Here is a 244,035-nt window from a genome sequence, read left to right as displayed (position 1 = left end):
ACCCAATTAGCTACCACCCCAGCCATTCCTCAGTGTTTAGGAGGTGCGCTAACAGTGTTATTGACCCTGTGTTTAGACGACCTAATAACAGTCTATTCCCAGACAAAGCTCTATTTTCAGGTGCTGTGGTTGTGGCTGTTCAATCCCTCTGTAGACCTAGCTAAGAGCAGGGCTGTCAGTTCCTGCGTTATTGTCATTCTGGCTGGGAAGACGCTACAGTAGTGGCCAGTTTTTATTGTCTGCTGTCATTAGTGGCTTTCCTCTGTCTCTCCTCAACAATTATTTTTCCAGGCTGCTTCCCCTGTGGAGGGAAGCTACATTTTACTCCGTCTTTGTTTCTGTCTCGTTCCTTCCACTGCTCTGCCCGTGTCATGTCTCCCTCCCTGTCTCTTCCCCTCTCATCCAATGTCTCCAGCCCTCCTCGACTCGACCGCCTCGCAGCTCAGAGGCATTTTATGTAATGCAGCTTGCAGGAAGTCAGGAGCCTTGGCTGTTGTTATTCTGTGTTGGAGGCACTTTTCACCACAAAGTTAAACAAATAGATGCTCCGCAGAGACAGACATGCAGACGAAACCTCCCTGCAGGCTCATAAAACGCTGAGACAAATCTTAGTTTGATAGACTCTGTGTCAGCAGTTGGTTTGTATTTGTTTTTGTCTCATGCTCAGATCTAACAGCTCCTCTGCATGCTGGCAGTGTGCAGGTTGGAATTAACCATTAGGCCGTTTAAAGAATTCAGTCTGCGTGCTGAGCAACACCACAATTTAAACTCAGAGGTTTTGGCTTGTGACCCCTCTAATTGAAGCAGTGTCCACTTCCGACCTTCGTCATCTGTTGCACGTGTCATCGGTTGTGAGGTTTCCTTTGTCTTATTTTGGTAAAAGGTCTGATTATCATAATTTTACCTCTGATATGAGGTATACTTACCCAGCAGTTCACAAGAAAAAAGGTTCAAAGGGTGCAGTCGCACAGGAGTGAAATTAACGATCCTGCTCAGTTCTACTCACTACGTGTGAAGGGGCAAATTAAACGTTTGCTTCCGGTGGCAAAGCAAATTTGCATCTTTGCATCGCATGGAGTTCAACTTTAGTGAACTTTGACTGGTGAAGTCACATTCATTCAATTCATTCATTCATTTTCCATAACCGCCTCTCAACTCAACCCAAACTCAAACGTTCTCTTCTTCAGCCACTCTCTCCTGTGGGGGTGCCTCAAGGCTCCATCTGGGGTCCTATTCTCTTTTTGTTGTACATGCTTCCTCTCGGCCAAATTATTAGAAAATAAAACATCTCCTTCCACCCCTATGCTGACGACACACAGCTGTATCTCCCTCTCAAACCTAACCACAAGTCCAATGTTGCCAGTCTCATAATCTGCCTTGAGGACAAAGAATTGGATGGCACAGAACTTCCCTCAGATGAATGAGGGCAAATCAGATATTGTCCTCTTTGAGACGCTGGTGATGGTGGGTGGTGAATGATGAGAAGATGTGGAAAAGATGGAGAAGTGGATACAATAGCTGGAGGTGAACAGGGTGGGGGAGGGTGCAACAATTCTGCCTAAAATAACAGCTGACAGCAGCAGAGGAGAGAGCAAGTTTAAGATTTTGCAGTATCATCCTGATTGGCTGGTAGAGATCGTAGCAAAGTTTGATTGGATAACACATAAGAGTGAACACAAATAGATAGCTGATTAGAGGAAGCAATTAAAGTCACTGGGATGAAGTCAGTTGGATTGATCCTCTGGGAACCTTAAATGTCTGTAAAAACTTTAAATGGGAATCCATCCAGCTGTTTTTTAGATATTTCAGTCTGGTCTAAAGTGGTGGACATTGTCACAGACCCACAACAAACTAAGGAAGTACCTACCTAAAAGTTAAACATGATTTTTGGTCATGAAAGTGTTTTTGCTCTGCTATCCTGTTAATCATTTGCTACTCCTCCAGTTTATTTTTACTGGGGTCAGGCTGGGACCCTGTTTAACCTCCATCTGCAGTGATTTCAAACCAGAACGTATCCTCCTCAACTCACAGTTTGCTGTTTTTTCAAGTGATGTTATGAAGGAATGTTCTTCAGGACTGCTTATCTGAGTATTGTTTCATCACTCCTGGCTGACACAAAGATCCTCTTGTTGAAAAGACACAAAGCGGACTCTATCTCTCCTTTTCGCTAACACCCAAGGTGATTTACAGGAAGATAGTCAGCAGAAAAACATGTGTCTCAGCCAAGGCTGCTTCAAACTCTGCTTACATAACCTCCTTGGCAGGCTATATTCTGGAAAAGAGGCGTTTGTCCAAGATAAGGTAAAAGATAAGGGTTGAATTTTTCAGGCTGCAGCTGTTATCAGTGATAGATAAAGAGCGGGACAGTAAAGGTCTGTGGCCTGAAACAGCCGTGTGTAGGTATTTACAGCCTGTCATCCTCAGACGCTTGGTATTTCTCATGGCTTGCAAAGTGCGATATGTAAACTCAGACTGATTTCATGCTGTCTGCTTCATAGTTTTGCTTCGGATGAATGAGAATCATTGTACCCCCGGTTAGCTCAACTGATCCTCCATCTCTCATCAACAAAGGAAGTCCCTGTGTGGGGGCCATGTTGAAAAGGCCTCCACAGAGAAAGGTTATGCCAGGTAGAAATCAGATCAGGTGGAGGGCTATTGTTCTGCCAGGAGAGACGCCTCAGGTGAATTGAAAGGGGGCAGATGGATTATAAAGGAAGTGTGCTCTGTGCTGACTTGCTCTTTGTGCTCACAGTATTTGCGTTTTGCAGTCAGCTGCAGCCTGGTGACTGTCTGGTCATTCCAGTTTTTTTCCCATGTGCCTGTATGCTGATTACACGGCATCAGGAAGCAATGAATGCTGCCATTGTGACAGATCGTCGTGTTCCAGAGAAGAGTAAACACATTAGATTTTCATGTAGTCTGTCTGAGCTTCACGGTGACAAATCATTTGATCACAAAACAATGTTTAGTCTAGGATTTAAGGAATAGTTTGGGAATTACGCATATTTCCTTTCTTGCTTAGTAGAGAGGAGAAGATACCACTGTGATGTCTGTTCTTCATATTTCAAGCACAATCTACAATGCCAAAAATGCTTAGACTGGAGTCTGACTTTATGGTGTCTGTTTAACCATACAAAATATACTGAACCATATAAATGTATAATATCCATAAAAAACAGCATTACAATTAGCTGTGACCACAGAACTGAGCTAAAAACAAAGTTAAACCTAAATGATAGCACACTGTCAGAGAAACAGCAAACTACAAAACTCAGAATAGATAAGTAATAGGTCCAATGCGTAGGATTTATGAGTGTCTATTGGCAGAAATAGAATATAACTATGCAGCTTCCAAATAAGTTTAAAAATAGCCATCCACAGACGCCATAACGGGAGGTATGATAAACTCATTGTCTTTGGTTTAATTTTACTCACTGTTTGATGGTCCAGGGTGCTTCAGTTGATTTATGAGTTGACTGATTTGCAGGATGGGACGCTATGAACTGATTGTCTTGACTGTTGCGTTTAAAAAAAAAAATGAAAACAAAAATCCCCCCCCCCCCCCAGATACACAGGCCTTTACAAAACAAAGTTCAAATCAATGGGGTATTAAATGACTTCATCAAACAATAAAAACTAAGATTAGCCAAATAGGCAGCGGTTAAAGACTAACCCCATGGCGTCTTTCACACTCCAAGCTCACTTCAGCACACCTGCCTTTGATCAGGTGGTGCATTAAAGTGATTCAAAAAATAATAGGAAACTAGGACTTGCTAGAAATGGCTCTAACGTATAATATTCATACTTGTATTTCCATTAGTGTATAATTACCTGAAATGAAGAATTATTGTATTTTGGTTACCTTCGAATGAGCCGATTTTGTAAAGCAGGTCCTCTTTCACAGAGTCCACCATTTTGTTCTACAGTAGCCCAGAACAGACAAATTGAAACCCTGGCTCTAGGGCCATTTGTGTCTTCATGTCGGCCACATAGTTCTTCTACATGCTCACCACATCCTCATTCCTAACTTGGTCAGAAGCCCCACACATCAAACTATGATGCTGTAGGTACCCCTCCAGCGTCAATTTTGGATGCTCAGGGATGGCATGTCAGTTTACGCTTGTTGCAGCTTTCATTATCACAGGAAATGTACAGTTTCTGCTCAATAATAGGTACAGTCTCTTTTCAAAATGGACTTAAAACAAAGCTAAACCTTGTTTTTAGGTTTACAACCGTATATTATATTTATAACTCTAATTTTGAGGGATGTGTGTGATATTTTGAAATATAGAGTGGAAGTCTTATTTTGCTTTCCATTTTTGTTTCAGGATACTCTTTGCCAAATTTCATGCTTGTGTGACTATTCATGCCATTGTAGTGCCCTCATATTTGACATCATTTCACCTGAAACATCTCCCAAAAACGGGTTTTGGGCCCCCTGAGACCAAATGGCCCAGAGTTGTGCTGTGCTTGTTATCAACTTGTGATGGCCCAAGGTATAAGCTAACAGGAAATAATAATGGTTAAAAAGGTTGCAGAAAATATTGTGAGCTGGTCCATTAAGTTCAGGCAACAGAAGCTTGTGGTTAGAATAAAAAAAAAATGTCACCAGCATAGTATGCTACACATGTTAGCATATTACATTGTTCCTTAAATAACCTGTTCACTTTTGACTTCACAGGGAACATGAAAGGCAGTCTCCAGAGTTTGTATTACCCATCCACCTCCACTCGCCCACCCTGTGTGGACTTTCTCGCTCTGTGTATCAAAGCAGTTGCTTGGTGCATCAAAAATGCCACTGCCAGGTGTGTTTGTCCACACCCTTGTCCACACTGATGTGCGGGCTTGACTTGGCTTGGTTATTTCTGCACATCAGCCCTACGCAGCAGGGATTTGTGTCTCCTTTACAACAGCCTTACCCACTTGAAGGTGTTTCTTTGACTGATGACAACTGGTCTTGAGTGATGACGTTTAAAAGCAGCAGGCTAATCAATGGCTAAAGTCCTTTGTTATTTTGCTACAAGTGTTCTTCCATCACAAAGCAAGACAGGTAAAAAGTTTACCTGATGGAGGTGAGCTGTTTGCAGAGCTGCAGTAAGAGCCTGTTGTCCACAGCTCTTCATCAACATCTCACTGTGGCTGTTTCTGCTTTTACTCTTTCTTCTTGGCTTGTTTTTATTGAAGGAAAGGCGCTAACAAAGCTCCGCTAATTCTCCGATTAACACATTTCATTTCCTATAGATTCTCCACATAAAAGTCCCCCTTATTTTTGTTACGTAAAAGCTTTTATTGTGAAGCAAAATAAGGAAATATTGGGTTTTCATCAGCAGTAACTTAACACAAACTCCTATACAGGTAAAAGTGAACATCAGACAGTAAAATAGCAGATATAAAAAATAAAACAGGAAACAGGAGAGAAACTAAACTCCTGAACATACAGAGACTTTTAAAAACTGCTTTATCGCTTCGGTCTCCTGCACAAACAAGAGTTGATTCTCACAACACACACTTGTTTCGGGGGGGAAAGGAGTTTTGTTGGGGGTTGGCTGCAGTCGGGAAGACATCACTGCTACCCACTTGGAGGCAGTTGCGTGGTCTTTTGTTCCTACTCCAGAGAGGGTCTATGTCTGGCATGGCTCGGCGTAGTTAAGGGACTTAACTGATAAACTGACGCTGCATGGTTTGACTCGGTGAGGCCAAAACTGGTAATGGAAAAAGTGTATTTGACAAGTTGAGAGTGAGACCAGATTGACACACTTGGCACAAAGTTTCAGGTCGGAAACCTCACCACTAGATGCCACTAAATCTTACACAGCAGACCTTTAATTGTTCCGCTAATGACCGTAGGAAATTCCCTTTATATAAAGCCTGTAGTCTGAATGGCAGTTGTTTGATCACCAACAAGAACCCATTCACAGTTTTATAGGGAAATTCTCCATCTGTACAATAATTAACATTGTTAAATCGGTGCATGGCTTGTTCACAGCTTTGAGCGTTTTCCATCTGTATTTCAGGATGCAGTATTGTTCAAGGCTGATGCAGTGTGGGAGGTCTCTGTGGCACTTTCAAAGAAGTAGAAAGAACTCCCCTCATGCACACACAAAACGCACACTCACACACATTTTTTATACCTAAAGTCAAACGTTGGTGGTGCCAAGACAAATAGCCTCCTGGCAGCTAGCATGGAAAACCCTCTCCATGTCAGAATGTGAAGATGTGGGCAAATAAAGTAGCTATGTTTCTCCCTGGAAAGACCCAACAGGAGCTTTGTGTAAAAGTTTCTTACCGTCATCAAAGTTGTTTCTGAAAGTGCATCAGGGAATATGTTCGCTGCTTTTAAGAAAATGGGAATAAGAAGTGGAAAACATATGTGTATATCTGGAGTAAAAGGAAACAAAAGGCCTACAGGAAACCCTTAAAACTGGCCAGTGATGTGCAGCGAATCTAAAGTGAGTAAAAAGGAGCTGTGGGGTCTCACTGTATCAGGTAAAGTAGATGCACTTTTGTTAATGGCGCACTTAAACCTCCCTGTATTATGTTGAGAAACTCTCTGTGAGGATTTGTTGTCCCTTTCGAAGAATGTAGCCCGGGGTGGTGCGCTTCACTCCACTGCGAGCCTTTCAGCATCATCAAAAGCAGAGGAAAGTTGCTTTCTCTGTCTAAATAAGATCCTATTGTGTCTTTTATCAGTGCGTGCTCTTTGATATTTTCCTTGAGTGCTTCTGCAAGAATCACCACAACACTCTTTGTCCCTGATTGTCTCTTTCTTGAATGCAATATTAGCTGATGAAGGAGAACAGGAAGAATGTCTTCTGGAAGTCTGACAGACTCAGCAATAAACGGACAAACAGGGGCAAGGATAACTGCGTGCAGTTTCCTCAGCACTTCCCTCTTTCATCTTGGAAGAGTGGAGCGCAGCAGAGCTCATCGCAAGTGTAGCGCTGCTCTACGGGGGGGATCTAAACACAGCCTCTCTGATTTAGGAGCTGGAACGGAGCAGTCGCCAGCCTCCCACCAGAGCTGGCAGGGTTGGATGGCTGTCTGGCCGCTGTTGATGGGGGAGGAGGGAAAGAGGCAGGGAGGAGGAGGAGGGGAGTGGAGACTGAAAGACGCTGCCAAAAGAGCAAAAGGCCACTAACTGCTGCAACACCAAACACCAGAATGAGACAAAGCTGGGTGCATGTGTGTGCCAGCGAGCAGAAAGAAAGAATCTGGATTTTAAAACTCCTTTATTTAGCTACTCAAAGGTACAACCATGAACCACAGCCATGCCTGTACTATTTACTGGAGACAAAAACCCAACAAGCAGGACAGAAACAGATCAGAGGCACAAAACTCCAGATCCCAAATAAAGCTGAATATCTCCATACAGTCCACTGTTTGGTAACAGACACACCTGCATCTGTGGAGCCAAAACCTTGAACGATAGTGTTTCTATTTGTTAAAATGGGCAAATCAGCCCACACAGATGAGAGGTTCTTACCACAATATGCACATCCTCAATGAGGAAAATACAGTTGGAACGAAACATAACTGCTGTTGGATGAGATCAGCTGGCTGGCTGCATTTCTTTCTTTTATGTTGGAATATGGAGGATGGTCGGCATATAGAACAAAACGTGGTTAACTTCAGGCAACAAAGCACTTTACTGTTAGAGGAAGAGCCTGGTTTTGGTTAAATATTAATAAAGTAAACATGTCGTGTCTTGTGTCTGCAGGCAGTGTTGACTTTTCCAGTGTTTAATAAAGACCACTGTCTTTACCCAGTGTTTATTAAGAGCTTATCATGTTGATGAAAACATTAATCTTGCTTTAAAAATTGACCACAGCCAAGCTCCTCCCTTTCATGCTGTGTCTGACTTATCGGTGTCTTTTCTGTTTGTCATTGATGCTGCTCTGTTCTGTTCCTGAAGGGTCTTTGCTGCTGCTCTCCCTCCCTTAGGCTTTCCATGTATGCGCATGGAAGGGCAGGGAGGTTTGCTCTCTGTGCCTCAGGTTTTCCTCATTTGCACGTGGAAAGGCAGAGAGGTGTACTCCCTCTGCCTTAAGGCTTTCCACGAAGTAGGCCCTGAGGAGAGGCAGGGAGACATACCACAAATATGATTCTGCAAATGGAAGTAAAGTTTTCTTTGACTAACGTGTTCCAGACTGAATTAAGACAACACACTGTTAACAGAATATTTTGCAGGATGAATTCAGTACAAAAACATTTTTCCGACTTTGAAGGTACATATAGTAACAGCTTTTCCCTGTTAATTTAGGTGTTATTATGTTTCCAGTCTACATGCATTTGAAGAACGATTCAGATCCTTTACTTCAGTAACAGTAGAAATACAACAATGTGGAAATACTAGTGGTGTAAATCACAAGTTTCATCACAATTCTATCGATTCTTTGGACAACAACACGATATTTTGAGATATCATAAAGTCTGCCATGACCTGATTTTGATATGTTTCAATTCAGGGGCCTGAGATCAATATGAGACAGTCAGTAAATATCCAATTGTCTTTTTCTGGCTGCTTGCCATTATCTCCAGGGTGACAGGCTGCGAGCACTGTTTGAATGTTTGCAAGGTGGTGCACTTGGATGGTAATGGTTACACAGACATCCGTGAATTTCACAGGAAAGGCGTATCCCAAGGCAAGGCCTCTGTATTGACAGAGCACATTTTTACGTATTCATTCATTTTCAGTAACCGCTTATACTGTTGGGGTTCGCTGGGGGGCCGGAGCCTATCCCAGCTGACATTGGGCGAGAGGCAGGGTACACCCTGGACAGGTCGCCAGACTATCACAGGGCTGACACATAGAGACAGACAACCATTCACACTCTCATTCACACCTACGGGCAATTTAGAGTTACCAATTAACCTGCATGTCTTTGGACTGTGGGAGGAAGCCTGAGTACCCGGAGAAAACACACACTGACACAGGGAGAATATGCAAACTCCATATGGATGGAGGGGCTGAATCCTCCACTCGAGTTCAAACCAGGAGCCCTCTTGCTGTGAGGTGACAGTGTAATCTATAGCCCCTTTTACACTGCCACATTTTCGGCAAATGTTGGGCCGTTTTGCCGGCAAGCTGCGAGCGTTTAGACACACAGAGCCGGATTGGCGAGTTGATCCGAGGCGCCCAATTTTCCACAACGTAGGGGTAAACATATTAGCGGAACCTTTTTGGTTTAAAAAAAGGCATGGTGCCCTTCCGCCACGGGAAGGACTGTTGATGACTTGTGGGAGGAGCTGTTGGTGATGCCGGACGTGCAAGCCACTGGCGGTGGACTAACAGGAAACAGCTGATGGCAGGAATGAGCAGCTAGTAGCAAGAGGGAAACGCAAACCTGACAGACACTGCAAAGATGAGCAACTGGGGAGACAAGGACGGGCAAACTTACGAGAGAATCACTGAAGGACTGACCAGCCGTGGCTTCCCTCAGAGTACGTCACTGTTTACACGCTGAGCTACACGTTTTGTTACTCGCTCACGCCCCCCATTGCCCCAAAAAAGGCACATTCTGTATAAACAGAAGTAGGCAGGCAGCATTTTGCCGCACTCCCCGGTTTTGTTTTTATACTGCCAATGCTGAGAGAAGACTGATTGGGCTTTCCTGCAAATTTGCACAGTTCCTATTTAAGAAGGGCTTATGATAGTCTCACATAGCCAGATCTATCTGTTAAGCCCTGTGTGAGCACTAGAGAAGTCTAATAAATTAAACTAAATCTAAGATAATATTGATATGGAGATACTTTTTTTTAATGTAAAATCTTATTACACAAAATAACCAGTATCTAAAATAATAATCAATAAAAAAATAAATGTACAATATAAATAAAACCTGCAGCCAAACTCAGCTGTAAACTCTTATTTGGAGAGTGGTGTGTTTCTCTAACACAGATTCAACTCTGTTACTATTTGCCAATCCAGTGTAATCAGTCTCGGGCGTGCACACACATGTATGGTACAACACACTGTAAACACACCCAGCCGAGCACTCACACTGCATGTTTTTCTTTTTTTATCCGTGGGTCTTATTTCAGACCATTAACATGTCAAAGATTCTTGGCAGAGCGTTAAAGCGCATTAAGTGGGATAATATGATAATGTGACACAAGCTCCAATGAAAGCTCTGTCATCTACTGTAACTTGCACAAGAACCTGTTCCTCCACAAACAAAGGGAGACCGTGCTATTGTTCAAACACAGAAAATCTCTTCCTCCTCCGTGTCTGTTACCCCCCCCTCCTCTCCCCTTTATCTGTCTTTTAATTATCCTTCCCTCGGCCCTCTGGGAAATGGGGTCTGTCAGCAAATCGGAGCACAGCGCTCAGGCCATTGCTTCTTTGAAACTGGCAACCAACTCCACCTCAGTTCAGCCACGACTGAACAATACACCCAGCAATACCCAGCTTTTCACTACAGCCCTATCATAAATCATTCAGTGTTTTGGTCTTTGCTTGGAAGTATTTGCAGTGACTCACCTCTGCTGACCCTTCCCTCTTCACTGAGATCTCATTTTTGTGTATCAAAAGCAGGGTGAGGCTCTTTGGGGAATTTGAGGAATCTGAGATGAGAGATGCTGGTCACGGTGTGGCACCCCCTCGTTCAATCAAAGCTGCAGTCGCTTGTGCGTCTCTCTATGTGTGCGTGCATGCATGAGGGTGTGTGTTAATGCAGCGTGTGTCTGCTTCATTAGTTTTGTATAAGCCCCCGCTCTCTGCTGTGAATGAGGAGGGAGGACGACACACGTCAGCCCCAGACAGAGACAGATGCTGCTGACACGTCCGAGTATCTCTCTATTGTATTATTCATCCTCAGTGTCACATCTCATCCAAAGTGGTCAGCCGGACACGGTGCAACAGAAGGGGTCGCCTCAAACACACACACACACACACACACACATACACACACATGCATGCATGTGGCTTATTTTCATAATTCTGTTTGGTGAGTCTTTCTGTATGTGTGTATGTGCCAGAGGGCGGGTTTACATCTGCCACACTTGAGCTCAGAGGACTTCTCATCAGGCTGTGGATGATGCTTTTGAAGTTTTTTCTCCTCTCAGAGCGGAAAGGGGCTTTTGATTGGGGAAGTATGGGGTTTTGTATCAGTGTGTGTTAGTGTGTGTGCATATGTGTCACCTCAGGCAACATATCAAACCCCTCCATGCTAACCCCAACCTCCAGCAACCCCCTCCTTTAGCCTCACTCCAACCCAACTGGGAATGAATCTGTTTTATTAATGAGAGTCGGAGGAAGTGTCAATTATGTAAAATTGAAAAATTCTCAGTTCCTGCTAAAAAAAACAAAAAACACAAAAGGCTCTGCTGTGTCTTTGAGACAAAGAGGAAGAGACATTTTATACCACATGAATTCAAGTATGCCAGGCTTGCCTGGAATGTCCGCTGGCTCGTCTCTGCCCTGCCCACAGTCGTTGCTCATCGGCCACGGTCAGTGGACGAAGCCTTTGTGTCCTCTCCCTGTGAATGAAACTGTCCTTGTGTTGACTTTGTGACGTGATGGGAGATCACAATGGCTATTCTGCCAGGGTGCATATTTCAGATTGTCCTCCCACCTCTGTTTGTACGGAGGAGAAAAACATGGGAGGGGAGAGGCATCTTAAAAATGCCATTTGTTGGAGAGGCATGCAGCTACACATTCACGAAGTCATGGGCAGGGAGAAGTAAACAGATCCTGTCCTCTAGGAAAAGTAGCCACAAGCACACAATATAACAATACTTCATTATGAGTTGAAGTAGTGAATTTAAAATCCTTCTGAAGTATTATCAAAATGCAAAGTATCAGTGTGAAATGAGGGTAGAAAAAGCCTGTGACTGATTCTGTGTATAGTTATATATGACATTATTAGACTATTACTGTACCATTGTAGTTGGTTAAGGTGCAGCTAGCTTTTTTGTCATTAATATTTTATTACTTTTTCCTTTTTTTTTTAACATAAGTAGTGTCTTGTTACCAAGTGTTAATAAATGAAATATATGTACATACACAAGAGGGGAAAAAACACAATTATTTAAATAGAATAATAAAATAAAACTGCACAAATAGCAATACTAACTAATTCTTAAAAAAATCTATACTCCTACATAAATATGCACCACAATCTTCTCTGATCTACAAACAACAGATGAGCTCTCAGACACTCAAAAAATGTACAACAGAGCACCATGCACATGGCATATGATTCCCTTCCAGATACGTCCACACCAGCAATGTACTCCCAGTAGCTTCTCCACATACTTCTCCGTCCTGTCCTTACAACTGACACTTGACAGATTTGTTCATATGATGGAACTTTTGCCAACTCTGTGAACCATTCCTTAAAAGAGGGCTCACCTGGTTTCCTCCAGTTTCTCATTATCGTTTGCTTCCCCACCATTATACTGGTCTGAATCAAGTCCCTGGCTCCACAGTGAGATGTCATATGTGGGTCACTGAGTATGTACAGCCTCGGGAAGAACTCAAGTAATGTTTTTTAAACATTCATGAACCTTTATCCAATAGCTCTGGATCATGGGGCATTCCCAGAGGAGGTGAAGAAGCGCCCCTTCAGAACTGCAGCACTTCCAGCAGTCAGCGTTGTTCCTGCACTCAAGCTTTAACAGTCTGGAGGGGGTCCAATAGAAACAACCTTAAATTGGATTAATCTAATTTTGATGTCTCTTGATACCCTTGGAATATTTTCACATGTATGATCCCATTGTTTTACTGTAACATCCATGTTGAGATCTGCTTTCCAAGTCAACATAGGAGCATGAGATACAGAAACTGTCTGCTGAGAAATCACTGCATAATAAATAGATACCATAATGACTATACAGTTCGGTCATGCTGGAGGGATCTCATCTGGCACCAGAGCTGGGAAGTGTTGCTGGGGAGAGGGGTGTCTGGGGTGCTTTGCTCGGCCTGCTGCCCCCACGACCTGGTACCAGATAAGCAGATGAAAATGGATGGATAGTCTGGCGGTTGCCAGTGTAGGGCTCAATGCCTTAGAAAGATAAATTTGGGGAATTGTGAAATGATTTATGGGGTAGGGAAGAAAGTTTAAATAAAATTGTATTTTTGGACTTTTCTCCAGCCTTGTCATTTTTTCTCTGAGATTGTACGACTACTGAATGAATATACTTTCCTTCTCACTACTGATCATTGATTGGCTCTAACAGCAGGAAGAGAAAACAAGCTTTCTTCTCATCATTACTGGCAACATGGAATTTGAATCTGCAGGCAAAAAGCAGTAAAATAATTAGTTGTGTGTTTGCATGTTTGAGCCTGAGTTTAAGGGCGAGGGATCAAACACAGAGAACTGAGCTCATCAAAGACCTGAATGCTGAACAAGTCAACGCTCTGACTGTCAAATCCATTGTGTGCCTGCCAGAACCAGAGTTCCTCTCCTCTCCTCTCCTCTCCTCTCCTCTCCTCTCCTCTCCTCTCCGTGTCTCTCTTTTCTCCCCTCTGCAATTTACTAGGTAATTATTCCATTGTGTAAACAGCTATTACTGTGGCCGAGTCCTGGCCGGTCTGAAAGCGCTCTCCTGTCACGTTTCTCTCTCTCTCTCTCTTTGTCAAAGCCACAGGTCCTCATTGCACAGACACTCAAAAATAGAAGCCATGAAATTAATCTGGTGGAGAGAGGGAGTTAAATGTTGTTGGAACCAGTCTCCATAAACAGACGGCCTGTGTAATCCACACTGATTGCAATTTCACACCTCTGTGTCAACTTATAAAGGAAACACACAATTTTTACAATAAGGCCACTTGTAGTAATGGGTCTTATGTTTGAGAGGGATTATTTTTGGACTCACATAATAATCATTATTAAAGTTTCTATGGTATACAGGTTTTGGTACCAAACAAACCATAGACAGTAATGAATTAACTGATTTAAAATCCCCAGCTCCAGCACACAGTGCTTTGTTCTGTAGACATGCAGGGCATAGTTTCTCAAAGTGTAGCTTGTGGGCTAATGGCAGCCTTCAGATATGTTTTGTGTGCATTATATTTTAATCATCTGCAGCTCATTTCAGTACCCTTACCTTAGATAGCTTACATTTTCAAAAAGTCATAGTATCATGTGCCAGAAAACATCATTGAAAGTAAAAAATGGGGGGAACCTCTGGCTTATCTGGTAAAGTGTGTACCCCATAAAGGCTGAATCCCTTGCAGTTGCCAATTAGCAACGACTATGGGCAGAGCAGAGACAAAAATAGGAGTCATAAAACTATGTAAAAACCAAAAAATAAAATCATAGTATAGTATGTCATAAAAATATGTCACAAAACACTCATAGTATAGTATGTCATTAAAAAAAGTAATGCTATAGTATGTCATAAAATTTATCCAAAAAAAGGACATAGTATAGCATGTCATAAAAATATGTAAATTTTAAAAAAAGAAAAAAAAAATGGTCATGGTACAGTTTGTCATATAAATATGTCCAAACAACGTCATAGTATAGTGTGTCATGAAAATATGTCAAAAAACATCATAGTATAGTATGTCATAAAAATATGTCCAGAAGACATCATAGTATAGTATAGTATAGTAAAAAATATGTGCAGAAACGTCATAGTATAGTAGGTCATAAAAATATGTCCCAGAAAAAAAGTTATAGTATAGTATGTCAAAAAAACAAGTAAAAAAAAACATCCCAAAAAGTCATAGAATACTATGTCAAAAAAATATGTCAAAAAGCGTCATAATATAGTATGTCAAAAATAATGTCCAAAAAACATCATAGAATAGTGTATCAGAAAATTATATCCAAAAAATGTCATTGTATAGTATGTCAAAAATCACATCAAAAAACGTCACAGTATAGTATGTAAAAAATTATGTCCAAAAAAAAGTCATAGTATGGTATGTCAAAAATTATGTAAAAGAAAAAGTCATAGTATAATATGTCAAAAATTATGTCCAAAAAAAAACTATAGTATAGTATGTCAGAAAATTATGTCCAAAAAAGGTCATAGTATAGTATGTCAAAAATCATGTCAAAAAATGTCACAGTATAGTATGTCAAAAATTATATACAAAAAACGTCATGGTATAGTATGTCACAAAAATATGTCAAAAAAAAGGTCATACTATACTATGTGAAAAATTACATCCAAAAAACCTCATAGTATAGTATGTAAAAAATTATGTCAAAATACATCATAGTATAGTATGTTGTCCAAAATCATGAAAAAATGTCATGGTATAGTATGTCACAAAAATATGTAAAAAAACCCCGTCATACTATAGTATGTCAAAAATTACATCCAGAAAACGTCATTGTATGGTATGTCATAAAAAGTGTCAAAAAAAAGTCATAGTATAGTATGTCATCGAAAATCATGAAAAAATGTCATGGTATAGTATGTCGTCCAAAATTATAAAAAAACGTCACAGTATAGTATGTCGTGAAAAATCGTGAAAAAAAAGTCATAGTATAGTATGTCACAAAAATATGTAAAAAAAAAAAAAGTCATACTATAGTATGTCAAAAATTACATCCAAAAAACGTCGTCCAAAATAATGAAAAAAAACATCATAGTATAGTATGTTGTCCAAAATCATGAAAAACGTCATATTATAGTATGTCATCGAAAATCATGAAAAAATGTCATAGTATAGTATGTTGTCCAAAATTATAAAAAAAGGGTCATAGTATAGTATGTCGTCCAAAATCATGAAAAAAAGTCATAGTATAGTATGTTGTCCAAAATTATAAAAAAAGGTTATAGTATAGTATGTCGTGAAAAATCGTGAAAAAAAGTCATAGTATAGTATGGCATTCAAAATCATGAAAAAAAGTCATAGTATAGTATGTCGTCCAAAATCATAAAAAAAAAGTCATAGTATAGTATGTCGTCCAAAATCATGAAAAAATGTCATAGTATAGTATGTCGTCCAAAATCATGAAAAAACATCATAGTAGGGGAGACTGGGGTAAGATGAGCCACTTTTCATATTCAGGATCACTACATCAAGGCTATTATAGTTTTGTTGCTAACTAATATATGTGCATATATTTCAGGATGTTGTGCATCCCTACAAACAAACAGAATGAGTGTAAACATAACTGTTTTGATAATATAGCATGTCCAAAAAAAGTGGTCTTGTGGCACAACTTACCCCGTGTCTGGGGTAAGTTGAGCATAGGAGTGGGGTAAGTTGAGCCATCTTCTCCCTCCTTCCCTCCCCCCGCCCTCCCTCCTACCCCCTTCCCCCCACCTCATCTTCTCTCCTCCCCCTCTCTCCCTCCCTCCCTGGGTTAAGATATTCCACAGTTATACGTACATGTCTGTACTGAATTAAATAAGACGCTTCTTCAAATCCATGTGTATTTTTATTTATAATACACAATTCAACAGGTACAAATCTTTTTTTAAATTACTGCATATAGCAATTTTAAAACATTTTAACATAGGCCTGAGAATGCCTTAAAGTACGCTTAGCAAGAGAACCTTAACAGCTGTGCTTTTGGAAAGAAAACACTAAACTAAATCCATAAATGTGAATCCTAGTTTGGTGTCCTTGCTGACAGGAGGGCCTCCTTCATCCTCTCTAAACTCCTCCCTCCATCTTGCTCTCCCCCCCCCCCCCCCCCTTCTATCCATATCCCGCCTGCCCCTTTACTCAATATCCCACCTGTCCAGGTTGCAGGGGAATACAAACTGCTGGGACTCTGAGGTTTGGGGAGTTTTGCGATTACATCCCTTCTTGGGAAGAATCCCTCATCTTTCTCCTTGAAAGTAAAGCTTGGTTTACCATATCCAGCTTTGCCTCTTCTCAGAAACTTAGAGCTCAACTTACCCCTGTTCAAATTGCTCAACTTACCCCATAGCTACCATATTGATTTTATTAGCCCCCACAGCTAAAATGGTGCACTTTCATGGCAGCTGTACTACCTCATTTTGTAGTTAATAGATACCACAATTGATGTATAAAACAAATTAAAAATGATCTATTTTGGTCTAAACACAATCCCCATGAAACTTATGACAGACTAAATTCACTTTCGTGAGTGAAAAATGCTTTTTTGGACATAAATCTCTAACCACTTAACCCATGTGGTTCTTACCTTCACAGACTCCATAAAATGATGCCTTCCTCCTAAATATTTGGTCACATGCTCAATTTAATTTACGATTTCCTAGCAACAAGGGGTGGCTCAACTTACCCTTTGGCTCAACTTACCCCAGTCTCCCCTATAGTATGTCGTGAAAAATCATGAAAAAAACGTCATAGTATAGCATGTCGTCCAAAATCACGAAAAAAACGTCACAGTATAGTATGTCGTGAAAAATCATGAAAAAAATGTCATATCATATGGCGTCCAAAATCATGGAAAAAAAAAACATCATAGTATAGTATGTCCTGAAAAATCGTGAAAAAAAGTCATAGTATAGTATGTTGTCCAAAATCATGAAAAAATGTCATCGTATAGTATGTCGTGAAAAAACATGAAAAAAATGTCATAATTTAGTATGTCGTGAAAACTCATGAAAAAAATGTCACAGTATAATGTCATTCAAAATCATAAAAAACGTCACAGTATAGTATTTCTTCAAAAAACATGAAAAAACATCATAGTATAGCATGTTGTCCAAAATCATGAAAAAAATGTCATAGTATAATGTCATTCAGAATCATAATGTCAAAAATTACATCCAAAAAATGTCATTGTATAGTATGTCAAAAATTAACTAAAAATACGTCATAGTATAGTATGTCAAAAATTATGTCAAAAAACATCATAGTATAGTATGACATAAAAAAATGTCATAGTATAGTTGGGTGAAATTTTGTGCCTGCATTAGAATTTTTTCAATATATATGTCAGAAGATAGTCTTACAACAGTTGCTCCTGCACTGTATCTCAGAGGCTGTCAGTGGTTCTCTACAACGACAGACAATATGGTCTGAAATATGGTTCAGTCGGGAGAATTTCTTTATATATAAATGCAGATTTAAGGGCTTCAGGTCTCTCTCTCCTGGTGCTAGCTGACCTGTCAAGCTTCTCACTGCCCTCCTCCACACACACACACACACACACACACACACACACACACACACACACACATCCCACTCAGACAGCAGAGACCAGACATCCCCTGCATTCGCTCCAGTGGTTAGGCTGTCTGACTGGCTGGCTGTCTGTCTGTCTCACACATTGTTTACTCCTCATTTGCTTACCCAGTCAGCTCTGAAACCTCAGAGCTGCTGCCAGCAGAGATGCCCACAGCCAGAGAGAGAGAGGGGGGAGGGGGGAGAAAGAGGGGGAGACAGAAAGATGAAGAGACACATTTAACACCACAACCAGCATAGACACAGACACGGGGGGACAACATTGTTCAGTAATTATTTAGTCTTGGATGTTGGACATGCTCGTGGTGTCTTTGTTTAGTAGTCCTGCCAAAAAAGTACAACGAGACAAACTGAATTTGAGACAGAGAGAGAATATGGGAGAGGACCATTGGTGTTTACGTACAGAGATTTGCTGCGAGGGAGACTTATGTAAGCGTGACTGCGAAGGAGTAAAGAGTCCACAGTTTTAAGATGTGGCTCCTGGTGGTATTTCAGTTTCAAACACACACACAGACACAGGCACATACTGTACACACTCCATGTCAGTTTACAGCCACAGATACTCCACACAAACATACATGTTATTGCTCATTTTCCTACCAAATGATTTCTTAATAATGACACAGCAGCAGAAGACACCAAATCAAAATGTTACTGAATGTATAGAAAGGTTTGGTAGATTTTATTTCTCTCGTGTTTTAAAGACAGAGACAGTTTTTGCAGATGGTACAGAAGGTCCATATTGATCTGCCCTTCAGCTGTGGGGTCTCCTGAGCCGGCCTGCAGGGGCATCCTCCAGACCCCCTGGGGAAGGTGAGAGAAGGTCGATTCTGGCCTCATCAAGCCGTCTTTGTCCCCATCCAGAGCAGCTGGGGGTCTCGGCCCAGCAGACACACACCGATATTTGGGTGGAGAGGCAGAGTGCAACGTCCCTGTCCGTTCCACCTCGCTGCCCCCTTTCTTATGGGTTAACAAAAAGCCGTAACTCCTCTTCCCCCCACCTCACACACACATAAACACACCACCACAGACACACTAGTGCATTAAGCATAAATTCATAAGCACACAAAAACCACCCTCGTGCACAGGGACCCCACATATCTTTCAGTCCAGGATCCAGATTGTTATGGCAGTTTGTCCTCCATCTCCTCCCTCCCCTTTCTTTTTTTTTTGTTTTGGCGTCCTCTGAGGTTCTTTTGTCTCCAGCCGACTTTCAAATGTCTATTTATTTGCCGTGGTTTAATTGTGTCGTCGGCAAGATCTGTCTGAAATCGCTCAGTTTGCACATTTTGCATCACAATGGGAGCCATTGACCGGCCCGCTCATCCTGCTGTCCAGTGCCAGGTCGTCTCTTCACAGAGGGGTGTTTCATCTTTTTATGCACGTCTGCATTGTATTTAAAAAATCCATAAATTAACCTTTGATGAATTATTGTGCCCACACTGGCACAAACATGTCCACATGCTTGACTGGACATAGCCTTTTACAGGCATGATGTCATGGCAGCAGAGGGGGATTTTTTGGAGCTGCCTCTTGTTTACATCCAATTAACAGCAGCCTTTGAAGTGTTTTCGGCTGGCTTTGAAAAGATTTAACAATGGCGCTGAATTCTGTCACTCAAGTGTTTGTTTATGGGCATCCCCTAAAGATTTTATGTAATTTGTTACACAAATCATGTTATATCTTCAGAGAGCAGGGGCTTTTTGGTGGAATATTTTCTGTTCGTGGAATATCACACTCTTTTAATAGGACATGATGGTGATGATGTTACAGCGTTAACCATCTGAGGAAATTTAATTTGATATTCAAATCACTTACAGCACAACTTGCAAAACATTGGGTATGCTGTCTCCCTCGTGTGTATCTCTAGCATTTAATTTCCCTCTCGTCGTTTCACTCACACACACACACACACACACACACACGTTTATGCATCCGTCGTCCTCAAACATCGTCAAGGTAACTCGTCTCATCTCCAGCCAGGCAGAATGGCAAGTGGGAGTGGAGATGCGATGCGAGGGACGATGAAAAATAGATGTCCACACAAACAACCACGTAACATGTCTTCAAACAAGATGAAGTTAAGTCTTTAACCATATTAACATTATTACAGGACCACTGGTAAAAGTACTCTGGGGTCCTTGTGATATCACAGGCTAATAAAAAAAACAAGTCTTATGACAAAAAAGACCTCAGCTCAAGATCCATTTACAGGCTTTCAAATAATTAGTTCACTCACTAACTTTAGACTCTCCTGAGACAGGTTAGTTTCACCCTGTTGATAATCTGTTGTTGCCATGGTAACCCTGCTTTCAGCTGAACAGTTTCCATCAGATAGAGACAGAGAGCACTGGAAAAAGGTTTTTTGTGTGTTTATCGATTTACAGTTTCTAAGATCAAGAACAGAACTTCATCTAAAACAGTAATAACTTAAGTCAACCTTTACACTGAAATCAATTTATAAAATATGCAGGGCCTCTGTTCACTTCATATGTCCAAATGTCCAAAAAATTACATATAAATTACATTTAAAAATACATAAAATACATTTCTCTCCATCTCACTCCCACTGCTTCCTCTAATCAGCTGACTATGGGTGTCTGCTCTTCTAGTTATCCAATCAAATGTCGCCACGATCTCTCTCAGCCAATCAGGATGCTACTGCAAAATTTTAAATCTGCTATCTCCTCTGCTGCTGCCAGCTGTCATTGTAGGCAGAATTGTTGCGCCCTTCTCCACCCTGTTCACCTCCAGCCACCGTATCCAGAGTCAAGGATGAGCTCAACAAAGGCTCATTCCTCTCCTCATCCAGATCATCAGCACTTCTCCATCTTCTCCACATCTTCTTGTTATCTCAACTTCACCACCTCTGCCACCACCAACTGTTCGACTACGGATTCATCACCCTCCTTAAATCATACCGTCTCTACAGGATCTAATCACCAAAGACTTTTCACATTTTTCATTCTTACGTGCACATGTTAATAAATATTCTTTTTACAATAAAAACGAGTCTCTCCTGATTGAAATACAACCAAGATCTTCCTCCAGTGCAGATTTGATATGGTTTGATGAAACAATAGTCATAATAGAAAACAAGGACACAAATATTGAGATGAGATGTTTAGAGTCAGGATGTGAAAAGTTTTAAGATTATTTTTAACAAAATGTCTGACTTGTAAATAACGGGGGAAAAAATGGGTTTAGGAAGAAGGCCTCCGTTCACTTAAGAGCTGATATGAGCTAACGTTTTACACCAGAGAAGGTTAATGCCACAGGTTATTTGTACGGGACTTACATCCATTTATTTACCTATACTCACTTCCTCAGAGCTTTAACATTTTCTCCACTGGGTCCTCTGAGGACACAAACTCTGACACACATTCACTTTGAAGTAAGTAAAGGAAGAATTTGAAAGCTAAAGCACCAAACCGCAAGCTGCTAAAGAAACAGCCATGGAGTGGTCTCATTTGAAAGTTGAGGTGGATTGTTTAAACACCACAGCTCAGTAGTTAAGACGTCACAAACTTCCTCAGACTCTGAGCCTGCAGGCAGCCACCTCCCTCAGCCTGAGTGTGAGTACATACATTCCTCTGTGTTTCTCCTCCCCGCTGCCAGCCTGCACAAATGTGCCAACCACACTTCTTCCCATCCAACGCCCAGTCTGGACTGCACCGGTTTCTCACGTACACATAGCCGCCGCAGAATGAGAGGTATGGAGGAGCATCACCTGACTGGCGCTCAGCACATTCTTTAAGGTCTGAAGGTTATAATGTGTGCGCACATCTTCATGTGAGCAGCAGTGGAAAGTAACTAAGTACATTTACTCAAGTATTTTACTGAAGTGCAATTTTAGTGTTAATAGTAATTCTACTCCACTACAATTCAGATACTTTTTACTCCACTACATTTATTTCAAACTTGACCAATTTCTCTTGGGATAAATATGAAGTTCTATCTTATCTTATCATATTGTATGTTATCACATATTTAGTTCCTAGTTACTTCACAGATTCAGATTAATACAAAATACAATCAACAAAAAATTATGATGTAATATTATAGATTAAGATAAAAACTTAATTGTTACCTTGGGAAGACTCTTCAATATTTAAGTGATATGAACGCTAATGCATCAATAATTCCTTCTTTTTTTTTGGTAATTATCTTAAAATGATGCTTTCCACCAGAATACCGAATAGACTTCTATCAAAAGTCGATCGACACCAGTATCAAAAGTTAAGATAACTTCCTTCCAAAAAAAGGCACTTTTTTTGGAAGGAAGTTATCTAGTCAGCTGTTATTTCCTTTTTTAGGTCTTCTTTTTGTTCAGAGGATAAACATTTAAACTTAACCGACTTCAGGAGGTGCATTGGAACAAAATTCTTAAAAAGTTATGTCAGATTTATACACATTTTCGTTGTATACTGAAAACTCCTGAGTAATAACATCATTACTTGTAATATGAGTGTTGGAAACGGTGTCTTTCAGTACTACATAGTGCCTTTTTATCACTCTTTTAACTAAGGAGCTCATTTTTTTTGCTGTTTCATTTGCTGAAATATACAAAATTTTATTTGAATTATACTTAATATCTTGGACTTTGAGTAGAAGGTTATCATATTCTAATTTTAATGTTTGCAGTCTTTCAAAGTCATCCTAAGCTTTGATTTGTTTATGAATATATTGGAGATGATTCAGTGATTTTTCTACTCTGTCAATCTCTTTATCTAATTCTTGCTTCTTTTTGACTGAAAATGACTCTTATGTAGGGCTTACATATGTCATATTGGTGGTCTATTGCTAAGAGTTGTAGTTCTGATATTTGTGCTTATAAATATCATAATATGATTTTTATATTTTTAAGAAATTCTATCAGTTAGATATTTTTGATTCATTTTCCAGATTTGATAGGAAAGTTTATTTATTACTGGAGCTTGATGTGGTATCACTTTATCAGAAATTTTAGTTGATATTGCATCGCCTAGATTGTTACCTGACATGAAAATATAATCTATTTGGCTATATGATTTCTTGGCATGTAAATAGTAAGTGTAGTCTGTACCTTTAGGGTGCATCACTCTCCATATATCTTGGAGATCATTTGTTGAAAGAATTTCTAGTAGTCGTGTTGGTGGCTGTATTTTCCTATTCTTACACAAACTCAAATATCGTGTAAAGAATATACACATATATCTTTAGTTTGGGCTAACGATATTATCTAAATCTAACATCAGTTTCATCAGTTAGGACTTAATATTGCAGTCCCTGGAGTTTGAGCATGCTTCATGCAAGAGCATAGGTGTTACGGCTGTGACCACCCAGCAGAAGCACACCTGACACATCATCAGCTGTGAACCTCAACATCATCGGGTGTTTTGGCCTTTATCACAAGACACCCTCCGTTGAGGGAGGGTCAAGTAATTACTGGATTTTATTTAGGAATTCAAACTCGATGGTGAAGGGAGAACATAAATATTAGGTAGTGTATGTCTGTATCCAAAAATGTCACATCTTACGATCAAGAATCTACCCTGAGTCGGAATATTGTGAAATAAAATTAAAGGGAATATTCTTACTATTCTACATGCATCAATAATTCTAAAACAAATAATATATATTACTGTGAATTGGGCCAATCCGAATCATAAAGTCCTACTTTAAGTATATTTTGATGCTAATACTTTCTTTTACTTAGCTAAACATTTGAATGCATGACCTTTACTTGTAACGAGTATTACTACACGACAGTATTCCTACTTGTACTTAAGATCTGAATATTTCTTCCCACCTCCGCGTGAATACCAGAACAGCAGAGGCTTGCACTTCACATACCACATCATCAGAATGTGTGATATCACCCCAACAAGGGGGGAATTATAACAGAGACAGAGCGTGGACTGTTCATCTCACTGGATCTTAAGTGCACACACAGACAGCAGGAAGGAGACGGGTGTTCCTGGTAAATACCAAACCCACAGTTAACCTGCGTTTGGAAACTATTCCAGGCTTGTTAAGAGTACCTGCGTGATTATACGGCTGCCCACACCGTTTTAATGACACAGCTGCTGAATTCCAGTCATTCCCTGGAAAACAAAGAGGACAAACAACAGAAAGTATGTTTTCAACAAGATATTTATTGACGAGTTATGAGCTGTAGAACATGAAGTAACAGATGGTGTGTCAGTAATAGCTTAATATATCAGCATATTTGATGATATATTGGAAAACTTGCACACACAGAGCCAATGACGACTGTTCAAAGAGAAACGACTTGCTACAAAAACGCTTTGATTATTCACACTACCCGACCTGGGTTAAGACAAAGATACAAAATTAAGACCATTACGAGATTTCTTTGTACAAAATGTGCAAATCAAAGGCTTCTACAAATTCATTACAAAGCAATATACAAACTATACACACAAATGACTTCCATTAAAGATCCTGAAATATGACATGAAAAAATAATATCATAGCTACAAAGTATTTCCTAACTACTTTGGACACACTTAGCTTTTGTTATTTAAATCCAGAATGACATGAAGGTTAGCTATTCAGGTTTTGGCAACATTTTAAATATGACCACAGCTATGAAGCGTAATCATACATTTACACCTGGCAAAAAGAACACAATGTAAGAATGTCTTCTAAAATAAGAGAGTTCTGTAAAACAGTTTGTCACAAAAAAGTACATTCACAACAAACAGAAAACAAAGATGTTACCCTTCCTTGAACAAATGCAAGCAATACTATACATAACCCTGAGACACACACAAAAAAAGTTTGAAAATAACATCTTGAAAGCAAAAAGTATCTTCTTCAGCCGTAACGGCCCACATTCTCTCTTGCGAGTGTGTATTTTTAAGTCGAGGAGGAAGATACAGATTTAGCTTACCAAAATTAAGGGAAGCCCAAGTCCAAAGCCTAAAAATACAGACAGGAAGATTGTTTCTGTGCACAAAATCATACACTTCCCCAAATGTCTTCTCTCCTTCCCCGTACGCCTGGCATAGCAAAGGTCTAATTCAGTCTATCAGCAGTCCAAATAAATTACACCTGAGTAAACGCCCAGTGTCAGGAGGGGAGAGAACCACAACAAAGGACCAGCCGACGCTCTTTTTTAGCTCACTGTACAACAACACGTCAGCGAGAGACACTAATAAGTCCTTACAGAGTGAGTTCAGCTTGTAATCTACTGGCGAGATGATACAAATGTTTGACCTTGGTGTGAGTCAGCTGAGCAGTGCAGGGCCGATACAGAAAAGTCTGCAAGCATCTGTGCTATCGGCCTGCTTCCTGACTGTGCTTTGCATGTTATATAAAGACTGAAGTTCCTGCAGTATACATGGCAACGAGTCCAGCTCAGGCTAGTGGCTACATGGGAAAGTTACACAAGAAGTACGAGTAAACAGATCAGCTTGCAGACTTCCAGTCTCTGGGCTGTCTCCAGGACTCGGGCCTTCTCTGCAGCTGAAGATAATGTGAATCTGGCTGGATGGAGCCACAGCAGGAATACAGAAACTCTTCCTCCTCCTCCTCCTCCTCTGAAGAGACACATGCCTGCATACCAGACACCACGGCTGATCTGGGGAAAGAGACAAGAGGGAGATTAATGTTTAGGTCCTGTGAACTGTGCTGTATGAGGAGTGACCACATGACCAGTGGGGCGGCCTGGACATTCTCAGGGAGCTGAGAGGAATGCGGAGACTTTGGTCCTCCGGGGCTACACATCAGATTATCACCATGCCATTTTATCAGGCTTACCCACATAGCGTTAATAATGCCTCAGGATGGGGCGTTATTTAACCAAAATCCTCCTGGCATGTGGGATTAAGCTGCTCGAGCCATTTATGTCGCGAGGTAATAAATATCTGAGGGTGGCAGTGGAAGGGACCCCACACTGGACTACACACAAACACCGAAACCATCTGCTCATCTGCGTTATCCGGATATAATTTGTACTGTAAGAGGCTTTCTTACGGTTACATTTTTAAATTCCTGAATGTGTGAATATTTATATATACTCAATATTTACTCCAAACAATCTCTCATCTCCGCCTTTCTCTGCAACCTGAGACGCTTCAGTATCTAATTTTCCTCCCCTGCTGTTATGAAGGAATGTTCCACTGGATATTTGGGGGTGTTGGAGAGAAACATTAACCTCTGATTTGCATATTTTTGATGATAACTCATGTCTGCCGGAGCAGATGATGGATGTGTGTGCTCTCTGTTCCAGGGGAGAGAGAGCTGACAGTTACAGGCGGGCTCTGCTGGGGGCTTGTTTGGATAACTTAATGAGTTCTCATTTCCATGGCTGACAAAGCCGGCTGATACTACTGAAGCCCCAACTGATCCATACGCATCTGTTACTGTTGTGAATACATGGCCTGAAGCATAACAGTGGGACACAGCCAGAGCTCTGCTCTACTGGAGCCACAACACAGAGACAGAAATAGGTTACAAACAAGCTTCAGAGGAAGAAGCAGCAGGATCTGCTCATAGATTTAAACTCTCTGGAAGAATTACTCTGTCAGGTTACTCCATTTCAAACTACAGTATTTGTAATAGCCATGAATGATAAAACAGATGTACTACACAACAAAAATGCAAAAATGTTGCCCATTTCCTGATCAGCTGAACAGCCCCAAGGCACAAACCAACTGTTTGGTACCAAGACCAAAATAATACTTTGAGTAATTAACATTTTCTGCATTTTTTAAAGAAATAATTGGCTGTTTTTGCTTTCTTGCTGAGAGTTAGAACATTGCGACCATTCCCATACTTCTCAGTTAAGTATGAACTCACAGCCAGCTAGCCTGGCTCTGACCATCACCTCTAACACTTTGTTTCCACTTATGTGTGGTGTCCGTAGATCCGTAATTATGCAGATGACGCCTCTAGTGTCCAATGCAAGGAAGTGCATTTCTTTACAGATGGGTAGAAACCTGATAGAAACTACATGTAGCAATCGGGGAGAAGCTTACATTTTTTCCATTTTTCGCCATCCAGCAGTTTGGAATATGCGCCTGGAAGATTACCGGGCATGTTTTTTGAAATATTCATTAAAAGGTCATATGAACAGGTTAATGTTAGCTAACCTATTTTTAGCTAATCATGCCTTCTAATTTTTTACTTAGATGAATAAATACAGTTTTATTGCTCATAAATCAGTTGTTTTAACAGGTCTTTACTGACTATTTCATATCAGACTGATAAATCTGACTGTATCTCATATCAAACTGATAATAACAATCTGACTGTATATAATGTATAACCATATTTTAACAGAATAACATTACTGAGATGCACAATATGTTAAAACTAGATAAACAAATTATTTTTTAATCACACAAACTTATTTAACAATCAACAGGGAACTGAACTTAAGGAAACAGCCTGTTAGCTAAGCTAGCACACAGTTATACGGTGTCACCGAAATCCATTGCAAGAGTTTAGTTTTTTGAACGTACTTGAGGAAAAGTCCAGACCAAGATATTACAGAGGAGAAGCGTTTCGCAGGCACATCGGATATTAAAGAAACAAGGCGTAAGGCTAACAAATCAACATGTTGTATTGATCCTTTGTTTAATCCTTGTAGCAACTCAAGTGTAAAAATGACAAGCTGTTGTTTTAAGGCGGGGTTACGGCATTGCTCAGTGGCTTCGAGGTGTCTTACAAGGCAAATATAAAAGAAGGAATGGTCATGACGACACTGACAGTATTCGAGGAGCCAGACTTTGGTGTTAGTTCTATTGGAGTCAATAAGGCAGGCACTGCAATTCTCATTTTAACCCATCATATCTTTATTGTTTCAACTTTGACTGAGAAATCCTTCCACCACAGTAGAGAAGACACAGTTCATGATGTGTACTGATGTCAGAATGACCCTTAAAAGGACTTAAAACGGAAGGGTTACTATTAGTTGAAGGAATGTTCTATTACTGTAATGGAAACCATTTTGTTAATGATAGTATGCGTGAAAATGGTCCTGTCAGAAAATAACTAAAATAAAGAGGAGATTCTACATCCAGTAGCATTTTTCCCCAATATCGTAGATAAGAAAATGTACGTGGAATGATAACTGTTGACTTTTAAAACATGGTCTATCACTGCAACCCTACTGTGCACGTTTGTTCTCCTTGTTACTGGTCTCAAAACAGATCATGGCTCTGATGCAGCTGATACTATGTGTTGCATACACATTTCAGTTAGTGTCAAAAGGTATTCAAGCTCGATGCCCAGCCCTGAAACCAACCAGTAACAGCATATTTCCTGCAACATAAACTCAGCTCAGCCTTCCTGATCAAAGTAAAGCAGCAGTAGCAGCTCTTATTCTATCACATGCGACTGCAGGCCTAATGGAAGTTTCCATCGCTGCTCTCTCTGTGTACATGCACACGGGTCACTGCGTGCACTTCTTCAGTTCTGCTGCTGCTGCTATAATCTCTCTCAAGTGTGGATGATGAAGAGCATGCCTCTGAATCTTAAATACTCTGCCGCTCTGTTCCAACTACCACAATATCACTGTTTCATAAGAGTTGCAGCTTTATATTTAGTCCTCTATCTCGATCTGCTGCAAAGACGGCAGGCTTTCACATGCTGCATTCATGTTGATACCAGCATGATCTCTCCACCCCGGCAAACCATGACAAGAAGGTGCACATTGTATTCAAGTAAATCAAGCGGATCAAAACCACTTTATCCTGAGCTTTAAATAAATAAATAAAAAACACTAACAGCCCATGTATTGTGTTCCAGAGACACACACTGTCACCGACAAAGGTTACGTGTCTGTCATCATCAGTGCATCCATCAAAAACCACCATCGTCCACTCGCATCAGCAAACTCCGGCTCTCTGAGCCACAACAAGGGTCCCGCTGTCACCAGAAATGCGCTCCAGACGGCCTCACAGTCCCGTCATTATTACCTATCATGTCAAGGTCAATTATACTCAACTCTGAGCTGCAGGAGCCGCACTCTTCTCTGCTTATATGGGAATACTCGCATTCAAACTTTGTTTTCAAACTCTTTACACATCCGACTTCCTCCCGTCAACAGGGAGCGAGGTGCCAACAGGTGGCGGGGTTAATAACTGTAACCCAGAAAGTACCCAGATGCCCCGCCCGGGTCTTCAGTCTGGTCCACTGCAGCAACCACAGTGTGATGCTGCGAGGGAAGGAGGGAGACCACGTGTCCTTCAGCAGACCAAACAGATGGGCTGGGACTATATGAAGTGATTGGATCTGGCACTCTGAGGTTTAACCTGACTCAGTGTGTCTGCTCCCATCACTTATCTTTCCCCTCCACATGGGAATAACGCCAGATTGAGTTTGACAAAAGGAAATGATGACCAATGATCAAATCTGTCTGTGAGTCAAAAATGACCCACTGTCTGGCTGAAAGCACACACACACACCACAAGACTAGGTCGCATTTATCAAACGAACGACACCTGCATTATGACATCATTTCCATTTTTTTTAATCTTTATGCACCTTGGACTCCATCTGCATCTTCCAGAAGCCCAATTACCCACAATGCACCACACCAGAGCTGAGTCCTCTTTCTTTATCTGTCCCTTGTGTCCAACAAGGCCTGTGCCATGTTTACTAATGACCACAAAGAATTGCACTGTATTGACTAACGCATGAATCAGTCACTTCATTTACATTACTTTGCATTGTTGTTTCCAGGGGCGGATAAAGGACTCGAGGATCTTAGCGCAGCTGCAAAGTGAGTCTTGATGAATCCTCGCAGGAACTCCCGTTAAAGACTCAGAACAAAGAGCGTCTCTATGATTGAATGCGCGCCACTTCGGCACTACTTCAGAGACGCAAATATTCCGTAATTCAGATTAATTACCAGGCAGACACACTCTGTGCCATCCCAGCTGGCTTACCGAAGAGGCCCCTGTAACTGTATGACAGCTCGCCTCTTTTTAAGGGCGTAATCAAATTAGTCTGGGTGATTATTCAGCCATTTTAAGCATCTTTTTACCCTTTTCCTTTTTGTTACTCGCAGCATGGCGAAAAGACCAATAAAAACTCCATTAGGTTTATGCAAATTTAAACAGCCATGCTGAGGGCTGTAATGTGGCAGATTGATTACTCAAGGGACTGAAGACGAAGTGTGTGTGCACGTGCTAACTCTGAATGTGCATGTGTGTGTCTCGGAGAAGAGACGGGGAGATGGTGGAGGTGGTGGTGGTGTTGGGGGGGATCGTTGTTGTACACAGATGCCACAATAAAAGCCTCATTCAGCTTGTGTTCCTGGTGGCCCTCACAGCGAGGCATTAATAAAACATTAGTATTGAGTGACTGGGGCCTCTGCACTCCTCCTCCCTGATCCCACTGTGACCTTTCCATTTTACAGCAGCTGTCTGGGGAAGCAGAGAGCCCTCCGAGGACTCCCTCCGTGGCCCCTGACCTCTCCAGGTGTACTCTATCACACAGAGCCGTGCCCACCTCATAAGGGCTTCGGTTGAAGCTATTAAAAAAAGCTGAATAGTGCTTATGTGTGTGATTTTTTAAAAGCGGAGAGGGAGGGATGGAGAAGGAAAAGGGAGGAAGGGAGGAAGGGGGGGCTGAGAAAACAAAGGCTCAAGCGTGGATAACAGTCATCTCCGAGGCCGTTACACTCCAGTGGTTTAAAGGAGAGATTGTCCTGAACTTTGTGCAGGGATCTCCGGTTACATCCTGTCTGCCTGCAGTCTGGTACCAACAACCGACCAGATTACACCATCATGGCGCTCTGCTTGCCATCTCCAAAACACACACTGACCTCATTAATTAAAGCCTACCTGGTGACTGTTGAGATTGTAAAGGCAGTAGTCACAATATGACAATAAAACTGTATTTATGTCTGCACGTTTTTAGCCTAAAATGTTATTTACTTCTCCCGCCTGGCCCGTAACAAACACAAACCATAATGCTTTGACGTTTACAAATACTTTTCCATCAACAGCGGGTTCTGGCTTGGCTCTGGAGTCTGTGGTCAGTCACATCTGGTGGAAATGCACGGGCCCGCAAACTACAGTAGGTGGTGACAAAAAGGCTGGTAATCCCATACGGGCCGCGCAAACTGAAGGGCCCGAGCCACAAGGCAACATTAACAAATCTTTGCTAATGGGAATGCAGGCCACACCTTCATTCCTCCCGAATTAGAGTAAGGATGGCTGGCTTTTTAAAGGACAGGCAATGCCAGCAATGTGACTCTGTGTGTGTGTGTGTGTGTGTGTGTGTGTGTGGGAGACAGAGAGCGAGACAGAGTAGTACAAGTGGAAAACGAGTGGTTTCACAACTGCGTAAAAACTCACAATACTACTAGTGAATACTTGAACAGCTGACTGGTGGTTTTCAGTCCCATCGTAAACATAAAAGGAACACACACAGACACTCACTTGCGCACGCACACACACACGCACACGCACACACAATTATTTTTCTCTCTGACCCCAGCTGAAAGTTGACAACCTCGGGAGCAAAGTATTTTTAGGTAGGCGTTAGTCTCGGCTGCCAAATGGTGCAAAATATAGCTTTGCGTCTGCTGGTCTTACTCCCTCTCCACTTCACCTCCCTCTCTCCATATGTGTGTGTTTGTGTCCCACTCCATGTCACTTTGTTGCTCCCTGAATTCCTGCCACTTCTCCTCTCCTCTGAAACCTTCCCCCGTGTCTGGGGTGAGACAGAGTCACCCAGCGTCAGGGTAGGATGCCTGCTTAACAAGCTGGAAATCGGAGCTTTTTTTCCATGTCTGCTGTAATTAAACAGAGAGGCAGGCAGGCAGCAGCGGGGATGGAAGCTACTGTAACTGCGCGAGTTCATAAGGATGCGGTGCCTTGATCTTTCATAGCCAGCCTGTCTGTCTCCATCCTGGCCAAAAAAACCCGAGCTAGTGGTCCATACCAGCAGCCTCATAATGCTAAGCCCCCAGCTCCATCATATCCAGCTGTTTACTGTAGACACAAGTCACACATAAGCTCCCCCGCTTCTCACTTGCTTCCGTTCAGCTTTCCTTTCAAAGTTCTTGGCAGCATAAAAGCAGCTTGTTCGGAGTCATTTTCCCATATGCCTGACAGAGAGGGCAGTTGTTTGGCATTTACGTAAGTGCTTCAGTATTCTTAGTTTTTAACATCAATGACACAGACGGAATTGGCAACTCTCTTGGCAACAACTAGAAAAACTTTAATTTTCAACTGTTAAGGGGGCATTAAAATAAGTGCAAACTTTACAGTGATCTCTTTTATGTCCCTTCTTAAAATATACTTTTAACGGAGAGCCTTACCTGATTTTACTTGAGTTTTAAGTTCAATTATACTGTCTTTTATTTCCTCAATTTTTATATACGCAAGTGTTTTTATCAGTTATTTTAAAGTTGCTGTTTTCATGTCTTGTCTGTTTTAATTATTGATAAAAGAATTTTGTAACTCTGTTTTGAAAAGATCTAGATCTATAAGATCTATAAATAAAGATCATTATTAATGTCATATCAGAGGTTGTGTTAATGAGTTGCATCTAGTCTGATCTCCGGCCAAAGTTCTTGAAAAACAAAGATTTGTTTAATCAAATTTAGTTTTTCCACTCTAGCTTGAAGCAATGGTTTGACAGTTTTGGAAATAAGTAAAAAGAAATTTCTGACAGATGAGAAGATGAGAGCAAATATGAAGCTGGAGCCTGCAGACGTTTAGCTTAGCATAGCTCAACTTAGCATAACAACTAGACTGGTGGACTTTGTAACCTCTGGAAAGCGCCTGGTTCCAGTCTGTGTGCTAAGCTACGCTAACTGCCTGTGGCCTTGTATTGAACAGACAAACATGAGATGCGGTTTTAATCTTCTCATCTAACTCCTGGCAAAAATATGAATAAATGTAAACATTGCATAAGTGTACTTTTGTTTTAACTGCGGGCATCTGTTTTACTTGAAGACAGACTGGCGCTTTATGGCCAACTGGCTGCATTAAATCACTGAACCTATAGCGCAAAATAAAACATTAGGACAGACATGTGCTTTGTGAGAGTTCAGCGAATGCAGTCAGCATAATAAAACTCCCAATAAAGATAAAACCACCAAACCATACAATAAAAAGATGCAGGGGAGTCTGGGCTTTTTAAAAAGCAAACTCAATGTCTACTGCAGCGATGAATGGTTTTCCATTGATTGCATCAGTGCTAAAAAGGATCACAAGACGGGCTGTCACGTCATGAAACTTAAAACTAGCTCCGCCACCACTGAGCACATGTGAAAACAACTAGCAAAACCATCAAAACAACAGAGCATCCTCTTCTCATTTCACCCACTAACCCCTCCGTCCTCGTCCCGTGTGACAAAACTGACAACACCCCAGGAAAAATGTATCATCTCTTATCTCATATGAAGCTGTGAAAACTGCCACCTGTCCTTCCTTCAGGCGGATTAGGCCGAGCAATTCTTCACTGATATGGTATGTTACATCTTAGTCCATCATATTTTCGTACCCTTGAGATGTATCCGTCCTTTTTCCCCCCGCTACCGCCCCTCTTGAATTCCTGATAAGATTACTGATCTGACTTTATTTACTTTGAGCAGAGCAGACTGCCCTGGCGTCTGTCTGCACATATGGTACTTTCACTTTGTCCTTTAAAGCACTTTGAGGAAGGTGCTGTAAGGAAAAGTGGGATTTGCATTATGAAAAGTATGATAAGGGTATGGTGGAAAACAGATTTTTAAGTCATGCAAGACTTTAGGTTGTGTAACACACCTACAGGACCTGAAGAAGGAATGTTCAGCTCTTATCTGAAGCTTACCGAAGGCTCCTTGTGCACCTCTGACTCCAAGCCCTCCATATGTTTAACACTATGTGTCACATCACCTTTTATAACTTACAACTGTTTTGAGGTACTGACTCATGCTAGGCAGCCAGTTAGCACCCGGCTCACTACAAGCACAGACCTGATCCTGCCTCTCCACCTCGCTCCTGTCAGTGACAGAGGTCTTGTGTTGCAGCTCTCGCTCTGTAATTACCAGCACTGCTGACATTCCTCCTGCTCTCTAAACCAGGACTCCGCCGTGTTTATCCAACACCCAGCAGTCGCAGGAGCTAGATAATGTGTAACTGTAACCACTGGCAACCCTGAAAACAGTCAGGGGCTTTTAAACTGGCCCCGTCCGGTTCAAACTGACATTCACCTCTGTTGGGCAACTATGTCGGGTGAGATATGTGAAGATATTTTGGTTTCCATAAAGCGAGTTCCCATATATTATGTGACAATACAAAGGACACTATGAATAGCACATATAACTGTCATTTTGTTTGTTTGTGTCAGTTTAAGGAAGCTACAATTACTCACCGTAGAAACCTCAAAGAGTCAGTGCGTCTCTCGCTCTCTACGCCGAGAGGTACTTCCATGTGCTGACGAAGGCAGTGGGAATGAGTGAGTAGGGCACACTGGTCACACTGTCCCAAGAGTCCGATGATGGATCGTAACAGTCTAGCGTCTTACACCTCTGAGCCCCGAAGTACCCTCCGACCACATATAGTCTGTTTCCTGACGCCACTGCATGGCAGCTGATGCGTTTTGCCGTCACGTCGCCAAACTTTGACCACTGGTATGTCTCGCTGTTGAACCGGTAAGCAGAGCTGGCTGAGAACTCAGTGTCGCCTCCGATCACCACGACATGGTTGCCGACCACAGCTGCTGCAGTGTAGCGCCACAGCTGCGGACAGGCAGCCGGCACAGACCACCGGTTCTGACACGGGTCGAAGCACTGCACCTTGGGGTATTTGTCTCTGTTTACACTGGTGCCTCCGAAAGCAAAGAGTTTGTTTTTGGCACCGACGACGGCGGCGTTGCTCACGCCCTCTCTGAGCGGAGCCACCAGGGTCCATTTATTGGTCTGAGGGTCGTACTGTTCCACCTGTTTGAGAGACACAGACGGAGATGCAGGGAAGGATCCTGCAAGAGAAGTGTGTCCTCCCACGACGTAGAGCATGTGGTCGAGCTCTGCAGACCCGTGTCCGAATCTGGCGACCAGCATAGGTGACGCTTTGGACCACTCATCATGTAACGTGTCGTAGACCCAGACATCTTTGGAGGCCCCGTTTTCAGAGCCACGTCCTCCAGTAACATAAACCTGACACACATGGAGAGAGGTCATATTTTGTGTACATCTACATAATGTTACATAAGCACACACATATTCATGTATAGACCACATACATACCTTGCAACCAATAGCACAGGCGCTGCACTCCTTCCTGGGGCTGGGGATGTCTGTTTTGGGGGTGATCTCTTTAGTCTTGTTGTCAATCATGTAGACTTTATCACACATGAAAGTCTGTCCTCCCAGCAGCAGCAAGGCCTGGCTAACCTTCCTCGGCCGTGCACAGAACCCTGTTACAATACCGTCATTCTGGAGGATCCTCATTTTGCACCGAACAGCATCTTCAACAATCTCCCGCCCCACTTTGTGGCACATCACCAGCTCCTCTGAAGCAACGTTCTTCAGCAGGTATGTTTCAGGGAGCAGCGCCAGGCGGACACATCGCAGCAGCTCGGGCAGCTCGCTGTGCCTGTGCTCCATGTCGGCTTTGACCCAGTCAATTACAGCCTCGTACACCAGGCTCTCATCCTCCACCTCCAGCTCCTCGCTGAGGATCAGCTCCTGGACTTTGTCTCTGGGTAAGCTGAGGAAGTCCTCAGTCCTGAAGAGCGTGGCAAAGTTCGCCAGGCACATCCTCCACGACAGCTCGTACAGTCTCTGGCACTGGTGGGCGTCTGACAGCAGCATCATCCCCAGGCAGTTTGACTGGTGGAGGTTCTTTTCTAGAAACTCCGACGCCGCGTCCCTGATGTCGTGAAACTGGAGCATGTCGCCAGCTTCAAGAAGCGACTCTGCATTTTCCTCGTTGATGATGATTCGGGCAGAGTAGGCGTAATCGAGCAACAGCTCCAGCACCTCCGGATGGAGAGAGTCGTGGAAGTTGACTTCGGCGTCACGGCTCTCCCTGAGCCCGCCACTGAACATAGCTTCAAAGTATCGGCTACAGGAGGCCAGGACGGCCCGGTGGCAGGGGAAGGATCTGTTTCCGGCCTTCAGGATGACATCTGTGAAGACTTTTCGTTTGCGTAGCAGGTTGAGCTGAGTCAACAGGCTGTCGGCGTGGGACGTCTTGTGGAAGAGTTGGATATTCATGGAGCCAGAACTAGAGCGAGACTTTCTGTTTTCGTGGTTACTGACGGACATCTTGACTTGGACCTGAAAGAGGAAAGAGAGCATAAAAAAACGATAAGCACAGGTGGATCGAGCCACTCCTTTATATTTGTTCAAATCAACCGTCTGGGACACTTGGAGAGGAGGAAGCGATGTTATAAGATCATGTGCCCTCCTTTTGATGTAAACGCTCCCATAAACACTCCCATTTTATGACTAAACAAAACTCACTATGCCAACAGCTGATGAATGGGCTGCTCAGGAATAAAATAATCATATCAGCACGTTGGGTTACAACGGAAATAAACTTCAGCCTTTGGAGATGAAAGGAGATCAGATAAGGAGCACTCCCACACTAAACGAGTGTGTACACAGAGATTTACACCATAAAACACACATCAGTGTCTCAACTCTCAAAAGCTGTGAAAACAAATGAGCAACATTAACTGCGTTTAAATCCAACCTTCTGTAATTCTTCTGTAATTAGCGATAGGCGAAGACATAACACCTGGGTGTGTTGGCCTATATCACATCTTTCCACCCTTATAAACATTTCAGGGCTGTGAGTCACCTTCACCCACAGCCTGAGCCAATCAATTCCTCCCAACTTGCTCCTCCGCTGGTTCACATGCAAGATGGTGCCAAAGCTTTCAAGCCCACATAAGATGTGACACCTCAGTCCAGCTCCTTGAGGATGAAATTATGTAACCACAGTGCAACAGATGAAAACCCCCAATCTGTCTTTTGAACATGCAGTGGATTTAGACAGGCCTGCAGCCTCTGCGTTGGAGTAGGAGGGTGTTTATTTTGAATTTAAAATAATGTTGCATGCTGATGGGGAGTTTTATTGCATTTCTTATGAGTATAATGATGTCATAGACAGTGTAATAATCATAGCATGGCCCAGCAGGTTAATAAAGCCAGTCCACAACTTAAAAACGACCAAATAAATATCTTCCGCTTTAAAGCCTCCATTGTTTCATAGCAGATAAATTTAAGTCGGCTATTCAACCCCACTGAAAGGGGGTCTGTGGACTTCCGTGGGGGGACTCAGCGTGAAATCCAATTCGTTTTGTGCAGTAAATGTGAAACTACGGTCAGCACTTCAGCATGCGCTCAACTTTCCTCCAAAGTTAGCCTACAAACATGCAGCCTGCTACAATGAGCCCACATCAAAGCCTCCTATGTTACACCCTGCGACTCAACTGCTCACATTTCGGAAGTTGGACAAATGTCAAAGCAGGACGTATCTCAGTGATCGATACTCCAGCAGGATTAGCCGTCTAATGCTTACCTTGATAGCCGCAGAGCTGATCCGGATTCCTTTATCTCGCCTTCAACTTGTTCCGTCGTTGATTTGTTTTAAGTTGTTGCAAAATTCAGACCGATCCGCTTCCCGTGTTTAAAACTGTATCACATCCCGCAGTGGTATGAAACGGTTGAGCCATCTGTCTGCGTCGGACACCTCGAGTTTAAACGCGTGAAAAGAACAATGGTGGAAAGTTAGTAGCTGTGGGTTTTGTTCTCGGAGAGCCACGCAGCCTGCAGGAGAGCAGCGAGCAGAGCGCAGAGGAAGAGCCCAGGCAGCCGTGGTGTTCACTGTGGCTCCTCCCACTCCTCCTCACACCGGCCAATGGGATCAGACTCTGCAGCACAGGCTTCCTTTATTCCTTATCCAAACTTCAGGGTCAATGCACAGCACTATGGTGGAATAGCACTGGCTTAGAGAATGCAAAAACACCTGTCTGTGTGTGCTTCACCTGCCTGCTGTGGTTCTCACTCAAAACTCTATTCTACCTCTAGTAGGTATCAAAGGCAGAGAGAGTTTATAAGGCACCTTTCAACAACATTAAAACAAGATATAAATGAAATACAAGGTAAAAAAAAAAAAAAAAGACATGTGAATTGGATTTTAAAAGAATGGAATATCAGATAAATACATGACAGTGAAGGATATTAATAAGTAGGCCCAAATTGGAATAAAGGAAACATTCCTTAGCCGGATCTGCCATACTTTTTAAGCCCTGTTTCCACCGAGCAGTACGGTTCAGTTCAGTTCAGTTCATTGCAGTAGCCTACGCTTTTTTTCCATTTCCACTGTGAAAAGTTGTGGATGGTACCAATGGAACCGTTCCGTACCGTCCCCATTTTTGGTCACCCTTCTGTTGGGGTACCTAGCACACAGATCACAGTCCCTCTGCTCAGGGCTGAGCTGTGGCTGGTTTTGAGGCTTGTGTGTTTTATTAGACTGTAACTATAAAATGAAAATATGTTTTCTGCCTCTCGCAGCAGCTGGAGTCAGAGAAATGATTTTAATTCACTGGGCCGACTGCCAGTGACTTTTAAGGTGGAACGTTAACTTATAATGTCACGACGTGAATCAGTCAACACACCTTGAATATTCCATATCACAACTTTGACCAATACTATAGTTTTTTTTTTACAACATACACTTTTAGTAATGAGTGGATCTTCAAGTGTTTATATATATTATTTTGACCAGATTATGTGAACGGCATATTCTAATCCTCATTCGGTGGAAAAACAAGCATTGTGGAGCGTCGTTCCTGTGGGCTACGGCAACATTAAATCCCTGAGCTTGCCTGGAAAGGACTAAATGCACAAGGAGACAGATTTTGTTCTGAAAATGTCGGCATGTAACCCCATTCTGTGGAAGATAAAAGAGGTGCAGACTTACATCTGTGTCACCAGTAATGAGGAAATACAGTGAGTGCTGGACGGAGCAGTGAGTGACAACAACCCCGCCCTAATTTTAAATAGTTCAAATTGTATTCATTCAGCCGACAGTTGAGCTTTTTAGCTTTCTGTAAAATGTAATTGTCAAACTTGAAGGCCTGAATGCCACCTCCACAGTGCCAGGAACTACATTTTGGGGGAGAAATACTGAAGCCTTCATTTCTTTTTTTTATTCTATTGGCCTTAAAGTAATCACATTCAAACATGCTATAATTACTGCAATTGCACAAAATATCCACCAGCACTATGTAGAAGTATTTTAATGATGGAAACTCCCTCTGGTTGCTAAAAGAAAATGACCCCAGTGAACTGCAATAAAGTATTCTTATAGGATTTCCACACAAGTTTCCCCAGATATTGATATTGATAACACGTCTATCTTGTATATTTTACTGGATATTTAATACTCTATTGTTCTAAAACTGGGCCCAGTGAGTGACCATGACCTGAGGAACACACTGGTTGTCTGGTTGTGAATCATTAAAATTGTGGTTATTGTAATTTGAAGCGTTCTCTGGCACAAGAATTTCCTTTTGGGAAATAAAGTTCTATTTAACTGAATGATATAATCAAGGATAGCTAATTGATCAGCATCTCCGCTCCAGTACCAGGCACAGCACAGCCCTTGCTGTGTTTGCCAGCTCCACATAACCAACAGTCTTAATGATCATATGATGGCAGGTTAAAGTCCCTCTGAGGACCATGAGATCGTAGCTCCAGCTGAATTCCTGACATTTTCTGAAGGATTTAAGTGCTCGTGAGCTATCGGGACAAGAATCAGGTCAGTCAAGAATCAGCCAAGTCAGCCTGCACATGCAAGGAATTTCATGGGCTGCTTAAAACAAAGTATGAAAAGAGGCGCAAATATTTCTAAGTAGACGTTTGGAAAAAAGGTCTCTCGCTCTGCTTTTTCTATGAAATGGAAAAAAGTAAGTAGCATTCAAGTTAAAACAAATAAATAAAAAGATGGCTGTAGAATTTCAAGAAATAGGCCTGCAGAACAAGTGCACAAGTGAAGTCTCTTCTCTGTGAAAGACTCTTTGTCTGGACACGTCCCAACATGTCTGCAGATGTAAATTAATGACATTAATAATGACTTCATTCCATTTAGGTGTGCCAGGCCCTTGGCCCTGCTATTGTGCATGCTGGCTCCCTGCCTCATGGGACACTTCAATGGGACAGAGCAAGGGTGCAGGTTTCGTTTTAACACTGAGAGTCCTCTGCCAGACAATTTTGAGCATCTAACACTTAATTTCCTGCATTCTGGTGATTTTTTTGCACCACTTTGTTTCTATTCTGCATCATTTTGTGGTGAAAGTGAATTCAATTGTGTAGAAATAGAAGTTTTTATTAGGGGAAAACAAACCCCCGAGTCCCACCCAGAGTTTACACTTATGGAACAGGGTTTATGTTAACAACTACACCTGTGCTTTCCATGCTTGAACAAGCCAAAATGTCTGCTGTGAAAAAGGCCTCGTGGAAATCAACAAATAAGAAAGAATGAAAGTCAGACATGGAAAACTGAATACCACAGACATACTCGAAACAGTTGATGGTTCGGTGGTGGTTTTAATATTTGAGGTCTCATCTTTATTCAGACAACAGAGGCTCTGAGGACAGTTCCCCCCTCTCAAAACTGACTGACTGGTAGACTGTCCATGCAATGAGTTGACTGATCTCCAACACCAGGACTACAGTCATCGCCACTCTGCTCAGGTTTCCCCCCTCTCCCTCTGCCTCTCACTCCCTCTTACCGTCACTCAACAGCTGCTTTTGAAGATTAAAAGCTGCTGCTGTGTCTCACTGTGTTTGTGTGTATGTGAGCGTGTGTGTTTTCCAGTCCAGTTTCCTTCTATCCACTATTATTTTCTCACAAGTGATTCAGACTTGACTGCAACTCATATCTGGAGTCACCATTGTCTTTTTTTAACACATGAAAGCCCTGAAGGAATCACCTCCAGTCTTGTTTAACCTTAACGTTTGACACCATAAACACACCCGTGGGTACTTCACATTCTCCTCATAACCATTGTTGCCAGAGCTTGTTGAAGCCTCCCTTTTAACTGACTGGGCCAAATGCTTTCATACACACAAGTGTGCCTGGAGGAGATTAAGAATTTAAGAAGATTAGATTAATGAACTCATGATTGTAATCTAGGGTTAATTCATTTTGCTGCACTTTAACCCAACTCTCCCTCCCTTCCCCCCATTCAGCCCAGTGGCTTGAAGCCAAACTGGTCTGAGGACTTATGTCTATGTATGTGTGTGTGTGTTTGCATGTGCTTGGGTGCCAGCATTGTGTAACTGGTCATTAATTACTCCAAGGCTGGCACGCCACTAATCAGACCCCCCGCAATTATTCCTCAATGCCCCCAGCATCGCAGCGAGCCACTCACACAGTGTCTGTTGACAGTGACAGTAACCGTCGCTCCATTGTTGCCTGCAGACTCACTGTACCACTTATTTGTTCACTCAAGGCAGGTGGTCCTCTCAGTGAGGTCATCCCATCTGAAACATAAGGAGAGGGGTCCTCAGAGGGGGTCATCCTCATACCCCGCGCTCAGCACCAAACAATGCAGAGGTTCTTATGACTTTCTATTTATGCTGTTGGCTCCTGCTTTCCACATAGTTGTACTTTGAAGTAATTGCTTTTTCTGTTTACGCAGGCAAGTTGGCACAGCAGTCTTACAATAACTGACTTGCTTGGAATGACAGACTGAACATGAACGAGATGTAATTATGCAAAGGAAAAAGGGAATATGGAATATCCTGATTAAAATTACACGCTGTGGATGCATATTATTCATTTTGATTGAATTTCCTTTCCAATCCAGCCTGCTGTGGAGCATCAGGATGAGATGAATGGTTGTTGTGATATTTTGCAAGGAAATCAAATTTTCCTCCATAATTGTTTCACAAATTTGATCATAGAAGACATTCAGCCAAAAACAAGCTGAGAGACGAGAAAAACTAAACAAACAAAAAAGAAAACAATTTGTCACTTTACATGCAGCCTACTACCTGTTTACATCTGTGTTCATGTGTGTGTACACAGCATTCGATTCAATTCTATTTATAAAGCCCAATATCACAAATCACAATTTAATCAAAATCAAAATAGCCCATTTATATTACTTCTCAATATACATGTATCTTTACTACATGACTGCACAGCCTGATTACAATTGCTGTACACCTGCCTACCACAAACATATATTATTTTGTATTATATTTCATGTATGTTTTTACTTGCATTATTTATTTAGGCCTTCACTTTTGCAGTAACATTACTGCATTTAGAGAGAGTCTGAGATCTAAGATTTCCGACAGCTTCACTGCTATTGTTGCACATATGATAACAAATAATAAGAAACTTGAAAACCAAACAATGGCATATGTTATCTTGTCATTGCAATTTGTTTTTTGCAAATAAGCATAATTCTATTTTTTAAATTTCTTTATATTCAAATAACCCTATCTATCTATCTATCTATCTATCTATCTATCTATCTATCTATCTATCTATCTATCTATCTATCTATCTAAAAAAAATCTGATTCTTATAGCGGTTGCATCAAACTATTTCATAATATGTCAAAACAATGTTTAATACTGATAGTTCTATATAAATGGAGCATACAAAGGGTCTCTTTGTAATTCAGTGGACTTTATCTCCACCGTGCGGCAAACACGCGTGCGTGCACGTGCGTTGTTAGTCGGTGTGCGGGTGTCTGTGTGCTGACAACCTGTCTGTGTCTCTTAAGTATTATAAACACACGTTTAAATATATCACACATGTTTTGGCAGCGGTGTATTTATTGCGCTGCGCCTCTCACCTAACTAAACTACATTTCCCATATCGGAATCCCCTAAACGGAAGTGACGCGTGCAGTCTTCCGCCGGTGTCAAGGGCATCGAAAACTTGCGCTAGCCGAACCTAGCAGTAGCTGTCCGCACGTGTATATTAAGAGGCTCGGTTAAGCTACAGTTTTCGGCGGAGACTCCGGTAGAAATGGACGGGTTCGGTTCAGACTTCTCAGCCGGCGGAGCAGGAGGGAAAGTGGACACCGGAACCATCATGGAGCAGGTCAAGGTCCAGATCGCGGTGGCTAACGCTCAGGAGCTGCTGCAGGTAAACCTATGAGCACAGCTGCTAAGCTAGCAAGACTTACCTAAAACTTAACTAGCAGGTGGAAGGGCAACGGTAGATATAGTTAAGTGTTTTAGTGATGGTATGAGCACCTTTATTAACCCCTTCACAACATTACATGAAGATATTATCGTGAAAGATAACTCAGGAGCAGCGGTAGTCATTGAAATGCTGTTGACAAAATGTTAACGTCTAAAAACCGTTGTTTTAGCAGATACACCTTATAGCCACCTTAATTATAGACTCCTCGGTGTCTTCATACACAAAACGTCATCTAAATACTCACGAGATGATGTTGTAAACTGGTGATGTAACTGTATGTCAGCAAGTTGCAATACACTATAATAAATGATCAATGTCTTTGTGTTTCAGAGAATGACAGACAAATGCTTCAAGAAGTGCATAGGTAAACCTGGGAGCACGCTGGACAACTCTGAGCAGGTATGCTGGGCCATAATGCGCAAGTTTACTATCAGATGTAAAATGATTAGAGCTAAAATGATTAGTCAGTTGTCAGAAAATCAGTAGAAATCATCTACGATAATCAAACTTAAAGATTTGCTTTTTTCTTTCTTTCTTTCTCTCTGGTTTTGGACTGTAAGTCAGACAATTTGAATGTGTCAACTTAAATTTTTTTAAGTGTAACAGGTATTTTTCATCATTTCGTGGACCAAATTATTAATGAGAAAATAACTGGCAGTATGATTTATAAAGAAAATAATTGTTAGTTGCAGCTTTTAAAAAGATCACAAATTGTTTAAGGATTAAAAATGACGATTGGCTGGTTCAGTCACTGTAAAACTCAGTAGTGCAGGCAGGCAGTCCAAAAGTGCATCTGAGGCACTCTGTCTGTAGTTAGAACTCCTTTATTAATACATGGATAACCAACGTGTTTCGACTAGAGAGTCCTCATCAGGGTGTCACATGGATTAATAAAGGATTTAACAGAGTTTGACTTTTACACAGTGAGCTGACCAGTCTGAAGCCGGACTTTAAATACATATTAGCAGCTTAGTCCGACTGAAATTGGACTATCCGTAGCTCGACTAACACACCTAGATAATTTGATTGAAAATCAAACTATTGCTGCATGTATCCACTTAGTCCGACTAGAGTCGCACTCTGCCTTCTGCGCATGCACCACTTTTTCTTTCGCGGGCTTTCACCCAGAAGAAGAAGGAGATGATGTAGCGGCAGTGCAGTAACTCCCAGAAAAACAAACAAACAAACACTATGGTGACCGAGAAGCAGTTGGTCTTGGTCGCACTTCCGGATGGATGAGGAAACTACATTCATGCTCTGACAGCTAAAGGAGCTAAACATTTTTAAGTATATGGATGGTAGGAAAATGCAAATCGTTAGCTTCCTCTTCAGGTCAGCTGGAACTAGTTCATTACACACTATATTTAAAAGGACATAGCACCGCACATCAAGGCGGAGTCAGATGTACGTGGTCAGAAATTCGATTTTCTCTTCTGCATGTACACTCAGACAAGATGAGAAGTCCGACTTGACTGATTAGCCAAGCTATGATTTTAGCTCGACTACTGCATGCATGTTAACGTACTGATTGTTCTTTATCTTTAAGGACTCTCTGCTCCATCCTTGAAGAGCACCTGATTTTTTTTTATACAACTAACTACACAGAGCCTTAACCCAGTGCAGCACTCACTATTTTTTCTTTAATTGTATTAATCCCACTGCTTGTGTCCTCACAGAAATGTATCGCCATGTGTATGGACCGGTATATGGACGCCTGGAACACTGTGTCCCGAACGTACAACTCCAGACTACAGAGAGAAAGAGCTCGCATGTGAGCACCCCTCTGTTCACCCCTTTTCCTCTCCCCTCCCTCGGGTTGCTGCTTACAGTGAGGAGGAGCACAGTGTTTCCACTGGAGGCCAGCAGCTGTGCACAGGTGTGTCCTGGCAGCTGCACACCACCATCATCATCATCAGAATACCTCACGGACAGGCGAGCAGAGCCTGTGGACTCTAGCCATAACAATGTCTCTGTGGACATTTTCACTTTGCTCTGAGGAAGAGTTCAGTAACAAAGTTTGATTATTTGTGTTTTTATGTTATGAGTAATTAATTTTCTGGTTAACAAGTGAACATGCATTGTAGAAAGCTGCGATTTACACCTGCGTGTTTAAACACATGTAGATCGGGAGGATTGAAAACTCTAAATTTCCTGTTTGAGGGAAAGAAGTGTGAATGTGTATGTGCCAGCCCTGTGACTGACTGGTGATCTGTCACAGGTGTTACTCTGTGTCTTGAGCAGTGCATGCTGGGATATTTTAAGCTCTGTTTATCCCTGAAAAGGATTTTGAAAATAAATGTACTGTTGCAATGTAGCAGTCTTAAATCAGTCACCTGCAGCACTGTGGCTTTTGTTTTTGGAGTACTTATACCAGTGTGGCTTCAATGGAAACACAGACACCTTCCAACCATCAAATTACGGGGGAATGTGTCTTGTGTTTAAAAAACCTGTATAACTGGGACACCTGTCAGCAGGACTTGAGTCTCACCACTGTCAGCAGTGTGCCCATATTTGTTGCCCATTCTTTTCATTGTGTCTATTCTCAGAGCGAGACTAAACATTTGTGCCCAGAAAATAAGCAGCACGACTGAAGCCCCTAAGGGACGACACAGGCTCTCCTTAACATGCTTTTACTCTGAAAGACCTACTTAAATTCAAAAGGAAGACTTGTGGAGCAACTTGGTGTTTTCACGACGGTGAACCTGACATTCACAAGCCTCCAAACAGTCCTATATCAAAGTACGCCCGGGGAACAAAACTGTTTTGTCTGACCTGTTTTCTAGTTGTCACTCTATCTGCCGCCCTCCACAGTAGTGGGCTTGTTTCAGCAGGGTCTGCCTTGCTGTACGCGAGGTACTGAACCTTTCTCAGCTTTATGTGCACAGTTTGTCAGAAGTCTGGGAACCACAGTCTTTTTTTTTTCTCTCTATCCTGCTGAGTTTATGTAGGGGAAGTAAGAGCCACAGAAGCTTGTGAACATTATTTGCAGTGATGATTTTCATGATAAATCAATAAATCTTGTCAATCAGAGTCCTCTCTCGTGTCTGTCATCTAAAAGAGCGTGTATCTATCAACGAAACATCACTACGAGTTCATCAAACTCAAGTTAAAATTTCAGCATCTTTTTTTTCCACACAGAACTATATTTTTTCCAGAAAACCTTTCAGTAACAGTTTCACATTGCATCTTTGTCATTTTCCAAGAATAGATAAAAAAAAAAGACAAGAAAATGTCCCTGTAAATGAACCACATATATTCTGAACCCCACACAACATGAAAAAATACACCATGTACAGTAAGTTTACCAGTCAGGACAATAAATAACTGAAATAAATACTTTAAATCATGCATGTGCTAGTAGAATGTCCATAAGCCACAGTCCAGTATTCTCCTTATTTCTTCAATACATTATGAAAAACGATGATCCCAGTTCAGATGATTGCACAGTATTAGAAACAGCACCTATGACCAGTAGTTCACACAGGTCAACACTGTGGAGACTACTGTATATGTGTGGCTTTTAACTTTGGTCCTTGTACAGTACAATTGTTCTGGAGATGTGTCAGGAAAATCCAGTGTGTACGTTTAGCAGGTTCAGGTCCTTTTTAGCCTCTTCAAAAAGGCAGGTGTGTAGATATCCATTTTCTGACTGACGTCACACGCGTGTAAACCCCCGGAAAACCAATTCGCCCACATCCATGTCCCCAGCTGGTCACTCCAGCAATAAACCACTGGCCAGAGGGCTCACGACAGGTCAGCGGCCCCCCAGAGTCTCCCTAAATGATAGAGGGGAGAGTCGAGAAAAAAAGTAGCTTTTAATAATTTGTTAGAAGTTAAAACGACCTCATTGCACCGAGGTCTCCACCATGTAAAGGAGACTAAAACAACTGATTAAGGATGAGTGAGGAGGCAGAAGAGTAAGGCACAAAGAGAATGTCACTTGGATTGCTGCTGAGATGCCAGGTGCTTTGACCGAGACTGGAATGCATGTGGGTTTCCTTACATAAGAAGATTACAGAGAGGAAGCTGGTGAAAAGGGGGGCTCTGTGTTTTACTCTTTCCCATCAGATAAGCATCTCTCACATAAGTGCTGCAATGTTCCTGAACCAGCAACACTTGGTTTCTCCATCATTATAACATTCAACAACATTTTCAAACCATGAATTATTCATATGCTTTTACTTTGTTTTCCAAAGACAACTCCTAAAAACTTCTAAAGATTAAAGGGCATCATTTTCTTTGCTCTGACCTGGTTAACCATCCACTGTAAAAAGATTTGTCAGAGCCGTGGCCCTATTTCCTCCGAGCCTCTGCTCACTTGTGTAATCTCAGTCCACAATTTTACCGCTCAGATGCTGCCAAGGCCTCACCACCCAGATGTCCGGCCCATTTCCAGGCTGTGTTAAAGGTATTTGTGTCACATAGTAGAAAGTTCTTCATCTTACCAAACAGGTGTCCCTGCCTCCCTCCATGGAACCAGCACACATCATGTTAGGAGTCAGCACGTTTCCATACGACTGCTGACAGTCTGCCTGGTCGATGATGTTCACTGCAGCTTTCTGCAGCAGGTTGGTCAACGAACCTGTGCCAAAAATAATCATTGTATTAGACCTACTGGGAGCACTACAACTGAATTCCATTCACCTCCATTGTTCTGGTGCAGCAGCAGGAGTTTCAATGGTGGATAAGTCAGAGTCTCAGTAGATAAAAGTGAAACTATCTGCATGGTTATATACCAAAAAGGGTAAGTGAGAAACAATGTGTGAAAAGACCATGTGACAGTGTTTATTCATAGGGGCTATATCATATTGTGAAGTTGATGGGATGGTGGAGCTGTAAGCGGCTCGCCTTGGTTAAAAAAAAATCCTCATGAACATTTAAAAAGAGGCGTGTTTCTACCTTTTTGGGCAACACTTTACTGAAGGTATCTACAGAAGGGTGACATGACACGGTCATGAACTTCTCATAAACATTATTTACATGTCATGAACGTTTATGACTGCTGTCATTAAGTGTCATTCGGTTTTTGTAATTAAGATGACATTGTTTGGGTTGTCTTGATTATGACATGACATTAATCAAAGTGACATTACCAGAAGATGTCTGTCATGACAAGTTGACATTAACTTTGTTTGGGATGTCCTTATTATGACAACTTGACATTAACCAGGATGACATTACCAGCAGATGTCTTTGTCATAACAATAATAATCATTATGTCAACTTGTCATTAACACAAATTTCTTGTTAATGTCAAGTTATTATGACAAAGACATCTTCTGGTAATGTCACTTTGATTAATGTCAAGTTGTCATAATCAAGACAACCCAAACAATGTCAACTTGTCATTACAAAAACCAAATGACACTTAATGACAGCAGTCATAAACGTTTATGACATGTACATAATGTTTATGACAGGTTCATGACCGTGTCATGTCATAGTTATGACAGTGTCAGGTCACCCTTATGTAGAAACCTTCAAGAAAAGTGTTACCCCTTCCTAGATTATTTAAAAGTACCCTGGGCAAATGATTTGGGGGGTTGCTATTTGAGAAGAGTCATAGACAAAAGCCCAGTGACTGGTACATTCTTCCTCAGTTTGTCCTCGACATGGACTTTTGTAAAATATTGCATAGACTTCACTTTTTGAAAAATAAGCTCTGTAAAATGTATCCAAATATTAGTCCAGCGTGCGACTGTTGTGGGCAATCACCAGCCTCGCTAGACTTTATGATCTGGCACTGCCCAAGAGTCACAGCATATTGGCAAAATATTTTTCAGGCGCTATCAGACGCCCAGGGTAGACCTGTGGATCCTAATTCCACTGACTACACTATTTTGTATTAAAGGTTCTGATCTTGTGTTAACCAGCTCCCAACGTAATATGATGTTATTTGTACCTCTACTAGCACGTAGATTGATATTATTTAATTGGAAGCAAAAACGAACTCCTGCCCATTCTGTCTTTGTGAAGGATGAGATGCACCAACAGCATTTGAAAACAAGTTCTACCAGATCTGGCACCCTTTATAGACCACAGAAAGATGCACTAAGTTTTTCCCCTAACTAGCCTAGTTTAAATGACACAAACGAGAGGGGTCTAGCTGCAGACCTCCAGCATGAGGCTGCTTCCAGGGCAGGCTCCTCTCTCAGGCCGCCTCCAGCGTCAGGCCCAGAAATAACAAACTTTTTGTGCGCCTCCAAAAGGACTCCGGCATTTTCGTCAGTTGCTTACAAGTGAAGGATGTTTGCTATTTGACTGCCGCCGTGCCCGACTTTTGCCAGTTGACTACCACCGTGACAGTAAGTGACAATGACAATTTATATATCCCAAAAAACAAATGCACAGGTTGCATATGTTTGCCGTTTTACCAGCCGCTCTACGCACGTAAATTACCGAATGTTACATATGTTACGCTAACGGTGGCTAGCGGTTGACTACGACGCTCAGGTTATTTGTTGTCTAAATGAACATAAAACGTTTTGCTACCATTCACTCGGTTTATACTTTTACTAATTGTAATATATACTGTGAACATAACATTACTTTTTGCTGTGTTATATAGATGCATCACACAATTATTTAAACAAGTGCAGGGCATATAGTGGAATGCTGCACAGCTTGTCAGTGGAAGTGTCTGCATGTTTCCCTGTTTTATACTCAGGTTATTCTAACAAAAAGCTCCTTTTGAAATGTCCTTTTGATACTTTCTACTTGCTGTTATTTTTACGTGAATAATAGAGTTCATAGCACTGATTGTACAGCAGTTTTGCTATAGGAAGACTACCTTTTTTCTCTCTCTGTCTTCTCCATAGGACAAAGTTGGGGCCAGGGTAATTTATGAATGTAAAAAGGCAGCAGAGTGGGTTGAAACAAACCAGCACTTGTTTTCAGACAAGGGGGAGTTGCCCAGGGTAATCACAGTGGGAGAAGAGGAACTGGCAGAGGCTGTGCAGCAGTATGACAGACTCAGGGTTGAAGATCAAAGTTCCATGGTTGATGACATGGAGAAAGACGCAATCCTGGAGCCATTTAAATTCAAGTTCTACAAAATGGAAGACATGTGGATCGTTTGTGAGGAGACTGCTGACAAACAAGGGTACTTGGCATACACCGATTGTGACATTGAGGACTAATGATGTTCAATAAAAGGCAGAATAAACAGAATGAAAATTTGTCATTTTCTGTATTTTCATATTTGTTTTTTTAAATCATGTATCTAGTGATTTATTTTCATTATACCATGAAGAACACAAGTAAGTTAGTGCATTTTAAGAAAATGAATACACTTTGAAGTCCTCTCCTCCACACATGCTGACATTTTTAAATTTAAGCATGGCTGAAAATCTGATTGGCGTCTATGTCTTCTAAAGATCTTCAGGTGTAAAGTATATCATATAAAAGACAATGGTGGAATCATTTAATGTAATAGTAGACAAAATAATGTATTTCACTTAAATAAATATTATACATGAGATGTTGAGGCTATGGAAAAAAAAAAGCTTAGATTAATTATGCTGCTATGTCGATTGATGGTTTCATGTAACTTCTCTTTAAAGGAGCTGCAGGTTCACAGTGTAAGCAGATGCATGAGCTTCCTTTTGTCATGGAATATATTTTCCACATTAAGTTCAGATCTTTGCAGTAAATTAACGTTAAACTATTATGAAAGGTGGTGTTGTTTTTTGACCGGAAGAGAGGCTCCAACTGTCCAGTCGACAAGCGTTATGTTTTTCTATGAACTTAGCTACAGCTATATGGGCGGAGTTTATAACCCATTTTGACAGTTGACGTTATGCAATAATGCTGCTGGCAGACTTACACCCATGTTAAATGCCACGTTATAAAGAATAGGCAAACAAAAACATCAACATGTATATCTAAGAAATTACATACACATGCATGTACATAAGAAACTAATGGTTTCGCGTTACAGTGTTGTTTAATTGATTATAATTCAGCGGCAAAGCCGCTTCCGCTAAAAGTGTCTACGCGATTTTGTTTTGAAGTTTCTTGTGTGCACTTCCGGTCCTGAGCGTCCTGACACTGGAGGCGGCCTGAGAGCAGCCTGCAGTGGAAGCGGCCTCACGCTGGAGGTCTGCAGCTAGACTCTTTTGACACAAACAGGGTCAATCTGACATCCTTCTAAATGTGTAGGGGCAGGTCTGAAACATCTCCCACATGCCATGCGTGTAGGAGAACTATAGTGGCTGTCACGTAACTCTGTATGACCCTATCTAGAGCCACTGAGTGGTTTTTTGTCCATTCTGGGCTACTGTATAGCAACATGGCAGACTCAGAGAAAGAGTACCTGCTTCTTATGTAGATATAAACAGCTCATTCTAAGGTAACCCCAGAGTTTCCTTCTATAGTGTCCAATATGTCTGATTTTTCTCATCAGTCCTGTTCAACATTTAACGTTAGCGGTGAGACGGACTCGAGCTCACAGCTCAGCTGGAAAAGCCTAACAGCTTGTGGTTTATTTTCAGATATACTACATTGGAGATTACATTCAGTTTTCACACTCCAGGCATTCCACATGCCTGAACACAGAGTTTACTTACCCTGAGCAAGTGTTAATATTGAGAGCTGTGACAGGGAAAAGAAACAATGCTTTGGTGGACACAGTGCAAGCAGGTAGAGTGCTCTTAGTGCATGGTGGCAATGTAGTTACAGATAATGTGCAGATTTTTTTCCCCCATCGACCAATCCACTGGTTGACGTGTGGGTAGAATTTCAGTTAACCAAGGTTTCTTTGGTTGAATACAGCCCCACTTATTTCCATTCAAGGTATGAAAAAAATCCCGGTGTGAATTATTTTAATTTTGAATTAGAAAATGGTCACTGGGCCATCCAGCACCCTGTGGCAGGTCAGATTTGGTCCACAGGCCATCAGTGGGATTTTAAATCTCTCACCTCCTTCCCTCATGGATCCCCAGCCTGTGATGTAGCACTCTGCATTCTTGAGGAAGCGGTGCACTGGTGAGGGGAGACAGACGGACTGGATGGTGTAGGTCATGGGGGCCTGGACTGCCAGCTCCAGCAGAGCCACGTCATGGTCCATGTTGGTGTCATTGAAGGCTGGGTGGATGACGACCCTCTGGATGGGGATGACCAGGGCTCCTACCCCAGAGCGCAGCACCGATCCTAGGCTCACAGCCCAGTGAGTTGGACTTGGGTCACTGTGGGTCATAAATGAGGACAGGCTCGATGTAATGGGAGTCATTTTTGATATCAACGAATATAGTGGTGAAGTTTAGGTTCAGCAGTACCTTTTGAAGCAGTGTGCCGCTGTGAGTAACCATTTGTTGTGAATGAGTGTGGCGCCACAGCGATGCAGTCTCTGGTACTGGAGACTGCCAATCCAAGGCCACTCCCCCCTTCGAGCTGTTACTCCACCCACGATCCTTTGGGAGCCTAACGCAGGACGTACGCCACAGTCTGAAAAAAACAACACACATCAGAAGTGTTTCCTTTAAATCAAAGTGTGTGCACTCCTTTACACATATGAACATACCACAGTTTCTTTCATCAGCCTGGTTGGGGCAGTCTGGGACTCCGTCACACTCTGGGTTGACCTTGCTGATGCAGGAGGTGGTGCTACACCGGAAGTTTCCAGTGCAGTTCAAGACTGGAGGACATAATGGACAGATCATGTAACAAGATATTTGTGATACAATATTTATGACTGACAACAAGTGACAAATAAATTCAGCTGCTTCCAGTATGGCATTACCAGGTAGTGTTGGCGCAGAGGACACATCCATGGCTATGGTCCTAGGTACTGGCGGATTCTGAAAGCTTCCTCCCGTCACAGTAACTGGCACGGTGGGAGCATAAAGGGTGTAATCATGGACCAAGCTGGGATCTGTGTGGCTTAGAATCCAGTTGCGAAGCCTGGTGACACGGGAATAAACCCCAGGTCTGTTGATCTGGGCACAGCCCACACCCCAACTCACCACCCCAGCCAGGAAAAACCTCCCTGGGGCCCCCTCACACACCAGAGGCCCTCCAGAGTCACCCTGCGGGGAAAACACAAGACCATGTCATTTTAGTGATGTTTCAGTTTCAACTAAAGCTTATTTTTTATTAGGGTCCAAGCACTGGCTGCAGGTGGTCACGGGGACCCAACAGGAAGTCGGCCATTTTGAACTTATTGGGCAATTTTGATGCATTTTTGGCCATTTCCAAGGGTCCTACTTTAACAAACTCCTCCTACAGATTGGATCCGATGTACTTCAAATTTTGTCTGTACCATCTAAAGACCTTTGACATCAAATGTTGCTAAAAGCTTGAGTTTTCATCAAACCATGTGACTGTGGCGAGGCGTCAAACTTCCATGTTTCGCCACCAAACAGGAAGTGGTTTGAAACTCCAGCATATGTGGTCCAACCTGCCCCAGACTTCACCTTTTATGTGGCTCCATGCTTGAAGCCAACTACATGCACGTTAGATGTCATGATGATTGCGCCACCTACTGACAGCAGGGAGTAAGACCTATCAGACAATTTTCTTTTGATTTACAGTGAAATTTACACGGTGTGGTCTACAATCAATTTAAAGCAACATGATGTGTAATTAGTGTGTTCTCCAGCGCCACATAGTGGACACAGAAAGTGGTACAAAATGTGAAATAGGTCATTCCAATGCCAACACTCTATGTAGGATATACCATCTCACTCCTGTGTGCAGGGTCTGACTTTCACAAAAATGAACAGCTGCATCTGCTGCTGCCGAGTTGTCAACACTGCTTGCCGCTTTAATTATATATATTTTTATGTACTTTTTTCGGCCTTATTTTGAGAGTAATGGGAAGCTGGACTGAGCCTTTACTGTGGAGGAGTGCCATGTTTTCTCATTATGGTATTAACAATACACATCATGTTATGCTAAAGCAACAGCCCCAGTGGCCTGTATTTTTTAGGGTGTGACTGGTATTAACGTACAGTTTTGACCCTATTTATAGTTTCCAGATCATCAGTGTACATATACACCACTTTGCCCTGAGACAAGAAAGTATTGTAAGAAAGTGTAAGTCGATAGCTGGTGCCATTGTAGCCTCCGTATGTGATGCAAGTGAAACACCACTGACCTGACACGAGTCCACCTTGCCCTGCAGGAATCCGGCACACATCATGTTGTGAGAAACAGCTCCTCTGTACACAGAGGATTTATTGCACACCTTGGAGTCGATGATTTTCACCACCGCCTTCTGCAGTGTGGGAGGCACTGCCGCTGAATGACAGAAGAGCACAGGACAACTGAATTACTCATACTGATCATATTTCAACATGCAGTCCTGCTGCAATGGAAATAGTCAGTATTGATAAAAGAGTGATGTATTATTAATAAACACAATACAACAGATTTCAAGTCTATATGATGTACTGTAAATCAAGAATAACTACACGTAGACTTGGGGAATGTAGTAATATAATAGCGCGACATGAGACTTGATGCCATGCAGGACTTTGGTTGACAGAATAAACTGTAAATATCATCGTTTCCTTGTCTTAAAGCTGGTATTATTGTTAATGGATATAATTTTTTCAACCCTCCTTTCACCAAAGGTCTTAATTTGCCCTGTTTAGTTACTGTATCTTCATTACAAATGATTCATGTCTCATTATCGCCTGTAAGCTAAAAGCAGTCAATCCCAAAATATTAAAATGCTTAGTTGTCCACGTCATGGTATCGGGTACTAAAAACATGAGCTCCATTTCACTCTAAGTCCCTCATCTATTGGTGTGTTAAGCTGTACTCCTGCAGGCAGACTCACGGTTGTACTGGTGAAGTGCGCCCCACCCTGACACCACGCAGCTCTGTCCAGGGGCAAACACATGAGACGTGGAGGGCAGACAGACAGGCTGGATGTAAGAGCTGAAGGTGAGAGGGGTCTCCAGCTCCAGCACAGTAACGTCGTTGTCAGTGGTCATGGGGTTGTAGTCTGGAGACACGATCAGCGACTTGATGTTAATCGTTGTGGACTCGGACTCCTCACCGCTCACTAGTCTGGCCCCGACCAGGGCCGTCCACTCTGTGGGGTCGTTGTCCCTAAAAAAACAGAAAAGAAAGAGATAAGGAAAGTTTAAAAAATACATAAAAGCACAAACTATAGTGATAAAAACTGATTTGAAATTGTCCCCAAATTCTGAATGCTTACCTCTCAAAGCAGTGAGCTGCACTGACCAGCCAGCGTTCACTGATGATGGAGGCTCCACAGGTGTGGCGTCCATGGTACCTCAGACTGACCTGCCATGGCAGCTCCCCTTGCCGAGCATCCTCACCACCCACCACTCGACTCCCCATAGCGGGACGTGTACCACAGGCTGATGGGAAAAGTTGGATGATACCATCAAGATGGAGATGAAGCAGTCATGTTTTTTCTAACAGTTATGATAATTCATGGTAATCGTGCATGCTTGTTACCAATAACAACTAAAAGAAAATCAAATAATGAGGCTTGAAAAGGACAGCACTAAAATTTGCAGTTTCAAGAGCCGCTCACCACAACGAGCTTCATCAGATCCATCAGCACAGTCGGGGACAAAGTCACACTCTGGATTCAATTTGGTGACGCATTCTCCATTGTCACAAGTGAAGGTGTTGTCAGGACACCTGGCTGCAGAGCCCAGATAATCGAAAAAATGTCAGGATGAGAGTTACAAGGTACGATATGAACGTCACAGGGATGAATAAGGAATTAAAACAATATTTTGAGAGGAAACTCCAAATTAGTATCAAATAATATGTATATAATGTTTATTTCTAGTGTAATTTTTTTTCACACGAGGTATTTAGGTACAAGAAGGATGACTAGGCTCACATTCTTTGCATTCATTTGTCTTAAAACAATACTTACATGCCCACATGTACATTGCAAGAGTTATTGGTCACTGTTATTAGTCCTCCTTTTCATGCTGCATGAAGAGATGGATTACTATTGAGACTTAATGAAGGGACCTCTTTACAGCCAGTATGAACAGCACTTGAGTGCTGTTTTATGGTCTGCAAAAATGTGACCATTTCCTTTGAAGGTCAGAGATAACAGTCAGCTTTTTAAAGGTATACTACACAGGAACGGTCTGTAGCTTTTTGCAAAAGTGAAAGTGAGAGTCAACCCCAGATTCCTTCGCCTTGCTATATTTGCAGAGGTTTTTTCGTCACTGTATGCACAATTTTGGTAGCTTCCTCTTGGGTGCGTGCTACTCACGTTTTGGCACCTGGTAGCCACTTTTTAATTAAGTCCCAATACACTGCCGCACACACACTTCAGGTGGGTCATAAGCATAGACTATATAAAATAATGGATGTAGCTACTGTGACGTCACCCATAGGTTTGTGGACTGCCATTTTGAAGCCTTGAATTTGGCATTTTGGCCGTGGCCATCTTGTTTTTTTGGAGCCAGGAGTGACCTATTTGGACAAGAGGGTACAGCTGTGGAAGAGCGAGGGGTGGATCTGACTTATAGACTGAGGTGACGCTTCACAGACTCTTAAGGCTCTTAAATAGCCTATGGATAACGTTAAGTCTTAATAACATTTAAACAGGTGCGTCACATAAAAATTCACTCCCCCATACAGTTGTCAGGCTCTTAACATGTTTATTCCTGCTGTAAAGTTGGGCATTTTTAACATGGGGGTCTATGGACATTTTTGACTGACCATTGACTCACTTTTGGAGCCAGCCTCAAGTGGCCATTTGAGGAACTGCAGTTTTTTGCGAATCTTAAATGTTAGCTTAATTTTTCCGCCCTGGAGGTTACTGCTTTTGTCATAAGTGATGACTGAGAGGGATTACTGTTGTACTGTTGAAAAATCCTGCATAATATACCTTTAATCTATCCAACTATCTATCTTAAAAGACTCACAGAAAAGCACATTTGTCTGTGATAAACAGGTCAACATGTCACACTATGCCCTGATATTAAAGACACACCCCATTTGGTATTCCAAGACACTGTAAACATAAACTGGAGGATTATTTGTCGGCACACTTTAACATGGTTGCACAACATAATCACTCACCTATCATCTCATCTCCGATAGCATAAAACGACTTCCCACTGGCTCCTGGAAATGAGGAGACAGACAAACATTAGATCCTGTGAGGACACTTGAAGCCCTGAGACAAAGCATCGCACCAGCTGTGGCCTATTTTCATCACTCCCACTGCACACATCAACTCGTAGGGCCACAGACAGCCAGCTGATGACAGTATAATTTTCCTACCCAGTAAGATGATAGCGTTGATGTCTCCAAATTCTGGCACCTCCAGTGGTTTCCCATGCATTACTGAGCTGAGCCCCGCTCTCAGCAAGTCCTGAATGAAATTGTCTGAATACTGCTGGATCTTGGACACCCTGAAGACCAGTCTGAATGTTGCCATCACGTCACCATTAATGTTACTGGGAAGACAGGAAAACAGACAATGTTGTTTGTTGCTTCAGACCAGTTTTTTTTCGCTCAGTGTAAATGATCCACTTCAGCTTTCACTCACCCATAGGCAACAATACTCCAATCAACGTAGTGATGTGATATCGATGAGGCAGTGAACACATTTTTAATCTGTAAGAAAGTGAAAATATACGCCAACAATTAAACACTTTTTTTTTTTTTTTTTTAAATTGGGTGCTCAATGTGGTGACAATCAGTACTAACCTTGGACTTTAAAACTGAGGTCAGTACTATGGAGTAACCAGAGTTCTCATCCTGCAGAACTGGATCATACTTCAGACCTTTCAGCTCCACTGTCTCCATGAAATAATGCTGCTCCTGCACCAGGTAGGCTGAAAACACCACAGTGGAACAGTTAAGTCTTACAGATGACTTTATATCCTCCTGAGACCTGAACTTTTGTTTGGTATGCATTTGCAATTTCTCCTTGCTATTTGGGATTAGCAGGATCTGATCAATGAAAAAACTAAACATTGTCAAAGATAATAAAGTCCCAATGTCCTAAAACAAGACAATAATAAAGTCCTAATATCCTCAAATGAGACGACGATAAAGTCCTAATATTCTCAAACAAGCCGACATTAAAGTCCCAATGTCTTCAAACAAGACGATAATTAAGTCTCAATGTCCTCAAACTAGATGATTAAAAAAAGTCCCAAAGTTCTCAAACGAGACGATAATAAAGTCCTAATGTCCTCCAATGAGTACTTCCTAATTACCAGCGTCTTAGCTTGTTGCCGTTGCTAAAATTGGTCAATTTTGTGTGACATATCAAACTACAAACGTTATTAATCATAAATATACAAGTTAAACCAAAAAATGTGATCAGGTTTTGGACCTTGTCCACTTTTGTGTCGGGATCAGCTGCAGACTGACTTGGCAAAGATGGCTGCCATCTTGTTTTTACATGGACTGGTGTATTGTGACCTTACTACCACTATGTGGCACAAAAAAGTGTCCACAAATGAGGTCAACAGGTCTAAGTCAAGTAAATGAAGCATAAGGTCCAGTTAAGCCAAAACATGATGTCCCCATATGAGGACACAGGGTCTCAGGAGGATATAAAAATTAAATTTAGAAATTGTGCTAGAGTAGTAGCTTTATACATATATATATATATATATATATATATATATATATATATATATGTATATATATAACTGAAAAACCTTGGAGTTATCTTTGATTTGAATCTTAGTTTTGAAGCACATATTAGAAGTATAACCAAAACTGGATTTCATTATGTTTAGAACATTGCCAGTAGGGATTAAATCAACTGTTTGTCTCCCAAGCCGACACACAGAGACACTAATGCATGCTTTTATCGCCTGCAGAATTAATTACTGTGATGCTCTACTTTCTGGTCTTCCTAAGAAGAGGCATCATTTCATAACTATGGTCCATGTCTGTGGAACAGCCTGTCTGAAGACCTGAGGGCCGCAGAGTGTTGATGTTCTTAACAGCAAACTCAAGACCTATTTTAGTCTGGCTTTTAATTGAACTTTTTTTTTTAAGATTATTTTTTTCGGGCTTTTTTGCCTTTAATGTATAGGACAGGGTGGGGTGGGGGGGTGGGGGGTGATATGCAGTAAATGGTTGCAAGCCGGACTCGAATCTGCGACCACTGCATCGAGGCATCGCCTCTGTACATGGGGCGCCCGCACTATCCACTACGCTACCGACGCCCCTTAATTGAACTTTATTTCTTTTTTTTTTATGTTGTATCTATTATTGTTGTGTATTTATCTATTGTTTACTTATTTATTTATTTCCTTAATTGCTGACTGACTTTGTGTTGCAGTCTGTTTGTATAAAAAGTGCTATATAAATAAAATTTGATTAATTGATTAAGTATGAAACTGTGTGGTGACTGTGCCACTCACCAATAAGCAGCCCTACAAAGACCCCGATGACGAGGAAGAAGAGGAGGAAGGCTATCAGGGTGCTTCTGCAGCAGGCAGAGTTGGAGGGAGCAGAGGAGGCTCCTGGAGAAGACCACGGCTCTCCTCCTCCTCCATCCTTCTTCACCTCCATGTTGGATTCACAGCACCAACCTCACAACTCACATTCTACTGAGTCCAGTATCATAATGCCTCACAGACAAAATGATCCAGCCCTGGCAAAACAATAGTGACAAATAGTTGAGGATACACTCAGGATGGATATATCCTGCTATCAATAAAACATATACAATAAGAAATGTGATTTTTGTCCCTCTAGTTTGCATTTCAACAGACAAAACTCTGCACATGTACAAAACAAACAAATGAATGAATAAATAAAGTTTGTTCATGTCTTCGGATTGTCGATTAATGGACTACTTACTGTTATTTACAGTCGTTAGTACAAGCCATATTCTACAATGGTGTTACAAAAATCAAGGAATAAGGTCCCAGAATGAAATTCTTATGTCCATGGAGATGTAGCTGTAACGTACCGACTGTAAACTAAAGACTACACAGACACATCAGCAGTGGGTCTGGTCGGGAGAGCCGATGGAGACTGAACAGGACGCCCACCAGAGACCAGGGAGGCCATGTTGCCCGGGGATCACACATCAGATGTGGAAAAAGGTTAAACCAAAAACAAGCCAACCTCCCCAAAGTCTTCAAAAAGACAGGATTTCAATGAATAAACCGACTCGATGCGAATATTCACAGCACCAGCACATTGCGCACGGTGTCTCCAGGCGCATCACAGCGCGCAGAGCATCAAACAATAAAGGCTTTATATTCTGAAGTAAACTCACTCACCTCTTTCTTCTGAACATTCACCAAATCCCGCAGCTCTCAGCGCATGACCTGGCGCACACAAGAATAGATACATGGATGAAGGAAGACAAGGCAGAGAGGTCCGCTATTTGTTCCACCTGCCAAGGGGCGTGCCGTGTCCGTCCCGCAGGTAGCTCACCTTTTCAGTTTACTTTAGGAGGTCGGCTCGGCTTCAGAAATCCCCGGCCGACCCTCCTCCCATCGGGCCTGATCCCTTCAGTTACACCCCGGTGTGCACAGGCATTTACTGTCACCTCAGAGCTCCCATAATCTCCAGGTAAATAATAAATGGTTACTCCTTTACGCACAGGTTGGAGGAATGTAATGTAAAAGAGGTGCATTAATAAACTGCTCAGTGGAGCTCAGTGCTGCCTCTAGTTGCTGCCTGCTTGTGCTCCATTGACACAGTGACTGAGCAGCAGAGGAGGAGCGAAGCCTCCTGGAATCCTGGCTGCATGTCCCGGCCTCACAACACCTGGCAAACCATTAGGCTCCTTTTACCCGGATTACAGTTCCTCCAAACTGTTAAAGGTGTCTTTACTGCGAGTTTATAAGTGTGTGCTGATTCAGCATTTACACTGTTGTTATCCAAATCTTTATTATTCTGACTTCTTATTGGGTGTAAATGCTACAAAGTATTTCACAACCTGTTTTTCTGGGGGCAAAAATTGTTCGGCTAGGTTTTCTGGTATCTAACTCCTTCCACATTCTTAAACATAGAAACTTCACTCAAAATCAAATGTTCAGCTCAATTAAGACATGATTACTTTTATCATTCCTAAATATTCATTTTTGGGATTTTTCCCCCATTCAAATGAATAGGTGTACTGTTCAAATTTGACACAAAATCATGCTTTTACACTCATTTTTGACTCTTTTCTCCTTCCTGTAGAAACTCATTCGAACATCTTTCATACATTCTTGGTATTATTCAACTTTCAAATCCCATTCAAACTTTTTGGATATTTAAACTTGTTTGCAGCATAGTAAAAATGCCCTTTTAAGGTTTTTACATTAGTGACCGCTGGATGAAATGTTCAGAGCTAGAGGAGGGACTCAGCTGTTATTGTTAATGTTTAAGGCTCTTTAAGAACATTCCTGCTTGTATTCATTTTTTCCTACCATTTATACTTTTCTGATTTTTTTTTTAGCAATGCAAGTCTATGGAATGAGCTTCACATCCTCTTAAACCTACTGTACACCTACTGAAACGATACTCCCCCCACAGCGACAGAAATCAGTTAAACTTAAAATAGGTTGCAAGACTTGGAGCTATCAAACTTGTATTAAACTTTTTGATATCTTTTACAATTTTTGCATGTCTGCAATTTACGTTTTATGCTGTTTTCAGATGTTTTCTGAGTGAAGACTTGGTGTGTATTGAGTTGCCTAGAGTGGGTGACCTAGGGATTTGTTCCAAATTGCCTACTTTTTCTTTTTACTTTCAGGGCAGCTGCCCTTTAAAGTATGTACTGTTGCATGCATGCATACCACTGTCTCGTAACATTATGCCCTAAACTTCGACCCTCTTACACATTTATTCGTTACCTTTGAGACAAAACAAAATGCCATTCACCTAGCTCGCCAGAGATGGAGGTAAACCCAGAGATCTGCTGTTGTTGTTACTTTGCAGTGCAGTTCTAACTTTAAAGTTATAGCTGTATATAAGGTAGATTCAAACATATATTCACCACAGTAAAATTACATGTTTTTCTGTCATTATTTTCATAGACATGTCCTTTGGTTGTTGGTTATCTTTATGATTTTTTGTTCATGTAAACAATTAATATTCTTATTATTGCTATTCAAACGGTCATCACTTAAATTTGCTGTCAGCTGTCATTGTGGTTTCTGAGAGCCATCATCTGTCAGTCGAGATGAATTGTCCGCTGTGCAGAGGATTGTGGTCAAAATAGCTAGAAAAGCATGCTGGCTTGCATGCTGCAAAATACAACCAGATGTCGTAGAACATCCTGGTATTTCTGGCATACTGTATTTGACACACTATGTATTAGAACATACTAAATCTTTTCCTGGCATACTACGTGGTATTATAGTATGGGTATTTGGATGCACAGTAGTTCTTTCTGCCTCTCTTCCTTTAAAAAAATTTCTGACTTAAACTCCTCTTTTGCCCAGTTGTCACTCTTCATTCACAGGTTTACATCAAAACAGATATTTTTGTCTTCTTTCAGATGATATGCCCAACAAGAGATGCCTTTCCTTCCCTTTAAACAGAAACAGCTGCATAATCACCATTGGCAGACTCACCAGACTCTCATAACACTCATCGCATAACACATTTCATTCAAAGTCGACAGACACAAAATTAAACTCACTGAAGCTGTTTTGGCTCGTCTTTTAACTGTTCAATCACCAGCTCTGGTTTGGTTGAAATAAATCCATAATACACCCAGTTCGATGTGAAAATATGCTGGCTCTATACACGCTAAAATTAGTCTGGTAGATTTACAGGCATTTATTTCAGGGCTGCTTGAGGTTAAACAAAACAAAGTTTACTCTTTAACAAAAAGGCCCATCTCTGTAAGGATCATTTCCTTAATGTTGTCAGACACTTGTGACATCCACCTGTCAGTGGCAAAATCAAGCACTTTTAGTGAACATAGCCGTAGCAGCTTGTTTTGTATTCTTGACAAGAAAAAAAAAATACTCAGCTATAAGTGGTAAAATTGAACTGTCAATACTTTGTAATTAGTGTTTTCATAGTAGTCCCTGATTTAAAAATTGCTTGGATCTTAACAAAAAACACATTTACTTGCCATTTCACTGACACCAATATATATAATCCATTTCACCAACCTACCTGAAATAACAATCCTAACAAAGCTAAATCAGTTTACTTAAATTATTCCCCCACCCTGCTTAAAGCACCTCAGAGTCGGAGCAGTTAATACCACAAATGTCTCTTTGTCAGTGCAGACAGGCTTGAGTGGCTTATCTTCACACTCACAACACACACACACTCCCTTTATTCCTTTAAACACTTTCAAAGATCACAATCAAGTACCTCAGTTACTGGGTGAAAAAGATGATGGAGCTGCAGGTAATCCGGCAATTTGTTCACAGATTACCATTAAATGGTTACGAAGTCCAATAGGTGGTTCGAACTAGTTTGCAAGTGCTTAATAAAGATATATGACACAATCTGTAGCTTGTGTGTGTTATTAAAAGACTGCAGGTGTAAATCATCTGCAGCTAACTCAGGTGAAACTGTTGAAAAAAATATTGTTTTTTAAACCAAATTAGGCAGCAATGTCTTCGAGGTGCAGACAGACCACAAATAACAAGTAACTTTACAAAATGCAGGTGGGTCAGTGGACAGACTGCTGATTTAATCCCTACTGGAAAGGCTGCTTGATTCAAGATTGCTGTGCCACACGGAAACAGCAGCAGAGAATCAGACTGCTATCAGTGAATAAAGATTCTGTCATCTAGTTCTCCATCCATATATCCAATGTGTACAAGAACGAGGGAGAACAAAATATATCAACACTCAACATACATTTTCATTTTATTTTCTTATCAAAAACAACAAAGAATAGTAAAAAGTTTCATATTGTGGCTAAAAAGAAAATGGTTTCGTTTAACATTTGTGTGGGCTCTTCTCAACTCAAATCTTTGCACACTTGCACACCACAGACAAAAACAAAAGTGAAGTGCTTTCAAGTGTCCTTTTGCTGATCAACTAAGATTTTTAACAGAAATCTGCTTTGTTGGACGCATTGTTACTGTTATGTTTTTTAAAAATTAAAACAACAAAAAACTCCACAAAATGTTCCAGTGTGTGCATGGATCTAGCTGTGTGTGTGTGTGCGCGTGTGTCTGCGTGCGTGTGTGATAGTAACTCAGCGAGTGACAGGCTGTGTGCTAGCCGTCCTGTTGCTGTATGAAGGGGTTTGGTATAGCCTCCATGCCATCCTGAGGACAGATTAGCACTACGGAGGTTCCTCTGCAGACCACCAGCCCCAGCTGCCTGGTGTCTTCTGTCAGCTTCAGCTGGTCGTCAGGATCTGGACACACAACGATGGATAAAGGTTACAGACATGCAAGAGTTAGAAGTTCACATGAGAAGATGCATTCAATGAACCTGAACCTGCCACACTGTTGGACAGGTGTCAGTAACGTGCAAAAACCCAGCAGTGCAGCAGGAAAGGTGGTGACGAAGGAGAATATTGGCATGTAAACATGAATGTTAACAGCACAGGTTTTCAAACTTTTAAGAAAAACTGGCTTTGCAAATAAGAAAAATCCATTCTGCATGCTTGCAAATGCATTTTGGTGTGTAACACTGGCTGTAAACAGAAACTTTGTCCACAATAAAACTACACAGGGTCCCTTTAAATGGATCCTGCACAGTCTTGTGGCACACCATGAGTACGATCTGATTCAAAACAGGGCGTCAGAGACAGCCTGAGCTGTTTCCCTCACCAAGCTGTTAGAAGTCCCTCACAAATCTGACTAACTGCCCACAAACTGTAAAGTTCAACTAAATCTCAGTTTTACTTTCATATTGCTTCTGCTTGTCATAATCGCTGGTAAATAATTGTAGGACTAAACACACTTTTAATGATGAGACTGACTAAAATTGGCAAGGTGTTAGTAGTGCTTTGGGTCCACTCTTCAGGGGCTGCTGTAAGTTTCCTTAGCCACCAGGCGTCACTGTGCCTGCTGCATTTATAGCTGGGAAGTCTGTTTTTTGTGTCATAAAAGACAGCCCATTAGGCTTAATCCCACATAACTAATAAATATATTTTGAAATACAACCCTTTATATAAGGAAGTGGATGATAACAGTTAAAGGTTTCATGGTTTACAACCAAACACCAGTCATGTTTTGGAGTTGAGAGGAACATTCTGCTCTGTAGTCTCCATACAGACACTATCATACAATCACTTTTTCCACTTTTGTTTGACAGACAGCAATATACCAGTAACATTATTTGGCAGCGATGGAATATTGCTGTAAATCTTGATAATCTGTGCTACTGCTCCACAGTTTGCATATCACAGTTGGCAGTTGGCATTATGTGGTAGTTTCAGTTTTGTGTTGAAGTCTATTTCGCTTTATTTCCTGTAGTGCTGCCCTCAGTGGATAGGATAAGGGCATAATTTAGGTTCATAATGGTTATGGTTAGGTGTTGCAGAGATTACTAGTTTGGGTTCAGGTTGTTGATGTCAACTGTCAATTTGTTAACCGCAGAGAATATTTTGGACTGGTTACACGTCAGAATGTGGGTTAATTTTGCTACTCTTTTGTTTACTGCACTGCGCATCACCTGGGTCTGGTGGGAACTAGCTCGCATGAGTGGTGCCACTCATTTGGCCATTACTGCCAGCAGCACCAAGCACACCCAACAGTCACTAGCCATCCTGACACTGCTGTAATGTTATAGGAGGTTTTACAGCAACACATTTTGGTACCAGGACATTATTAGCAATTGTAATCACAGAATGAGTTGTGCAGCTAGTTAGCTAACGTTAGCTCACGTTAGCTCCCTCCCGACCCTGTGGGGCGCAGTGCAGAGTAGCCAAAAAACCAGTGGAGACCAGACGTTGGGCAGTGGGCATGTTTCCACATGTTAATGTGACTGGCTGTCTGTCTGTCAGCAAAGCCAACAGAAGATAAAAATGATAAAATAAATTTGCAAAACACAAAATTTCACCACCTGTAAATGGATCGTACTTTGGAATGTATTGCTAAAGCCTCACTAAGTCAAAGGTGCGCCATACTAAAAGGAAAGGCCTCAACATCCATTTTTTCCCCTACAAAACTTAATCAGTTAGTTACTGGTTAATGTAATAATATACTGCAAAATTGGACCGGAAGTAGTCGAACATCCTTGTATTTTTGGCACACTGCATTTGACATACTATGTATTGGGACATACTTTTTCTATACCACACTAGGGCTGCAACTAACAATTATTTTCATTGTCGACTAATCTGTCGATTATTTCTACGATTAGTCGACGAATCATTTTATCGAAAAATGTGTTAAAATGTTGAAAAATGTCACTGACTATTTTAATAGTCGATTAGTCATTAATTAGTCGACTAATCGTTGCAGCCCTATACCATACTATGTAGTAGGGCAGTATGGGTACTGGGACGCACAGATAGATAGCTCACTCTAAAGTAAGGAAATCACCAACGATTTCTCAAGTGATAATACAATAATGAAAACATAGTTATGAATATTACACTCATTTATGCTGATAAATCACTCTTAATCCTTCACACTGGGCATTTAAAGGCAACACAAGGTTATACATATTAGTAGTCTAGTGGAGCACAGTTCTCCAGTGTCTTTCGTTACACAGTATAATTGGCCTCCTGGATATGAACAAGATTTACACTGTCATGTCAATGGCAATATTCCTCCGTCACAATCAGCGCACTGCTGAACGCAAATTAGCTCAGTTTGACAACTTTTTATGACTCAAGAACACATTTCATTTGGACTTAGCAGAATGGTTTGCAACTTACCACGCATGTACTCGATTGTTCCGTCCAACACCAGGTTCAACAGAGGGTCAAAACCCTTCAGGACACCGCTGGCTGAGAGGGAAACACAGTGTCAAGCATTAGTGCGGATCACTTTAATGACTTCAAGGGAAACAAACGCACCATTTACACCGGCTAACTAGGTTAGCATTAGCTTATTATCATCACAAAAATCCACCTACCCTCTCGTCCTCCTTGAAACTTCACTCGAATCGGCTTGTCGATGTATTTTGACAAGTCGAAGATGCTCTCCTTCTTCTTCTTCTCTTTATCCTGCACAGAGCAAAGGGACATTTGTTTGTAAGTCACATGTAAGCTCGCGCACAAACACCAACTTAGCCTCAGGTTAGCTCTGCTTGGCTAGCTAAGTTAGCAGCAGTCGCTTTACATTTGAACATTTCTTCTACATCCCAGGTCAAGTACGGAATAAATAATTACTGGCTAAAGATATCTTTTACAATGTTTAAGGGTGCAAATGTAAAAAGAGGCTTGAATGAAAGCGAAAACCATACGAACTCACCGCCATGTTAACTGTATAACCCGGAAGTTAAACTGTGACCTCAGAAGTGTTCCACCAATCAAATCATTGAGCGCCTCCAGCCGACGTCACTAGTTTGTTTTTTATTAGTTTAATGAGCCTATTATTAAATTACTAACCGGAGGAAATTATCAGGGTTTAATATTAAAACAGTTGTATTATATTATTAGCCTCCCTGTGTTATAATCAACATGTGTTTTTCAATCTGACCTCCTTTTCCTTGTTGTGTTTTCAGCCAGCAGTCAGTCAGGGGGAAAGTCTATTAATACCACCAGTTGGTGGGTTGTGAACTAGATCAGGGACTAGGCACTGCACAGAAGACGGCTGGGTGGCTGTGACATGGCCTGCAGAGCCAACACTGAGCTGAAACCTCAGAGCTTTAAATTCACAGTTCTCTCTGAGCAGATAAACAAACTTGAGGAGGACAAATCTGCTTCACATGTGACAGACTCTGACTCTGCACCTGATGCAGTCCCTGATGCTATTCTCCGGGTGGAAGGAGAGAGTTTTTATGTCAACCGTCAACGCCTGGCCCTTCAAAGTCCCTACTTCAGGGCGCTGTTTTTTGGCGGTGGCCTGGAGAGCAGCAAAAAGAGAGTGGAGATCAAGGGTGTGAGTCTGCAGCATTTTAGGGTTTTGATGGAATACAGCAAGACACTCAGTCTGGCTCTGGACAGAGAAAATGTTCTGGGGATCCTTGAGACTGCTGATTTTTTACAACTGGAGCGAGCCAGACTGCTGTGCTGCAAGTTCCTGGAGCGTGAGCTGCATCTCAGTAACTGCCTGGGAATGATGGCCTACGCCTGGCAGCTGGGCTGCACTCAGCTCTACGCCGCAGCACGACAGGTGGTGCTCACACATTTCTCTGCTATTGTGGCTGAGGAGGACTTCATGTCCTTGTCTAAGGAGAGCGTAGCAGACCTTCTTGCCTGTGATGACCTGGCCATCTTTAAAGATGATCTGGCCCTGGAGGCCACCCTACGCTGGGTGTCTTTTGACCCCAAACGAGAGGAATATTTTCAGGAGCTCGTGGAGCTGGTGAGGCCTGAGTCGCTCTCTGTACCATTTGTCACTGAACTTTTGATCAAAATGAAAAGCTCTGACCCCGTAGCCAAGCTCATCTGCAAGCTGGATGAACATTTCCCGGCATCTTGGTCAATAGGAAGGTCAGTGAAGAGGATCAGGGCCAGAGAGACCCTCTTTGTCCTGGGTGGACCTCACGATCAGGAGCAGCAGTCACTGTACCAGTTTCACCCGCACAGTGGAAGATGGCAGAGCTGTGCACCTCTGCAGAGGAAGAACCTCACACAGTACTCAGTAGCTGCAGTAGGTAAAGATGGGGTGTGGATGATGGTGATGAAGATGAGGGTGATAATAAGTGTGTAGATTTATGTCAATCATCTGTACATTTGTATATTGAATACATTTCCTACATTACATTTTTTAAATTTCCTGATTCTCTGATTTTGTAGGAGACAAGGTGATCGTGACAGGCGGCTACTTCCGGGACGTGCTGTGGTTCAGTGTGGACTGGGTCAGGATATACGAATGTGGGAACCAGCGCTGGGTGGATGGGCCGGCCCTGCAGAAGTCCAGGCACAGTCACTGCTCCATAGGGCTGGACTCTGTACTGTACGTCCTGGGGGGCAGCATGGACGAAGGGCTTGTGGCTAACGTGGAGAGGCTGGTCCTGGGGTCAGAGGAGGGCTGGGTGGAAGTCAGCCCCTTGGTCAGGGCTGTGGAGAGAGCCGCCACTGCTGCTCTGGGGTCATGTATCTACGTGGCATGTGGCCTGGATGAAAACGGGGAGGTGTATGGTGGAATTCAGAGGTACATGGTGAAGGAGGATCACTGGGATGTGGTCTCCTATTCTCCGTTTCCACGGTGAGTGCGTTTTTAATAGCAGACTTTAATTTCTGTCATAATCAGACACAAACTTAGTATATGGTTTTCAAAATAACTCTTTCACAGATATGACCTGGTTGCCACAGAGCTCAATGGTGCCCTCTACCTGTTTGGAGGCCTCGCCTTGCGCTTTGACGTGGAGACAGATGAGTGGACTGTGCTAGAGGAGGAAAGTCTGGACAGGAAGTTTTTCTGTGGCTGCACAACAGTCACTGGACAGATATACTTGGTCAGCGAGAGGAAGAGTAACAAAGCATTCCCAAACATGGTGCTGATGGACCCCTACATAGACACCTGCATTGAGGTAGATGATGCCATACCCTGCCCGGTGCCCCTCAGAGGGTGCGTCACCATGAGGATGTTCCTGTGACCGAAGGAAAGCACGTTCATCTTGTTTGTGGTTCTGTTAAAGACTGTACTGAATAATTCAAAGCCTCCTTCATGATGTTGACATTTGAATTCTAAATCCAAATTCAGATGCTAAACAGCTTTTTTTTTTTGCATGTTTATTAATTCTTTTTAAACCCAGTATTTCTGCACAGTTGCGCATAAAGATGAGCACAAACTAATATTAATAGTATTATATTATTTGTGTATAATGAGATATTCCAGTGGTGGTTGCATAGGAGTGTTTCCGACTTGTGTGATCCAAACCTTTCCAGTATCTCCAGAGCATTGCAAAATATCTAAAAGTCAAAAGAAAGGAAGTGTTTATCTCATGATATGTTCTGCTTAAACCCATATTTGTTGGTGTTTGCTCTCCTGCTTGTCGCGCACAAAGGAAGACACGCACCTGTATTAATGAGGCAGTCTAGCTTGGTGCAGATCTTCCTGTAGGCGACATAGGCAGCTGTCACATAAAAAACCAAAAAAAAAACAAACATCCGACACAAGTGAAATTGTGGAGTAGAGTTTATGTGGAAAGAGTTTGAGTAAGAAAAAATGAATAGGCAAAAGCCTTTCTGGCTGCAGTATAAGCGAAGAAGATGAAATTTGCACACACCGTATGTTCTTATTGTTTGTTATTTATTATTGTTGTTTGTCACCTGTTTATTTGTGTTGATTTTTCATTAGGTATTTTTGTTGTTGGTAATAAATAAAATAAAATAAAATAAATGTAAAAGGGGTGGGGGTAGGGTGCCAGTGGAAGTTTGCCAAGGGTGCCAAATGTGTTGTTTCCGGCACTGGAGCAACACTCTAACAGCACTATAAATACATTTATAAATTGAAGAAAATTAATTAAATAAAAAAAAACAAAAAAAAAACACCCCAAGTCATTTAATCTGATGCATCACCATATCAAAACTGAGAATTTTGTTGGAGAATTAAAAGAAATATCAGGGTGATGACATAAAAAGAAAATGACAGTCATTCAAAGCCTTATTTTAAAAGCCTTGAAAAATATATATATGTATACATTAGGAGTGGGGGAAAAATTGACACAGCATAGTATCGCGATATTTTTGTGCAACAATATCATATTGTCACACAGTGCCATGTATTGATTTTTTATTATATATTTTGTTAATACTACAAATAAAAATTAAACTTTAGGTACCCTACTAGACTAATATAATGAATTGCTTTTTCAGTCCACTAGATACATTTTGCTGCTGAAAAAAAAAGCTCAACTCAGATGAAGAGACCGAAAGTTTTATATTATTAGATAAAACAGATATTAACAAAGTTTTCATTAAAAAAATACAGTTGAAAAAAGGTAATAAATCACAATATATCATCACAAAATATTTTAGCGCAATACTCAGCATATCGCAAAAGATTTAAAATGGCAACAATATTGAATTGAGACTTAAGTATCATGATAACATTGTATTGTATCAATTCTCTGATGATTCTCATCCCTGATATATATGTTAGTATATATACATACAGTGGGTACAGCCCTAGTTACAGTATGTATATGTGTTTAAGAAAAGTGCCATTTTTATTTAAGAGCTCAGGATTAGGGTGAAATTTAAAAAAAAGAAAAGAAAAAAAGCTGCTTAAAAAATGTATAAAATTGACACAATGAACATGGACTCAAGAATAGTACAATAAGACAGCAGGGCTAATTTATTCAATAGAAGTAATTTATTAAAACTTTCCAACTGGCCACACAATCAACAAAGCGTCCGTGTGCGTTCAGAAGAAAACAGTCAAGTGTTACTTTCATGGAAACATGACATTTCTCCTACTTTCATATCTATTTTTAATTTAAAAACAGTGTCCTAGTGGGGGTCATGATGTGTTACCTAGTGGGTCAGCCCTTTGAGTGCTCTATAACTTCATTTTAAATCCACCTTGTGTCGTGGGCTGCAGTGTGATTAAGTCCCTGCTCAGAGACACACAATCCAGTTTCTACTCTCACCACGTATCTTCAAGAGTTGTCCTTACTAACATGTGAATATGCAACACCTGTTTCTGGTAGTGAATGACCTACTGTGTATGAGTGTACTGTAGTTTATGATGGTTCTGAACGATATCTCTGTGCTGCACTGTTGACAGTCACGATGACCCATCTGGAGCCAAACCTGGAGACAGTTTACAGACACCGAGCCATGTTTTTTTCCACGGTTAAAATACATGTAAAATCCAATTACGTCTTGTTCCTTGTCTTGTCATATCAAAATATGCCATCAAGTTTATAAAAAAACTTTACATTTACATCTGAGCCATAAAGCATTTTGACCTTTGTAGACAACTCCGCTATCTAAAATACCTCACATTTCACTAATGCCCATCTGTGTGCATGTACTTTTCATGGCTTACCTATTCACTACCAGCCTCACTAACATTTCAAGCAAAACATTAAAACCGCTCAAAGTAAAAACTGTCCAGTGAAGGTAATCCTACTCACACACAGAGCGTAATATCAAGTGTTTGTCACAGAAAAGTGTAAAAACAGCAGCCAAGGCACAAAACTAAAGTCCAGTAGAGCAAACCTTAACAAAAAAACTTGTTGAGAAGTCATGCTGCCCGTCACAATGACAGTCAAAGTAGAAAACAAAACACACACACACACACACACACACACACACACACACACACACTCACACACATATGTGGTTTAAGTTCATACTTCTAGGAGCAGTACAGTTTTTTGTAAAGGCATCATTTTTAGCAGACATGGGAAGTGTGTTCTCTACAAGGACATTTTCTTCTATGGGCACCAGGGGGCGCCACATCTCTTCTAAAAAGTGATAAATCAAATCCTATCACAGAAAAATATAACTTTATCCTCCCTAAGGGACTTCTGCGGTAGCCTTTAAGATTCTGCCACATTATTGCAACAACATAAAAATCACCTGTTCAGTAAATGCTTCATAAAAAATAGATCTATAAAGTGGTTTATCAACAGATTTACTACAATCAGTATTCTTAGTTGTCTATGTACAATCAACCATACTGTGTATGTGAATAGAAAGACATGGGAGTGACTTAGATTCTAGCTTCAGTTTGCCCTGTTTAAAACATGTTAGACCACACATTAGATCAGAACAGATGGACTTTGTGTAAAAAAAAAACAAAGAGCAAAGACAGGATAAATGCATCGTAGCACAGTTTAGGTATTTACAAAAAATATAATACAATGGAAAGAAACAGCATAAATACAAAATCTGCAAAAACAACATGTATGATTTGTTGAAAAGGAAATTTCCTTATTTTGCCAAATCTATCTTAACAGTATGCAGCGGTATGGATGACGGTAACCAAGGCGTTACTTCCTAATCTTACACCGGGTGTGCAGATTTACAATCATCAGTGCGTCTTCGCCTAGCCTGATCTGAAATCATCAGTGGACCGTGCTGGATGTACACAAGACACATGTATGTATCGTATGTCAGAAATGAGTCTCCAAATAGGTGGTTGGGGGGGAAATAACTTATTTTTCCAGTGAGGCTTGGTCGACGCGGAAAAGGCCGGCTGCTCCACTATCTGGCTTTGGGCATTCTGCTGTTTATATTCCTCTGGTTGGTCAGGTTGTTCAGGACGCAGTTGTTAGCCAGCGACGCCAGTTTGGAGTTGATTGTGCCCTTTCTTTGCTCCCAGCTGCACTCGTCCCCTTCCTCCTCGGGCTCCTCCTCTTCATCATCCACTTCACTCTCCTCGTCACTGCGTTCATCACGCTCCACCTGTGAGGAAGATAAATTCATTCAGTCATTTTATGTAACCGTTTATCATGTTGGGGGTCGCCCTGGACAGGTCACCAGACTATCACAGGGCTGACACATAGAGACAGACAACCATTCACACTCACATTCACACGTACGGACAATTTAGAATCACCAGTTAACCTGCATGTCTTTGGACTGTGGGAGGAAGCTCGAGGAGAAGACCCACGCTGACATGGGCTCCCCCACCCCGAGATTCAAACCCCCCCACGCCAGGTTTGCACCAGGAACCCTCTTGCTGTGAGGCGACAATGCTAACTGCTGCACCACACAATTTTTGTCGCCAAACTGACTGTGCTAAGCCTCTGTTCCCCTTTCATCTGCACTCTTCTCCTCACCTTGCCCATGAACACGAACTTGTAGACCATGCGCAGGATGAGATAGGCCCAGAAGATGTGCAGGGCTTGCAGCACCAACAGAAGGCCGTTGAAGAAGTAATAACCAAAGAAGGGCTGGAAGAATTCTAGAGACACCACCAGGGTTGTGTGAACCACTCTGAAAAACAAACACAGGAGGACATGGTCAGTTTTAGTATCGCCCTGGCACCAACTTTCAATGATTCCCAACTGGTGCAGCCACGGAGTCCAGATTTGTCATTAGTCATTATTTCAAGGTCCACACAGTTAATATATTCAGCGTCATACTGGTGTTTGTCCATGTCGTCGAGCTAGTTAGCTGTCTCCTAATCACTCTACAGCAAGAAATGGCACTTCAAAATAAAAGCTCTGTGCTGGATATTTACTGCACTTTAAAAGCCGGGACCCACATTTAGACCACGACCCACCAGTTGGGAACCACAAGTTTAGAGCATATCGACCACTAAGTAGAGTTCATACAACTGGGAAAATCCCCTCTTTACTACAGACTGTAAACCTGCTGCTCTCAGCTCAGAAACCAGTGATGTCAGGTTGGTGGGACAGAGAGAGAACAGGGCAAAGATGCATGAGGAAATACGAGACAACATGGACACAGCTGGACGCTCCAGAACAACGGCGCAGATCCCCGACAGTTCAACAGTTCAACATTAGTGCACACCGCAGGAGCTACAAAAACAACAACTCTGTGTATGATGCAATGTAAGTATCTGTGTGAAAGTTGATTTGTATTATTCTTGGGACACAAACGTGCATAAAAACTCGGTGACTCTGAGTTTGAGGCAGTTTTGCAATACTATGTGTTTCTGGGAAATTTCAACATCTGGGAGAAACTGGGGGAAAAAACATGGAATCTGTTTTACCTGCCAGGAAACACCACCAGCCTCGTCACCAGGAAGACCAGAGAGAAGATGACAAAGAGTGAGTCGCACGTCCTTGTCCAGCCAGCGTAGTGAAACATCTTGGCAGACTATCAGAGAAAAATATGTCTGTTAGTTCTCCAAAGCAAACACACAGCTTACATCTAAGATGAATCACTACATGCAGGTCCAGGCTTTTCTCTGATGTTGTTTTTTACTGTCAGCAGCCAAAAAGAAGTTCAGTGACAGGCTGACAGGCTGCAGGATAGTCTCCTTTAGTCTACTGTACCGCCCTGATCTTATTTCATCAATTTTGGCTTTTTGTAACATAGGAAATACCACTGCCAGTTACTGAGAGGAAAAAGGGAGACTTTTCTGAATGTAAAACAAGAAGAGAATTCTCCAATATGAGCTCTCAGTCATTTAAAGAAGCAGTGTATAGGATTGTGTGACATCTAGTGGTTGGTATTGCAGATTGCAACCAGCTGAAACGTCTTCAATGTGCTGAGCATGAACTCCAGAGGCCGAATTCACAAAGACTCTGAGAATACTCTCAGAGAGCTCCTAACTTAGCCTAAACAATTTTAGTAAGGAGTCCTAGCTCAGCAGTGATAGGTGTGATGCATTCGTTTAAAAGGTGTGATTGGTTGTCACAGACACACCCTTTTGTCAGCCTACAAGGTGTGGACACCCAGTGGAAATGAAATGAACTGCATCACAATATAAAACTGATAGTGTTGTCATTTTTGTGTGATCACTGCTGTTGGACAGTTGAGACAGACAAAAGTCATCACTGCTGCATTTTTCCAGTTTTTCAAATATCTTAGTGTTGTGATCATTTTGTTTCTGGCGTTATAGCGATATTTCATTGGATGCAAAATGTGTGCATACCCGTAAATATTACACCAAAAATATTATCCCTGCATGATCTAATCTGTACCATTGTTTGGAGAGTATTTCTCTGACCTCTCTGTGTTTCCACCATTTTCTCCTCTGCTTAAGAAACTCTTCAGCCTCTTAAAAGTTCTCCTCCCCACTCTCAATCGTTTTTCGCCTTATGAGCTCTTTTAAGGTCGAAGATGCTCTGAATAACTTTTATCTTTACAAAGACCTAGCCTTAACTGTAAGGGGAAATTCTAAGAAAACGTCACAGTTCTAAGAATTTTCTTAGAATTTCATCACTGGGAGCAACTCTTAGCAAAAGGAAGCTTTGTGAATACGGCCCCAGGTGATCAAAACTGGTAAACACACTGAAAAAAGGTATTTCACGTTATAAATCACTGTTTCCCGACACTGTTCAGCTTGTTGCAGACGGGCCAGTAGCCCAGCACCTGCTAATGAGTGCTCATCTTTTATCTCTCAACTTAAGGACCAGGGGCTGTATTCACAAAGCTTCCTTGTGCTAAGAGTTGCTCCTAGTGATGAAATTCTAAGAAAATTCTTGAAATTGAGAAGTGTGATGTTTTCTTAGAATTTCTCTTTTAAGTTAAGAGATGGTCCTCGTAAAGATAAAAGTTATTCACAGAGCATCTTACACCCTAAAAGAGCATAAGGTGAAAACGTTGTTCAGAGCACAGAGGAGGACTTTTAAGAGGTTTAAGAGTTTCTGAATCAGAGGAGAAAATGGTGGAGACACAAAGAGGAAGGAGAAATATTGTCCAAACAGTGAAAGACAGGGAGTAAATTAAATGCTGCAGATTTGATCGTGTAGGGATCATATGTGTGGTTGATCTCATTAGGGATACGCACACACTTCCTACTTCACAATTTAAGGCCAGAAATCAAATGATCACAACACTAAGAAATCTGAAAAACTGGAAACATGCAACAGTGCAGCAGTGATGACTTGTGTCTGTCTCAACCTTCCATCAGCAGAGTGATCACACTGATGATGAGAACACTTTCACTGTCTGCAGTTCATTTCATTTCCACTGGGTGTCCACACCTTGCAGGCTCACAAAGGGGTGTGTGTCTGTGACAACCAATCACATCTGTTAAAATAATGCACTGTACCTAACAACAGGATCAACCACACCTCCTCACTAAGATAAAAGTTTCTGTCAACAAGATGGTGTTATCTATTCCTAATATACCAACACAGTTCCCCTACTCAGCATCACACGTCTGGCTGTGCAGGGGTTACTGGCTGAATATGACACCCACATTATCCCTTTACGACTTTTATCACAGGCCAGACGACACCCAGCCAAGCCTAAGGTCACATGACCACCTCCACATATCTCCTCAGCTTTGAGATAACAGTGATCATTTCCAGACACTATCAGTATAACGTTACATGCAGGACAATCAGCCTCATAAAATAGGACAGTGGGGCTATTGTCTCAGCGAGGGACTTGCAGGTAACTTTTACAGCCACAAAGGGTATTTTTATTTTTACCACAGCCCACAATGCTCTTCTATGTATAGCTCTGTCCGAACCGGATGTGGGGTTATAATGTGTCAGGGTGTAAGAAAGCTTCCGCAGTAAACACACAATGGCTGTATTTAAGTCGATTTCCATGTGACCTTTGTTGAATGTTTGTGGCGTTTCAAAGCACTGCACAGGATGAGTAAATATGATTAATCCGATGTATTTCCTCCTTCTCTCCCTTTCTCAAACCTGAAGTAGACATTTGAATGATTGAAACACTTCACAGAGGTTGAATTTCATGTTTGGTGTTTTACCTCGAGGAGGAAGTCGGATGAGTCGTGCACCAGCATCACCAGCGTGCCAACCCTCACATAGTTGGCACAGTAGGAGAAACCGATGAGGAATATGGTGGCGATGTGATGAATTACCTGCTCCTTGAAGTCCTGGAAAACACACATGAACACGCAGACAAGACCACACAGTCTGAGGAAGATGTATCGTGGCAGTAACACTTCAGCAGCTCTCTGTCTGCGGTCATGTTCGTCAGCTGTGTCCAAATATTGAAAAGGTGGATTAACATGTTGTCTGGAGTGATTTGTTATGTTAGAGGCTCTGATATCTTTGATCAACAGCTTGGAGCCTCTGATGAATCACACCAAAACCACCTCAGTGTTCTTCTCACTGGAGGGAAATTCCTAGGAAAGCAGCAGCAAGAATTTCAAATGCTTTCCTTTGAACACGAACATGAAAAGAAATGAATTACAGTGATCATTTACTGTAATTTCTGCATATAATGCAATTTAGCAATGCAGCCAAGTCTATCTGAAACATGTCCGAAAGTTTGTTGTGTTCCTTTGCACAGGTCTGGGGTAAATCAGCTTCTTCCTCCATTCCTAATTCAGTGAATTTTACAGTTCGTGCTAATCTCTTACTAAAGATTTAAAATCCTGCCACGCTCAGATCTAAAATGAGAGCAAATGCTAAGTACACAAAGTTATGATGTAATAGGAGATAATCCAGTGCATAATCCGTATTAAGTGTAATCGTGCAAGAGAAAAACATTTGGATTACACTGTGCAAAAAAACCAAGTGTGTGAGCGATGACGTTTGGCTTTTCGGTGTTAACCATTTGGCTAAAAGATCAAATGAAATGCAGAGAAATTGCTGCTCTGAGATTTTATGTTAATGTGTACGTGTGTGTGGGTGTGGGTGGGTGGATGGGGGGTTTCTGTGACACTCACTTTTCGCTTGACGTCCACAGAGACGCACAGGAGCAGTGACAAATAGAAGCCCATTTCCAAGATGTAATACCAGTAATGAGCCTCGGCCACGGGCTGAAGAATGAGAGGAAGACAGAAACAATAAGTGAGACTTTGCCTTCAGTGGTATGTGGCTGTAACACAAGCCATTCCATCATCCCGCTTATCTGCACAGCCTAACAAAAACAGACGCACGTTGAAACGTTTAAAGGCAGCAAAGCAAAACATTCTAAACATATTTTGTGAAACTGTTGTCATTTTTGCACATCTGTGTTGTTCAACTATATGTTTTAAAAGCTAAAAGAGCAGAATGAACCAATCTTGCAGCGTGACTCTGGCCCCTAAAGCATGTGTGCTGATAAAGATCTGAAGATCTGGAGGTAACGGGACCCTAAAGGCACCCTTTGTCCTAAAACTACCCGGGTTTCCACACAACTGAGCATTAGCAACTTCACCCTGTGAGAAAGTAAAGCAGTAAAGTCCGGCAAAAGAGTCCAAAGCTTTTAATGGTCACAAACTATTTCCCTCACATTCCCATGCAGAACATGCTGTATAGTAACAACCCTGCTTTCAAGAAGAGGAAGTGTTTTTACTGAAGGAAAGCGGAGCTGTACTATCTTAAACCAAAACACGTTGTGCTTTCAAAGTCTGCGTCAACACAATGGTAGGAAGTTGACAGAGGCATTTAACCCTAAAAAGCACTTCCTCTCTCTCTCCAAAAAAAAAAGAAAAAAAGAAAAGGGTCAGCGGCAGTGCTGCCTGAAGGAACTGTAATCAGTCAAACTGCAGATAGAAAGATCTTTGCTTTTTTTCCAAGTGTTTTCTGTTCGAGGCCACGACCCCACAAAGAGAGGCTGGTTTCCCCAGAGGAATGCAGACCTGCAGCTATACCTAACTGTCACCAGCGCTGCAGAGATATTAGCTTTTTTATGTCAGGGGAAAAAACACTAAGGCAAACGGTAAAGGAAGCGAAGGAATGGAGATAAAAATTAATGGGTGGGTGGAGAGCGCTGGACGAATTGTGCTGTGAAGCCAAAGCTCTCTGTGGCTAAGTCCTTCAACACAGACTAAAGACTTTGTTCTGTTGGCTCCATCTCAGCTGTTATTTTTTCTACTTATTTTTCTTTTAAAGGTATCAGTGTTTGTATTAGGGTTGTATATAGAGTAACAATTCTTCTCACAACCATTCATTTGTCAAATAATTTATCATTTAATCTACAGACTGACACATCACATTTGTATACAATAACTTCCAGCTAAAAAAAATACAAGAATTACATATATGAAATTAAATGCTGCTGATTAAAACTCAGATAGCCACCTAAAAATATCACAATAAGTTTAAATGTAGGCTGTATCTAGAACATTTTCACGACTTTACCTCACCATCAGACAGCCCTTTTCAGTTACTAATGCTATTATATCAAAGCCACCAGACTCCATTGACATAATAGCAATTTTACTTTCCAGAACAGGAGAGTTTCTGGTCTGCTGCTGCCTTGATTGGTTAGTTTTAGGTAATGCGGAAAAAAATCTTATATAGCAGACACTTTTACTCATGTAGTTTTTGTCAGGTAGCTGTTTTTAGGTGGCTAACATTAGTTTTGCTGAAGCCCCTTTCCACAGCAGTACATTGCTTTGCTTTTTTGCTGGTAGATTTGGTTTATCAAAGATGGTAGCTAAGCAACACGGTACATAAACTAAGCACAGCAGAAATGACAGATAGGTCAAACCATTGTATAAAACTATATATCTATCTATACTATCTATCTATAAGTTTGCCAGTTATATAACGTATATCTCCACAATTCAAAACAACTGCCATTAGTCCACCTGGAAGTGATTGTTGTTAGCGCGACGTAAAGGTGGTTCAGTCCATAAACCCTGACAACATAAACATTTGAAATGTTGCTATGCCTGGATTGCAGATCGTGGTTACGCTGGCTTCTACCATTTGTTTTCCCCGTAAAAGTTTTTTTTGGGGGAGTTTTTCCTTATCCCCTGTGAGGGTCCAAAGGACAGAGGGATGTCGTATGCTGTAAAGCCCTCTGAGACGAATTGTGATTTGTGGACACCTTGACGCCATGACACTAAAACCTACAAATCAAGCCAGAAATCTTGGTGTAGTTCTGGACTCAGACCTAAATTTCAATAGTCACATTAAGACAATTACAAAATCAGCCTACTACCACCTTAAAAACATAGCAAGAATAAAAGAATTTCTGTCTAAACAAGATACAGAAAAACTTGTTCATGCTTTCATTTTCAGCAGGCTGGACTATTGTAACGGTGTCTTCACAGGCCTGAGTAAAAAATCAATCAGACAACTGCAGCTCATCCAGAACGCTGCTGCCAGAGTCCTCACCAACACCAAGAGAGTGGAGCACATTACACCAGAGCTTAAGTCACTGCACTGGCTTCCTGTGTGTCAAAGGATAGACTTTAAAATCTTGTTACTTGTCTATAAAGCACTAAATGGTCTCGGGCCTAAATACATCTCTGATATACTTGTACGTTATGAAGCATCCAGACCCCTCAGATCATCCGGAACAGGTTTACTCAGTGTTCCCAGGATCAAAACCAAACAAGGTGAAGCAGCCTTTGGTTTCTATGCTCCCCACCTGTGGAACAAACTTCCAGGATATCTGAGGTCGGCTGAAACTGTCAACTCATTTAAATCAGGGCTTAAAACATTACTATTTACTGCAGCTTACCAGTGAACTAGATATGTAACTTACTATTAGGATAATCTGTAGCTATTGTTTTTATATTTGTCTGCTTTTTTAAATGCATTTTCTGCACTGTTTTAACTATTTATTGCCTTGCTTTTAGCTTTTGTTTTTAATGATCTATTGTTCCTTTAATTTTTTATTTTAATGCATTTCTCTTGTAAAGCACATTGAATTGCCTTGTGTATGAATGGTGCTACATAAATAAAATTGCCTTGCCTTGCCTTGCCTTGTGATATTGGGCTTTATAAATAAAATTGGATTAGGTTGAATTGAATTGAAATGGACCCCTTTGTATTTCCTGTTGGGCTGTTTGTTAATGCAGCAGCTGACCAAAACTATAAATTATTATTTTTATAGTTTCCTTGGTAGCTAACAGGAAGTAAGCAGGGATCAAAGCTGTAGCCCTAGCAACAAATTAGCAATGAAACGGTCCATAAATTGCCAGGAAATACGCACTGCAAGTTCAAAGAGCTGAAGGAGATGTTTTTAAATTGCTTGTTTTGTCCAATCAACAGTCCAAAGCCAAAGATATTCAATTTACAATCACATGAAACTAGAAAAAGAAGCAAAATGTCACATTTGTGTTTGGCCTTTTTGCTTGATTAATTAATCCATGATTCAGTGGACTGTTGATCTAATCATATTGTGTTGAATCTACACTGACTGATACCAAGTGTTAAAAATAACTGAAAGGTCACAGGGTGCTGGCATACCAAGCAACAGTCAGCCATCTGTCAATGTCAGCTCGTTGTTGAGCTTCTGTCACCCTAGCGTTTGCTGTTTGTCCTGCCATGTTGGCACTCGTCGGCCTCTGTGGGCTTCTTTTCAGCTGAATCAGCATGCTGAATCAGTGTCAGAGAGGGCGGAGCTGATTGGCAGTTCAACTCAGGGCACGAGAACAGGAATGGAAGTGAGAACGTTTTTTTTCAGTCACTGAGCTCTTTCGCAAACATGGTCCGTCATTGCTTGTGTGACTTTTCGCTAGCTCACCATAGATATCCTTTGTTCTGTCAATATGGGTTCGGTTGTTAATGTGCTAACTGGCTAACTAGAGCCCTGAACCCATCCTGTTGGTCTTCTGGGTTGCCTTTTTGAATGACGAATACAGACTACTGCCGCCTGCTGGTATGGAGAGTTATTTCCTCTCACGCAGACTCAGAAGGTATGTGCTAGTCGGCCGTTGGCTGTAGTCTTTGCAGTGTGTTTTAAGTCAAACTTTTTGACCAAGACACTTGCGACAAGAGGCGACACAACAACCGTCCTTTGTTGCCACTAGTTCTTTGATATCGGTTTGGTATGTCTGGGCCTTTACTGTCATTTCTAGAGTGAAAGAGAAGCACATCAAGTTTCCTGATTTATTAGTCTGGCTAAGTCTTGAAATACTGCCGGGCAACGTTTGACACTTTTGTCAACGTCAAACATCAAAACTTTAATTTCAGATCACACTCTTTTTTTGCTCACCTGTTTGGGATAACCCCTCCAACATTCTCTGTGATCCCAGAACCACGGAGTCTGTAAGACAGAGAAATCATCAGTAGAGTCTTCACATGATACAGACTTCAGCATCAATATCAACACAAGCCTTGTACCAAAATATGTTAAACAGTGTGTGACCATGACACCACATTGGGGTATGAAATGTGTCTCTTACTGCTCACATCCAATAACAAGTCCTGCTTCTTTTCCTACACATTGTATAAACAAGTGTTATCAGTAACGGAGAAATAAAAGCGACCAACAGACTTACATTAATTAAAGAGGCAAGCCCTGCAGTGAACGATATGAGGTAGAAGACAAAACGCCAGCTGCAAAGATAAAAATAAACCTCATCATTTGTTAGAGCCTGCAGCATAAACTAAATGAGTGAATTAGTTTTATCAGGAACAAACTGAGGAAACATCAGAAAGGCATGTTGTGCAGCAGTGCTGTATATTTGCATGAATATGAAAGGTTTCATTCAAACATGCTGAATTTTACTGATGTAATTCGCTTTAGGAAGATAAGATCTGTCTTAAAAACACAAGATAGCTCAGTAAGCTTTTCCTGTAAAGGTAGATGTCACACTATTTTGAAAAAACAGTGAGACCTCAGTAAAAATATGTAGAAGTGTGTGTTTAAGAAATGAAAAACTCACGAGGCCTCGCAGCACTTTTTGGTGTTGCTTGGTCGGTCCTGGTTCCTCCTGTGTCTGAACCAGGTCTGGATCTTCCTCTGGGAGAGTCCACACTGCTTCCCCAAGCTCGCCACCTCACTCTGAGTACACACACACAAACACACATTTACACACACAGTATGGGTGCACACGTGCAGGGTTAGACTTGATTTTTCAGCATTTTTACGACAACAGTGACATGCAACATTTTCCCTCTCCATGCTATGCAAGTTCCTGCATCTCACTGTACACTTATTAAACTACGTTGTCTAATGTCATCGTCTGAGTCACAGGATGTAGTCTGTGCATTCGCCTCCTAATTAAGACAGAATCCCTGTTGCCATGTGAAACTAGACTCGCGTTGCCAGACCTATCACCACACTTTGTTTTAGCGCTGTGCTTGAACCATCAACAACCTCCTAGCTAGCAACCGACACACTAAAACATCATTTAATGTTTTATGATCCAGCCATTCTAATGCCAGGGCTCGCCTTCCCATGAGCAAATGTTCCACAAAAACAAGTTCCCTCCTGACACTATCTTGCAAGGCCACTGTCGCTTTACCCGAGCTTAGCTCCGTCCCAACACAACTGTGATTTGAAATACAAATAACCCAGCACCTTTTTTCCCTCCAGTGTGGAAGTACGACAAGATCAGTCAGGCCTTTCTGGAGTGCTGGCACAGTGCTAACTGAAACAAAGGTCTGGTTATGCGAGACAAACTGTGTCATGTGTATGTGGCCTCATATTTACATGACACACAAACAAATACAACAGTAAAGTGCTGCTGCTGTTGTTGCTCCAGGGCATATAGTAAAATATGATTTGCAAGTGTTGGCACAGTTGCATACATGCTCTTGGAGCAGTGCATTTTCATTTGATATGTCAAGTCACGTCTTGCAGGTCCAGAGCAAAGTGGGAACATCAGTGTCGCAATGCCAAATGAAACCAAGGGGAGGGTGGAGGATTTCCATGTGAACCGAAACTTCCTCCGTAACTTGTCTGCACCTGCTCACTGATTAAGGGAATAAACATATTTCTCTGCACAATTCTGAATATATAGTAGTTACATTTTATGCAGAGGTTAACTCTGCATAACATTTCTTGGTTTCCTAAAAGGAAATGGTGGCAATGAAAGGTGACAGTGTTAAGCCAGGAACAGAGGCAGCATACTAATGGTGGGGGCGTTTGAAGGAAGTAACATCTTATCTCTCTGTAGAGTGAACACACCTCAAACAAAACAACATATTTCCTGTATGATGACTGACTATTGTGCCATCACGTAGCCTCGGTGTCACTCATGTAAATCAGGTGGATCTTTAGGGACTTGCTTTGAATAGTCCAAGGAACAGTTCCTTGTTCCGAGACAGCTGACTGCCATCATGCTCTTCAGTCAAGATGCAACAACACCTATACAACTGTGCAAGCACCACTCGTGCATTTTCACATCTGTCTTTTCACTCTCTGCATTTTGATTCGCAAATGTATGCAAACCTCCTCGCACATTTCCTTTACTGTTCCTGACTTTTACAAACTCACTGAGCAGAATGAGAGTGAGAAATCCCATCAAGCTGTGCATCTACCCTGCAGGGTTACACAGCCTATCTGTGGAGACATGCACCAGTTTCCCATAAAGACTCCAGTACCCTCAGACACTGTTGTATCTTTTCCCACTGCAATCAAGGGTGTAGGTTTGGTTGCGTAATTGTGGGGGATGTAATGACATCGAGGATCAAGTTAAACTGCATTCATATTAATCCAGCAAAGCATGAGCAGTGCAGTGTAAACTGATATATCATTAGTGCAATGCAACCCCTAAAGGAATACTTCATCTACAACATGATCATATGTATATCAGTTACTCACTGCGTGTTACCTTGAATTTGTGGGAAAAAAAAACTGTTCTTGCTTCCATGCCTCCAAAGTGAAGGGAGAAAAAAATGGCAAACATTCTTCATGAATTGAAGTAATCAGGGTCCATACTTAAATGCACCCAAACTATACCAAAAGACCTGTTTACAAACAGGCACAACTCGCACAGTCTAATCCAAGTGTCATTCATCCAGGTGTATGCTCAGTACTTCCCAAACACACGCACTGTCGCTAAACCTAACTATTTAAAACACAGTACTCAGTACAAACGGTCTCACGCATGGACCAGAGGTGTGTCTGGACACAAGCATATGTTTGAACTCTGACCTCAAACAACCACTCATGTTCAGGCACGCTTTGGGAACGCCACATGTAGAGGACGATGTTTAATGTTCATCCATCAACGTTTTAGCCAAATGCATGTGTTTGGGAAGTACTAAGCATAGGTCTAAATAAATGAGTCTTTGATTAGACTGCACAAGTTGTGTGAGAATCTTGATTTAGTTTCGCTGTTGTGAAATAGGCAGCATGCTGATGCATTAGTCAGCACTGTCGCCTCACAGCAAGAGGGTTTCTGGTTCGAGAAGCCCTTCTGTGTGGAGTTTGCATGTTCTCCCCGTGTCAGTGTGGGTTTTCTATGGGTACTCCGGCTCCCTCCCACAGTCCAAAGACATGCAGGTTAATTGGTGACTCTAAATTGTCCGTAGGTGTGAATGTGAGTGTGAATGGTTGTCTGTCTCTATGTGTTAGCCTTGTGATAGTCTGGCGACCTGTCCAGGGTGTACCCCATCTGGGATAGGCTCCAGTCCCAGGATAAGCGGTTACTGACAATGAATGAATGTTGTGAAATGCCAACCCTGTTTACTTCAGTACATAAAGAGTGTTCAGCTTTGGCTTTTTTGGATTCTTCGTTCACTAAGGAGGCAAATAATTTCCTTCATGAATTCATTTCCTTCATGTGTTGAGTAACTGATATACAAATGGTTATTTTGTGAGTGAAGTATTCCTTTAAATGACAAACATTACTATTCTAATCTCTTTTTACTACTGCTCTGTGTGCTGATAAATTATTGCAAACACTTTTAAAATTTTAATCTCACATTCATTTTTCAGGATGACTTTGTAACATCTGTCCAGGGACGGTAGATGAAAAATATTCTTTCAGCTAATTGTAGCAACTCTACATCAGTGTTTATTAACGTGCACTGTCCCTGTTAAATAAACCCAACACATAAATTCGCTTCATCAGTAAAAAGACTAATGTGCTGCCTTATATTTGATTTATGTTCAGTATACTAGTGTCTTTTTAGAAGAATATAACTATAGATCAAAACATAGATTGAATGTTTGTTTTTTTATCTGATAAACACACTGAGGAAGTGGCAATACTTTTGCCAGCGCTAAGTAAACGTCTGCAGATCCTCAGAATAAGGTTTGAGTGGCCTGTAGGAAGCCTGAGAGTGATATCTTCCACTAAGTGCTCGCTGTTGCTCGTAAGCTTATTGCTGTGAGTGTAAGGTAATAACTGAGGGCTCCCTGGGACATATTTCATTCATTAAGCATGAGAGGGCACCATAAGAGATTTTAGTGAGTAAACCAAACTGAAGGTGTGAACGTGGGGAGAACTAAAATAGGAACTGATGAGTATTGAAAGTGAAGGGGAATACGAACTTGCGATGGTGGCTGCCTGTTCTGTTTGTAGAAAGTTTCCAGCTTTGGGATGGGAGTAGCTCGAATCCGAATCCGGTCCTTCACACCTAAATGTCTGCTTAATGGGACACCGATGAGCCTGAGAGGACAGAGAACAGGAGAGAAGAGATTTTTTTTTTTTACCATATCAACTTCAGTCTTTATATCACAACAAAGTGGAATAAAATCCCAGGGAGTTTAATGTGAGACGACATTAACAGCTGTCCAACGTGACCCTACTGTAGCACAGAGTAATGGCAACAAGATCACTCATTATGCTGCTCCTGACAGCCTGCAGAGCCGCTCCCATGGGCGTGTTGTGACATTTGGCCAGGCGGCTTTTGTCATTAGCTGATATGGCATCAAGAGACACTTGATCTGCATGTGTGTGTGTGTTACAGAGAGATGAAGACAGACAGAGCCACAGACAATGTGAGTGTAAAAGCACCAAAGAGATGTTTTGGTTAAGTGTGTGTGTGTGTGTGTGTGTGTGTGTTACAGAGAGATGAAGACAGACAGAGCCACAGACAATGTGAGTGTAAAAGCACCAAAGAGATGTTTTGGTTAAGTGTGTGTGGGTGTGTGTGCGCACACATGCACACGGGTTTAATCACATGTGCGTAACTCTATCTCAGAGATAATCATCCAGAAGTGGGCAGGGGCGGAGAGATCAGAGAGAATGAGAAGGTCAGGAGAACTTTACACAGAGACAAACACTGTCTCTGGTTACAGGAACCCCCAACACACACACACACACACACATACACACACACACACACTTACAAAGACACACACACATACACTGACACAGGAAACAGCTGTGGCCCAGGGCGATCAAATGAACACACACCTTTTCACCTCCCAGCTGACTGACAGCTCCTCAGACATAAACAACACCTTCATACTTCACTGTCCACCACAACAACTAACACAACCACAAAGTACATACATGCCCAGCACTAACACACACACACACACACACACACACACACACACACACACACACACAGGTGCATGCGATACTCAGCATATAATAGAATACTCTGCCACTAATACATCTAATGTTACTGCTCTGCTAATAAATACCTGATGAAGGTACAAATGAGGCTTTAGGCCAAACAATGGTGCTAAACTCACAGAGCTCATGGAGAGCAAGCTCGCGCAGTTTCTCAACTTTAGGACAGATAATACAGACACTGATAAGAGGAAGCATGCAAACACAGGCCTCCTATCGGTTCATCCATCACATGTCCCCGTCACTCTTAATGCCTGTGCTGCTACCAGCAAAACTAGTTGAGTGCACAGGTGAGCTTCCTTTTACAGCCGCCTTGTTGAGCATGAACGTACAGTCACACACTTCTCGCTTTGCATATTTCCCTCCTCATGTTGTCTCCTCTCTCATTTGTTTGTCCTCATTCAGTACAGTTCACCAGACTTTTAACCTAGTTATATGGGATTGAGGTATTTTCTTGAAAAATGTGATTCATATGAATTAAGGTGGGCAGCACCGTGGTGTCGCCTCACAGCAAGAGGGTTCCCGGTTCGATCCCGGGTGTGGGAGCCCTTCTGTGTGGAGTTTACATGTTCTCCCTGTGTCAGCGGGGTTCTCCCTGGGTACTCCGGCTTCCTCCCACAGTCCAAAGACATGCAGATTGGGGACTAGGTTAATTGGTGACTCTAAATTTTCCGTAGGTGTGAATGTGAATGTGAATGGATGTCTGTCTTTATGTGTCAGCCCTGTGATAGTCTGGCGACCTGTCCAGGATGTACCCCGCCTCTCGCCACCCCCCCCGCGACCCCCAAGAGGATAAGCGGCTAGAAAATGGATGGATGAATGAATTAAGGTCAATAGGAGGTGCATAACGATGGTGATGCAATACATTTGATTTATTGTTCAGCCCTATCATATCACAATATCACATTATCTCTTATTGATACAATGGTGCTGAACAGTGCTAAAGTCTGCACAGAAACACACACACATACACTTGCATGCCATTTCGTTTCCATCAAGCATCTAATCCTCCTTGAGTTGGACACTGTACCTTTAAGTGCTCACTCATGTTAAGTAGCCCTGGATATGAGCATCACCAGAGCATCTTAATGCAAGTGTCTTATACTGTAATGTAAATCAGGGCTCTGACTATTGATTGCTTTCAGTCATTTAGAAAAATGCACATCACAACTTCCTAGAGCCTGACATTGGGAAATGTCTTGTTTACCAAAACCCAGTATTCCTCGTTTTTTTTTAAATAATGTAAGACCAACAAAAACTGCAACATTTGAGAACAATTCAGATCCCGGACGTATCGCAGTTGAACAAAATAGCTGCAGATTCATTTTCCGTCAATTGACTATTAATCAGGAGGTAGGAAAAAATCAATACAGCATAGTATCGCGATATTTTTGTGTGGTAATATTGTATCGTCACCCAGTGCCATGTTTCAATTTTTTATTATGTAAATCATAAATATTACAAATACAAATTAAAGTTTAGGTAGCTTACTAATGTACTATTTTCAACTGCTTTTTCTGGCCACTAGATACATGTGCTGCTGCCAAAACAAATGGCTGAAGTGAGATGAACAGACTGAAAACTTTTTCCTTTGTGGACATAATTAACATACAGGGTACAGACTGGGTGACATGATGTCAACTGAATGGATTCTGTCACTCTTATGACAGTACAGTAAAAAGGTCTGTTATGGCAGTTGCTGAATTTTCCATAATGTCAGTGAACGTGACGCTCCGAGCGAAGTCGTGTGTTTTTAGACGCTGTAAAGCCTGTCAGTCAATTCTAGCACCTATGACAGTGGTTTGTGTGAGATACACACCTGTGATTGGCAGAGGTTTTAGGAGGGAGGATTGTTGTTATCCTTGCTAGTTCGAGTGTGTGTGTAAGCCGAGGAGCGGGAGTTGTTGAAGTAGCCGCTAATGCAGAGAACACCTTGTAAAGCAGACAGGTTTGTTGTTTTGGCGCTGGCTATGGCCCACAATAGCCCGTGTTAAAGTTAAGGAATAAAAAGCCAGCAGAAGGTGTTCATGCTTGGTTGCCACATTGATAAGGGACGCTACGGTGTCGTAGATCCTCTAGTGATTCCCACCACTACGATTAATCAGACTCTAATATAGTGTGTAGGTTTACTGGCCTACTGTGGCCGACGTGAAAACACAAATGGCCCAATCTAGAGCCAGTGTTTGGTTTGTCCTCTCTAGGCTACTGTAGAGCAACATGGCAGGCTCCCTGTTCGAGGACCTGCTCTGTGTGTAGATATAAACAGCTCATTGTAAGGTGACAAAAACGAAACCGTTATTATTTTCAGGTGATTATACACTAATAACAACATAGTTATGGATATTAAACACCATTTCTACCAGTTTAGTTAAGTTAAAATTCATTTGTGTTGCTCAAATATTCTACAAACAAAATGATTATCTCATCCTGAAGATTCACAGAGGTGTTTTGACCTTTTCTAGGAAGTCTCTAGATGCTTCAGTGAGATATGCGTAATAAGCACTACTGGGGATTTACATCAAAGTTTTCCCAGCTGTCTTTTTTCCTTGTGAACACCCAGTGGTTGGTATATCTTTAGGAGGGTGCAGAGGCCGCTCCAGCAATTAGTAGCCACTGTGAATCAACACAGCATCTGTAGCCATTTAGCATCAGAAAGTTTAGTTTAGCTGTTTTAATCCTACATCAGCTAAAGAAACTACTTCTATCACAGAGACTATCTTCCTCTTCCTCCAACGTTCACCTCACGTTCTATAAGGCCGAGCCTGGTCCCTCTGGGCAGAGAGAGGGCTTTCACACAGTCAGCAGCTTAAAACTGTCTACTCACGATGCCTGCCTCTCACTGCATGTCTGATCCATACCCTCTATGTACTGGAAGCACTAATGAAAGCTAAAGGAGCCATTATCATTCGCTACACTGGCAGCTCAGCAGGCAGAAAACCAGCCACTCAACAAACCAGCATGGCCAGTGCCAAGAGGAAGTAAGAGACATGCAACATGTTTTAACCTTTGCTTTCATTTGGGACAGACTCAGAGAAGTTTCCATCCTGCCTGCTTCCTTGACCTTGTTTCCTTAACACATTTCATCAAGCATGCATTTACGATCCCAGGATATATCCACCATAAATACTGAAAACTGCTCCAAGCACAGCAGCCGTCAAAGTTAATACCAGTGAAAAATCTTGCATCTGTGACTTTATGGTCCAGCTGTGAGGGACGCAGGCGTGTCTCACCTCTCAAAGACATATCTGAGGGCTATAAAGGCGAAGGCCAGAGGCAAGGTGTAGATGAGATCCCTGGGTAGAGGAAAGTGGCCCTCGTCCTCCGTCACCTCAATGTCCCGCCAGCGCATGCCAGGAGGAAGCCAGTACTTCTCCTGCCACAGCCACTCATTCAGCAGCGCCTCCATCCTGCAGGAGAGGGAGCAGAGCGGTGTTTCACATGAGTGTTTGTTGGGTGCAGACCTGACCTGTTTAAACATTGATGCCTTATTCATATTTATGTCAAACAGCAGCTCAGACCCTCGAGATTAGACCTTTGAAGATACTTTGCATTTGCAGTGATCTTAATGGGCTTTCTGTTTTCATGATGTCTTAATTTTTGGACTGTAAAAAAAGCAGAAAATGGGGAAAATGGGATTTAAAGGTGGAGTCCTTGAATTTTTATTGTGCCTGACCAACAGTCCAAAACCCAAAGATTTTAAGTTTGTGGTAAGATAGTTACAGTTAAGAAAACATGAGTAAAACAAAGAATGTTTGGCTTTTTTTTTATCAAAATAACTGCATGTTAATTTTCTGCCAGCCAACTAACCGATGAATTGTTTCAGCTCTACACCACAAAAATACATTACTTTGACCAGGAAATAACAGCAGCCTGCATTACATCATAATTTGCCGACATAAACACATACAAATTCATCAGCCAAAAAAAAATGGGCCTTTATCCAAACATGAGTCTGTGCGTGTGTGCCATCAAGACCTAACAACGCAGCCTTGATGCATGAATGGCTTCAAGAAGCTCCTCAGAAACGCGCGCACGCACACACACACACACACACACACACACGATTATGCCATTATAAAACCACATGTTCAGAGCGGATCGATGTGAGTTTAAAAGCTGCTTCCTACAGCGTCACACGGACTGGCTTATCGATCATAGCGGTTCAGCACGGGAGCCTGTTATGTTAAAGCCTACATGCAGCCTGCTGGCAACACAAACCAAAACACCGTGCGCGTGACACAGAGGCCCAGCCACACACACAACACACACACACACACACACCTCCACTACAGATACACACAAATCAGGGTATATCCCAAACACACGCCACATCGGAGGTAACAATTATCAGTAATAAGGCATGAATCTGGCAGCCAAAGGAGAGAAGAGCGCCTCTCACATCCTGACACAGCCCAACAGCTACATCCAAACAGCCCCATCAACACACAGCCTCCCTGTTTGATCCTATTCATCTATTCCAAACGCCACAAACACCGTAAAAACGCCATAAGAGAGCAGAAATGCGACATTGCGGTTACCTGTCCGCGCTCCAGTGATGGAGATGGGAAGCGCACAGCAGCAAATGGGAGAGGAGGAGCGTGTTTGACGCAACCTGCTCCTGCTGAGGGCGGGGAGAGAGAGACGCGCGCTGTCATCATCATCATCGTCAGCTCATTGGGGTTTTTGTGGCACCGTGCATGAGATGAGCATATGGTGGTGAAACGTAGCAGCCAAAACTTATTTGTTGTGTTACAGCGTGCCAGCATGACGTCATTATCTGTCAATAGACGCGGTTGTGATCATGTGGGACAACATGTTGTTATTTACAAACAAGTCTCAAAACAGCAAATCAGTTTGGGTCATGTCCTCCTGTGACCCCAGCCTCTGGTTGGTACACATTTTCTTTATTTCTCTGAGCTATTTGGGATCAGTAGGATCTGATAAGTATTAAAAACTAAGCATTGTCTTTGAACAGGAAGTAGGTTTTTTTGGGGGGGTGTCCTCACATGGGGACGATGGGTTTATTTTTAATATTCACAGCTGTTTAAATTATTTCAATACCTGAACATTGTTGTGCAAAAACAAAACAAAACAAAAAGTCCAAGTGTCCTCACACAAGATGACAATTTTGTCCTGATGTCCTCAAACAAGTACTTCCTAATTAACAGCATTTTAGCTTGTTACTGTTGCTAAATTTGATCAAATTTGTACACCGTATCAAACTACGGACATTATTTAGCACAAATAATTAAGTTTGAACCATAAAAATTTGATCAGGTTTTGTAACATGTCCACTTATGTGTTGGGATCAGCTGTAGACTGAGCATAAACGTGTCCACAAACAAGGACAATAGGTCTAAGTTAAGCAGAATTAAGTGTAACATGCAAGAAACCCAAATATGAGGACGCAGGGTCTCAGGAGGATATTCTGTTTTATTGAATCCTCTTCACAATATATCCTCCTGAGACCTGAGCTTTTGATTGGTATGCATTTCTAATTCCTCCTAGCTATTTGGGATTAGTAGTATCTGATAAGTCTAAAAAACTACACATTGTCTTTGAACTGAAACTGGATTTATTGGGTTTATTTTTAATAGCCACAAGTGTGTCATAAAGTATAAAACTGTTTATTTCAATGTGTGAACATTGTTGTGCTAAAACAAAATTACAAACAATGCAACATTTGTTCAATGTTTTGTAACCCTGTGAGTTAGAGGTCACTATTCAAGTCTAAAACTGTTCAGAACTGTTAATTTCAATGCCGGAACTGTGCTGTGCAAACACTAAACTGTGATATGTTCATTTTGTAACTCTGTAACTGTGTGAATTTTCCTCGCTCCGTACTCCAAGCAAGGAATGTCCTTTTTGTCTGTAGGAACAGTCTGTCACACCAACACATTCTCACTCTGACCTCGTCACATATTGACATTTGGTCATGGACTTTCCATGTCCACATACAATGTGCAAGGTACCCTGGGTGTGTTGTTTGTTGACGTTCTGAGACTCTGTGTCAAGTTCTGCCTGTTACATGCATTGTCGTCTTTCAAAATACACTTCTGTCTTCACAGGAAATTTAACATTTACATACAGTCTCTTTCAAAATAAATGCACTACATCTGTAAAATTGACTTTTATTTCCCTTCAACAACAAAAGCACGTGGTTAGGTTTAGGAAACAACAATAAGGTTTGGCTTTAGAATCTTACGAGACGCAAACACCGCTCTCTCGGGTGAAAGTCGATGTTTGTGGGACCCATCCACCACCCCTCCTGCCTGCCCCAGTCGGACTATCGCCGCCTTTACTTTCATCCTTATCCTGCCGCATTTCTCCCTGATACTGTTAAACTACAACAGCAACTAGCCGCGTATCATGCTGAACATCTTTTTTGTTGGTTTCTGATGCCGCAAGTCACTGCCCAATCAAGTCCCAGTGTCCACAGGCAAGATGATGACAAAGTCCAAATGTCCTCAAATACTTCCTGATTAACAGTGTCTCAGCTTGTTCCTGTTGCTTAAATTGGTCAAATGTTATTGCAATATCAAACTACAACCATTATAAAACATACATAAACAATTTTCAACCATCGAACATGATCAGATTTTGAACTTTGTTCACTGTTGTGTCGGGATCTGCTACAGACTGACTTGGCAGATATGGCTGCCATCTTGTCCTGGTATGTGGACGCAGGGTTGCAGGAGGATATTCTGTTTGGTTTGCTAGAGTTTCCATAATTAATATGCACAAACAAGAGTAAACATTTTATTTGCATTTATCAAAACATTTAAACATTGATAAGCTGAGGAAACAAGTGGGAGATTTTTCCGCCTCACACTACAGGAGATAAACATCATGATACACGATTTCATTATTGATTTTGTTTTGTTTTTTATGTTCATGTCATTTTATGCATATTTAATTATTAATAATGAGTCCTGGAAATTTCTGGAGAAAATCTCAGCAGCCTGAATGATGTCCTACTTTCCTCTTGTTCTACTTCCTAAGGTGAGCAGAGGGAAATGAGTGGAGACACTGGAGTGTGAGAATACAAAGGACGCAGTGCTTTCATCAATGATTTCTTTGTAAGACACCAATTTGTCATTCCTCAAAGCATCTCCTCACTGCAGCGCACAATAGAAGTAACAAAACACTTAACAACAGAGAGCAGTGACAGAGATCACACGGTTGTACCAGGGTTTTGCAGAACTAACATACACACAACAGAGAACAACAGAAAGGGAAGTAATTAAAGGCATTATTCTGTTAGAGAGCTTATTCTAGCTGAAGGCACGTTATACACTTACAACAGAGGTTATTACCTGATAGTATTCACCAGAACACCCTCAGGATACTCCACTACACAGTTTAACAAGTGACATTAAAGTTGTTTTTACTTTCTTGTTAAACAAGGCTGAAACTTTTCATCTTCATGTTTTCACTGAACTGGGTGGATTTAGGAAGCTACGCCAGGAGACCTTTCCTGCCTCCGATATCATTCATCAATCAACGGTCATGCTGAGAAAGCTGATAAGATTCAGAGCCGTGTTCACATGACACTGGTTTTCATACCAGTCATACTTCAACAGAGAGGAGAAAATCCCAGCAGTTGTTTATGTAGGTAAGACATACACCCTCCCATTTGTCTTTGTGTGGCATAAAGAAGAAAGAGATATATTTTTAAATTCAATTTTTTCACTCTGTTGTCATATACACACAGGCCCGAAACACACACGCACAAACAGGACCTATACATGCAATAAAAAGAGAGAGGCTGCCCATGGACAGGCACCCCAAGCAATTTGGGGGTTCGGTGCCTTGCTCAGAAGGTGAACTGGCACCTCTCAAGCTACCAGTCCACACTCCATCTTTGGTCAGGACGGGGACGTGAGCTTGCGACCCCCCTAAGCCCCTATGGCTGAGCTACTGCTGCCCCAGAAAACCTTAAGATATGGTAAATGGCAAATGGACTGCAATTACATAGCGCCTTTCTAGTCATCTGACCCATCAAAGTGCTTTTTACACTACGAGTCACATTCACTCATATAACGAGGACCAAGGCTTCCATACAAGGTACCACCTGCCTCTGTTTTTTTAACACACTCACACAACAATGGAACAGCCATCGGGTGCAATTTGGGGTTCAGTATCTTACTCAAGGATACTTCGACATGCAGCTCTACCTCCTGAGCCACAGCCACCCCCGATATGAATGCTGTGGTAAAGTCTGGAGGCAGATAGTGAGGGAAGTTAATGCAGTATTTAATTAACAGTCATGTACTGGACATCAGAATCCAAATTTGTCACATTTTACTTTGGAAATTGCCAGAATTATTCTTCTCACACAGAGAGATTAAAGGTATAGTAAAAAATAACTCTATTAAGCTAAACTATCAGGACATCCTCTAAAGCTTTGGCTTTGGAATAGAGTTGTGAAGATGTCACATCAGACTCCCTAGAAGGATATTTAATTGGGAAACCTCCCACTGTCATCCCTGGGCTAACCAGTTGAAATCATTATTTTATTCAAACAACTTGTCATTTATTTTTCAGAACAGGTTACTTTGTGATATGCAGGAGATTAGGAGTGAAATGTTTTGCATGTTTAGAGAAAATGGTCTGTTGACATATGGTATAAGTAAGTATAATCTAAGTATAATCTTAAGAAAAGACAAAGATCCCTGTCAGTAATGTTGCCATTAGCCATAAAGACTGGAAGGTTGAACGCCACCCCAGAAGAAGACAGAATTTGTTTGTTTTGTCTAATTTAGGTAAGATGACTTCTATCTTCATTGATTTCTTCTGTCTGGATGATCATGAAAAAATTTGAGTTTTACATGTACTTTTGATTGTCACTGCAACGTCACTGTAATGGTGATTTGTAACCCCATGAGGGTTGAGCACATGTAAGTGCATGAGACAGATAGTCTGTAAAAGAAAAATCATGTCCCCCCTTCTCTTCTTATTCTTTCTAATGACTTTTGCCAGAATCTGCTGTGGCACATCAAAAACAACCAATGAGATGCAGAGGAGTCTCCATCACAGCTATCAGTTTGTCAATCATTTATCGTGAAATGCGGTTAAACTAGGCAGCACTGATCAAATATGAATCAAGATTCTGTTACTGCATTGATTATTTCTCACCTCAGATATTTTCAGGAACATATTTTAGTGCACTGTTTAGCTGTAAAATGAGAAAGTGTGGTCTGGACAGTGCGCAGTGCTTTGTTTTGGAATGGCTGTTGTCAACATGGTGGTAACAATATTCTCATTTTACAGGTAAACAGTACACTAAAATATGTTTCTGAAAACGTCTGAGATGGGAAATAGGTAACACATTCACAGACTCTTTTTTCATATTTGAGCAGTGCTGATTACTCAGAGCTGCCTTAGAGATTCTTCAGCTCTGATTGGTTGTTTTCCTTCAGCTGTGGTAGACTCTAGCAAATGCCATTAGAAGCACTATGACAAGGAAGGGAGGGGTATGACTAAATATGACTAAAAGCTATGTTTATATAAGGCAGCGTTAAACTTACACAGGTATAGTGCTGGCTTGCTGGTGTTATAATACTTCAAACCACTCACCACAGGGTGTAGGTGTAGTTATAAATAAGTTATTGCTCTATTTCACATAATCTTTAACCTCTTTAAGTAACTCAGTCCGGAAAGTAGGAGGTGTTATTCCAGGTATTTCCCTCTACAATGACTGGCAGTTTCATCTCTGTCCAATTTGTTACTCTATATGGAGCCTAGAGGGCGAAGCCTGGAGGTATATTAAATGCACAATATTCACTGTAACCCCAGATCTGTGAGTACCGGCTCGTTCCTGTCACCACCACTTCCTGAGCTGTTCACATGGTGGATGCCAGGCAGTAAATTTAAAGTTCACAGTAGGGCAGCCGTACAGAGTAGAGTGCTCCACCTGCGCTCACAGAGCTACAAAATGCTATTTGATTTAATTATCAAGAATGTGGAAGGCTCTGTGTGTGTGTGTGTGTGTGTGTGTGTGTGTGTTTATGCATTCTCTAAACCAACCTGTGTCTTTCTTTTCTGTCACTTGCATGTGACCTTGAGCCAGAGTTGAGTGTGACTCAGAACACGTGGCTGATGAAGCAGCTCTGATGGAGAGATTAAGAGATTTTTTCCAATGGCGGTGTTGGAATTCTGCAGATATGCGGGACAGGTCTTGCAAGAGGTCAATAACATACTATAACCTTTCAGCAACCAGTGAAAGTAGACTTCTTGAGTTTTGTTTTTTAAGGTTACAGTGAATTGGCTGTGTGAGGCCTTTGCTTCACCAGAGTTGCACCACAGATACCCTGATAAGCCCTCTGATTGACAGGTGTATTTGTGTTGCCCTGACAATATCATCCCTGCAGTAACGGCAGGGACACGTCCCACCTGCTGGGTGTGTTCTGTTATGACTGCATGTTTGTTTTGCTGGCCAGCTGTTGTGTTTTTAACATGCCAGAGCTAATGTTTTTAATGCCTTCACACCTGTAGGATAACCTAATTTCATACACACCTGCACCAACATGAACTGGTTGCATTAATGCCTATGTGCACCAGGGGTGTAAATACAGACAGTGCAGGGAGTGTGGTTGCAGTTGGGCCCATGGGACAGGCGGGGGGCCTGTGGAGAGAGCAGGCCCTTGTAACTCACTGAGATTGCCACCTCAGAAATACTGAAGACTCAAAACAGCGTGTACATCCAAAAAATGATGAATACTGGGTGCTGGACAGAAGACCAAATACTAAAATACAAAAACAGGTCCGCACACCAGAAACTGCTCCTTTAGGAATTTGTAATCGTGTCACCACATGTGACATTTCAGGCACCAGCCCTTCATCAGACATGAGTAAGATAAGGAGACACACTGCTATACAACCAATTTACATGTATTTTCCATTGCTGTGGGAGGGTTGTTTACATGCTGCTCATGATTTGTTTATAACATCTCCATGGTATTTCTCATTGAGTATCACTATTTTTTGTAGTATTAAAGACCCTTCTTTATAGAATTTTTTTTCCCCAAAAATTTAAAATATATATGAATTATAAAAAAAATCTTCCTTTCCAATTTCACCTTGAATTTGCATGTCATTATGATGTTTTTACCTGATTTTAGTCTTGTGATATTTGAGGTGATACTCTAGGCACTGCTGGCCTTTTTGTAAATGTATATTTTTTAAAAAATGTATTGTAATCCTGTGGTGTAATTTTGTACTGGTTTTGCAGTGTGTTGTACTCTGTTTCTTTTTAGTGACGTATATATAGAGATTTGTCTTCTTATGTTGTTCATGTCTTATGAAGGGCTGGTGCCTGAAACGTCACATGTGGTGATACAATTAAAATTTCCAAAAGGAGCAGTTTCTGGTGTGCGCATCTCAGAAATTCACCTATGTTCAAAGAAGAACTCATGTTAAATTACTTTTTATTTACTTTAAACTTTAAAACCACAAATATACAAAGAATACTTTCTTATTTTATTTAGAATTTTTGTCATATACAGATTTGCCCTGATGATTGCTGGGTAATATATATGTTGATGTTGTCCAATGTCAAGTTGCAGCTAACTTAGATGCAAAATCTTGCACTAGGGCCCTTCATAATAACATACACTGGGCCCCATCTGAACTATAATACGCCACTGACGTACACTCACATGTGACCATGGACACGTGCAAATGCATGCTCCTTTTTTTATTCCCTAGTCACACATTTAGAATTTAATGAATTTCCATCGTCAAATCTATGAGATGTAATTATGTTAACAGCAGAGGTGGAATGTAGGCTGTCTGGACTAATAGCAGGTTACCTCATTTAGTGGAACAGGCTGGTAGACGGTACACACATGCACCCAGATGTCAACCTTACACAGACTGAGAGAGACAAAGAAACCAATTGAATCAAATGAATATCCTGCAACAGTTTAAAAGTCCAATTATGCAAAAAAGAAAGAAAGTGAGCTCAGTGTTGGTTTTGAAATGACACCATGTGGTTTTATAGAGTGGTTTTCCCATGGTCGCATGGTCGCTGGTGTCAGTGTGCCTTTGTGCCCAGACAAGCCTGTGTGACTAGGTGTGTGTGTGTGTGTGTGTGTGTGTGTGTGTGTGTTGGATTATAATTGGTATAATGAGCGGAACATTTGTGTCCAAACAAGTGTGACAAACACTGAAATCATTTCCTGTTTTAAGGCCAATCACAACAACAGATGCACAAACACGCCACAGTGGGTAAGGTGGTAAATATCAATTGAATGCTGAACATGCAGAACAAAACTTTGGATTTGTTCACCTTTAAACCATGTGGGAAAGGGGCCCAGTGTGTATAAATAATGTATTCATGTACATGTTCAAAAACATTGAAAGCCTGCTTCTTTTTCTTGTGTGCTTGTGACACTCACAGTTTTATGTTGTTACCTCTTTTTATCCATCCTCTCTTCTGTAATGATGTAAGCTGTTTTTGCTTTCTGCTGGATGAATGCAGTTATTGTTGGCATGACCTGGAGCCACAGCGGGGCTACAACATGCAAAACAATTTGGATAAAAATACAGCAAGTATGAATATACAGAGTGATCTCTGAAAATGGTAAGCAATGTGAAACACCGTGCTAGTGGTTTAGCTAAATGCTAACAGCAGAAAGCTAAAATGCTTACACTGACAATGCTAACATGCTGATATTTAGCAGTGTAATCTTTACATTGTGCACCATTTTAATTCAGGATGTAAGCATGCTAAGATTTGCTAATTATAAATACAAAGATCAGATAGGAATGTCAATAGTTAAGCAAGTATTTGCTCACAAACCAAAGTGGGCCTTATAAAAAACTAAGAGCCTGTTGCCACTTGGTATTAACATGCATCTCAGGTGATCAGATCCCAAGTGGACACCTCAAAGTGTGTCCGTTTACACCAGGCATTAGTCACCACAAGTCTCCAGTGACCACTCTCTCTGCCCCACTCTATTTGCAAATGAAAACGTATTGTACATCATTTACATTTGCAAAGGCCAAATACATTTTTTTTAACTGGTGGGAGGTTTGTCTAGCTATCGGCACACTTAAAGTCTGTTTAAATTGGATAAAATCTTATTTCATTGCAAGGCTGTGTGCAGCACATTGATTCGCTCAGGTTCTGTGTCGACACAGAGCCTACGCCATGACCTACGTTGTAGCCTGACATGCACCTCAGAAATGTAACTACACTTCTCAACAATAGACCTCCTGTCTGTTTCTGTGAACTGAAACTATTTCCCTCAGTGGAAAATGAAACTTTTATTTACTTTTATTTCACAGATAAACAATAAATTGTAAAGACAACAAAGCCTCCACAAAATAACATTTTAAGTCTTGTGTGTGATTTATCCTGACTTAGAGTAGACAAAATCTCTGCTAGTCACTAGGTTAATTTATACAATGTAAAATGCCATAGGCTTGTGCTAATAACGTTAGCATGTTGTATTTGTTTGGAAAAGGTGTTTAGTATAAGACAGTTGTTTTGTCAGTGAACCTTGTGAGTTGTAATGGAGCAAATGATGTACCTTTACCTTTGTTAAATGTTGCTGTTGCCCTTGGCTCCATATGAGTAGAGGAAATCTCTGTTAGCTGCTAGGCTAATTTATGCAATGTAAAGTACCATAGGCTTGTGCCAATAACATTAGCATGTTGTATTTGAGGGGAAAATGTGTCCAGCAAAACACAAGTGCATTGTCTGTGAATGCTACGAGTTATAGTGAAGCTGATTTGTGCACTTGTAATTGAAATTGTCTCTATTAAGCCATGTTTAATTTGTGTTTTGGGTGTGTTTCGAATCAGCTAAACTTTACAGCACTTCACAGAAACCCCATTGCCAACTAGTGTTTTGGAGGTGTAACTGCAGAGTGACACAGACACCCCAACGCAAATGTGTAAATGCTCACAATGGCATAGGCCACATGCATAGGCTACAACGAAGGCTCTGCATAGAGCTGATGCACAGATACAAATCCTTTAGCGTTCAAACTGCCTAAAGAATGTGGTCTGTGTGATCGGAACTCAAGACACATTGAGGATGCATTAAGTCCGTTCACACCTGCCCTTAGAGCTGTCCAGTGGATCACCCAGGACACATGTTAATACCAAGGTTAAACAGGGCCTATGAGATCACCTAAGTTCTTATAATTCATCCTGATTGGAACATGAATGTGTGTACCAAATGGCATGAAAATCCATCAAATAGTTGAGGTTTGTGGTTACGTGTCACTTACAAAACAAAAGTGAGTCTAGCAGTGGTGCTGGACGAAAAGTCAGGGGATCCCCAAAAGTCGTGATGATTCATCATCTGGAAATCAAGAATGTCAGCACAAAAAAGCATGGCATCCATACTTCAGTTTGAACCAAAGTTTCGGACTGACCAACTGACAGACTGACATTGCCATCCATACAGCCAACCTGCTACCATGGCTACCAAACACAACAGCCCTATGCCCACAAGTCCCCCCATCCGCACCCAGTCACCTTCATCTGTGCTCTACAGGCCTTGAGGAGTTGGGACCCTTGAGGCCCCTGCAAGACCCCTGGTTCTTAGCTGTGAACCCCTCAATCTGGGCCAAGAATAACACAGCCGTGGAGGTGGGGAATGTGTACAGGAAGCCATTGCTTCACAGCAGCAGGGCAGCAGCGGCAGTGGCTCTGAGCCTGGCTGAGTTGAGCTGCTGAGGACCTGGCTGGACTCGAGCACAGTCACGTTTCAGCTGGGGCCAGGGGGGCTCCTCCAGGAAACACACACACACACACACACACACACACACACACACACACACACACACACACACACACATACACACTGCTTTCCCACGGGACCCTGACTGGGGATTACAGTGTGCCCAAATGCACACGTGCACATTGACCCATTAGCTGTTTGTCTAGACACAAAACAGCATACACAGGCACATTTTTATAGGTTACACTCACAGCGACGTTTGTGTATTTCATCTGATTTTCTCTTCATTTCATTTACATTAGTACACACATAGCTCCCCTGATCTTTGTGTCCAATATTCCCCTGCTCTCTCTGAGCTCTGACACTCCCTGTCATCTCCTTCTCCTTCTCTCTGCCAGGTGTTTTGTCGGCATCCCGTGGCCGCCAACACAACAGGGCCTCTGTTCTCAGCTCCCTGTGGAAGGGGCTGTCACGTGTGTGCTCTCTTTCTGTGTTTCCCCTCTTTCTCCATTTCCCTCTGTTCTTTCCTCTATTAATTTCTCTCCCGGAGCATTCCTCAAGCTTCCCCTTGTTGTTTCTCTCTCTTTTGTCTGTTTATTTTGGCGTCAGTTCTCCTTCGGACCCCCAGGGTGAAGCCAGTTAACTCTCCAGCTCTAAGCTCTAAAGACAACAGCGCAGGGCCTCTTCTTCTCAACACATGCTCTATCTGAGAGCAGGCTAACACAACAACTGGGGGCATACAGTAAAGATGGTGGTCTTGGGATAACTGGAACTCTCCCACATTGGCAAGGTGTGACCTCATTCCTACACTGGACTAAAAAGTGATACCACTTTATGCCCGAAGAGGGCGCCAGATATTACAGGATCTGCAGATGTCAAACAGTCTACAGCAGTAGTCAGTAACCACTGGCCTAAACTATCTAACTGTATGTAAAGTCGTTAAAACTAGCTCCATCTCAACCAACTAACAGTAAAACATTGTGGTGTTGGTACTTTTACTCAAGAAAAGAATCTGAGTACTTCTTCCACAACTGAAACCATATACAGTACTTTCATTCCAGCTTCATTCAAACTATGAAGCAATCAGCGTGAAGGAGATTTGTGCTTTTATTTAAAATGTCTTTGTCTTAGATAAGGGGTAATACTTTATTTGGATAGTCCACCCAGATTGTAAAGATATTTGCAACGTTTCAACAGATTTTAAGTCAAGATTTAACAATGGTACTGTGTTCCTTTGTCTGTAAATGCATATCTATAAAGTATATGTGACAATCCACTGCTGCATAGGTTCAGTGAATAGTTCCTACTCAGCCAAATTATTCTGAGAATATATGGGTATCATGGTGTGATGATACCTAACCAGCTCTCACCTGTTGGCTTCATCACACTGTGACCTCCAGCATGCACTGGGGCGGGTTGCAGCAGAGTGTGAAGCGGTCAGGATGAGAGTCAGCACCTCCAAATCTGAGGCCATGGTTCTGTGCCAAAAAGTATCTTGGCGTCATGTTCACGAATGAGGGTAGAATGGAAGATGAGATGGATCGGTGGTTTGGTGCAGTGTCTGCAGTGAAGTGGGCGCTATGCCAGACCATCATGGTGAAGAGGGAGCTGAGCCACAAAGCGAAGCTTTCGATTTACTGGTCCATCTACGTCCCAGCCCTCACCTATGGTCATGAGCTGTAGTGACCGAAAGAAAAGGGTCGCAGATACATACATTCATTCATTCATCTTCTAACCGCTTCATCCTCTTGAGGGTCACGGGGGGGCTGACATCGGGCGAAAGGCAGGGTACACCCTGGACAGGTCACCAGACTATCGCAGGGCTGACACATAGAGACAGACAACCATTCATGCCTACGGACAATTTAGCATGTCTTTGGACTGTGGGAGGAAGCTGGAGTACCCGGAGAGAACACACGCTGACACGGGGAGAACATGCAAACTCCGCACAGAAGGGCTCCCACGCCCAGGATTGAACCGACAACCCTCTTGCTGTGAGGCGACAGTGCTAACCACCACACCACCGTGCCGCCCCTTCGCAGATACAAGAGGCTGAAAAGAGTTTTCACTGTTGGGTGGCTGGGCTCAGCCTTAGATATAGGGTAAGGAGTTCGGAGTGGAGCCGTTGCTCCTTTGTGTCGAAAGAGGTCCGTTGAGGTGTTTCTGGCATCTGATCAGGATGCCTGGGCATCTGAGGTGTTTTTGGCACGTCCCACTGGTTGGAGGCCCGGGGTAGACCCAGAACACGCTGGAGGGATTACATATCTCAACTGGACTGGGAACGCCTTGGGGTCCCCCAGGAGGAGCTAGAAGGTGTTGCTGGGGAGAGGGACGTCTGGGGTCCTTTGCTTGGCCTGCTGCCCCCCCCGGACCTGGCCCTGGATAAATGGATGAAAATGGATGAATGGATATACAGTATGTAGGTATGTTTGTGATAATTCATGATAAGCAGTTAAAAAGTTACAAATACTCTACAAACTAGAGCACTCGGAGAGCGCAGACCTCCGCCAAGCAGCTCGGATTTCCCGCCATTTTATTATTTTATCCACTTCACTTCATCCGATCACCACCAAAATTTTAGCATCTGTTCCTTGTCCGATTATCAACCCTTCCTGAAAATTTCTTCAAAATCCATTCAGAACTTTTCGAGTTATTTTGCAGACAAACAGACCAACACAACCGGCAAAAACATTACCTCATTGGCGGAGGAAACTATCTGTAGGTGGACTATCCAAATATACATAAAATCAAGCATTTGCTCTCTCACAATGTAAAGATCTAACCCAGGAGATTTACATAGGCATTTTGGAGCTCTAACTTTTAATTACTGTCAAACTCTCATACATTGCCTTTGAAACTGAAAGCTGTATCCTCTCCACTTTACTTTTTGACTTACAGTTTTCCCTCAGTTTAATCCATCTATACATATCTTACACCAGCATGTTCTGCAGCTCACAGTTGACTGAAGCATCATCTTTTAGCTACAGTGAACACACTCCTATTTTTGTCAGAAATCGTCCTTTTCCAATTTGTCATACTGAAATGTATGCTTTTAGAATTTGTATTCTATTGCAAGTCTCAATCTTTCCATTGTCTCACTGGAGACAGTGAAACAGTAAAAACCCCAAATAAGAGAGAATGTTTTTTCCTCTAAATGAGAAATGTTATAATGTTGTGTGATAATAACTGTCATTGCAAAATGTATTTCTTCACTGCTGACAGAATACACCACATCCTCCAATTCATTTCCACACAATGAAAGAAAAAACACTCAAGTGGTTGCCTAGTAACTATACAATAAGCAATATTATTTTCAGGTGCATTGGGCGTGTAAATCAATTTCTGCTGTGAAAGCAATAAAGGAGAAAGAACACTTGACCTAATACAACAAGCAGCTGGATGAGTATTCCTCACATTGCGTGTTTTTGTGTCTGGGTACAGACGTGTGTTTGCTTGTGTGCTTGGTGAAAGGTACATTCCCTCCTTCAAGGGAACCTGAAGAGGTAAACATCATTAAACTTCAAGTGAGGAAGTTTGATTGTCAAGTATAAAGCCAGCTACAAAGCCTCTCTCACCCACCTGTTTACAGCCTTAATTAACAGGCAAACTTCAAGTCAGATGGAGGCTATGTCATCAGTCGTGTCAGGCTGGGGGTCAGTCTCACGCTGGAAGTATTTAAGAGACCCTGAGGTCATAAGACATAACCTCCCAGAGAACTAACCAATGCTGAGTGTTGGCGTCATCGTCTCAGAGGTTATTATTCTTTTAAACAGAAAAATACAGGAGGTATAAAACAAAGAAACTCAGCATACAACTTTAATTTAACTTAATTTAATTAGAAATCTTTATAAAGGTCAAATTGCTCATTTTAATTGCGTGTGCAGGTGTGCTCTTCACGCCACAGTAACAAGGAACAATGTCTGAAACAATGAACAATAGAATAGAAAAGTGAGTGGTTGAGAAAAACAAGCCTAAATCTGCAAAACAAAACCACGACACAACAAAAGGCTATTTCAATTCATAAAACCTTCAGTATGATCCAGCATGTTCTGTGTAATTTGAACCACATTTTAAAAAAAGGATTAAAAAGAACATGAAGTGAAATGGAAATGTCTTGTAAACATAACTATATTAAAATAATGGCAACAGAAATGAACAAACCTGAGTCATGCATTGCATTTGCTAATCCTTAGAATTGTTTATTTCAAGAAACATGAAACACAGATGGGTGAGGTCTTGGAGTTCCAGTATAAGACAAGATGTACAAATCGAGAACATTGTGGCTTTTAGCAGGGATTTCAAATACTTTTCTCGTGATTCTATTATCATTTTGTTGTTTCAAGTGTTGTTGGTTTTGATAAACAGTCTCCCACCAAGGACAAATATGTTCTAAAACAAATATTACTTGTATTTTTGATATTTGGATACTGGACGACGAATCCGAGGAGATAATAGTTAACCTTTATGCTTAATTTGTACCTTCACCTTCAACCTTAACCTCTGGAAAGAGAAACCAGATGAAGCCGAGCAGTAAAAATCACTGCTCACAGCCATTGCCTCTTTTTCCAGCTAACGGTACACCTAAAAAATGACCTGTTATTATGTCCAGCTGGTGCTGTGCTACTTTTGTTCGGGGTAAAGGCCACAGGTATTCACAGGTACAGGACTGTTACGTGGCATTCCTCAGCAATGAATGTTGTCCTATTTCCTCAGTTCTGACCTGGTTTCCTTGTAAACTTCTCAAATTCTGTTTATTTCAAGATGACCAAGTATCAGTTCATCAATCAATCACACAATTCTCATCTTCGCATTTTTCCGTGAAAGGCTGATTTAGAATAACTCAAGAAAACACTTGTCCACAAACTCACAATGGGGACAAGCCATGATTGACAGATTGAGAACATGACATTTGTATTTTCCATAACTAGAGTGAGTCAGCCACCTCCATTTATGATGTCTGCACAGACAGTACAGATGATAAATGGAGACCTGAGAAATCTACCGAAGGTAATAAGGGGTGTACAGCTGTTTGAAGGAAAGGAATGTTTCTGACTGGAGATAATTAAAGTAGATTGTCCACTTATTCACACGTAGTTTGACCTATCTAATTTGAAGGATAAGGTTGTTTGTTGGTTCTTCTATACTTGTTTTACTGTCAGCAAATCTCATGAAATCAACAATGTATTTGTCGGTCTGTTATTGCTCTCTGACCACCCTGCCATCTCAACACATTGTAACTCCCAACTTGTCAAACTGAGTCAGAGTTAGTTCAGGCAGGACACGATGTCAAGCTCAGCTCACATCCCAGCTACATCCACTGATCTCAAACAGGTCTTTGCTGCTGCTCTACCTACCTGGCTTTCTATGTAGGCGCATGGAAGGGCAGGGCGGTTTGCTCTCTCTGCCCTAAAGCTTTCCATGTAGGCATGTGGAAAGGCAGAGAGGCCCCAGAACAGAGCCATACCAACAAATATAATACTGCAAATGGAAATAAAGTTTTCTTTGACTCAAGTGCTCCTGACTGAAATACAGTTTTGGACAGTTAGTTTCTGCTCTTTACACACATAGTGTCTTCTCTGAATAAACGTCCTTGTTCACAGGAAATGTACAGTTTCCTCTCATTACACACATACAGTCTCTTCAAAATAAACTGTCAGTACAGGTTTACTATTTTAGGTTTAGGCAACAAAAGTGTTTGGTTAGGTTTAGAAAAAAGATCATGGTTTGGGTTAAAATAAGTAAGTTTGTTACTAATGTAATGTAACATGACACATGTCACATGACATAGCCTACATCACAAACATGACATGCCATATGTGATACATAGTAGTTGAAATAACTAAATGTTGACTTTTGGTTTCACATGGAACACAGACACCAGTCTCCTGGGTTAAAGTCCTGTGTTTGACCCCGCTGTCCACCCGACCACCTCACTTCCTGGATTTTCTCGTTCTTTATTCTACATCAGTTGCTCTGAGTGTCTAAAAATGATGAGGACCGGTGTGTCGCATACTGTCAAGAAGGGTGCCTCGGAGCATTGGTATCAGACAAGGAGGACCACTGACCAAGCGTCTGTATTTGATGAGCTGGTAGTGAGAACGGGCTTTCAGACACAAACCAATCTGTTTCTACTGAAAACTTATTCTTTAAAAACTGGTCACAGGTATTAAATTTCACCTCTAATAAAGGCTAAATAATCTTCCACAATAGCTGGGCACTGTAGCTTCTAGCAAACTTTACTCAAACATGAGTAAATAGTGAATTTGTTGGGGACTATTTTAATACGTGGATTAATACACAGTCACAAAGTGAATATTTGTGTCAGCAGAAAGGTGCATGTGCCACTGATTGAAAATAATCCACAGTGCCCACATTTATTGTGTTGAACAAACATGCCAGTGCTAAGTTGTGGGTCACTGATGTGTTTTGTATAATTTTTGGACAACAATGGTTTGAGACAGTGGAATAAGCCGTATGAGGCTTTGGCTACACAGGAAATACTTGTTAGTAAGATGAGTTCATTGCTGGCTTTAGTTTTTTCATGGGATTTGTTGTTATTAAGATAAATATAGAATATTTTGCCAGCCTTATCCTTGAACAATTGCTGTGCACTCATGTGTTGTTCATATTGTTTAGGGCAATCAAGCTAATATTTGGAAACAAGAAAAACTGTCTGGAATCTGGAATCCAGAGAACCAAGACTCCAAATTTAAATGGAAAACATCACTGCTTGCCATGTTGCATTTGCACACATTGTTCCTTTTAGCAGTAATTCCCAGATGAGCTTCATTTTGTTGTAGTTTAAAATAAAAACGTGCCCTCATCCGAAGAAAATTTTCCCTGCTCTCCCAGCAACCTTTACCTTTTTTACCCAGTTGTTCTGTAACATGGCTTTCAACAGTCGACAAGCATCCAGGCCTTATACTAATGACACTGTCCTGAGGATAAATATCTAAAAGACTGTCGCAGATATCCCCTTTAATAAACTCTCTCTCTCTTGTCGCTCGTTCTCGTGAGTCCACCTTCATCCCAGCTGCCCTCCCTTCACTTTACAGGTTGGGACGCGCACAGCTGCCTCACCCCACCTCAGCTTCTCATCGTCTTCCAGTGACATCATTGAATTACTCACAGTAACACATCTTTCATCATCATTTCAGTAATGATTATCATTATCATACCACCATTAAGGTCTGTCGGACTGCATCATATTTGGCTGACTTCCTGCCCGGTCAAGAGAAAAAAAAATCTTCCGTGGGGATGGCAGGAGGATAGCCTGACTTTGGATGTTGATGAGGCATGTGGAGGAAGATCGAAGGGTGGTGGGGTTGGGGGAGCATATTTTGGAGGCCAGTGGAAAAATTTTGTAGCCAACCGCTGCTGTTCCTCGACCCTAATCATGTAAGGAAAGCCTGTGACAGAATCTGCCACCTGCAGACTGTGAGCAGTTAGTGTACTTGCTCTTACCTTATCATTACTGCAAATTACTATCCATTTTAACATCATCTTATCAGCATTATCTGCTGTCACCATTTTCACAAGAGATATATCACTGCAGCTTATCACCAGCTGCTGCTTTAATTCGCCTCTCCACCACACCACTTATTTGTTTTGGTTTTGAAGTGGTTTGAGGCAATTACATACCAAGTCTTTTACATTATCTCACGTGTTACAGGCTCAGCCTTTGTTCAAGCAGATAATGAGTGTTGTTTTCACAACGGGCTAAAATGACCACTCACAACGATGGGAATGGTCACACAGCTGCAGCACTCTTATCTAGCATCAGCAATGGCAGCCCGGAATGTGTTGCAGCAGTTACAATCCTATTACATTGTTTTCATAACCCTGCTATACATTAGCAAGAGGGCAGGGCTGCTTTCTGTTAGCTACAGAAGAATTCATTGTTTTTCTGTAGATGCTAAAGAATGGTGTTAATCTATTCGTATGACTAACCATCTGTTTGGTATAAAACTAGCGACACGTGTTAATCTGTAAAACTCTGTAAACGTGTTTTTTGAATTGGGTTTGAAATTGCTTCCCATGGTGAAAATGTAGTCAACTGAAAGACATCTAGGATAACAGCCAGCTGCATACATGAATGGCATATGTTACATTTCAATCTGATCGCCGCCAACACACAGCTGAGGTGCTCCACTGGCTGTTTCCATGAACTGGCCTGCGATCTCGGCTGAGGTCTTATGTCAACAAGACTTTGGAGGTTTTAAACACTGTAAAACCTCACACCTCTTAGAGAAAAACCCTGGCCTTGGAAATGACTCCTGCTCTGTGTGGTTTTGCCTTGTTCTGTCTCATCCTGTTAATCTCAGTTTTAGTCTTTATTCCCCTATAACATCTTTGATTGTTTTCATAAAAACTATACATGCCCGTGCATTAGCCAGAAGTTCAATAAAGCTGTAGTGGGAATCTATTATGAAAAGAAAAAAATTAAATAACCTATTCCTCATTTGCTAAAACTGTCACTGGATTCAAACAGCATGTAATGATGCCGATAATCTGAGGAAAAAAAATCATATACCTTTGCCTACTCTATTGCATATAGTGCTTCTAATGGCCTTACTGCATGTAAATGAAAACAACCAATCAGAGCCAAAGAGTCTCCAAGGCAGCTGTCAGGCGTGTCAGTCACTGCTTGTAAACTGCTGTCAAACTGTCAAACTAGGCAACACTGATGAAATATGTGATTGCATTGCCCGTTTCTCACCTCAGATGTTTTCAGAAACATATTTTAGTGTACCGTTTAGCTGTAAAATGAGAACGTTGGTCTGACTGGTGGGTGGTGCTTGGTACGGCTGACTGAAAATTTCTCATTTTACAGCTAAACAGTGCACTAAAATATGCTTCTGAAAACATCTGAGGTGAGAAATAGGTAATGCATGACAGAATCTTGATTCATATTTGATGCCGTTCACAAGAAGTGAACATAGCCCAACACAGCTGTCAGTGTTGGCTCATTTGCGTGATAATCAATCGTTTTATCCTGTGTAGTGTGTTGCTCTTGTTTGCCCTGTTAAATTTAATGCATTATGCTATAATTTCAGACTCAACACTTCCTGTATCTGTTTGAAATTAAAAGCCCTTTATTGTTTCAGTGTAGAGAGTGTTTTCATTTTCTATAAAAGGCCGTAATTGTGAAACATTTGCAGGGAGAATTCAGGGACTTGCTACAAAAACAGTTTGGCTGGGACTTAAACACCCATAGTGACTGAAATAATGACAGTGATAGTAACAGTAAAAATAGGAGAATAATCTGATGACATCACACATGTTGTGAAAGACAACCAGAGATGATTGGTTGTGGACCAAAATGTAGTCTGTTATGTCTGTTGGCCAAGTCATGACAAGATTGTAAGACTTATCTGACATAGTGACTGTCAGAACTGATGATCATGTTGTGTAGTCCGAACCCAGCAGAGTCCCCTTGGCTCTGATTGGTTGTTGTCGGTGCGCCGACATGGGGTTTTTTTTAAGGACAGTCTTCTCATGAATATAGTGGCAGCTTCAGCAAATACAACAAAAAGTTATTTTCATTAAAGTTACCAACTGTAGCTTTAAGATAAATCCTCCTAACACCAAATCCAGGTGTATATATTAGGTCATTATATTTCCTTTCCTTTTTGTAGCAACTCCAGCTTTTTATCTCCTCATCTCCTCTCCCCTTCCTTTGCTCCATCCCTCCTCTCTTGTTGGCTCCTGACCCCTGCTGTGTGTATGAGACTTGACTGATCCCGGTCAGGAATTTGCCCTATATCACCAGAGTTGGGGCCCTCAGCTGTAAATAACATGACCAGTATGTGGGAACGGCCGTAATGAAGATGGACGGGCTGCAGAGAGAGCTGACAGAGCTGAGTGCATTCTTCAGGCTAGTCCTCCGATTATGGTCATCTCTCTCAAACACACACACACACACACACACACACACACACACACACTACACATTGCTATACTATGTCAAACCATAACCTAACCCTAACCTAATATAACCCTATTTCTACCATATCATGGGCCTTAAATTGAGTCACACTCCAGTCTTGCCTTTAACTTTTCCTCTTACATGCATACAACACACCTCTGTGCTGTGTGTGTGCTCATCATGAACACATGCAGGCTTAAGACATGGAGAAAGAGGCTGAGAGTAGTGATACTTTCTTTTGCACTTGGTTGTTTCTCTCTCAATGAACTAATCTTGTTGGGAAATCAAAAGATGACTGCTGTTGTGCACTGATGTTCATCGCCTGCTACATGGCTCTATAGTATCTGAGCCCACATGTGGAGTCTTTATTTTATTTGGAGAGCCAAAATAGAGTGAAGTATGCTAATCAAGTCAAACACACTGATGCAGTGCAGCGGCAGAGACTTTAAAACTACGCAGAGCACATTCAAACCACCAGCCTTCAACTAGGACCAGATGCGGGAGACCATGTTATAGAAAGGCTTACACACACTTCCTGCACGAGACCACACACCTCCACAGTCACATCTCGGCTCTTTTCACTTCCAAGTAACATTACAGGAAGTCTCGGGAAATTGATGGCCAAGTTTACTCTGTCTTAAGGATCCATTATGGCAGTGTTTTTCACAGCTTTGGAAAGGCAAGAATTCAAAGAACCACAAATATGATGAACTGGCAGCTCAGCGGCCTCGCAGGCTCTCTCAAGAGTTCACTGAGTCTATCACCGACTCAACCAGACACTCGAAGCAACAAATATTGACTCTTCCAGATCCTGTGTCTTTCCTTGGTGTTGGGCTGGCAGAGCAAACAGCTGGACTGCTACAGCACCGCCTTTCATCCTGACAAACCTCCCTCCCACCCCCGGGCCTCTGTCTGCTGCTCGTACACCCTACAGTACTGCTTTCTCCATGTGGGGGGCCCTCGACACTTCAAAGCGCCCCGTGTGGGAGCTCCAGTGGGGTGACAAGCAGCCACAGCCCAGCTGAGCAGGATCACACTTGTCAGTGCCAAGCAAACACATGTTGACTGTTGAGTGACTGAGTGACTTAGTGAGTGACTGAGTGAGTTGTGTATAGGCATCATCTCCTCTCTTATAATATATGTAATATCTCCAAACTTTCATTTTAATATCAATAACTGTGGCCAAGAAAACCAGTTTATTCAACTGGAAAGTGAGAACAACATGATTAATCATCCACTGACTAAATCTGTTTACTGGCCACTCGAACCCTTGAGAAGCAGCAACCCTACAAAACAATCTGATTTCATTTCATAACACCTTGTCTCCATTACCGTGGTTTATCCATAACTGATTCCTCCTCACTCCACCTCATTCACTCAGATCCTCTCAACCCCAAAATGACAACTCATAATACACCCCAATATGCTTGTTCAACACTGTCCACCATGACTGGAATGCCCCCCTTTGTCTCGTAAATACTTCTAAATGCTAAAAAAAAATCATTACTGGATTTAAATACTCCTTTGTGTTGTTTATGTACATTTACTATCGCCAAAAGAAAATGCTGTAATGCATTCCTGTAGTGTAACATCACTTCCCCAGTCTGAGGTTTCTCCCTGAGCAAGTGCACATTTAAAAATCCTCACTTGACTGATTAATCAGGTTTTGGCAGCGGAAGGAATTTGACAGATTTTGGCACTGGAAGTTTTATTTTAATATCTGAATGAAATACAGAGAAATGTTCAAATGATTTAGTTCCTTTCTGACAATAGCACTGCTAAGTAGTCGTAAAGGAATAGCTCTACATTGTGGGGAAACACACTTTCTTGCTAAGAAAAGATCCACACCGGCTTTATCCTGTCTGTTGAATATGAATCTACAGCCAGGAGACAGTTAGCTTAGCATGAAAACTAGAAGCAGGACAAGAAATATTCCGGCACATAACATGACAACTTCTACTTTTTACCCTCCTGTTTTTGTGTGAATTAAACAAACCAGATATGTATTAGTTAGCTTCAGAGCTTTAGAGGTGCTGTTAGGCCAAGTTTTTTTTTATCTTTGGATTGAGCTGCGCTATGCATTTTCCCCAGCTAAGCCTCCTTCTGAAGCCATTTATGTACCTTGCTTGGGTGATACATAACTGGTAGCCAAGACATGTATAGCCACAAACACATTCCATTTGTAGTGTACATGACACGCCCCTACAAACCAAGCCCACCACTAGTATAAACCAAACCCACCAACACAACAGCTATTTTAACCCTGCTACAACGTGAAACTGCAGTGAACGAATAGAAGGCCAAACGAAGCAATAATCCTCTTTATAATTCATGATACATGAAGGCATGATTACCTTTAGAAGTAAGGAGATGTAACCCTTCCCATTACACTTATCCTAACCTTGACCACTTCTCTTTTACTTACTTCACTTCATAGCTACCTAATTGCTAACTTAGCAATTTTGTTTGGACTTCCACTTCCTAGCCATGGAGTAAATGGGGCTGATCGTGGACTGATGTATAGATATGGCGGGCAAGTCATGTAGCTGGAGGGCAGGTCACGAAGCTGCTCCAGATGCAGTTATATCTACTCACAGCAGCTTACTGTTTCGTATGTGAATCCAAAAATCAGTGGAGTTAATAACAATGTACTGTGCTAGTATGTGAAGCATGCTGCAGTGGTAGTAATGTATGTCACACGAGATATTATGATAGTAAGAACCTACTTAGTTTAAGCCAAACCATGATGTGTTTTTCTAAACCTAACAAGGGACCTTTGCTCCCTAAACCTAGAACTTCACCTAAAAGCAAAATGCTTTAATTGTGTAGTAAGTTTATTTTGATAAACACTGTATGCATGTAACGAGACGAAACTATACATTTCTTATGAAACTGAAATATACCTAGAAAAGACAATGCATGTAAAAATTGTCAGTTGAGACGCTGTCTTTGAACGTCCAAATTCGACACAGGACGACGTTTAGGTCGGCTGACAAAGCAAGGGTATTGAAGAGTTGAGATCGGAAGGTGTCGGCTAAGATAACTAATCGACTCGTGGCTGTCATATTGACAGTGGTCTCCATTTTCTCACCAAACTCTTGTCAAGAAAGTGAAAATGTGTAATTCAAAATGTCAAACCATGTCAACAACTATTATTGAAAAGCAATAGTATGTAAACACAGTAATTAGCAGAACATGCTCTGTCATTTTCCATGAAAAACAATACTTTTAAACATGACTGGTAACAATCAGAGTGAAGAAAGCTGCGTGAAAACCAACAGGGCATTTGAGTAAACGTGGCTGTAGATGAATGCATTTGTCATTCGGAACAATGCGATCGCTGCGACCTAGACGGACAAAATTAGACAAATGAGCTCAAAGTGTTATGTGTACGAACGAGGGAGGGAGAGAAAAACAGAAATGGGTGGTAGTATCATGATGCGGCAAACACAGCTGGCCAGCTGATGCTTTCAACCCAAACTGACCCTCAGAAAAACCACAGTGGTAGTGACCACGCAGCCTTGTATCGCTTATGTGTGAGTGAGTGTGCATGCGAGCATATGTGGGTGACCATTTGTATATGTTAGCAGTTCAGAGCGTGAAAATTGACTCATCATCTCTTTAGATCTTTCCTTGTCACAACGTATGCTCTGCTCTGCTTTTCTAGACCACCCGCCCCCCCTCCCCTTCCCCTTTTCGGTTTGTGTAAAACTCTTGGGTGGTCCATTGATACGCAGCTTTAATAGGCCTCAGAGCATATGCGTGTCTTACAGCAATAGTGGCTTGACCCTAAACAAATGTGTCACAGACAGTCGCGGGGAACAACAAGATCTGTTTGTGTTGACAGAGGGACATGACTTCAGTTTCCCATCGAGAGGATAAGAAAGGCATTTTCGTGATTTGTTTTATTGAATATGTTTTGTTTTTGTTTTACTTTAGCACATAGTGACGATTTCTCTAAAGAATCCAGCCCTTGACATATTTTTTCACCCATCACTTCCTCTCTCTCCCCCTCGTTTTTGTTGTCTCTGTCTCCACACAGACACACACACACACACACACACATACACTGACATTACAGATCTGCCCCGCCTCTGTGACTCCCCGTGAAAACCAGCTGCAGCTGAACAAGAAGCGAGCGTGAGATAACAGCAGGAAGGACTGGAGGGATGGATGAAAGCTGGAAGGAATGCTGAGAGGCAGGTAGGTTAAGAGGACATTCCAAGTATCTTAGCATCTGTTGTCCAAACCTCTAATGATCACAGTGCAGCGGCTGCAGACCTGAGCAGGCAGCGGGCTGGCTGCTAGCTGGACGTCCTGTTTCCCCATTTGTCCCAGGTACACCTGCTTTACTAGAGTTTCACACTCATAAAAAGCTTTTTGTGGCTTTTCCAACCCCACACACCAACAACACAAGGACACACTGTTGTACCTCCACTTGTATGTGCACAAACTCCTGCACGTGGACAAGCTAATGTACAAACATGCACCAGTGTATGTGCAGATGCCTGGAGCCGTGTTATTGTGCTCAGGCAAAGTAAGTTGAAGCAGGACTCTCATGCTATTTGGCTCAGTGGGGTTTTAATGATACTAAAAATGAGAATGCGGTTCAAACTGTTTCAAGGAAATCATATTATGTTAAATCCTTTGGCTTTGATGGTCAGATTCCCCGCCGCTATCTTCACCTGTTCTGCAGACGGCGAGCTAACATTTATGAGTAAACATTTATTCTTAGCTGACAGAGATGGAGACGTGTTTGTAATGGGAAACGTCCAGTGTCCAGATGGAGGAAATTGGTCGGTCTTGTCTGAACTTATTATGAGGGTGATGTGTTTAGACTGAAAATTTACTTTGATTGAGTATTTTCAGATGACAAACCTCAGCAAGTTTTACCTTTGGAAACCTATTTTTACAACTTCTTTGTTGTTTTGTTTTATTTAACTGCCACTCATGCATCTTATGTATGCAAGGTTTGTGGATTGTGTTGAGTCGTATAAATGTTTGTGTTAGTTTATCTGTAAATCTGTATTAAAGTGAAGAGATTCTCTTTGTGTAGGCTGCATGACTATATGCTCCAATGTCTCCATTTAGATCCACAATGCTGGAAAGTTACTGAGTACACCCACTCAAGTACTGTACTTAAGTACAATACAGAGATACTTGTTCACTTGAGTATTTCCAGTTTATGCACCTTACTACTCAATCAGACTTCAGAGAGAAATATCATACTTTTTAGCAACTACAGTTAGTTAAAAGATGAAATTACAATTGTTTTGATTTCCATACAAAATATAAACACCAACTAATATATGATGCATTTTTAATGTGTATTTTTTATTTGTTTTAGGAATTTGTATTATTATTATCTCCCCTGGGCGGCATGGTGGTATGGTGGTTAGCACTGTCGCCTCACAGCAAGAGGGTTGCCGGTTCGATCCCGGATGTGGGAACCTTTCTGTGTGGAGTTTGCATGTTCTCCCCGTGTCAGCGTGGGTTCTCTCCGGGCACTCCGGCTTCCTCCCACAGTCCAAAGACATGCAGATTGGGGATTAGGTTAATTGATAACTTTAAATTGTCCGTAGGTGTGAATGTCAGCGTGAATGGTTGTCTGTCTCTATGTGTCAGCCCTGCGATAGTCTGGCAACCTGTCCAGGGTGTACCCCGCCTCTCGCCCAGTGTCAGCTGGGATAGGCTCCAGCCCCCCCGCGACCCTCAAGAGGATGAAGCGGTTAGAAGATGAATGATCTCTGCTTTTTTTAAGAATAATGCTAATAATACCTTTTTATTTTGTTTGTTTTATCATGTCCTACTTGTTTTTATATATGTAATACTTTATTATCTCATACAATATTATATGTTTGTCATATTTGATGTATCTTAAGCACACTGAGTTTCCGCTTGTTGTATCAAATGTGCTATATAAATAAAGTTGACTTGACTTGACTTAAAGGTTAAAGGTTAACATCAAGAAAGACCCTGAGACAAATAAGACAAAATAAATAAATAACTTGCTCAAAAGCAATTTGTTTGAAGTGTTACCAAAAGCACTTTTACTTTTGATGCTTCCACGTGTATTTAGCTGTCAGTACTTTGTACATACACTCAGGAACTTGAGTGAATAATTTTTACATATAACTGAACTTTACATTTTTGTATTGCTACTTTAACTGAAAGGGACTCCATGTGAAATTCATTAACAACAGTAACAGTACTGACAAGGCTAACAATGTTAGTTAACCAGAGGGAACCGGAGGGTGGGCGCTACACTTCCACAATAACAGCATCCCAATATCAGCAGTAACCACTGTATGAGTGTAATGTAAAGCAGCAGTGATGAGCTAGCCAGTGGGATACAAACATGCACAGCTGGACCGGCTTACCACAACAAACCACAGAGAAATTTGGATTACAACACACACAGAGGTTACATGACTTCATTCTCTGCTCAGGACACCATTAGTGGTTTGCTGCTGTATTAATGCTCTGAATGTCGCACGCAGAACCTTTCAGTAAAATATCTGAGTACTTCCTCCACTGCTGAAGATCCCAAGATTTGCATGGGTGCATTAAATTAAACACTGAAACCTATAATCAAATGTAAGCTCAGGGGATTCAGCAGGGTGCAGGTCAGATGGACTGAAGTAAAGAACTGAGAAACAACTGCAACACAACTGTGTGTGTTGTTCTTGTTAACAGTTTGGACACCACTACAATGCACCAAAGTTGCACTTGGGTCCTTCACAGTAACACACACACAGTAACACACTCCAATGCTAAACATCCACTTGACTTCCTGACAGTGGGGCTTGACTCACTTTTCCCTAACTGGAAACATTTATCTCACTATTATTATTATTGTTATTGTTGGTGTTATGCTACTAAGCGTTCTTACACAAAGCAATAATTTGCAGTTGAATGGAGCAAGTTCAGCCATGTTCTCTGGAGGTTGTCACAAGGCATTTGGAAAATGTAGGAAATCAGCACTTAAAGTACATGAGTTACATAGAGGTGAAGTTCGCAGCACTAAAAGTTGACTTACAACATTTCATTGCAAATAACATCATGGGTTTAGGATATTTAATGGAAATAGTGTATGAGGGTTATCTCCGATCCTTGTGGATGCAGAATACTCCGTAAGTAAATCTTGACTTTTTAAATGTTAACATAAATTTAAGTCTTTTAAAATCCAACAGTAAATTTCAATCCATATGGGTATATATGTAGTTTGGAAATGGCCAAGTTACGGCTCTACTGGACTGGAGATGACAAGTTTATGGCACACTTAAGTGCAAACATTTTAAGAGGTGCGGAGGAAGGAGATATCGGAGTTGTTATATAGGTTGTGCTTGACAGATTGTTTCTAAATTCAGACGCTATTTCCTATGGTGCTGCTGCCCAGCCCTCCCTTCTTCCAGGAGTCAACGAGAAGGGGAAAAGGAGGATTAGGCTTCATTTTTCAGCCTTTTTCTTTTTAAACTCAGTGGCATAAATCATATAAATATATTTATCCTCCACTGTTGTTGTTGTTCAGCACTTGTGCATGTGCCTGTGGCTCTGCGGTATTTGTCCCTCCTCCACTGTGATTGGTTGGCCAAAGTGACAGCGGCGACTGGGGCCTTTTTAATCCAAAAGCTGAACATTTTTCAACTTGTGGGACTCAAAAAATACGTCCAACTGGCAGCGCAACAAGGCACTGGGTGTGAGCTGAGTGCTGCTGGAAAATTCAAAGCCTCTAGAATTGGATTTTTTGTTGTTTCTTGATGTTTTGCAGCTGATTTCCTCTTAAAATGCATAAATCATATTAATAATGTATATAACTTCAATCAGCATATCAGCAAATCAGCATTTTGTGTTTCTTAACTGATCATAATTTGAAATAAATGTGTGTTTTACTCCAATATTACTAATGTTAACAAACATCTTTCAGCTTTAGAAAACATTAACAACTTTTTTGTCAGTTCAGGGATTATCCCTTTAAGGAATAAAGATGCAGTGTGTTATTTTATGTGATAACATGTTATTTTTCTCTACACAACACTGTCTACATTTCAGTTATTCCTGGCACCAATAGACAGGTATACAGAAAAATATATCAGTGCTTCCCCTTGCTTATTTAGGGGTCATGACACAGATAAGGGATTTTATTTTAGTGTTTATTGACCAGTGGATTAATTCAATATTTATGCTGAATTTGAACAGATAGAATCAGATTAGGGTCCAGTTTAGAGTGTCCAATCACCTGCATATTGTCAGACTGTGGGAGTAAACCAGAGCACCTGGAGAATACCCACACTGACACAGGAAGAGCATTCAAACTCCACACAGAAAGGACCAGAGGTCAGGAGCTCTCTGTGAGGCCACAGTGCTAACCACTGACCCACTGTGCCGCCACTGTTGTGCTGTAAACCTTCATAGAGTAATTTATACCTCTTCATCGTTGACACTGATGCAGCTGCAGAATGTCCTTCTGGTCCAGGCCCAGGGGTGCTTGAAGCAATTCTTCTTCCTCTTGTTTTTTTTTCCCTCTTGGGCTCTGTGTTGACTTAAAATCAAAAGGACGTTAAATGCCTCAGTTGTCCTTGGTAGAATCAACAACAATGTGAAAGTTAGCATTTCCTACCAGATGTGGAGGCAGCGAGTTCCTTGTGCTGTTCCACGTTATGGTACTCAATTAAAAGGAGAGGGGGCTCCTCTGGACTCCTCTCAGAACAGTCCTCCAGCGATGGACTAGACACAAACACACACAGTTAATACATTATTCCCTCACTGCTCTAATGATGGCCTAACTTCTCCGTTCTCTCATCTAGCCGATGGCCGCCATGTTGCCATGCCGCCATGCCGCCATGCTGCCGTGGAAATCATCTCACCAAAGTTCGCTCAGCCCGCTGTCCTAATCCCACCGCAGGCATTGTTCAGGTGATGCAGGTCGCACCAAGACAACTGTTTTGAAACAGACATGCCTGACATGAGAAGAGGAGTAGTCTTAAGGGATTTCATACCCCAATGACAGGCTGCAGGAAGATGTTTGTGGAGGCTGAGCTGAGGCTTCACATGTGCTGCTGAAATGAGACAAGCAACAGTTATTTCAAGGTACAATTAATTTAATAAAAACAACATGCTAGAGGTCATAAATCCAATTAATACCTCTAATTTGTGTTGAATTTTGTTGATGATGAAAATCAGTTTAAAAGCTACAATGACGAAATTGTCTTACAAAGTTTCACACTTGGACTCCTTTTCCCCTTCCCATGCCAGACTGGACAAGGATAACACCGGGTGGTAATGGTAACAGTGTTCCAAGAGTCTCATTTGTGCTGTTAAATGGAGACAGGTGCAGTTATTCTAAGGCACAATAACAGTATAATTAAGTTCCTGATGTCGCAGATATCATCACCTTGTTTTATCATTTAACACATAAACACAGAAGACATCACTCTGCCTTCAACATACTCTATTAGTCTCAGTAAACTGGCATTTGGGTAACATGCAGCAAAGACCCATGATGTGTGCCAGTGATTCTTGATCTGTCAAACAGTCAGCGACACCAAGTCTTCTCGAATACACAATGAGTGAGTCTGTTGTTGTTCCTTGTCTGTAACTTGTTACCACAGTCTGCTGAGAGGATCCAGATTTGATGATCAACAGAGCCACAGCCTCTCTCTGACATTCCAGCAGGAGTCTTATGAATGCTTTGAGGTATACCCTGTATGAGTGTCCAGTATATATTACAGACCAACACAACAATCTCGCTCTGCACCAAATTGTTTTCTGGTGTTTTGGGAGAAGATTAAACTCGTATAAGATGAAACTATGTTGGAGCTGATGAAAATAGTTTGGCTAAATTGAGCTAAACAAGTAACTAAATGGTCAGTTTATTAATTAAAAGTCTCAAATACAGCTTTATGTTCAGTGTTAAACCCATTTAAACTTAAGTTTGAGGTTTGATTCCTACCAGGGACCAGGGACGGAGACACAAATGTGATGGGTTGTGTGGTTTTGGACTGAGTCTGTGACTGGGCTGTTTGTGGCAGTATATCATATTTCTCAATCTCAATCTCAATCATAACAATTTACTTAAGAAATCTGATGAGTGTTTGAAGCAGGGAAGAAAGATTTTAAAGGTAAAGGAATGGCAGGCATTTTTAGAAGGACCACACCTCAGTATGAACTGCCTTGAACTCACCATAAGCTGGGCTTGGGGAAAACATATCAGTTGAATTTACAGTAGAGTAGGTTACAAAGTTTCCTAATGCAATGCCGCTGCAGTCACAGTCTTATATCTAGTGTTATACAGGTATATATTTGGTTACTTGCTAAAGCATCCATCTATCCATTTTCAACTGCTTAACTGAAGCTGGGTCACGGGGGCATCAAGCCGAGCAAAGCATTCCAGATGTCGCTCTCCTCAGCAACACTTTCCAGCTCCTCCTGTGGGACTGTGTTGTCCAGGGTTAATAGCCCCTGGTAGGATCTCCCAAGGCAAAGTGATCCCAGGGGTGGAGCCAGACTAAAAGCCATTCAAGAAGACCATGATGAAACAGCACACTGGGATACAGAGTACCTCACCTGGTACAGGAATAGGGCCCACCTCTGGAGCCAGACCTGAGGGGGAGGACAGCCTCTGGTGGCCCAGTCAGGCTCAGCCCAAGTGAATAACATGGACCCCTGGTGTCGCAGCCTGGCTCTGGGGACTCACTAAAGCAGCTATATCAAATATCAGTTCCTAAACTGACCTGATTTCATTTTGGAACCATGAGTGATGATGAACTTCTGGGCTCTGAATTACTGAAGTTTGATTAGTTGAGAGGGGAAAAGGTTGCATGGTAGGGACATAAGTAGGAGGTCATTTAAGCTGGAAACAACTGGGTCTATCAAAGAATACGTTTGACATTTTAGGATAAAAAAACATATGACTCTATAAATTGTTCTTGCATATGAGGATGGCAGATGGTTACCATGTATATGAATGTTTGGAGATGTCTATATAGTAGCGATTTTTTCCCACCTCATAATACCACAACATCCCTTTTTGTCTGTCAGTGACTCTCCATCCATCTGTCCTACCGTCAGTTTCTATGTGTTTATTGGAATAGTTTTGCATTTTTTGGAAATGAGCTTATTCCCTTTCCAGTGGAGGGTGAGATGAAAAGATGGATATCAATCTCCTATCTGGCAGTTTAATAAGGCTACCGTGGTGTTCTCCCTATTTTCTGTTCAACTGTGGGGGGAGCTAGCCCCATTCGTGAGGCAGTCCCATTAGTTTCAGTACAATAGTGCAAGGAAGCAGCTGTATGCTGCCTTTTAAATGAGGTGGGAGGTTAACCAGATATGCATTTGCCAAACCAACCAGTTAGTCTTCATTCTTGAAGTCTTTTCTCTTGTTAAACCAAAAAAATAATAATTAAAAAAATACTGTTTGGTAAGACAAAAAATAAAGCTCCTCTTTGTGTCGCTTGTTTAATAACGTTTTCTAGTGCAGCATATTTTTTTTTTGCTTTATTGTGGTGTGCATAGCCATAATGGACTCATTACTGCCCCCTGAGGCCACCGGGTGGAAAACACGCACTGATTTTTGACGACTGATGACAACTGCAGTTGTCATTGACGTTTTTCATCCCTGAAGGCCACAAGGGGTGATCAAAAGCCAATTCCACAATTAAAAACATACCTTGACAAGTGATACAATAGAGAGATTCATGCTTTACTGGAAGTATTTTTCAGTTTGCAGAAAAAAAGACTTAAAGGATTAATACTGACTGGTTGGTTTGGAAAATGTTCATCAGATTGGGAAAGAGTTACTGCCCTAAGCGGCTGAGTTCAAGTATCTCAGAGACTTGTCCCCAAGTGGGGGTAAAATGGAGGTGTAATGGACAGGCAGTTTAGTGCGGCATCAGCAGTTATGTGGATGTTGCGCCATACTGTTGAGGTGAAGAGGGATCTGAGCCACAAGGCAAAGCTCTTGATTTACCAGTCCATCTATGTGCAAACCCTCACCTATGGTCATTAGCTATGGGTGGTGACCAACAGAATGAGATTGCTGATACAAGTGGCGGAAATGGGTTTCCTCCGTAGGGTGACTAGGGTAGGGATATGGTAAGGAGCTCAGATATCTGCAGGGAGCTCAGAATAGAGCCGCTGTTCCCTCGCATCGAAAGGGGCCAGTTGAGGTGGTTTGGGCATCTGATCAGGATGCCTCCTGCCTCCTGGGTGCCTCCTTTTTGAGGTTTTCCGGGCACGTCCAACTAGTGGGAGGCCTGAAAATGCCTCAGGATCCCCCAGGAGGAGCTGGAAAGCACTGCTAGAAAGAGGGATGTCTGAAGAACCTTGCTGAGCCTGCTGCACCCACAACCTGGCCCCGGATAAGTGGATAAAAATGGATGGATGGTTAACCTCCCCAGCTGCGTAAAAAAGCAACGCAAAGCCACTTCGCAGTGCTTTTCTATGGGAGCTTCTCCAACACTGTGTATGTGACAGTCAAAAGGGGATCTGGGACTTGGACAAGGTAAGGTTATTTCAGTTGCCCGGCAACCAGCAGACACTCCACAACATTGCTGGCCTCAGCTAAGAAATAGTCCAACACATAAAACGATGAATTGTTGGTTTTCATATTTCAGTTTTTGTACTGATTAAACAAATGAGATGTAACCTGTTAGTGCTGGGAGGAAGATTTTGTCACCTTTCGGTGGAGCAACAAGGATATCTCCCTGTTTCCAGTCTTGTTGAGCTAAGCTAACCCTCTGTTCACATCAGCCATATATTTACTGGACAGATACGACAGTGGTATCGACTGTCTCATTTTTTACAGCACGTTATTGACTGAAATGCCAATACAATAGTGTTATAAACCGTCTGATAAATGGAGTCCCTGGTCTGTCATGGCGCAGCCATAACATACATGTGACTGAGAGTGCCCCCACCCCACCCCTGCAGTCAGCTTTACAGTTGGAGCGAGAAATGACCTCACCTCGTCCAAGTCCCAGCTCCCCCAAGGCTTGAACAGGAAGTAGGGAAAACACCACCCCCGCCCAGCCCTTCGCACCCTTTACAGGACTCCCAAAGAGAAAACATTCACAGTATAGGAAAGTAAAGCACCCAGAAATGAAAGTTGATTGAAAAAGTTCAGGCCTGTCTGTGGATGTAAAACATATAATACTTGTAACACGAGCGAACATGAGATAAACATTTCATCCTAACCGCTGTTGTGAGTTTTGAGTCTGAATTCCAGCCGTTGTTTGGATTCCACTGAGAGGGAATGTTTTATGCTCCTTTGAAAATACAAAAGACGTCGCACACATCTGAAAGCCATTAGAAGCTCAAACTGTTAGCAAGCAGTCTGAGGATTCTTTCCGCTCTCTTGGAATCTCGCTACATTTCTCTCTTTGCCTCTTTTCTCTTTTCATTTCTCTCTTTCCTCACTGGCCCTAACCTCTGTCTTTTGCAGTTACAAGGGTTATGGAATTTCAAAATTCCTCTCCAGAAAGTCTCTCTCCATGGCCCACTAAAAACCAAAGTCCTGCAAACTTCAGCCGTATCATACACATCGACCTCTCTCCATCTCTCTCCCCACTGTATGTTTTAACAGTCATTTAACCGTGGCCGAACGACTTGTGCAGAGTTACAGTGCGCTCTACCTCTGGGGAACAACATCACGTGTATACCCGCCTCTTCCTCTTCTGGTTCCCACAAAGCAGGCAGGGGACATGTGAGGCAGGTCTTCCCTCCTCCTCATCATCCTCTGCAGCCTAACCTCGCATAAATGGGCCAATGTGTTTGTGTGCTGTTTTATGAGATCACATATTCTCATCCTTCCTTGAACACTGCCATTCTTTGTCTCCTCTTGTGTTATACTTTGAAGTTCTACATTCCTCTCCCACTGCATCACCGGGGCAGCACAGCTGCACAAGGCCAGGTCTTTACAGAGTCGAGCAAAGCAGTGCTCCGGGTAAGGTGAGGCAAGAAATGCCTGCCTGGTAAGTAAATGATGGAAAGAAAGAGGGAAGAAAAGGTAGGAAGGGGGGGGAGACAAGCGTGAGAGGGGGAAGGAGAAGGGGTTGAACAGAGGAAAATTGGAAAAGGAGGCTGCGAAAAAGGAGGAGGTTATGGGTTGTTCCAGTGCTCTGCACGTGAGGACATGTCTGTCTCTCTGTTTGTGTGTCTGTCTTTCTGTCTGTCTGTCTGTCTCTCTATATATCTATATCTCCCTCTTTATGTGGTCTTGCATGTGTTTGTTTGTGTCTGTGTGTCTTCATATGTCTTTATGTGTGTGGTGCAGCGATCATATTTTCATCCATCCAGAGAAAAACCACCAGCGGACCACAGGATTCCCAGCTGGGATCATCTCTAGACCCAGTCACACTCCACCCTGACCCCACAGGCTCAAACCACAAACCCCAAGGCCATGATGACACTACAAAACCAACCCCTAATCCCTCAGCTCCACCTTAACACACGCACACACTCTGTATGTATGCACACACACACACACACACACACACACACACACACACACACACACACACCTCAACGCTCCCATGACCTTAAGGTTACCCTTTGCCAAAACATACTACCAGCTAGAGAGACAGAGAGTGGATAAACTCAGTGTGGAAAAAATGGGAACTATGACAGTGAGCGATGTACACAAGCAAGAAGATTTCTGTTTTTTTCCACTATTGGAGGGCTTTGAAGCTCCAGTGAGTCTCCTCATCGTTGCCTCATTTGACTTGCTTAGCATACAAAGAATGAAAAGAAACCCTCAAAACAACCCTGGATTTTTTCTCTCTTTTTCTTTAATCCTGCAGATTTAAATGACCATTGGCTAATCTTTGGGACTTTTCTCCTCTCCATATCTTGCATGAAATCTTTAAACGTCCAGTATGTAGGATTTAGAGGGACTATCCCAACTGACATTGGGCAAGAGGCGGGCTACACCCTGGACAGGTCACCAGACTATTGCAGGGTTACCACCATAGGGACAGACAACCATTCACACTCACATTTACACCTACAGGCGATTAGAGTCACCAGTTAACCTGCATGTCTTTGGACTGTGGGAGGAAGCCGGAGAACCTGGAGAAAACCCATGCTGACATGGGGAAAACATGCCAACTCTGCACAGAAAGTCCTACCCACCCTGGGGTTCCAATCAGGAGCCCTCTTGCATTGAGGCGACAATGCAAACCACTGCACCGTGCTGCCTAATGGCCTCTTGCATGTGAGATTGAGTTGCATAAACACTGATTTGTGATGTGAAACTGCTTTATTTGGTGTTTTTGCTGGTTTAAATCACCAGGTCTGTTTGTTTTGGAGAGGAGGAGACCTCTGAGGATAATTCGGCCCACGGTTAAAACCTCCTGAATGTCTGGATAAGAAATAAGGTGAGCACACATTAAGTTAACGGAAAAATAGGGGAGCACACATTAGCAGGTGCTGGGCGAGCAGCATGTTGCAACAGCGTAGGAGAAGAACTTATTTGTAATGTGAAACCGCTTTATTCGCTCTCTATAATGGTTTTAATCACAAGTACGTTTGTTTTGGAGCAGAAGAGACCTCTGCTGATAATTCAGCTCCTGGTAAAAAGCTACTAAACAGTAAACACTAAAGGAATTCTAACTGAGAGAAGTTTCAGCTGGTTGCAATCTGCAATCATTGCCGCTAGATGCCACTTAATTTGTGTAAGTCTTACACACTGCTCTTTAACATATCATTAGATCTCCTCTTGGCATAAACTCAAGTATAGAAAAGACAGCACTGACGGCTAAATTCCCACCATCAAATGAAACCACGTGTTGACACCAGCCAAGCTGAAGCATCATTTCCTTGGTGTGCATCCAGCTTCACCACTTGTGAAAAGATGTGTGATTTCCAAAAAAAGCCTATATGGAATATCTTGCATCAGATGTGAGGCAAGCTATTTGAGAGTTACAGCACATTTGAACACCTCATAAAAGCACAAGTTTTCGGCACGTTCATATCACTTTACATCTTTTTTTGGTGGTCAACCTCGTGGTCAAAGAATCTTTTCATGTGTTGGCCAAAAGCCTTTCTCAAGACGAGTAGTTTATGTTTATGTGCCCGTGGAAACCTATATACAGAATGAATAATGACCTTTAGCTGTGTTATATTCTACATCATGAAGGAGAATACAGCATTGTGCATGTATTTCATGTTTGTTGCCCCCTTAGGCACAACCAGAGTTATAAGACATAGCTCTACAGAAAAACAAGTTATGGAAACAAATTAAATCCTTTAACATAAACTCCTCGGGCTCAGTTCTGCCTCCGATGACCCACATATGCACCGGTTCACCCTTGAGGACAGCAGTACAGTATGACTAATTCTGGCCATGAATCTCTCCCCGCTGAGAGGCTGTCATGGAAGTGATTTGGCTCAGTGAAGGCTCTCCTGGCTGGGCTAAAGACAGTCTGAAAGCCCCCATCAGGCTCTGGTGGTCTCTCCTGGTTGTCTCTCTTTCAGCGCTGGGAGAGATCAGGCACGGCTTCAAGAATTCAACTAACACACAAGTAAAAGCACTGAAAAAAGAGTACACATCATCTTAGTTTGCACACACTCACACGCAAAGACAGGGAGACAGTTGCATCACAACATATCCTGAAGGATACTGATAATCAAAGCTGACATATGGAATCTGAGTTAGGGGTGGGATTTAAAGGGGAGGCGGGTTTAATGTGTGTTTTAAGTGTGTAACTATGTGTTCATGTGAGGACAATGCAATCCTCATCTGGTTTCTGTACTGGCTTGTCATCTTTTATACCATGTGAGCTACAAGAGGGACCCCAAGCCCGACCAAGCCCCCGCATTCCTGCTCCTACTGGGCTGGGCACATAATGCAGTCTGGTCCGTGTAAAACAAATGACTTGCTTCTAGCAACGTGAGCCCGTGTAGTCGCCACAGTGCTCAACCACAAGTCTCACTAGGATCATTTTACTTTCACGGAATAACAAGAATAAAACTTGATGTTACAACTATGTATCTTGAAAACATATGTTCTTGTTTGTCTAAACATGAATCCAAAGAAAAACATCCTCTACTTTAATGACCACAGTTGAAAAAATCTGTGACATTATGGGTGCCTATTGCTCTTGGGTCATGTCGGCAGCCTGCTTCTCAAGCCATCTGTATTTACCTTAGGTTGACATATGGTGTGTCAGAGTTTACATACATGTATACAAAAGTGTGCGCTGGAAAGAAAGAGATGGGAGACAATTGAGTAAGGAGAAAGCAGGGAAGGGAGGGCTACTAAAAGTATTTCCCCAGGCTCTGAAAGCACAATACACACAGACAGCGGTGTGTTTTCACTGTAGCCAGAGCACTGCCTGGCGAAATGTGGTTCTATTTAGAGGGGAGAGGGAGGGACTGCTGCGAGAGAGAGGGAGGAAAGACAGAAAAAAGAGGGGGGGAGACACACACATACATCCACACACACATAAATAAGCTCGAAACTCCTTAAGGGTCTAATTCTTTGTTCCCATCTATCCCAGTCTTTCATGGTGTCAGTGTGAGTCTGTGAGACTCCCTACGAGCTTCTGCAGCACACCACAAATCATCCTGCAGGGCTCTGAGCATGTTGACGGCTGGTCCTATACAGCACGCTGCATGTTCCTATTAGCATGAATCGCCATGTTCAATAGGATGAAGTGAGGAGGGGGTGCGAACCTGTAGCTGGTTGTGTTTTGACATTTGTGTGTAAGCCTGCACGTTCAGGAGCAGACTGTAGCAATGCTAAAATGTGACTGAATGGGAATTTCCCTGGTTAGTTTCACTGTTGTTTAAATCATGTGGAGGCAACAAAGCTGAACCCTCATTTATCAATGAACACAATGTGGAAATGTTCAGGTTTTCAAGTAAAATTTAAATGGATCCCCTGATGATTAAAAGTGGTTTTACATCATCTCATCTGCGGAAATCCTAGTCCCCCACATTCACTTTGATAGATTTACATCATGCCATGTCCTGCAGAGCTAGAACGCATCATGCACATGGTTGTAATTACCCAACTTTGTTAATTTGTGTCTTGAAAACTGGACAAAAACATTAAAACAAAGGCTTAAAGGCTCATCAGATGGCGTCTGAGAAAATAAATCAGAGTATTTCCAGGTAGCCCTCAGGTCTACATAATGCCCTATTGTTTAAAGAAGTATTTATGACCCTTATGAAACCTGTGTGTGTGTGTGTGAACAGACGGAGGAGAGGATTTGAGTGTCGCTGTCCTCGGCAAACAGCCACTCTGCTTGTTGTCCTCCAAAAAGGTTTCCAGTGACAAACAGGGTCTCTCCACTCTGACAAACCAGCAGTTCTTCAGAGGTCCTTCGAGGGTTTAAAAGTGTACAACACTGTCAGAAGAACTACATCAAATGCTTCCTCACGTTTATTGGTAAAATCAGTCTTCTTTTTGCTCTCAAACTGAGATTTTTTATTAACTTGCTGAGACTTTATGATAAGAACAGTGATGAACCACAAACATGAACAAAAATTTGCTCATATTGTGGAAAGCACGATAAGGTTTTAAGGGTTTAAGGTCTTTCATAATAGATATCTGGAGATGTTTATGATTTTGATCGGAACATTTGTAAGGTCAAATTGTAGCATCGAGATGGCTTTGGTAATTAAGTGATACTTTATCTGTTGATCCCATTTTTCAACGGATCAATGAAGCAAAGGAACAGATGTTGGACACTTCAGCAACACAGACGTTGCCAAGTCCATGTCTTGAACTTGTATCTTTTGTTAGTCAGAGATTTCTCCTCACAATCTCTCATCAAATCCCACAAAAACACAAAAGATCATATCCAGTTGTATAACTTCTTTTAGTAAAGTAACTCCAATTTGCTAATAAATATCATACTGAATATGCTGTAACAACAATTTGGTGATGGTCAGAATCAGACTATTTTCACATGAAATTAAAGTCTGTTTGAGTATGGGCTCAAATTGATTCATTAGTCTACATTACCTTTTGTAACTGTAGCCTAATAATGACTTTGCATTGAGAACAGGCACCTCGACTCAACCTCTGCAGTCGTTTATTCGAGCCAAAACAGTGTCTTTCCTACAGCTACACCACACCGTTTTTGTTGAGAGTGGTGAAATCAGCACAGTGGGTAGAAACACTTAAGATGTGCTCAGCTGTCCTCACCAATATACCACCCACATGACCTCTCTCTCAATGTGAACTTCCTATCAGCACTTGTGGCAACAAAGCACAAGGATGTGTCAATCACAAGCCTCAGTGGGTTGGAGGCAGTAAATAGCAGGACTATTTGGATAGCGAGCGTAAATTTGACACATTGTGACAGAGTAACATGCTCTGTATGCTTTGCTGTTAACTTCATTTATAAATGGACTGTGATCTGGAGTTAAATTACATGTCACATTTAATTTCTACTAAATGACGCTAGATTCTGATAAATATGGCAGCTAATCACAATTTCTTTACAGGAACAATGTGTAAGATTTAGGGGGGTTTAATGGCATCAAGCGTTGAGGATTGCAGATTGCAACCAGCTGAAACATCTCCCAGTTAGAATCCCTTCAGTGTTCATTGTTCAGGAGGTCTTACCAGGAAATTAACCATCCGCAGTGGTTCCTTCCTCTCCAAAACAAATGGGCCTGGGGTATCATTTATAAAACAATGCACAGGATCCATACTAAAAATGTACGTACAGATAAAAGCCAAAAATAGCATGCACCAAAAAATATTCTACAGTTTCTACAATCAGGCTTCCACCTCACCATCTGTGTCACCAATTTCCCGTCTCCAAAATGTTCATAAGCACCGGTCGAAGTTTCTCCAATCAAATCTGTTTTTATACATGACAATTTTTGGGTAGGAAGTGCCATAGGCTTCTTTCTGTTTATAAATGAGCCCCAGGTGATTTAAACCGGTAAAAGCATTGAAAAAAGCTGTTTCATGTTACAAATCAGTGTTACTCCGTTGCTGTTCGGCATATTGGAGAGGGGGCTGCTGGCCTGGAACCTGCTAATGTGTGCTCACATCATTTCTCTGATAACTTAATGTGCATTTACCTTATTTGTCACCCAGACCTTCAGCAGATTTTTACCGTGCGCCCAATTATCTGCAGAGGGCTCCTTCTCACCAAAACAAACACAACCGGTGATTTAAATTGGTAAAAACACTGATTAAAGGAGTTTCACGTTACAAATTAGTGTTTCTCTGATGCTGTTCAGCTTGAAATGCAGATAGCCTAGCGCCTGCTAATGTGTGCTCACCTTTTTTTCCTGATAACTTGAGATCCCGACGTTCAGTAGGTTTTCACTGAGTCAAATTATCTGCAGAGGTCTCATCCTCTCCAAAACAAATAGAGCCAGTGATTTAAACTTGCAAAAACACAGAATACAACAGTTTCGTGTTAAAAAAATAGTGTTTTTCTGATGCTTTAGTTGCAGATGCCTGCTGACTTCAGGCCAGATGTGAAAACGTGAAGTGCCTTATCTAGAGCCAGTGTTTGGATTGCCTTTTCTGGGCTACTGTAGAAACACGAGGGTGCAACAGGGCAATCAGTTTAGACGAGGACCCACTTCGTATACAGATATAAATGTCTCATTCTAAGGTTACAAAAGCACAGCGATTCTTATTTTCAGGTGATTATACACAAAAGAAAACATCTTGTATTATAGTCCTGCCAATATATCCCCATAAATCCCACACACTACACCTTTAATACTTTTACTCACAAACCATTATGACATCTTTACCTTTCAGTGAGTAATGTTAACCTATTGATTTGTCATTAGTGGTTCATTTTCCACAGCTTGATGTTAATGCAAATGCCACTCTGCAGCCATCAAAGATCACCACCTCTGGTGAGACTCTTATCTCATCACTGAGGTAGTAGCCTGAAGGAGTGTTTTTTTTTTTGCAGAGTGATGATAGTGCAGCCATGTTAGCCACAGTGTGAAGGTTTAGCTGCTTGCTTGGCCCCTGTTATAACAACTCCAGGAGTCTTGAGGAATGTGGGTTTGTCCTGCAGTCCGTTACTACCCCCTCTCTCCTTCTCTGTCTCTGCCTCACTCTTGTGTCCCCTCCCCTCTCCCTAAACAGGGCATTTCCCAACTTTTCTCTTTTTCTCACAAGGCTATAGTTCAATATTCCATTCTGGGGCACATATCCTGTCTCAAATTCCGACTCTGGGCTCCTCGACGCCAAGGCACTCCAACTGTTGCAAGGTATTGTGCGCGTTAAGTGATCTGTTGACTGCGCTTCAATGAAGTTATCAATGGCTTTGATTGTGACTATTGTTTCAGAAGCCCGTTGTTTCACGGGGGATTATCTCTTTATGCATGTCTGTGAAAATAGATGGGGGTCAAATGACAAGACTGGGATGCAGAAAGGTGGATTTAAAAGTTTACATTCGCTCCTGCGCGGGTGAAGTTGCATTTTGTTTACCGGCTTTTTGAGAAACTGCATGGTGAAAAAAAAAAAAAAAACTCCGACAGGCTAGTCACGTTTTACAGTGTGATTGCTTTCCTTGTTGCAGTTTTAATACTTTTGGGATAAGCTTTCCTGGCAAGTAAAGTTGAATAAAAAAAAAAAAAACAACAACTCTAAAATATTTTCCCATCTGGGTTTCAGCGAGTAGGCGCTGATGTTGCGTTTTTCTCCATTCATAAAGTTGCGGTGACCTGCAGAGCTCGTTTCACTGCTGCAATATTGTGGAAAAAAACATATTTGTCTTTCTGTCAGCTTGCATCTGCGTCAGTGGTAGTTTTATACTTTCAAAGTGTGACAGATGGAGCCTGTAGGCCTGTATATTTTACTGACTTCAAGTGTTTCTCACTTGTGGCTCTTAAATAACTGTATGGTTTTGCATTTCTTAGTATTCCTCCATGAATGTGAAGTTATGCTGTGATGTTCAAGCTCTCAAATTACTGTTAGGCTACCATGCTTTGCCATATGAAATAACGCACTCTCAAATGTTCTCTAATGATTGATCGATTAATTGCCAATGCATGATGAATGCTTTACCTGCTTTATTTTGACAGCAGGGTTGGAGAAGTCCTCAGCAGAGCTCATACTCTGTAATTGATCAGGCATTTCTTTTGTTCAGCATTGATCCCGCCTCCATTCACTTCTCTAACTGCAAGTAACTAAAGCCAACTTTTTTTGTCGTGTTTGACTGGAAAATCTTGCTTTTTTTTAAATAACTCAGGCTATAATACGCCTATCAATGGAGTGTCTTACTAAAATTTTTACCACATAGTTTTATTTGTCTTTGCCTTAAAAAGAAATAGAAAAATGTGAAATATGGGATAATTACATGCAATTATGTGAACATAAGTACCTCTTAATTTCCATGTCTTCCTGTCTGGTCCCTGTCTTGCCATCACTTTTCTTTTTCTCTGCATGCTTGACTGAGTTCACTGCTCATCCATCTCTCATCTTCCATTAAAATTAATTGTAGTCAGTGGGATGCCGGGGCCATATTTGTTTTCTTTTCTTTGTCAAGCCCAGATATATAATGTGGTTGGACCCACGGCTGGGTCTGCTGAGGTTATATATCACCAGGGGGCCCATGGTTCACTCTTAAACCTGTGGTCTATAATGAGGTGGGGAAGAGAAAATAAACCTCATGGCTGTCCAAGTCAGTTGGACTCTGGGTGTTTTTCAACTTAATAAACGCTAATGCAGTCAGGACAGGCTTGTAAGACTATACAAGCTATGCGTGGGGTGATCGAATCCAAAATAATTTGATTTAGAAAGCCAGACTGAATAAATCACATAATGAACAATAATGGGAGTAATTTAATTTTGCTCCTTCATATGGATGAGTAATTGGTCTTTGTTAGCAATTAAATATCTGAACTCTTCTCTGCAATCATGATGGAGGAGAACATTTTGAGTTGATTAATCATCTTTACCTCACGACCAAACTCACTCTCTGGCTCCCTCTAGACACAAGGCTTTGATTTAGGGTAGTGATACCCAACCGCTTTGGCTTCTATAAATTGAAGGAATGTGTCTTTATGACCCCATATCACAGACTGAATATATGACATGGAGTGATGTCCACCTCTAAGGCTTTTTCTGTGTAAAAAGTTCTCCAAAAGGCAAAACAATCTCACTCTTTAGACATGTTTGAAATTTATGACAGCTTTTTATATGATTAGAATCCTTATCAACATCCCTTATAACGACAGTAAACATTTAATTTTCAACAGCACTAGATCTTTGACTCTGAGCATGTCTTTCTAATCAGTTTATGACTTCTCTCTCAGTAGTGTGCCGTCACTACATACAGTATTTGGTGTCTGTGGAGTGATAAACCACTTACGAGCCCGCTTTGAAGAGCAGTATAGTGAAAACAGATTGCTGGAAGTCAGGATTTAAGCGTCTCTCCTCTATTTCCTTGCATGCTCTTCTTTATTCACCCCCAACTCATATGTTTTCTCTTTTCTCAATATAACCACCAAGCATGTCACAAACAGAAAAATCAAATCAGTGGATAATTGCATTGCAAAGCATTTCACAAGAGAACTGAACAATGTCTTGTTTACAGATTTTTTAAAGGTTAGGAAATATATGATAATGATTTTAGCTGCACTGATTTGGTTTGTGAGAGGGAGGTACTCTTACCTGGGGGTACTTCTGCAGTTGCCAGGAAGTATGTAGAAAGCTCAACTCACTAACGTTAACTACTTTCATTATAACCTGTCCATCAAACTGAGTCAGTTGTTATATATTAAAACCATGTGTTGCTTATTTAGAGAGCATGAAAACAAGTTGACCAGAAATAGTTAGCTGAAACTAAAGAATAAATGGTTAGAATGGATGGTTAGCTAAAAGTAATAGATAAATGGTTGAAGTATTTAGCTATCCTTGGCTAAAAGAAATTAATAAATAGTTGAAGTAGTTAGCTAGCCTCGGCTGAACGTAATGGATAAATGGTTGAAGTAGTTCGCTAGTCTTGGCTAAAACAAATGAATAAATGGTAAAAGTAGTTAACTAGCCTCAGTGAAAAGTAATACATAAATGTTTGCAGCAGTTAGCTTACCTCAGCTAAAAGTACTGGGTAAATGGTTAACGTAGTTATTTAGCCTCTTCTAAAAATAATAAACAAGTGGTTAAAGTAGTTAGGTAGCCTCGGCCACACAGTAATAGATAAATGGTTAAAGTAGTTAGCTAGCCTCTGCTAAAAGTAATGGATTAAGGTTGAAGTAGTTAGCTAGCCTTGACTTAAAGTAATGGATAAATGGTTGAAGTAGTTAGCTAGCCTTAGCTAAAAGTAATAGATAAATGGTTGAAGTAGTTAGATAGCCTCAGCTTAAAGTAATGGATAAAAGGTTTAAGTAGTTAACTAGCCTCGACTAAAAGTAACACATAAAAGTTGAAGCAGTTAGCTAGTTTCTGCTAAAAGTAATAACGTTAGGTGAGTGGCTAAAGTAGTTAGCTAGCCAAGGCTAGCAGTAATGGATAAATGGTTGAAGTAGTTAGCTAGCTTCGGCTAAAAGTTGTGGATAAATGGTTGAAGTAGTTAGCTAGCTTCAGCTAAAAGTTGTGGATAGATGGTTGAAGTAGTTAGCTAGCTTCAGCTAAAAGTAACAAATAAAGGTTGAAGCAGTTAGCTGGCCTCAGCTAAAAGTTATGCAAAAATAGTTAAAGTAGTTAGCTAGCCTCTGCTAAAAGTAATGGATAGGTGGTTCAAGTAGTTAGCTAGCCTCTGCTAAAAGTAATGGATAGGTGGTTAAAGTAGTTAGCTAGCCTCTACTAAAAGTAATGGATAAATGATTAAAGTAGTTAGCCAGCCTTGGTTGAAATAGTTAACTAGCCTCAGCTAAAAGTAATTGATTAATGGTTGAATCTTCCAGCATCTGCACTTTGAGTAGTAGGCTGCTGTACAAACTTCACCAAAAACAACCTAAACACAGATGATTGAACTGTATGAAAAAATATTTAACAAGATCCACTTTTCTATAATTAAAGGAGCTGTTTGCGATATTCAGAGCATTAACATAGCAGCAAACAACTGTTTTGCCATGCAAAGGTATACTGGAGTAATGGCGTCCTGAGCCCAGAATGACGCCACGTTCCCTGTGTGTGTTGTGATCTGAGCTTCTCTGTTTTTTGTTGTAGGTAGTCTTACCTTGCTGATGTTAGTGTGTATGAGTCACTGTGTGTATTCCACTGGCGAGCTAATCACTGCCGTGCTGCACTGCGCTTATATGGCAGATAGCGCTGATAACTGCATCCTGACCCATGGTGGCAGAATGCCGTTGTTGCAAAGCGAAAGTCACCCTTCAACCCCTGCCCCCTGATAACACTGTTGGCTCTGTCAGTACTGTTGCCATTGTTAGCACTGTTTGCTGTTAGCACTGTTCGCTGTTAGCCTAGCTGCTGGCTTAGCCACCTCCATGTTAAGAGCCTTGTGCAGGCAGTCATGGCTCAGACCATGTGCTCTAAATTGAGCATACAGCTCCTCTGACAGTGTTAAATAACACTGATGAAGCTCACGATGAGCACATCTGACAGGGCTGTCTATGGTTATGGCCGACAAACACAATCTCTGTAGGATCGCTGTGTCAGATGAGTTCAGAATAATTTTGATAAGTCAGTGTGTTTCAGATTGTTTCTTAATTTTCATCTCCTTTTTTCCTTTGTCTAGCCCCGACTCTGGAGTGCACACCAGGACTTGGTTTGGATCCAGGTCCCTCTGCTCAGCCTGGGTCCATACAGTGAACAGAGAGTCAGAAAGAGTGAGAGGTAACACCAGGGTACTACGATTGGAGGGATAGCCAGGCCGACCAATGGGATCAGGGAAGTTGGCCCAGGTGCTGCTGGGATGGGTGGCGATGTGTGTTGCGATGGTCCATGTGGCTTTTGGTGAAACAGGGAATGGACCATTCCAAGCCAGCCGCTTCACCGGCACTGTGGACCAGAGAGAGGTGCAGCGGGTTCGACGCCGTGGCCAGGAGACACTGAGAGGGTAAGGATGAGACTCTGAGCGTGTCACTGACTTTTGCAAATCCCAAATGAGCAGCACAGTAGTTTGCTTCTGATTTTATTTATGAATAAATTTATATTAAAAGCATTAATAAGAAGAGTGCTAAAAAGAAGAAAAGTGCATTAAGTTTGGTTTTGCATGCACAATTCAGAGCGGTTGTAGCTGTATCTGGAGAAGGTTTAAAATATAAATGGCTTTCCCCTCTTTGCTTTCCTGGCAGCTCTCTTTCAACTGCTGTGCTTTCTGGGCTTAGGCCAAGCTTGCCTTATACCAAATTATGCTGCTGAATACTACCACATTGTTTTCTCAAAAACAGCACATGTTCGACCCTAACAGGCTGCCTGCCACACTGAAATCTCCTAGTGTATTTACAGCAAATTGACATTTTCATGGGAAAGGGAGGAAAAAGCGGCTTTCTATACATCTCATGAGGGGATGATGAGTGAAAAGCTTGACCCAAATTCCACTGAGTGTATTAGTTAAGCTGGAGAAAGTAGTTCAGGACTGCTGTGAGGAGATTGCTGGCCCCGGTGCGTTAAGTCGAGGCAGCAAAGTGGTGCGTGTGGGTACATATGAACATACATGTGCATGTTTTTAAAGGTGTTGTTCATTTGAGTGAATGTATGTGGGGAGTATCCAGTGAAATGAACTACAGGGATCACCTCTGACCAGCTGCAACCCCCCCCCCGTCCTCCTCCTCCTCCCTCGGTGCATTCTCTCTCCTTTCACTTTGTTACCTTAACACCATGAATCAGGGTGTGGGATGTTTGTCAGTGCAGAGAAAGCGTTTTCACTGTATGTTTCGCCACTTCTTGAAAAACAAAGGATGTTTTGTTGGGGCCCGTTTTCAGTGTCTGCATCAGTTATTCCAATCAGACTCCCATCTGTCCCAGCTTATGGTTTCCCCAGTGCCAAGCCACAGGAAATGAGGTATTCGTATCACCCGAGGGGGGTATGAAAAGGGGCATTTGTTTCACCGCTGTAGGTGACAAAGCAGCAGAGAGAATAACCGAGGGCAGGAAAAGTATGGAAGAAAGAGAGCACTCGAGGAAATGAGAGATGAGATGAAGAATAAATTGGGAGAGATAGAGAGAAAGAACTAAACTTGGTGAATTGTACTCAGTTGAGGTGTATGACTAGTGCAGGGTAAAGCTAGAGTCCTAGAGCTGGTGTTTTCTCTAAAAACATATCCAGTGACAACCCCCACTGCGTAATAGAAACAGATTTGTCTGGCTTGTCACTCATTTTTCATTAACATGGAAGGCATTTGTCCATGTTAAATAAAGAAAATCACCCTTCTGCATTTAGTCATATTTAAAAGGAGACGTTACGTACCAAACTTTGAACGAGCTCCTTTAAAGGAGCAGTGTGTAAGGTTTAGGGGGATTTAGTGGCACCTAGCAGTGAGGATTGCAGGTAACAACCAGCTGAAACTTCTCCCAGTTAGGAGTTCAGGAGTTTTTTACAGGGAGTCAAATTATCTGTAGAGGTCTCCTCCTATCCAAAACAAATGGACAAGGTGATTTAAACCGATTAAAACACTGAGGAAAGCTGTGTTACGTTACAAATCAGTGTTTCTTTGATGCGGTTTAGCTTGTCTTAAACAGACCTCTAATGTGTGCTCACCTTTTCACTCTGATAATTTAAGATCTAGACATTCACGAGCCAAATTTTCAAGGAAGCCCCTCCTCTTCCTCTGGAGGGGCTGCTAACCACAGTGGTTGGTTTGTCTTTTTTGGGCTACTGTAGAAACATGTGGATGAACACAGAAGACTCCGTGGATGGACCCGCTCCCTATGTAGATATAAACGCCTCATTCTGAGGTTAGAAAATCACACAATGATTCTTATTTTCAGGCGATTATACTCTAAAGAAAACATACTCATTATATTATGTTCCACTTCTGCCACTAAATCCCCCTAAATCCTACACACTGGACCTTTAACATTTCATTATACTTTTTACAGCCGCCATGACAGAATTATCCTGTCTGACCCATCAACTGTTCATTGAACCACACAGGAGGTCATTGGCATTAAACCCGAGACATGAAATATATGATCTGACTGAACAATAATTCACATTCGCAGTTTGTCCAACAGACAGCAAGCCGGCGGAGGAGAGAGCACAGGAGAGCTTGCACAATAGCATATTATTCCCATCAAGTTGTGTGTGATTTCATGAGAACATGTAACAAAAGCCTGCAGACTTTTTCCATTACATTGTTAAGTTCTGGAAACACTGCTGTGCTAGGAATGAAATGCTCATGTAGCGATAGTTTTGTGTACCGAGGTAAATAGGTGATGAGATTACACAGCATCTCTGAAACTCAGGGTATGTTAAGGCTAAAAAGATCCATTTGCATGCTGGGCTCTTAGCCAGCACGAGCACCACAAACCAGAGCTATTTGACAAAACGTTTGAGATCTTTTTGATTATTTTCATTGGATTTCTAGGTGTTGCCTGGTAACTGTCACTTGAGTTATTCCGAAATGTAAAGCACCTCCCATGTGCTGTGGCGGGCCAGCCAAAGCAAATAAGTCTAATGTGTTGAATTTATTTTCAGTTACTGTTTGAGTGTCGTTGGCTGAAAAAGATCACAGTTAATCTGGAATTGGGTAATGTTAGTCATTCACATGTGTGCATGTTTCATCTAACTTCTGGACAGAAGCCGTGGGGTGAAGAAATAACATGATGAGTGTTTTGGCTCTGTGATTTTACTACAACTCATTCACCCCAACAAACTTGTGTCTTACTACAATGTTTTCATCAAAGAGTTGCAGCAATCACAGTGACTGTCAGTAACTCTGTATGGGTTTCACAGATTCCCCCGTGTGGGAGATGGAGGGAGGTTAGGTTAATGATGGTCATTACGCTGGCCTTGGGCTGGGGTGCAGTGTTTATTTGCTGGCTAGAGCTCCATATCCTCTGGTCTGTCTCTGGTAGCGCCGGGTCTGATGCTGACTGACTCTGATTTATTGGCTCCCACCGCACACTGCAGCCTGGCATCAGTCCACTCAAGGGCGGTGGTATCTGATCAGACCGTAGGCTGGCTGGCTGGTTGGCAGGTCTGTGTTACTCAATTGGTGATTGACCGTCATGTTGGTAGAATGAGAGAAGGAAAGTGTGAGGCAGAGACGGGGAATTTTTGCTTTTGATTTCTCTGTCTTGCTTTCAAATGCCTAACTAAAACAGTTGAGTATTTATAGTTTAATAAGATCTCTTGTATGCTGGAGTTTCAGTATCCAGCCAAGTTTTTTTGTTGCAGCCACCCACCTTATTAACTTAGCTCAGCTTGGCCCAGCTTTACCCAGCTCTGCTGAAGAGAGACGCCTTGGATGCTGGCTAACTTGGCAGACAATCAGCCCCAAAGCAGAGAATTACTTTCAGCCACTCAAGCCCCTTCCAGGATAATGTCAATACCACCCCGATGGCCTGGATGGGGTCCTCTATTTACAGTCTGCCTTGGCATATGCCTAATTTGACAGAGAATGGATGTCATAGGACAAAACCTCTTTACCTCAGACAGTATCTGAGTGTTTTCAGGACGGAGGAAGGAAAAAAAAGAGCCACAAAATAACTCAAGAAGACTTTATATTTTGGACGAGTGAACAATTGCCAGTTTCCCTTTCTGTTTTATGTGCATTAGGTTCCATTTTAGGTTTTTATGTGTCTGCGTTTTATGCTTACTGCACTGTATGTGCAAGCTAAGACTGCGCTGTAAAGACAGGATTATCTGGGACAGCTGATTGGCATGTGGTCTGTCAATAAAGTGCTTTCTACTTAATGTCAGATTGTATGCACAAATTTAACCATCGGTTTACTTCCCACATTTGATGTCTCTGCCCACATTGACATCCACACAATAATAAAAACATTTTGCATTTGTGATTTACAATTACGTCTACTAAACATTGTGTCATTAAAACACACAGAACAATAAACAGATATCCTCTCTGGGGTTTGTGTGGTTCACCACAGATTTTGTTGTTGTGCTTTATGACTGTATCTCTTGTTGTCTGTCAGCCAGAGGGGTCATCAGTACACACACCAGCTCAGTGATTTACTGTAAGTTTTGTAAAGGTCCGTCTCTGTTACACTACCAACAAACTCCACTCCACCACTCATTCCTGTTTATCTGTTTTTCAGTTAAAATAAATTTCAATTATTTAATTGCACAAACTTAGCAAGACAATACTGCCAAGATTATTAATCCATCAATCTGTTTTTCTTCACTGTTTTCACCTTTCAGAGTTAAAACATACGTGCGTGGAGTTTTGATGTACTTCACATTTTACTTCACTATCTTCCATATTGAAAAATATTTAACTCACTATCTCATCTGATAGGTACAGTTACTAGCTGCTCTGCAGACTGTGGTTTCACCCTGATTACTTTTACTTCTTTTTACATTTTACAGTTGTTTTGAGTAACTCTTACGCCACCGACTGATTGATATCTATTTGCCTCACAACCATCTGTAGGTAATTTTCTATACACTACATTCCTTAACATCACACTTCCTAGATCTGATAGAGGAGCAACTGGCCCAGGTGTTGCTTTAGGCAGCAATACATAAGAGATTCCCTGAGGAGAGTCAGATACCAGGCAGATGACCTTTGTCCTTTGACCAGTACACACACACACACACACACACTCACACACGAACGCATACACCTGACCTGGAGCCTGAGCAACTGTGAACTTCTTGTCTGGAAGCAGACCCGTCTGTGGTCATTCTCCATGCCTGTCTGATGCTGACCTTCCTTGTAGGTCAGTGGAGGGTGGCTGTTCTGAACTGCCATAACCTTTGACCCTGTGGATTCCTGCATGGCAAGAGGACCCACAGGCTACAGCTGCATAACTTGTTGATCTGGCTGTTTCTAATTTTGTAACTCTTTGCAAGAAGACCCCCCCAAAACCCCTAAAGAAACCACAAAGAATTTACAACAGCAGAACGTGTTGTACAAAACATTTTGTCCATCCAAAATTTCCCAGGGCCCAATCTGACTTATTCATATTGCTTGTTTTATCACACTTTAACAGACCCAAACCCAATGACATTCAGTTTACTATCAAATATGACAAAGAAAAGCAGCAAATCCTCACATCTGAAAAGCTGAAATCAAAGAATATTGAATGTATTTACTTTGAAAATGACTAAAATGATTATCAAATGAGTTTCTTTTATAATAATTTTCATTAGATGGATTAATCGATTTATCGCTTCTAATCTGAAGACTAGTCTAATTAATTGAGCTTCTTGAAGTTACAGGAAATGCACATTCCGACATGGTATGTAGTTATTTGGCCTACTTCATGTCCAAAAATCTGCCTCCCCCTTTGACTTTGAAGTCAGTATCCTTTTCGCTTTCATTCTTGAATGATCGCTTTGGATGAGGTGGCAGCCATGTTCCTTTTATTACTATTAATGGCAGTTAACGAGCGATCCACGGGCCGGGAGGCAACTTCAAAGACGGCGACATGGCCACAGAAGAGTTAATCTCCTTTAGATTGAGCCCTGAGAACAGTAGGACATTTCAATATTGAGGAAAACCCCTGGGGCTTAAAGTCCCTCTTTTATGGCTGTCTTTCATTCTGTTTTACTTCAGTTCATCCTCTAAAGCCTCGTCCCTGCGATAGGAGAGCAGGCACTGACCTGGAGGAAAGACCACGACAGAGAGAGGAAGAATAACAAACCAAAGCACTTCAGGGTCAATCCCTCATAATCCTTCATATATTGACATCCCCTAGGTCTGTAACAGTGGAAAATCTTCAACGCTTTGTGGGGAAAAAGATCACGGACGACGCTGGGTTAACTGCTCATTAAGTGTTGGAATGCTGATGTTTCGCTCCATGCATTTCTGGCGTTTTTTGGGGAGCTCAGTTTGGTTTGTGTATTTGCCCTAGAAATTCAACCCCCACCAAGGGTCGGGCCTCTTCTTGCTTATGCTGCTCTCTCCTTCGTTTCCATATCTCTGTTTTCCGCTCCCTGCTCCTCCTCCTGCTTCCTCCTCATCTCAACATAAACTTGTTTTGCTTTCCTTCCCACTGATCCCCTGTTCCTTTCCCACCGTCCCGTCTTCTCCTCTCCTACCACCATTCCTCTGACTCTCTTCACACTTTCTTTCTAAAACCAAACAATCCATTTCTCCTGCCTTTTCTCCCTTTCCTGTTTCGTTACAGTCTTCCTGACCACTAATTCTACCTAAATATCTCTCGTCTGCCTGCCCACCTGTTTGTCAGTCCCCCTGTCTCTCTGTGCCATCTGGTAATGTGGTTGGAGGTGTGCTCTGCTCTCCATCCATCAGAGATTCAAACCCCAGCTGTCATCTCCCTGGTGACAGCCCCGGGGTTACTACGGATACCGTCTGGTGAAGAGGAGAGGAAGGTCATCTGTTTCACGCAGGAGGAACTTCATCAAAGCTAATACTTAATTTCACACTTTTCCCCTGGTGCTCTGATCTCCTGGTTTAGACTGCATATCCAACTAAATGCTGTACATTCCTGATGCACTCTGTTGACTATTTATACATAAAAGCTAGTTTACTTGTCACAAGGTGTACCACTCAAGTTGTGGAAACAGTTTTAAATATCTTCTGTGGCTCTTTAGGATGAAACACTGATGATGTCGTTAGGGTTAATCTTGGGTTAAGCTTGAGACAATCTCAGAACCCTTTGGTTTTGGTCTGATGGTGATTTAGCCTCTGCGGGCAATGGCCGATATTTCAGGAGTTCAGGTGTAAGTAGTGGATACGCGGCCCAAGATGTCCTCTTCTGTGCACCAGTCATTGATTACAGTCCGAGACAGACTTTATAAACAGAGTTATGACTCTCTGTAAACAGTTTTGTACGTTATGTTTCGACCAATGCCTTCCACACAAACTGTTTACCAGCAGGCAACCAAATGTTGCGCTCTTAGGACGACAAGACTCTTCTGTTTGGCAACTGTTTGACAACTCTCCCCGACACTCAGTATATTTTTTGGGAATAGTTTGCTCGGAGCAGCCGGGTCTTACATGGCAACACAACAAAACATGTCCCCCAAGACAAGAAGAAGAAGAAGAAGAACAAGAACAAGAACAAGAAGGAAGGCATGAAATTAAAATGTGTTCTGCCGGAGATTCCTGTGCATGACATTACGTTTATAATGTTGAATGTTTCTAGGTTGCAACACAAAGCCTACTCAGATGTACTTGGTCAGTACCACTCGGACTATAAACGGATACCAAAATCGTGTCCTGTTGCCTATAGATTCTGCATTCATATGCAGATATCTGTTCGTAGAGATTAGCCTTGAATCTTCAAATGTTTGACAGACAACCTGCCTTATAAAATAAAGGCATGGAGTTTGAAAGATGAGAGTATTAAACAGGCACGGAAGGTCCGATGGTAGAGGCTTTTGAGTTACATTTTGGAAAATGTCATACTCGGGAATAAATGCCCTGATACACCAAGTCGGTGGTCGGCCATTGGTCATTGTCTATGAGCATCTGTCTTCCTAGTTTGTGCTGGTTGTCCCATTGGCACTAATTGGCACTTTTTGGCTTTGGTGTGTTTGGGCCTTAGAAGTCAGAATATCCCCCAAAGATTATGTCTTTTTTAAACACTACATCCCTGGTGTGCCCTCTTAAAGGCTTGATAAGTTTTTGTCTTGCGTTACCAGACTTTGGTCATCTTAGAAAAACACTGGGCAATCTAGCGTTACTTTCAACAGTCATAAATTATGTCCTGGGGGCAGAAATGGCCTACACTAAAGAGATGTGATCCCTGTGGCAAATGACTTTACCATGAGCATCTGGAGCAGACTACATCCCAATTTACCGAGCTGTGGTCCCTCAATCCTTAGTCATGCCATCGGCAAATGCAAACAACCAACCACCAACGCAGATGACCACGGATATACCCGTCATTATACGCTTTGAAAGGTCACTAAGGATATCATTAGTACAACCACACAGTTGGAATCCCTTCAGCTTGTTAAACAGCTTCTTGCAGCATCTTGGGGTATTTCATTCGAGTGCACACACTGACTCACGCACATTTCCTCCTAGTAAATGGATTTTGGTTTCAGGATTGATGCATGTTGGGACTTTTACTCCGTTTCTAAATAAACTGAGTTAAAAGTAGGTGTGTAATTATTCATGGAAGATAAAAACTGAAGTGTTATTCGCATTAGCTCGTGAGGCATCTGCAGATCTCAGTCCTGCTGCATGTTTATGTGTGTTTGTGCGTGTGTGAGCAGAGGCCAGTCATCTCTAGATGTGGTTTAGCCATCTCCTCAGAGGAAATCTTTGCGGCTAACCTGTCAGGCCAATCAAGTGCTCCATAAGCTGTGATGACTCTTACATCTGTCAGACAGGGTCAAAGATCACTGCAGACTCTCTACCAGTAAGAATCCCAGCTGAGTGAGAGGGCGGGCGGTGACGGGGAGCAGCTCTGGATATTTGCCAGAGAACAGGACAGCCCGGCATGGAATTTGGGAGAAAGGAGCACTTTATACATCCGGTCCTTCCAAGTATAAATTCAGCCTTGAATGAAAACAAAATGCGTCTCCTCATGTTGTAGGCCCCTCGCATTTCCTTCTCCTCCTCCCCTCTCTGAAAAAATACCTCCATCCATCACTGGAGGAGGCTTTATATCAAAGTTTGTTTTGTTTACTTTAAAAGCTTAGGTCATGCAGGTCCTGGGCAGCTCAGAAAATAACTCTTTACTGTGTGTATTTGTTTAGGGCTTATACTAAAATGTTTTGGGAGGTCTGGGTGAGTAGTGAATTTGTTTGTTCTTTCTTTTCTGTCTCTATCAGGCCCAATGTGTGTGGCTCTCGCTTCCATTCATACTGCTGTCCGGGCTGGAAGACTCTGCCGGGAGGGAACCAGTGTATTGTTCGTAAGTTTCTCCATCCTTAAATCCTCTTTAATACAATTCGACAAAGCCTAGCGGAGAAGATAAGAAATAGGCGTGGGATAATTCAGTTTGTGTCTCATTGTGTATGGCTGAAGAAATGAAGAATAAATTAAATCAATCTCATCTCCTCTTTGTCTCTCCAGCAATTTGCAGGAATTCATGCGGGGATGGCTTCTGCTCCAGACCCAACATGTGTACCTGTTCAAACGGCCAGCTCTCTCCCAGCTGCGGAGCAGGAGGAGGAGGTCAGTAAGAGCGCCACTCATCACACGTAACTACAGTAACTAAGGCTTCATCAAACATCAGTCCCATCATATGGTGTTGAGATAAATAGAATTAAAACAGTTTTATTTAAAGTATTTGCATTTCTTCCCCACATGCACAAATTATAAGCAGTTTGGTGTTCAATTTTCAGGGATCAAACCACCAACCCTACAAGAGCTGAAACAATTAGTTGATCATTCGACTAGTCGATCGACAACAGCTATTTAGATCATGGAAGCAAGTAAGCAAGAAAACAGTCCCCAATTCTAGCTTCTCAAATTATATGTGCTGCTTTTCTGTGTCTCGCTTGATTGAATTGAAGTTTTTAAGGGGTAGTTGGACAAAACAAGACACTTGACGATAATAAGGGTGCTTGGGAAATACACTTATTTGCTCTCTGGTTGAGCATTTGATTAGAAGATCAGTACCACTCATTAGTTTAGCATAAAGACTGAAAATGGGGGAAACAGCTAGCCTGGCTTGGTCCAGACATAACAAAGGTACCTACCAGCAACTCAAAATTACTGGTTAGCTGTAATGGAATCCTGGAGTCTCCATTTGTTGACTGACAACTGCCCCCAGCCAACAAATAGGCTGAATGTCATGCTAACAACAACCATCACTTCCAGTTAACAACTGGCAATTGATTTAAATTGCGGAGATATGTGAAATCTTCAAACTCGTTTATTTGTGTTGTCATTTTCAGCCGTATCCATAGCGTCTAACGATATACACTGATGGTCCAGCCTTTCTGAGGTTTCTGCTGTGCTCATTTAATGTACTGTATTGCTTTGCTTGTCTATAGTGTGAACATATCACAATACATTTAAACCACAGACACTGATTATAAAGTCATAGTTTCTGTTCTCTAGTTTCAACAGTGTTGGCTCGCCCGCCACAATACCCCACAGTAACTTCAAGTTGCCTAACGTAACCCAACTAACGCAATGCCAACAACCTCAATGAAGTTGTTTCTTTGATTACGAAGAATGAAATGAGACGTGAAGCTCAATTGTCACAAGATGCTTGCCACAAATTTAGTCATGAGGTCCCGACTGCCAGATTTTCCCAACTCTGCACACTATAAGTCTTTTCGACTGGCACTAGCTATCCCAGATTTCCTCCCTTTTCAGACGCTGAGTCCAGAGCTGTCTTTGTTTGCTATTTGCAAATGGAAATCTAAAAAACCCAAACTCTTTTCCACTCTGATGGTTACCCAGCTCCCCCATAGACAACAAGACTTCGCCGTTTTCTCTTGATATCTCAGCTGTACCTCGCCCCCTTTTGCTCAGAACCCTAAAACTGTATGAACGTGGGGCAGGGGTTTTCTCCCAGGACGTTAGTATAATTGAACATTGTGTATAGTCCAGCACATAACCCCAGTGAAATGACGAATTATACTTTCAACACTTTGTTTTTTGTACGGATCAGACAAACAAGATGTAATGTACTGAGCTTTAAATGTGCTGATAGGTGGATTTTGTTACTTTTGTACAAAGCCAGGCTAGCTGTTTTCAATCTTTGTGCTAAGCTAAGCTAACCAATATGACAGATATGAGGGTGGTATCTATTTTCGTATCTAACTCTCCACCAGAAAGCAAACAAGCAAACAAGAAGCATACCCCCCCCCAAACACCTGAGCTACAGATACACATCCGTCTTGTTAAGTTCAGACGGATAATACAAAACACAGGACTCCTTTTTCCATCAATACCAGTCCAATTTTTGAATCCTGTAGACAACTCAAGCGTAGGATTGCGTAGCGGTTAGAGGCTTTCCTTCAACTATGTTCCCAGATTGATTGAAACCTCTTTTTAAAGAGCCTTTGGCCCATTGCTCACCTTATTCGATTACTTACTGTACACAAGGCCTCTCAGAATAATCCAGTAGATCACTGTTGTAATAGTATAGAAATACTATATTCCCATTATTCTTCTAAATGACCTCATGCCTGACTTCACTTTACTGTGCGATAAGTGGCCCCAACTACCGATGAAACGATACTGCCTGTTACTGAGCAGCTTCAGTTCCTACTCATCCAATTGCTCGGCTATTTTCCAGATGTAATGGTTCCACCCTTCTCCCATGGGGGCTACAATAGTACTGTAGCCAGTGTAATATTAGTGCATGAAGTCCCAGGCCTGTAGGTCACAGGGTTTGTCAGGATTAAAGTAGAGAGTCTGGCTGCCCCAGCTCAGTCTGCTGGGCTTAGTTACAGACCACTCAGGATGTGTGTGTGTGTGTGTGTGTTTGGAGCAGAGCGAGGTGTTTTACAGCACATGCAGAGTGTGTGAAATCACGTTTGTCTTAGTGAGATTAGTGCAGTGTGTGCAGGGTTTAACTATGAAGTTAATATGTGCCTGACATGCAGAAAACATTGTCGTTAAGCACCACTTTGGGAGCATGCAAAGTATGTGTCGATGTGTGTATTAAGTAGCGTGCAATATGTTCAGCTTCACTGCTTTGGTCGGCCAAAGTCGGCTCGTCAGTCACGCCTGGCCCCTGCCAGACCCTTTACACATGCTCACATTCCATTAAGCCCACTAACACACACATTTTCACTCGCACAACTGCACACGAAGATATACAGACGCTCTTATACTAACAGACAGGCAAAAAAACGTACCAGCACACACAAGCTAACGCAGTGAGCATCAGTTGGCTGTGACCCAGAGGTGTAAAACAGGATCTGTTCCAGCCATAAGTAAGGACGACCCTCAGAGGAAGGGCATGGAGGGTGGGGTGGAGGAAAAACAGCCTCTGACCTGTATGGCAGGATACGCAGAGATCTCCTGCAGAGTCAGTGCTTTGGCAAGAGCTATGAAGTCATGTTCCTCAGGGTCAGGAATGGCGCTCAAAAGCGAAGTGATAAATTAGAGTGAGAGCTTAGCAGAGTTGGGCCGAACTGATCGTCACACTCTGTGATTCTCTGCTTTCCCCAGCAGGGATTTATGGGGGGTTTCTACAGATCTACAGGCAGTGGGGAGGCAGGGAAGGAAACTACTGAGAATTATCAGAATAATCAGAGACAGCTTTATTTTCTATGATTAGTATATTAGAAATATGTTTTAGTGCACGCTGAGGAGTGTATCATTGCAGTCCTCTTCGTCTGGCTTCTCTGGCAGCTTCCATGAAGGTCAGAGGTCAAACAGCTTTATGGACTGAGATAAACATACACCAATTAGTGAGCACTGAAAGCTGAGGAATGGCTCCGAAATACAGTGGAGGTCACTTTATGTGATCAAAGTTAGCCATCTCCTCTATAAGTCAATTTCCTCACTGGCCTGCATGCACTCCCCAAACTCCACTGTGTCTAAATCTTTGTTATATTTGGGTTAGATGTGTCTTCGCTCCATTAATATTTAATATTACAGCTTTGTTTTGAAGTTGAAAACTGTTTTCATAACATAATCCGTCTCGGAGGCTTCTGGCCAAGAGAAGGCGAACACTCCTCATCATAGATCTTGTCTTCCCAAACGTGCTGACTCCCAAATTCAGTTTTTGGAGAGAGTCCACCATTTAACAGGATAATTCAGTGCAGTTGGAAACAAATTGCAGTTCTATGGAGATCCGTTTGGAAACACCAATTTCCTCTGCCTTAATTATACAGCCTGATTCTAGCACCCTGGTTCGCCGGGTTATAGATAGCATCTTTATGTCTCATGTCTTGCCTGTGGAATGCAGAGGTCCAAATAAATGAGCAACACATTTGTGATTTTCTACATGTAACCCACGTGTCTGCGATTATTGTTGTGTCCACACAGATGGTTGTCTATGATTTCTTTTATGGCTCTTCCTGGAATTTTTGTTGTTTGCCAAAGAACAATACAAGGGCCTGTTTCTGTGGATAGCCTGGCAGACCTTTAAGAAATGTTACACTTTTCCACAAATAGAGAAGTAAAATCTTAGTGAAGCCAAGGCGGCTTTGCAGAGGTGGGACCGAGTCATTGTTTTGCAAGTTACAAGTAAGTCTCAAGTGTTTGCACTCAAGCCCCAAGTCAAGTCCTAAATGTTAAATATCATAATGTGCTCTTCACCAACTGTAATGCTACTTTAACAACAGAGTAATGATGTCTTACATTTTAAAAAATCATGACAGACTTTTTAAAATTTGTAGCCTACTTCGTTAAAACAAGTTCTCCAACAAGTGCTCAGTAACGTAACGTTAGTTCTTCGTGGTTCTCTCCTGCAGCTTGACTGGATGCGGTCAGATTGGTTTAAATAAAGTGGATCTGGAGAGTTAAGTGTTGACTGGTTGGGAATGAATAGCGTTAACGTTGATTCAGGAAATGAGTTGATTCACGGCACACTTTTTAAATGATAGGTATTTTTCAAGTCAAAAGCCTCAAGTCCAAGTGAAGTCATGAGTCATTGGTGTGAAATATCAAGTTGAGTTGACAGTCTTTTTTTGATTTTATGAAGTCGAGTCTAAAGTTATCAAATTTGCGACTAGAGTCTGACTCGAGTCCAAGTTATTTGACTCGAGTCCACTCCTCTGTGGCTTTGTAACTGAATGATAAGCAGGCGTTACGTGTCAGTTCCCAGACAACAAGGGTTCACGCTGTCAGTCACCCTTGTAATAAACACACTGACTGTTTAGTGCAGAGCAGCTGTGCTGAGGCTTGTATAGGGTCATCTTTATAACCTCGTCCTTCCCATAGCCATAATTACAAAATCATTACCACGGACGTTCTTGCCCTAATGCCGAGAAACAGCTGTCTTTAGACTGACAGGCTTCCATTCACAGACAGCAGTAGTGAATCCTGGGAATGCGGAGAGAGGCCTTTTTTAATTAGAAGCCATGCCTTTTTAACATAGTCAGTCTTGACCACAAAGTAATGCTCCATCTTATTAGGTATGAGGCTTGTGTGCAAATAAATGGATCTAAATTACCCCAAACACTGATGATGTGTGTGAAGTACTGAGCTGGAGGACTCTTAGTTTCCCAGAACGGAAAGAAATCTTTGTGTTTGTCCCTCAACCTGCTTTGACAGCATCTCATGCAGCTTTCTGGTTCACTACATTGTCCGACCATGCCTGAAAGTGAGGCTGACTTGTCACTGGTCCCTGGGGTGTGCGTAAATCAGGACAAAACACAGCTATAAAGCTCCTCAGTTTTCCATCAGACACACACACACGTACCCACAAGCACACACTCGCACATGCCCAATACACAAGCCTGGACTTCCTGTGTTTCGCAGGCTCTCGTAAAAAACACCCAGATGTGAGCAGCTCACCGACAACACCACCAGAGTACAGAGGTGCATTGTGGTGCCGCAAAGCAAGTCCTTTTGCTCAACGTCTGGAAGACACAAACACACACACACACACACACACACACACACACACACACACACACACATTACACAGTAGGGGGATGTCCATATATATATATATGGACATCCCCCTACTGTGTTGCTCTACAAGTGCAGCTTTCCAGGCACGGGTCATTGGAGCAAACCATCTCTCTCCACCTGCGGGGGATGAAATGCCACGAGGAGGGGGAGCGAGAGGCGAAGTTAACCAGTGAGATCATCTCCTTCTGTCTCCAAATGTGCTTGTTTGCTTCCTTCTTCTCCTCCTTCCCTTCCCATCTGCAGAAAAAACACATGACACCTGGTACACGTGGTACCTCCAATGGCTCTCCAGCACCTGTCCCATCATCCTTTGTTCCCTAAGGGCAGAGAGTTCACTGGGCATAAGACTCAGTGAAGACTAGGTATAAGGAAAATCTTGCCCCGTATGTTCTTGACCCATTAGAAACACTGTTTGTGGGGGACAAGTTGCCTTTAGCTTTGGATTGCAACAAAGCTGGAATGGTTTTCTCCAGGGTTTCTGTCATGGCAGGGAAAACTGAAATCACTCACTGCGCGCATTATTCAGGTTTCACATCACCGCTCCTCTTGTTGGCCTCGAGAGAAGAAAGAGAGTCAATAGGGCTTACAGTGTTAACCTCATGTCTTGAGCTGCGGTTGAAACCTGAGAGCAGGACCAGACCCATCTCCCCAAAGAGTGAAGGGAGAGACAGCACACTAGTCCACTGACCGATAAACCCGGCTTGCCCCAGAGTCCCAAACTATTTGCTTTAATTTATCACCACATGTTACCATGAGACGCAATCCAGACAAAAAGTTGTTAGTGCCAAATCTGTATGCAGAGCCTGCCAAGTGTTGCACATGAGAAAGTTAACTTGAATTCTTTCTAGACTTTAGATGCATTAAATATATCGAGCGAATGAAAGCTCTGTTGACAATTCCAGTGGAACTGCACCTCTGCCCTGCATTTACTGAAACTACACAGCGTCCAAGATTCGTGCTGTTGTGCTTTGACTCATGTAACTGAAGTCTGCGCTGTGTAATCTACCAGTAAGGCAGGCGTGGGTGATCACAATGAAAAGCTACCTAAGACTGTGTTCACTCATCATGACTCACACAAGTCATATTTAGTGTGTTTGGGTACAGTCAGAATAAGTGGGTGGATTACAGTGGCTGAAAATGCCTCCTGTTGGCAAGTGTGCGCACTCAGAAAGTCTCATTAGACAAACTCAGCTCTGAGGAAGCTCAGTCATTTCCCCTCTGCTGCACAGCTCCACATGCCAGAAATGTTAGAGAGGGAAAGAGACATAAACAGACAGATGGAGGGGGCGAGAGAGAGAGAAAGAGAGAGGAAATTAATGTTGAACTTGCGATTAAGATATAGACAGAGGAGCATGAAAGGCGCGGAGGGAATAGTGGAGGAAGGAAGAAAAGCGAAGGCACAGGGAGACTATAGGACAATAAAAAAATCCTCTTGAGCCAGGATGAAAGTGAAAAAGAAGACGCAAGGAAATATTAAGAGAATACTTTAGCATCCAGCATTGTAAATGTCTTCTCTAATCTTGTGTTTGGTAAAAGGCTGGCTCAGCAGAAATCTTTCTGTCTGCCAGGAAGACCAATTAGTTTCTCTTCTGAGAGCTGCTGCTACGTGTTTGAGACTGTCAGATTGGCCCTCTCACAGTCTGGTGTCGCAGTCTGCCAGCTAAGAGGCTCGGCTCCTGCTTCACATCTTAATACCTGCACCACCACATCACTCCTGCTTTGTTTATTCAGAGTAATCCTTCTCTTACAGTCGCTCCTCTGTGCATCCTGTTTGGACTTTTTCTTGCCATTGTAACATACTTCTCCTCCCCCCTCTCCCAGTTTCCCTCTCCTCTCAGCAAATTCCTGACTGACTGACTGACTGACTGACTGTAGCATACAGCTGGCTCGACTTATTGCCTACCCCCAGTCTGCTTGATTAGCTTTGGTTTTGTGGCCTGGGGGCCTTTGAGCCTTGTCTGTTCATCTAAAGCTGCTAAAGAAACACCAGTGTTGTGCAAACCCAGCTCAAGTGGAAAAAAGCTTCTTAAAGTGTTAAGTGACCATGCATACTTAACTCACTGGTGTTTGGAAACAGCTCTTAATGTGTCTTTTTATTGGGTAATAATATAACGAAGCAATCTCACCACTCGATCGTTTAACTCTCCCATTTAATTTCCTAAAAGTCGAGGTTTGGTTGATAATACCAGTAAAAGCTTTTGAATAAAAAAGTCTTAACTGACTCACACCACAAATTCAGAGCTGCTGTCTTCGCTTATTTGGTGGTAACGTTGCAGCTCGTCTTATTTGGTAAAACTGGATGTGAAGGGCTGATCATTTTTGAAGTGTATCTGTTCACACTCCTGTTTCTTTGCGCCCTTCCCACTCATCATCACCCCTCTTTCTCTCTCTCCTACAGTTCATTCCTGTAACGTCAGGTGTATGAATGGAGGCAGCTGTGCAGAGGATTCGTGCTCCTGCACCAAGGGCTACACGGGCAGCCACTGTGGACAACGTGAGTGAAATCTGCTGCACAGTCAGCTGGTGAATGTGTGTGGGGATTGTTGCACACTGTCACCTGCTAGAGTATGTAATTATAAGGAGCAGATATCTTTTGAGGGATAAAAAAGGTGATGGAAATGGTGCAAATTGTCCTCACTTGAAAGACTTTCTATAAGCCAACCAAATACTTTCGGTATGGTACCTTTGGGACCAAAAGTAACTCTTCAGACATGGTACCTAGACCCTAGCGTTTCCACTGCAAACCCTTAAATGTGGGCGGGGTTGTTGCCACTCACTGCTCCGCCCAACACTCACTGTATTTCCTCATTACTGGCGACACAGATTGAAGTCTGCACCCGGTTTATCGTCCACAGAACGAGGCTGCACGAACTATATCATACTGAAATGCTCGGTGGAAACGTTATACATACATACAATACATATTTCTGTCTTTATATCTGGACTTCATCAGTATGCAGCAGCTGTACAAAGGACTTTTTTAAACTTTTGGTTCAGCTTTCACTTGCAGCACGTCCAACCAGAAACACAGCACATTGTATACTTTGAATTGTATTGCCAAATACATGGTGAAACAAACAAGCTGTACTGTAGCTGTTTAAAGGAATACGTCACCCTCCAAATGACCATTTGTATATAAATGACTCACTCCATGTTAGGTTGAATTCATGGAGAGAAAATGTTGTTTTTCCTGCATGCCTTTGGTGAATGAAGAATCCCCAAAACGGAGGAAAATCCTTGAAGAATTGACGTCATAGGCGGCCACAGCAAAATTATATCAAAACATCCCTTTGCAAACTCTCACACAACTCGTTGAGTATAAACTAGGTCTCATTTATCCAGTCGTAAGCTCAGTGCTTCCCCAACAGTCAGCCATTTACGACATGTAGAAGAACTGAACTAAAGCAGAACTTCTCTATTTTGTCTTCAGAGCGACTCCATTGACAAAAACAGTAATTTTACCTCACTGAACACGGGAGCTGCTGGTCGACTGCTGTCTCTATCAGTTCATATGTGTTATTGTGTGACTTTATGTTTTTAAAGGGTTTGTTCAGATTCCCCAAAGGCAGTGGTAGATCAGCGGCTCCTGTAACATTACTGTTTTTGTCAGTGGAGAGCAGAGATAAGTTTTACTTTTAGCTCAGTTCCCCGCTGTAAAGGGCCGCCTGGGAGTATAAGGCTGGTTAAATGAGAGTGATTAAATTGCATGAGTTGTGTGAGAATTTGTAAACAGATGTTTTGAAATACTTTTTTTTTTTTTTTACTGTTTTAGTGTTGTTAAATGAGGTCACCCATAGCTTCAAATCATCGAGAAATTGGAATTTGGATTCTTTGCTCACCGTGAAGGCATCCGAGAGAAAACAAGGTTTCCTTATGAATTCTCTGGCTTGCATTAGGGTCGATTTTTGGGTTAGAGAAAAGCTTAAAGCGAGGCACGCAGTGAAGAGGGTTGGCGTTACTGGTCGAAGAACTGATGTCATCACTGAAAGTCCTCACATATGTTTGTAATACAAATATACAATGCTGTATGTGTTTGTGTGTTGGTGATGCAAGTGATTAAAAAGTGAAGTCATCTGAAGCTTTGTGAAAAATGTGTTTGTGTGTCTGTAAGAGAGAGAGAATGTCTTAAGTGTGTCATTCTCCGTGAATCACACTCCCTTCCTCTGTCTCCTTTAGCTGTGTGTGAGAATGGCTGCCAGAACGGTGGGCGCTGCATTGGGCCCAACAGATGTGCCTGCGTCTACGGTTTCACTGGCCCGCAGTGCGAGAGAGGTGAGTGCTCATCCTCGTTTCCGTGTTGAGACAGTGTGTTATGATTCACCCTGTCTCGCTGCACCTCAGATATAATACAGACCTGCTGGTGCTAGTCCTGGCTTGGTATTTTTGTGGGGAAACCAAGGGGTGCTAAAACAGGGGAACAATCCCTTATATAAGTTATTACAAAGTTATGCACACCCACAGTTTGCACATTTTATGGGAGAGAAACAAAGACAAATATTAAAGCTACTTAAAGGTCGGCTGTTTTTGATTTTGCAGAGCAATTTACTGGTAATTCTGACGAGGGCTGCACAGTATTGTAGTCATCATTGCGATGTCAAACACATCGTGGAAGACTGCGATATTACACTGAACATGGTAACAACATATTAAATTACATCTTGTCTGTATGCGCTAATTTAACTGCTACACTTTGGGCAATCAGACAGAGCCTTCGCCGTCAGTCATCGCCTGACTTGTCAGACGCATCACACAATGAGCTGAGGTTAATTAGACTTGTGCTGCCATATTGTTTTGCTTGGTTGAAGGAGGAAAGTGTGACAAGATGAGTGCAGACGAAAAAGCAAATGCCAAAATGGAACTGGTGGCAAAAAAAACAACAACACATCAGCCGACCGGCAAAGTTTTGATACAGGAGAAACAACGTGGCACAAGCACTGTCCAAGGCTGAGCCATGACCTGAGCACACTTTTATGTCTGTTCATTAATAATATGTAATATGGTTATCGTGATTCAATAATGTTATTGCATAATGTATTCTCTTAGAATGGTCCGTATGATACCTATGAACAGTTTGCTTGATATCCCACCAATTAGCACCCCACAAATGACACTATGTCTTTAAATTACAGTTGCATACTCAATGTGAAGTTATGGAGGTTAGGCTTTGGCAAGTAAAGTTACTGTGGTTAGGTTTCTTCTTTAGGTTTAGGCAGGTGAAGTTACAGAGGGTAGGTTTGGGAAAAGAAACTTGGCGAGGACGAACCTTAAAATGACTCAAAGTCCAGGGGACAGTCCCAGGGGAAAATCCAGGGGGAAAGTCCAGGTTGTTGTGAACTATCCACCACCCCAACCTTCCTCTTTACAAGACCACTTGAGACTGCTTCCTTGTTCACTCCCATCAGCAGATTGGTCATGTAACTGCAGCCTTTCAAAATACCTGGGATATGTCCAAATTTAGGTGCATTACTTATTGGAAAACAGTGAGAACAGCCTGTATTGCTTATCCTCATATTATGCAGCCCTAACTTTAACCTACTGTACTGTACTTGACACAGTTGGGCGTACACACAGTCTTTCATTTGCAATGACTGACTGTAACTGCCATTTTCTGTGAGCTCACTGTTTTCATCTCCAAATATGAGATTTATATGGATGTCACAGTGTGTAAAACATTCATTATGACTGATGAATAATAATAGCCACTACTACTGTGCTTCTGTGTAAAAGTAAAACTAAAATCTTCCTTTAAATATACCCCATCCTGTGTACAGTGACTAAAATAGCCTTTATCAAGCTTGGGAGTCAGCTGCTCCCCACCCACACTCTAATGTTAAGGAAGATATCAGAGCAGGAAGGCTTTGATGTGGCCATGCAGTCGTGAGCGTTGTTCCTATCAGTCCAGACATACTCGCTCCTGTAAGGTGGATGACTTCATGCAGTTAGCTCAGACAGACAGTGGGTGTTCGTCTCCTGAGCTTTGAACAGAAGCCTGAGGTATGTGTGTGGTGGGAAGTGATGGCAGGGTGTTGGAAGTAGGTGGTACAGTCTCGTGGCAGATGGAAAAAATACCTGAATTGACGGCCGTGCTTAATTTCCGTTCACCTCAGGTCACCTTTTCAGAGAAGGAGAGGAACCTTTACACCTTTAGATACTCTCTGTCACCTAACTCACCTTTCTGTGGCCCTCACCTCCTCCGTCTTTGCTCTGCTGTTACTGACACTGACAGAAGAGTGTTCTTGGCCTGTAATTTCACTCACCTCATTCATCTCTCCGATGCATTCCTTCCCCTCTACCTATACACGTTTTATATGTATGCATGCTTGTGTAAAAAAAAACAGCCATAAACACTCATCTCTTCCACATCCACTCATCTGTTTTCTTTCAAATGCTATCCTCCCCTCTCTCCCTATCATCCAGTCTTCTTCTGTCGTGTTTGCTTGTTTGTTTTTTACCTGTTTTCATCCGAGGCTACCTCTTCATCAAATTCTATATCTTTCCAAGCCTTCATCTTACCCTCCGTTCCACAACTTGTGTCTCCATGGAGCTCTGGAGTCTTGTTTTCTGGTAAAATACAGCTTTTTGGGGGTTGAGTTCATCAGAGGGAGCCTTAAAAGACATCTGGCAATAAATACCCTCCCCTTCCTCCCCCCCGTCATTCCCACAGGACTGACAGAAAAGACTTTCTTTGTAGAGTGATCGTGGACATTTCCTGATGAGGAGTGGAGAAAGGTAGGGAAGCAGAGAACGAGAAGGAGAGAGGGATGGAGGGGAGCCGGGAGAAAGAAGGGAGGGACAGGGGTGAAAATGAAAATGGACTCCCCAGCTGTGTACACAAAGCCTGGTGGAGGGGAGTACAAACACTCTCCATGTTGCAGGAATGGGGAGACTGCTGGACCTGCAGGTAGTCACAAGGGAAACACTTATAAATCTTTGTTTGTGTGTGTGTTTTTGGTGCCAGACATCCTTCAGTGAGAGGCGAGCAGGGCTAAATTTGTCTGCATAATTCATAAGAAATCACATTCGTGAGAGCAGACTTAAAAATGATCCTAGTTACTGCACGCTGGATATGAAAATTGAAAGTTCCAAAGTTGGACCTCAACAATTTGAATTTACAGCTACAACATGTTTATTTTCACTCAGCTTGTCACCGCATCTTTAGCAAACGGGTCGCTGAGGAAATTGTTCTTCAGCTTGCCAGAAACGAATTGTTAGTGCACAGACAAGAAGAAATTGTTCTCAAATTTCGAGTCTAATTATTCTGAGATTTTCTATAATTTTGATAAATGACCTGTATTTTTTTTTAATATTGGGCTTGGCCTTAAATAGATGGATTCACCCTGGTGTAACCTCTGGTGTTTTTATTGCTCCCTTGGGTATTGTGGTTTGAGAGTTTGTGCAACTGAGTCCATGAGTCAGTAGATTTACTGTGTGATTCAGTGAGAAGACTGTCGATGAACTGTGATTATGAAGGCAGTGAAAGTCAACCAGTATGGGTGAACTGGGTGTGCTGAATGGACTCATGGGAAACTTCTCAGGGTTCGCGTGTCTGGGGGGTGTGTGTGCACGTGCGGCTGTGTGTTCACAGCTTGTATGTCCCTGAGGCTCGCTGACTTTGGTTAGATAGCGTTAGAGTTAGTCATTCCTCCTCATGTATAAAAAACAATCCCCCCATCTACGCCATGAGTAACCTGTCATTATTCAGCAGCTTTATGTGTGCGTCACTGTTTTGCTTCTCCGTATGTGAGCATACATGGTTCACTGTATCCATACCTTAATGTGAGTTTCACTCTCACAGAGTTGTGAGCATGGCTGTTGACTCTTTTGGCTGCGGAGAGTCAAACCATTTTTGGACCAAATAGTTCTGGGGACTCTGACCTTCAAGGGTTTCAAAGGTACCTTGTCAGTCATGGTTCCTCTTGTGCTAGGTGAGAGCCTACGCTGAAATAGGAGCTAAAAACATCCCTTAAAACAGTGTTGTAAGAACCATGATCGTTCCTATTTCTTAAGGGTGGGTACACAACAAAAAAGAGGGTCCTTGAAACAACAACAGTTCCCCTGATGCATAAAAATGCCTCATGTTGCCCTGATTTGCGATTCCCGAGATGGACCATCTCTGGAGTCAGGTCAAAGCGTCGCCGACTGCCCCCAAGCTGGTTGTGGTGACAGCAATTTGTGGTAGTTGCTCAGCAAAATTGTAACAAAAGTCTAAAGATCAATGATGAGAAGTAGCTGCCTATCAATAACATTGTAATCATAAACCTAATTGATCCAAGACAAGCTCATCGTCAGTTAAAGACATACCTTCGAGCAGGTAGCTGTGCTGTATGGACATGCAAATCACCGCTGTGCTCGGCTGACACACTGAGCCAAAGCCAAGCAGCACATGTGTACAGACACATGTGGCCGGGTCACACTTTCTCATTTTACAGCTAAACAGTACACTAAAAGATGTTTCTGAAAACATTTGAGGTGAGAAATAGGTAAAGCAGTAACAGAATCTGAATTCACATTAAATCAGTGCAACCTAGTTTAACAGTCTGACTGCAGTTCTCTGTAAGTTGACTGCGTGAGAGACTCCTCAGCTCTGACTGGTTGTTTTTGGTGTGCTGCGGTAGAATTTAGTAAATGACACTAGAGGCAGTAGAAAGAGAATGAGGGACATGATTTCTTTTCACAGATTATCTGTCTCATGTACGTCTTTCAGAATGCAAGTGACAGATTCAGCAAATATGACACAGAGTGATTTTCAGAAAAGTTCCCAACTGTAACTTTAAGTGTCTGAGCAACACCCCAATATGAGCCCCACTGCATTAGTGTGTGTTAATGTATGTTTTTCACATCATTTCACCTGCGTGCTCTCTAAGAGGGAGTGGTGCTGATGTGTGTACGCCCAGCCTTGGCTCATTAATCAGTCTCTGCTCCAGCTCAGCTCGGTCCAGCCTGTCTCAGTGGACCTAGACAGGCTCTGTGGTCAGTCCCAATCCCAGCCAGTGGCCCAGTCCAGAGCAAATAAACCGTTAATCGCAGAGGAGCAATTTTGCCCCCCCCCCACCAGCAGGCGGTGACGTCAAGGGCATTCTGAGGTGCTGGAAGAGTAGGAAGCTATGCTATTTCTGCTCTATTGACTCTGGATAAGAGTGGACAGAACATGGCTGGACATGATGGCTGCACTGGTGTATGGGTGGGACTCAGGGGCAGGCGCAGGTCACCCTGTGGAAAATATTCCCAATGACAATTTAGTTTGAGTCAGCCAGTTTGAAGCTGTGCTAAATTTGATTTACAGCAAGTCTATAAATTATATACTAATGCAGCATGACGTTGCCCCTTAATGTAGACCCCATATGTGTGTTTTCCATATGCAGGAATTTCTGCTGCAAGACGCCCAGTGAACCCTATCAAGGCACAAAGGAGCAAATATCAAGCTAAGAACTGGCTGACAGTGTAAAATGCTGCAACACTGTTTCAATCCATGTCTGGAAATGTGTCTCCCTGGGCTGAGATAATGAGCCCTGTGCTCCTTCCAGATATTATGTATGATTATATGCTGTGAATTAAATCATCATGTTATATATTAAGTGTAATTAGGAACGTCACATTTCACAAGCTGTTTTTAGTGTCTGCTTTTCATGGGGCACTAAATTTTGATGATCCGTCTCATAAACAAAGAGCGGAGGAAATTATTCACCAGTGCCCTGGCCCAATTTACAGGCTCTGGTTTGTTCAAATCGATACTTGAGTAGTCTCACGGGATGGTGATGAAGGCCGTCTTTGATCTGGCCTGATGAAAAATGGGCTGATTTACTCCTGCTGCAGTCAAGAGAGCACTACAAAGACTTCCCCCTCCCTGAATAAGTAACATGTCCCATGAGCTGTAGTTGTTGATGGAGCCTGGAGCCCACTTGCCCGACTGTGTTTTCGCCTGGCGGTGTCTGCGTTCAGTAGAGTCTGCGTTATTGTTCCACTGTGGGACGGTATTGTGGCGGCGGGTTTCCTAAAACAGACAAAAATAGCAGCAAAAGTCGAGATGGATTTGACAGTACAATGGGTGAGAAACAGAAACAATGACAGAGGAACAACTTGATGCCACAAGATATGACGTCACAGTTCCAACAAGTGTGTGCAAAGTGTTAAAAATGACCGATAATTTTGATAATACATTTTTCCATGTGGTCATATGGGCTCTGTACACTATACACACAGCAGTTCACTACAAGCTTCAGACTTTCAGATCTTAGTAGATAGCTGAGGGCTTATCTTTCCCTTTTCCATTCTCCCACAGTTGCTACACCCTGTATGTGTGTGTGTGTGTGTGTGTGTGTATTTGTGCTGTGTTAAACACTTAGTCACGTATGAGTGACTGCTATTGGTGTGGACGAAAATGAAAGGAGCAGACTCCTTGAGGAAAGATAAGGCATAAAGGAAAAGAGTGATTTCAAGCTTGTTGATAATGGCGCTGATAAGACAAACAGAGACCGCTATGGTCGGCTTTAATGAGGATAAACCTCCAAAAAAACACACAGACACACGCACACACACACGCATACACACACACATGCACACACAAACAAACAAGCCCACACATTTGAATCATTTATTTATATCCACATCAGCCGGGGACACACGGACACAAACAATGCGATGCAATCAGAAATTCCACAAGACCCGCCAGACATGTGCTCCGTCTGCACCATAGAAATAGAATGAGAGTAGAACAGGCATTCCCATTCAAGTCAACATAGCAGGATGGTCAGACTAGTGGGAATTTTTCCGTATGTTGCAGCCGTTATAGTGGGCCAACTTTTAGATGAACTTCTATAAACAAACTGACTTGCAGCGAATCGCAAACTCACTGGGGTTAGGTTTTGCAGTAATGACCAAATAAGCAATGGAGTAGTGTGAAGCATTGTCTCCCTAGAACAGTAACTTGTTGGAGTAGTTTTGTGTTTTCCCCCCTGGGTAAGTAAAGGAAATATTCTTATGCCAATTTTCCTTATTAAAAAAACAACAACTAAAGTACACCTCTCTCCTTCACTGAAATAAGACCAGCTGTATTACCTTGATAACTCAAAAGATGGCGCAATAGCTGCTACAGATTCTCTTCTTTATGCCCCTTTGCATTTTTAATTTGTGTGTGATTTTAGTTAGCATGCCGGCACTATGGATTAAAAAGAGGTGTGACGGGTGTGACAACAGCGTTGGCCTGTAGTGTGACTTATAACATATGCAAAGGCAGCACTTTATTAACAGTAACAATGGCATAACGTGGCAATAACAATCGTTTACCATCCCTGTTATATGGCGGCTGATCTCGTCCTCTGCTCAGAGGATAAGGAGATCCTGGACCTTACTGTTTTCCCGGTTCGTGGACATTTTCAGCCACTGCTCTTCTTTGAGTTAGCTGCAAACTGCTACTTTGCAATCAGCTACTTTTCAAATCTCCTGGCAGTGGGTCACATGCAGAAGACATTCTTAAAACATCACACCTGTGCCACCCATGCATGTCTGTCCTGTTTATACAGATGTCATTTCTGCCCTGTTACTACCTCTGATGCTGGCTTGAAGGCGAGACCACTCTGTTCCCCTATTGTGGGCTTGTATCTTTTATAAAAAAAACACAAGATGGCATAACACCATAACATCCCCAGCCTGAAGAGGCAGTGTAAAAGGGGCTATAGTTAGTCTCATTTGTTACTGAGTTAGTTACTTGATCGTTCCAACAATCGTCAACTCTGATTTGGTTGAAATAAATCCTCTATTAAGCTGTCCACTGAGCAGCTGCTCTCTTCTTAAGAGGCAGCTACAGCACATCATTTTTCAATAAACATGCAATTAATGGCACAAAAGAAACTGGGAAATTACATTAACATTTTAAAAGTAACAGATTGCTTATTGAAAATGCAATTTAATGACAGTTGGTCGAAACGGAGTTCTCAAATTTTGTGCCCACGGCAAACAGCTCAGTGTCTGTTCTACTCTCATTCTGTTTCTATGGTCTGCACACACCAACTAGACATGAACGCATGAGACACACACACACACACACACACACACACACACATGCACAGAGGATAATTAGAAAACGACTATTTTTCAACAGGTGAGTAACAGCATGACGTTTCAGCTGAGAGTAAATCTTCCAGCTGTATAAAGTCTAGAGAGGACATCCGGTTTAAAAAGACATGCATGCTTACACACCCACCCACACACACACACACTTGTACACACACTCACACGCACGTGTGTACACGCACATATTTCTTCTCTTAATTTATTTGACCCTTATGACCTCTTGTCATACGAAAGTATGTATAAAATGATAATAGCTTTGTTTCCATGTGATCAACTCATACTTCAAGTCTCTTATCCTCCCAGACCTCCTCTTCTGGGAGTTTTATAAATACTTCAGCAGTTATTAATGAGTCTGAAACAGGATTTTTCCTCTTCTCTCGTGCCATTTCTCCTCTCCTTTCTTTTTCTTCTAGCGCTCAGGTCAGTACCCCCGTCTCATCTCCCCGATCCCACAGCTGGATGGGGTTGATGGGAAAATGTTTTCCCAGAAGGGTTTGCGTTCCAGACAGGATTAAATATTTTCTCACCTCAGCCTTTACAGTATTTTATCTTCCTTTAATCCAACTTCCATCAGCACAAAGAGGAACAGGCTTTGATGTGTGATCATGTTTTTTTCTGCAATATTAGGTTATTATGTGGTTGGCTTCACTACAAAAACATCATCTTAAACGAAGGGTCAGATCCCGTTAATGTGGTTGGATATGGCTGTCTGGCTAATCTATGTGAAGACTAATTTAGGTGAAAGGTTACAAGTGCTTTAAACAAACTCGGGGCTGCGTTACAACTGGCAGCGACTCCTGGAAACTTTTATTAGAAGTGCTGATGTTTATGAAATGAAAGCATTATAAACTTGAAGGAATGAGATAATTCTATTAAATCCAACACAATATGTCTCATTATTGAGGGAAATGGATTTTATTCACAGTGACGTATCCTGGTTATGAATGAAACCAGAGACGTCTGGACGAGGAAGAGGTTGCTAACAGTGGATTTAGGAGCGAGGGGTGGCTAGAAGAGGATCTGGTGAATGTTTTTGATCTATTGAGCAATTTGAACACTAATTAGGCAAAATTACTTCCGAATGTTGTCAGCGGGGCCGAGCCAGGATGTTGGATTGCTCCCTTGTCCTAACCTGCCCGAGCCCATGCTTGCACGTGTCCACTGACTTTGCATGCATGACATACAGATGTGCATACCACCACATGTAAATTTAAGGCTAACAAAAGCCTGTGTGCACACATTGATTGGGACGCTGAGAGATCGGCAGTATTTCTTCCCCGCTTGTTACTTTGTGCTTTTAAAGAAAAGCTGCATCGCTGCTCCAGTCTTTTGTTTGGCTCGACGCTGCAGCTTGGACAGATGCTGTATTTTCCTTTAGGCATGTGTATTTACACAGACATGTGTGTGTGGGAGAGAGAGAAGAGCTGGGCAGAGTTTAGAAAGCATGTGTATGCATATATGTTTAATTAAGTGCACATGTATACACTGCTGACCTTGGCTGCTGTGTGCGACTATCTCGTGTTGCTGGATGATCAGAGTGTGGGAGAGTCCAGTCTCCTCGAAGTCGAGACGCTGTTGATTTTTCCTCAAGATCAAAGGCTAAAGAATTTCTGTCTTTTGGTTTTCCTTTTTTTCTTCTTCTGTCCATTTGAACTGTTTCCAGTGTTATTATTTAGTCCCGAAGCAACTAAAACCACTGACAACACATCAATGAGTCCCATCATTGCACTGGCTGACATATTCCTTCTTTCCAGAGAACATGACACTGTAGTTTACTTCTAGCCAGTCACACAATACACCATCCTGCAACTGTAAGTGCTCATTACAGTACCAAAGGTGCACGTTGCAGCTGAGAATAGTCCCCAAAAATGCACTATTTACTTCTGTCAGAGTAACAAGAACCAGGAACTATGGTTTCCAGCTGTGTTATGAAATTACCAAGCCTTTTTGAAATGAAAGCTATGTATTTGTGTGCATTTTTAAAGGTTTACATCTTCAGTAGGAGCCAATGGGCTTGGGCAGCATCACAGACAGTGTAGTGAAGCTGAAAAGTATGGAGAGATGGACTTAGAGTATTGCTGGTTTGGGTCTCTTTATGGTCTTTGCTGACAAAAAGAAAAATATAAACTAATGGCAGCCTTATTCTTTGAGGATATACAAGATTTTCCTCACAAACAATGTAGTAATTCCTCTCAGTCATCACTTACGACCCGCTAAAAGTGTGTGGTGGTGTATTTTTCTGCAGAGACTCTGACCCCTGCCTGTATTTTCTTATTTTCTGGGCTCAGTGTTCTTCCAAAGCACTCAGGTGAGGTTGGGGCTTTATAAAAAGGTCGCAACGAGGTGCCAGAACATAATAAGCAGGCATCCAAGAGACACAGCGCCAAAAAACCCCAAATATAATGAGGTGAAATGCCAACTGAGAGTAAATATGGGGTTGGCTTTTACTTTTACTTTCTCTGGTGAGTGTGTTTACAACTGACAATCCTGCGGAGTATACCTTCAAGCTTAGTGTAGTGTTAAAGGAAAGGTAAAGGAGTGTTTGGTGTTCAGATGTGTATGCAGATCACTCTTGTATTATATCTCAGATATATAGCTCGCCTCTTCTCTGTGCCTACCAGGCCACATGTAGATAGAAGATCAAATAGCGGCTGATAGTCAAGGAGAGAGCAGAAGACAGACAGACAGGAAGACCTAAAGCGGGCAAAGAGAAATAAAGACAGATGGAGTAGAGGGAGAACTGGCGTGAGCCCCAACCTGCACTCTGCATGCTCAGTTTGACCTACTTTACTTTCCTCCCTCCTTCTCTTTTTTTTTCTTCCCCTTTCTTCATGCGTCTCCTACTCTTTGCCCCCATTCTCTGTGATCCCCTTTCATGTAGCACAAGGAACCAATAAGTCTGAAGAAGGACTCCCACCAGACACCACCGCTGATTCCTATCTCTCCATGTCATTCTGTCCTTCAGAGCCGAGCACGCCGCTGTCTTTCTCCACATCTCACTGTCACAGCCTTGGCCGGCCAGCCGCGCAGTTTGTCTTTCATCTGACAATCTAACAATCTACTGTTTTTAATGAAGGCTATATTAAGATTGGCGCCACTGTGGAGAACTTAATAAGGGTTTCTCCCACAAAGAAGCCGTCATTAGGCAACATGTGATTGGAAAGATGAACATCGTATTGCTGACATAGTTTCAGCATGAGGTCATTGTGCCTGAATTGTGAAGTGCGTTTAATGGGATGGTGCCATGGTGTCACTGGCAAACAGCATTGAAAACAAGGTGATCACTGAAGACACTTTGTTCCCGTCAACATCTGTTTGAATGACCGTTTGTATTTGCTTATCTTCACCAGTGTTACCAACCTTTCCCAAAAAGATAGGCTCTGTGATTTCAACACATCTGTCTGACTTCCATGAGATATTTGTGTTTTGTGTTATTGGCAACATATGTGTGTTTGGACACACACAAGTGCATTGTCCTGAAGATGACATACAGATGTGTTAAAATGCAGCGTTCATTTTTAGCGTGAATGATTGTCACGGGGTGATTGTTACCGGCAACCACATTGCCATTAGCTGCTTGTACTGGAAACAGAAACCACTACTGTTCAGCCCTCCACCAACTCCTAGTTAAAATACTGGAATGCGCTTCAGTGCGTCAATGCAACGGGTTACCTTATTATCACAGAGACTAAATACATCGCAGTCATTCAAATCCTATTGGTGAATTCCTGTGGAAAGAAACAATCTGGATGTGTTTTGCAGTTTAATCTAGGCAGGTTTAATAAGAAAAATGCCTGAAATCACGTGCTCTGACGTGAGGCGCTATGTTGCTACCGACTCTCATATTGTTCTTCTTAAGTGCTGGTAAAAACCGCTACTTGTAAATGCTCCTCTTTGAGAGATGATTGTTGATCCAAAGACTAAACACTTGAAACAATTAAACTGTGGGGACGTGTTTGAAGGTTCAGTGAGTCATCTCTGTAAAATCATCCTCTAATGCTGTGCCAGATTTTTTCCACATCCATTCCTCTGTTTGTTGTTGCAGTGGAATTAACAGAGAAAGAAAGCGGGGAAAAGATCACTGACTCAGTTAGTTAGATATTACAGGAAATATGCCTTCCCCGTAAAGGAGAAAATCCTCAACTCTATACTTAATCTGGTTTCATTTAATGGCGCACCAGATGTGTTCGAGGAAATGAATCAGTGTTTTATCATCTAATCAATCAAATGTTAAATCAGTTACTAACTAACAAAGCATCCGTGCCTGTTTCCTCCGCAGACTACAGGACTGGGCCGTGTTTCACCCAGGTGAACAACCAGATGTGCCAAGGCCAGCTCAGTGGAATCGTCTGCACCAAAACCCTCTGCTGCGCCACCATTGGTCGAGCGTGGGGCCACCCTTGTGAGCAGTGCCCCGCCCAGCCACACCCCTGCAGACGAGGCTTCATCCCCAACATCCGAACCGGAGCCTGCCAAGGTCAGATCGGAGCACATACAGTCGCATACATCTCTCTCATTCTTGTACACACACACCTGGCACATCTTTTCAGCAGTGTTGACGGAGGATTCCCGCAACACACGATCGCCACGATAAACAGTGCAACCAGTACTTAATCCATCATTACCTCAGCTGGAATTCCTGCCCACAACATCCTCGAGGTAGTGTTAACAACAGCGATGATGTTTACATGTACACTGGTACATGTAGGTCAGAGACAAGCATGTATTTTCCTGTTAAGGTCTTACTAAGCAGAAGCATCTCCATATCCCTGAGTAGTCCACGAAAGCTGTAAACACTGAACAGCTATGGGTGTTATTTATTTATGTGTCAGTGTCTCAGTGACTGAGCAGGTCCCATCAGTCTTTCTTCAAGGCAAAATGGGAACATGTCCTCACCTTGCTTAAACTGGTGCGGTGCATTCACAGTGCATTCTGTCACTGATTGATATCAGAGTGATAGCAGGATATAAATATGCATGTATTAGGAAAGCAAAGATACTTACAGTGTTAATTTAAACACTTTCTCACTCACAAAAACACTTAGGATCCTCCTCCAGACATATTTGAAAGCAGTGATTCTCAACTGGTCCAGCCACGGGGTCCAGATTTCTGCTTAGTGATTTGTTCAAGGTCCACATGGTTCAGTGTATTCAGCGTCATACTTGCGTTTGGCCATGTCACTGAGCTAGTTTGCTGTCTCTGTCATATAGCTTTCCATTAGTCACTCACTAGCTATGTTTCCATCCAAAGGTGATTTGAATCATTGGGAAATGCGCATTAAAAGAAATATGAATCCTGTGTGTTTCCATTAAATGTACGGACTTTGGTGAAAACTACGAACTCGCGTGAGTTTTCCGCAGAACCGGAAACTAAACAAGTCTCGCATTCTTCTTCTTCTACGTTTTCTGGTGGTTGGCAACCAGTTTGTAAATGCATTACCGCCTTCCCGACCCGGAGTGTCGATATCACCATGGAGAGAGGTGCGCTACGTCAGACTTAATTCGAACATAAGTGTTTCCATCTCCCGTTTTGCGAATCACCATTTTTTTGAATCAACCAAGCATATTTTAGTTTGTGCGAATCAGGGGATTTTAATTCAGATTTTGGTGTTTCCATCATAATTTTCTGATGCGATACTTGTAGATGCGCATCTAGACAGGCTGATGGAAACATGACTACTCTACAGTAGGGAACAGCACTCCAAAGTAAAAGCTGTGTGCCGGAAATTCATTGTACTTCAAAATAAAGTGTGTTTTTTACAAACTTGACACGTTTGCGAGTCACTTGAGGTCCATTCAGGATAGACCCGGGACCCACCAGTTGGGAACCACTGTTTTAAAGTATGTAAAAATACTTATATTGATGCTACTGTTTTGTTTAACGTGGTCTTCCCACATAAAATGTTTCAACTAAAAACTTTGAAAAGGGATTGGAAGCAGATCCACTGTTCCTCCCTCATTGAGAAATTCTTGATCTGGTCCCCGCCCTGCTAGGTTGACCGGTGAAAGAGCAGTGCGTTAGCATTAGAGAAAACATCGAGGAGATTCAGCCATCCATGTTTGAGCCTCAGTCAGACCCAGACTCAGATAAGGAGTCTGTTGTGCACCAAAAGTGGTGACTAGCAGACGTATGAGAATGTAAGTGTAGTTAGCATCTTTTGTTTTGTTAATGCTCTTCGTTAGTTGTAGGCTAACTGGCAGTGACACACAGCATTGGTTGTGAGTCATGCAATATTATCTGCCATGATGGGGTTTTTGGTAGTTAGTGGATGGAAGCTCCAGGATCTGGTTGACATTCAAAAACGGTCTCAGGTTTTTTGCAGCTGTTGTGTTTAAATGTCCTCCCCCTTAGATATATGTTTCCCGAATCAGGCAGCGATTGGCTTTTGTTTTAGTGATGTACCTAATCTATATTGCGACATTAGAGTTTCAGATTTTAGGGAAATGCTCAGACATCGCCCCCTTCAGTAGAGGAATGTGAAAACACCTCTCTAGTGACAAACTTTGCACAGATACAAGTCAGTATAAACAAGGTCAGACATTTTGGAGGACATGATAATTTTGAGTTGAAGATTAACCATTACGGATTTAGTACATTCATAACAGAATCAAACAGCTCTTGCTAAATGGATCCAAAAAAGTGCAATATAGAGTTAATAAGCGAGAACCTGAACAAAATATGAACTGAGATTCACCTTCTTCCATCAACATTCCTGCTGCTGGTGTCCCAAACCCCCTCAGACCAGACCAGCGTCTCTGCATGCCTCTAATAACCTATGGCCCTCACCAGACTAAGCAATAAGACTGCATCAATATATGACACATGTGGAGGTCGTGTCCCCTGTTAAATGAGCCCAGCCAGGCTCTTTGTTGCCTCAGTCCAGCTCCTCTCACATGGACACACCCAGCACCACCTTGGGCAGATTGTGATGGTTGATGTCTAGCTGAAGCCGTCACAGGGGGAGACTGTGTTTTTGGTACTGGTGCTTATAGCACCTGGCCGCACTTCAACAGTATCACAGCTGAGGACGTTGAGTTCATGTATTTATGCTAGGAAGTCGAGGATTATAGCAAACTCAAGTGTTGTTTACATTTACAATAGAAAGCAACACATGTTGTAAAGAGGTTTCAGGCATCTGAATTGCGGCCCACATCTCCCACTCATCCAGCAATTTAAATCATGATTGAAGTGAAACAAAATGGACATTCCATCTATTTATCAGGCTAATATGTTGAGCAATCTGTCTCTGTTTTTGTGCAGGCACAAAGCTAGCTGTGCTATTTATTTTTGCCAGGAGCAACTACATATTTGCACCAAACCCTACGTGTGCAGAACTGGGTGGAGTAGGCTAGCTGTGTTTATGCAGATCAAGTGGTACAATCCAATGCCGGGTCTTATTTTGGCATGAAATTGCGCAAGCCAGTAATTTTCATGGCTCTAGTTACAGCAAAGGCGAAGACACAAACCTGTCAAAAATCTCATTTACCTTCTCATTAACTCCTTCTAAATACTTATTTGGGGCCCTGTTTAGTATATGTTTGTGCTTTGTCCAAGGAAAACATGTTAATTGAGTTAGATTGCCAATGTATCAGATTCCAATGTAATGTCTATAATCTTTGCAACATGCAAAAGAGCGTTGAGTGCTTTTTAAAAAGTTTTACAAGTTCTGTTTATTCTCAACTTTTTTCGGAGCCATGAAAGAGGCAGTTAGGTATAATAGCTATTGGCTGGAATACCGTATGTACCAACAATTATTGATGTACTTGCGTTTGGCAAATGGAAAGACATGTGTTAAACATTTCAACAGGATATAACACAGCCTTCCATAAGATATAGTAATACCACAATCCACCCAGCTATATGTATGAGTCTGTATGCATTATTTATGAGGGTGATTCAAAAGGTAACACATATGGGATCAGTAACTGGTTTGTATTTAGCTCCACAACTTCCTCTCTTTTTGACGTGGCTGCCAGGCTGCTCATGTGTTAGAGGTATGCCAGTGTGAGACGATCACTCATCTGTGTGTGACTCACATGCCTCCTCTCTCATTCTCTTTTTCACTGTCTGTACTTCTCTCTCTGGATCTCTATTTTTGTCTTTTCTCCCCTTTCTCTCTCTCTCTTTTTTTTGCTCCTTCTTTCTCTCTCTCTCACACACACACACACACACACACCAAAGACACCTAATCGGCAGAAAGCCTAGAGCAACGTCTCTCTGGCAGCAGTACAAAGCGCACCTGACCATGAATCCAAATGTAAGGATTGCACTTCAGGCTCCACATCAGGATGTTGGCTGATAGATGCTTTCTTTCTCTCTCAGCATTTTGGCAGAGAGAGTTTCTCAACACTAGCCCATATTTTCAGCCTTTCTCAATAAAGAAGCAGAGATTGAATGTATTCAGATGATTAGAAACAGGCTGTGAGTCTGTGTGTGTGTGTGTGTGTGTGTGTGTGTGTGTGTGTGTGTGTGTGTGTGTGTGTGTGTGTGTTTGTGTGTGTGTGGTTGTATGTGCGATATGTACACATATTTTAATAGTATAGCTGCACATTTACAATACTTGGCTGCTGTGTAGTGACTGGCAAAGGGGTGAATATAAACCCACTGTGTGTGTACAGTTTGTGTGTGTGTGTGTGTGTGTGTGTGTGTGTGTGTGTGTGTGTGTGTGTGTGTCCCAGGGTAGACAGGATCAGAGGTATCCACAGTTTCTTACAGGAACCCGCCCTCTGACATAGTCTATGCCCAATACTGGGGAAAGTGACTCACATTGAATGCTGGGAAAAACTTACATTTAAAAAGCCATTTCCTGTTCAAACAAGAGCTGGAGTGGGTCTTTCTGGAAGTGGTCTTACACATCACAGCCGGCGCCAAGTTACCACTCGCTTTTACCTCATCCCCTTTGCAACGATGTAGAACAGAAGAATGAAGAACAGTGTTTCAGCGACAGAAAGTGTGCCGGACACATGCTCTAAAACGTGCTTTGGACCATAGTTAACTAATATAAACATAGCGTTTTTTGTAAAATTCACATTGTTTGAAGTCCTATTTTTGTTGTCTTGGTGTATTAAAAACATACTGTAGAATGCTCCATCTCTTGAATCATGCTTTGCAAACACTACTGATTATTCTTACAAAAGTCTGTTTCTTTCCGTTCTTCTCTTAGATGTGGACGAGTGCCAGGCAGTGCCAGGCCTTTGCTCCGGAGGTAACTGCATCAACACTGTGGGATCCTATGAGTGTAAATGTCCCGCTGGCCACCGTCAGAGTGAAACCACCCACAAATGTGAAGGTGAGTCTGATCTTAAAAAAAGATGTATTAGAGTAGTGGATTTAAAGAAGCTTTATGTGACTTTCAGAGTGTATCTATGATTCTGAGTTTGAGCTGGGAGTGTCTGCACACGGCTCTCAACATGGAGGTGGCTGAACCGGTACCGGTGCTAACAATGCAAACAGTGCTGACAGAGCTCATGGTGTTAACGAGGGGGGACCGTAGGGTGGGCTGTAACCGTTGTATGAGCATAGTGTAGAGCGGTGGCTATTGGTAAGCCAGTGGGATACTCACACACAGCAGGGACTCACATGGGCTAATATGAACACACACCCGGACCGTCTACCACAACGAAGAACAGGGAAACTCAGATTTTCAACACACACACAGAGGTAGTGTGGCTTCATTCTCTGCTCAGGACGCCATTACCCCATTCAGTGTTAACATGGCAAATAGTGTATTTGCTGCTAAATTAATGTTCTGAACGTCACATACAGAACCTTCAACACAAAGAAATGTTCAACAATTTGGAAAGAAACCTTCATAACGAGTACCTAAGGCATTAAAACGGCATTTAAAAATGAATGACCATCATTTCTGTGCAACCCTGGACAATAAATGGACCATGAGTACCAGCTGCCATCTTTGATGCGCTGCGGTTATTGTATAAATTGCCAGATGTTGAGTGACGGGTAGATATTAATTCTGTAGATAAAGCAGTGCAGTGTGAGCTCAGTGTCAAAAACATAAGGACATAACTTTTGTTTCAACATGAAGGAGAGGGTTTGGGGGTCTTTGCCAGGAAATTATGGGCATCAAACACTTCATTTCCTGCCTTGTGGTGAATTTTTATGCACAAATTTATGGTGGAAATGTATTTTTTTTTCCCGTTTGCCCTCTGCTACTTTAATGTCTTTTAATAGGGGGGGACCAATGCAGATGTTCTAAATACTGAGGGGGGTGGGTTCCCTGCACCCCCAAAACTATTCCTATGCCTGTACAAACACAGTTTTCACAAGTAACAGGCAGTAGGGTGTTGAAGTAAACAGGGAGACAGTCACCAGTATTAGATTCATTGTGCTCTGCTGATGTGTCCATAAGTATGATGAGAGGAAGAGATGTTGATTTCCTGCTCGTCTGTTTAGATATTCTAAAGTCTGATCCATAAAACACCTCTGAACTCATTCATACGAAGCAATGAAAGCCACGCTAATGTTTTGAAGCTATGTGCTGAGTACTCGAGTACGCAAACTAATCACCAGCCCAAAAGAATCCAGTGCAACCTAAATTGCATTTTGTTGAGTTACTGGTGAGACATTCATGGACGTTCACTTTATGGTAACTGTGGGTTTGCTGGGATCAGTTAACAAATCTCAATGGACGTTTAAAAAGTGACGACACGCTCGGAGTTATAGAAGTCTGGACGGGTGCACAAAAGCACACACATACACGTTGAAACACACGCACAGAGTGGATTCACATTACAATGTGTTGATTGGATGGAATTTAAACAATGTCCAGGCTAAACAGTCTGATAGTTAGCCAGGCAGGGGTTGTGTCTGTTGGACTGAAGCCGATGTGTTCTTACTCTTTAGGGAGGATTACAGAAAGCTCTTAAACTGTTTCAGCCAGATGACATCTATTCTACTGAACAAGACCAAGGCCAACCTGGCTATCGCAGTGTATCAGCATATGAATTATTATCTAAATTCTCCTTTTATTAACGTCTTGCATGGCTGAGAGTTGCACCAGATATGGAAAGAAAACGAATGTCTCCACCTTGAGATTCATGGGAAGCAATAACCATGATTCACACCAGAAATTGATTTATGTCACAGGAGGAAACAGGGAGGATGACTTCACTAAATTCACTAGAGTCCCAGTTTCAGTTGTGGTTTTGGGTGGATGCCACCAACCGTTCAGGACTTACAGTAAGGAGAGAGTGAGCGCTTCCAGGGAGATGCTGAGCGCTGCTTAAAGAGATTTGGGTGTGGATGTTGTAGCCACATTCCAACACACAGCAGGCCGAGCAGTTATTCTACAAGGACACTCTGAGTCAAGGTAGAAATAAAGCAGGAATATAGGATTAAACAGTCCTGTAGCCTTTCTATCTGCTCCCTGGGCTCCAAAGTTTTCCAGTTACTTTACTTTAGCATTTTGAACAGAACTGGCCATTGACGATTACATGGTGATTGACAAGATAGAGGAGGAGAGAAAAAACAGCTGACTAGTCAGGGTGAGAGATGTGTACCTTAAAGGGATTTTTTGAAGTGGGATTGCATGAGGTACATGTCCGTGGTCAGTGTATTACCTTCAGTAGATGACGGTCTGCATGCTCCCAGTTTGGAGAAGCAGGCTGGAGTGCCGCCACAGAAGCTAAGCAATGCCCTGCTGTGGACAGGGGACACAGGGAAACATATTTCAGCCATCTAAAAAAATATATATGAGGGGCGTCAGTGGCTTACTGGATAGAGCAGGCACCCCCATGTACAAGGCTGTTGCCACAGCGGCCCGGGTTCGAGTCCAGCCTGTGGCCCTTTGCCACACGTCATCGCCTCTCTCCTCCCCCTTCACACCTAGCTGTCCTGTCCATTAAAGGCAAAATGCCCCAAAAAATTATCTTTAAAGAAATCAATATCAGGCTAAGTGTATGCTATGTTTAGAATGTTTTCACTGCTTTACCTTGCTGTCAGACAGCATTTTCTGACAGGGAGCCTAGGCTGTGCGCTCATCAAAGCCTCCAGACTTTACCGTACAGAATACAGGAGCTGCTGGTCTACCACTCCCTCAACTGTGTGTGTAATTGTGTGACTTTGGTGAACTTGTACTAACTCTTTAAAACACCAAAGCTATGTAATGTCACAAACAAACTAACCAAATTGAGGCAGCAGTAGCCCAGCACCTGTGTTCTGTGAGGAAAAAATGTCAAAGGTGTCTAGTTACTTTGAAAAGAGCACAGATAACAGCCTCAGTGCCCTTTTGGAAAGGTAAAGTGGTGAAATTGTTCAAAATATTGCATACACTTCAACTGATACTGTTTTGTTTTCTTTGAGTTGGTTAAATTACATTTTGCTGCTGCCCCCTTCCACAGCAGTACATTGCTTAGCTCTCATGTCAGTACTCTTGTCTGCTTCTCCAAAGTATGGGCTGAGCTGACTGCAGTCTCTGTAGGTAATACGGCCACTATGGATAAGTAGCTCATACAACCCCACTTTACAAAATCTAAGCTGTCCCTTTAAATTACTCACCCACCACTGTATGTAGATTGATAGCTTTTTTTCTTCAGCAAAGGTGATCATGTTCACAAAAGGATGGGTTTATTTTCATCCTTAAGGAATCCCTAAATTACATTCAGATTGGCAAATTTAATCTCTAAAATGTCAAAAAAAAGTTTTTTTGTTTGATAAACTTAGTGAACAATTACTCTCTTATCAAAGATGTTGTTGATCAGCTAACAGACTGATCTTGACAGCATTTAAAAGGACAACATGACTCTTCAGACAAAACAGCAAGTTGTTTTTCAGGTCAAAAGCAAAGGCACACTGTCAGGCGAGGCAAAACAAAGCAAATGTTTTGCCCCTCTGCCCAATGAAAAATGGGAAACGGGGCCCCCAGTGGCCACTCAAATTGGCACATTTTAGACATTTGACAATTAAACCTCTTAAACCTCTCATAAAAGCAATATACAGTGTACCACTAGTGCCCCAAATGCCCTCTAAATGGAGCTCCTTCCAGCTACTGTATGACAGCTAGATACCATGAGTAAGGACAGTCAGCTAGCTACCTGTAACTGTCATACATGCATTAGATGTAACTGTCAGCGCAACCGCCAGAGCCTCAATGGGCTTCTTTGCCTGGTGCCCCCCACAGTCAAGGATCACCACTGGTATAGAGTTAAATATGATGTAGTTAATAAGCACCAAAATACATGTAAAATTGTTTTGGTGTGACAAAGAGACATTGTAAGTAGGTTTTTAGCCTCGTATACAATACTGTCTAAAAAAGGTCTGAGCTTTTATCAACCTCAGTGATGTGAATTAGGATTGGCAAACCATTTTTTAACAAATCACTTCAGCAAGTGGGTCTTTGAAATGATGTGAATTCTGCGTTTAAAAAGTTCAGAACAGTAACAGAAAGCATGTCTTCTGTTTTCCAGATGAAAATGAACTGATGTCAGCTCCCATGTTGTTGGTTTGTTTATTTTAAGATTCATCAGCTTCGTCATTTGACCCACGCAGAGGAGAGAAACGGTTCAGTGTTTGCAAACCTTGTAAAAACAAAAGAACTGTTGTGACGTGTATCTTAAGTCATGGATCGGCAGGAAACCCATGTTTAGCAAAATCTCGGAAACAATCATCCCAGGTCCTTTGGGGGTGTTTATTGAAATGCCCTTCGAGCTAATGCACAAACAAGCCTCTCTTAGAGCTCTCACAGTGAAATTACTGAGGTTTTGGAGCAGTTAAGATAAAGTGCAGTTAAGATGTCATGGGTGTCTGATCGTTTTGGGCACAACAAGGCACCTGGTTTTATGGCCAGCTTTTAGTTCAGACTGTGCTTAACAGTCTCTCCCTTTTTCCCTCCTTCTCCTCTTTATGCTTTTTTCTGCTTCTCCTTCCATAAACACAGTCGTTTGGCTCAAAACCAGCTGTTAGTGCTGAACAAAGAAACACTTACGGCATCTGGGAGACTTTCTCATTACACACTCGGACCTCCCCGTTGCTCTGACACTCAGGGATTCTCACGCACTCGTGTGGTACAAGCACACAAACACAGACAGTTTGATACATTGGAGTCAAAATAAGATGAAACAATGGAAACTGGCAAACATTTACTTTATCTCAGTCTTTGACATATGTCATAGAAATGTGCACACACACACAGACTTGACGGCTCAGACATTTATCCAGGTGACACACATTTCCATCCACACACACGGTCAGTGCCACAGCGCTCCGTCTGTGTGGAGCGTAATGTCTGGCGTGTTGTTGTTGCTGCTGACACAGGGTTTATTTGGCTGGGCTTTTACAGCCTCACCTAGGCCTTCTGCCACTGCTGTCAGACAGGAGTCAGCAGGGGAAGAACAGCCTCTCAGCTTCCCACGGCAGCCGTTACTAGACACATTCACACTGACACACAGCAAAATACACATGGATATGAGTTACACACCCTTCACTCCAGGAAAGACAAACACACCCCTCACTTTTTCAACCAAGCACACGCAGCACACACACACACATTACCACACGCACCACGTCTTCGCCCTTGCCGTAATTATGCCCCACAGTGGTGCAGTAATTACGTATGCGTATATATAAGCGTGACACATCATAAAAACCCAATACCTTCTGGAACTTCACTTTGGGTTCCCCCGTCATGGAGCAATGAGGCCCCCTCCCTCTCAATAATACAACTTAATGCCATCATAAAGCGTACCACACCGAGGTGGGCCCTGCCAAGCAGCGTGCAGGTACTCTCAGACATCATTTCTGAGTCAGAACGTGGCATGTTTAAATAAGGTCAGCCTATTCACAGTAACCTTGGGGAGTTTTGTTTCCTTTTTGTGCAGACATTTCTGTCAATTTAGTTGCCATTTGTAGATTGGGAGCAATTGTAGATACCACAATTGCACATATAATCAAGCCGAATGCTGAGCAGCATATATACATATGTTTTGACTTATAACATGGCGGGGTTCCTTCAGACTGGAATGATTTCCCTGCACATATATTTGGTTTCTGTCTGCATTTGGTGTCTTCATAAGATTGCTTTATTATCTTGTTGTCTTGGCTTTTGTAGAACAAGTTGAGAATCTGTCGTGTCTTTTTAGCCTGATTGTTTTTTCCTTATATTTACTTTGAGGAATATAAACAAAAGAAGGCAAACTTTTCAAATGTTACATTTTGCCTTGTCACAAGCAGCAGACCAAAAGCAAGGTCAACAAGTTTGCTGATGATGCAGCTGTGATAGCTCTGATGATGATGATGATGATGAAAAGGCCTGAAAGAAGTACAGGACTCGACCCGCTGGTGTCAGGACAACAACCTACTCCTGAATGTCACCAAAACTAGAGAGCTGAAAGTGGAGTCAGTATGCACTTGGTGCATACCACTGACTCACTGGTGAGCAAGGTACCTCAGACACTTGAGGAAAATCTAAGTATGACCTTGAATACTAAGCAATTTCTACTCCTGCAACAAGAGCGTCCTGACAGGGAACATCACAGCCACAAACAGGACCACCAGGAAGAGAGTGGTTCATTCGGCTAGACACAAAATAGGTGCTGCTCTTCTCTTCTTAAAGGATGTTTAAACTAGGTGCCACAAAAGAAGGCCAGGAAAATCATTAAAGATCCCAACCACACAGATAACAGCCTTTCTTCCTGTTGAGGTCGGGAAGAAGGTCCTGAATACACAAGACCAAAACTGAGAGGCTCAGGAAGAGCTTCTACCCTCAGGCCACAAGGATCCTAACTGAGGTCACTGCCTAGGCCTGCCCTAAGACTTCCTACTGTATTTAAACTCTACATTATCTGTAACCACTTGTCCTGTTGAGGGTTGAGGGATGATTTGACATTTTAGCTTCATTATATTAAAATCAATAGATATCTGATCAAAGACTGAGGAAAGAAGGTTATCAATGCATTCAGCACCAGGTTTCAGTACTTGACAGTTTGTTTTATATGTTGTTTGATTGGTTATTGTGTTGTGAGTTAGGTCAGCCTGATACACGATTAAATTTGAGCTGTCTTAGCATCAGTTGCCTCAGTGGGAATCATTCACTGGTCAGTGCTGCTGCTGTTGTACTCTCACTGAGCTTGTTGGATTGTTCCTGTCGTTCACGTCTCATGGCTCTCGACTTTGAGTCCCAGCCTGAACACAACAGCAGAATTGAATTAATTCCACTTTATTTGACTGCAGTTCCATTTGATTTGCTTCATTTTCCCTCCGGGAGGAACCGTTGCTCCAGTGCAATAAACTTTTACTGCAGCGTGCTACTGCATCATTCCAAACAAAGAGATTTTTGAACATTGAAAAAATATTGTTGAGCTGGCGTGAGACGCGCTCGACAGATGTGTCCCGAGACGTGAGGTGAAGAGGTATTTATGAAGTAACTGTATGTTTGCTTGTGTGTTTCAGACATCGATGAATGCAGCACCATCCCCGGTGTGTGTGACGGAGGAGAATGCACAAACACTGCTGGTAGCTACGTCTGCACCTGTCCACGAGGCTATGTCTCCAGCACAGATGGCTCCAGATGTGTGGGTGAGTTCACATACTCACACATTTTCAACATTTCGCTCTCGTTTGTGTGTCTCCTCACCCCCTGGCTAGCTGAGAGCTTCACATCTGGCTGCTAACTTCCCTCCCTCCATCACTGCTTCCTGTGAGTGGAGTTCTGATGAGTCGAGCCGGCCTGTGGTCACCGTGTGCAGACAAACACACTTGCACGCACTATTTGGCCTTGACAGCTTTAATCTGCTCTAATGTTAGTGCCCCTCTGACTCATTCGCACACACACTGACATACATACAGCGCATACTTCACTGACATGTCCCATGAAACACTACCAGGTGTTAATGTATTCCTGCAATCCTCACCAATCATGGCGGCCACAGTGAAACACAACCAGGTGTTAATACATTATTTCAAGATTTAGCCCCAAAACGGACAGCTCAGGGTCTGACTGTTTGATCCTATCAGCGTCACAGGCCCAGCACTGCTAATAAAAGCTCCTGTTGCAAAGAAAAAACGTAATTGGAACTACATGTGACCTCCGAGTTGTTTTCTAATTTCCATGCAATCCATCCTGCATTATCTTTGGAGGTTTTTATTTTGGAAAAAGTTTGAGAGGAAATGGGACGAGAATAACAAGAAGAATAGTGCCCACACGTGACCACACCTGTGCATAAGCAGGGTGGGGTGTGATCTCGCTGGTCGTATGAGGGGGTCGTTTAGCTTTAATGTATAGTTTTTTTTCCACGTCTGACATTTTCCAACTAATGCAATTTGAATACACACATCAGAAAACAAATAAATAAACAATTATAAGTCATTATTTTTGAAGCATCCTCCTATTTTTAAATATTTTTTTAATCTGTTAAGTGCAATTCACATTTTCATTTCCTTTTCAACGCTTCTCCATAAATGAACTCCTTCGACTGTTACACATATACATCCCTGTTTTGTATTTGTTTCAATTCAATAAAACAGGCATATGGTGTTGTTTAAAGGAAAACAAAGAGAAAACAGAGGAGAGAGGAATGAGATGACACCACTAACCTCAGCATGGTGGAACCACTACACATTATAAAGCCAAAAATATGCAGACAACAGAATATTAATCCACTACGGGATTGTTCAACATCTCGTTTCAAAATCAGAGACATGCTGCGGTTAAAGCCTCTTCTCTTCTGTGAATATATTTAAATTGAAAGACAACAGCCAACATGTTGAAGGAGAGGAGGACAAAGGAGAATGAAGAGGTGATGGAAGACGGTTGTGTTTTTTGAAAAAGAGGAGTGAAACGTACTGTATGATATGTGCTGTATGTGTGTATGTGTGATGCTGCACCCAAAGGTTCAGCATCTGTCTGCTGTTATGCGTGTCCATATTTTTCTTTTTTCCTCTTTCCACTGTCCTCCCTTTCTTCTTCTTCGCCCAGAAGATTTAAGTTACTCTCTCTATATATTGCTCCCTTTCTTCAGAGTATAGTTTGGATCACACTGAAGCTCATTCTCACAGCTAACAGTTCGATGATTTACAGTAGAAAGTCTCTCACGTTTCCATCTCCGTGTGGATCTTGTGTCTTGCTCTGTCTCCTCTGGCTGTTGTGTTTTTGTTTTCTAACTCGTTATCTTCAACCCTGAAGCATTCTCGCACTCTCATCCTCCTTATCTGGCTTACTGTTTCCTCTTGGAGCTTGTTTCTCCTCTGTCCTCTGACATCTGGATCCTGCACCTCCTTTCCTTCAGTTGTGGTTTCCAGTTGCTCTTCTGCAGCCTGCTGAAAAGAGAGCAAATAAAACAGGTGCCAGACACAACCCCCATATATCCTTCCTCGGTCTCTCTCCCACTTCCAAAATGGACAATACTAGATTGGGAGACAGAGGCAGAGATGAGTGAACCCAAAAAAAAAAAAAACACCAGACTGGACCGGGTCAGGTCCAAACTCTCTTTTGGATGATCCAAACCAGTGGTGCAAAGTTACACTCAGACACAGTTTATTTCCTCTTCACGTGACTGACACACTTTGATGCAATTTCCCAAACTGTCTGATCTTTTTGGCTTTTTTGTGGTCAGATTATAAAGTGAATTAAAGAGAGAGAATTGTTTTTATAGGGTTGATCTCTCGCTTGCTTGCCCTCGTGCTGTAGAAGCAGGATGTATAGCTCTGGGCCTGGATACTATGTTGTGTGTCAATTGGCCTGTGTTTTGTGGGATGTACTGTACCGTGGTAAAGTAGGCCAGTGGGAACTGTTGGGGGGCCTGACGGTAATCAGAGCCTAATGCCCTGTCACACGGTGCAACCTCGGAGAAAAAAAAAAAAAGAAGAAGACCTGTCCAGTGAGTCAGTCTGTAAAAACACCTCAACAAATGAAAGCATATGCTTGTGTAGTGAAGCAACACTAGCAAGTAAACCACGGTCTGGATCCAATTTAAGTCATCATCATCCTCATCAGCGACCCCCACCCTCCTCTCCTCCACTCGGCCTCCAGCTGGGTCATTCCTATGGGATGTTTTTTAGACTGCATTTGTGTACAGTTATGCGTGTATGTATTTGTACAAGCGTGTGTGTGTGTGTGTGTGTGTTTCTGTTGTGTGTGCATGCCCGTGGATATGTAGAATGCCTATCTGTGTGTGCAATTGCATGTAAATGTGTGTGTACTGTACAATATGTGCTCCCAGACACAGCACAGCCCCTCATGTTCTATCTAATTGGCAAGAATTGCTCCACATGGAACTGATTAATTCCAGACTGCTGGCTCATTAGTGAGTTAATCGACTTGTGCTCCTCCTGCCGCCCCCCCCCCCCCTCTTCATTTCTGGTTTTCCCCCGACTCCCCCCCTTTTTTTTTCTGTAAATGCACTTAAAATCTTGATTCGCATATGCTGTTCTCTTTTTAAAATAATACACACGCATGCTCTCCCTTTCCTTTTCTTGGTATTTTCCCTAAATTCACAGAACACCCCCGTCTACCCCGTCTACCCCTTCTCCATTTACTCCTCACACACGCTCTTTGAACCCCAGCCCCCTCTCCTGCCCCATTGACCCTGACGTGGAAAACTATAACAAATAAGACCCCTTTTGGAGGCCCTTCAGATGCCTGCAGTTAGTCAAGACCCCAGGCAACCTTTCCCACTGCCAGCCCATAAAGAAGCTTCCTCCCCAGCCACCATGGAAAGGCCAGACCAGTCCCTCTGCTGTTCTAAAAGCAGCTATTACCTGTAACCTTTCCCCACATATAAAGCCGTGTTAGAGGTCGTGATAGTCCTTAATTTGTCTCATAAAGTCCTGCATTTAAAGATTAACATAACATCAGGCTAAAAAGCAGTGTTTCTCTGCCCTCTCTGGTTTCCGGTCTGTAGTACCTCAGCCCATACCAAGCATCACTGATGGGAGTTGTGTGGTGTGCTCATCACCTAACAGTGATTTCTCAGTGTGCTGACACACCCTTGAGTACACTGCTACATCACTACTGCCAGTTAAGAGATAAAACCACCAGAGGTCATCACAAACAATAAATGTAACAATAAAAAAAAAAATAATCTAATTGGCTTCTTTAGAGTGCTGAATTATTAAATGTTATCTATGAGATGCTTTTTTGGTCTAATGACTCTACATCAAGTCCTCAGGAAGTGCACCAGGCTTTGAAGCCAATTTTCCCAGTGGCCAAACAGTGTAATTACATCATCACATGACACCCTGAGGCCCAAAAAGACTTTTCCCATTGCCTTACATGGCAAAAGAGATGTTTTTTAAATCAGTGGATGCACTTTTTGAGGATCACAACCACTGTGAAATGACTCGTCTCACTTTGAAGATTTAACCCATTTGGTTGGATAACACTGGCGCAGCTGTGGCTTAGAGGTAGAGCTGGTTGTCTACTAATCGAAAGATTGGCGGTTTAATCCCCGGCTCCTCCAGTCCACATTCTGAAGTATCCTTGGGCAAGATACTGAACCCCACTTGCTCCCAGTGGCTGTTTCACTGGTGTTTGAATAGTTAGCTGAGTAGCAGGTGGCACCTTGTATAGTAGCCTTAGCCACCAGTGTCTGACCGTGTGCGTGAATGGGTGAATGTGACATGTAGTATAAAAGCACTTTGAGTGGTCAAAAGACTAGAAAAGCACTATCACTATACAAGTGCAGTCCATTTACCATTTGGAAAGTCTAGAAGAGCCCCAGGATTGAATCATTTTATTCAAGTTAATGGAACGCTTAACCAGAAGTAGCTGCCTTGGCATGCGACAGTCGGCCCCACAGTGCAGATGCAGAGCCAAATATCCGGGTGGCTTTATACACAGCAGTTGAACATTTTTGGCTTCATGCACCACTGGGCAACTTTAAAAAAAAATGGGGCCCAGTCTCTGACGCTGTATCCAGTTCTCTTTATACATCCATGCTCGATATACACAATTGTTTTTAAGTTTTAAGACATTTAAAAACACATTATGTGTTATGTCTTAAGTAATTTATCCTAAAAAAAAAACGCTAACAGCGGTCAGCATAATCTCTAAAATGAAAATACTCAACTAAGTATCGATATTTCAAAAATGTAGTCAAGATCATGAGAAAATGTGATGTGCTATTTTTCCGCTCTGCATATCTGTCTGTGCCTTCATATGTCTCTACATGTCCCTGAAGGGAAATTTGTCTCTCACAGCCAGGGGAGACTTAAAACATAAGAAACATAAAACATAATAAATCACACAAAAACACACCAGCTACTGTGTATGTGTCTTTTTTAATTTGACGTTATGAGCTTTTGAGCTTATATGTATGTCGCTGCCTGCTCTGTCGTCTAATTCTGTTAATGTGTCTCCTCTTCTTTCAGATCAGCGTGTGGGCACCTGTTTCTCCGCCCTGGCAAACGGCCGCTGTGCTGCAGAGCAGAGCGGTCAGTACACCAAGATGCAGTGTTGCTGTGACTCAGGACGCTGCTGGGCTTTGGGACAGATCCCTGAGATGTGCCCTGTCAGGGGGTCTGGTGAGTACAAAACAAGAGAACAAGACACAGAAAACAGAGAGAATACAAGTTTCATATGCGAGCTGATCCTCACACAAAGTGATGGATATGAGTTTGAAAGCAGAGCAGAGCATTCATCACCTTCTTCCTCCGCTGACAAAAACTGGCAGTGTCCACAATAGATTGTCGGTGACTTGGCACGAGCGCAGGTGGCAAATAAAGCCATGACAGCATCAGCGTTACACGAGCCAAATTAGTTTAACGAGACCAAACGAGACAAGAGCGCTTTGAGCTTGTGACAGAGAGGGAAGCGCATCTACTCAAACTGATGAGCATGATGTCATGAGCACAAACTAAACAGAGAAAGATGGAAAAGATTTGTGCGAAGATAATGACCCATCATCTCCCCAGTCAAGCTGGAATTCAGAAAACTCTTCCTCTGCGTGAGAGCGTGTGATCCAAAACTGATCTGTTACAGAATGTTCTGCTGCTTTCACTGGCACCGCCAAAATAAGATATATGTGTTTGATTTATTGTGACTGTCAAACTAAGTGAGGGACATACAGACATAAAGTACTGTGCTTGTTAACTGACCAAACAAAGGCATACTGTATACAGCCTGCATGCACAAATACATGCCTACTGATATTATTCATACATACAAACATACACTTGAACAATACACTAGCCTTACTGTACTGTAACTTCAGCACAGAGTAGAGTGGATCATTATGCATTTTTCTTGTCTGATTTGTTCAGGCTTTGCTCCAGTCAAAGCATATCTGAAATCAGTGAAACTCTTACAGTTAAATTGTCAATTTTATAACAAACTTCAACAAAAGGGCGCCAAAATGAATCGCATGGTGCTACGGCCTTTGGGAATTCTGCGATTCCAGGAAACATTGAGCACATTTCAAACATACAGTGTCGGATTTTGAGTGATCCAAAGTGCTTATGATTCTGAATTACTTTAATAATCCACATAAACTGTTGAAAAACCTAATCTTTCTTGGCACGACTTGAGAGCTTATGAATATGTTCTCCCTCAGCTTCATCTGGCTGGAAACAAATGAAACATAACCGTCAGTAATTTGCATCCACTGACTTGTTCCCTGTGATCTGTTTCCCGTGCAGACGAGTTCAGGCGTCTGTGTATCGTGGGTGTCCCGCAAGGACTCCCTCATGTCTACCCCAACGGACACTTCCCTGGCAGCAACGGCAACGGGTTCCACTATGGGTTCAAGTTTCCCAGCGTACCTAACGGTAACGGTAACGGAGGCATTGGTGGAAATGGTGGCGCAGGAGGCTTTGGAGGGAATGGCGGGAGCTTTGGAGGTAATGGAGGAAGCTTTGGGGGCAACGGAGGAGGACTTCCGAACCACCAACAAATAAGTGAGCCTTAATGACACTACATAAAATTTTGATTAATTGTACCTCTATGTTTTTGTGTCTGTGCTGATTTGTTGATGTGTCTGTTGTGTATTCTCAGGCACAGTTTCTGTCAACGACACCATCGACGTGTGCAAACATTTCACCAACCTCTGTCTGAATGGACGCTGCATTCCCACACCCACAAGCTACCGCTGCGAGTGCAACATGGGCTACAGACAGGATGTTCGTGGGGAGTGTATCGGTAAGAAACACGCTCTCACACACTGTAGACACTAAAAACGCACATGTAATGTTAGTCAGTCAGTTCTCAGTAACCTCCCTGAGTCATAGAGGCAGACTCAGTGACTGTGTGACAGTGCCACAGTTAACTGCATGCACTGCACTGCACTGCCATCTTCTGCCAATCTGAGGAACTTAACACAAGAATAGGTTGAGGCTTGATCTTTTTTTTGTTACATCCATTCACTCTGACAGTCAGGATGGGTCATATTTTGTGTGTGCTTTACTTTTTGCTCCTCAGATGTGGATGAGTGTGTGAGTAATCCATGTATCAATGGAGACTGTGTCAACATACCTGGTGGGTACCACTGCAAGTGCCATGAGGGCTACCAGGGAACCCCGACCAAACAGGCCTGCAATGGTATGTCTGGTGTCGGTGCCATCAAACTATAATACTGTTATAATTCACCCATGTGTTTATTTCATATAGCTTTTTCATGTATCAGTGAAGTAGTTAGAACACATAAACCTGAAGCTTTGGTGCATAGTTTCGTATGACTGCTGGATAAAATACAATAAGCTAAGCAGACACATCCATCTTCCCTTGTCCTCCTCTCCTCAGATATTGATGAATGTATTGTGAATGGAGTGATGTGTCGCAACGGACGCTGTGTCAACACAGAGGGAAGCTTCCAGTGTATCTGCAACGCTGGCTTCGAGCTCACTCCTGATGGAAAGAACTGCATCGGTACGGAGCCAACACAAAAACTTCTTGTGAACTTTCACCTTTATAAACTTTACCTGAACTCTCTTCTCGTTTCATTCTAGATCACGACGAGTGTGCCACCACCAACATGTGTCTCAACGGCATGTGTATCAACGAGGACGGCAGCTTCAAGTGTATCTGCAAGCCTGGCTTTGCTTTAGCACCTAACGGACGCTACTGCACCGGTACGACTGATTTATAAAACCCAGACATCAAGTCGTGGGCCAAACAGACTGCTACGCTGACAGATTTGGTGTTATTTGAAATCCTGCAGATCCATTTTTGAAACGATTTGTGCACCGTTTTGTTTTAGAAGTCCAACATTTTTAAACATCCAGAAAGTCCAGAAATAGATGAATAGTTGAATGAATTTACGAGTCTCTGTTGAGCAGGAAGCATCAAGCATAGCTGCAGTCACACCATAACACAGACGGCACAGGTGCATATTCCCAAATACAGCACATATCTGTCTAGAAAATGCTTACTCCCCATGACCAGATGCCTCGTCAAGCTCTCTGTGATTTTCTTTTCCATAATTGTACATGACATGTTCATGTATTTTTAAGAATTTAAAAATAATCAAGCAAGGGGAAATGGAGATGGACCCAAAGAGACAAATTTTATTCCCTTTCCATTCTTTTCTTCTGCTTTAATCCTGTGAAAACAAAAAACTTCCAACATTCTTCTTGAATATGCTAATTTAAATAGCCCAATCTATACGCACCTTAGCTTATAAACTAGAGCCGCCATGTGACGTATACATTCTGTGCCCTCTCCTCATCAGACATCGATGAGTGTCAGACTCCTGGCATTTGTATGAACGGCCGCTGCATCAACTCTGAGGGCTCCTTTCGCTGTGAGTGCCCTCCAGGCCTGGCTATTGATGTAGATGGGAGAGTGTGTGTGGACACTCACATGAGGACCACCTGCTACGGCGCCATAAAGATGGGCACATGCTCACGACCGTTCCCTGGTGCAGTGACCAAGTCTGAGTGTTGCTGTGCCAATCCTGAACATGGCTTTGGAGAGCCTTGTCACCCCTGCCCCTCCAGGAACTCAGGTAAATTTGCTTTATAGTGTTTCAGCTCTTAGAAATATTGGATCCTTTTGTTAAAGTCACAAAAAAAGGAAAATAAAAATGAATATCCGACTCATCTAATGTGCTTTTTTTCTCATCATGCAGCTGAGTTCCAGGCTGTGTGCAGCAGTGGGATTGGCATCACAGCTGACGGCAGAGGTGAGTGTGTCGTTAAGGAATGTTCTGATAAGAAACACTCATATCCATATATATCTAAATAACACCTGTCTTCTCCTAGACATCAATGAGTGTGCCCTGGACCCAGACATCTGTCACAACGGCATCTGTGAGAACTTGAGAGGAAGTTACCGCTGCATCTGTAACATTGGTTACGAGTCTGACACCAGTGGCAAAAACTGTGTTGGTGAGTCAGAGTGAAGTGCATTGTCTCCATGTTTGTGATGAGATGAAACGGTACATCCCCAGCTAGCAAAGTTAGCCATGTTGACTGAATGTGTACCTCTCTGTTGATAGTGACAACATGTTATAAAGGTAATGACACAGTGTCACAAGCAGAGAAGAGTCTATAAATTCTGCGCCAGTATCTTTATAAAGATCGCTAACACTATCCACCACAAGCTATGAGTCAAAGCACACCAAGCAAGGCTGTTGCAACAGAATTAAAAATGTGTTTGTCATATTTCTTATTAATTCAACTTTGGTTGTGAAACAATGCAATGCGGGACCGAGCACATTCGGCTCCCCAGGCAAAACAAAGCTAAGAGAAAACAAACAATGAAAGAACAGGGTGTGTGTAAATTTGCTAATTTAATGTTCTTCTTTTTTCTTCCTTTTATTGTACTGCGCTCCAGATGGCTTTCCCAATTTCATTTTCTGTTATTCTGATGCTCTCCACAAACACATCATGTTAGATTTCTTTTTTTAGATATCAAAGAAAAACAAAAACGACACTTCACTCAGACAGCTCACGTTTTTAATGTCTATGTCAACAGCAGAACATAGTTAGAGTTTGGCGTCTAGACTCCGGCCTCATCGCTCCTCGCAGATATGTTTACATGAGATATTGGGGAGTGATAATTAATTATTCCCCACCTGGCAGGAGCCTGCAGGTGGATGCTGGGGTGGAGCAGCAGCAGTGGCATAGAAAAAGCTGGGAAGATTTGCAGTGACGTATGGCGTGTTAATGAATCAGTGCAGCTTGAGTTGACTGTCTGAACTCGCTCGCAGGGGTCGCTCCATCTTTGGCAGTTGCCTAAATCACCTACGGGAAGATACGCCACAGGGAGAATGTGTGACTTCTTCTGTCAAAACTTACATAGTGTTGCTTTAAAGGTCCAGTGTGAAGGATTTATGGTAATATGATATTCAAAACAATATTTTTATTAGTGTATAATCACCTGAAACAAAGAATTGTCGTGTTTCAGTTACCTGAATTTAGAATTTCTACATATGGAACAGGTCATCTTCCACAGAGTCCGCCATGTTCTTCTACAGTAGCCCAAAATGGACAAACAATGGCAATGGCTCTAGACAGGACCATTCACACCGTAGCTTTCCTACATGCTTGGCACACAGGAGACATTTCAGTTGGTTGAAATCTGCAACCTCACTGCTAGATGCCAATAAATCCGACACACTGGACCTTTATAGGACGATACTGCTGGTTTGCAAGATATCAACATATAATTAAAAGTGTCGTCAGTCTTATATACTGTTCTTTATTTTCTAACCGTTGACCTCTCTGACCTCCCTGCAGACATCAATGAGTGTCTGGTGAACCGTCTGCTCTGTGACAACGGCCTGTGCAGAAACACTCCCGGCTCTTACACCTGCTCCTGTCCTAAAGGATATGTCTTCAGACCTGACTCAGAGACCTGCGAAGGTGAGCACTCACACTCACACACACACATTTCCTCTGAAAAACAAATACACGCAAGTGTTTGTGCTGCTTCACATCCACATGTGTTATGTCGTTCTTTTACCAACAATCAAGGTCATTATGAGGTGACATTATTACCAGATGTGTTGCATTCAGTTTCCAGTAAACATGTGGCTCATGGAAAGAAGACACACACATTGCGTGTGTAGCTGCCAAATTGTGATGATGATCGAGTTGAATCCGCCACTCAGCCTTGACCTCAGGTGTGTTTTTGCACATGTTTCAGATATTGATGAATGTGAGTCCAGCCCGTGCATCAATGGAGTGTGTCGCAACGTGGCCGGGTCCTTCAACTGCGAGTGCACCCACGGCAGCAAGCTGGACTCCACCAACACCATCTGCGTGGGTAAGACATCTATCCTCCCCAAATTCCTGAGCAAATTAGAGCGGCACCGCAGGGTCTTAGAGAATGCTTGTGCGAGATAACGATTACAGACCAAGACACGAGTGTCAACGGGAAATAATTGGTGCAGGAGTCTTTTTGTCTAATCATCCTAATCGAGGTTTACTCTCCGCCTTTGTAAACAAACACTGAGGTGGTTCAGGTTTCCAGGAGCCATCCAGAGACATTATCATCGTCAGATGTTGGGCAAAATGGCACGCACGCATGATTTATTAGATAAATACTTGCATGCATGGCCTTGGTTCACATGGAGATTGCTTTACTTCTTAGAGATCCGCCTCAGATTCAAAATGACATGTGGTATGTAAGACTCTCGGCTGAGGTTGAATATTCCACTTGTTTGGAGCTTTGTTACTTTTGGGAAATGATTCTGAAAAAGCTACATGCTAATACAGAATACAGATGTTATTGTAACTGGAAGGGAGAATGAGTCATTAAATAAATACTCATACATATTGCATGAGCTGGCTCCGTCAGAGGTCGACAAAATTCCTCTGGTTTTGTTGAGCTCTGTTTTATGTTTTAGAGCCCATCACTCCGCGGGGGGATGAGAGGGAAAGCAAATTGTGGTTTTGTGTTTGGGTGGCCTCGTGGTTTTGGAGAAAAGGTGTCACTGTTATGACTGTACATTTTCTCAGTTCATTAGGAATGGAATAGCATAGGATTAAATGTAATGATGCATGGGGTTTACTCAGCTCAGCGTGTAGCCAGAGACACAAGTTTTATGGCAGGGAGGAAAGTTGAAGGTGACAGTTTGATTGTTTTTGTGGTGTAGTTTGTTGCCATAGTTAAAGGTACCCTGCGGAGATTTTGACATCTTGACCACTAGTGGTGCTCTGGAGTAATGTTTCTATGAGCAGGTAACTATAATAAAGGAAAATATTATAAAACATTGTCTTAGCAGATGTTTTATGGTGAAGGAACTGCACTCAACACGTTTGTGAGTCCTGACAGATGCACGCAGTTAACACTGAATGTTAAGGGAACCCCACAAGGTATCTATGATCAAATCTCTGTTGTAACTTTGACTCCACAGACAGTATGAAGAGTACGTGCTGGCTGACAATACAAGAAAACCGCTGCGAGGTCAACATCAACGGAGCCACACTGAAGTCTGAGTGCTGCTCCACACTGGGAGCCGCCTGGGGCAGCCCCTGTGAACCCTGCGAGATCGGTCAGTTTACACACATGGTTTCTTGCCAGTGTTTGTAATATTGACCATTTTTATGCTGAAACTTTACAAGGTTTCAGCACAGATGGATTACCGAATGGGCCTAACAGGCACAGGGGCCCAAAGTGTCAGGGCTCCCCCAGTACCTGCAAAATCTCCCTCAAATAAAGACGTACTGACAAGGAAGAGATGCAAAAAGACCACATAGAGACAAGAAATGACAATAAAAGAGACAAAATTACCCCAAAGAGACACAATGTGACTATAAAGAGACACAAAAAACTAAAAGGATACACAATGTGACCTCAGAGAGACACAAAAGACCACAAAAGGATGCAAAGAGAATAACAACAAAAGTAGGCGAAACAACCACAAAGTGACAAGAAATGACAAAGAAAGACACAAAATGACCTCGAAGAGACATAACGCGACTATAAAGAGACACAAAAAACTATAAGGATACACAATGTGACCCCAGGGACACACAAAACAAACATAACAAGACACAAAATGATCAGAAAGAAATCGTAACGACTCCAAAAAGACACAAAACAGAAAAACAGAAAAAGAGGCAAAATCACCACAAAGTTTGTGTGTCTTGCTCCTGTGTGGGAGATCTGGTGGGGCCTTCTGCATATCTGTGCCCAAGGGCCCATTGTCTCACAATCCGCTCATGGGTTTCAGCAGTCCACCATGAGGTCTTACATTTGTGGAAAAGCCTCTGAAACTGTATTTAGATCAGTGTTTTCCAACCAAATTTACCACCGAGGAGTGGATTTACTTAAAGAACTACTTAACACTTGCCCCATATTATTATAAGTACATCATTAATACACAATAAAATAACAAAGGACCAAATTTTACACATGTTTTAACTGCTTTAGTCACGAATAAATAATTATCATATTGTGGATACCGTAACTGGACCAACAAATGAAATTGTACAAATATAAATTAACAATATTCCCCAACATTTGGCAAACCATCGTATGCATACGTGCTCTACATACAGTGTTCATACATAAAATGTCTTTATCACATCTCTCAATCTTCTCCTGTCCCTGCAGACACTGCCTGCTCTCGAGGGTTTGCTCGCATGAAGGGCGTCATCTGTGAAGGTAAGAACATTTGATGACTTAATGAACGGTGACAAACCCGCCGTGCTCCTTCATCCAACATCAGCGCCCATGAAATCATCTTTTCGTCCTTGTAATGTGCATTAATGTCCTCCCTGTAGATTTCTTTATAAAGAGAAAAAAGTGTTCAGGTTGGTGTGTGTTTCACCTTGTAATCACTGTTCTTAAAATGTCCCGCTCCCTGCAGACATTAATGAGTGCGAGGTGTTCCCGGGAGTGTGCACAAATGGCCGCTGTGTGAACACCCAGGGCTCGTTCCGGTGCGAGTGTGCCGAGGGTCTCACCTTGGACAGCACTGGACGCACGTGTGTGGGTAAGAGAGATCAGACATCACATGCAACGAATATCGCTATCATGTCACGAGGACAAAACTTAGAAACAGAGGTGACTTTCTTTTTTATCTTGTAACCAACTTTTTAGATACACGTAGCGAGCAGTGCTACATGAAGTGGCACGAGGATGAGTGTGGCGAGCCGCTGCCAGGGAGATACCGTGTGGACATGTGCTGTTGTTCAGTGGGTGCTGCCTGGGGTGTTGACTGTGAGGAGTGTCCCAAACCAACCTCACCTGAGTATAGAGCCATCTGTCCCAGAGGGCCCGGCTTTGCCAACAGGGGAGAAATTCTGACCGGCAGGCCGTTCTACAAAGGTACTGAGATTTTTTAGTTCTGCTTTGTGGCACCTTGACTGTGTGCGTTTGTTGGTAGAACCCTGAATCACCAAAGTGACCACATGAGATGGCCGGGGGGGGTGAATCTACAGTATGTTCCCAAAATATTGATCCAGTAAATCATATTATTTCTTTCTCCATAGATGTTAACGAGTGTAAGGTGTTCCAGGGCCTGTGCACTCATGGAACATGCCGGAACACCATCGGCAGTTTCAAGTGTCGCTGCAACAGTGGCTTTGCTCTGAACGCAGAGGAGAGGAACTGCACAGGTACGAGAGAGAGAGGCAGTCAGATTAATTCAGTTGAAATGAAACTTTTTCTTACATTCGTTAAGCAGTTAGTGAGCGTTCCATTTTAATGTTCCTTGTGTTTCAGACATTGACGAGTGCCGCATCTCCCCTGACCTGTGTGGTCATGGTGCGTGTGTCAACACACCTGGCAGCTTCGAGTGTGAATGTTTCGAGGGCTACGAGAGCGGCTTCATGATGATGAAGAACTGCATGGGTGAGTTGGAACTCAATTCACACACATAATTATACAGCTTCAAATGAAATGTACGCCTTCATCCCTCTCTTCCCTCTCTTCCTCTCTGCTGACAGACATTGATGAGTGTGAGAGAAACCCCCTGTTGTGTCGCGGAGGAACCTGCCTGAACACAGAAGGGAGTTATGAGTGTGAATGTCCCACTGGACACTCGCTCAGCAACGATGGATCTGCCTGTGAAGGTGGATGATACATCACGCAGCACACACACTCACATGCATTCACACACAGGCTCACTTGGCATCATATATCACACCCAGCACATCCAAATGTATTTGAAAAGCTTGTGCACTTAAAAGTGTCAGTCAAGTCGTAAAAACTCGTTTCACACAGTAAAAGTGGATATTTTAGTTTCTTTAAACTAGTTTTATGATTATTATCATTCATTTTCCTGAGGTACAATACAATATATTCGATTGCACACAGTAACACCTTATTCTCTAACGCTTTGCTTATCCTGTCAGATGTGAATGAGTGCCAGCTGAGTGACAACTTGTGCAAGAATGGCCAGTGTGTCAACATGCCGGGAACCTACCAGTGCTCCTGTGACACCGGTTATCAGGCCACACCAGACCGACAGGGCTGCGTTGGTGAGTGGGACAAACTCTATCTTAAAAATCTACACCAGTGTTGAATAGTTTGCACCCACTTTACGTGTCATGCCTTAACTATGACTGTGACCTTTCTTTGCAGATATCGATGAATGCACCATTATGAACGGAGGCTGTGAAACACACTGCACCAACTCAGAGGGAAGCTATGAGTGTAGCTGTAGTGAGGGCTACGCTCTGATGCCTGACCTCAGGACCTGCGCAGGTGATTAAAACACAGGATTTGTTCTGTATATTCCCAAAACGAAAAATGCAACACTGTCATAATGTGTTTCCTTCATGTCCCATGTTGCCTCCTATAGCATGTTAAAATGTATTTTTGCTGTTTCTATTAGATATTGATGAGTGTGAGGAGACTCCAGACATCTGTGACGGAGGCCAGTGCACCAACATTCCCGGGGAATACCGCTGTCTGTGTTACGACGGCTTCATGGCCTCTATGGACATGAGGACGTGTATCGGTAAGTAGAAAAACTGATTGTGACTTGGGAAATCTTTCAATCTCTTACCCTTCCCTGTAACTTTTTCTGTCTGCCACATTAATTTACCCCGTCTCTCTGACATGATCTTTGGGACGTCCTCTGTCAGTCTCATTTTCTGTCACTCCTCTCTCCAGTGGTCAGAACGTTCACTTAATATCTGTGTCTGTCCATCCCTGTCTGCCCCAGATGTGAACGAGTGTGACTTAAACCCAAACATCTGTCTCCACGGCGACTGTGAGAACACCAAAGGCTCCTTCATCTGCCACTGTCAGCTGGGATACTTTGTCAAGAAGGGATCCACGGGCTGCACAGGTACACACACACACACACACACAGACACAAATATCAGGGCCTGAGCGGTCGCTGAGAGATCTGGGCCACCATGTGTCCATATCTGAGTCAACTGTTGAGACAGTTCACCCATGCATACAGTAGTTCTAGGTCTACAGTTTTTAAGGTTATCATTTATTGATGACTCTCTGCTTATAGAATTAAAAAACTATCTGCAAAGCATAAAGGAACATTTTTTTGCGTGTCATTAATAATGAAACGTTTCACTCACTTCAAAAAACCAAAGCTGCAAAATACTTTATATTCTTTTTATGTTGTTTTGTTTTATCTTCAAAGGGAAAAAGCTGCGTGATCCTGCCTGTTTATTGGCTAATTAATCTCTATGTCTCTCCAGATGTTGATGAGTGTGAGATCGGGGCTCATAACTGCGACATGCACGCAGCCTGCATCAACGTGCCTGGAAGCTTTAAATGTCGCTGTCGTGATGGCTGGGTGGGAGACGGTATCAAGTGTGTGGGTGAGTGTGTTTTCAGAGTATCTTAGTGATGTGATTTATAGACCAGGTTGTAAAATCAGTTTTTAAGACAAACTAAAGGACCAAAATTGGTTGTTTTGATTTAGTTCTTACACTTTTCTCTCTCTTCCTGCAGATCAGGATGAGTGCTCTGCAGAAGACCACAACTGCAACCCCAATGCAGACTGTGTCAACACACCGGGATCCTACAGGTGCACATGCAAGGAGGGTTTCAATGGAGACGGATTCTCCTGCTCTGGTGAGACCGCTTAAACTTTCTAAATAAATCCTGATTAAATTCCAGCAACTGTGTTTGTGCAGCGAGTTCATAACACACTGGGCCGTTCTGTTTCAGACATGGATGAGTGTGCAGACAACGTGAACCTGTGCGAGAACGGCCAGTGTCTGAATGCTCCAGGTGGCTACCGCTGTGAGTGCGAGATGGGCTTCACTCCTACGGAAGACAGCAAGGCCTGTCAAGGTGCTGCACTCATTCTGTCACATTTTATTCTCTTTACGCTTCTTTTTTCATTCGGATAGTGAAACTAATATTTTCTCTTTCTTCCTCTCTGTCTCTGACTTTTGCCACAGACATTGATGAATGTAATTTCCAGAACATCTGCGTGTTTGGAACGTGCCAGAACCTTCCAGGGATGTTCCGCTGCGTGTGTGATGATGGTTACGAACTGGACCGCAGCGGCGGAAACTGCACCGGTTGGTTTTGCACTCCTGTAACTGTAGCTCTAAAATCACTTAGTTCAGACACAGAACAGACTCGAATAGCTTGGCTGGGTTTCCTTGACAATAATAGGCTTCATTAATGCATCCTGTTCCCATTCAAAACAAAATACATCCAAGAAATGCGAAGACCAAAAGGTATGTCTGCCTCAGCCATCTGTTTATTCCCTTCACTTCTAAGGCTCTGTGCAGCTCACCTACAAATCACCCTGTGTTAGTTTGTGACATAAGCAGGATTTTAAATCATTAAAAGTGTTATATAACATATAAACTAATAGATTCATAAACTTCAGACAGGTCTTGTGTCGGTGTTTTTCTGAGCTTGTGTGTGTCGCTATGTGCTGTAGACATCAACGAGTGTGCGGACCCTGTGAACTGCATCAACGGGCTGTGTGTGAACACTCCAGGGAGCTACCTGTGTAACTGCCCAGCTGACTTTCAGCTCAACCCCACCGGAGTGGGCTGCGTGGGTGAGTCTCAGCGGTTTTTAATGTGTGTGTAATTTGATGTATCCAAGACGGGAAAAAAAGTTCAGATGATATAAAGTAAATGCAAAAAGACACATAGAAATTAAGTGTAGCATTGAGCAGGTCATTTTTCCAGTTGTGAAGTTTAAAATTGTGTCCTTTGAGTATAGCACCCTCTTTAACATTTTAATTAAATAGAGACTAAATGCATTATATGTGTTCATAATCAGGTCAGTGGTGCTACCTTCATGACCTTTTGAATTTTTTAAGCATGATAGCACAGTGACAAGACACTGCATCCCTTCAAAATTGTACCAGCGATGACAGATGACAAATACTTTAGACTTAATTCCTTTCATGCTCATCCATCATCCTGTTTCATTAAAGCACGCCATGTATCGATAAGTGAAAATGTGTCTCTCAGATACCCGTGTTGGCAACTGCTTCCTGGACATCCTCGCACGTGGTGATGGAGGAATCTCCTGCAGCGCGGAGATCGGCGTGGGCGTGACCCGAGCTTCCTGTTGCTGCTCCCTGGGAGGAGCCTGGGGAAACCCCTGTGAACTGTGCCCCGCTGCCAACTCCAGTATGTTACAAGGGACCCTGACTGATAAATATATTTAGTATTTCCAGCAAAATGCACAATGTAGGACTCAGATTTTTTACACTAACTTGCTGTACGTCTCTGTCTTGTCTGTAGCGGAGTATAAGACTCTTTGTCCCGGAGGAGAGGGATTCAGACCCAACCCCATCACTGTTATCCTGGAAGGTAAACCATCCAGCTTTCTCTCTGTTTCACAGTCCTGTAATGTACCGCAGCTACGGTCGGTGTTGCAGCAAAGCACCATTTTAAAATGCAATTTAACATGAAATCAATACACGAGTGACATCTATGGATCTAACAAACTGACTTATCCCCTAGATATTGACGAGTGCCAGGAGCTGCCAGGTCTCTGCCAGGGAGGAAACTGTGTTAACACCTTTGGTAGTTTCCAGTGTGAGTGTCCAGCAGGCTACTATCTCAATGAGGAGACTCGCATCTGTGAAGGTAAGAAGTTGTTGTGTTTAACCTCGCATTTGTAATATGTAAATAATATATAAATGGAAACCTGACAGCCTGCTCTTACCTCATTTGTTTTATTACATGTCATGATATCTCTACGTGCAGATATTGACGAGTGCACAACCCACATTGGCATCTGTGGACCTGGTACCTGTTACAACACTCTGGGAAACTACACTTGTGTGTGTCCTCCTGAGTACATGCAAGTCAACGGAGGAAACAACTGCATGGGTGAGTGGGAGAGACCAAAAAAATATTTACTTTCATCATGTCCTATAAAAATAAACTTCCAAATTAACCACAGTTTCAAAAGCAAACATTTTTAAGTGCCAGCTGTCAGCTGTTGGATTCAAAGGACTGTTTTCCTCTTTGTCATGCAGACATGAGGAAGAGCGTGTGTTACCGTAACTTCAACGACACATGTGAGAACGAGCTGTCCTTCAACATGACTAAGAAGATGTGCTGCTGTGCCTACAACGTGGGAAAAGCCTGGAACAAGCCGTGTGAAGCCTGTCCAACTCCTGCAACCAGTGAGATTCAATTAATACACTTAAACATGCTCCGCAACAACTGGTAGAACTTTCTGTGTCTCTGTGTTTTATTACTGTCACTAAGTGCCTGCTCTCCGGTCTGTTCCAGCTGAGTACCAGATACTGTGTGGTAACCAGGCTCCCGGCTTCATCATTGACATCCACACTGGCAAGCCAATTGGTAAGATCATCACAAGGTCGAAACTGACACAGTGCAGCATGAAAGTGATGCTGGTACAGTTAGCATAGTAACATCTGTGGTGTTGTTTTGTGCAGATATTGATGAGTGCAGGGAGATCCCTGGTATCTGTGCCAACGGAGTGTGTATCAACCAGATCGGGAGCTTCCGCTGTGAATGTCCGATGGGCTTCAGCTACAACAACATACTGCTCATTTGTGAAGGTAAAACTCACGTAACGTTTTCTTCTGGCTCACACTTCCTGTCTGTGTCTGTTGCAAGATAATGACATGATGGGCCTCATGCAGCAACATTGTCCAAAATGTCTCTTAAGTCAACTCCAGATGCATCAAACGTTCTCAGCCATCCAAATCTGCTCGTACCGAGGCGTGACGAATCCCACTTGGTCATATATTGGAGGCATGTGGCTGATGTTGTTATAAGCATAGGTGACACCCCCTAAACACTATATCAGGGCAGTTCAGTCAGGAGAGACTTGTTCTGAAAGAAAAGAATATTTATTTACATGTAAACATAAGTGAGAAATGTGAAAGGTGTGTGGCGATTAGACCCCATTGTGATGTCATCTATTCAAGGAGGGTGGTAAAGACATAGTAGATTAGTCTAGATGCTGGTGGGGGTAATAGTGGTGATGAGATGAGATGAGGAGGGAGCTGAGGATCTGGATGTGAGGAAGAGTGGGCTTTTGATGAGTGTGTTCTAGGCTCTGGATAGGGTGACTGGAAGTGACTGAGGTGGAAGAGGGGCGACCACTCTGCCTAAAATGACAGCTGACAGGAGCAGAGAAGAGAACGGATTTAAAGTTTGGCAGGAGCAACATGAATGAATGTTCCTTATTTGACTTTGGATTCATCACCCTCCTTAAATCACACCTTCTCGATGGGGTCTAATTGCCCATAGACATGTTAATAAATATTCTTTTACGATAAAAATGAGTCTCTCCTGGTCGAACTCACGTTGAGCTTCATTGGTTGTGCAGGGTGCAAATACTCTTACAAAAGCCAATAATATAATTATTGTAAGTACTTATTAGAAGTACTGTACTCTAAATCGTACAGTAATCTAAATTTCATTATATAAATTATGTATTTTTTCTTGTGTTGGACAATCTGTGGGCTGTGAAAACAAGATGTTTTTTTTTTTTACTCTTAGTAAGAGTATTCTCGACCACTTGTAAAAATGTTCTCTTACCTGGAGAAGAGCAAAAATAAGAAAACACTAATAATAATAATAATAACAATAATAATAATAATAATAATACAATTTATTTAAAAGGCACCTTTCAAAACACCCAAGGTCACCGTACAGAGCATAAAACTGATGAATCACAGAAATCTTGGGTACAAACAGAAATAAGAGGAAATTTATTCATATATCACTTCATGCATGAGGCCCAAGGTGCCGTGGTGGTGTTGCATAGATTTCCTGCTTTTTTCCTGCTCTTCTGTTTCCTGTCTCTCGCTCTCTACCAACATAAATAAGCACACACACATTTACACACTTCCTCACCTATCTCCTCTTTTGACCCTGCTGCTGAATCATTGCAGGCTTATCTGTCTTTTAAACAATATTGAGTATATACTTAGTGCTGGCACAAACACTTACCACCATTTCCACACTAAATCACGCAAACACGCCCATACAGCCACACACACATACACACACACAGACACACACACAAATACAGTTACACTCACTCACTGGCCAAGAGGCACTTTTACAAGCCGTCCACTCAGTGAAGTTAATGCTGCCTTTTCCCACATGAGTTATGCCCTTGTAAAGACAAGAGAGCACCTGCCCGGACCTTCAATCATCCAGAGCCTGCCAGCGACTGTCTGAACTGTACCGGAGCCAAAATGGAGCCATTGTGTTTTCTCTCCTGCTGCCCACAAGCTGACTGCCTACTCTGACCAGACAGTTATGGAGCCTGTGATTGATGTCCACTGTTTCTCTTTTTCTTCCCCCTGCGTAGATATTGATGAGTGTAACAGCGGGGACAACCTGTGCCAACGCAATGCCAACTGTATCAACATTCCAGGCAGCTACCGCTGCGAGTGCTCGCCAGGCTTCAAACTGTCCCCCAGCGGGGCCTGTGTGGGTGAGTCCAGCCTGACTGACAGGCCTTACTGGGGTTTCCCATTGTAAAATAAAAAGGGGAGGGTGAACTGATTACGTTCATGATGTGTGGAGAATGTAAAACATTGACATTTCTTGTTGAGGGAGAATTATTGTAATCTGATAGTGGAGAATCTGCTGATGTATGTTAATGCACTCAAGCCTCAGACTAAACGCAACACTAGTTTACACTAGTTTACCTACAAATAACACACATGTCTGAACAGTCAGAAAACAAAAAAAGAACACCACCAAAAAAAAAAATACACAAGTTTAATCCAATGTGGGAGCAGCTGGACATACTGACACAAAACATATTATAAAGAGAATACAGCACATATGTGGTGTTACACATAAAATGGAAGCATTAGCATGAATAATGTTAGTGCTGCAGCAAATAGTTGATTAGTCGACCAACCAATTAAGCTAACCAACTGTTGAAGTCATTAATTGAAGAAAAGATGATTGATACCGTTTTTAAAATGTTAGAATAAGTTGCCCCTGTGTATTTCATATTGTAAATTTAATATCTTTTGATTTCAGATAAAGCAAGCTATTTGAAGACATCATTTTGTGCTCTGGGACATTTTATAGGCTGATTTGAGAAATAACGTAATTGCTATTTGCAGTCGTCAATAAGACATTAATATTTCTGTGTCTCTTTCAGACCGTAATGAGTGCCAGGAGATCCCTAATGTCTGCAGCCATGGAGAGTGCATTGACACGCAGGGAAGCTATCGTTGTCTCTGCCACAATGGCTTCAAGGCCACTGCTGACCAGACCATGTGCATGGGTGAGAAGCACAACATAACACTGTACTAACACACACAACACTGTGTTGCATGCAATCCTTTAGTCCTTCCTGTCTAACCAAGCATTGTTCCTTCTGTGTATATTTTAGACATTGACGAGTGTGACAGACAGCCGTGTGGTAACGGGACCTGTAAAAACACGGTGGGATCCTACAACTGCCTCTGCTTCCCCGGCTTCGAGCTCACACACAACAACGACTGCATGGGTATGGATCATTTCCTGTTCTGCTCTACAGAGGTCCACAACCTTTTAAAGGTCACGGTCGTCACTGTAAAATCAGACAAGTTGCTCTTACTTTAAAAAAGTCAAGGAAACTGATGGCCTTAAAAAAGGTTAAGTAAATAAATTAGCCTTAAGTTATCTTTATAAAGTTCACATAACTGTAACAACTGGTGAACCAGGTTAGAGTGGACTCAAACGCACGACTCTGGAGACAGTTCAGGTAAAATAACTAAGTCTTTACTGGTCTAAAGGTAGGTTCAGTACACAGGTGGTCTCTCTGTGGAGGCAGGCAATTCCAGTATTCTGGATGAGGCAGAGGCAGAGTAAATCAACAGGCTAAATCCCCCCCAAAAAAACAAGAAAAGGACAAAAGGAAACAAAAGGCTGGAACGCTAGACACACAAGGAGCTAAGACAGACTGGCCCTGAGAGAAAACAAGACACACACTCAATACTCTGGTGAGAAGGATGACGAGACACAGGTGAGGCTGATCAGGGCAGGACAGACAATCAGACACAGGTGAAGTCATCAAAAGGGAGGGAAAACACACAGGGACAGGAAGTGAAGTGATCTGAAACAAGAGGAGATGTGAGTTTCAAAATAAAACAGGAAACAACATAAAGGAATGAAATAAAAAATAACATAACCTGAGAAGTTGAGCTGTGACAATAACTGAAGACTATTAGTTAGATTAACTTATATTTTTCAAAAAAATTGGTTTCCTATATTTTTTTACAGTGTACACACAGGTTAAGATGTGATTTTTAAATTCCAGCAAAAACATGCTTCCCTTTTCTCCAACAGTGTTACATTTGGGCATGAAATAAAATTTAAGTCTGATTGTTTTGACTTTTTTGTGTAACAAAGACATTCAGTCTTCAGCCAGTTTTTTCTCAGAGACACTAGATGCCAGGAAAAACATGAATTGTTCTGTTTCTGGTTGTGTTTGTCGATGGAAAACCAAAATCAGAGAAATGTTTAGAGTCCTAATCCTCTCAATTATTCACCTTACAGACATAGATGAGTGCAGCGCCCTCCAGGGCCAGGTGTGCAGGAACGGACAGTGTATCAATGGACTTGGTTCCTTCCAGTGTCTCTGCCATGAGGGTTATGAGAATACCCAAGATGGGAAAAACTGTGTCGGTAAGTCAGTGATTGAATGTACAAGAAAACAGCATGGCAGCACAGTTTGTCTGACACACACAGATATATATACACACGTTCTCTGATTTGTCTTTTTTCATAGATATCAATGAGTGTGTGAGTCTGCCCGGCACGTGCTCTCCAGGAACTTGTCAGAATCTGGATGGATCTTTCAGATGTATCTGCCCTCCTGGCTATGAGGTGCAGAATGATCAGTGTATAGGTAAGGCACACACTTCGGTACAGACTAAATGCTCCACACCCGCTCAAACCAGCGACCGAGGGCAACAGAGCCATCTGCTCTAACACACACTCATAAACACATTTTCTCACCCTCCCGCTCTCCTTTATGCTGTCTTTCCAGATATCAACGAGTGTGAGGTGGAGCCCAACATCTGTCAGTTTGGCACCTGCACCAACACCCCTGGCAGCTTCCAGTGCACCTGCCAGTCAGGCTTCGTACTCTCTGACAACAAACGCCGCTGCTACGGTGAGAGAAACCTTTAGTTAGCAGCAGGCCACAGCAGACTGTGTTGATGATCTTGATTGAATGTGATAATCTGACGTATCTTATCTCCCTTACCAAGACAGTAAAGGAGGTTTTTGTCTTTGTGTCTCACATGACTAACAAACTAATTACTGTCCTTCTTTTTTTCTTATTGCAGACACCAGAGAAAGCTTCTGTTTCACCAAATTCGAAGCAGGAAAATGTTCAGTCCCCAAGGCTTTAAACACCACCAAGGCCAAGTGCTGCTGCAGCAAGATGCCAGGAGAGGGCTGGGGACTTCCCTGTGAGCTGTGCCCACGAGAGAGCGAAGGTGTGTAACACAGACACACACAGAGCTTTAATTAAGACATATATACATGCACACAAAGACATCTGTAAAATAATGAAGGTGACCTTTTTTTCTTTTTGGTGCGTCTCCAGCTGCTTTTGACACTCTGTGTCCCTTCGGTCATGGAGCCCTGCCTGGAAAGGGTGATGCTCGTGAAGGTGAGTGCTTCAAAGATCTACTGCCTTGACTTTAGTAACTAATTGTTGACGTTTTGCATATGTTTTAAAATATACTAATCTTCACATGTTCTCTTTAGATATGAATGAGTGTCTGGATAACCCAGGAATCTGCCAGAACGGTATCTGCATTAACACAGATGGTTCGTTCCGTTGTGAATGTCCCTTTGGATACAATCTGGATTACACCGGAGTCAACTGCATTGGTGAGCTGCTTTCTGGGGTTTCTGTGAAGGATGTAAAGTTAGGTTGATTCAAAACACACATTAAACACACATTAAACATGGCTTAATAGCAACAATGTCAAACTCAAGTACACAAATCAGCTTCACTCTCAACTCACAGCATTCACAGACAAAGCACTTGCCTTTATCTGGACACATTTTCCCCACAAATACAACATGCTAACGTTATTAGCACAAGCCGAGGACATTTTACATTGTATAAATTAGCCTAGCAGCTAGCGGACGTTTTCCCTGCTCATATGAAGCCAGGGACAACAGCAACATTTAACAAAGGTAATGTTACAAAATTCGGCTCCATTACAACTCACAAGGTTCACTGACAAAACAACTGTCTTATACTGAACATGTTTTCCAAATAAATATAACATGCTAACGTTATCAGCACAAGCCTATGGCATTTTACATTGTATAAATTAGCTTAGTGACTAGCAGACTCTTCCTCTTCTCATGTGAATCCGGCGACAACAGCAACATTTAACAAAGGTAACGTTACAAAATTCGGCTCCATTAAGGTTCACTGACAAAACAACTGCCTTATACTAAACACGTTTTCCAAACAAATATAGCATGCTAATGTTATTAGCACAAGCCTATGACATTTTACATTGTATAAATTAGCTTAGTGACTAGCGGACTCTTCCTCTTCTCATGTGAAGCCGGCGACAACAGCAACATTAACGTTACAAAATTCGGCTCCATTACAACTCACAAGGTTCACTGACAAAACAACTGCCTTATACGAAACACGTTTTCCAAACAAATATAGCATGCTAACGTTATTAGCACAAGCCTATGGCATTTTACATTATATAAATTAGCTTCGTGACTAGCGGACTCTTCCTCTTCTCATGTGAAGCCAGCAACAACAGCAACATTTAACAAAGGTAACGTTACAAAATTCGGCTCCATTACAACTCACAAGGTTCACTGACAAAACAACTGTCTTATACGGAACATGTTTTCCAAACAAATATAACATGCTAACGTTATTTGCACAAGCCTATGGCATTTTACATTATATAAATTAGCTTAGTGACTAGCGGACTCTTCCTCTTCTCATGTAGCCAGGATAAATCACACACAAGACTTAAAATGCTATTTTATGGAGACTTTATTGTCTTAGCTGTGAAATTAAAGTAAATAAAAGCTTCCTTTCCACCAAGGGAAATGGTTTCAGCTTGCGGTCTGTGTCATTGTGACGTGTACTTACGTATAAATCACACCTAATCTTTCCAGAAAATCTCAGGTTCAGGTGGGCAAGTCAAAAAGTGACAAATCAGAGCTCTGAGTAAACTATTAATAACTTACAGCAACATTGCACGCTCAGTCACCTCTATAAGCTTTGAATGTAAAAAAAAAAAAAAAAAAAAAAAGAGACGTGGCTGCAGCATTTCTTCTTAGGAACTTTATAGGAATATCACCCAGGTCTATGTTTTACCACCAAGAGCACCAGAGTTCAGCTTTTCCAGCATTACAGCATCATCTATTTTTGGACTAACATTTAAGCTGCTAATGAGTGCTTTTAAAGTCTCAGGTACAGTATAAATGTTTCATTGGTTTTAATTGCCTCCTCTATCTCTCTTCTCTGTCCTCCCCAGACGCTGATGAGTGCTCTATAGGAAACCCATGTGGAAATGGAACCTGCACCAATGTGGTGGGAGGTTTCGAGTGTTCGTGCCAGGAGGGCTTCGAACCTGGACCCATGATGACCTGCGAAGGTCAGTCTATCATGAAGTAACGCGCACACTCCCGCGGGCACTCTTGTTTTAAAATGTAAATTAAATGAACCTGTCATTTTCCAGACATCAACGAGTGCTCCCAGAATCCTCTGCTTTGTGCCTTCCGCTGTGTGAACACCTTTGGTTCGTATGAGTGTATGTGTCCTGCTGGCTACGTGCTGCGAGATGACCAGCGCATGTGCAGAGGTGAGAGATTTTTTGTCTTTTTCTCTGTGCAGTTCTCATTCTTTGACACCACTGAAACAGAATAAAGATACTTATTGGCCACCCTTCATTGTCCCTCACCAGACCAAGACGAGTGCTCCGAGGGTCTTGATGACTGTGACTCCAAGGGTATGACCTGTAAGAATCTGATCGGTACCTTCATGTGTATCTGCCCTCCTGGCATGCAGCGCAGACCCGATGGAGAGGGATGCATGGGTGAGTAAAAACATTTAAGCTAATGTGAGAGGATCTCATCAGTCTTCGCCCAATATCTGCTGTTGATTCTGGATGTATCTGCCTCTTCGTCTCTTCATCCTCCCGTCCTTTTGCTCTCTACAGACCTGAACGAGTGTCGCGCCAAGCCTGGCATCTGTAAGAACGGACGCTGCGTAAACACAGTGGGAAGCTATCGCTGCGAGTGCAACGACGGCTTTGAGCCCAGCTCCACTGGAACTGAATGTATTGGTAAGATCACTAAAGCTGTTTTTTAAATTCAGATGAAGTTTTGTCAACCACAAGCCCCTTTATTCTTCCAAATCTAACCTCAAACACTCCTCTTACCCCGTCATCCTTTCCCTCAGACAACCGAAAGGGCTACTGTTACACAGAGGTTCTGCAGACAATGTGCCAGCAGACATCCACCAACAGGAATAGTGTGACTAAGTCTGAGTGCTGCTGTAACACAGGCCGAGGCTGGGGGTCACAGTGTGAGCTCTGCCCACTGCCTGGCACTGTACAATACAAGAAGATGTGCCCACTTGGACCTGGCTACACCACAGACGGTAGAGGTGAGTCGCACAATAATACCACTGATCGATTTTATGACGTAGCATAACAAACAAAACCTCCATTTTATTTCTCTTTTTAATTTGACTTTAATTTAATTTACTCACCACAATCTTTTAAAGTAGCCACAATGATGAAATTGATATCATTAAAATCGAAATTTGAGAAGGAAACCAGGCAGATTGAGCTTTCTGTTGAATTGTTTGGCAGCATGGGTCTGATCCAGATCTAAAATGTCTCCATACTTCCAGACATCAACGAGTGCCAAGTGATGCCAGATTTGTGCCGGAATGGTCAGTGCATCAACACCATCGGATCCTTCCGCTGTCACTGTAATATGGGCTACAAAACCGACTACACTGCAACCTCCTGCATCGGTATGGATGATCTCTGTCCTGCTGATACTCTCTCAGTATTCTCAATACTTAATACAATACTCAATACAGGTGTCAGTCCACAGCATCCCTGTCTGTAGTCCTAATTTTCTCTGTCTGCATATTTCAGATATAGATGAGTGTACTCTGTCTCCAAAGCCCTGTAACTTTCTGTGCAAGAACACAGAGGGCAGCTACCTCTGCTCCTGCCCCAGAGGATACAGCCTACAGCCAGATGGAAAGACTTGCAAAGGTAGGTGGACTCTTGATTTGTTTGCTTGTGGGTTATTTCATAGCTCCATATAACCATAAATGCTATTTCAAGTGGAAATAGACAACTTTTTTTCTTTAACTTATCAATATGAAGTAAATGTTTATTGCGCAATTGCCGGTGTACCCCAAGGCTCTGTGCTTGGACCTCTCCTGTTTATCATCTACCTCCTCCCTCTTGGCAGTATTTTCCGCAAATATAACATTCAATTTCATTGCTACGCAGATGACACCCAGCTCTACCTTCCCACCAAAAAACAGAAAACAGAAAGTGATCCAGCTTTGTAACAGTGGGGAGTTACACAGACTATAATACCACTTTGAAATGCTGGGGGGATGAATCTTTCGATAGTGCACCATATTAAAAGTATGGATACCCTCAAGTGTTACAAGGGAAATATTGCCGTCATATTATTTCTTTAAACAAGCTGCACAATTCTGAGGCTTCATCCGTTGCTGTAATTTGGTTTTGAAAGATGTTAAGTGCTTTCTTTCTTTCCCTCTAAGATCTGGATGAATGTTCAACCAAGCAGCATAACTGCCAGTTCCTCTGCGTCAACACCATCGGAGGTTTCACCTGCAAGTGTCCTCCGGGCTTCACACAGCACCAGACTGCCTGCATCGGTGAGTACGAAACAGGAGGATATTAGCATTACCCTCTGAAAGAGTTTAGCCTTAAGGAAGAACAATAAAATAAAATAAAAAAGCATCTTTAATTCAAATAAAATCTGTGTTTCCTTTGTTTGCAGACAACAACGAGTGCTCCGCTCAGAGCAGTGCGTGTGGTTCCCGGGCCTCTTGTGTTAACACGCCTGGTAGCTTCAGCTGTGAATGCTCTAAAGGTTTCTCTTTGGACAGCACAGGCATTGAGTGTGAAGGTGAGCAGACAGAAATGTTTATGATGAGTCAAACACAGGGTCGTTTTCAATTAAAAAATCATGGGAATATGGAAAGACAAGGCAAGTTTAACATTACAAGAGGCAAAAAAACACATCCATAGATCCAAGAGAATTGCAAATGAAAACAACATGGAGCGGGTTCTGTGGGGTGTTTGTGATCCAAAGGGGTAAACATAGTGGTTGCACTAGCATCACTGCTGAAAACGAGAAATTGAAACTGTCTATTTTCCTCAGATGTGGATGAGTGTAGCAGTAACCACCGCTGTCAGCACGGCTGTCAGAACATGTTGGGAGGTTTCCGCTGCGGCTGTCCTCAGGGCTATGTGCAGCACTACCAGTGGAACCAGTGCGTGGGTGAGTTATACTGGCTCAGTCTGGGAGTTTGTCATGTTGACAGTAATGAACCACAAAGACACCGGTGGTACGGAGAACCTGGGGAATTCAAGTCTTTTAAAGCTTATTATAAGAGTGCAATAACATGTTTCTCTCTAGTATCATTTTATATAAAAATCTGTGCTTAGATGCCTCAAGTCCTTGTCATTGTGTAGTAATGTAAAAACAATAATGACAATTTAAATAATCATAATCATTAGAATAACAAATGTATTTTCTAGACTGATCTGATTTTATTTGACATTGAAATAGACATATAAATGTACTGATTAACATGAAACAGGACAGAATTATACTAAAACATTCATTGCACAGGACAAAGACTGAATGATAGTTAAAGGTTGTAGGTAAAGGTATTGCCACAAGTATGTTTAAATGGGAATGATATAAGGAATGGAGGTGAGGGTCCGTGGGGAGGAAAGGAGGCAGCTGAGAGGAGGATGGTTTGGGCAGAAGGTGAAGGGAAGCGTGGTGAGCATGTGAAGCTGGCAGGCAGGTTAGTAGTGATCCTGGAGCACAGGAAAACACAGATCAAAAGGCACACAAAAACCAAGCACCCAGGGAATCCAGGGAGGGAGACCACGCCCACCCAAGCGCACACAGACAAAACAAAACAGGGAGAAAGGCAACGGGAACACAGGGAAGACAAAACACAGACTGTTTATACCTAGTATTAACATACGTCTTGGTCTAAACGATTACCAAGACACACTGTGATCTGATCACTCAGACCACATTCAGAGGTGGTCCAGGCCACATATGGCCTGCAGTGTGAAGGCTAATGTGTCATGGGCCACACTGAACAACCGCCAACTCAGCTGACATTGTTGCTTACTGTCCCTGGAGCCACTTTACTCCTGGCCAAGGGTGAGGTAGTTCAACGTCCTCCCTGTTAGCATGAGCTAACAGCAGCAGCTGTTAAACGATCCCAACAAACTCAACTGTCAATAAACCTGTTAATAACCGTAGATACAGCACGGGGAGAGAGTGAGAATTGGGTCTGTAAATAGTCTGTAAGTATATGTATAGATTGACAAAACTCCCAGCAGTTTAAAACATCCAAAACACATTTGGTCTTTGTAAACGGAAATGATCCATGTTTATTTGCATATAGAGCAAGGAAATGAGATCTGATCACAAGTGGTCACTTAAGATACATGTAAGGAAGCATTGTAATGCCAGGTGTAAGACAGACAGACAGACAGACATAGGACTGTCCACTTGTGATCAAATCACCCAAGACTCATGATAATACCAGGTATTAAATTCTAGGGAAAACACATAAGTTACGGCAGTACCATAACAACAGTCATCTATAAAAATAATTACCTTATGATGATTTGCTGAGTTCTTTTCCATCATCATCATCAAAATGCAGAAGAAATGTCCCCAGGTCTGCACTGTATCATCTCCTATCACACTCACCTTGTACTTTTTTGTCCCTGTACCTTTTTTCTCTTTCCTCTGCAGATGAAAACGAATGTCAGGCAGGATCAGTGTGTGGCTCTGCCTCCTGCTATAACACCCTGGGCAGCTTCAAGTGTGTGTGTCCCTCCGGCTTTGACTTTGAGCAGGGCGCCGGTGGCTGCCAAGATGTGAATGAATGTAGCACGGGCAGCAACCCCTGCATCTACGGCTGCTCCAACACCGACGGAGGCTACCTGTGTGGCTGTCCAGGAGGTTTCTACAGAGCTGGACAGGGGTGAGGGATCAGGAATTAAAAAAGATTTATTTAAGCAGCCAGTGTTATAAGAAAACATCTGACCATGTTTCATGTGCTGGTTGTGTTGCTCATGAATTTGAAATGAATTTCCTCCCGTCTGACTCTCTTGTTGTTTCCATCTAGTCATTGTATGACAGGCTCGGGTTTCCCAGGCCAGTTTTTGGAGGGTGATGACGAAGACAGTCTGTCTCCTGAGGCCTGCTACGAGTGTAAGATCAACGGAGGAGGAAAGAACGCGCGACACAAACGCAATGCTGATGAAAATGACATCCACCAGGTACGTGTGTTGACAGACTGCCTCTCAATGCTCGTCTCACTGAGTCTTGTGAGCCATTTTTGATTTTCTAAAGAATTCAAAATAAGTGTTGTGTTGTAAGAATATTCATATGTTGAGATCTTTATCTGAGAATGGGATGTTTCTGCTACCTCAGGTTTAGTGTTTTCAAAAATATTGATTTATTAACACATAACAATTGTGGATATTTGAATTCTGAATTTTTCTATACTCATTTTCCCTGCAGTACCAGCTGCACTTTCTTGCTCTCTCTGGTTGTTAATGTTTAAAATAGTCATTCTGCTGTTCACTGCTACTAACCAAGAATAGAAAAGTTGTCATTGTCATGTTATAGCCTTCTTATAGTCATCTTTTAATATATATATATATATATATATATATATTTTATGTCCTCAATGTCACTTTTCCCCATGGTATTGAAAATGGTATTGAATATCGATACTTTCATTGTGTTGTACTGAAGTTAGAGATGTTTCACCTCGTGCCCTCTGCTCTCATCTTCACTACAGGAGCCAACAGTGAGTATGGCCAGCATAGACACCCAGGGCTCCATCCCTATGAACATTTCTCTGTCCTCGCTGCTCAACAAGGAGCCTCTGCTGGAGCTTCTGCCCGCTCTGCAGCCACTAGAGCATCACGTGCGCTACGTCATCACCCACGGAAACGCTAATGAACACTTCCGCCTGCTGGAACGACGCGACGGAAAGACTGTGCTCCGGCTCGGCAAGAGGCCGCCTCCAGCGGGATCCTACCGGCTAGAGATCGCCAGCCTGCGGCTGTTCGGGCCCCGAAGACTACACCAGCTGGAGGAGCTACACGACAGTGATTACCTACAAGGGGAGATAGGAGACGCCCTGCGCATCAAGCTCCTCATCCACCTGCACTGAGCTCAGAGCGCGCTCACGACGATCCCGTCCTGGACTGATTTCTAAAGCCTTTGAGTTTTAACCTTCTCCCTTATTCAGTAACTCCTCCAGCTCCCCCCTGCAGGACCATCCCCACCGACAGGGGTTACCAAGGGCTACGAAAGACTGAGTCAATCAGCCCAACTCTACCACCACTTTGTTACTGTTTATGTTATTATATGTTTTGTGTTTTTTTGTTTTTGTTTTGTTTTTTTACCCTGACTTCACTTCCCCTTGCGCCCCTCTACTTGTACCCGAACCAGCACTCATTCTCCACTGAGAGAGCCAGCGGAGGAGATGGCAGAGAGGTGCCTTAGAGCTTGGACCATAGCCCCCCTGATAACGACAAGATGGCAGACAGATGGTTCACAAGTCCATGAAGCACTTTTGTAGATGAGCAAAGCAAGAAATTAAACAAAACAGAAATGAAGTGCTGAGAGTGGCCAAAACTGTCTAAATGCAACATGTGTGGTAGTACTTAATCACACGCAGTGATGTCTTTGTGTTTAGTGTTAAAGAAGTGACATCAGGGGGTCGTCATTTTGGTCCAAGGACTTTCTCACCTCTCTGTGATCTTGTCATCACAACACTGGGGAACAAGGTCTGTCACGTCGGCCCCTCTCAGTATTGTAGTGTGTCATTTAATGTATTTGTGCTGTTTGAAAAAATGTTAACACGAAGGACTGCAACATTTACACAGCATTTCAGGTTCTGTAGCCAATAGCGGTCTGTCTTATAGCTGGATGACAACCAATTTTCAGACAAAAAAAAAAAACGGCAAGCTGTGCTCTACTCTGATGTAACTGACTTTTGTCCTGCCTGCGGGCAGCGGCAAGCAGGGATTAGCGTGTTTGCGTGTGTGTGCTGTCATGTTTGGTTACCTCAGTACTTCTCAATGAGTATGGACACCATGCTGCGATGCTGACTTTGAAACACATAAAAAAGGGTGCTAGTGTCGCTCAGCATCCATCACGAGCAGGGAGTACACCAGCTAGTAGCTCGTAGACTTAAAAGAAGATAGATCGGGTCACGTTTGTATTTATCCTTGTAGGGATTAAGACTTGAGGTGCACTGATTCTGGAGCTGAGAGCCAGCTTTCTCATTAAGTCCAAAGTCTTTTTCCCTTGTTGGCTGTCGGAGGCTTGTGGCCCCTCAAACTAAACATAAATGCTACAGGAGAATGGAGCTGTAGCTGACAGCCGGCGTCGTAAGGCTGAACTTGACTATAAGCTGACTTTATCTGACTTCTTTGACTTCACCGTGAGCTCGATGTCTAAGGTCTGAGGCCTCGTTTACAACACACAGAGAGAGACACAGCTGACTACAGTAGCAGTCTCAAAGGTACATGACATGTTAACCTAAGCTGTAACTAAAGGCGGTGCTTTACAGTGTAAGGGCACGCACAGGTGAACACGAAACCTCACAAGAAAACAAATATCTGTCAGGTCATCGTTCATTTCTCATGATTTTTTTTTCTCTCAAAGAGGAAAAAGGTGCTAGATAAAAACCATCTCTTTCGCTGTACAAAGAAAGTGCAGTCTTGAATCTGGATTGCAAAAAATGACTTCTTTTTTTTTTCTTTCGCTAGGATTTATTGTTGTGTTTGTCTGTCTTTTGTATTGTCTCAGTGCTGAAAAACAATATTATCAAACTTGCTTCTTGAAAATTAAATTGTATATTTTTAAGTGAAATGTAGATTTTTTTTTTTTTGTTTTTGTTTTTTTTTAAATGTCAAGGCTGCCAAAACAAATACTCACAGTAAACCCAAGATTGAAGGCCTTTAAGTGCTGTTGACTTTGTTTTGTTGAGAGAAAAAAGCAGCAAATCCAGCAAAAAGCAAATGCGGCATTGTGTTTGTCGATCACTGACTGTATTGTTTGAAACCACTGTCGCCAGTCAAATCAGCCAACAGCAAAAAGAAATCGAAACAAGTCAGACTTAATAAACATTCCCGTCGTCTATTATCTCATACAAGCTTACACTGTCTGTACAATGCCATTAGGATCAATGACCATCTGCAGCTAGGATCTATGGTGCTAAACAATATAACAGTCAAGGTTGCTGCACTGTCCCACAGCCTTGGCAATGTTTATAATACATAACCATTTTTCTAACTTGGGAATCTTTGTATACTTGTATCTTTATTGTCAGTTTGTAATTTTTCTTTTATTTGCCACTATGTTTTGTTTTTGTTTTTTTTTAAAAAGGCAGTTTGTTGCGTGTCCTTACTGTATCTCAGCTTCAGTGTCAAACTTGAAACAATACTGTCATCATCATCTGCTTGCATTGAAATGTGTGCTTTATACTTTTGATACCAGAGTCCAGCTGAAAGCTGACATGACAATCATCCAGTCACACCACACCTACCAGCTGACGATCAATAACTCAATCAGCCATCACGGAACATCTTTAAACATACTGAATGATCATCATTCTGGTGCAAAGACAAAAACCAAAGATTTATAACACCAAATGGCAGTCTGTAAAATTAGAGTGATTCACATAATATTGTAAACTTTTGTCCAGTGACTTTAACGGCAATAAAGTATTGTGGGTTATATTTTTAAATGTTGTGTCCTGAGTCATTCTTTCTAGTTCAGAACCCAATTATGTTCCAGACACACAATAAATATATTTTAATTGTGGATTTCTACTGTAAACGCACTCATATATCATTTTCTTGTATATTCCAATGAACGGAGAACATAGATGAATCAACTAAAAGTGAGCTTTAATGCAGCTGATAGAAATAATCCGATACAGGCAGGCAACTCAAAGTCCAAATGCAAGCAGAACAAAACTGAAAACTAACTCGGATAATATGATAAACTCAAATCCAAACACAACACGAGGCAGGAAACGGAGCAGGCAATGTGACCAGGGAACACAGGGATGAGCACAGGAATAACCCAAGATGACCAGGCAAGGCAAGAATGCAGGAATGTCCACAGGCGAACTGACAGTGAACAAAAGGAAACACACAGGTATATACACAGAAAACTAATCACAAGAATGAGACACAGCTGGAGTAGGAAGACACGGGCAAAAGGAGGGACTAAACAAATACAGAACAGGTGTGAAGTGGAAGACTGGCCCTGCATTGCAATACCCATACTACCATACTATTTAGTATGCCAGAAAAAGAATTAGTGTGTCCCAATACATAGTATGTCAGATGCAGTATGCCAAAAGTACCAGGATGTTCTACTACATCCGGCCATATTTTGCAGTATGCATGTCAGCATGCTTCTTTGGCCATTCTGACCCACAATCCTTTGCGCAGCGGAAGTTACGTCACACTTACTGAGCTGCGTGTACAACCAACGCCCACACTTCCTTTCATACATTGTTTATTTAATTTGAGATACTAAGACACTACATATTAGGACTGCAATGATCTGATTATATACTGTCACATATCATACAGTTTTGCAAGAACACAGATACAACATTCAACTTTATTGTGATTATAGTATAATCAATGTTAGGGTTCAACTATAACTACAATATAGAAGATTCTACCAGTACAGGCAGTGGTGTAAGTGTGGTATAAATAATGAATGAATATGACTAAATATGAATACACTATGGGCCAGGTATGAGCAGTATAGACTAGTAAATATATAAATAGTAAAAGTCAAACACATATTAAGTAATGTAGTAAGAATGTGCAAGTATGTTACACTACAAATAAAAGTAATGTGAATGTAAGGCTGCTTCACGTGCAGACAGAATATAGTGCCAGCAGCTGCATAGCTGTAAATATATTTAACATCAAACATCTGCCAGCAACAGAGTGTGAAGGGGGTTAATAAGCCTACTGGTGACTAGTTCAATAAACAGGTCACTAATAATAGGCTTGGGACTGTTAATGTGAACACGTCAGTTTATTAGAAACAACAACATACATTACGACATAACAGCAACAGAGCTCTCCGGCACCTCCGACAGTATGCACGACTCTGGCGAGCTCGACGAGAGGAGATTTGCTGCATCTCCGAAGTACAACAACACAAAATATTCAAATGTAGCGCTACGGACGGCGGCGGAAGTGAGCAAGAGGGTCGGAGTTCAGGGAGCGATGTGATGGCGGATGTAGTGTGTCCCAATAGTATGCATACTGCATGCATACTGCATACTACACTACATACTTTTTAAGGGCAGCTGCAGTACATATTAAAAGTATATAGTAGAAGTATGCGATTTGGAACGCAGGGCGGGAACAGGGAAGGACTAATGAGACAGGTGTGACAGAAAACAGGCGGGAAAACACACAAAGACAGGAAGTAAAACCAAACACAACACATGAGCAAAGAACCTACAAAATAAAAGAGGAAGCAGATTAAAACATGAATGAATAACATGAAACAAATAACACAAACTCCTAAATAAAGTCCATAGGATAACAGAGTATAAACAAACCCAGGATCATGACACCCTGGCCTTCACCTGCAAAATGTCATTGAAATTACTGACCAGGAAGAGGCTCAAAAAGACCACAGATGAGAAGAGATGCAAAACAACTACAAAGAGACTCAACATTTGCAAAGAGACAGAAAGCAGAATGACACAAAATTACCTCAAAGACACTCAAAAGCAGAAAAAAGTTGCGAAACAACAACAAAAAAGAGGCAAAAGTAGGAGAGGTAGGAGAGGTGGTGGGGCCTTTTACATACCTGTGCCCAGGGGCCCACTGTCTCATAATCCGCCCATGATGGAGAATCCAAATGCAAGTAACCACCTAGTATTAAAATTGAGTGAATCAGTGAATAAAGTGATGCTTTAAAACACACTGTATATATATTTTGTATTGTATTTGTCATCGAAACTCAGAATATCCTCAATTTCTGAAGTATCTCCAAAAGACAGTATGTGCAAAACTTTAGTAAAATAATATTTTGTGTACATAATGTATAAGATGCATTATAAGTTGGTATCATTAGAAAATCAAATCAGGTTGTTCCTAATTAAACAGTTGGTGCTTGTCATAGTCAAGGAAGGATCCTGAAAGGGCTCAATTTCAAACAGGGTCCATCGTTGAATCCTGCCAAAGGACTGTTAAAACATCAAGGATCCTTCAAATTCTACAGAGGCCCGAGTCCTCCCCTCAGAGAACTTTCAAGGGTGCATGTCTGTATCTTCAGCGGCCATGAAGTACCCACAATTTTGTGTGCATAATTTGCCAGAATTCCACACATGTGCACTTGCTAGCCTGTTCCGATGTGTGTACACCAAATGCTAGGAAGGATTTTTGCCCCACCTCTGCAGGACCCAACTTTGAAGTATCAAATAATGTACTTACGCAATATGATTAATAGATTTAAATGTGCCTTGTGCTTTCTTGCTTGTTGAAAAGGGCTGGGACGATGTCAAACACTGCGATCGGCTTAAGGACATCCAATTAAATAAGTCTGTGCATTTGGGAGGAGTCAGATGACAGTAACCATACTGTGCGTTCCAAAACCCATACTACTGCACTATATAGTATGCCAGAGAGAGATTTAGTATGTCCCAGTACATAGTATGTCAGCTGCAGTATGCCAAAAATACCAGAATGTTTTACTACATCCGGTCTGATATTGCAGTATGCAAGCCAGCATGCTGTTCTGCTCGTTCTGACCCACAATCCTCTGTGCAGCGGACATGGACAAACAGATGGCCGCTTGACAGCTGATTGACAACGGTCAGAAGTCTCAATGATAGATGACAGCGCATTCAGGTGACTATTCACCAGCTGATTAGTTATGGAAGAAATATTAATAGTTTAATTGATTAAAATAATCATAAATGCATTCAACAAAAAAGGACATAACAATGACAGAGAAAGAAATAGCCTGTGTAATTTTATTATTGTAAATATATGTAAGAATCTACAGCGTATGCAGTTATAACATTGCAAAATATCAAAATCAGTAGTAAGAGGGTCAAAGTTCAGGATGTAATGTTATGAGGAAGTAGTATGTCCTGACTGTGTGCATACTGCATGCAACAGCACGTACTTTTTAAGGTAAAAAGGAAAATGATTTGGTATATTCGATATATGATTCGGAACGCACCCATAGATCTGGACATCCTAGAAAGGTTGCATCCATTGGACTGAATGGGTAACTGAATAGGCTGAGCTTGTGTGTAAATAACCACTGCAACAAAAGTGACACGATGTGACAAATAAGTAGTAATCACTTTATTTTATTTCCAACATGAACAATGTGGACGTTCCACACAGTCCAGCTTTCTGTGGAATTTAGGAAGAAGAAGAAGAAAATCTTGGTTTTTTTTCTATTTATTTTTACGGATTCAACCCAGTGTATCAAAAACAAAGCAGATAGTCAGAAAAATATGTAATTACAAAACACAAGAAAAGCAAAGCTACCTGCTTTGCCTCCTTCTAAGACGTGGCTGCATGACTACCTCAAAAAATCCACAGTCTAAAGATTGATACAGTAAGAGGAAGAGGACAGAAAGATAGCAAAAAGGAGACTCCCAAACTTGAGTCAGGAATAGAAAAATAAAGCTTTCTTTTGCCTAAAGGTTGCTGTTTGCTTCATCACCACACTTGGCAGGCTGACTAAAGCAAAGGACACAACCAGTGAACATAAACTCTACTCGCAGTAATAAGAGATTATAGTTTCAATATGGCTTCTCAGTTATAGACACGGTAACACACAAAACATACACAGACAAAACTGTATGGAGACACAAACTACCTGCTTCAAAAGCATCTGAAACTGCAGTGCTGCTCCAGGATCAGTGTCCGAAACCAAATAAAAATGTGAGGATTTGTGCTCCTTGATCAGCACTTAACACTTGGATGCTTTACAATGGACACTGGTTTATTAAAGGGGCGTCTGCTTCAGTGTAAACTCCTTCATTTAAGTTCTACGAGTCAAGTGTTCTCATCAACAATGTGGCTTTGAGGTTATAAACTATGTCGTGAGTGAAAGTGATCTTTACCAAAATCATAGTGTTTATAATACTGGCAAGCTGTGGAGTTTGGAAAACCTAGCCCTAAGGTGATGCTGTGATGTTGTAGCATGTTTGACGGGTACAGTAGGTCAGGTTAAGGCAGCTGTGCAGCTCATTAGTTCTGTCCTTCATGGTCCAATATCTGGGTGTTTGGCTTCCAGTGGTCTGTGTGCCTATTGTTCAACCAAACTTGCTTACATAGCATCCTGCAGCCTCATATTTACACCGGTACACAGGCTGCAGTACAGTTATATAAACCAGGCATACACCAACATCAGGTAAACCCCCCTGTCAGAGTGCATTCATGGTACAGTCCATTTCCACATTTAAATTTCTCTCAAGATTCTGACTATGTGCAATGAAATCATCCCCTCTCCACCCCCTCTTTACACATCACTCTACACCAGTGCGTAATCGAACTGACCCCTCTCCAGCCCCTCCTTGTGGTCAGTCCAGGATGATGCAGGCATGCGGCTGTAGGGGTCCAGCAGGATCCTGAAGCACCTGACCAGCAGGAAGACCAGGAAGAGCATGAGGAGGCCTACGAAGGCCAAGGCGGTGCGCTGCTCAGTGTCCACCCCGACCAAGGCCAGAGGGGGGCTGCTGCTGCCACCGCCAGGACTGCCGGCGAGGGAGGAGCTGGCCGGGGACAGCAGCAACTCGTAGTCAAGTGTGGGCACATCGTTCATCCTCCACGGAGCCCGCAGGCAGGGCTTACACACTGACTGGATGGTTGGTGTATTGGGAGGAGGAGCGGAGAAGGACGGGAAGGCGTTCATGAGGGGCGATGCAGTGGGAAAGGCCAAAGTGGAAACTGGGAGTTTGATTATGAGGCTTAATAAAAAAGTTGGTTTTCGTGTTCTAGATAGTTTTTCCTGTTTGCTGTGTGAAGGGCATGTGGCTTATATAAGAAGTTAAGTAGCCAAAGTCAGCAGGTAGTTAGCAAGTAAGAAGACCGCAGAGCAATCTTCAAGGTCAGAGAGTGTGATGTATTTGTCACGGCAGGACTCGCACACACATCTTCCTCTGCTGGCCAGTTAATTTAGTCAAATCTAGGTCAGTCAAAGTGACGTGACCCAGAAAGGCCTGGCCCTAATCTGCTCTGACAATGTGACAGACATACATGTGTACGCACGCACACGCTTTTCAATTAACACAGACTATGTTTTAGTATCACACATTTTGAGGAACTGGCTAAACACTGTAATGAAGCTCTATCTAGCTCTCTGTCTTTTTCGAGTGAGCGACCCTAAGGCGGTAATTAATATTTTTAGAGTATTTATCAGGGCCACTCTGCCACGTCAGCTCTCATTCTCACTCTCAATCAGAGCAGGCAGGACGTGACACCGCCTCCCGCTAATGCAAACACACCAACACGTGTCTGATCACAGTCAAGGTCAGCTTTCTCTATGGGAGTTAATAGCGTGCAGATGGACTTCTAACACCCAATTGGGTCTAGCTGTTGAAGTGTGTGTCTGGGTGTAGAGCCAGACACAAGACTATTTAAAGCATCTGCAGAAGCCAGCAGCACCAGGTGTGTGTGTGTGTGTGAGACTAATAAGATCAGCAGGTCAGTGGATCGATGCCCCTGAATATAAAGCAGTGCATCACCTTTCCTAAAGTTGCCTGCTAAATGCAACGTTCTCCCTCTCTGCCCAGCTTGTTGGAGCGTGACAAGTGGGTCGGAGCTGTCAAGTGTTCCAACGAGTCTTCAAAAGCTGCGTCTCTTGACAAGAGGAGCAGCAATAAGAGGTAGAAAATGAAAGTTCTGAGAAGTAGAATTTGTTAAATTGTCATGAATGGAAAGCGGCTTCATCCAGTCGGATCTTCAGTCTGTTGAATGCAGATTCTGCTCATGGGGCTCTTCAATGGACATGACAGAGGGTCGCTACCAGACGTGGTGTCATCAGATGTTCCTGGTTACGTCCTGGTCCTTTGAACTCACCACCTTAAAGAATAAGAGACACCCGGTTAGAAAAGCGGTGAGATGATTGTCTGAACTATCAACAATAAAGCTCATACGAGGACATTTATGCTGGTTCACACTACACAATATTTTGTCTGTTCTGATAGTCACTTTGTCACATTAGGCGATTGTGAATGCATAAAATCGTGCTGTGAAATGGCCGACAGACATGACCGACTACATGATGGTCCACACCTTATCCATAAACGCTGTCATAGGTTATATTGGCCTTAACAGCAGTGTGGAGAAGCAGACACCAGGGCACAGAAGTATGTAGCCTACTGCTGTGGATTTATAAATTTTATATAATTTATAAAGCAGGGTTCTCAGGTGCAGGATGAATGCTGGAGGCGGTGTGGTAAATCAATGGCAGATCACTTTCATATTCTGTAGAGCTGCCCACAAATCTATCCGTATTTGCAAAAGTCTGCCAAAGAAATAAGGATCATTTGTGGAACAGAGGTTGACTGCTCTTTGTCATATTGTACCTGGGCAAAACCAAGGACAATCTCATGACCCAGCACAAATACCTTTACAGAGTACTTTTTTCATCACGCAGAAGTGGCTAAAGGCAATTCTAAGTGCTATATCATAAGCAACTGCACTGAAGAAGCCTCTTAGATGAGAGGTGAAACGCCTTCAAGGAACTCAAGCAAGTCCAGTTGCCTACAATATAGGATTACCATGACCTGGATAACTGAGGACCTTCACCAACACACTACAGACAATTCGCCTCCAAAGGTAGACTGAATTGCAATTGACAAAACTCACTATATGGGGAAAAAATCTGTTTCTTTAAGACTACAAAGAGATCAATGCCTAAAAAACTGCAACTTACAATATTGCAAGAGGAGATTTATTTTTGTGAGGACGCATCAAGTAGATTGTTTCTCTCTGTACATTATTCTGCAGCTACATAATTTAATTTTCACTACATTCATATATTATTTACAGATGTTATTTTGCTCCTCACATTACATTTGGGAACTATTTAATATCGCGTACCAAACGTTGAGATGAAGCTTGGCGGAGTGTTATACAAGATGTGAGATACCAAGCCTGTTGTCGATTTTCAGTTGTCCTACGTTCTTTTTGGGAGATTAAAGTGGATCAAGTCACGCTGAGAAGCTGTCCCTGTGCTCTTACTTGACCCACAGCCCTATGAGGAGGAAGAATCTTGCCTTACAATACTACTACCAACTTCATTCTTTCCTCTTTAACTTGAAAACACCTGTAGTATCTGAAGTTCTTCATGGTATGTGACACCCTGGGTCAGATGACCAGTTAGGGGCTCAGGGTTAAGGAGGTATATATGGCCAGGGTTAAGAGGGTATTTATGGCCCAGGTCAAGGATTGGTGAAGTCCAGCTAGGGTGTCTCTCTGTCATCTGTTTCACTTTGTCTCACATTTCACAAAACAACCAACTTATATAAGCAGGGTAGTTGGGGCTGTTATTCAGAGCAGTTCATCTTGGCTTCGAACCCTCTCTCAGGCAATCCTAGGTGCTTGATTTGATGCTGTACTTCTTGTAATAAACCTTTCTGTATGCAAGCAAGACGGTGTCAGCGGAGTCTCCTTCATCACCTTCACATCATCACTATTTAATAAACAACACACCAACAAAAAGAAAGTTAAAAAAAACCTACCACACTCTGTTGGCAGAAATATTAATTTTACCTCACAGCACATAGGAGTTGCTGGTCTGCTGTTGACTCCATCGTTTAGTTTGTTATTGTGTGACTTTCAGAACTAAACTAATGTGGCACGCATGGCTGTACGTGGGCTCGTACATAGCAGCAACATTGGACAGAAACCAACGTCACGTCATATGGGAAAAGTTTTTAGAAGTGCTTGAAAAAAATAGCAGTTTGAGACTAAAACATACATGCTTCGCCAAAAAATGTGAATTTTCGGTTTTGAATACATCAGGGATGCGACTGGGAAGCTACACAATGATTAAAAAAAAATAAAGGAGCCTCCCTTTATTTGCACAGTATCACACCAGTACATAGTCAGATCCCTTAAAATAAATCTACAGCCTTTGCACAACTTTTCCATCAGCACTGATTGCTCCTAATGTGGACCATAAGGAGAAGATTAAGTAATTCCTTCCCCATTTCATCATATGATGTGATTATTACCACCCTTTGCTCAATAAGTAACAGTGACAGTGACATTAGCCATGCGCGGGGAGAACACAGCACCAGCATCCCCTGTAATGACACTCAATTAGTAAGCTGATTATGGTGTCATTACGGCCACATTAGCAGTAATGAATGCACGATTATAAACACTGATACTGCATTACATCAGCATCATTTGTTAGTGCACTGTTACAGTTGGCCGTTTGTTCACTAGTTGACTCCCTTCAGTCATTCACTCACATGACGGAGGGAAAGACAAAGTGTTGCAGAGCCTCATTAATAATCTAAAATCACATCTCCCGTGGCGGACCAGGTTTCAAATCATTGAAGGAACGCGATACGCAAACCATTTTTACCTGCTCACCCGTCTGAATAGCGCGGTGACTGGGCTATTTGCTTAGACAAACGTGATACCGGGAGATATGCAGAGGACTGAGTGTGTGTATGTGTGTATTAAGAGAGACAAAGGCGAGAGGATGCAGAGGGAGAGAGGTGTTTGGAAACAGGAAGAGACATTAATGAAAAGTGCTTTTATTTTATTTTTTAGATGAAGAGTGAGGATGGACAGAGGTGCAGAGGTAAGGTTAGATTTGAATTTCTAATAAACCCGCAGTGACTTAAATATTGTCTGTATGGAGAGAGCGGTATAGGACAGCCAGAGATAAAAAAGAAAGACAAGTGAGTCAGTGTATCGAGATAAAAATAGGACTGTAGCATGGACAGAAAACTGAGGAAGATGAAAAGGAGATTATGAAGATGGATAGAGGAGGTAAAGATGGATGAATAGAGCAGAAGTTGCTTTGGTGAACAGGCAGCAGGACACAGGAGAGAGGAAAGGTTTGCTGGCACAAACTGGCCTGGCTCTCCTCTGCATGACCATGGCAAAATGCCTTTTCATATACTCCCCCTCTCCCTCTCTCTGTCGCTTTCAGTTCAAAGGTTTTCTATCTGCTACTTCATCAGCCGGTGTCTCCAGGGTTGCTGGTGCACCAGACTCAGACTGGCAGCGGGATGACACACCTGGGAGGTGGCACTCACACTGTGAATGAATGTGCACTTCTCTGTGTGTACAAACAGGCCTGCTGTGTGTGTGTGTGTGTGTGTGTGTGTGTGTGTGTGTGTGTGTGTGTGTGTGTGTGCGTGTCTCAGCTTGTCTCTACCTCTGACTGATGCGAGCTGCAGAGCCCAAAAATAGGTCAGCAAACCTTGAAACGGTTCTCAAGGACGTTTCTCCGACTGACAGTCACACATCTGCAGCTCCAGATCAGACAGGCTTTCCAACTGTTATCAGCTGCTGTGAGACTGTTATATTGATAGTTTTGAAACCACTCTCATGGCTTATACTGCACCACATTTTCAGCTAATTATAGATAATGTTGGTCAGCAGTTACTTTCACACTATTTTTTTTAGGTTCTTTTGTTTTCTATTTTTTGAACTTCTCAGTGCATCAGTGTTTAATACAGTTACTAATACAAGCAGCCATACAAATCCTTTACTGAAAGGTCCAGTGTGTAAGATGCTGTACCCTACGCCGTAGTCTGACGTGCACCTCCGCAGAAATGTAACTACACGTTGCAGTAATGCATTTCCCTCCGTGAAAACAAAGCTTTTATTTACTTTAATTTCCCAGATAAGAAACAATACACTGTGAAGACAATAAAACCTCCACAAAATAGTATTTATAGTCTTTTGTATGATTTATCCTGGCTTCATATGAGCAGAAAAAATCTCTGCTTGTCGCTAGGCTAATTTATACAATGTAAAATGCCATAGGCTTGTGCAAATAACATTAGCATGTTGTATTTGTTTGGTAAACATGTTTAGTACAAGACAGTTATTTTGTCAGTGAACCTTGTGAGCTGGAATGGAGACGAATTTTGCACCGTTACCTTTGTTAAATGTTGCTGTTGTCCCTGGCTTCATATGAGTAGAGGAAATCTTCGCGCTCCACACTAGGCTAATTTATACAATGTAAAATGCCATAGGGTTGTGCTAATGACATTAGCATGTTGCATTTGTGGGGAAAATGTGTCCAGATAAAGACAAATGCTTTGTCTGTGAATGCTGTGAGTTATAGTGAAGTCAATTTGTGTACTTGTGTTTGAAACTGTTGATATTAAGCCATGTTTAATGTGTGTTTTGGGTGTGGTTTGAATCAACTCAACTATACAGCACTTCACAGAAACCCCACCGCCAATTAGTGTTTTGGAGGTGTAACTGCAGAGTGACTCAGACACACCACCACACAAGTAGAAATGCATAGGCCACGTGTAGACTATGGCGTAGGCTGCACAAGTATAAATCCTGCTTTAGGGTGATCTGTTTCATTACCTTAGAAAGAGCTTTTTATGTCTACATACAAAGAGTATGTCCACAGAGTCATGTTGTTTCTACAGTAGCCCAGAACAGACACACCAAACACGCTTGGCACACAGGAGAAGTTTCAGTTCTGCAACCTCACCACAAGATGCCAGTAAATCCTTCACACTGGACCTTTAAATAAAATGCCATAGAAGACCCTAAACCACCAAACTTCGTGAGCATAAAACATCAAGGTATAACCTCTATCACTGACAGGTGCAGTTAAAGTAATAGGAAGGTCAGAGAGATGCCAATCACACACAGTCTATACAAGGACACATCAAAACATCAGACCTCAGAAGAGGTCTAATCAGGTAAATAAGGTGTGGGTGAACTATGGATGTGCCGGGCCTTTAAGCAGAGTTATGATTTGGATGAGACTGTATCTGATCAAAGAATATGTTAAAGGTTTACTTTGCAGAATTGTCGGTTACTGTTTTTCAACCCTTTACCAGTGAAATCAACCCCAGATTCACTGTTATTTGCCATTTCTCCTCACTGTATCTTTGTTTTTCAGTGCTGTGTCTCTTGGTTGTCTGCTGCTTTACAGTCTGACTCCTGGCTCCAACCTTTTTATGAAGCCCAGCTCTCACATGAGCGCTGTGGGAGTACACGCCCATAAATGTCCAGAGCACAGAAAATAAGAAAAAAATAAGAAAATACAGGCAGAGGGCAGAGTCTCTGCAGAAATATACAACGACAATACTTTAAGAGCGTGGGTCTTTTGATGTAGACAACATTCATGTTTTTTGGGAATGTCAGACAAAGACTGTATTATGGGAAACAGTATGCAAAGAGCTTATGCACAAACCAGGATAAAGGGTTTCTAACAGTTGGTGCTTTATCTATGTACATTTCCTGAAGAGAATGTGATTGCTAGTAATTGATCAAAAATATTGTTAGCAAGAAAGCTATCAATAGGAACTGAGGTAAAGAAACACCACCAACAAAGGACCAATGGCTAACAACTGTGGAAGAAATCTTTTTGATTGAGAAATTGACACACACATGGAGACTACAAGACGCACACCTGGAGAGAAAATTGGAGAAATGGACAACAATAGATACACTAATCCTTAAGGCTGTAAAAATGTGAATACAGTAGCAGTAGTAGTAGTTTTTGTTTTATTAGCTCTTTTTATTACGCTGTTGTAACCGACATGTCAGTGTCTCAAAATTATTTGAATAAAGATTTAAGTAAAAAAAAAATACTTCACTGCTTTTGATACTCAGTGCCATAGGTGTATCTTAAAGTAATCTGTACTCAAAAACTGAGGTTTTGCCAACACTTCCAAAGTCAGATTGCTGACACTGAAAAAACTCTACTGTAACATGTAAACACACGGTGATGCAGACAGACCAGTCTAATCCAGCCTTGAAACTGTCAACTACCCACTCATGCAAACACACACAGAAGCATTAAACACACACACATACTTGAAATACAAGTGGGCAAAAAAGAACATTGCTGACGAAACCCCACACACTGGGATAATTTTTATTTCGCATGTGGGAAGAGCGACTAAAAGGTACACACATAACCTCCTCACCTGATCCGATCCACCCTGTAATTATTTAGCGGCTGCGTTACTCCATTATCTCTCATCACTGAGAGAGAGGATGATAAATACACTGAGGGAGCAGTGGAATGGACTTAAAGAGATTAGAAACAGTGAAATTTATCATATTATACAATAACGGGTACATCATTAGTTCTACATATTGTGTATTGATTTATTTCAGTAATGAACTGTAGCCATGAACAGCTGTAAGTGTAAAACACACACAGAATGGATTTCATTAAAAGGAAGTTAAAATGGAAAATATACTGTATTTCCTGCCTTTGCAACAGGCCTTGTAGAGTCAGTGGGTAGATAGTTCAGTCACGGGCTACCAAGGTGTGTGTGTGTGTGTGTGTGTGTGTGTGTGTGTGTGTGTGTGTGTGTGTGTGTGTGTTTGAGGGCGAGAGTGTGTGTGTGCGTGTATGTGTGTGCGTGAATAAGTCATTGGGAGGTAGAGGGAGGACAGACAGAGATTGCTCAGCTTATTTTCCTCCTCGTTAAGTCTCGCTCCCACCATCACCCTCCATCAGCCTCACACGCACACACTCGCACACGCAACCGCGCGCGTACACACACACACACACACACATACACACAGTCGTCCATCAGCCTTCGTCTCGCTCGACTCGCATTAGTTCTCGCCCACTCCATTTCTCCTCCAGGACACTTCCTCAAAGCACCGACGAGACCCCTGAGGTGAAGGGAAGCGAAGCGGACACTCGTCAGTCTTCATCGAAAAGCCCTTAAATAGACACCTCTCTCTCTCGCACGCACACAGACACACAAACACACACCAAGTGCACCAAAGAGAACTCATTCATATTCAAAAACACACACAAGCACACACAATGGATGGAAGCACACACTAAAAAGTTGCCATACTAAAACTTATTTATGTATATATAGCATAAAGATAAGCAGAGATACACACACACGCACACCCACACCCACACCCACACACACACACACACACGGCTGCACCACTGTCATCACTTCCTCACAGAGCTACTAGTCAAGCTAATGTTGACAGAACTCATCAAGGTAAATGAAATGAAGAGAGCTGAAAATAATTTAGTTACCTCTCAGGTGACCAGGGTGTCACCTTTTCCTTCCTCTATTTCACACACACACACACACACACACACACACACACACACACACACACACGAAGAGTTCACTTACTTTACAGCTCTGGTGCAGGGTTGAAAACCTTGATAAAACTCTACTGTAACCCCCCTACTTCACACTTATAAACACTGTATGAATGTTTAATAAATGGCTTATAACCCACTATAATATAGTTGTAGGCAGAAATAAGGACACTGTAGGCACATTTTGTAGTGTTAATTCATTTACAATACTTGTAACTTCTCCAGTGAGGACATATAAATATGTAAAGACCCTGGGTCTTCAACAGGGGGGCTGTGACTCCTAGGAGGTCCTCAAAGTTACTTCAGGGTGGCCATCAAATTATTGGTTCATAATTTAAGTTTTAATTTAATTTCTTTCTTTCTTTTTTTAAAAAAAATTAAAATATATCTAAACCAGCCCTGCGATAGTCTGGCGACCTGTCCAGGGTGTACCCTGCCTCTCGCCCGATGTAGCTGGGATAGGCTCCAGCCCCCCCGCGACCCTCAAGAGGATGAAGCGGTTAGAAGATGAATGAATGAATATATCTAAACCACGCATTAATGTGAATCCAACATATTATATCCTTGATAGGCTAAATGTTGAATCCCTGTGTGCAGTCATATGAGCTAGCTAGCACTGAATCACTGTGCGGCACTTATCCATAATGTCAAGGTGAACTAGTGAGCTATCATTTACATAGAGACAGAGCACAACGCGTCATAATGTGAAAGCCACGCCCCCAAAGGGGAAATGAGGCTCACCTTCCCCTCCGCTTCTTCGCTCGTTCGCTGTCATTCTGCCTCTGCAGCCGTGCCTTCAAGTCTCCACGACTGAATTGCTAGCTACCAGAGAGGCAACAGTATATTGATAAGCTTAATATTGCCGGTCTACCACAGTGTCCCTTCTCCTTACCTTGCTCGTCTTGGGAAAAACATGATGTGGAGATTCTTTTTTTAGAAGATGAGCATTCCTGCATGCTCAGCTGTCAGCCTGCTCCTACTATCAGCACACGTTGTTGTTTTGAGACATGTCTCTACATGCTGGCAGACTGATAGAAGTGCTAAGGCGGACCGCTGGAATGGACTGCTTGAATCGTGGATCGCTGGGAACAATTTTAACAGAAGTTGCATTCATACTGTCAGTGCTGTTACTCTAAAAAATACATTTGGAGGGTTTGACAAAGTGTTTGCTGCACACATAGGCAAACTGAGTGTCAGGATCCCTGTTGAAGCCTCACGTTTTATTGCCTGTATCCACTTTTGTCTTCTAAAAGGTTCCGTTTTTCCGCTCGGCAGCTGATAAGCGCTAAGCTCTGGGTTTTTATTGGCCGTGCAGCCCATCACACAGCAACTTTTCGGCATTTGGACTTAGGGGAAACTCAACAGGCTGGAAGTGTGAGGGGAAATCGGGCCTCGTTTCCCCTTGGGTGCGTGGCTTTCAGATTATGACGCGTTGCGCTCTGTCTCTATACTATTGAAACAACGCCCCCAGGAAAGAAGCTCTGCATTGCAGCAAATTTTTCCCAGTGGCCGCTCGTGGTATTGCAGTGAAAAAAATCCCTGCAGCCCAAAAAGCATTGTAAAACCTATGTCTGTAAACTATTGACAGGACACCTCACACTGCAAACACAGTCAATTCTAAATCATTGTATTCAGAATTTTTGATCCATGGAGGTTTTGTATTTGTCAAACTTTCCTCAATGTAAAGTCTGTGAGCCGAGCAGGAGCTCATGGGTGAGGCCAGCGGGAGAAACACTACTGAGCATATTCAGTGGGCCACATACTGCAGAAGTAAACTTGGATGCTGCAAAACTTTTTTGGCGTATGCACCAGGCGAGCAACTCTATTGGAATGAATAGGTACCATCTTGGCATCCGGTATCTCTATGATTCAAACATATTAGTCAGTTAGCTGTATCATTATTCCAAGTGTACAGATATGCTTGTGAGCCACAATGGATCATTTTGTACCTTTTCAAGCAAGAGACTCTGACACACCATCCAGCTCGGGAACCACCAACAAAAGAGCAGAGGGAGAAGCTAACGCACCTGGCCATGCCACAACTGCTGCTGACAGCTACAGGTAAGCACAAACAAGAGAAGCCTCAAAAAACATTCAGAGAACAATCTCAAGTGCAGCTCAATTTTATACAATATATGTTTCAGGGGGTCTCAGCTTCGTCTCTCTTTCAGCTAAGGGGTCCTTGGCCGGAAAATCGCTGAAGACCTGTGATATAAACCATAGACCGTATTATATAATGGATGTAGCCACCATGACATCACCCATTGGTTTGTGGACTTTCTTTGGAAGCCTTGAGTTTGACATTTTGGCCGTTGCCATCTTGTTTTTTTGGAGCCAGAAGTGACCATGTTTGGACAAGAGACTGGAGCTGTGGAGGAGCAAGGAGAGGATCTGTCTCACAGATTGTAGCGACGCCTCACCAGCAGCCTGTCACTTAACAATAAGCCTTAACATTAGCTATAGCCTCTATATTAGCTATAGAGACCAAAACCATTTTTGTACCAGACTGTAAACACAGTTACTTCTACACTAATGTTGTCCATTTTAACATGAGTGTCTGTGGGGACTGACTCGCTTTTGGAGCCAGCCTCAAGTGGCCATTCAAAGAACTGCAGTTTTTGGCACGTCCGCATTGGCTTCATTTTTCAGCCCTGGAGGATGCCACTTGATATTGACATTATTACAACTGTGTTTTACTGTATAATCATTCAGTACATTACCCTCTTCATGGATGCACACAGTAGTAATATATGAGTAATATATGTTGACAAATACATTAATCACATATATAGATGTGCAAATTATAAGCCATTTACTACATATTAATGCACTGTTTATAAATGCTAAATATGGGGACTTTAAACTTTCTTCTGATGCTCCCAAATGGTGGTGAAATGCAAATGCTTGAAAGCTGAATTTTGAGGCCAACTCCTGGTTATGTATTTAGGCTCATAAAAGCTGAAATTAATTGAACATTAATCGATTCATGTAAGACGAATGTTGCAGTATAAGATGAAGAAATACCTCAACCCCATCAAATTTGTGCTGGTAGCCTTGAAACTCTGCTTGAAAGAAGAGGAATGCAGACAGACTTGTTTGTTTTGTCCATCTCTTTTAATTTCAACAGCATCATGGTGAATCAAAGCACAACATTTTTGACATCTATCTTATACATTTCCAAACGTAACAAGGCATCCTATACAGTAATCACATTAATGGTGATCAAGCCATCATCTACATCACCTGGATTTGATTACCATTGATGTGATTATCTTATAGGATGCCTTGTTATGTTTGAAAATGTTTTGAATTGTATGAAAGGTAGTTTGCAACCCCTGATGAAGAAAGATGTTAAAACACTGTGCTCTGATTCAACACAATGGATGTTACAATCCCAAGTTAACTGGACGAATTGGGGACATTTCCACAAAAATTCGACATTGGCCTCATGATTTGTGTTGCTTGCTGTTTGGCTCCTTGTGGGTGTCTCCCGTGCATCGACACAGACACCCACAGTCACACAAATGTCAGATTAAAACAGAGACAAGCATGATCCTTTCAACGGTCAACCACAAACCACCACTGTCCTCCCTCTTCGAGCACACAGATAGCCAACCAAGCCAGCCCTCACTGGGTTCAATGCAGAGACAGCCTTGATTTGTCATTATTTATAGCCTGAGTAAAGCCACTCTCTAAAAGTAATTAGACTTTGGAAACAAAGAGAAAGGAAGAAGAGAGAGAAAGCAAGTTGCAAGAGCAAAAGAAAGAGAGAGCGAGAGAAAGAGAGAGACGGTAAATGTTCCCAGTCTCAGCCACAGCCTTCTGGGAATTGAATTAACCCTTTCCAATTTAGTGCTTATAAAGATAAAGTGGACTTGAAGAAAAGGCAGAGGGCAGCTGCATGAGATCCACCAGCTCAGGTGGGTGTCCCCCTTCACATCACTGTAAAAGTAATGCCGCTCAGAGAAACACATAAACTGCACATATTGTGAAACGGTCGGGGGCCACAGTGAGAATGTATTGATACCATCCATCATTAAGCCTCATTGATATGTTTCCATCTCTTTCTGCTGTGATTCCTGGGTGTTTGTCTGGGTTCATTCGTCACCCTGGGGAGCTGATGGCTGCTGTGTGTCTGTGGCTAACGAGGACGATGGGGACCGGGTCACCTTGAGCGGTGCACAACAACAAAGGCTCTCCAGATACTGACTTTATCTAACTTTAACATGTGTGGCTTAACCTCAGCTGCTCAGCTATTTTTTAATACCTCCTCTAAAGGAAGGGATTCACACACACACATTTGCACACTCAAATCCACAGACCAAAACATGCTCGTCTTACAGGTATTTTTAGCACCTGAGAGAGACCAAGTGTCTGAGGAGTCATTTCTCTTTACACTTGGCTAGCAGCTCAGCTCACGACCAACCCGCTCCTCAGATAGCCCCCGTCATAATTAGGCTGGCAGACACTCAGTAGCTACAGTAATGGTGATAAAGTTGGGCAATTAAATATTCTGCTGTTCCAACACAGCCAGCCATTCGGCACTGCGCACACACTCGCTTATGTACCAAAAAAGTGTGTATTTGTGTGTGAGAGACAGATATAAAGACACATTGAGGGAGAGGGAGCACAGTGTTCTTTCACTCGGCGTACATGCAAATGAGAAGAGAGTGCTGCGAGAGTGGAAAGCACTAAAGACTGCTGACCTTTTAAAACAAAAAAGGGTACAGCGACACAACAGAGAGGGCGATGCACTTTATATTGATGTATTCTTCAAGAGCCCGTCCATTGTCATAAACACATTTTCTTTCTAACTGCTCACTCCTCATCAGTTTGAAGTATGGGACTCACCGCTGGGCATTTCTTTAGGGAAAAAGTGGCCCACGACTGCAGGAAACTGTTCACATCAGCTCACAGAGGAACTTAGATTGTAGTGAACCGGGAGGAATGAACAAGGGACGCAGATATAGAGAGAAAGACAAATGCAGTTGTACACAGATGAAGGAGCAAAGGGAAAAAAACAAGCCCTTTGTGTTTCTCAATGCAGCTGAGCAATTCCATCTTCGAAGCTGCCTACAATCTATCATTTTATCACCAGCCCAGATGAACACGCAGTCTATTTTCTCTATCAGCATATTTAGGGTTTTCAAGGTCACTCCTGCATCAATATTCAAAGTATTCCAGATTCTAGATCAGTATTCATTTTGTACAAGCTTTTCTGTTTTACCTAAATACAATGAGGCCTGATTTAGGTACAGCTGCTGAGCACAACGTCTCCCCTGATAGGGTCACGTGCACAGTTCTTCCAAAAAATGGGATCAGATCTCGAGACATCAGGGAGGAGGTGGAGGAGGAGGAAGGGGGGGGGCTCCCCTCTGTTTAGTCTCCAATCTAGTCCGTCCTCTCTCTCAGTTGTCTGTGTCACTCTCTCTGACAGCCTGAAGCACCGGTGTGTCTGACAGCCACCGGCGAACGCTCCGAGGGAGTCAATTCTGTATCTCTGTGGAAGAACTAGAGCCTGGATGTCCTGCTGCTGCCCAGACTATCAAAACTTGCAAATGCATGTTTATAAGTTGTCAGGAATACTGGGTGAGCTGCGGGAAACAATGTCTTGACACAGAAACCGAATTTGCTAGCATGCAGAACAAAGATGTACAAATGCACATCCTGTCATCAGTCACAGTCATAAGTGTATGAGTGTATGTGTATATGAGCGTCCTGATAGGTTAAGAAGAAGGGCTCATAATGTGGTGAGTCCTAATTTGGCTCACAGTATTTGCTCCTAAGCCTCCTATCCTTCACTCCAACCTTTATTGTGTTTCTCTCCAGTGAGCCAATATAAGTTCAATTTTCATTAATGCTTCAGGATAAGCTTTAACAACAACAGAGAACAATGTGTAATATCTATACACAGAAAATCAAACTGTAACACAGATACAAGCAGTGCAAGTGCAAGCAATAACTTACTTTACATACATGCAGCAGGGGGTTTATGTACATTATTTGCATGTATACACACTTAAAAGTGTGTACGGTATATCACTGATGGCAACACAGGATTTAAATGTGGATGTTTTGTAAATGCCAGTGTCTTAATGGCCCAGTGTGTAGGATTTAGGGGCATCTATAGGCATAGATGGTATATACCATTCATAACTATGTTTTCATTAGTTTGTAATCACCTGAAACTAAGCATCATTTGTTTGTTTGCTCAATATCTCGACATATGGAGCAGGTCCTCTTCTGCCATGTTGTTCTACAGTAGCCCAGAATGGACAAATCAAAGTCAGGCTCTAGACAGGGCCATTTGCATTATCATATTGGCCACCGTAATTCACCCATCACAGAGGAGAAGTCTATCAGACCCACACCCAGATCTGTACCTTTCTCCAATGCAGCTGACTCCCCAGTCGGAAAAAGTTGTGGCTTATTGGAATCGGCTTGCGAATGACATATATTGGAGGAAGGTTTGGATGCTTCCTCATAAATGCCTAATTGTGAATAAGGTTAAGGAGGTGTCCCTCAAAAGTATTCATAAATACTATCCTGCCAATCACTACATGCAGAAATATAAAAACTGCTCTTTTACACCTTTTCTGACATTGTTATCACACCAAGAAATTCTGGAAGGCCTTTTGCAGATTATCATGGACCATATCTCTGAAGACTTTACATTATTATGGGAAAATGTGGCATTTGGTTTCCTTAAGTTCCCCAAAAAAAGACAACAAACATATAATAATTGACCTGGTAATGATTCTGGCAAAGTATTTTATCCATAAATGTAAGTTCAGCAATAATAAACCTCATGTTGGTGTTTCTTCCTAAAGGACGTTGACCACTATATGAAACTGCTCTTTGATTCCACCCACAAAAAGGATATTAAGACACTTGACATCTGTAGGTCTTATAATATCTTTGTGTAGTATGTTATCCCTCTTGCTTTCTGTTTCTGTTATTGTATTTACTGTTGTCTTTGTGTACTCTTAAATGTATACTGAGTCTTTTGTACACTTGTTTTAATAAAGGTTGACTAAAAAAAAGCACACAGGAGAAGTTTCAGTTTTGCAACCTCACCACTAGATGTCACTAAATCCTACACACTGGACCTTTAAACTACATTCTGTGAGGTGTCTGACAGATATAAGATACATTACACATATTTGTGCATATTTGGGATACACAGGGCTCTTTTTATGTTCCAAAAACTGTGACATTTTCATGAAAGACATGGTTTAAAATATCCAAAAAGAGACAAGACACAGGTGCAATGCTGAAATCTATGGCCTCAAATATTTGACTGTGATTTTCCTGATTTTTTTTCCCAGTTTCGATTCCTTGCTATCTAAATGTTAAAATAATTTGTGCTCAAATTCTATTTTTACTGTCTCAGAATGTTTCTAAGATTCATAGGCTCACGAAAAGTGACATAAAAACCACAAAAATTATTTCTTGGCATCATTTCATAAGCTTGTTTGAGTCCTAAGAATATCACGTCTCGCACTCACTGGCTCTGCTGCGCACTGAGCAATAAAGTGGGCATGTCGTGAGAAGTAATAATGGCAATAAAAATATAATAAAAAAGACTAAATGCACACACTCACAGAGTGGACCTATTTGTGAATTTTATTTCACCAAGTCACGACTCTCTAAATGTGATTTTTTTTTTTCCTCCTTTCCTGTTATGAAGCACCTCGGGGGCTGACTCAAAGGGAAGGAGAGGCCTGAAGCATATTTTGTCACTCCCAGTCATTTAGCTCACTGACGCTGGCATGCTGACAGGCAGCAAAGGAAACCACCTCTCTCTCCTTCACCTCCACCACCGTAATCAACTCCGTCATATCTGACCATCATTTCCATCAATCCGTTGCAACACTCGCCCCCCGCCTTCACTTGCTTCCCCTTTTGGAAACCGTCCCCCCACCCTCGGCTTTCTAAAAAAGAAAAATCCCCAGTGTCCCACCAGTCTGGGTGAATGAATGTCAGTCCAATCATATCCACCTACATCCTGCATTTAACTCACAAATCACAGGCATGAAATATTCCCACAACGATGAGGACGAAGTGGTGGCAGGTCAGGAGTGAGAGGATGCGTGTGAGGATGAGTAGGAAACTGTGAAAAAAAAAGAGAAGGAAAAGTTTTATGTCAAGGATTAGTCTGCATTAATTCAGAGTGAAGAGGCATCAGAGAGGGCAGAAAGGTGTAAGCGAGCACAAGAGCAGCTGACACGGCCAATCCAACCCTATAATTCACCTTGAAAGACCCCCCGCTGCTGTCACGAGGGCTGACAGCGCAACGCACCACTGGGAAAGACCTGGTGGTGAGCTGGGAGGATGCTGGATGCGAGATGAGGTAGGAGAGGAGGGACGCAGAGACAGACCAGGAGAAAGGATAGAAGCAGGGAGGAAAGGTGGAGAGCAGAATGGTAATCCCTGTGATTCACGTTTGCATTCAGACAGAGCAGAGGTCTGTGGCTACCTGGGGAGCAGGGGAATAGGGTGGCATCAATCAGAAACACATCTGGAGGAAAAGAGGAAGAGAAAAAATGGGGAGGGAGGTGAGAAGAGAAAAAGAGGAAAAAAACAGAGATGAGATTCGGGGAGGGTGGAAACGGGAGGTGTGTGTGTGTGGGGGGGGAGCAATATGGAAATGTCAGCACTCTTAAAGTCAGAAGACAGCACTTTCCTTCCATCAAGCAGCCATTCTGTCAAGTCCACGGGGACAGAGCAGAGCCAGTGCCAGCCAGTCAACCGGCCCACGATGAAGGCCATATATATTACATGCCCTGCCCACACAACACTTGCTCAGATCCAAAGCGGCAGAGCTTCGAGTCAGCATTAAAAAAGTCTGACACTTTGTTGCAGAGGGTACAAGGAAATGACCTGAGACGTCAAAGCAAACACCAGTCAGGATGTAAAACAATGCTTTTCATACAGCGATGCAAAAACACTTGTAACACACACCCAAGAATGTGAAAATACAATCTCAGGGCGTGATGCCCGGCATTAAAAAAACAGAGCTTTAAATACTCAACAATGGCAAAGTGCTGATTCGAACAGAGGTGCTGAAATAACTTTGCTCAGCAGGATGCTGCTGACTGCTCTGATCCCCACTGACAACTGAAGCCACCAGTTGGACTCCTAAGCACGGATTAAACACAGAGGAAAAGTCATCACAAAGACACGGACATATCACCTTGCTGAAGCGACGGTAGTCTGTTCAGCTGATTTGATTACAGAGCTTACAGTGAGGTGCAGAGAGGGAGAGCGCCTGAAGCCTCGCAGAGCAGAAAAGGGAAGGCCAAACACATCTAGGGCAGAAGAAAGGAGAGCTTATCTGCACACTTCCCTTCATGGTCCATCAGCAGATTTCATTCCAATAAGTGAAGTGGACCTCTTCTAGTGTTTCCAGGCGAGTTAACAGACCCGTGCTGGGAGCTGCTCTGGGGTCCAGAGGGGGCTATGTGGAGCAGAGACAATAAATCCCACCCTGTGTCAGCTATCTAAGGGCTATAGATCACGGGGCTGATGAATATTTGATGGCCGATCTTCACCAGGAAATCAAAACTGCTACATCTTGGAGGATCGCCTCACTCCTACTTAGGCTCATGATGATTCTGCTGCGTCCCCTCTGTGCTGAAACACATTTTCCACAGAAGCTGCTCCACCTTCCAGCTGGTCCTGTGTTCATATGAGCAGGAGGGGGCTCTTTACAGGACAGCAAATAGGAGGTTTATGACCCCGTGTGCTACCGTTGCCACCTTATGTACAGCCAAACTGAATCACGCTCAGTGTGGTATTGCCATTATTTCAAGGGTAATACACTGAAGTGCCACAAAGTGTGCAGGTGATTTGTCGTTCTGTGCTTCAATGTGAAAAAGTCATTTCAGAACTGAGCTGTGCTACCGCGTGAAGTTTAAATTACAGCACTCAGAACGATGCAGGAAAGACTGCTTTCAAACGAGGCCTGAACAATTTAATAAAGTAAGCACGTTAGTGAGCAATGAAGAATAAGATATGGAACCTAATAACAGAGAGAGACACAGAGAGACAGCCGAGGGCTGCAGAACCTGATTCACTAATGTGCTCCATGTAATACTGTATATCCTGACAGGGGTGTGAGGAGGGCTTTGTGGGTAAGCCCTCCTGGGTTTTCTCTTTCCTCTCCATCTCTCCTCTCATTACAGGTCATTACATGATGACACTGATGATGAACTTCCTGCTGATCGCCGTTACCTTGGCACGCTGTTTGTTTGTCTTTAAAGCGGTCAATAAATTAAAGGAGCCACAGACGACTGCATGCTCTCATTTCCACGATTATTTATCAGTCTCTTCGTGTAAGTATTCCCTGTCTTGTTTTACGTCCGTGTGTCACGTGCACATTATGTTCTGTATCAGCTTATTTCAACACTTCAAGGTTTTGATGCACGGGTTTAATCACCCATTTAACACTGGGTGAGACACATTTCCAGCTGACACATTCTGCGACCCTGCAACCCTTGAGGGGGCCTTGGGGGAATTCCCCACTAGATATATTTCTAGAAACTTAACAGCTAAACCAACATTTTAGAGCATTTTAATACAAAAATCTTAGTTCAGGGGCTCTTGATGTTTTGATGGCTGAATGCCATTTAAGGGAGCCAGCATATGACTGAGGGCCGTACAGGCAAAGTGCAGTCTTTTTTAATGACATGTACTGCTATACCACGGGTAGGCAACCTGTGGCGCCGGAGCCACATGCGGCTCTTAAGACCCCCTTCACTGGCTCCCTGTGGCTTTGCCATAAAATTAAATGGAACTGAGTAAGAGTTATTTTCTAACTTTCAGATTTTCAGTTGTCTTTGTTGTAGGCCTAGAGTGGTTACTGCATCCCACAACTGTAAAAATGTCGCCTATACATCTAATTAAAAAATGCTTTAACGTTTCAATGTGCGTCATATGTCTACGACCTGGTGCCTTTACTCTAAAGTTTGATGAACTTCAGTAGCTGTGGCTAGCCTAGAGTCTCTCTAGCAAGGCTAGCTATGGAGTCCAAATCCGAAAGTGAAAAAGTCTCACTATTTCTCACCTGTAAGGCATGTTGCCTTTAAAAAAGCTCCAAAATCATGCCATTTATCATAGCTACAAACTGTGAAATATGGTTAAATATGGTGGAAGTAAAGTCGTGCTTTTTTCTCAGTTCCAAAATATTTGTAGCTCCAATGAACGTCATGACACTCACATACATTCACCGACCACTGATCAGCCAATCACTCAGTGCATTTAGGCATAGAAACATGGTCAAGACACAATACCGTGTGGACAGATTCATTTGCTTTCACCAACAACGCTGCAAAGTTAAAGCACTAAATAATCATAAACAGCCCAAAGCAGAGGAGCCACCTTGTAGTAAATCATATTAATGAATGTTCATTAAGACCTATTTATAATGTTGATGGGCTAATTTAGATTTAATAAGCTGTTACCTTTATTCAAATAGGTTTTGCAGCTCCAGACATTTTGTTTTTCTATTATGGCCAATAATGGCTCTTTTAATAGTAAAGGTTGCCTACCCCTGCACTGTACCATGACTTTGTTTGAACTTTTTAATGACATTTTTATGACTTTACAAAAACTATGACAATCGACAGTTACATAGCCTTTAGTAGCATAGCACATTTTTTCTTTGTATGTGTCTTTTATCTAATTGGGGGCAGCATTTTGAGCATTTTTGAATATTGGGCGCAGGAATGTGTAATTACGACCTAGTTTTGATGTTTACATTGAGTAAAAAATAAAAGCCAAGATCATTAGATGTCTGATTTTGTCTCATTTTTGCACATTTCCCCAAATTCAACCTGACATATCTGGCATCTTTTGGAAACTTTTGGATAATTCTAAACTTTAGGAGTTTAGAATAAAGTTTCTACAATGCGTTTGTAATGAGTGGTCTATCAAAGGGTCACTGCTTGTTATGAGCTATTATAGTACAACACCAATATTTCAGTAAACAGCCCTCATCAGGTCAAACTATAGGCCAGTGAAGTGCGTCTTTTGCAGCGCTGTTTTAATAAGAACTCATGAAAATGGGAACATCGTGTGCTGCCACTTAACCTCAAAGAAATTTAGCCTTCATACTGTTTGGGTGAGCTGTTACTTTTCATCACTTGGCATCTCTTACATTTTAATCTGGAAGCTCAAAGACCGGACCTCTGCCCTCTGTTCAACTACCTCAATCTAGATTCTAGATATCAAAAACTCAGATTACTCATTACTGTTAACAAGACGTGCTCAATTATTCAGCAGTTGTCACTGTAACATGAGACTACACGGATGGAAGAAGCCAGGAAGGCTGTGGTGCATCCAATGCCTGGCACAGATTTTAGAGTCCTGGTAGGTGCATGATAAGGTGTAGGATGGGCCAAAGCCCACACCTCCGTGACCAGGAGCCCGATCAAATTACAATGACTGATAACAGTCGATCACAGATAGCGTCAACACAGTGCCTCTAGAGTTTTTCCTATCAGCATCATTTGCACATCTAAAAGAGTACGTGAAATTCAAAATACATTATGTGGGAAAATTACATTTTTTCTTTGAGTGACAGTTTTAAATTAAATTCATTTGTGTACAGCGAGCTGTTGATGACCTATGTGGGAGTTCATACAGTCCATCTCAGCAGGATAATTCAATCCACATCTCCTGAAGGCGCCTCGCTCCAGTCGGGGCTAAAGGGGGAGAAGGAATTCTGTCTTGCCACACAGGCATTGTAGTAATTTCATGGCACATTGGTCCATGATGTGGTAACCTGCTGGTTTCAAATAAATCAAAGTCAGCAGGTTTGGTAAAATGACTCCCAGTGGCTCTGTCAGGAAGTGATGTTTCCCATCTCTGACTTCATATCACCTTCTTAAATCCAGACAATGAACACCATAATATAACGTTTATATTACAGGCTGCAACATTTGCAACAGGTAAATAAATACAGTTAATCACATGCATGTTTTCCTCATTATCTCTGGTCTGCTTGTATTTTCATTTGGACCTTTTGCACTTGTGCTTATTTCCAACCAACAGACAGACTGCAGTTGTTTGGCTATAGGTCTCCTGTGATCAGCTGATAGTGTTTTGCCTTTAAGTTAAAAACTGACACGGTAGACTGGACCAACATTACAAGAGGATACAGCATCTGCAGAGAGGATAACTTCCGAAGTTGTGACATAAATAACACACCTGTATCGACGATTACGCGTTGAACTTACATTACGCAGCGGTACCTTAACACCAAAAGACATGCAAGTCATTCTCTACAGTATTACGCATCGCAGTCGTTTATAAATCCACATCAGGACACGGAGTTTTCTCGATGTCAATGTGCTGATCTGTCAGAATGCAGCCACTATACGCGGTGTGATTGCAGATATTGGCCAGAATCCTGCACAAACCTGATCAGGTGTCCCGTATTGTGTCCGAGGCGTCCGAACAGCTGCAGCCTCAAACTTTGGGATGCGCTCGTCTCTCCTCCTCCTGATGCTGCTGCTGCTGCTGCTGAGCTTTGAGAGGAGACACGACGGGAAGCAAGCAGAGGCTCTTAAAGCTCCCCACCCACTCCGGCCTCCCAGGGCGCACAGCCAATCACAGAGGTGGTTTCAACACAATAATACATAAATAAATCATACATAACACAGATGTCTATAGTCAACAAAACATCTGCATTTGCTCCAGTGTGTTCTGATGAGATACATTTTAAAGATATTACAACACAATGAACTTCCCATACAAATGTATCCCTACTGTCTTATTAGCAGGGTACAATTCCTCTTGTGTTTGGGACTGTACTCTACTTGGTACTGGTACTGGGTTGGACCCCTTTTGCCCTCAAAACTGCCTTAATTCTTCGTGGCACAGATTCAACAAGGTGCTGGAAACATTCCTCAGAGATTTTGGTCCATATAGCATCATACACTTGCTGCAGATTTGTCGGCTGCACGTCCACAATGTGATTATCCTGTTCCACCACA

General features: G+C 42.2%; 8 protein-coding genes across 9 annotated transcripts; 3 read left to right on the top strand and 5 right to left on the bottom strand.

Annotated features, from left to right (window-relative positions):
• Positions 1-24,205: 24,205 nt before the first annotated feature.
• Positions 24,206-37,869, bottom strand: enc3 (ectodermal-neural cortex 3). The gene is made up of 4 exons (XM_049587807.1): positions 37,576-37,869; positions 35,292-36,326; positions 34,418-35,201; positions 24,206-25,676 (listed from the first exon to the last, which is right to left on the bottom strand). The coding sequence occupies exons 2-3, from the start codon at positions 36,312-36,314 to the stop codon at positions 34,455-34,457; spliced, it is 1,770 nt and encodes a 589-aa protein (XP_049443764.1). The 5' UTR covers positions 36,315-36,326; positions 37,576-37,869; the 3' UTR covers positions 24,206-25,676; positions 34,418-34,454.
• A 5,056-nt stretch (positions 37,870-42,925) lies between these two features.
• Positions 42,926-46,260, top strand: timm13 (translocase of inner mitochondrial membrane 13 homolog (yeast)). The gene is made up of 3 exons (XM_049588808.1): positions 42,926-43,170; positions 43,561-43,629; positions 44,907-46,260. The coding sequence occupies exons 1-3, from the start codon at positions 43,051-43,053 to the stop codon at positions 45,003-45,005; spliced, it is 288 nt and encodes a 95-aa protein (XP_049444765.1). The 5' UTR covers positions 42,926-43,050; the 3' UTR covers positions 45,006-46,260.
• A 211-nt stretch (positions 46,261-46,471) lies between these two features.
• On the bottom strand, positions 46,472-61,091 carry tmprss9 (transmembrane serine protease 9). The gene is made up of 16 exons (XM_049587843.1): positions 60,444-61,091; positions 59,574-59,806; positions 57,895-58,022; positions 57,734-57,801; positions 57,466-57,641; positions 57,262-57,306; positions 55,742-55,855; positions 55,397-55,562; positions 55,013-55,287; positions 54,326-54,468; positions 52,970-53,255; positions 52,751-52,864; positions 52,506-52,674; positions 52,150-52,415; positions 47,676-47,812; positions 46,472-47,006 (listed from the first exon to the last, which is right to left on the bottom strand). Exons 2-16 carry the CDS (start codon positions 59,722-59,724, stop codon positions 46,845-46,847), a joined length of 2,400 nt encoding a protein of 799 aa, XP_049443800.1. The 5' UTR covers positions 59,725-59,806; positions 60,444-61,091; the 3' UTR covers positions 46,472-46,844.
• Positions 61,092-63,966: 2,875 nt separating this feature from the next.
• Positions 63,967-67,557, bottom strand: lsm7 (LSM7 homolog, U6 small nuclear RNA and mRNA degradation associated). Its single transcript, XM_049587587.1, has 4 exons — positions 67,506-67,557; positions 67,168-67,258; positions 66,968-67,039; positions 63,967-64,492 (listed from the first exon to the last, which is right to left on the bottom strand). Exons 1-4 carry the CDS (start codon positions 67,509-67,511, stop codon positions 64,350-64,352), a joined length of 312 nt encoding a protein of 103 aa, XP_049443544.1. The 5' UTR covers positions 67,512-67,557; the 3' UTR covers positions 63,967-64,349.
• A 299-nt stretch (positions 67,558-67,856) lies between these two features.
• On the top strand, positions 67,857-71,373 carry LOC125895611 (kelch-like protein 23). The gene is made up of 3 exons (XM_049587585.1): positions 67,857-68,853; positions 68,996-69,407; positions 69,495-71,373. The coding sequence occupies exons 1-3, from the start codon at positions 67,863-67,865 to the stop codon at positions 69,796-69,798; spliced, it is 1,707 nt and encodes a 568-aa protein (XP_049443542.1). The 5' UTR covers positions 67,857-67,862; the 3' UTR covers positions 69,799-71,373.
• A 124-nt stretch (positions 71,374-71,497) lies between these two features.
• LOC125895612 (ceramide synthase 2-like) lies at positions 71,498-92,557 on the bottom strand. Its single transcript, XM_049587586.1, has 11 exons — positions 92,462-92,557; positions 91,154-91,330; positions 86,891-87,008; positions 83,331-83,449; positions 82,944-83,001; positions 82,658-82,708; positions 78,447-78,539; positions 77,520-77,648; positions 74,838-74,944; positions 73,939-74,095; positions 71,498-73,561 (listed from the first exon to the last, which is right to left on the bottom strand). Exons 2-11 carry the CDS (start codon positions 91,327-91,329, stop codon positions 73,361-73,363), a joined length of 1,209 nt encoding a protein of 402 aa, XP_049443543.1. The 5' UTR covers position 91,330; positions 92,462-92,557; the 3' UTR covers positions 71,498-73,360.
• A 41,031-nt stretch (positions 92,558-133,588) lies between these two features.
• On the top strand, positions 133,589-216,452 carry fbn2b (fibrillin 2b). Of its 2 annotated transcripts, XM_049587790.1 has the most exons (65): positions 133,590-133,753; positions 138,187-138,507; positions 147,331-147,413; positions 147,575-147,676; positions 155,451-155,546; positions 157,229-157,324; positions 169,401-169,598; positions 174,285-174,410; positions 181,526-181,651; positions 186,443-186,595; positions 187,709-187,966; positions 188,064-188,207; positions 188,487-188,606; positions 188,808-188,933; positions 189,014-189,136; positions 189,736-190,011; positions 190,135-190,188; positions 190,268-190,393; positions 191,747-191,872; positions 192,156-192,275; positions 193,369-193,506; positions 194,571-194,621; positions 194,827-194,952; positions 195,060-195,287; positions 195,452-195,577; positions 195,684-195,812; positions 195,908-196,033; positions 196,316-196,441; positions 196,545-196,667; positions 196,798-196,923; positions 197,131-197,256; positions 197,630-197,752; positions 197,886-198,008; positions 198,105-198,230; positions 198,341-198,463; positions 198,835-198,957; positions 199,379-199,540; positions 199,655-199,723; positions 199,877-200,002; positions 200,123-200,248; positions 200,398-200,547; positions 200,657-200,728; positions 200,824-200,949; positions 202,719-202,844; positions 203,529-203,654; positions 203,763-203,879; positions 204,911-205,039; positions 205,143-205,262; positions 205,404-205,529; positions 205,705-205,857; positions 205,968-206,033; positions 206,132-206,257; positions 207,895-208,014; positions 208,099-208,221; positions 208,324-208,455; positions 208,579-208,704; positions 208,821-209,027; positions 209,277-209,402; positions 209,530-209,652; positions 210,177-210,293; positions 210,419-210,547; positions 210,803-210,922; positions 212,432-212,663; positions 212,808-212,961; positions 213,489-216,452. In XM_049587790.1, the coding sequence occupies exons 2-65, from the start codon at positions 138,329-138,331 to the stop codon at positions 213,864-213,866; spliced, it is 8,682 nt and encodes a 2,893-aa protein (XP_049443747.1). In that variant the 5' UTR covers positions 133,590-133,753; positions 138,187-138,328; the 3' UTR covers positions 213,867-216,452. The 2 variants fall into 2 exon arrangements, with proteins under 2 accessions (XP_049443748.1, XP_049443747.1); XM_049587791.1 differs by lacking the exon at positions 199,877-200,002 and having other exon boundaries at positions 133,589-133,753.
• Positions 216,453-220,086: 3,634 nt separating this feature from the next.
• Positions 220,087-243,586, bottom strand: LOC125896419 (cortexin-1-like). The gene is made up of 2 exons (XM_049588977.1): positions 243,460-243,586; positions 220,087-222,798 (listed from the first exon to the last, which is right to left on the bottom strand). Exon 2 carries the CDS (start codon positions 221,627-221,629, stop codon positions 221,249-221,251), a length of 381 nt encoding a protein of 126 aa, XP_049444934.1. The 5' UTR covers positions 221,630-222,798; positions 243,460-243,586; the 3' UTR covers positions 220,087-221,248.
• Between the last annotated feature and the right edge of the window lie 449 nt (positions 243,587-244,035).

Source organism: Epinephelus fuscoguttatus, linkage group LG10 (assembly GCF_011397635.1).
Source record: "Epinephelus fuscoguttatus linkage group LG10, E.fuscoguttatus.final_Chr_v1".
Lineage (NCBI taxonomy): Eukaryota > Metazoa > Chordata > Actinopteri > Perciformes > Serranidae > Epinephelus > Epinephelus fuscoguttatus.
Note: the sequence above shows the minus strand (reverse complement) of the source record. Positions and strands in the feature narration are given on the sequence as shown.

What these genes read in the sequence shown, in the direction of transcription:
- enc3 (XM_049587807.1), bottom strand. Translation starts at nt 36,314, where the DNA reads ATGTCCGTCAGTAACCACGAAAACAGAAAGTCTCGCTCTAGTTCTGGC. An exon ending in CCTGTGCTATTGGTTGCAAG is followed by an intron (nt 35,202 to 35,291) that starts GTATGTATGTGG and finishes CATGTGTGTCAG; the next exon opens with GTTTATGTTACTGGAGGACG.
- timm13 (XM_049588808.1), top strand. Translation starts at nt 43,051, where the DNA reads ATGGACGGGTTCGGTTCAGACTTCTCAGCCGGCGGAGCAGGAGGGAAA. An exon ending in ACGCTCAGGAGCTGCTGCAG is followed by an intron (nt 43,171 to 43,560) that starts GTAAACCTATGA and finishes TTTGTGTTTCAG; the next exon opens with AGAATGACAGACAAATGCTT. An exon ending in CGCTGGACAACTCTGAGCAG is followed by an intron (nt 43,630 to 44,906) that starts GTATGCTGGGCC and finishes GTGTCCTCACAG; the next exon opens with AAATGTATCGCCATGTGTAT.
- tmprss9 (XM_049587843.1), bottom strand. Translation starts at nt 59,724, where the DNA reads ATGGAGGTGAAGAAGGATGGAGGAGGAGGAGAGCCGTGGTCTTCTCCA. An exon ending in TATCGGAGATGAGATGATAG is followed by an intron (nt 55,856 to 57,261) that starts GTGAGTGATTAT and finishes TGGGCTCTGCAG; the next exon opens with CCAGGTGTCCTGACAACACC. An exon ending in GCGGCACACTGCTTCAAAAG is followed by an intron (nt 52,416 to 52,505) that starts GTACTGCTGAAC and finishes TATGACCCACAG; the next exon opens with TGACCCAAGTCCAACTCACT.
- lsm7 (XM_049587587.1), bottom strand. An exon ending in GTTTCAAGGAGGACGAGAGG is followed by an intron (nt 67,040 to 67,167) that starts GTAGGTGGATTT and finishes TTTCCCTCTCAG; the next exon opens with CCAGCGGTGTCCTGAAGGGT. An exon ending in AACAATCGAGTACATGCGTG is followed by an intron (nt 64,493 to 66,967) that starts GTAAGTTGCAAA and finishes TTGTGTGTCCAG; the next exon opens with ATCCTGACGACCAGCTGAAG.
- LOC125895611 (XM_049587585.1), top strand. Translation starts at nt 67,863, where the DNA reads ATGGCCTGCAGAGCCAACACTGAGCTGAAACCTCAGAGCTTTAAATTC. An exon ending in GTACTCAGTAGCTGCAGTAG is followed by an intron (nt 68,854 to 68,995) that starts GTAAAGATGGGG and finishes CTGATTTTGTAG; the next exon opens with GAGACAAGGTGATCGTGACA. An exon ending in TCCTATTCTCCGTTTCCACG is followed by an intron (nt 69,408 to 69,494) that starts GTGAGTGCGTTT and finishes ACTCTTTCACAG; the next exon opens with ATATGACCTGGTTGCCACAG.
- LOC125895612 (XM_049587586.1), bottom strand. Translation starts at nt 91,329, where the DNA reads ATGGAGGCGCTGCTGAATGAGTGGCTGTGGCAGGAGAAGTACTGGCTT. An exon ending in AAAAAGTGCTGCGAGGCCTC is followed by an intron (nt 83,002 to 83,330) that starts GTGAGTTTTTCA and finishes TTATCTTTGCAG; the next exon opens with CTGGCGTTTTGTCTTCTACC. An exon ending in CTGTGGACGTCAAGCGAAAA is followed by an intron (nt 77,649 to 78,446) that starts GTGAGTGTCACA and finishes TGTGTTTTCCAG; the next exon opens with GACTTCAAGGAGCAGGTAAT.
- fbn2b (XM_049587790.1), top strand. Translation starts at nt 138,329, where the DNA reads ATGGGATCAGGGAAGTTGGCCCAGGTGCTGCTGGGATGGGTGGCGATG. An exon ending in CACCGGAGTGGGCTGCGTGG is followed by an intron (nt 198,958 to 199,378) that starts GTGAGTCTCAGC and finishes TGTGTCTCTCAG; the next exon opens with ATACCCGTGTTGGCAACTGC. An exon ending in CCCCAGCGGGGCCTGTGTGG is followed by an intron (nt 202,845 to 203,528) that starts GTGAGTCCAGCC and finishes TGTCTCTTTCAG; the next exon opens with ACCGTAATGAGTGCCAGGAG.
- LOC125896419 (XM_049588977.1), bottom strand. Translation starts at nt 221,629, where the DNA reads ATGAACGCCTTCCCGTCCTTCTCCGCTCCTCCTCCCAATACACCAACC.